The following is a 258260-nucleotide window of genomic DNA, read 5'->3' on the forward strand; positions in this document are numbered from 1 at the left end:
CAAGATTTTGTAGAGAATAGATACGAGGTTTGTCCAAAAAGTATCGCGAATTTTGAATTTTTGGGGGTTACTAATATTTGATTTTTTTGTGGCATTATGTATGGTGCTTATGTGTCTCCCTTATGCCAAAAGATTCGGCCATTTTAAATGCTCAGTTAATTGTTTACAGCTGTTTTGCTTGGTGGTGTTCTGGCTTGCCTTCGATTTTTGCCTGTTCCAAAATATGGATGGAAGAATTTCGTATCAAATTTTGTGTGAAAAACGAAATTAAGTGCGCGGACGCATTCCGAATGTTGACTGTGGCATATGGAGAAGCTACCTTGGACCAAAGCAACGTTTATCGGCGGTGCAAAATATTCTCAGATGGCCGAGAAGATGTGAAGGACGAAGAGCTTGCTGGACGCCCGAGCAAGTCAACAACAGACAAAAACATTGATGAAGTGAATAAAATAATGTTGGCCAATCGTGGAATCACCGTATGGGTTTATGGTTATGACGTGGAAACTCTCAAACTCCCAATCATCCCAATGGAAGCTGCAGCACGAGCCAAGACCAAAAATAGCACGCCAAATTCGGTCGAATGTGAAAGTTTTGCTTACAGTTTTCTTCAATTACAGGGTCGTGGTACATCATGAGTTATTGCCACAGGGTATAATGGTAAATAAGGAATATTACCTGCAAGTTATGTGCAATTTGCATAAATCAATCCACCACAAATGCCCAGATTTGTGGAAGAACACAATATGGCTTCTGCACCATGACAACGCAACTGCTCACACATCTTTGCTTGTGCGTGAATTTTGGCCAAAAACAACACACCAATGATGCCGCAGCCACCGTATTCCCCAGATCTGGTCCTCGGTGACTTTTTCTTGTTCCTGAAACTGAAGAGGGCCATGAAAGGACGACGCTATGCTACGATAGATGAGATAAAAACTGCATCGAAGCAGGAGTTGAACAAGATCACAAAAAATGATTTTTTGAAGTGCTTTGAGGATTGGAAAGAACGTTGGCACAAGTGTATAATATCTAATGGGGATCATTTTGAAGGGGACTAACTAGGTATTCATGAATAAATGAATAATTTTTGAAAAAACACAAAATTTGCTATACTTTTTGAACAAACCTCGTAGATGCTACTCATTACCTTGCCATCATTCTTACTCGAGATTATGATATGACTTTTTTTGCAGTTTTGCTGAATGGAAACATTATTCAGTATTTATTTGACATTTTGTTCAATCAGATTTTGTCACATAAATATTAAATAATCTACTTCAAATTCAAATTGCTGTTCACTAAATTATGTTCATCCAGAACTTTGGTTATTACCATGTGCTTGATTGTTACACTACTAATGTCTCACACTACACTTGGAGCAATTAATTTTTTTCTAAATCGTCTATTTCATAATTATGTATTATAGGTACTCAATATTTGCAGGCATTATCAGCATTTTAAAGATTGTGAATTTATTTCACTGTAGTAAACACATGTACTACTTTTTATTAATTGTAAGATTTTTTACTTGTTACATTAATATTTAGAAAAAATTCTTTTGCAGGATAAATGTGAGTTGAATATTTTTATATCACTAAAAGTACATTATTGGTTAGGCTGTTAGAGAGTGCAATGCTCACCAATTCAATTATTATTAATTTTTAGGAGAGTATTTGTAATTGTACTATTGGAAATCAATTCATTGGTATTATTTTTCAGTTTGGTAAGTGATTGAGCCAATTTATCTGTTGTAGTATTTATTGCTTTAATAACTAACATGAAGAGGAAAATTTTGATCTGATTGTTATAGGAAAATTCAGAAGTCAAATTTGTTTAGCCGTTCTATCTGGTACTGATTTGAGGAGCTGAGTACCAGCAAGTCTTTCTTGATTTGATTTCTAAATTCATGTGATAACCCTTTTGGCTTTGCTTTCTGTGTATGCATGCTTTAACTATTTGGGTTCCACCTCAAAATTTACTAATGCGTTCAAGTTGGTATTAAAGCGTAGTCTCTTTTGTCTACCATGTATGTTATTAACAGACTGTGTGAAAAATGGTTTAATAGCAATTACATTTGTTAGAGAGAAAATTAAATGAATGCCGAATCTACTATTATTTCCATTTCAAATGGATTTTATTCTCAAGCTAAAAACCCATTTCATGGATTCTCTATTTAAAAATTTAATATGTGAAGAATTATAAAGCATGTATTTCTGTATCTTTTTTATAGCATTAAAATAAAATATGATAATCATTACAATTAATTAACTGGAATTATTATTTTTAGCAAAATGTCACAGGATGTCACATTTCATCACGCTCATCGACAGTAATAAGTTGAATAGCAGGCTAATAAATAATTTTAAAGAAATTCTGTTTTTCTTAAATTACTAAGGAATTAGGAGTCCTCTTCTGTAATAATTTAGTTTGTTGAATTATCCATTGTACAAATACTTTTAAAATATGACTAGGAATTGACTCAACTTATGCTATAACCACCTCATTCCATGGGTGTATCTCTATATATCTTGTGAGTTTTTCGAGTGAATTTTTTAGCTACTGAAATCAACCCAATTTTAACACATACCACCAGGCCTGAATGGTGTGCCAGACTCTGACTGTTCAGTTTCCTGCTCCATCCCTCGTCAACAACTGTGAGCATATGCAGTTTGCTAATTGTTTTTCCCCTTTTATGTTATTATTTCTGCTGAAAGAATCCTTGAAAACTTTGAAAATTATCTGTGAATGAATGGGGTGGATGATATAACATGAGATCAGTGAATTCCTGTCCTAATTGTTTAAATATTATTATTGTGGATGCTGATCAATAGTGATCGGGTATCCTTCCAGAAAATCCTTTGCGATTCTGGATAGTTGTAGGTTCTAGGAAAATTAGCTTAAAACTCTTATATTCACCAAGTAGCATTGCTAAATGGGCATAATAGAAGCCACCCTACTCTCCCATGAAGCCACAAATTTAGTGTGAATTGCCCAGGATGCTTTATCACAGTTCCATAGAACTTCTTTGGGTACTTCAGTTTCCTCCATCTGCTGTGTTTTTCAAAAGAGCAATGAGATGAAAGGCTTGTCAAGCCATGGTTAGTTATTCTTAAGACCCAATTAAGAAATGTGGGTTTCATTGTAATCCACGTGAAAGTGGAGATCCACGCATAGGTTGGAGATGGACCATGTGAACCAAGGATAGGAGTGCAGGTGGTGTATTAGACTGGGCTACCCAGAGAAGTCAACAGTCACAGCCAGGATAGCCTTATTTCTTTTGACTAGTCTTAGTTACTTTATTATTGTTATTACTACAATGGTTGCAAGTTGACCATTTGGTTAGGTTGTACATAGGGTGGCATTAAAGGAGTGAGACAAATATTACTTGCGCAGGAAATAAATTATATATACACAGAGACATAAACATCCCAATTTTCATTGGGAACATTCTTGAGTGTTATTTTAGTTTGAGCATTCCAATCATCTATCATCCAAGAAGAAAATTAACAAAAAAATTAAAAATTCACTTTTGTGATCAATTAGATCCAGGGCATGATTGGCAACAGAAGCCGATGTCATTTAAGTGGAGAGATGAGACTTTAATGACTATGTTGGATATCAAGTTAGATGATTTTTTGAACCATGCCGTGAAAAAGAATAGAGGTGAGGAAAGCAGATGAGGTAGACATTGGGCAATGAAGAGGGGCATGAGAGCCTAGCCTGAGGACAGGGCAGCGTGGTCTAACTTGAGATGGCTGTGAGGATGATGACCATTTAAACATGTTTGAGTGTGCTGTGGTGTTTTAATGTGCGTGTGTTAGTGGCTGAAGGAAGATTTGAGAACATTTCTCTCACCGTATCTGAAGGAAAGATTCAATTCCTTGACATGAGATTGAGTGGAGTTCTATTCTAAATTGCCCATGTTTGAGTGAGTTAGTTAATGAATGATGTTCCATAAGTTCTCAATTGCTCCCTGCAGGGTTATTCTCAGTTACTCTTGGCTGGTCTCCATGTTTATTCTCATCCATTCTTACATTTTCTGTGATAATAATCTCGCTTATTTCAGGTCATCAATCAATTTTAGTTGCCATTGTTTGCTTCCCTAGAATTACTAAGGATTTTCTGTTGGGTCATTGAAGCCTAAAATTGACTGCTCCCCCATATTTACAGGAAAATTGATTTGGTGTATCTGAATAATATGGGAGTTTAATTTTCATTTTATTTTCGATGGTTGGTATATCAATGTTATGTCGAGATTACTCTGATCAATACTACCTTGATCAAAAAGTTCCCGGAATAACCACCGTGTGGTGCTCCCATCGTTCCGATTTGAGTTCTGTTTTTTTTGTTAAATTGGTACATCTGTTGTTGATATTCCCTTTAAATCTTAGTGTCATAACTTGACATTTGCAAAAGTTACGTAGCCAAGAGTACATCTATCTCTGTGTGTGTTGGCGATTTTTTACAATTTCAGAAATGGATTTAAATTTGCAACAACGAACTTGTATTAAATTTGCGTAAAAAACGGATTTAGTGGCGCACGGACGTTGGAAATGTTGGAAAAGTGTTTCGGCAACGATTCTCTAAAAAAAACGGTCGTTTACCAGTGGCACGAGCTGTTCAGAAGTGGTCGTGAGTCAATCGAAGATGATGAACGCAGTGGCAGACCATCGACATCGAAAGTCGGTGAAAAAATTGATAAAGTAAAAGAAATGTTGGTCAATAACCGCAAATTAACCATCAGAGAAATAGCGGAGGACTTGAACATTGCCTATGGATCCGCCCAAGACATTGTGGTTAATGATTTGGGTTTCCGTCGTGTAGCAGCAAAGTTGGTGCCAAAAGACCTCAATTTCATGCAAAAAAGAGACCGTGTTGACGTCGCAAAAGACATGATTTGCGAGGCTGAATCCGATCCCACATTCATCAAAAGGATCATTACTGGAGACGAGACGTGGGTTTATGAGTACGACACGCAATCCAGACATCAGGCAAGTGAATGGCGTTCACCAAATGAGCCGAGACCAAAAAAACCACGTCGTTTTCAGTCAAGAAAGAAGGCAATGCTGACGGTTTTCATGGATTACAACGGTGTAGTGCATCATGAATTTTTGCCAGAAGGCCAGACAGTAAACAAAGAGTATTATATGGGCGTTATGAGACGTTTGCGTGAAGCAATTCGCCGAAAGAGACCAGAAATGTGGGCAGAAAACTCGTGGATTTTGCACCATGATAACGCACCGTCGCACAGTGCTATCATTATTCGTAATTTTTTGACGAAAAATGCAACAAATACCATCCAACAGCCACCGAATTCACCTGATTTGGCTCCCTGTGACTTCTTTCTGTTCAATCGAGTTAAAAAACCATTACGGGGAACGCGTTTTAGCAGCCGAGAGGAAGTAATGGAAAAATCGCAGGAAGCACTGATGGACATACCGAAAACCGACCGTAACTTTTGCAAATGTCAAGTTATGACACTAAGATTTAAAGGGAATATCAACAACAGATGTACCAATTTAACAAAAAAAACAGAACTCAAATCGGAACGATGGGAGCGCCACACGGTGGTTATTCCGGGAACTTTTTGATCAAGGTAGTATTATAGCAATAGCATCTTTAATGGAAATATGTAGGGAATCTCCAAAGTTTTTGAAACCTATGTGTATAAAGTAGATAATTTCATAATATTTATTATTAATGCAAAATATTTGCTGTTATATGTTCATATTTTGATTCGCCATAAACTATTAATGCTTCTTGATGCAACACAAGGAGTAAGTTCATACACTTCTTTTGAGGTTTTCCTGCTTGTGTCAGTGAAATTGAAAATGAAATTATATTGTTCATTTATATTGATTTGCTTTGAGGCTATATAATTTAAAGGGTTAATATGAAAAATCACCTAAAATTGTATTCCAAAAGCTTCAGTTTATCATATTGTGCTGTTAAATATTTTCAGTTTTGAGCATTTTCAGTGGTATATTTGATTTGCATATTGTCAAAATTTGCAATTTTTTGTCATTAGCATGCCTTAACAACAGTTAGCCTTCTTGTAAAATGTGGTTGTATTTTTGTTATGATTGTTGAATGGTTGCTCGTTGAGTTTATGCAATTTTGAGTCTTTTATGCTGTAGTTCATTATAGAAGTAGAAAATACACAATTATTTTAGGTAATGCTTACTGCATTTTGAAATCATTAGTAATTCTCAATGTAAGGAGTCAATAATTTTTGTTATTTACTTATTTACTATATATATATTATATACTTCCTCTGTTGGAAGTGTATGGGAACTGTATTTTTCATTTCGGTTTCAGTCAGTGTCAGGGCCAACACCAAGGATGGCATGACCACTGAAGAAATGAGAAAACTCATAGAGAGGTCAGTAAATGACTTCATTTAATATTTTGACCCTGTTTTTTTTTTATTATGAATATGTTTATCTGTCACAGATATTAATTGAAAACAGCCTAAAATATTTCAGTGTCAAAGCTCTAAGTGTTATTAGGGATGTGCGAATGTTAGCTTCAACGTCTGAGAGGCTTACAGTTGAACGTATTACGCTCAGTTTAATTTCTTGTTATACACAGTCAATCTTTGTTATCAAAGTGTTCTTCTTGCATTTAATAAATTCTGACTGAGACTCCCTGACTTAGCTTCTATTAGTTCCAATGATGGGCTTTTTCTTTCTGTTGAGGTGATAGTATATTTTACAGTAGAATAAAAAGACAGAAACATCAACATTTATAGAGATGAGTTTAGAGTTGAATGTGTACAGTAATGAATTCACTATACTATTGACATCGAGGTCTCTGCAATCTACATAAATGTAGGGGACAGATATATAGGGTTACTAGGGCATTTATTCTATATAAAGAAATCAAAGAGGAATGGGGATTATTTTAAAATTGTTTATTTAAAAATGAATATAGTAATCATTGGAAACTGCTTTTGTAAAGTTTCTACTAATTTTAACCCCATTAGATAGCAAGTTTCAATGGAACCCCTATTATAATCTTGTGCAGTAAAGTTCATCTATATTGTTGCAAAATCGTATTAACTATTGTACTTAATAGGAGTTCTTTTTTGTTTGCAATTCAACCCTGTGTAATAATTTAATTTGATTATTTATAATTGTGACTAATATCCTATTTTTTTCTGTCATTTTCTTTCTTTTGATTAACTCCTGATCCTTTAAACTACTAATCTTTAATGAACATTTTTGCATAATGGGTGCTTCTGTCTACTTGTTGCAGGAATGTATCTCAGTCTTAAAATGCTCTGAATCAGTATGCCGATAGATAAGTTTCAGATGAAATTCTTATTTATAAGAAGTTTCTTTTCTAACTACAGAATGTTCGCACACCCCTAAATGTAATGCATGATAGTCTTTATTGATTCTGAAGATAGTCCAAATGGAATTTTTGGAGGGACTTAATATATGACTGCTTGAGGGTGTACTTTTAATAGTTGTTGCATGTGTTTCACATAACAGACATGTATGATAATCTTATTCAATGGGTGCCTACTCATGCACTTACATTACAAAGCAATTGCATTGATCTGACCTCATTTGTTCATGATGTACAAATGTGGCAGTGTCAACATTTATTAATGGTACCCAGCAACCAAAGTTATTAACCCGAAGGTTGGTGGGGATCGAGATGGTGCGGGGGCTAACGTACTGGCTTCCCACCCTGAGGGCGCGGGTTCAAATCCCGGCGGTGTTGAATATTTTTCAGAGGTATCTCGATCCCTACTTGAGGTGCTTTGTGGAGGGCACTTTGAGTGAGTACGGCGTCCGTCGGATGGGACGTTAAGCTGCGGACCCCTTGGCGCCTTTCGTAAAGAGTAGGCTAATGCCGACGCCGGGTTTCTCTCCACCCTTCATCCTTTCCTGTCCATCCCCTATGGCGCAAATGACCTTAGCTGTCGGTCGCCTCCCCTCAAAACTACTACTACTACCCCGAAGGTTGGTTTGATAGATGAGCTCATCTAGTACCAAGCCCAACATAATGTGAAATTCACACATCAGGGTAGAAGGACCGGATTATTTCTGTATGCTGCATTTGGTGGACCAGGAAGATCTGGTACCTGGAAAATCACACAGCTTGAATGGAGCTGAGGGTGCCCAAAGAGGGTCGCTCGGGAATCAAACCAGGCCTCTACTCGGTCGTCCAGACCTTTATCCCCTGGACATACATGACCCTATTAATAGTAAATTAAAAGCACATTTTAAGAAAGAGTAATATTTAATAAAAACAAATGTAAATTGGTTCAGCATTTCACTCTTTTTTTGTCCATAAAAAATGCTTGTCAAACTGTGGGCAACTTAAAATAAAAAACATTTCCAGAAAAAGGCAAGGGCTTCTCATTCCCTTGGTCAACAAATAAGTATTTCATACAGCCTAGGCAAAGAACAACAGCTCCTTGAAGTTCTATTACATATTTTGGTTTCCATTAAATGTCTTAATCACTGAAAAACCACCACTTAATATACAAAGAGCCTTAAGATACTTATTATATTATATTATTTTGAAAAACCTTTACACATCCTGCATTTATATGCAATAATAATGCACATATAAGTGCACCATGGGACTTTCTGTTAATCCAGTTATTAATGAATGAAAAAAATTGCAGGATATATTTATTTTATTTCTGTGCTTAAATTCAACCAAGGAAATTCACCAGCAATTAATTTTATTCAAATACCTCAAGATTGTGATAAGCAAAGTTTTAAAGAAGCTAATGTATTAACATTGCCTGTTGAGTTGCAATGGTTCTCATATACATCATTTGTGTGTGTATATATAGGTAGTTAAAAAACCATGCCTCTGCCAAAGTGAAATAAATTATAAATTTTTAACTTTATGATAATGATTTAAACAACAGTATACACATCCTGGGTACATGTTACAATTGATTTATGAATGTAAATCCACCATTGGTGCATCATGCAATGTCTCAAAAAGGTGATCAGCAGAGTTTTCATGATATAAAAGGAATAATATAAAATAATATGATAATAATAATATAATATAAATCATATGAAATATCATTCCTACCCAAGGACATCGGAGAATAAATTCCGTAATGTTTCAAGTCTGGCCATTTGAAAAAGGTCCTTCAATTCCTCATCTTGAGTGTAACAGTAACATGGGAGCCATTAAATATTGATCCAAAAGCCAGCTTCATAAATGCGACAGAAATAATTATTTGAGGCCTTTTGAACAAAGGTTTATCATTTTTTATGATTTTTGTATTGGGATGTGACAATTGGGATTTTAAGCATGAGAGCTCAAATCATAATGTAAACACTATAATATTTCATATTTGAATTATAAAATATTTTTTTTTAATGGGAAAAATATTAGAATTTACCTAAATTTTCTCATAAGAAGTTGATCATGTATTTATTTAATAGTATTTTCTAAAGTGGTTTTAAAATTACAATTTTGTCAATATTTCTTTTGTATAAAATCAAGTATATTTTTGGCAGCTGCTTTGCAGGTAATTTAATATTTTTATTATTTATTGAGTCCAGCAAATTTTCACAAAACATCTAATTCTAAATATATTTCAATGATTAGACCAACTTTTGTGTATGCTACCTAACAACAGTTGATGAAAATTGGAAAAAAATGAGGAAACTGACATCTCTTGCACTCCCACCACGGACACACACACACGCATGTGTGGGTGTGTGTGTGTGTGCATATATGCATCAAAATATGTATGTATATACTCATTCACATAGAAATAGATGTACGGAAAAGGGTTAGGAACACATGAAAAGGACGAAGACAGTAGAGGTGGGGAAGGCAAAGTTACAATTTGTTATGTACGATCTTAATAAGGGCATATGAGGAGGTAGTGTTACAGTACCCCTGATTTTCAAGAGCAGTAATTATTTTCGCATGCTCAACTGAGCGAGTTAATGAAAAATCTTCCTTTAGTACCCCCCTATTAGCAGAACTACGTCATTCACAAAACTCTAAATACACTACCATTATATGCATGGAAAATTTTATAAATTTAGGGAAATAAAGAATCCTTCTTCTAATCCTTCAGGGTGTCTGGCATCTTGAATTAAATATTTCAATCGGTGATAATTGGGAAATTAGGACTTTCATTGGGGATCTTAGGCAGACTTTTATGTGAACTCATCTGCATTCAAATGTTACATGACATATCCTGTCATCATTGTATTTTTTCCAAACTACCCTACACCAATTTCATGGTTATCATACATGTCTGAACTAAATGCCCTTAACAATATTTAAATGCTTAAACTATTGTTGTTGTATGTTGTCTTGAATATTTGCTATAATATTCACTTTTTCATTTCATGATGTACAAAACAAGGAAACCGTAAGTTCTTTCATCATGTACCGAATGTTTATTTTCAAATTAGAGGTTTGTTTTTGTATTTGGCTGAAAGTAGGTATTAGTGCATGGAAGCCGTCATCCCATCACAGTGTAACTCTTTGAATTATTTTGCATGAAAATTTGTGAGTATATATTATTTTCAGTTGTAAATAAAGTAGAAATGCTTTATCTTCATGTATTTATATATTTTTTTAAATTTTGTTATCTATTTAAGTTTTGTTTCATATGATTTTAATAATGGCTAATTTCTTATGTAACTAACGATGAGTTAGTGATTTGATATAACTATAAATCAAGGAGCAATTAAATGGCTATTCACAAAATCAAATGAAGTACTAAAGATTTTTTCTTATTGGGTTTTATCTTTTAAATCTAAATTCTGCATAATATGAATGACTCAATACATGACACACAATATGTTTAGTTTTAAAGCTTTACCTTAGTCAATAAATAATAAAATTAATGCAAAACAAAATTTTTCCATGATTTGTGTTCTCAAGACTGGAGATGGTAAAAATGAAGTTCAGAACAGCTTACAGCATAAGGGATTGCAAGAATATTTTCAAGTGTAATAAATTACTTGGTTTATAATTGGTTACTGCTGCATGCTTTTGTGTATGAAGTTAAAATAAAATATTGGAAAAAGTATCATTAGATATGGTACCTATAAACTGAACCAGTACAAATTTATGTAGATAAAAGAGTAGTGTAATTTGAACTCAATCGGAGGTGAAATGCATGAAAGGGAGCATATTTTTTGCTATACTGCTCTCTTTCCAAGAGTATTTTTGAGTTCTTTACATATTGTTAACAATTGCTGTTTTTTTTATCTTGACTGATCCATGATGACCGAGTCAGAAACAAAGGAAGTTGCTCTAACTTTTCCAATTGATTGATTGATTCCCAGAAACGAAGCAGCAGCCGGCCACCACATGCAAAACGGACTCACACCCTACGATACTGTGGCAGTGTAACCTCTAGTCTTCCCTAACGGCCTTGGTTTTAGAGGGCTTAAGATTGGTGAAGTGTATTGTGACTGAGTTGAATTAGAGGAGGGCAAAATGAGAGAGAGAGAGAGAGCCCCCCCCCTTTCCCCAAAAATCCCCTCCTCCCCCTCTTGTGTATGCTAGCGCATGTGTGTGCCACCGCCATGAATGGGTATGGGAGCCGAGTCGACGTAACCACCCCACCGCTGCTGTGAATGGATGGAAAGAGAGAGAGAGAGAGAGAGTGCGAGAGAGGGGCTTGTTTTGCCATTCTTTTTTATTACCCCTTTTATTTTATTATTTTTTTTGTAATATGTGCACAATATGTATGGTTCAGTCTAGTGTTCTTACCTTGTGTTGTTGACTCTTTGCTAGGTTTTACCATTTATAATTGATAATTGAAAGAAATACCTTTGATATTTTGCATGTTGTGATTGAAGTGGAATGATAGATTTCTCATTGTTATTGCTTCACTCATTCGATGGATGAATTTTCATCCTGTGCTCAATCGCTTCTTTGTCGACTCAAACTGCCCTATATATTTCTCTCATTATTAATGTCATTTACATCTCCAACCTATGTTAATACTCTTTCAAGTAATGCCAATGCACAAAATTCACTTTTAAATGCATGCCATTGCCAGGACATTCAGGTACCTACTTGTAATTGAAGGCACCATTAACTATGTAATGATTCATAAATGTCATTTATGGAAATATTGTACCTCCAATGCTTTTGTTGAATTTAAAGCTCAACTTTTTGACATGTGATACTGTGTGGCATAGCAATTATTAATGTGAATTCTGGTTGTAGTAGTTAATTTAATTACTCTTCTTAGTAAATTCTTCAGTGGTCAAAATTTACGTAGCCCTAATGATTTTGGGTGATAATTAATATTTGTATTTTCATTGATGTACGAAGTTTGGGGTAGACTATTATACCTACTACAAAACAGCTCTAAATGTCAATGTGTGTCTATTGATGAATTTTTCATAGAGACAGAATAAGCATTTTATAATATACTTTATACCAATATTCTGCCATGCCTCTGTCTTATGAAACTTTTTTGCCTACTACAGTTAAGCATTGGTTTAAGTTTTGAATAAAGCGAAAATTATGTAGGTAAATTCTATTCTCAAGGAATGTTATACAAGCATTTGTTAATTTATAGCTTTGCAGATAATAGAAATCATAGTGAAGTATATAAGATCCATTATATATTATATATATCACATGCAATGTTCTTGTAGTGCTACAATAAGTGAATTTAAGCATTTCTTTAACCAAATGGTGAAAGTGTGGCATACATTATGAGCACACAATCAATATCTTCTAATAATAAGGAATTAACTTGTTTGAGAAGTCTAGAAGACTTCAGTATTAAATTATAGAATCCATATGTCAAGCTTTTAAGACTGTAAATTATTATATCAACTATGTGTGTACACAGGAATTAAGTGTGTAATATCTATATCACATTGCAAGCTTCTGAATGTATCAATATCAATGTAGCCTTGTGAATTTTTCCTGTAATATGTGCAAAATGCACAGGGTAATTTCTCAAATCACACAAGGGTGCATATTCTGTTTTATCCATGCATTACTAACTGTGTCAAAAATTGTAGGTAATTATTGCCAACAATCTTCTTTTACCAAGAAAATTGTTGCTGGATATGGCAGTTTACTTAAGGAAAACTGAAGTCCGATGTGAAAGGAAATGCCTGTTGCTGTCAGAGGTCAATTTTTACTTTGTCCAAAAATTTTATATATTTAATGCTATAATAAGCTGGACAGAAATGCTTGTATATGAATTTGAATTGGCATGTCTCTGGTATCAATTTTATGCCATAATATTTGGTCCTCATTTACCAACAGATGTTTTGGATGTGCGCAAATTTTTATTTATAACCATTTAGTTGCAGACTAAAAATGACATTATGAGATATTTGTACCAAAGTTGTGGAATTTATGGAACTAGTGTTATTAAATTTACAGTCAAACATTCAAATGCTGTTTTTTCTTTAGTCCTTTTCCTCTACCTTCATAGTGAATGCTCCATTCGTGATATGCTGATGTCATTTTGACAATCTTCAGGAAGTTTAACACTTACCTTATTTAGGTTTAAATGGCGGATAAAATTCAGCTTGTTTTTCATATTGTACCTAAAGAGTTTACGAATTGACTAATTGTGAATGAATTCAATCTTAGGTTTAGAGTGTTAATCTTGAATGTGCCAGGCAAACTACACAAAAATTTGTAATAGTTTGGATTAGTAATGTCTTTTTGAGGTTTAAGTTACCTGCCATTAAAATGAATGTCATTAACACTAAGGTTATCTTACTGAGACACGCAATTATCTCATATTGCACTCTAGCCCTGTGTGTTTCAGCATCCCAAAGTGGTGGGCAGAAAGATAAAATCAGCTGGAAATCAAGTCACATGTCTAAGTAACCAAATATCATCAACAAATTGAGAGAATTTGAAGCTCCACTGTTGGTGGATTGGCAAGGGATTGGAAAGTGTCCTTTCACACTGTACTATATAAGGGGAAGGGTTTGTGTCCGAGAAAACGTAATGTTCTTCACAATCAGCGCTCACTGTTCAATCAACGCTCATCAAAAACTCACACATTCCAGTGAGAAGAAATTCTGGAACACCGTCAAATATTTAGAGGCAGATACCTTGTGTAAACTAATGTTAGCAATGTTGGAGAATCATCTTGATGGTCTATGCTTGATGAATGTGCACCGAAGAACTGCATCAAAAAAGTAGAGGAATTGAAAAAGAAAATGCTGAAAGTTTTACAATTATATCCTGATCTCTCCCCTCTCCTTCTAAGAAACTGATCTCGAGGATAAACATCCAATGGCTCAGCATGCCCATTTGCCCCGACCCCTCCCTCCCATGACCAATGCCACATCATAACGCCAAGGCACCACCACCTTTCCATTTTGGTTTCTTCACTCAAATAAACTCCAACCACCAACTTTCACTTTCATATAATTCCCCACCCACCTGACAGCTTTCCACTCTCCCTCCTCATGGCCACCCTTCTCCTTGAGGGTAAAGAAATCCAACGGTTTTACGTTCCCGTCCACCCCTCCTCCCCCACTCCTCCTATAGCCCAGGATAGACCCAATGCCTAGTCACAACCAAGGTGCCACTACCGAAAAAACCAGGACCACTGACTTTGACGTCCCAGAAAGCCCCCACCTACAAATTCCCCCCCCCTTTTCCTCTGTACAAAGGGTATATATTCAACAGCTGTAGCTGTAACTTGTACCTGATGAAACAGCCTTGTACCTGCCACAAGTCGGTGAAATGTAATGTACCTTAAAATTAAGACTGGATAATTACAAACTCATTTGATTTGGTCCCACAACATACATTATATAAATCCTGGATGCATCTATGCATACAGCATCAAGTTTTAAGAGGAGATGATGGAGTAACCAGGGGTTACTGATTTCTGGATAGAAGAAAATTGATGCTTATTTTGGGTGAGCAGAGCACTGAAATTCCAGTGTCTGGAGTACCTTCATCAGGGTATACATCATTTGGGAAACTGTAAACATCTTTCTGAATTTTAGGATGGGGATGTCTAGGGGGAGGCTGATATGGTGACATATATCTGTATTAGATGTCTACATTGATATATCGGGTCATATTTTGTTCTATCATGGTCAATCCCTTGTTATTTTTCCTGATAATTATATCAGGGTTTCTTGGAAGAAATTGAGGAATGAAAGCTTATCTGGAGAAGATAATGGGCTGATTTTAGGATGATTAGGAAGTCAGGATCTCAGACCTTACTCAGCAGTTCAAAATATAATTATAAGATGGATTTATTTCCATAAGTTACATGATTTTGACATATAAATTATTTGGAATGTAGCATTTACTATTGGAGTCGAAACAGGAAAACATCTCTTTGATGTTTTAACTGCCGTGGTAATTTTTATTAATCAAATGTTATAATTAATCCTAATATAGTAGCCTACAGTAATTTTTTGATTTACTAATTACAAATCCTTCTAGCTAGTTTTTAGTGTGGGAATGAATTACAGTATATTTCTTTTACATTAGAGGGTAGGTTAATAAACATTACATGTACTCCATGATGAACTCTTCTTGTGAGAGAGAGAAGTGATAATTTTCAATTTGTATGTTGACATTAAAATGTGTGCAGTGCGAATTGGTACTGAAGTTAGTGGCAAAGGTTCATAGAAGAGGTTTTCTCTGTTTTATTTCCGCCATCTCGCTCTGGGGCAGAGGTTTAAGGATCAATTATTTTTTTTCTGACGAAACTAAATGAATGCAAGGCTGAAGAGGGGAAGCGACCTGAGGCTATCTTTGAAGAATGTTCGTAATTTATGATTTTAGTGAACGCAGATGGCATCTGAGATCAATTTGATGTGGTTGACTTTGGGGGTGGAGGAGCAAGTTGTCCATTGGCTTAGGGAAAGGCATATCAGAATTTGTCATTGGCACAGTGATGGTGCTGTGGCTAATGTACCGGCTTCCCGTTGTGAGGGCCCGGGTTCAAATCATGGACACAACAAATAATTTTCAGTGGTATCCCGACCCCTACCTCTTAGCACTAAGAGCACTTAGAGTGAGTAGGGTGTCTGTCGGAAGTTATGGGTTGGGATGTTAAACTGCAGACCTTTTGGTTCCTTTCAACAAGAGGATTCCCAGGATTCTCTCCTTTCCTGTCCGTCTCTAATGGTGCAAATGACCTCAGCTGTCGATCACCTCCCCTAAATGCTACTGCTACTAGACTACAAAAGATGAATTAAGAACACTAGCCACAGTCATTGCGGTACTTGAAGGTGATAAGTGATATGTATTTAATAGGGCTTGAGGTCCTTTAGGAGGGGGCTGGAGATGAAATTGTATTATGAGGTCAGGTCTCTTTAAAATTACATGTTGGTAGAAGGAGGATTTGCTTGTTTGTGTGTATTCATGCATTTTTTACGTAACCAAAAACAGCATCATGCCAATCATATTGGGCAAATAAATAAGAATCAATTATAACAATAAAAAACTTAATGAGTAGCAGCACAGATAAAATGAAGTTGAAGAAGTCTTTCCTGAATGAGGGAGGCAAAAGAGGATTTTAGGAGAAGATCTGGAGAAAATAAGGAGGTAGGCAGGAATAAAATGGCAGGATTGTGAATGGCATGAGGTGTTTCAAATGGGTTGAAGATAGGGAGACATTTCATCATTGCATTACATGAAATCAAAGTCTAATCAGAGTTAATGAGTGTTTTCTGACTGAGAGGCAAGGAGGGATGACACAATGAAAGATATCATGTGCAGAGACACTAGAAGAAGGGAAAAGGAAAGAAGTTCAGATAGCCAATTACCAATGATGATTGTTATGAAAACCTTTATATCATCCATGGCATGGTGATCAGTAATGGAGGAAATGGCAAGATAACACTTAATATAATCCAGAGAGAAGGCATGGAAGATTAAATGATGGTAGCAAACGATAGGGAGAAAGAAATACATCAAGTGATAAAATAGTTAGAGGGAAGTGAGTGGAGCAGTGACTCAATATTGGGAACAGTATTCATGCATATTTGAAACATGGACAAAGAAAAAGGTAAACTAGATGCTTCACTTCATTGATAAATCAAACTTACCAGAGGCACAGCTTGAAAGGATACTTTTGATATGCTCAAGAAAGATAATTTTAATGTCAAAGATGTTACATAGGAATTTTAGAGTTGTGACTGCTGAAATTACCCAACCTTAAATTTGACAATCATATACTTGGAGTGATTTATAGAGTATTAAATAGAGAATATTTGTTTAGGTAGGATCTATATTAAGGTCCCAAGTATCTAAATACTATGTACGTACATTGAAGGTAGTCTACAAACTAGTGATATAGCTGATGGAATCAATTTGTTTTAAAATTTTGCATTCCTCTGTGTAGAAGAGAATTTTGCATGATGCAGTGGTAACTGTTTTGAATAAGTTATCTACTACGTACAATGCAAATAACAAAGAGCCAAGGATACCATAAGAAACACCAGGAGTGACTGGGGCAATATATGAGTGAACAACAGCAATTAAAACATGTTGATTGTTTGTTAGTAACGAAGTCAGAATTGCCAGAAATTTACTTAGAATATTCTAGTTATTCTCAAGTTTGTAAAGTAGCTATTGGCGAATGATTTCATTGAAAGCTTTCAGAAAATCAACATAGTGGTCATTCAATTCAGATAATTGCTGGAAGGCCTGAAATGCAGTGGTCTTGCAATATTGAGAGCTCATAGCTGCAATTCAGGAAGGAAACAGTTTTGATCTTTAGAAATGGAAAAAGAGTGAGAGGTAATTTTGTTGATGGGTAATGCACTCACATACAGCTGGAAGAATGAGGGAGAAGAGGGAGGGGCCGGAAAGTCACGACAGACATGTTTTCACTAGATTTGAATAAAGGGAAAAGGTTACCTATTTCCCATATTGTAGAGAAGTATACCACTGAAAAGCATCAATTGAAAATAATGGAAATGCAGACGGTCAAAGCAGGAGCAGTGTTCCTTAGAAGCATAACACCCAGTTGATCATGGCCAGTTCCATGGGTGGTCTTGATGGAGATCAGCAGTTTAAGGTATTCATTAGGGTAAGAGAGAATGGGAATAAATACATTTATGATGGAGTTTAGAAGTATCCGTAGGATGCTTAGCTGAGAAAGTGGTTTGAAAACCTATTCTGAAAAGTTCCACATGTTAGAGTCCAGGAGCCTCGTCTATGCTATGTGCCATTTCCATCATTGTGCAAGGACAACTACGATGGTATAATATCTAACCATGGACCAAAAGCGTTTAGGGTCGGTGGTGCATTCAGAAAAATAGAGGCTAAATGATTATTGTAGTCCAATTAAACAAAACAGTTTTCATGCTATGTAAGATCTTTCGATGTTTTTAGTGTGGATTTTAGGAAAGTATTTGTGCAAAGATCACGTACGTAGTTTACTTTTGAAAGCAATTTCTGTCGCCAGGAGGGAACTTTCTTGTTTGGTGCTTGCATTTAGGAATGCAGCCCTTTTCTACTGCTGCCATCCAGTCATAAAAAAGGCTGAAGGAATTTTCCACTGTACCCTCTTTTAAAAGACACCATGGGACACAACTGAGGCTGTCATTAACATAAACGAGTCGTTCTTCTTCCAGATGGAGAGAGCAGGAAAGGAGGGAAAACGTTTTAATTTATTAATGGAAAGGAATATCAGCTATAGTTTGAGCAAATATATATTTCAAACTTGAATCAATTTTATGTTAAAAATGAAGCGTTTTGTACCTATGGTATCAGTATTAATATCGAATTTTCATTTTTTTTCATTTGCATCCCATTTATAGAACAAATCTTATTACTTGTCGACTAATTGTATGCTGGCAGTCCAAATATTTACTCAAACGCCTTGAAAACTATGTTAAATGAATTAATTGAAATCAAGTACTATTAAATGATTTTTAAGATCTTTTTTAACATGTCCCATATTTGTAAAGCTGTTAACTCAGTTTGAAATTGCCACTGAAACAATAAAATACGATATGTGGCGTGCATTGCTACCAATTTCACAAAAAGCATTGCGTAGTTGTGAATATTGTTCCCAGAACCGTAACATATGCAGGGTTGCGCAGGATTCATTGATATTTCCCGTTTAAAAATAATATTCACTTCAATTTATTTTTCGTTTAGTTTATCTTCACGGTTATGTGTTTAGTTTATTCAGGCAACCTTCGTGTCTTTAGGAAGTAATTGGCTATGCTGGCAGCTCTGCCTTTCATATCGTAATTTCGGTGTTTAGTTGGGAAGGGACATGAATGAAGTTACGAAGTATGTTAACCATCGGAACGTGGATATTAATGTATTCCGAAGAACAGCGAGCGGGTTTGATGATATCTATCATGACTTGAGAGAAAATCATTGATGCGATGCAGACTGGCAATTACTGTAACCACATCAGTTATCAGTTTCGACAGTTAACTGAACTTGGCCCGCAACTACTTACCGGCCGTTGAAGCGCTGGATTTTTCAGTCATACCAACGCACATATTTTTGTACGAAGTAACTAAGTAGAAAAATATATATGTTTGTATGACTGAAAAGTACAGAGCTTCGACGAATGGTCGTGGGCCAATTCAGTTGAGTTGTTTTCCGTCGCAATGCAAAAGTAATCATACACAAGATGTCATTTTTTTATGGAATCTCGTGTTGGATCATAAACGATAGTTTATTAATTTTTTATTTTTTAACACATTTTCTCTCGACAAAAACAGTTTCATTTCCCCATTTGCGTTTATTTATGTTTAAAATAACTTGCTATTTTCCGCGCGGGCGCTATACTTGTTTGGTTTAAAATAGAAAGTCGAATTTAGGGATTTTTACAAAGTTGAACCGACACAACCCAACCCGACCCTGCGGGTGGATCTTAATGCGTTTTCAGAGTGACTTGAGTAAAAATTCTTTAAGCAATATTTCAACGCCAATGCTAGATAATTGGGAAGAGTTATCAACGGAGTGTGAGCTCGGTGATTTGCCTGAAGAGGTAAAAAATGCACCTAATTCATTTAAGTGTGATTCATGGGACGAATGTCTTTGATTGGAGTAATCAACCTATCCTATAATATATTTACACATAAGTGTACTTAATACAACGTACTCTACGTAAACGTGAAGTCCTATGTATTGGAACAAAGAAGTACTATGTATTAGAACAAAGAATACTTCGTATTAGAATTAATGAGGCATTGAAAACATGTTTCTTTTATTTCTCATGGGTTAATGAGGTGAAATAACTGTAACAGTAGCAGATATGTATATAATAGAATACAATTAAAAAGGCATGCTCGCACCCGCAATTTATTTTTGCGAGACTTCTTTAAATTATTGGTTAAATAAGTATGTTATCGAATGGATATTTTCAATATTCATTTAACATAACGCGCATTGTATATTCTTTCGATAATTTGAACATTTTCGTTATAGATAACGCGCGCTTTATCGAAGGGAAAATACAGTTTTTGTGCAAATATTTACTGTCATTTACTTAAAAAAAATAACTGCGATACTTTTGGAACGAACCCTGTGTTGTCGCCCTCGTCAAATCAAAGGTATTTTCTATTAAAGGTACGTCTTTGGCCGAAAAAGACGATATAATAGCAATTACCATCAAGCGACGGATGTCTTGACGGCATCGACTAGCTACCTACCTGTCGACTCTATGGGTTGATCACAGAGCACTAAAATACTCCACCAGTGGCAGCACAATCGGCTCCCTCTTGTAAAATCACCGTAATTTAGCGGATGCGGAACGAACTACGTCGACGAAGCTCCAAATACGAATGTAAATGTGAAATGAAATAGTCATTAAAATATTAATTAAACTCAGTTCAAATAATTTTAATTAAAATAAAATCATTTAAAAAAATCGAAAAATGTTTTAAGCATCATTTTATCACATTGTATTCTTTGAACACGGCCCCCATGAAAGGCTTGCGTAGTCATAAAGCATTTAATTGATTTCAAAAACGCGATATTTAGTTAATATTAAGTGCATCCAATGAGTTTAAAGGCCGCCATTTCAAAATCTAATCTGGAATTTACGTGTATATAAGACGCAGCACCTGTCTTATGGACTGACATGGGATTTTGTAATGTGATATGCCATAAAAAGGGTTTATAATATTAATGAGTGAAAATCTAATACAACCTACCTTCTTTCGGGCTGATTGCTGCTACTTGAATGGTTTCGCAAGGCACGTCGAAAATCATAATACGAAGGCACTGCAATAGTTTCATCTATTACTCACATTTTGAATCGAAATAAATACCTCGCATTCCACCGGAAAGTTTTGTGGCAGTGTGTGCAAGCAACAGGTGGGAAAGGTGAGTGATATAAGGAAGAATAAGGCAGAGGAAGGGAGAAGTGAAAAATATTAGTTGAAAAACTATGAAAGAACGTGCAAATCTATCGGGGGAAGACCTTGATTATCATGAAATAAGTATTATTTACATGACATTCACGTTCGCTCCTACAATAATGTGTGGCCGTGCGAGACCAACTTTTTAAATATTGAATCAATGGCGTTGTGGTATTCATATTACTTCACCGTCCGTGTTTGATTTTGTTCTCTCTTTTTTATTTATCCAATAGCCCCATTTACATTAGAGAGCATTTCCATTGTGGTATACTGTACTCATATTATTTTTTTACCCGTATTGCAGTGATTCCACGAACGATCAAAGCACGCGGAATTTTGGAAGTTAAGAGGAAATCGAGCAAGCAATAAACTATGAAGTATTAACATGCATTTCTGGAAACGTAACCCAGGCGTTTGCACTAATGCGCCGTGGCTCGTATCCTTTCTTATACATTTATATCTTTCCTATTTCATATACTATCCCAAAAGTGTCATCAATTATTTATTTTATTACCAAAACGTAGCCCCGATACAGCAGAAACAACTAATTGAGCGATGCTCACAAGAAAGAAACACATCTGCATTGACCATCGTAGAATTATTGAACGGAGAAACTAATGCGTCGTTATGTCTCAAGTGTGCGTCCAAACATTTGATTTTCCTCGTCAGTATTTGATCCTTTTACCTTATAAACAAGAACAGAGTATATTAAGAGCATACTAAATTTCATTAATGGAATTACAGCTGTTTTGTCTTTAATTCCATAGCTTTCGTTCATCACTTGTTTGTTATTATTGTCATGGCAACAGCGTTGCCGAATGTGTGAGTCGCAACAAACAATATGGCGTGCTTCAGAAACAGCAGTTCGTCCACACACAAGCTATAGGCTTTCCAACTGAATAACATGGAGCAAATTCTTAACGGTATGGCTTTTTATTGGCGTAAACAAGGATATGCTGCTTCAGGTTGAAAAACTTAGAGAATGCCTGAAATGGAAAAGGAACACGAAAAATCTTGTATGGTTACAAATGTAAGAACGGAGGTTGACGCTTAATTAAACAACTTATTGTATTCGTTGCAGGCATTCGAAGGCATACTATTTAATGTCTCTTCAGGGAATTTAATAATGAAAAAGCCCGTGAGAATTGTTGGCGCTGGTGTTTCTTCACTTTGTCCTGCGTCTCTTTTGAAATTATAGATATCTCTTCCTACTCTCCTGAAATAGCAAGCATAGTGTGTAACATATGGAGATTGTCATGAAAGAATTCATCGAATGAGTAAAATGGATGAGTGAGCAAGTAACCAGTTATATGCCCGATTCTTGAAACTCTGGATACGGTCAAATGTCAACTGAGTAGGTAGATATTTATGCAATCGTATGCTCACATTATGAAATGTGCCGGAAGTAAATGGCAATCTGCAACAATTAACGCTTAGATTTGCGTTATCTCTTGGGGTGATGCTGTGGATGTCAGATCTTAAATGTTAAGTTTCTAGGTTAACTTTAACATGAATCAGAGCCTTAAAGATGTATAAACTATGTACAGTCATGATAAAAAAGGTTTGCAGGTATCATGTGGTACATAAGCAAAAGAGCAAATAGCTCTGTTGTCGTAGCCAATTTTCATGACACGTTTCGGGGGAATGTCCCCAAAACTCAACGCCATAATTCAAACGACATTGAAAGAAGGCATGGCAAAGTGTTTAATACTATTCATTTGAAATGAGAAAGTTCAGTTTCAGTAAGATATAAAGAGCTCTGCTCAGTCAATTACAGATCTGACTGATGTGGGTCTCCCATTTTAGTTTTGTTAAAATATAAATTCATAATATTTTAGCAGTTTCAACATCAGTAATTTTTCATATAAAACTGCATACAAAATGTTTAGTTTTGTGAGTATTTATATGTTAATGAATGATAACAAACCATTACCATCCTTAGCCTGTCTTGGCACGCTAGATCATACCTTTGCATCTCCTAGGTGTTGATATTTTTAGACTGAAGTGGTGTCATCAGCATACAGTACAGATGTAGGTTTCATATAACAAGGCAATTCATTAATCATGATGATAAAAAGTAGCTTGACATTCTTCATGAAAAGATAGGCATATAAATTATCAAAGGAAAACAAATAAGGCCATGTCTTTAGGAGTAATAATAACCCAATAATAACTACTGAATAGTTAACAGAAATTAGGTGAATCAGACTCTTGCTAAAACACAATTTTAAAGGTAATCAGATAAGCAACTACTAATAATAACCACCATGCAAATGTGAAGCTGAAGGATAATAGAAGCCATAATAAACAGAGGAGTTTTACGGGGATGCCAATCGCTAGCACTATTCAACGTATATGTAGAAGAGTCAATGAAGGAAGCAAAAGAATTGGGCATCAAAGGAGTCAAGGCGAATGGCAAAGGAATTAACATGCTGTGGTTCGCAGACGATGATCGCAGGAGTAGCAAAGATGCAAGAGGACCTGCAAGCAAATCTGATTACAACAAACCAAGTACTTTGGGAATATAATATTAACATCAACAAGAAGAAAATAAAAATCCTTGTGTGTGAAACAGAGAAGCTGAATCCAGAGATATCACGATTCGAGGAGTGAAACTAGTGGAATGACGTTGAATCATTCATCTACTTGGGCAGCAATAATAATCTTATGTAGTGACAACGTTGCAATTTGTCTCGTCCATAATGCAAACTTATTTAATTTAATCCCAATGCTTTTCTTTCCCGTTCCTTGCTTACTTAACAATCTCCCATCAATCACTGCCTTCAATATTCTAAAGAGAACTTATATACAATGGACTAAATCTTCGTTGCAGGCTGCAAAATTATTTGATTTATCCCGTAGGCTTAACCTTGGAATTATTAAAACTTATATTTTCACAGTCTTTAAGTACAGCATAATAATCCAGTGCATTAAAACTCCCTAAATTAACTCTCCAAATCTCATGTATACATTGTTTTGTGAGATGATTTTGGCAAATGATTTATCACAAAGCAATGCGTTTGTCAATGCTATGTCTGCGATGCTATAGACACTCAAATGGCATCCATGAAATGGCATCAATGGTGTCTTTAAAGAAATAACTTCCAATGTCATTTCACAGAGCCAATTCACAAGGATGTTATTCTTAAGCAAAAAGCAGTGGGTAGCAATGTTTGGGAATTAATCCCAAGACCGTTTTATTTATTATCGGGCCCCACTTGTATATCAACGCATTGAATCTTATTCATCTTTTCTTGTTCCCAAAACTGAAGAGGCTCAAAAAGGGTTGATACTATGCTACAATTGACGAGATAAAGACTGAATCGAAGGAGGAGCTGAACAAGATCAGAAAAACATATACACTCCAGACTCTGCTCCGTCGACGTAAAAATATATGCATTCTTTATTGCAGAGGATGTTACTAGAAAATAAGGAGGCATCTTTGGAAAATTGTAGTGCTGCCCACCAAAAATTGACATTCCTTTGGTAAAGATTTTATTAGGAGCAGGAAGAATCTGTTGAAACAGTTATCAAAAAATGGATGAAATGTCTATTACTGTGATACGAGAAACTTTTATGCAAACAGAAATTGTAATAATAGAAAATAATGTGCATCGTTATTGTAATGTGAAAATACATAAGAGATTTCCAAGCAGGTGCCTGTAAAATAGAAATACTTAAACCTCAATGGCCAAGGTTAAGAGCCACCCATCAAAGAGTGATAAGGAAAGACAGTAATGCAACATTAGACCCAAATATCGCGGTGAATCAGAGCCAGGAGTAATTCGAGAAATTAAATGCACTTACCTTGATTTATTCGAAGAAACGTTGCATTTTGCGCAAATGTCAGTCTAATCTAGAAGACATTTAAAAGGGGGATAATTTTTGGGCAAGCAGGAGGCAGGAATTGCAGCGATTGGATGGAAGGGGAAGAGAGCGGCTTAATGCATTATGGAAGAATAGTCCACTGCACTGTATAGTGGAGTGTCACGACGTGCTCTTTTGAACAACATTAAGAAATGTATTGATTGTTGGCCTTGAACCCAAACAAAATCTACATTAAAACAATTCATTCATTAAACAATAATAATGATATTATTCCAATATCCTTCCTTTGTTTCGTTTTGCAGAGGAATTAAGGAAACATTCAACAGACCTTGGTCGCTGAGTTACCACCAATCATTAGCATGCAGTCCTTACTGCTGGCAACTAAGAAGTCCTGCACAAAGTAATTGCACACCCACACACACACATCTAAGTCTCCTGAGGGAATAAGTGATAACTTGTCCCTTTGCACCCAGACACAGCTTACCTTCTGGAGGGTAAGCTGTGTCTGGGCGCAGAGGGACAAGTTATCACTTATTCCCTCAGGAGACTTAGATGTTTGGGTGTGCAATTACTTTGTGCAGGATGTCTTAGCGGACCATTCTTCCGAAATAAGCCAATGACCTCCTCTGCAGACCCCTCCACTTCCCCCATCACATCTATGGGGCTGCCACCATATTTCTACCAGAGGAGATGATTGGGGAAGAAGAAAAACCATATTCTTTAGACACATATAGATGATTTCGACCACGTAACAAAGAAATATTGAATAACAAACTTTGACAGCAACAAAAAATATAAAAAACATAAAAAGATCACTTACACGTTATTTCTCGATCATTTCAACGGAATTCAACTCCATCTTCATCAGAAGAAATAGAAGCAATGACTGCTGGAATAGGAGAGGTGAGGGGTGCGAGAGAAGGGAAAGGAGCCAGGGGAAGGGGAGAATGGGAGGCAGGCAAGAGGAATGGTTGGGGGAGAGGGGAGCAGAGATAGGGAAGGTGGGAGAGGGAGGAGGTAGAATTGACACAAAATCAGAAAAGAAAACAAATCTGCTCACAACAACTGTTGCAACATCCAAGACCCAAGTTTCAACTTACAAAGTCATGATAAAGACCCTGCAAGTCGAAACAAAGGCCACACACACTAAAACTCATGCGGAAGAACAAAGTATTCACCTCTCCGATATACATCACCTCCACAAAGTGACAATTTGGACCATTCTCATCAGTAAACGGCAATTAGACCCGGTGGGAGTCTGTGGTTGAGGGTGGGGGTGTAGGTTGTTTGAGTATTTTTTTATGGAGGGGAGAATCTGGGCATCCTCTTTGGAGGAGGGAGTGGTGAAGGTTTTTGAATTATTTGTGAGGGTTTCGGGATGGTTGCAAATACGGTGATAGAGAGGGAGCGCTTGGTATGGGAGGGGTGGCAACTGTCGTAATGAAGATATTGCCGCTTATTAGTGGGTTTAGTGTGGACAGAGGTCAGGAATTTGTTATTGCTAAGGGAAATATTGACATCGAGGAAGGTGATATGAGAGGATGAAACGGTCGAGGTGAAAGACAGAGATGAGGAATCATTGAGTTGGGAGATGAAGGAATTTAGGGAATCTATGCTACGTGGCCAGAGTAGAAAGATGTCATCAATTTATCGGAGCCACAGGAGTGATTGCAGAGGATAATTGGAAAGAAAATTCTCTTCCAGGACACCCAGGTGGAGGTTTGCATATGAAGGGCTGAATCTACTTCCCATGGCACAGCCCTTTATTTGGAGGTAATAGTTATTGTTGAAAGAAAAGGAGTTGCGGGTGAGAATCAAATTAAAAAGGTCAATGAGAAAATCGGTGCTGGGGATGTGAGGGGTAGGAGGTTTGCAGAGGAAGTGGCGTAGGGAAGAAAGGCCTTCTTGGTGTGGAATGGATGTGTACAAGGAGGTGACATCAATAGTAGCCATAGTGATTTGGGTGTCAGGAGGGAGGGAAGTTGAGTGGAGCAATCTGAGGAAGTGGTAGGTATCTTTTATAAAGGAGGGTTGGGAGTGAACTAAAGGTTGGAGGTCGTAGTCCACGAAGGCGGAAATTCTTTCGGTCGGAGAGCTACGAGAGGAGACTCAAGGGCGGCCTGGGTTGTTGGGTTTGCGGATCTTAGCAAGGATGTAGAAGTGAGGGATGTGTGGTTGGGAAGGGGGAAGGAGGGAGATGTCCCTGGGGGATGGATTCTCCTTAGGGCCGTTGTCTCGGAGAAAAGCGATTATTTCTGTTTGAAATGCAGGGTTACGGTCAGCAGGAATATGTTGATAGGAAGACGTGTCGGAGAGTAATCCGTCACTTTCTTGTAGGTAGTCTGCAGTGTTAAGGACTACCACTGTCAAACCTTTGTCAGCAAAAGTGATGACTGGGTTGGGGTTGCGTGTTAGTTTTTTTAAATCAGCTACTTCGGCCGGGGAGAGATTAGGTTTTGGGTTTGGATATTTAAGGAAAGAAGGACTAGATGATTTGGACAGGAGAAGATTGATAAAGATTTAGACTGGGGGATTTGGAGGGAGCGGTTGAGGTTCAAGGTGGGAAGGTGGCCGGAAGTAAGGGCGCTGTGTATGTGTGCGAGGAATTGAAGAGCGCCGGGTTGCATCGCCCAGAAATGTTGCCATCTAAGGTTTGTGGCAAAATTTATGACGTCTTCGAGGTTGGTCATGCCATTAACCTTGCGGTTGGGGGAGAATGAGAGGCCTTTTCCCAGAAGTGAGGTTTGGTGCTCATTCAGGGTGGTGCCAGAGAGGTTCAGCACGTAGTTGTCAGTATCTATTGTTTGGTCGATGGGCAGGGAAGGGGTGGGTTGAGAAGGGTTTGCTTGGTGGAAACGGCTAGGTCGAATTCCGGTTGAAGGGGGGGAAGGTGGAAACTAGTCACTAAATCCGGTTTGTGCAGGTAAAGGGGTGGGGGAGGAGGGCTAGGTTTGACAAGTTGGAGAGGTAAGGCAAGGCCTTGGCGGAAGTAAGAAGTTCACAGATTGGACAATTCATTTAATGCTTTTCTGTGTCCGAACTCAAGGGAGCGGAGAGTCGATTTCAGGATTCGGTTTACATTCGGGAGGAGATGTGGGGAAGTGAGAGAAATAATGTTGATGAGGGAATGTGTGGGATTGTGGTTTAAGTGAATGAGGCTATTGTATTGATCCCGGACTAGCATGCAAAATAGAAAGGACTGATGAAACTTTGGCGCATGTAGACTGGGATGTAGGACGGAAGGTAGGCCTGATAAAAAGATCTTAATGCATAAACCATTGGGAATGATACCCAATGCAATGTAGCCGAAAGAAATTCAGAATGGAAGTTAATTGGGCGAGCTAGAGAGAAAATTTCTTAATCTGGCGTAACCAAGATGATGAATGATCAAAGTCATTCATCATGAGAAGGGTGAAAAAATAAATAGGAAGGGTGTTCGCATGGAGATTAAGAGGAAAAAGAAAAATAAGAGAAACAGTGGTGAAGGGAAGAATAGGACACTGTAAAAGGTAGTTACAGCTTGTTGACAGGAGATGTCTCGGTGATTGCTCATAGCAACAGTATCGATGATTTTGTCAAAGTAACACAGAAGTGTTGAATAAAAAACTTGGACCACCACAAATGATAACAGAACAATCACACTTTATTTCTTAATAAATTTGATAGAATTTAGCTCTGTCTCCTTCGCAAGGAACAGAAGTACTGACTGCTGACATATGAAAGGAGAGGGATGCGAGAGGAATGGTTGGAGGAGGAGAAAGGGAGAGGAGGCTAGTAGAGGGGAGCGGAGATAAGGAAGGAGTGAGAGGGAGGAGGTGGAATTGAGACACAATTGGAAAAGAAAATAATTTGCTCACCACACCTATTGCAACATCCAAGACCAACTTACCAAGTCGTACTCAAGATGCTTTAATTCAAAACAAAGGCCTTGCACACCATAGCTCATGCGGAAGAACCAGGTATTCTACTCACTGATATGAATTGCATCCACTAAGTGACAATTCACACCATTCTCACTAGTAAACCACATTGAGGCCCGGATGCTGATAGGAAATAGAAAGCTGAATGAATGCAGTTTCAAGAGTTTTTAATTCTATAGGGTTGTCGGATGATGCAAGGGACGCTAGGAAAGAAACATTGTAGCACTGGTTGAAGGGGGTGTTATGATGGAAAGCATGTTTAGGGATAGGAAGACCCGCGGACAGGGAGGAGGGATTGCACGAGGCCCGGTGGTTGTTAATCCAAATGTTGGCCAATGTAAAAGGCCGGGCAAGGTTTACAGGTCATAAGATAAACGAAATTCTTGGATGTGCAGGAGGAGTAAGGTAAGGGTGCGAGAGATATATGGTGGGAAGGAATGGGGAAGAGCAGTGAAAAAAGGGCGAGTTTTGCATCTTCCTCGATGATATGGACTGGGTATCCTCTCCTATTCCAGCAGTCATTACATCTATATCTTCTGGTGAAGACAGAGCAGAATTCCGTCGAAATGATCAAGAAATAACATGTGAGTGATCTTTTTATGTCTCTATATTGTTTGTTGCTGTCCAATTATGTATATATATATATATATATATATATATATATATATATATATAAACCATAAACACAGTAATCAACCCAAAGGTCGGTTTAGTAGGTTATGGTAGAGTTCACCCAGTACTAAGCCCGATGGGGGGTGAAATTCACGCATCAGGGTAGGGGGGCCAGTTACTTTCCCTCTGCCGGTTATGGTTTCCCTGGAAGATCTGGTACCCGAAAAATCACATAACTTGGGTGGAGCTGCAGGTGCACAGAGTGCCTTGCTCAGGAATCGGACCCGGGACCCTCCGGTCAGCAGTCCAATGCTCTACCCACTTGACTACCGCGACCCACACACACACACACACACACACACACACACACACACACATATATATATATATATATATATATATATATATATATATATATATATATATATATATATATATATATATATATATACACACACACACCCGTGGTGGAAGAGCTTGTGCGTTCCGATGACCCTTAGAGCAGTGCTGGCGGGAGTAATAATAATTGCTCCTGGTAGGGTCAAAAACCAATTGATTGACAGTAATATTCTAACTATAACAAAATTTGGAGGAGTTGCGAGAGAAATGGTAAATTCAGAGTTAACTATAATTTTCCATCCATCATTACAAAAGTGGACTCATTTCGCATTTCTCCACCATACCTCACGCCAGCCCACAGCAAACATAGAAGCAGACCTCTGCAGTCGGAAGCCGTTAACTTGAAACTCCCTTCAAACCTAGATGGACATACATAAGGCTTTAAAAATCAGTGGAACACTTTCTGGCACAACAGAGTGACAGGGATTGGTAGAAAACGTGACCACTTTTGAAAACTGGAACTTGGCAATCAGTTCTTATGTTTGCCAGCTGGCATTGGCATGCAATCCACAGCACAGCTACCCCACTCACCTGGACTTGGGAGTACGGCTCAATGATTTGGCCGAGGTTCTATTCGAGCATGGTGTTGTACACTTAAGTGGTTTAACGGTAGCTTAAGTGGCTAAAGCACTCGACCGGATATTGAGGGATCTGGGTTCGAATCCCAGTCAAGGCGAATGATTTTTATACTCTGAAATTGTTGTATTGAAATGCATATTAGCGGATGACTCCGTTAAAAGTTACTCTTGCGGCATCTTCCGCAGTTTCTTTGGAATTTGTCAGAGTAATACTATCTCTAGGCAGTGTGTACTTTTTCTTGCGTGGGGGTGTGTAATCCCAGATGTTTCGGAGGAGAGGGTTTCCGGTTTGTAACAAGCGCGAACTAAATGACGTCGCTTGTGGGTCCGGATGAATTCCGCGACGGAAGGAAGATTGTGGGCGAGACGGACATCGGCCATCCGGGTCAGTTTGCCGATGCGTGACAGGGCCCGGGTGGATTTATTTTGGGAAATTTTCAGTTTGGACCAGATCGACTTGCGAACAGCGAATATCTCGCAGCCGTAAAGGAGCTGCGGTCGGATAATCGCCGTATACAGGCGGATTCGCTCGGCTGGGGAGAGAGAGGAACCACTAGCGGTAAGGAAGCCGAGTTGGTTCCTCACGACTAACGCTTTTCGGCGGCAATATTCCAAGCGCGGCGAAAAAGAAAGCTTTGAATCCAAGACTATACCCAGAAATCGATGAGAAGAGTCTCGCGGAATCCTGTGTTTATTGAAGAGTAGAGCGATGTGCGAGGGTAGTTTACGCGTACGTTCGAAATGAATGTGTGTACTCTTGTCAGCGTTGATTTTCCAAGTTTTTTCCAGGCGTGTATTTTTCTGAGGCGAGCGTTAAGTTTCGTGATGTTGGTATGGCATTGTCGGGATGATGCCGCGATCGCGGTATCGTCGGCGTACATGAGTACTGAAGTAAGGGGAGAAAATGGTAAATCGTCCACGTAAATATTGAATAGAAGGGGGCTGAGGAGAGAGCCTGGCGGCACCCCAGCCTCCGCTTGTCGCGTCGAGGAGAGAGAGTCGCCCGATGACACGACGAATTGCCTATGCGAAAGGAAGCTCTGGATAATACGGAGGAGGGGGGAAGGAAAGCGAGGGAGATGGAGTTTGTAAGGAAACCTTCGTGCCAGACACGGTCAAAGGCCCTGGCGACAACTAAAAACACAGCGTCTATGACCATTTTCTGGTTGAAACCGTGGGAGATTTTTTCACAAAGGCGAAGGACTTGGTGGATGGCCGACACGTGTTCGCGAAAGCCAAGCTGTTCTGGCCGTAGGATGTTTTTTTCCGAGACATGCTTTTGAAGACGAAAAAACGGTCGTATTAGAAATAATATAGATTACATAAAAGAACCAACTTGAAAAAACCTATCTCCATGGGCCAAGTTCAGTGTCGGTTCGTAGTCACTTTTGGTGGGCCCTGGCTACTAAACTAGGCCATGAGCATGGGGTAAGCGAAAGACTGCCGAAGGTATATGTGGTGCCTAGTGTGTATTGTAAAATTTAGGGGAAAAATGTTCTAGTTTAGGAGATATTGTGAAGTAATTTCTTGTTTTTGGTGTGAAAAGGCGACTCTGGTGATTGCACTGGGCCCTGGATGCTACATTAGGCTATGGATGTGGTTTTTATGCCTACGTCGTGATAGAGCAGGCATTGCCTAGTGTTTTAGTGGTTTTCAAGAAAAGTACTTTTCTAGTCGAGCAGATATTGTCAAAAACGTTTTCGTTACGACCTCTTAGTTTTTGCTATAACAGACGCCCTCCCGCTCGGGCTAACTTCAGCGTAGTTGTCTCTCTAGGGCCGTATATCGTATACTACATAATTCATCCCGGTCTTACAATTGCAAGTTATTACAGGGAGTATCACTGAGTATAATATGTCCGTTGTAGTCGGATTACTGCAATGGTTTAGGGGATTTACTTAGTTACTTCGGGCAAAAATATTTACGTTGGCATGACTGAAAAATCCAGAGCTCCAACGGCCGGTAGATAGTCGTGGGCTAAGTTCAGTTAACTCTTCGTGGGCTAAGTTCAGTTAACTAGTTTCGACTACATGTACAGTGTAGTTGTTTAGTTCAAGTTTCGAATGGTGTTTGAAGTGCCAAAAATGACGGAGGTTTTACGTGAAAGGTTGGCCGTTGAGTTTACTTACGCCAATCATTTTATTAAACTTTTAAGTTTGAGTGGAAATGTTACTGTTATGGAAAGAGTTAATGGGCTCATTGATGACATTTTCCACTCCGAGTCCAGCTGTGTTACCAGTGTCCTACTAGGTTCTAGTAGATTACAGAGCCTGAGATTATTACTACTCATGAAATTTGAGTTAGTTGAAGATACTGGACCGTTAAAAACGAGTATAATCTCATTACAAACATGTAAACAGACCGTGGACTTGTGTTTATTGGATTTTGATAATTCATGCCCTGCAGTGAATTCTGATGTATTGGAAATAAATTTGTGGATGCTGAATGAAAATGACTTTATAGACATTGTAACAGGTTTGCTGAAGACTTGCCAAGAGTGCCTTGGACATTTCTTATTATCAGGGGTATGCAGTTATGAAGGTTCAGTCGTCTCCCCGGTCAATATTTTAAATTTAGTTGAGTCAATTCTAATTGTGCTTTCGGAAAAAAAATCCTTAAAAAGCCTTTCTTCTCCTCAGCTTCTTGTTCTAAATGATCCCCTGAATTTTGGGACTATTTTTGTTGATTTAGCATTTAATGATAATAATTCTCTCTCGAGTCACACTTTATTGAAGATATATCCAAGGTTTTCGTGTCTACCTGTCAAAGTGCCTTTGTTAGATGATCTGTGGAGTCGCATTAAACGTGAGTGGAAGGGGCTTAAGTGGAACGAGTTCAAATGTCACCAAATTTACTCTATTCTATGTTCTCTTGTTAACTATCTTTTCCCTCCAAAGTTAAAGGAAGACCAGGAAAATGGAATTGTATTGGTGAAGGACAATGTTTTATGGGAAGTAATTTTTTATGGACTTGGTCAGGAAGATCCCTTGATAAGGAAACAATCAAGGCTTCTTCTGAGGAAGGCATTAGATTTTGTTAAATTAAATTCTGAGCAAATTGGAATGAGTTTAAATTTGGAGTTACTTAGTTGGCACAGTTATGCCACTAACGACTTAATGAAGGTTTGGAGTGAATATTTTTTGGTTCTGGAAGCCTTGGAAGAAAAGCAAACTCACTTAATTGAACCCATATTAAAGAATTATGAAAATTCCACTTCCCCAAAATTCAGTGCATCTATATCAGCTGCCTGGAATTTACCTGTCTATCTGGGAATGTTCAATCATGATAGCAACTCAATTGTTAAATGGGGATTGCGTTTGTTTCTTACTCAAGATCTCAAGTTTTATTCTTTGCCATCAGTGAATGTAGATTATTTTATTCTATATCCAGTTATTGAAACCTTGAATAACAACTACTTATTTGTCAAGCAAGAAAGTGACTTTGATATCGAGTGTGGTCTTCAAAAATTATTTTCTTCCTTTGAAAGTATGCCTCAAAAAATAAGACATAACTTTTATTCTCTGATTCTTTCAAGAATGTGCAGCATCAACTGGGGCCCTACGTCTCTTTTCTTTGTGATGAGGTCATTGTCTTCCTTTACTGTAGAGGATAAGCCTTGGAATAATTCGTCATTGGCAACAATGAAGCTGTTTTTGACTAACACAATTCATACCCACAGTCCGTTGATACGGGGTGCTGTCCAGTCATGTTTACTTGCTATGATGGTCAATTTTTTGGATAAAAATACTAGTTTGTTTTTCCTGGCTGATATTTTTGGGGTATTTTGTAGCAATGAAGCATTCAGAAGGGGGTCTGAGTCTTGGTATTTGGTTGTGAATTGGCTAAAGACATTCATCAATAAAGAAAAGGCTAGCAACTTTGTATCTTGCTCTCTGTCCCAATTTGTTGATCCATCATCTGCAGCAAACACAGGGATTTGCATAAATGCCAAAGCTTTTACACGCATGTGCCTTCTTCTTTTTGATGCCTCATGCCTTCTGGATGGATTAGAAGCGCATCAAGCCAAAGAATTTTGCCAACTCATGGACCCTCTCTTCAGGTTTTGTGTGAAAATATCCTTGAGACCTCTTGTCCCTAATTCGGTGATTGATTGCAACATTCAGGTATTAAGCAACTTCATTGAGGAATGTAGCAGCCCGTCAAGTTCAAATGATGTCACCAAAAGGGTTATTCTGAATGTCACCTCCAGTCTGCTTGAAGATGTTGTGTGCTGTTACAGGAGGAGGCTGTTTTCAGTTGGGCATGTGGATGATTACAGCATCGTCCAGTCATACACACAGGCATTATATGTTATTTCAAAGGAGGAAAAATTGATTCCTTATTTTCTAAAAGCAAGTGAGAGCTTAGTTGATGATGCGTTTCTCATTATTGATTCCCAAAAAGAGTTGAATTTGAAAAAATATTTTAGTATGAAAGTCCTGTCCTGGCTGGCCAGTTTGTTTTTGGATCCTTGCTTGCATGGTATTCCATATTTTAAGAAGTATAAAAGTAAATTATCTGAATACATGGTAAACAAGATATGCTCAGGGGATATTAGTAGAACTTACAATGTGGTTACATCAAGTGAAAGCAGCTGCACTAGGGGTCATCACACCTTTCAAGCTCTCATCAAGTCAGAATATTTGCAATTGCATTGGACTATGCTGCAGTCCCTTCTCCAAGTTGGTGGGCTAGCCAAAGAATCAGTTCTCTCAATGAGGAAGGTGAAATCGTTCGTGTCTGATGCGATGGAATCGGTGGAAACAGGTGGCAGAGAGATACTATCTCCAGTGATGAGTGTGCTAAAAATTCTTTTGCCAGAAATCATTGATGAATCGCTTGATTTAGCCTTGGAATGCTGTTCTGTATGCTGGAAGGCTACATTTGAGCACAAGAAGTCGGATTATTTTTGGGTCGCAATTGAAAAATTTATTAAGATGATGTTTCAAGAGAAAATAATGTCAGTGCCCAATTATAAGAAGCATGCATTGAAGGTAAGTTCTCAGCATAAATCCAGCACAATTGTGAATTGAAAAATATGTGTACTAAAGATGCTAATAATTTGCAGTATTCGCAAGATATATACATTCATGGTCAAACAGTTGGAAGGATTTTTCAAATGTTTGTCACCCACTTGAGCAAGGAAATCAGGTCACCGGTACTGTGGATGTCCTATTACACGGTGCTAGTGGATGCCCTTGTATTTGGGCCGGTGCTCAGGAAGGACCAAAAGTAAGTCCCTTTGAAATATGTGTGCTGGGCAAGAATAATGATGATTGTATATCTAGATGAAATAATTATTTCAATGCAACTCTTTTTTAGAATATACAAAGACACTTGTGAATATATTTTATCTTTTGGCCCAAAATATTGCTTAAATTCATCCCTGGCATGGTAAGTCACTTTAAAATTATGTTTTCCCAAAAAAATATGTTGAGTTCCAGTATTTCAGTCTCCCTGTGGAGAAGATGAGCCCACTGAATAATTACATGAAAATTAATGTTACCTCGCTCTTTATCGATACTGGTATGTTAAAGAATGCATTTGAGAGGATAAATTGTGTTAATGAAATATTATTGTTTGATAACCTTTATTTTCCAAATAGTGAGCTTTCGTGTAGCACTAATGTCCATGTTAAAGCAGTTACCATATTGATGAACATTGTGAAAATAGATTTGGATGCATTGGAGTTCAAATTATCGTCTCAGAATATATCCGGAGAAGTTGCTGATCACTTGTGGCGAAATATTTTACAGACAACCAAAGAAAAATCTCGATACTATGGAAATTCTCATGTTCATAGACTAAAGCAAAGGGCAATGCAGAGCCTTTTATTGCTGGAATTGTCCTTGAGTGAGGTAAGTTTGTACTGCATGATTGAAATGCACAAACCATGATGTATATGCCCCTGAGAAGTATCACTCAGTGGGACTCACTTAACACCAAAATGGATAATACAAAATTCCGATTGACATAAAATTTAGGCATGGTTCATTAATGGTCTTGGTCCATAATCCTCGTAGGATCAAACCCATGACCCTGAGAGGTCGTGGCTCCAATTCCCCCCTGGTGGATTTTCCTCTATCTAGGGCTTGGGTGTTAGTAATTGCCTTTAATGTAATATATAGGGGTTTGGTGGAAGATGGGACTATGAAGTCTATCTCGCCCCAATAAAGTCGAGAAATAAATGAACAAAACAGTCCTCAGTTGTACTCAACATCTTCAAGCAACTAGGGCTATCTTGCTAATGTTGCTTTCCATTATTCTCCTTTCATATACATTCAGCTGATTTCTCTTAAGTATCAAGTTTGTAAATTTTAAAAAATTCTGCGAAAGATACCTTCATTTTTGGAGTAAATTTTAGTTTTGGAGATGGCAGTTCATTAAAAAAATTAGCAAATTATCCGAAAATGCTTAAATGCTTGCATAATCGTAGTGGAAATCAACTAAAAGTGTAAATTTAGCTGCTATAAGTTGTGGCTAATAATGGTGGTAGATCCAAAACTGTCATCTGCGCAGAATTTGGAATATCATATTTCACCTTGTCAACAGTTATTGAAAAATAGTAGGAAATAAGGAATTCAAGAAGAGCAAGTTTGAATCCAAACAGAAGCATCCACACAGAGCAAACAATGGCGTTGGTGTGCTCAGCTGATCATCTGGTTTAAAGAAAGAAGAATCCCTGCTCTAATTTCCCGTGTAGTGCCAAAGCTTAACATTTGGGAAAATAAAAAGAGTGAATTAAATATTATATAGTAGGAATTTCAAATGGCAGAGCATCTGTTAGATCAATAATGAATACTAGTAAACAGTGTTGTATTTTTTTATTATTGACCTCTAATGGTGAATCAATTAGGTTAGTTCACCAATTAAAAATTTGTTTTCTAATTTTTGATACTGTGTGTGTGTTGTGTGTATATATATTATTATTAGGTAATCTACCAGTTGAGGTAGGTTTTTGGATGGACACAGCTACTCAATAAATATTTTGTGACCCCTAACAAAACACAAAATCCAGTGTCCTACTCTACATCAGGTCCCTCTTCATCAGTCAGTACTTTCTTCCAAAATCCCTCTGTCGATCAACACCCCCTTCATCCACTTAGCCTGCCTCCATAGGATTTCTCCCAAAAAACCCCTGTCCTCGCCCACCATACCAAGTACTTCCTCGTTTGTTTTCTTCTCTATCGATTTCACCTTCTCCATTCTTCTCCACACCCACATTTCAAAAGCCTCAAATCTATGTCTATCCTCCTGCTTCAATGACCACGTTTCCGCACCGTACATAGCTACGCTCCATATCAATGTTTTACGAGTCATGTAATATTCCTTCCATCTCTCTTGGATCTTTCCTGTATCAGCTATTATCTCACCTGCCTTATCTCTAACTGTTAGCATAGAACTTCCTTTCTTACTTCCCAGTAAATATTTAACTTTGCTGTACAGCGCACCAATTTCACCCTTCCTCAATTTCACCCGCCTCAATTAATTGTTTAACTCTTTGTACTTCATTTTGCCGGACTCCGTGTGTACATTCTTCCATTTTCTCTTCTCGTCCATCTTTGTAATCATCTCATCCGTGATCCATGGTTTCCTAGTCCTTTTCGCGTTAATGGTTCCAATGGTACCTTTTGCGGCTTTCGATAACCCTTTCTTGACACTTTCCCATTTTTCTTTGACAGAACTTAGCTCTTTACCATCCTCCGTGATATCCTCTACAAACTGTTGGTACCACTTCCTTTTCAATCCATTTAACGCTTCTACATTCCATTTTCTAACTCGCCGCACCAGCCTTATCTTTTTGAAATGGATGCTACATTTCACAACAACGAAATTGTAGTCAGAGTCCGCATCCACTCCCGGGAAGCTGCGCGAATTTATTACACTGTTCCTAAACCTGTGTCTAACCAGGATATAATCTAGCTGATACCTTTGTGAGTCACCTGGTATTTTCCATGTATACCTGCACCTTTTGTGGTGTCTAAACCAAGTGTTGGTGATGACTAACTCCTGTCTCCTACAGAACTCAACTGCTTTCTCCCCGCGGTCATTCCTCATGCCTAAACCGTAGTCCCCCGCCTCATCACCATCTTTTCCTTCGCCTGCCGTCGCCATGTTTCCCTGCAGGAACACACACGATCATGTCCTCTAACTGATCGTATATCCTATCGGCCTCTTCTTCCTTGTGGTTGCACGGTGGCATGTAAACCTGAATAATAACCACGTTCGTCGGTTCTGCTTTTATCTCTACTAGTAATAATCAATCCGTTACCGACTCAATGTTGACTATGCTTCTTCCTACCTCTTCCTTTAATACTATGGCAACCGCTCGTTGGCTCTCGTCCCCGCCGCTGTATATTATTCTATAATTATCACTCCAGTAATTCCCGCTATCCTTCCATCTCACCTCGCATAGACCTAAAATATCTATATTTCACCTTTCCATCTCTCGCTCAACATTCTCCAATTTCCCTGTCCTCATCATTATCCTAACATTCCACGTTCCTATTCTAACTAATGTGGTCTTCTTCTCCTTCGTCTTCTGTCCTGCTGCAGCCAGTTTTCCCTTGCAAGTGTTTCGTGGGATGATGATCGCGGAAGTCTTGCCTCCCCCGCTGCTGGGCACGACACACGGCCGATTGGGCCGAGCCCCGTAGTTGCCAGGACTCATATTCCCTGTAGTATATATATATATATATAAAACTTGGACAACAGCAAACAATATAAGAACACATAAGAAGAACACTTTTTTAGCTCTGGACACATTAAAAGAACACGAAATTTAGCTCCGCCTTCATCGGAGGAAACAGAAGTACTCAGTCCTTCTGGACTGAAGAACTGTTTCTTCCGATGAAGGCGGAGCCAAATTCCGTCAAAATTATTAAGAAATAACGTGTGAGTGTTCTTTTTATGTGTTCTTATATTGTTTGTTGCTGTCCAAGTTTTTAATTCAACACTCCTGTGCTGCTACAACGAAATCATCTATTCACACGCATGCTATACACATGCACGCTATACACACACGCACACTCAATCTATACACATGCGCTCACGCACACTCACACTAAACACACTCTCACGATATACGCACGCACACACACGCGTACTCTAATGCTATACACACACACACACACACACAGTCTTAGTCTTGGATGTAATGAGGGTAGTTTTTTACTTGGGATGGGTCACCAGGTATGATTCCGGCCGTGTTCCGATACGTCCAGGAACCCGTGGTTATTCACCCTTGGGTGACTTTGCGAGACCAGACCGAGCCCAATGTCGTACTTGTCCTTGTGTGTGGTGTAAGTGCGTGCGTAAAGAGTATTTTCCCTTCCCTCTTTTAAATAAAAACACACACTCCTAGTAGTAGTATTTAGGGGAGGCAACCGACAGCTGAGGTCATTTGCGCCATAGGGGAAGGACAGGAAAGGATGAAGGGTGGAGAGAAACCCGGCGTCGGGATTAGCCTTCTACTCTAATAACAAAAGGCGCCAAAGGGTCCGCAGCTTAATGTCCCATCCGACGGACGGCGTACTCACTCAAAAGTGCCCTCCAAAAAGCACCTCAAGTAGTGAAGGATCTCAGGTTTTCCCGGCGTATGGTATTCAAGAAGTTCTCTCGGGTTGCCCAGCGGGTCAGGTTGCCGTACACCGACGTTTGGAAGGCTGACTCTGCCATCGTCTTCAGGGTGAAGTGAAGTAAGAAGTGAAGAAGAGTCACTTCACCCTGAAGAAGATGGCAGAGTCAGCCTTCGAAACGTCGGTGTACTGCAACCTGACCCGGTGGGAAACCCGAGAGGACTTCTTGAACGTCAAGTAGTGATCGAGATACCCCTGGAAAGTATTCAACACCGCCAGGGTTTGAACCCGGGCCCTCTGGGTGGGAAGCCAGTACGGTAGCCACCGCAACGTCTCGATTCCCACCCATACTCTCGTGTGTGTGTGTTTGTATATATTAATTTTTTTTCAAGGTACAAGAATGTAGAATAGAACATCTTCCCCTTCCTTCTTAATGTGTGTGACAATGTTCAGATGAAATTTGTTTACTGCAAAATTTAGTTAACATGAAATGTTTCTTGTGGTCCCAAAGATTTTCGGTAAACAGTTTTTAATGGATAAGGCTTAGTAGGGCAATACAGTTATTTCATCAACTTATGCGTAGAGAAATTGAAATGGCATGAACATGGCATGATAATGATAACCTATAATAATACTAATAATAAAACAAATAACGTCGTATAACATTTTGAAGGTTATGTGAAATTAAGTTGATCATGAACCCATAACAAGGATGTTTTCATATGTTTTTATGAATATGTAAAGTTACATATCGTTGATACTTGATGTGGGAAAAATTTTATACCAATGGAGATTATAAGTAAACCAAGTAATTTAACCTGTCTGGTTATTTTTATCTCTTTCGAAAGGTTGTACATATATTAAGTGTTTTAAGATATTAAATCTTACAGTGCCTTTTGTCAAATTTTAGTTTTGGAGATATAGTTGAGCGTATTGCCCTCTGTTGTCTGCCAATTGCGTTCATTCTTCTATTCCTGAAATTCTAGTATTATTTAATGTGTTGGAAGGTAAATAAAAGAAATTATTTATTACATTCAGTTTTTGGAATAAAAATCAATACTTAACCCTCTTAAGCTGATTTGATTTCAAGAGAAAGTTAATTTGGCACATTAGATTGTTTTGGGATGAGATGACATTTATTTGAAATGGTATTGAAATTATATGCTGATGTCCTAAAATAACAATGTAAATTAGCCATAAATAGCTAGATATTACTTCAAAGTTACAATTTTTTATGTGCCACTTTCTCCTTTTTATTATTTAAAGTTCTTGCTGATGTATTTGAGTATGGCATCCCTTATTGCATTTCATGCGACACGTTCTCTTTTAACGCTTCAGGAACAGTGCGGGCAGTTGATGGATTCCCTCTGTGATAGTCTGCAGGTCGAGAGCCACCAGCCTAGTGTCAAATACTTGCAGGAATGGCTCCTGGTTAGAATCCTCGTTCACTACCCTAATTTAAGGCAGAGAATGTGGACGATGTTTCAACAGGTAATTCACACATTGCTAATTTAGTCTTTGACCTTTCTGTGAGTATTATAAGGTGCTAAAGTTAAGGATACCATTTTTACCAAAAGATGAAAACTGTTTTGTGAAGAGCTCATAGTGTAACTCAGCTGAGCTTAAATTAATATGGATTGGCCAAATAGTTTTGACTTATATGATATTAATCATTCATTATTATTTTTAAAGTTATTCTACTGATTATATGTAGGATTTTGGTGTTTCCTGAAAACTATTGCTTTTGATCTTTGAACAAATTACAAACATTAAAAACCATTTGTCTTACCTCAGTAGGGCTTATTTTTTGTCTTCATTAACTTAGTTGATGTTAATCCTTGTTTAATATTTTTTCTTAATACATATGTACCTCTTTGTATTATGGCCTCACCGATGTACCATTCATGCCCAACATACTGTCCAGACATATTCCACCCCCTTTTTCAAAATTAGAGTGACATATTTATGTATAGTTGGCTGGTACCATAACACCATTGTAACAGCTTGTGGGGTATTTTTTAGATGTCAATGGAGGCAGATTTTATTGTCTGTTCATTGAATTTCTATTGTAACTGCTGTAATTCTCAAAAACAGCACATGCATTAATGATAGGCTGAGAGGAATATATGTTTTCTCACAAAATATAATTAATAATTGGCTCAATAAACAATGGATGGTAGCAAATTTCCACCGGGTAAGATATAGTTTATGCCCGTGTTTCGATGTATTACATCATCTTCAGGGAACAAAATGAAGTGAAGTTCCATCTAAAGTGCATTTTTACATCCCAGGACGAGGGAGTGGATGTAGCAGGAAAGGAGGGACATGTTGGGGATAGGTTGGCCCACCAGCCAATGAGATTGCAAAATACTAAGTGTGAAACATTTTAAAAACAGCACACAAAGTCTCTGAGGTCCCCTTGGGTGATTTGCCAATCACTTAAAGGCAATAGGAATGGCATCTGGACACTGGTCAAGGTGTTTTTGGTGGACCCAGGGACTAAGCATTGCTACATTTAGCACTACCTTGCATGGAACTAAATATCCTATTACCCAACATTAAAATAAACCATTTTAAAGCTTCATTTGCTTCCTACTCCCATTATTCAATGCAACAGGCCTTATCTCCTCCTCTCTCTACCTCATGCTTCCAGTATTCTCTTCTCTGTCTTAGTCTTCAGTATTTCGTAGTCATTCAATACACCATGCGTCCACTTCACCTCCTTTCAAGTTTCTCCTTAATTGTGTTTTGCTTTGTGGCTGAATTTTTGCAGAAAATAGGAATAGATTGGAGGGGAAGGAGGCTAATCCGCTACCTGTACATGTCTCAGACTGCTCAGGTGCGAGTGGGAAACGGGGAGTCCGGATGGGCAGTGTTAGGAAGAGGTGTAAGGCAGGGTTGCCCATTATCACCGTTGCTGTTCAACCTGTATGCAGAGGAAATGATCAAAGAGGCATGGGAAGAGCTGGAGGTAGGAATGAAAGTGGGCGGGGAATTCATAAAATCAGTTAGCTTCGCTGATTGCCAAGCTTTAGTTTGTCAATCAGCCAAGGGGCTGCAAGCATTGAAGCATTGCTGAGTGAATTGGAAATTCAGTGAGACAGGTATGGGATGAGAATCAATATTAATAAAACAAAGGTTATGCGATTTTCTAGAAAGAAAAAGGCCAAGCTTAACATTAAAATAGGAGGGCAAAAACTAGAGCAGGTAGAACAGTTTACGTATCTCGGATGTGTTTTGGACCAACACGGTCAAAGTAGTAGGGACGTAAGGAGAAGAATTGCGCTAGGCAAAGAGGCTTTCACAAGGAGGAGGGAGTTGATGACGGGGACTTTGAGTAAGGATGTTAAGAAAGACTCGTAAAAACTTTGATATGGAGCGTAGCTATGTACGGTGCGGAAACGTGGTCATTGAAGCAGGAGGATAGACGTAGATTGGAGGCTTTTGAAATGTGGGTGTGGAGAAGAATGGAGAAGGAGAAATGGACAGAGAAGAAAACAAATGAGGAAGTACTTGGTATGGTGGGCGAAGAGAGGGGTTTGTTGGGAGCAATCCTATGGAGGCAGGAAAAGTGGATGAAGGGGGTGTTGACCGGCAGTGGGATGTTGAAGACTGTGATAGAGGGTAGAATGTTGGGCAAAAGAGGAAAGGGAAGGAACAGGATAGGGATGTTGGACGGGATGAAGGGAGGAAGAAGGGAGGATGAAGGGAGGATGAAAGTACTCAGAGATGAAGAGGGACGTGCTATAGAGTAGGGTGATGGATTTTGTGTTTTGTTAGGAGTAATAAAATATTTGTTTGGTAGTTGTGTCCATCCAAAAACCTACCTTAACCGGTAGATTACCTTAAAAAAATTTTATTAAAAAAAGATAATTTTTTTGATTTTCCTGATTGATATGTTTGAAATTAACTCATTGCCTTACTCATTTTGTCATTATCCTAATATTTCTCAGGCAGGTGTTAAAAGACCCGGCTGCATGAGCTCATTCTTGTGTGTGGCCTTCCACCTTTCCATGGCCTTGCCCCAGAGTGAGCAGGAGGAATTCATTGGAAGGTGCATTATGTATATCCATCCATGGTGTATGGCTCAGCAATTCATTGTCCGTCTTTTTGCTCAGGTATGTACTTATCTGGGATCTCAGGATATCTGTCTGGAATCAGTTATTGCCTATTCTTTTAGGACGTGGAAATATTCCAAATTTTGGTCTGGAAAACCTGGAAAAATCCTGGCATTTTTTTCCTTCAATTTCTCTGGCTGCACTGTATGTGCAATGGCTCTGACGGAAATCTCATTAAAGTCATATGATGCAGATGAATATGCTGACGAGAGAAGTATATGTATATAAGGACATTCATTGTTTTAATTTTGAAATTGTTTGTTTGTACCTTTTGCTGGAGTTGGCCATCAGATGCTCCATAAAGTTTTACTCATACAATTTCCAAAAATGAATGAAGTTTTGTTTTAATATTTCATTAATTTATTCACTAATGTTTAAAAAGCCATTTACACTCTCTGAAAGAATCACACCCTTGTTATACTTTGCTCAGAATTTAGGTTATATAATTTGTATCTTCCTTTTCCTTTCCTGCAGTGGCTCCCTTCCATTTTCCAATTTGTTGTTTCTTGGTCACTATGAAATTAAATTAAATTAATAAAATGAGAATTAAGTGAATATTATATTTGTATAGCAACTATTTGTTTGTGTTTCAGGTAGTTTTACAAAAATTGTGGGAGGTGATAGTCAAGGAGAATTATGAGAAGACATTAAATAAATTCAAAGTTGTTTTTGAATGTGTAAATAGCAGCTTGGAACAAGGTGGCAACACACAGAGAAATCTTCTTAAACTCAAAGAGAGCTTTTACTTTAAAATATTTCATCCCCTGGATCATTTTAGCATGGAGGTGAGTGTAGTGAAAGAGCATGTAAGCAAGTAAGCATGCAGTTTGAAATGAGAGCTTTAGTGGCCTAAAATTAGTCGTCTTCATTATTATTTGGGACTTGCACTTTTTGCATGCATACTAATTGAAATGTTTCCCAAATTATTTTTTATCCTATAATCTCTCTTTATATTGCTATCATTAATGATATTATTTTTACAGAAGACCTTGTTTCTTGCATTTTACATTGATACAAATTATTTCTTAATTCGTGTGGAGATATTCCAGGCATTATCTTGCTAAACAAAACCAATGATTAATTCAAGGGTTGACCTAAACTAGAGTAAATTTCACTTGGAATGTTATTTCCATGATATGGATACGAAATAGTTAGCATATCTTCTGATTGGGTGACATGTCTTGTGGTAATAACTAATTACTATGGATAAATAATGTGATATACATATCCTCTTTAGGGTTCCTCCCCTGAAAATCACTTAGACATTTCCAAAAAGGATTCTGCTCATTATATAACAAGTGCTATGGACAATAGTACATGAATTCTAAGAGTCTATCTCTGTTATCTTAAAAAATCTAGAATAAATGATTATATATGTACGTTTTAATACGAATAATGATATCCATAGCTACAATGCTAGATTTGTTAATTGCCTACATGTTCAGTAATTATAATGAATCAATTTCTTGGTATAATTATTCTTTTTGTATTATTTAATTTAAATTGCATTTGCATGTAACAAATTATAATTTTGCATTTCTAGCTTGAATCATAAATTACTTTAGGTTATGTTGATGGGAATCCATTTATAGAACCCATTCTAAGTATGATATGGACCATACTTCTACAGTTTCAAATTGTGTGTGATCATAATATCTTGCGGCATGGATTCATTCTTTGTGCATTTGTATGCATTGGTGAAACCTTGTTGAGATGAATTCCAGGAAAACTAATTTTTCATTAGTTCATTAATTTGAAGTTTGTTCTATGGAGGGTATTTCAGGATATATGTAAATATCTGAGAAATCTTGTTTCCAGCACATCCTATCCATGAAGACTATCCAAAATTTCATCAAAAGGCATCTGAGGAGACAAGACACTCTTCTTTTACGCATACATTGTAAAGGCATTATGTTTTGATGCTCTTCGTTTCTTGAAAAAAATTCCATTGCCCCACGACACACAGCTTCATTTTGTAAATCCAAGTATGAGCATAAAATAGAGAGAAGATGGGCACCCACACTCCCAATTCCACCTCAGAAAATACAGTTTACGGCCACCCATACAGTACTTGTGGCAACATGTTAATATCCAGATGTTGGATACTTTTTCAACACTTGATGATTGAAGAAACTTCAATTTGGAATCAATGCAATGATTATTCCCATGGCACAATATGGATTTCACCGTAAATCTGTGGGTGTGCATCCAGTCGCAACTGAATGCCATGGGAGAATGAAGAGGGCACCGTCAAGGGGTTTTGGTTGTGCGGACACGTGGATGCACTCGACGAATGGAGGATGTTCCTGTGAGCTCTCTAAAGTGGGGACCCACGTCTCTTCTTTTCCTGATCATTGTGCTCTTACCCACTCAAAAAATTAATGGACTGTATGAATATGGAATGCATTGAACAAATATATTGATAGATTCAAAACAGACTGTTCTCCCCTTCTTGCTTGCCAGTTCTAAATGACCTGTTTGAGTGTGGTGGCTGTCCCTCATGTAGGTGTTTCATGTTCATTTTTATTCCCTCCTATTTGACATGCTGGCATCAAAGCATTGAAACTAATAACCTATTACTCAAGATAAAACAAGGCATGTTGCTCACTCAGGGCTCTCAGAAGGATTTCAGGAGGAGAATTGGTAATTACATGAGGTGGGATGTGCAGTTATTATTTGGCCTTCAATACCGTGGACCTGAACACAGAAATGAGCAGCCAAACTTGAAGATGCCAAGTAATCCCAGAACCTACCTGTATATGAAACCATAACCCAATTGCTTCCAAGGGTATTCGGAGATGGTGGCAGTTTTATTTTAGAGTTCCCCATCATCTGTTTCCAATGTGATTAATGCATGCATATATTTAAAATCATAGCTATGTTGGCACTACATATTTTCACCTACATTTGGGAAAAAATTGTGTGGTTTTGCTTACAAGAAAATTAGTTTTGTTACATAACTCTTTTAAATTAAATAATGTTTGACTTTCAGACCATCTTCTATGACATACCCCGACTAGGAAATGTGTCAGATGATGAGTGGATCCCACCAAGTGAATTTGAGTCCGTAGAATTGCATTCTCTGATCAGACTGAAGAATAAAGACGAAACATTGAGGCAGTCAAATGCAGGAGATTGGGCCCAAAAAGCGAGTGGTAAGATTTTTTACATAACTCATGTCTCAATGCCTCAACATTATTGGCTGTAATAAATGAAAATATGTGTAAGTTAACAAATTATAAAATGATTATTGATTTAAGAATGGGTGTTTGGTGGGATCGAGATGGTGCGGTGGATAACGTACCGCCAAGAGGGCTCGGGTTCAAATCCTGGAGACAACAAATATTTCTCAGTTGGATCCCTACTTGAGGTGCTTTGAGTGAATGCAATGTCTGTCGGATGGGATGTTTAACTTCAGACCCCTTGGCACCTTTCGACAAGAGTAGGCTTCTGTCGACGCTGGGTTTCTCTGCACCCTTCATAGAAAGATGGATAGATTTATTCGCCATAGAACAATACATAATTGTATGGGCTTCGTTAAGATTCAATTGCATTAAAAGGTGCATTAACATGCATGCGAATTAATAGGAATAATAATGTACGTGAAATATATGAGTATTAAAGATTTAAAAAACAGAATTCCCTACATTGGCTCTTTCTATGTACTCTTGGGCGCTATAAAAAACATTATTCACGGAGAAATTTTTCAACATTTTTTTGAATTTATTTTCTTGGGGGAATATTCCTTTTTAACTCTTCAGGAAGTTGATTAAACGGCAGTCTTCCTGAAACTCCTGGGGTTTTTTGTAGTACTGCTACTCTGCAATGGCCATTATGAAGATAATCCTTACCCCTGGTGTCGTACTTGTGAACATCCCTATTTCTGACCGGTGAAGGGGTTTTGGTGCAGGCATTCAAAATCACATCTACTTAACACCCGGCAACATCTTACATATAGATACAGGGAAGGGTCATGATTTTGTGACATTTGAAGTACTCCCTGCAGGATTTTCTTGCATTTAGTTTAAATATAACCCTTAACCCTCTTAGTGCGGCGGGGATATCAGGGGTACTAGTGAGAAGTGCGAAATGTAATTTAAGAAAATGTATCACCTTAGGAAAAAAAACATTATGAAGTTATTTGTTTAGATATCCATATGCAGTTTTTTTATTTTAAAATATAATATTGTAGTTAATAATGATGTAATACATTTACATCATCTGAATAATAAATGTAATTATTACAGTATCATAAATTTAAATAATATTTTTTTAGCAATAATATTTCGATTTTTAGACACAAAACTAATATTTTTTTTAAAAACATTTTTCAATTAAACTACGATATTTAAATATAATAAAGAATCAAAAAGACAAGTAGAAAATATTATAAATAAATAAAGAAAAACCAGTGAGTTACAAATTTTTTTGTCAGCCTCTGCATAGTTCGATTTTGTTGAAAAGGCTGATCTCACTAATTCAAATTGGGACTTTTCCCCTTTCCTTGAGACTGCGGCAATGTGCTTACAATCTAAAGGCAGAAAAAAACTAAGTTCTAACTCACAGAGAACTGTTGACAATGTAATCCATTACACAGGGCGCAATTGATTAGATACGACGGACGGCAAGAGAAACCAAAATGATTACAAAGCAGTGCTCTCATTTCCATCGTCTCAACAAAGTCTGAATAAGCAGGTATATATCAACACCACGACACTACAACACATTCAAGAGATTACAGATGAAAACAGATTAGTAGCCTTTCAGTGTCTTTTCATAGTGGAAAGACTACTCAGAAAAAAAAACGAGCAAACAATTAGGTAGAGCTTCCCGACATGTACAAAACTGAACGAAAAATTATGGTAAGAATTATACTTTTTTAAAAGCATTTAAAATTGCTAATAAAAAATTTAAAAAATATATACGTTATTCTATGGAATTCAACCTATCGATAGCACAAAAACCATAAATTATTAAAGAAAAAACCGTAAGTTACAACGATTTAAACAAAAGCCTACGCAAGAGCCGATATATCGGCCCGCCGCACTAAGAGGGTTAATGCCCGTTTTTGAAGTGTGAGTATTCTATTGATGTTTCCATGTGCTGAGCTCCCCCAGCAGACAGACGATGCCTTATCAAGCTAGGGACTGAAATATAACATGGTATACTGGGATTAATATTTCTGTATTACTATAGTTGGCAAGATTTTTTATAAGGAATAGGACCGAACATAATTTTTTACTACATTTTTCCGTTTGAAACCTGCAGCTTAACTTTCTGTCTATTTCTAAACCCAATAAGGTGGTATGTTCTAACTCAGATATCAATTGGTTTCCTATTTCTACAGGAATATTTGACTGAATGTCTCTATTACTAAACACCAAGTAAACTGTTTTTTTTAAACATTTTCTCCCATCCATCCCTAATGGGGCGAATTACCTCAGCTGTTGGTCACCTCCCATAAAGACTTCTTCTACTGGTATATGGTGAATTTTTTTACCAATTTTTGATTCTATTTGCTGTAAATAGCATTCATTTCAATCATACTGGACTACTAGGGTTGTCTACTCCTCTGCCATGCCTTTATTCCATGCATGAATGAATTTGATCCACAATATATATATTCTGTGTTGTTCCTCGAGAGTTCACCAGCAGAAACATAGGAATTGAAGTGGGAGAAGCATTTTTCTACATTTCCCTCTCCAGTATGACTACCTAATATGTAATTGCATTGGACAAAACTTAGTCATGCCACATTTTTTTGTAGGATTTTGTTCTATATTTCTGATTTCTTATTATCTCTTTATTACCAACGATTGATTTTAATGAAGTAACAATATTATTGTGTGGGGAGATTCAGAAATTGGAGTAAATGTTCACCCCATATTACACATAGTATTTATGAGGAAGGAATTTGGCTGGAGAATTTTCGTAGATCAATTTTGATCCCAATCCTGAAAAGAGCCAACAACAGCATGTGAGGACCATAGGGCAATACTTTTTTTTCCATGCACAATCATTGCAATCAGAATGTTACAAAGTAGCGCAAACAACTATCTTGGTGAAGATCAGTTTGAGTTGCAGAAGGGAAGAGGAAAATGTGATGCAATTGTAGTGATGAGGACATCAGTAACAAGAAAAACATCAAATATAACCAGGATGATTTTTTGCACTTTGATAATTCAACCAAATAATAGTCGACAAAGTTGATGGAAATGTTATGAAATATAGGAGTGGACTGGAGGGATGGGAGACCCTTTCAAACCCTCTGTATGAATCAAATGGAACAGCTAAGGGCAGCAGAGGGAGAATCAGTACGGGTAGTGGTAGAATAGGGAGTGACATAGGGTTGCTGGTTAATACTGGCTCATTTCATCATATATGTTGTGGATATGGTTGTAGCGGCATTGGAGGCTTGTTCCTTGAATAAAATTGGGACGCAAGATGGTTAAGTCAGGCTTCCAGATGGTCTAGCAGTGTGTTGGAGACAGCTGAGGGATTGCAGTTATTCATGAATGATTTAACAAGAGCAGTGAAATGGTATTGGACAATGGTTGGCCACGAGAAAATTAGAGTAGTGTGAATCTCTAGAAGTAGGCAGTTAATGTATTTGGGCAGTATTTGAGAGGAAAATGTGAATATTAGTGGGGACATTGTGAGAAGGATTTCAGCAGTGAAAGAAGCATTTACAAGGAGAAGAGAATTGAGTAGTAGTTTTGAGGGGAGGCGACCGACAGCTAAGGTCATTTGCGCCATAGGGGAAGGACAGGAAAGGATGAAGGGTGGAGAGAAACCCGGCGTCGGCATTAGCCTACTCTTTACGAAAGGCGCCAAGGGGTCCGCGGTTTAACGTCCCATCCGACGGACGGCGTACTCACTCAAAGTGCCCTCCACAAAGCACCTCAAGTAGGGATCGAGATACCTCTGAAAAATATTCAACACCGCCGGGATTTGAAGAGAATTGATGACAGGTACAATAAGTATAAAGATGTGCAGAAAAGAGTAGCAAAAAGTTAAACGTGGAGCATGGTGATGTATGGATGTGAAGCATGGTGTTTGAGGCAAGAGAATGGGTGGAGATTGAAGGATTTTGTGATATGGCTGTGGCAAAGAGTGGAGAAAATGAGTTGGACGGAGAGGAGGTCACATGCCGAAGTTTCAAGCATGAAGTTGAAGAGAGGTAGTAGCCGGGGGAAATAAAATAGAGACCGAGGAAGTGGTACAAGGAAATGCTGAGAGATATTGGGATGTTGAAGGCCATGATGGAAGAGAGAATATTGGGTAAGCAAGGAAGAATGAAGGGAGAGGCAGCATGAAAGGTGGCAGAGGTTGCGTAGGAATAAATTTGGAACTAATGTTGGGCAAATAATATGATTAATAATGATTGCTCCTTAGGGAGTGTCCAAGACTTGCCTTATCAGGTAGAATAGCTTGAGTAAATTCAATCCATTCCAAATCAATATTTCAGCTACCCCTATGTTTTAAGAAAATATAACTTCTACATGCAGTTATTTAGAAAATTAGATGGAAGAGTGGTTTGCCACAATTTAAGAAAACTGAGAAATATCTATGACATGAAATTTTAACCATAGAACACATGGATAGTCCAGGTGAGGTATAAAAAGGTACTTTAAAACTATGATATTATTGCTGTTTGATCCATAGAAGTGCACGATTGGCTGTAGTTATTCTCCCAGACTTGACTTTGTGGAACTTTATGCTATCCATTTTTTAAGTTAAATAATTTTTAATTTTCCTTATCCTTGTTTATAAATATTGATTGAAACAATTTCCCTAAAATGACCTTTTAATTTTGACATTCATGGAAAAGAATAGAATGTGTGAAAAATAAGCAAGTATTATATTCAAACAGTCGTACACCAATGGGGATTTATGTGTTACGTACAGTGATACATTAGGATATCATTCATGGTTTTCAGTCATTGGGTGGAGCCACAACATTTGTTTTAAAAATACCAAGGGGATACCTTACTTTGTTCTTTCTTCTATCTTTGATTATAATTGCTCATTTGGCAAAATTGTTAGCTCAAGTTTTGCTTATGTAAATGTAAAATATCATTACTTGAAGGTGGAATTCTTTATTTAATCTGTAAATAACAATTCCGAATTGATAATTATCAGCTAATTAATGTTTTCTAATTGATTGGTATTGATAATTATTTTTGAATGCTGTATGCCAGTGTTCTACAGGTGTAGATGTGAAAAGAAATCATTGCAAATGAATTGAGAAGTCATTTGCTTTGTGTGTAGCAGTGCATATTTCAAATTGAAAGGTCACAAATATCCTCAGTTTAATGGTGTTGCAATGAATTTTTAGATTGAGTGAAGTGTGATATTTTACAATACAGGCAGTTAATCCTGTTTGTGTCTTGTCCATCATCATTTGTGTAAGTGCTAACTTTTATAAAATTATCTAGTTTCAAGTCTGTCAAATGGTTTTCCTTGTGCAACCGATGATCTCACATTCATTACACCAATGCCAAATTTGTAACCATACATTTTAATGGTTGTAATTTGATGACAAATTGTTAAGTGTAAGTTCTTTAATGAAGGGAATGCACTCCCAATTTAATGTTTCTCGAGGGTGGGTGACTTTTAAATAAAGTCTTCAAGAATAAGAACTTCACTTAGGCCAACAAAAATCTGCTTAAAATGAATGAAATCCTCTCGTAGCAAGCCTGAAAAAGCTCTAAATAATAAATATATAGTGAAGAAGACAGGTAAGCCTGAAGAACATTTCTGGCACATGAAGTCATGATTCACGTAACGATTTTGACAAAGGTCTAATCGTTACTGATGAAGTTCTCTTGGGATTTCAACAATGTGAGTTGGTAAATGATCAAAGTTTCGATCACTGGCTACCATTGTCCTCAGAAAATTGATTACCAGGTCATGTTTTACTTTGCATATATATTATCCCAGAGTAAAACTTGACCTGCTACTCGACCCCCTTAGGTGTATGGCAGAGTCAACCACCAACATGTTTGTCATTTAGCGGCTAACCTAGTGGCAATTCCAATGTCATTAGCACCATCCTCCAGAAAAGTATGTAATCTTTTATCAGGTAGCTGTTGTATAAAATTATGTGTGTTAGAATAAAAAAAATTTGCATTTGATTCATTAAAATACATTTAATTTTTATTGCAGATAATTGTTAATATCATGCCTCAATACACAGTAATACAGTTTGTTCACAGTATTATGATATCTACCAAAAACTGACAATTTTTTACTCTCCTCTCGTTAGTGAGTTACCGCGATATTTTTAGTTAAAGCACTATGATTAGAACAGTGTATTTAGTTTATGTCAGAAATCACAAAACAAAGTTCTCACTTCAAATCCAAACTTTTTGAGACCCCTCCTGATGAATCAAAACCTTTTGACAATTCTGATGATTGGCCTTATATATATATATATATATATGGGCCAAAAATGAGGTATGGTAATGGTTAAAAGGTAATAACAATGAAATGTCTTTATTGGGGCGAGATTGAGACTAGATGGTCCCTTCTTCCAACTAACCCTTGGTTAAAGATATGAAAATGGCTGCCAAATGCATGACTTATAATTTATAGTCAATAAAATTTGCCATAGAAATGGGTCACATTTACTTCCACATACTGTTTTTCTGCATTTTCATGCATGCATTATAAATATTATTGTAAGTATCGGTAATCTACCGGTTAAGGTAGGTTTTTGATGGACATAAGCTACCAAATGGGGCAGTGATAATATCCTGCCTCTCCTAATAAGACATAACCCTATGCACTTCATTAAAATAGGACCCTCTTCAACTCTGCATACTTTCTTCATCTACATACATCTACATAATAACCCGCAAGCCACCGCAGGGGCAGGTGGACATTGATCCCTCTCTTCATTCCGTCCAACTATCCTTATCCTACCCCTTCCTTCCTTGCCTAACATTCTCCCCTCTGTCTTCAACATCCCACTGTCAATCGGAATGCTCTGTGCCCGTTTTCCCTGTCTTATTTGGATTTTTGCCAATTAAATCTATCCCTATCATTCTGCTTTAACAACCATGTTTCTGCTCCATATCAAGGTTTTGAGGAACCTTTTCTTAGCATTCTCACTCAAAGTCCCTGCCATCAACTCCCTTCTCATGGAATTAATAAAGGTATGAGCGTAAATAAGGATATAATCTCTTTGGTGCATAATGCTGTTTGTTTTAAAGTTTGTAGAATTGAATCGGTGCCCACGGATGGAGAAGTCAGCATCAATGTCCAGAAGAAAATCATGCCTTGGAAGGTCGGTGACCTTGAGGACATTGGTTGCCTCCTGGATGACATGGAGAGAGGGAAAGAGCGAGGGAGAAGAGGGAAGGGCAGTGGGGGCTTGGTGGTGGTTGCTTCACTTGTTGATCGAATGCCCAACTTGGGAGGGCTCTGTCGAACCTGTGAGGCATTTGGCGTCACTGAATACGTACTAGGGAGCCTGAAGAACATTGAGGATCCACAATTCCAGAATCTGAGTGTCTCGGCAGAAAGGTGGATTTCCATTAGTGAGGTGAGTGCCAACACGAGGAATATGAGTTATGAGAAGAAATATTTAATCAGCTGTCGGATTTAAATATAAGATTTTCATTATTGATTTGGTTTTATTTTAGTGCAAAAATTGTAATCTTCATTTTAAGTAAAGGAGTAGAGATTGCTTATATTTTAATGAATCTACTTGTATGTTTTCCTTCATTTATAGGGTCAGAACTCTTGTAAATTAACTTAAGGCATTTATTATTGATTGTAGGCAAACTGTATGTCATTAGCTAAGGTGATCTCTATTGAATGGACACTGAATTTGTTAATTAGTGAATTCAGTGTATTTTATTTGATTTCCTGATTAAGTTGGACATGAATATTAATATTCAAATAATAATATTCAAAGAATAATCAAAAACAAATAGTACCAGTCTACCAGAAGCCTACTTAAAATTGGAGTTCAGGCTTTATTAATAATAGAATATCATGAATAACTGATTGAAGCACTTTTCCACTTGATAAGTGGAAGAGTGCTTCAATCAGTTATTCATTATGTTCGACTTCCACCGCATCACGCCTGAAGCTACTCAATTTAATAGAATATCAGATTAATGTTACGACACAAGAGTCAACACAACAGTCAAAGAGTCAGTGCACACTTATAATTGTATATATTATTTGCTCCACATATTTATGCTCCTTTTCAAGTGATGAAACAATATCTGAGATAGTTGTCTTTTTTGCAAAAATCCATCCTTTTGTCATCAATTGTTTCAGGCTCAACTTTGTGGAAGTGCATGTTCATTAAGTGAAGAACACAATGTTGAAACTAGTAGTGTGTGAAAGAAAAGAACAGTGGAAAAGTACAGGGTCGGTACAATGGTATCGGGACTGGTTCCAAAAATCAAAATTTACTGCAGTTATCTTTACAATTACTTAATAATCTTCAAAATACATTCCTCCTGCATCGATATACTCTTATTACGGCACGTCTGCCACTCGTCAAAAGCCCGTTGGATGTCGGTTTCAGGAATATTGTTTAAAGCCTTTGTTGTCATCGCTTGAACAACCTCGATGGAGTTGAACTGATATCCTTTGAGCTCCTTATGAGCTATCCTTTGAGGTAATAACGTTGTTGAGAAAATCTTCATCTTCCTAGATGCAGTCCAAAATTTCTTGCAAAATTTCCACCCGCGACAGTTTTGGTTCCTCGCTCAAGACTTTTGGCACTAGTTTCGTGCACACTTTCCTCATCGCAAGATCCTCTGTTAGAATGGTGTGGGTGGTTCCGGCTGAAAGGCCAGTCACCTCACTGATAAGGGCGATGGTTGAATGCCTGTCAGAGTCCTAAACCTTTTTCCCTTTGGCCACCCAAGCATCGGTTCGAGCGGTTGTCGGGCGTCTGACGCGGTGCTCGTCTTCGATGAGCTTCCGGCCTTCCTTAAACATTTTGTGCCACTTGAAAACTCTTGTCCGGCTCAAGGCGCAACCTAAGCTTCATTCAATCTGTAATTTTTCAACCCATTTCCCATTTTTTCTTTGGAAACCACTGACCACACAGGGAGAGGAACCTGATTATTAGAAATTGCCTTTAACCATTCACATCAATTTACCTTTAGGATTCACAGAGTAGGATACAAATTAGGTGCTGTAGAGCACCCTGACGTCCTCATTTTTGAAATTTTGCATGGTGTAAGTCATAGTAAGAGTTGAACTTAATCTTCATCTATCCAAACAACCACCAGGTTAATGAGTGTGATTTGGTGTATGTTCCTCAGAACTTAATCATGAACCAGGAAGCATCGAATAACTTAGTGTTTCCACTGAATAGAATATTTATGGTTGACTAGTTTTGCTGAACTGTTGCCTCATGTGGACCGAGAATACAATGTAGTGAAACTAGTCAACAATATAAATTCCATTCTGTGGAAATGCAAAGTCATTTGATTCTTCCTTGTTCATTAGAAAGCAATTCTTCAAAGTATTGGCCTCAACTATCTCTTAGAACGTAATCAGCTACACCAGCATGTCCGCTCACATGCAGTCATCATGGAAATGACAGGCATCAAATTGTATTTTGGCCATCGCACCGAAGTAAACCATGTACACAGTAATCGACCCAAAGGTCGGTTTAGTAGGTGATGGTAGAGGTCACCCCTTACTAAGCACAACGGTGCGTGAAATTCATGCATCAAGTTAGGGGGATGAGTTCCTTTCCCTGTGCCGGCTATGTTTTCCCAATGCGTGAATACAGATTCGAAGTCTTTGCATTTCCTCACGAAAGAATTTATTGTGTTGACTAGTTTTGCTATGCTGTAGCATCATCTGGACTGGTTACAAAAAGTATGCGCTCATTTAAATATATTGTTAATTGATGTGGTCGTTGGGGGGATAATGGGAAGGGAGGAGGTGTGCGGGATGGGTGGGGGAGGGCGAGAAGGGTTTGGTGTATGGTGCGGTGGTTAATCACTGAGTTGGGGGGGGGGGAGATAGAGGATCTGACAAAGAATATTGTCATTTTGCAAAATGTCCTATATCTAATAAATAATGCCTGCCAGTGTGACCTTTTGTTTCACTAGAGATCTAATTAGATTTGCAGTAAAGAGGTGAATTATGTAAAACTTGGCAATATTCAAACTATTGTTGCAATTGTAGGAAGTGGTTCTTTCAGGTTTTCTTCCGCGTGTATCCATTTTCCGGACAATATTTCACCAACGTTCCAGTTGGCTTCCTCAGGTCCACTGAAGTGTGGAGGAGTGAGAAGTGTGGAGGAAGCCAACTGGAACGTTGGCGAAATATTGTCCGGAAAATGGATACACGCGGAAGAAAACCCGAAAGAACCACTTCCTACATCAATAATCTCCGCGGAAGCCTATATGGAAACTATTGTTGCAATTCCTAGTTATCACTTGTTATGGGAATATTCCTCCTATTCTCTCATAGGAAATTTTCGAATTAAAATATATCTGCCTGATGTTTAAACTAGGAATAGAGGAAAAATTTTAGAATGTCCAGTATTTTTTGAATGGATTTGTAAATTATGTGTATTGATATGATTTTCATGAATGATGTAATTGATTTCCAGGTGAAGCCTTTTATGCTGGGCCAATATTTAACCTCGATGAAAGAGAAGGGATTTTCCATTGTTGGTGCCGAACAGACATCAAGCAGCGTTAAGTTGGATTGTTTTAAATTCCCAGAAAAAAGTGTTCTCCTCTTAGGGTAAGTTGACAATAATACTACGGCAATAATAATATAAACATTTAAGCTGTACCAGTCATGCTGTGACCGGATGCAATGAGCTTTGCTGTGTGTGGTAGTCCCATTTGATTATGTTACATCGATTATTGTGAAATACATTGCGATAATCATTTCAGGCTCTTTTTTACATTGAATAAAATTAAGTGAAACTTCAACTTCAAATGACCAGGATTTACATTTTCCCATTATTAACGAAATTTATTTCATGCCCTTCAAATTGCTCCGACCAATTAATGAACTCCCATCCTATTAATTACACTTAAAAATTCCAAATTTTGAGAAACTTCATGATAAAAGTAAAATAGGATGATAAGTGTTGGTAAAATACATATTTTGAATGAAATTCTGATTGAAAATAAAGCTCAATATTTTCTAGATACTCATTGATATGATTAGGTAAAAATATACGAAGTACTTAAATGTTTGTGTGGGGAGAAAGAAAAGTAAATAAAAGGAGAAGTTGAAACTAGAAGTGAATGATGTCATGATACAATATCACATCTTATGATAAAAATTGTCATGGGTGCCATATTCCTTACCTACATTAAAATCTCTATTCTGCCGAGTTATGCACATGTTTGCTCAAAGAGTTCTTCTGGTATTCAAACCTTTTAGCCTGTTAAATTCTTCCTTGCATCCTTTTAGATTCACAAGGACATGTTTCTTTACAATCGTATTTATTCTAGTTTATCTATCCAGATATGTGATTCTTTTGGTGCATCACTCCTTTGCCCACATGCCCCTTGCCCAAAAATTTTTATTTCAATATTAAATTAAAAATTAGACTAGGCAGGACTAGTATGTGCATAAAACATTATGGCCTAGGGTGAGCATAATTATTGAGAAGTTTCTCTTTGTATTCGGAGTGGCCCCAATGAAATTTCTCAGCATAAATATCATTGTCACCTTCCCTAAGCTTTTTATTAAGAATTGTAGGCTTCAGATAGCAATCATAGCATTTCTATTTCCTTCCTCAAATGGTATGCATGCCATGCGAGATGGATTTCCCATTTAAATGGTTTAGAGTAATACATTTTAATGCTTGAGAAAAGTCAGCTGCAATGTCGGCCGTTGAATGTCAACCTAGGGTTTAGGTAAAAGAGGAATATGATATAAAAAATAAGATTTGCATATGCATGGAATTTTATTTCTAATAGATTGATGTTCCAAGCTGTTTGGATTTGAGAAAGTGATGTGAACGCTGTTCTCTGTACCATAGTAAGGTCCATATTCTCTTTACTTCATAATTTCCAGTAATGTGATAACTAACTCCCTGTAATTGAGACACTACTATTAGAAACTTCTCTCGGAGTCTGGTACCAACCAAGTGAGAGGGAAATCATCGGATGGAAGAAGTTTGGAATTAAGGAGGGTAATGTGAGAGGAGAAATGAAAAGTTGCTGTTGGAAAATGTTGTTAGAAAGTCAGGAAAGGAATCTGGAACTTTTTATGCCTGAAGGAATTAAGTCTATGCATATTTTAATATTCTTGATACTGTTATTTGGTAATTATGTTTACCATATCAGAAATGTTAATGAAAATTTCCTCTTCATGCAAACTTTTGTAAATATTCTAGTGTCCTTAGTTATAAATTAAATTGATTCTTTTTTTGGCACCTTAAAAACAGTATTTAAAACAGTTAAAAACCTTTATTATTTGATATTACTATTTTTTCAAATTATTGAAATATGGTTTTTTACTAGTAAGTTGAATTAAATTCATTTTTTTGAGGATACATGCGTTTGAATCACAAAAGTGGTACATTTTTTCTTTAAAAATCTTTTGAAAACAGTAGAAAAAGAATGGCATGTATTGCCTGACAAGACAAAATTTCTGAGCAACTTTTTTTGGTGCTTAGAATTCATACCATTATTTTTCTTGAAAATATTTTGGCATGAAAAACAGTTGCATTTAAAACAGTATATTAGGTTTCTTCCACATCTCAGTATTTTGCTATTTTTATTTACAAATGCCATGCTTTTCTTGCCAATGATATTTTTCACATTCAGGAATGAAAAAGAAGGTATTCCGGCTGATATCCTTCCTCATCTGGATGTGTGTGTTGAAGTACCGCAGGAAGGTTTAATCCGCTCCCTCAATGTTCATGTGACTGGTGCTCTTTTCATTTGGGAACATCTGCGACAGCACCAACTGAATCGCAGCAGCAGTTAATATTTTTCCTGCCAAGGCTATCCAAATAGCCTCATATTTTGCTTGAACCCAACTAACCCAGATGTGAATTCATCAGGGTCACCTTCAATCTTCAAAATGGTAATTTGAAGATTTTGCAGTGGTGTGGCATATCATTTGGGTCAATCCATGCATCATCCGATGCTGGAGACCAGAGGCCTTCCAGAGGTGATTCAGGTCCATCTTATGATTGAAATGCTTTTACAATTTATTCGTCTCATTGGTAATTATAGACATATGCATTTGTCAATCAAATGATCTTTCTCATTGTGGTAAATTTCTTTCCAAAGGGTGGTAAAATATTCTCGGATGTTCATTGAAGGCTGTGCTTTTAGATATCCATACATTCAGTGATAACAACATTAACTGAAGTGACTTTTATGATGAACTTTTGATTTTCCTAGTGTCACCATGAGTTTTAACTTGCAGATTTTGTTTGTGTTGTCAATTTCTTTGTATCTAACACATCGCTCTTTTGCAGTGCTTGTATATGTGAAATAACCAATATTAATATTTAAGTGTATGCAAACACTTCCTTATGCTGTTGCCAGTGGCATGCAATATGGCTGCATGTCTCACTCAGATTTATGAGAGATGACACTTCCCCCACCCTGTGTTCCAAAGAGTAGATAAACTTGTTTGAATGCTGGGAAAACTGTAAACTTTGATGAATGCAATGCAGTGAGATACTATTAATCACTGCTACATAAAAACCTATGCACTACCCCATTGTTGATTAAGGTAGTGACTGTGCCCACGTGTGTATACAATTGCAATTGAATATTGGCCTGGATGAGTAAATAGCTCATGAAGGGTTGAATGAGTTTTCCTTTGTGAAAATTAGAAAATATTTTGGATAACAGATAAATGCCTCTACCTTGTATTTATGAGGATTTCAAAACATGGAAAGAAGGAAAGTCAGCTCTAGAAGCCAAAATGACCTTAAGAGCAAAATCTGTAGTCATGTTGGCAATAGTTGTCTGGTTTAAAGTGGTAATTTTGTGAATATTACAACATAAAAGTCAGTTTGTGATAACAGAATTGTTACGTTTAATAAATACAGCTGCAAAATTATCTTTGTTCTTTTCTTTTACATAATGAAGATGGGAGTTGTTGCAAAAGGAACTGCTTTGGGTAATGGATTGGGTGTAAAAAAATCAAATCGTTAAGCTTTGGAATGGCTTTTTATTTTTACTATATTAGGTTTATTGGGATCAAACTAAGGTAACATCTTTCACAACTGCTTTGATATTCAACGATATCACTTATGCAAAGTGAGTTAATCCACTCAATTCACGTACTGTCAAAAATAATTAAGGTATGTTTAAAGAAACTTTTAAACTATGATGGTAAATTGGCTCTTCAACTGTCAGCATGTTAATTAGAGTTCTTTTTATGACGGTCATTGTTATGAAAACAGCAAGACAAGCTTACTATTTTTATTTGGGAAAATATTTCAGGAAATCCCAAGGCCTGCTATTGATTCTGAAAACTGATAATGCTTCATTTACAAATTGATTTCTTCTTCTCTCTAAATCACTTGAACAATGTTAACTGTGTGATCACGGAGTAGAGAAATATCCTATTCTCCATAAAAAAATCTCAATCACTCTATGGCAATCTTTAGTGTCAACTCATGTTTTACCAACAATATTTCCTGGCACACTGTGGTTTTTCAGTTTAGAATTTAAGGAAAATACTTGAATCAGATGGAAAAGATGATATTATTTTCATGTTAACCCTTAATGCATAGAAAATTGAATTGTGACCTCCATCTAATCCTTGGTGTACGGTGCTGCTTGAGGTAGTGCAAGAGCCTTTGGAAAAACCCTTCCCCCAGTATGATGAATATGGCCCCACTGCCCTGTGTGCAGTGCCCCCCTCCCAATATGATCGCCATGGGCAATAAATTCCTGTGGGCCTGGGGAAGTCATCCAATGACTACACCAGGTGAAGAACCCAGCTCTCAGCTGGGCATAATTCCATAGACTGCGATTCTGGAAGGTTGATCTGGATGGCAAAGTGCTGGTGGAGTTATTGAACCGTTGTGTGGGGATGTAGATGGTGCCACTAATGTTACAAGTGCAGCAAAGCCATCTTGCTGCGCAAGAAGTGAGAGGGAAGTGCTGCAGAATTGGAGGCAGGGGCCCTTCTTGGCCAGGGGCTGCCCTTTCCATTCCAGAAGGGCTTCGTTCCGGTGACAGAGGGATGATTGGAGCAAAACTTTGCATTCCAGGCCATCACTAAGTATGCAAGGGGAACTAGGCAGAAGGTAGCTGTTGCGTGGCTTAATCTGGTGGACATCTTGAGGATGCTGGCAGACTTGGGCATGTCGAAGAGAATGCTAGAGGAACCTTTACAGGGGTGCGATGACTAATTTTGAGATGGCCACTGGCACCAGTTGTTAAACTTTGTTCTTCCCTCTTGCTCCTGCACAGATCTCAAAGGTTGTGTTGTGGGAATAGAGCCTAAGTTATTACTTATTTTGGAACCACAGGACCTCCACGTGCCCATGTATTTTTATGTTTTGTACCAAATGGCAAGAAACCTATGTAATAAGGTAATATGTGCCATGAAAGCTTTGTTATTCAGCATGATGGTGGCTGTAAGTTTTCCCATTATTATACAGAAGTAGAAATGTACCCTCTGTGGGATATGCGGCACACCCTCAACCCTGGCCCTGTTGGCACACCTCTGTTGCTGCGGCTAGCTCATGGCATTAACAGAAAATGAAATACTTGAGGGTGTACCCTCTTAAATGAAAGCAGCCTATGTATGTAAAATGACAAATCTGACAAGGCCAAAATTAAGCCAAGTCGAAAGAGGATAGCTTGAAAGTCCCATGTTATTAAGTCAGCTCAGTAGGACTTATTCTTTCATTTTTAACGATATTATCTGTATGCTGCTTTCCAGTTTCTAATATTCGCACCATTACACCATCTTAATCTGGTGATCTTGTACTGCTCAGACTCAGCAGTCCTGACTTCAACTACGGGAAGGCTCCGATTGATGCAGATGGGAATACTTGACAAAACTAATTTTTCAGGTATCAGATCGACCTGAAAAACGGCATAAAAAAGCAACTTTACGCCGCCACCAAAATGTATGGATTTTACTTGAGGAAGCGCTTAATACGAGATGAGCTATCAATGCAACTTACCAGTTAATTGCTATATTTGGTTACGACGTCTCACATGCCTGTGCAAAATAATGGTGTAATATTTGTTAGATTTTCTGATGCTTAATCCCCAAATATTCAATCTCAAATAAACTAACAAGAATAATCAGTTAATAGATGGAACAAAAATCTGGAGACAATCTGTTGGAAAACCAAATGGAATCTGTAAGAACAGAGGCATGATGATGAGGATGTACTCATGAGTGAGCCTGTATTTACTCTGACTGCTTCCGCAAGTTTTGTGACAATTTCTTGTTTCGATGCCCTGAAATTCTCTTTGATTACTCCGTGCTGTGGATTGCTTAAAAATTATAAAGGATTATATTTTTTTAGTTATCTTTATCGATCATTCAAAATACTGGCATACTTCAGTTTTCACTAAGTATAGGCAATTAATATTTGCTGCAAATTTGTTTTCTGATAATTTATAAATGGATTCCCCGGCTGATGGTATTTTCGTATGCATGACTATTTTCATGTATTGTCATGGTGCGCGGTTATCACCTGTTCCCCCGAATGATATCCCGAAAATGACTATCATCACGCCATTTGGACTCCCTAATTTCCATACACACTGTCGACCTTCAGGGGTGGCAAGTGGTGCGACGGAACCGGGCCCCGCACCATCAGGACCCCACCGAGGCCCTGCGGATGTCGATTACAAATACCAGGTCTGTTCATAAAGTATCGAGAATTTTTAATGTTCGCGGGTTACGTACATATGATTTAGAAAGACTTTTTGACAAAAGTCGCGACACTTCTTGAGCAGACCTCGTATGTCACAAATTACGATCACGTGAGAGAATTTGTGACTTCGCGAGGGCCTCGCAGGCTATATAATATGCGGCTGGGATTTTCAAATGCGGGGCCTCTTTATGTGAAACTGCTTAAAACATAACTCAATTAACTTAATTCAGCATTAAGAGGCCAAACGCAGAAACGCTAATTTACCATTTAAATTAAGCCAAAGAATTTTAAACAATTGTAAAGCCTCATTTTACCGTTAAATTGATTTAAAACTGCAGCGTGGAAGCGTTTTTACGCGCTTAATTTATTGTCTTAATAGCACAAAATGCCGCGGCACAGACTCTGTAGTGTCAGCGCGAAGAATAACTTTTAAACGATAGAAAACTTGCTGCACCCTTCGTCGTTGCGCGGTTATTATTTGCTGTCTTGTGGAAACCATAATGTTCCTGCTGATCACATCTTTACCGCTCTCGCTACATTGAAACCACAAGATCAGGCCCAGGGGCGGCTGCACAAGGCCCCGCTTACCAATGAGGCCGCCTCTGTAAATACACATCGTTCGATCTAAGAAACGCAGCTCAGACCGTTCTAAATTTCATCAATGCAGGGGCGTATTAACCCCCATGTGCCGCCCTACACTATAGTCAATGTCTGCCGCCCCCTTAAGGAATTAATTTTCCACATTCTCACGTTAATAAAAAGAATGTATCCATGTATTCTTTTTCAAGTACTTATACAAAATATACACTTTAGAAAGGAAACGCTAGAATAATTCATATGAAATAAGTAAAATATTTATTTTGAGGTACTTAATGTTCAAGACTAGAATTCCATCAATGAATACTTTGACTGATTATAAATTTACAATTTTTTAATAGCGTGATCATTCGCAAGACAATGACTAATGTAAACACAGGATTCGCGCTCCTGGCGGCCTATGGTGGAACCTTTTTTCTAGAAAAGAAAACGCGCGGGATTTTGAATCAATATGTTCGCATTAAAAAAAATTGAAAAAACTGATGAAATAAAAATTCCGGGACTTGTGCTGCCCCCTGGGAGCTGCCGCCCTACGCCATGGCGTAGTTGGCGTACTGGTAAATACGCCCCTGCATCAATGAGGTTTCAAGGGTTTCGTACGCATATTTAGATGAAGTGTGTTTTTCGGGTGCCAAAATTTCCCCGGTGACCATATGCGGCACAGGAAAATAATCTGAGATCATTCCCTGATGTGAGAATGCCACACACTATTGGGCTTAGTGAACTCTACTATCAAACCGACCTTGGAGTTTTTAACTGCTTTTATGTTAAGGCCCTTCACGAGGTAATAAATTTCATCACAGAAAATATATTCAAGACCAAGTCTTAGGGATTATACTCTGCAAATAATATTAGCATAATTAAGTCCCAATCCTAAGTTTGAAATTTGGTTTGGGGAAGCAAAATAATGACCTCAATGTTCCACTGCTCAGTTTTGTCCATTCCTATTTAAACTCGTCCCAGTCTTCGAAAGAAATTTTGAAGTCGTTTTTATTGTGAATTCTTATATTTTTTTAGTTTTGAGACTGGCTTTGTTGTGATTTGAATATAGCAATAAAAACATTTTGAAAAGGCCTTTAAGAAGCCAATTTGAAGTCTTAAATGTAACAACAATTAGTTCTAAATTATATTTATACAGTCCTTAAATAATGGCTCATCCTTTAATTTTACATAGGAAGTAATTATGCAAGACTTAATCATGAATATCAACAGATTTTGGATGAGAAATCATGGAGGAGCAACACTAGTGATAGTACCAGTATAATATCCCAAATACCTTAGCTTGATGGTTTGAAGGAAAAGAGAAATGAACCACTGTATGAAGCTGATTCCATCTGGGCTGAAACGGCATGCCACTTGGATGGCTGTGATTGAAGAATGCTAGTCAAGTCGAAAAAAGCAGAATAGTGTGTCATAAGGCCAGCCTAACTATATGGATCAAAATGCTTGGCCACTTTGTCTGAAATACAAATGTAAACCATATGATTGTGCTCAGCACCAATATAACAAGCATTACAATTTGGAATGAAGATATTGGAGGAAACCTAAAAATCATACTAATAAAGGAAAAGATAAAATGAAGTAGACTGCATTGGTTTGGCCATATAGACATTCAACAAAATGGTCAAAGGTCATGGTTACTTGGTCATGAGCTTACCAAACCAAAGAACCTTACACATAATCTAACCACCTTCTCCAGGCAGACCATAGAGAAGGTGATCGAGAGGCAAGGCAAGCAAGATATTGAAAACTGGTGAGAGAAGCAGACATCAAAAGGTACTGTACCTGATGATGAAGCCTAAGTGTTGAAACTAGTTGTACATAAATAAAGAACAGAGGAAATATACATTGTGTTCTTCATTTAATGAACATGAACTTCCACAAAGTTGAGCCTGGAACAATTGAAATCAAAAGGTAGCTATAAACAAATATGATGTGATGACTTTTGGTACTTATTTGAGTCAAAATCTTTTATTGATGAACTTCTTTGATTTTCATATAACTTATATAAAATACAGAGGTAGACAGATTACTAATATCACCACCACATTGTACATGTTATAAGAACATACACATCTTAGTATCTCTTCAAATAAAACAAGGAGCATTAAAATTCATTCATCACAATGTAAATTTTAAACAACTGTTTCGACTCACTTGAAACAAATTGAGAAAACTTGCAAAAAATTTATCTTAACAACATAAACGATAGATTGTGAATTTAGGGAAATGCTTCTGGTAAGTTAAGCTTAGTCCTGTATTTTATAAGTTTACAAGAAATAAATATAATATTTTCTTCAGAAGTAAAAACAGATGCAGTTATCACAGATAATACCTCATCAATCCCAATCATCTTCTTCATCAAAAGGCATGGAAGAGAGGCAGACGTCGAGATGGGCACCAAGAGCACCAACAAGGGATTGACCACAAATGGGACAAGCAGGACACTCAACACCGCCATCAGAAGAATGGGCCCCTCCATCTTCTTGATTTGCCCCATCCTGGAATGACTCATCAACACATATGCGATCACAAGTATTCAGGTGCTCATCAAATTCACTCTCTTTGATTTTATCATGGCATCCAGGGCACTCGAGATACCATGGCCCTTTGCCCTCATCGACAGGGGAGGGAGGCCCCAGACATACAATGTCATCATCTGCTGATTCTGATCGACCTGCAATACAGTCATCCAGGTGAGCGTTTATTGTGGCCTCATTCTGCAAGGAATTACACACAGGACAATTCACTTCCTGGCGCTGTCCACTGCCAGAAATGGAGTCTCCCGGTGATTTAGATGACAATGCTGCACTGTCCATAATGGACGACGGTACATGTGCCTTTTTCGGCCTCTTCTCTGGCGAGATATTGTCATTTGTTCCTTTGATTCTCTTTCTCAGGTCCTTTTTCACACCTGGTGATCCTTTGGGATTGGTGATGAGGTTGGGAAGAGTTGGCCGTTGGATGCTGCTACCACCACCCAACACCTGTCCCTTGCCACTAAATGGAACAAAGGGTGCACTGGTGCTATAGCTGCTCATCTCTGATGTCTTGGATCCTTTTTTGACAACAAGAGTTGACACGTGTGACGATTTACTTCCCAGTAGACCACCCGCCACAGAAGATGATTTTTGATCATGGCCAGACGTTGAGGGTGAGAAGTAGCCATGAATTCCAGATTTTGGCTTTGGTTTAACTTCTCCTCCATTTACAACAACTCCTGATGACTTCTCAATGCTCTTTGATCTCGGGAAACCCGGGAACTCAGTCTTTGACGAGGACACTCCTGAAATATAATACGGCCATTATTAGGATAACTTGGTGGACACAGGATTCTTAATCCCAAAATTAAATGGATTAGTAGGAGAAAAATCATGTTTTTCAATTTTAATGGAAACAATTCTGGGTTTTGGTCATGCACCCATTCAAATTATTTTCTAATTCATTTCACAGCCTCAAAGGAAAACCTTGGATGTGGTTCTATTTAGATTTCATTAAGTAGGTTATGCAAACATGAAATTTGAACAAGAGGACAAAAACTCCAGCTCAGAAAATTGATGGTACCCATTACCAAGCAGCTTCAATGTTCTTTAGACTTTCATGTAGCATTGGTGATTTGTCACTATACCAATTGCTCTGATGTGAGTGCCTCTGGAAGGAAAATTCTAAGGAGAAATTTTATCTGACAGACTGCTGAAATGCTTTGATGTATCAATATTTTTCATCAAAGAGCAGCACTTGCCACTGTAGATGTCATCAAAAGAAAAAACATATAAATGCATATATTCATTGCTGTGGTGAAGAGATACGCATTTATTAAAATTTCACTTTTAAGAAGTCCAGTTCAAAATATTCACATAGAGAATACAAGGGATTTGAAATCAACCAATGCTCAATTATATTTTTGAACCTATTGTAGCTAGGCTTTCTTGCAGCATGGGGACATTTGTTATGGAATTTTAAAGCAAGGCCATCCAACAGAATTAAAGGTTTTGGACAATCTGCCTTGAGTAAAACCTAAAATTCCTTGACCTCATATATGTTAAAGACCGTCATCACTCTTAGCCTAACAAATAGTGGAGGACAGTGATCATGATGGCCTGAGATGGTTATAATCCTAACTGCTTTCTTTTGTAACATAAGCAGAGCTGTTGTGTCACTTGCATGTCCCCAAAGCCTTGAGCCATGGAATAGGTGAGCTTGGAAAAAGGCAAGTCTCAAATGTTCCTCAGGAATACACCTTTTAAGTCTCCTGATGAGGAAGAGATTGATTCTTAGAGAGTTTTTTTGGAGATTGCAGTCAAATTACTTTTCCAGGAAAGATTAGTCGATTAAAAACACACTCAGCTTGACAGCTTTGAGCTTTACCAGCACTGCTAAGGCACTTGCCAACACATACTAGGTATTTTGTTTTTTCACAGTTTAAAAATAGTTTATTAGGTAAGAGCCATTCACTGGCTAGTTGCTGCACATCTTTCAGCTCATCAGTGCCTCTTCAGGATTTTAAATTTATTTATATGAGTAATGCCATCAGCAGAAATTACAGAGGACCAAATATAGATCAGTGAGGCACATCATTTTTTATTTGCAAGAATTTAGACTTCTACCATTTGTTTACGGTTTTAAATATGAGGTCATGAATTTAAGTTCAGAGCCCTGGATGCCATAACACTGCAGTTTTTTAACAAGGATTTGGTGATATACACAATCAAATGCTGAGGAGAGGTCAAACAATGAGAGAGATAAGCACAGCCTATCTTCAAAAGCACACAGTACGTGTTTTAAGACATATTCCACAGCTTGCTCAGTGGACTATCCAGGTTTAAAGCCAAATTGTGAGAAGCTGAGTAAGTTCTTTCTTTCTAGACACACAAGTATTTGGGTACTACCAATAGCTTCAAAGACTTTGCCAATCACAGGAATGATTGAGATGGGGTGGTAATTTTTTGTTTTGTTTTCATCAACCTGCTTATGAATTGGTATTACTCTGGGGTATTTTAGGACATGAGGAAATTTTCCCAACAAGAAACAAGAATTGATGACCATAGACAGTGGGAAAGAAATGCGACGAACAATGGCCTTAATAATATCATTAGAGAGACCTTGGACATCTCTCCTTTTTCATCCCTTAAATTTGGCAACCACTTTCACTATTTCAGATGGAGTGCCCCACTTCCAGGGATAAGTTTCAGTCAAAGCAGGAGATCAATTGAGTCGATCTTTAAAATCCAGATTGGAGTTGGAGATTTTACAAAGAATATTGTCTAAGGAACTTGTGAAGAAGTTATTACATTCAGAGGGATGTATGACGGAATCTTTTGCTGCATTAGTTGGCGAACCCATTATCCTTATGATAGACCAGGCAGCTTTACATTTATTTTGGGAGCGGTCAATAAATGTTCCATTGGCATTGGTTTAGCCAGGGTCAGCTTCTTATGATATTCTCTTTTGAGCTCATTTTACATTGTGAGGGTAACATTAGTTGAATTTATTTTAACATCATTTTAGTTCTGCCTCAGATTTTCTGCACAATTGCAGGTGTAAACCTGTTATTTTCTTTATTAAGGCATGACATGGCTTAAGCTTGAGTAAGCTTAAGTGTAAGCTACAATGTAGACAATTTGTACCAGAAAATGAAGTCACATGCAAGAATGAAATAAGTACCTTTTATACTTAAATATTCAAAATCAAATGGAATCCACTTTGCAAACAGGAGTGGCCAAAGGATATGAGAACTATCTTCTTGAAATTTTCTGTCAATTGAATATTTACCTAGCCTTTACCACCTACTGGCCATTAAGGCATTGGCAACTCCAGCTTATATTCAGAATTCAATCGTTTACTTACATGATGAAAGGGGACATTGATTACTCAAGTGATTATTTTTATATCTATATAGATATAAAAGATATATATCTAGTACCGACTGCTGTATTCCAGGTGCTATTCCTCAAAGTCTCAAAATTCAAATCAATGCTTTTTGCAAAACTAGTTTTATTTCTTCCTTGATTACTATCTTCATTGAAATCCTTTGAAAACTTGAAATTTCAATGTCCTTTTCTTTACCAAAACTAGCAAAGGCCAAACAGTCAAGAAATCAGTCTCTCTTGACAATGTGATAAATAAAATTGACATGCATTGACATTTAACATTTCTTGGTTGCAAGTCTTTTCAATAATTTTCCTCTCAGTTCTCATGTTTGCCTCCATCTGTGCAAATATATTAAGAAATATGTTTCAGTGCATAACTGTTTCCCTCTCTATGTTCAGTGACCATAAATTTTGGAAGAGGTTCATATGGATTATTCAATGCATTTGATTGACCGTACAAGTACATGGGAAGGCCCAGAAGTACCCAGCCTAACCTAGAGATGGCGGTAGTTGTTTGGAAAATATCAATTTATTAGAAAGTATAGAATCTATAAAGCATATTTTTCAAGTCTGAAGACGTCACGTTGTTTAGTAATTGTTTGGCAGCCATCAATAGCGAATGTTTTCAGTGAATTTGTGAAAATGGAGAAAATTGGTCATCGTTATGTAATATAATACTTTCATTCAAAAGGCCTTAGCCAAACCAATATAAAAGCTGAATTGGATTCTACTCTGCTCCTTCGTTTACAACAACAAAATATTGGAAAGCAGAGTTTAAATGAGGCCATACGAGCTGTCAAGATAAGCATCACATTGCTCCACCAAATGAGGTGACAACTCCAGAAATAGTGAAGAAAATCCACAAAGTGATACTGGATGATCATCGACTGAAAGTGCACGAGCTAGCAGACATAGTACGCATTTCAAACTGTGTGATACATCGAATATTAACTGAAAATTTCGACATGATAAAGCTGTGTGCAAGATGGGTGCCGCGTTTGCTCACACTCGAGCAAAACCAGAGTCGTGAAGATGTTTCAATTGAGTGTTTAGTGAAGTTTTGCAGCAACAAAGCAGAATTTTTGCACCGTTTCATAATATTGGATGAAACATGGGTCCATTACTTCGCACCCGAGACAAAAGAACAATCAAAACAAAGGATTCAAAAGGGAGAACCGACTCAAAAGTAGGCGAAGACCATTTCCTCTGCAGGCAAAGTCATGGCGTCGGTATTTTGGGATGGCGGTGGGATAATTTTCATTGACGATCTTGAAAAAGGAAAAACTATCAATGGCGAGCATTATGCAAACTTATTGTAATGTTTGAGCAAAGAAATCAAGCTAGAGCGGCCATATTTGGCCAAGAAGAAAGTGTTGTTCCATCAAGACAATGCACCAGCTCATAAATCTGTTATTGCAATGGCCACAATTCATGAATCAAAGTTTGAATTGCTACCTCATTTGTCACAAGTAGCTCCTTCCGATTATTTTCTGCTAGCAAACTTGAAAAAATGGCTCGGTGATCAAATATTTTCCAACTGTGAAGAAGTGATGTTGGAATTTAATGGTTATTTGAGGAGGAAGATAGTTCTTATTATAAAAAGGGTATCGAACATATTGAACATCGCTGGGAAAAGTGTATAGAGCTGAAAGGAGATTATGTTGAAAAATAAATACATTTTTTTCCAAGATTTTTGTGTTTTCTTTGTTTGGTCGGGTACTTCTGGGATTTCCCTCGTATATCTCCCTAATTGAGTAACCTCTGTTCAATTTCTATCAGTCAGTAATATCATTGTGTGATCTTCACTAACTAATGCAATGGACGAACATGGAGAATATTTGTATTGACACACAAATTAACTTTATAAAGTTAATTTGCATTCTATTTCCAAATACAGACACATTAAATGAGAACTTACATGAATATCCGTATTAAAAAAGGTTAAAACCCGCCCATTCCTGAGAATGGGTAGGGCCCTGCAACCTGCTAGCAAAGTATATCATAATTTCCAAGTTTCCACAGCTACCCTTTTATGTAAGTAAGTTCATCATAAATATCCAACCTATGGACTTTTCAAAATGTACCAATTCCATAACCAAGTGACAAGGCACACTTATCAAATCAATAGTGTATCATAGTTAAGCTATCAGTTGATATCATCGATGGTTCTCAAGCATTTAATTAATTTTCGAGCCATTATCCTCCAAGTTACATATTATTCATTCACTAGTAACCAACTACCTTTCCCACTTGCCCTTGCCCCTCCTCTGCCCTTCTTGTTGGCACTGTAGCCCTCGGGCTCACGGATTTTCACATAAGTCCCTCCGCATGATGCCTGATGGTCACCCCACCAGAAATCACTCGGACCAGGGGCCCTGTTCATGGCACGGCGAACCACGCCAAAATATGGTGGCCTTCTCCTGTAAAAATAAAAAAGGCATCGACTCTTCATCAAAATTCTCAACCGCTTGACAAGATCCAGCAGTACTTTTGTCAAACATTCATTCAATTCAAATTATACGTACATATTAACTCCAATTGACTTTCAGGGAACATTACCCATGCTACTTTGATTTAATTGAATTCAGCAATGTGGTAGCATTTAATTCCAATACAATTCTATTGACAAAAATATCTAAATGCTAAGCAAAATATCCATGGGCAGTGATGTGCCAATGAAATATGTACATAACACCAAACCAAATTTACCAAACACTGATATATTAATGTTAATATTGGCAATGATTGTATACCATATTATAAAATGATCAAGATTTGAAATAATTCTTTATTTCTTACTTTTAGGGTTTTCAAAACATCAATTTAAAGGAAAGTATTAGAATCAATTTCTGAAAAGGATTGAGGTTGCAACATTTTGGAAGAGAATATTAAAAATATTATTATGGCTGGATTTGAAGGAATGAACTTAAAGCATATCAAAAAGTAAAATATTTCTGTCGTCACTTGGTTGAAAATCTTCAGATTGAAATTGAAATTAAATTGGCTTTTCCACATAAAAAGGCTTCTATGAGGAAAATCCAAGTGGTTTTATTTCAATTTCTACATTTGAAAGGTTGTTGACAGAAATTCAACCAATAGATTAAAAATTATTTAAAACAAGAAATATGGTTAGCTAATTGATAAAACTTACTGACAGGGCCCTTGACACTTCCACCAATGTTGCTGATATGAGCGAACCTCATCATGGAAAGTGTGGAACACCTTGAGAGAGTAAAATTTGGAAAAAAATTAATTGACAAATGAGAAATTACTAGCTCATTTAGAGAACAAACTCCAAGCATTTTATAATACTGAACTTGCATGACACTAACAAACACCATTCGACCAAAGTTATTCATTAAAGCTTCCAAGTTGACACATGATATTTAAGTAATCCTAGTTATAATTGTACTAACTGGTTGCTCGATGGCCGAATAGTAATGTTTTAAAGTTACAGGATGATCCCTGACATTCTCCTGATTCTATAAAATTTTAGAGTTCATAATTTTTCACTTGAACCTTTTAAGGTTTTCTTAAAAGCAGAACTTCATCCAGTTTATGACATTTAGGATAAGTTCCGAGTTCTGACATAAAACTTCGCCCCGCAACAGATTTCATCATACTTCTTTTGCAACAAAAGAATCACATTCATGAAATTGGGTCGGATTGTGTAGTAGCACATATACCAGTTCAAATATGAGCACAGCAAGCTTAAAATGGGAGTCACTCCTTTCAGACTATTCACTAAATTTCTAAAGTTTCATGTTAATGCTACTGAATTTCCACCCTATCCTTCAACCCACCCTAACGAAAGATATCTTACTGTTATTTTTGTCCCAGCACTCTTATTTATTCGATGCATGTGCTTGTGAAATTCTGGTCCATGACCGTTTCGATCTCGGTTGTTGTGAGTAACGAAGAGATACGCATGTATCATTTCATGCTGTAAAAATAAATTCATAACATTGAAATAATAGGCTGAGCCTTACAAAATCATAAAGAGAGTCATAAAAACTCCTAGTCATACCGACCAATAATGTTTCAATCAAATCCTTTCTCGGTCGAAGTTTAAGAAGTGGAAGACTGAGTCGGATTGAACATAAACCTCCCCTGCCTTGATAACAGCATATTCCAGCACACCTGGAGGAAACAAGCCGATTAAACTCTTAAAGCATGTGAAACGCGATGCATACCTTCTAAATTTGCAGGTACTAAATGGCAATATTAAAATCTTATAAATATATTTATATGGCTCAAATGCTTGTCATTTAAAACGTAGGGAATCACTTCACATACGATGTCATCCTTGGGCTCCACTTCACCTCCACAGACCGAAGTTTCTTCCAAAAGAATAAATTATCAAAGTGAAGAAAAAGTGCATGTATATCGGGATTAGGATCAATGTACTCAAGTTTAGGGTCCGTCAAAGCCAATTTTTCATCCTGAGGAGGTTTAAAAGTAACTCGGTTTGGGCGGTTAGTATTGTTTTCATTCTCGTTTCTCCTTCTTGCCTCTTCATTTAATTCCTTTTGTAATCGTTTGGCAATCATAGAGTCACGGTTAAAGCTCATTTTTCCTGGCTTGAAAAGCCTTGCCTGGCTCGCCTGGCCTTTGCAGCCCCTATAAACACACACTTCTTTCAGTTAAGTTGAGCAACCACATTTCCCACTGCTTATTTGGATAAAGGCAAATCAGCTGGTCACAATGTAAGTCACATTGGCGCACTTTCACCACACGTGGCAAGTTCCAAAACATCGTTTTATACGGTAAATGGTATATATTTTAGTTTATTTGGTTTATTTTAATGGTATATATTTATTTAATTTACGTAAAATAAATCCTTCACTACTATAGGTTTATTTTACAGTGATACATGAAATTATGACCATTTATACATCGGGTTTTGATCAATACTTTTATATACGTGTGTTGGTAATTCGCTTGATATAAGTGAAGTTGACAAGTAGACTCACGTGTTTTGCATCCAATCCACATGCCCATTTCATGCGGGAGTTTCAAATCCGCGCTAGGTGTCAAGATCTTTTCGACACAGCATCTCAATTAAGATATAAGAAGGTAATTTCAAAAGTTCTAGCCAAAGAAAAATATTTATGGGTTGTTTTCTTAGTTAAAATATCTACCAATATTTTAAGGATGTGAAATGAAAGATGTTTTGGTTTAGTAAAATACGCAAAACTCGAATTTAATTTTTCTCACATATGTTTTGGCACAATCCTTATGGAGCATTTCATTTTAGGGTAATTCACATTTCCTGGAATATGAAATCTGTAAAATACATTATTATTTTCATGTTATTGCTGCAATCACTGTGAAACTTCGATCATAGAGAGCTCATCGAAACCAGGAGATAAAGAGTTCTATGGCCGTTTTAGATTAAATGAAAATAACTCAAATGAGTGTGATCGTTTCGGTCATTGCAGTTATTTTGGTTTAATTTAGATTACATGTTTAATGTTTAATACTAGATTACATCCAAAGCCTTCGTTAATTCGATAGAATATTATAATTCGAAAATTCTGATTCTAAAAAGTGTTGATTTTAGTTGTATGCCAATGTTGCGGCTCAAATGCAATCAACGTAAACCGTGAGTTGGGAACCTGGAAGTTGAGTTTTTCTTTATTACTATATGCAATTTCGCATTTTTCGATTTTATTCAATTGTATACCTCATAATTCACGCAAATGTCGGAAACACACGAATCATTATAACATACAGGGTCATTATTTTCTTAATTATTACTATTTTTAATTCCCTATGATGCCGAATTACAGTACCTTTCTTGACGAGTGTAAACGTCTAGCAAGACTGAAGAGAGTCTTTGTAAATATGAAACAAAGGTTATTAAAGAGCAGTTCGAAGTAGAATCGGTGGGTCATCCCATTCGTAAATCTTCCAACGGTTTAAATTTGGGTTTAGGCTCCATATCCTCTCACCTTTTTCAATCTTCCTTATGCAGTTAACCTACTCTTTATCCTCTCTTCCCTCCCTCACCGCCCTATGGTCTAATTTCGCAAAATACTCATTATTTTCGTCGTCCATCTCTCTCCTTTCTCCGCAATCTGCTGGTTTGTGCAAGATTTCGAAATCATCACTTACCCGACCTTGTGCAGCCTTGACACCGAAACAGTGTTGCGATCCTCTTACCATTTCTTCAACCTATGTTTTCCTCATCACCATCCCCTCCCCACTCTACTCCTTATACCGTATTCATTCCCAACTAGCTTTCCCAATATGATGTCTGAATTCGGGCTCAAAAATTTGCCCGTCATCAATAACCACCACCAAGCAACAAACAAGTTCCTCCAAGCTTACATGTGTTTAAGTTTCTGTTGGCTACCATCTGCTATCTATGTATCTCTCATACTTCCTCAATTGCATTCCGAAATCAATCGCAATTAAAATATACTGATTAATTGAATGTCTCATGAAGACACGAGGTTCTATTTAGAGGTAAAACAGTGTAGGAAAATGCGGTGGATCTGAAAAACCTCTTCGTCAAAAAATAACCTTAACATCCGCATCGAATTCCCTGCAAAGATAAAAAAGAAAAAAAATCCCATAAAATTGTAAATAGAAATTTTGAAGTATAGTTCCAATGACTACACGTAAACCTAAATATGTACCTATAATTGAGCAAATTCAGTGTTGAAAATATTTTCTTCCTGTTTTGAATATGCACGTCACATTGACATTAGGAAGTTACCCTTTAAAGACTATTATTTTGTTTTCACTTGCAGTTTGTTTCCCAATATGCTGTGTATTTTTTGGCTCCATGTCCTTTCGTGTATCGTGGAGTAACCAGCTAACTGGTTACTTATGCTAATATTTTAAATTCTTTTTTGCGCCATTTATTTAATTCCCTACATTCTCTCCCCTTCATATCCTTTCTCTTGCGTGATTTTCATCCGTCAGATATAAAACATTTCACTATTAAGAACATTTTTATACCTGATTTATGAGGAAATCCATTAATTAATTTTTGTTTAGGGAATATTATAATGTTTCAAAATTGTTTCCCCGCGCGGTCAATTTTCTACGATTTTTCATCTTTCATTTCCGCCACCGTACAGTATTGGATTTATAGGTGACCCTTTATTTCCTAAAGTTTGTTTGTCAACTCCGCCTCACTCCTGATCCCCTCCCCTCCCAAATCACACCCTATCCTCCCCAACCCTGCCCGTTCCAAACGCGCACTCGCCACCACCGCTGCGCACCCGTCGTCGCTTCAGCACCCCTTCCACAGCCCGTCGCCCGCCTCTCACCCTCCTCATCGCCGCATATCGATCGCCCCCCTGCTCGCGCGCGGGGGGCCCCTCAACGAGCGTTCCGCGCTCCTCTTTGGGGTCCTCGTGCCCCGGTATCGAGCGGCCCCCCCATCCCCCTCCTTCGAGGTCGACAACGACGACGCCGCTTCCATATCTATCGCTGGCAGCCCCTCGTCACCTCCGCTTTCGCAGCCCCTCGCCCGTAGCATTCTCTCTCTCCCTAGTGCCTGCACTCACTCGCTCTGAAACGCACCGCTCCTCCTCCTACCCACCACCCACGGGTGGAGTGGAGACCCCTGCAACTCTCCTGCTGCTCTCTCCCCACTCCCAAGAGGCGGAGGAGTGCATTTCCTCAGATCGGATCGCATCCGTTCGCGGCCCGCAAGAAGGCAGGCCGTAGACGACGGACCCTCTGGAGGGACGACCCAGGTGCTCGAACCCTCTTCCTTCGCCCGCCCCCCGATCTCCATCTCTCTCCCGGCGGTGCAGTGCGAAAGGCGACGCCTCCATTCCGTCGCTGCGCGCGATGCTCATCTGTCATCATCATCATCTCGTCCCCTGCCGCACTCGCGTATCGCCGTCCCCCCTTCCATAGAACCCCAGTCTTTCCTCCGATACATCCACCACCGCCACCCGTTGCCATCATTTCCTATCCGTGTTTGCCACTCTTCTCGAGGGTGCCGCCGTCGAATGGACGGGAAGATGCGGTGTTAGGGTGCGAGGGAGGTTTAGTTCGTCCTTCCACCCCGGTTGGGCTACCTTTTTGCCGATCACCACCGCCGGAAAGCGACTGAGGAAGAAGAGCAGGTCTCCGTGGGGAGAAAGGATCGTGTTCCTCATCGGGAGGGAGACCGGACCTTGGGGGTGGCGGAGAAGGCTTCCGTCTGACTTCCCCCTCTGCTCCCGGTCGAGAGGTGAGTGCCCAGAGGAGGCCACCGAGTGCGTGGGAGAGGGTGACCCACATATCCCACACAGTGCGCGCGCGGTCACCTGGGATTCCCCACACCTTAAAGGTTTTGCCTATACTATTGCCTAAAAAAGTGATGATAATAATGGTATGTGAGTGTAGCTATGGACGGGATGAGCAAAATAGACAAATCAACGCCAAATATATTTCTCGATCCCTGATCCCCTTTGTGTATCAGAGAGTTATGTTATCCGAGCTACTCATTACGATGTTAGGCGTTCTCTAGGAAACAAACGCGAATGGAGCACCTTGCTGGGGTAGATGAATTGACATGCATGCTTCAGCTGGTCTCTCTTGAAGTGCTTCATTGAATTGGCTAGTGATAATCAATCATTCATTGCATCTAGTGATTTTTGCGTGGCTTGCCGTCTTTATGTGGGATTTAAGGTAGCATTTTTATGCCATGTTAATGCGTTTTACTATTCTTATTTAACGTAAAACGTAACGTAACGTGAAAGGTAATGTAATCAGGTGTATTAAATGACGGCACCGTTCATGTCATGGAATGGTCAAGAATAATCGCAGGTCTCCTTTCCCGTGAAAATGGAAGATGATTTCAATGATATTCCTAAATTGACTTTTTGGTAATGAATGATACGATGTTCTACTACATGAAGCTTTTTACTAGGTTTCAAAGAACGGAAGTTAGGATACCACTAGCCATGTTATTAACGGTGCCATTATCGATCGTATTCTAAAGTTCTATTGGTTTTTTTTGAAGAATCACTTGAATTCTCTCTGCGACGATTTCCAACTGAAGTTCGATATGTTTTGTTTCGATGAGTAAAATTAATTGAGCAAGATATGGAATGGATTACAAAAGTGGATATGAAGAGCAAGGAGTGCGCCGCACACGATTTCAGATAAGAGGCGCTGCGATATATGAAAATACGAACGTGCTAAAGAGATGTTTGCGCCTCATATTTATTAATTTTGCGGGCGAACGTTGGAGCTAAATGTTGACCATGAACACTTAAGATTATGCGTATGTTAAAAATCAGTTATATATTTAATATATTATTAATATAAAACGTTAAAATTGCCTTTTATTGGTAGCGCTTTGTAACAAGGCAGTTATTCCATCGCTAGCATGTAATAGCTAGTTGGCAGGTACTTATTCTCTCCATGATACTTATTAAGTGTGTCGAGGTTTATAAGCAGAGCAAAAGGTTTCTTGAATGCACAGCAAAAATCCTATGAGGATTCTAAAAGGAAGCAATACTGAAGCAAATACTGCAATAACTAGACATTTATTGACAGCATTAGTAATTTAAATGGCTTTATTGTTGAAAATTTTATAATAAAAAAATTACTGTAACTGATGTACCATCCAATGAAAGATGAAAATGTCCAAGCATTTGAGGGTTTTAAGAAATAATGAGAAGATTAGTGAAGCCTGTAGAGCATGTTTAGATAAGAGAAAACCAGTCAATAAAGAGTTAAATTAGTGCTATGACAGTGGCAATTTTTAGACGAGGAAACTTTTTTGCTTGATTGAAAAAATTTTGTTTTGTCATGGTACATGTAGGCACTTCAGCATTGATTCCACCATTTAATTTTTGGTTGCTTTCTTCCAGCTCTCCATGATGTCTTTTTATCTTCTTAAAAATAGGAACTATGAGCAGCATTAAGGAAACTATTTTTAAGAGGCACACATACTTTCTGTACCACACTAATTGACCTCGTGATGGTATGAATTAGACTCTGCATTAAATATTTCAATTTCATGTAAATGAGATTTGTAACATTCCTCAATTAATTGAATTTTTGATTTTTGTGCAGGAGGAGGTGAAGCCCTAAAAGTGCTCCTCTGAAATTCTTGCCACCAAGCACCAAAAGCAATTCCATTCAGCAGCCATCATGTCCATCTCAGCGCAGGGTGTCGTTGAGAGAGCTTCGGCTGAGCTCTCGAAGAGAATCAATGGCTTGGGACTGACCAGAAGCAAACACCGAGGAGGTGGTGGGTCAGAGAATAGAGGGGGAGGCAAAGGGAGTGGCGGTGGGGTGCCTGCCTTGGGAAGTGGAGGAGGCAGTGTAATGGAACGAGTGACTAACGTATTTTGTGGGGGTGTAGGAGGAGGCAGTGGTGGTGGTGCTAGCGGGGTCAGTGGGGGAAGTGGCAAGGGGAGTGTGCCAGAGAAACCAAGCAGGGGTGCTGGAGGAGCAAGCCAGAGGGTGGCACAGACGGTGCCAAATCCAGCTACCACTGGGAGGCCAAATGGAATAGTACCTCAAAGGACTTGCCCAACAACATGGGTGGAGCTGATTGAAGATGAAGAGTTCCTCATGCATTTTTTCTGGTACTGCTACTCAACTGGAGAAGTTAGAACAATGGCTCAGGTAAGAGGGTTGAAAGTCTGAGAGGATGGTCTAGGTCATTGTTTTCCAAATTGCGGTGGGTGGGATTCATTTGGTTAGTTGCTGTGATTCCTCTTGTCCATGGCTGATTCGTCCCCTTGTATTTGACAAAAAATGGAAATTCTTTGTTAATGTTTGCTTTAATCTAAAATTTCTCTGTGATGAGTTTGCCTTCTTTGGCAATTCTTAATTTTGAGTTAAAATTCACCTTTTTAGCCCAAAGGATCTCTTATAAACTCTAAAATGGCTGACCTAGAGAAAAATTGTAGGTAACTCTGGTCTATCACAACAGCCAGCATACCGCAAGCATTCAACAGGATGGCAGTAATCAGGGCTGTCACCTTCATTAGGGGCTGGCATTATGGTGTAAATCAGGGGCGATAGGCTCACTCAAATACCCAAAGAAGCCAGTTCAATAAATGCACACATTCAATGATGATATTCTAATGTAGGTCAAGGATGTTGATCAGAAATGTTTTCAAAAGGTGGTGTTGTACACATACCCATAGCACAGTGGTGAAAACTTGAAACAAAAGTAGCTATGGCCAGTTGTCCATTATTAATAGTTGTAGTTTATTGATATGGGTTCCAGTTTAGATGTCCTCTGAAAACTTTCATATGCCTTACCTCTGTATAACAAATGAATCATTGGCCCTTCAAGGATGGTCAAATCCCATGTGAGCTCAATGATATTATTCCTTAATAGAACACTAGGAAAAATTTTTCTATTTCACTTTCTCTCAACACTTCTGTCCACTGGACGTGGTGGTGGCAGGGTAACTTTCTCGCCTGCCAACCCAGTGGTCATGGGTTCGATTCCCACCTAGGTGGATATTCCTCCACCTAGAGCATGGGTGTTTGTAACTGTCTTTAATATATTGCACAGGGGTCAGGTGGAAGAAGGGACTATGAAGTCTCAATCTTGCCCCAAAAAAGTCATTAAATTAATGAATGCATAAAACACCTCAATTTGATTTTCAGCAGCCTATAGGACAAAATGATATAACTTAAGCCATCAGGGCCACTGTAGAATAAAATCAATCTTCCTAAACAATACTTTCACTCTTGTGTATGAAGTTTACTGAGTGACTCAAAAAATGTGAAGGTTATAGATAATAGAGATAAATAGAGAACCAACAATTATTTTTAATCTGCGCGACTCTTTTCAGGTTTGCACTCGGTGGAGAGACCTTCTCTATGCACATCCCCCACTGTGGTCCAACCTAATGGCCAGTCTTCCTGGCCCTGGATTAAGAACAACATCCCCAGAGTCCCGAGCCCTCGTCTACAGATCTATAGAGCAAAGGGCCTTTGATACTCTTTGCCTTAATAATGCAACAGACCTCGAAGTTGCAGATGTGGTATGTATATTTAAGTTGTGCCTTGCAGAATTAAAAATTTCATTGGAGTACTATGGCAAATATTATAATGTAGATTCTGGTACGGTAATGTACCCTGGCATCATAAGTAATCTTAACTTTCAAGTATGACTGGCATCACTCTGGTGTTACATGTACCTTTTCCATTAAAATCCTGTTTGTTTCATTATTCCCTTACTTTTTTCCTTCATGATTTATTTATACATCCTAGGGGGGTACATGTATCTGAATATATTTTTGGATACATAATGTGTGTATTTAATATGTTCTAGTGATAATTCATGGACGCAATTGATGGTTGTCTCCCCTATATCACCTTCAAATACCCAGGCCAAGAGGTGGCATGTTTCTCTTTTGTTTAGCACGTTTTCCTCTGGTGAGGTTGTGGTATATTGATATATTTGCAGACCTGCTGAAGTCTAGAATTTACACATGGCACCTCATTGGCCCAAGATAAGCAATTGAGGGTAGGTAAACAAAAATGCTTGTTGCATTGCCAGAGTGTATAAATGTGAGTTACCTCACATGTGAATGACAATGATATGCATGATATTCAAAGTAAAGGGAGAAGTATAGTATGCAGTTTAGTTCTTTGCTATCTTGAATATGAAAGAATCCCCTTAGGGACAGTGAAATGGTGTTAGAAAACCCATGATGCAGATAGGTTCTTTGCTGCAGTGCAAGTAGATTAGTGGATGAGTTTCCTACTCATGGGCAATGACATCTTGGTAGAGGAATTATATTGTGCAAAATAGTTCTAAACTCTCCTATGAACCCATTGATCTGCTTTGAGATTGCATTTTGTTGATCACAAAGAGAGGAGACTTAATGAAGGGGAGATGGAGGTTTTTCAATTTCCTGCTGGGTTTAGATAGAAAGACCATTGGTTGAGGGATGAGGTTTCATCCCTGTAAAATTTTGGAAACCTCTATATAGAGGGATGGATTTCTGTGCATATTATGTTTCTTCATTTGTCAAAGAGTGCTATGCATTATGATACCTATTGGAAAATGATAAAAGATTTTTAATAATCTCAAAGTTACCTTAAAAAATCATTGCAGCATAGGAGAAAACTTAAAAATGGGGTAGGTATCAATTGCACTCAAAGGGGCATACTTTAGAAGCAGGATATTCTGGAGAAGCATAAGTGCCCAAAGGCTTCGGTGGTAGGTGATGGCTACATTCTACTACAAGGAAATTTCTGATTTTCAGATTATTTTGTAGCCAACAGTTTTACTCCTATTACTTGAGGTTCAGAAGGGATTGCAAGTTGGCTACTATTAGGAAATATTGCCATCCTTCCCTGTCAAAAATTTTGTCTTGTTGGATTCTATTTCATGCCCTAATTCACACCATCCATACCCACAAGACTGGGTGTATTGTCAGCAAAACCATAAAAGTAATGGGAATTTCCTGGGAAGCAAATGAAGCTTTCAAAGTAAGAGATTCATCCTACAAAATCTGTAAATTGTATGACCAGAGGTATCATACATTTCTGCTTAGCCCACCTAGAAATTGCATGAAGCATAATCATACTCCTAGGATGAACATTAAAGTCTCTCTTCAGGGAATGTGCATAGTTGAGGTAGTGCCACTCATAGAAAAGTAATGAAAATTGTGAAAAATATCAATGGGAAATGCACAAAAATATTATGGACAGCTACTTTCTAGCATCATCTTTTTTTTAAGAAACTTATTCTAAAGAATAATAAACTCCTGCAGCTCTGTTTGACTAAAAGAAAAGGTATACTATGCATTGGAATGCAAAAGTTTGAGGCCAAAGAATGGCAACATTAGATCATGAGAAAATAATAGCCTGAAAAGACTCTAGTATGATATTCACACTTTGCCTAGGAATAATATATTTTTACATTTCCAGAAATGGAACTTGATTGTGGATACATTTATATTTGGAAAGGGTACATATTCAGGTGGATGGAGAATTACTTGTGGAAAAGGTACACTGAATCTGGGCTCGGCATCACTATTTAATTAAAAATGAGACATGATCTCATACGTACCCACTGTTTTAATGAAACTCTCTTGTTTAGGTTACTATGCTGCGTCCTGCCAGGAATATACGATGCCTAGTACTGAATAGTTGTGGATTTGGAGATGCCTCTTTAGCGGCGCTCACCACTCACCTGAGGTCACTGGAGGAGTTACGGCTTCGAGGCTGTAATGGTATCACTGGGGAGGGACTTGGTCGAAGCCTCAATGCCAAAATATGCAGGCTGTCTCTGGCTGATTGTGCACAGGTATTATATATGTATATATATATATATATATAAATATAATTAAACACAAATAGAAGATGCATTTTACCTTAAAGAAAACAGGCACATCCATTAAAATACAGAGACACTTTCCAAACTGTGCTTTTACCCTTTACTTTTCATGCACACATTATTTGTCCAACTCAATATAATATCACCATTGCGAGGAGAGGTGAAAGGATAGCAGGGATTACTGGTGTGATAATCATAGAGTAATATACAGCAGAGGGGATGAGAGCCAGAATATTACTAGTAGATATAAAAGTAGAACCAATGAACTTGGTCATTGTTCTGGTATCCATGCCACCAAGCAATTGTAAGGGGGAAGAAGTCGATAGGATTTACAATCAGTTAGAGGTTATAATTGTGTGCATTCCAGCAGGGAAACGTTTGATGGTGATGGGGGATTGGAATGCGATGATAGGGGAAGGAAGTGATGGTGATGAGGGGACTACTATTTAGACATGAGGAATGGCCATGGGAAGAAAGCAATGGAGATCTGTGGGAGACAGGGGTTAGTCATCACCAAGGTTATGTCTAATCTGTTTAAAAATGTTGCACTAGAGCTCAGTGAGCAGGGAAGCCTGTAATGGACACAAGAGGTGGACCTTGCAATACTGAAGGAAAAGAAGATAAGGGCTTAATAGTTTTGCAGGTTAACTGCCAGAGTATTCTAAATAAAGCATGTCATTTCAAGGCGTTAGTTGATGCATGTAATCTGGATATTGTGATAGGCACGGAATCGTGGCTAAGTGATCACATTATGTCAAACGAGATTTTTCCTCAAAATTTGGTAGTTTACAGAAGGGATAGGGATGGTCGTGGAAGGGGGATATTCATATAAATTTTTAGTTGCTATGCACAGAAGCCCCAACGAAGGGATGTACGCAGTCGAGGTATTAGCAGACATATGCTCGGCTAACCCTGAGGATCACACCCTCATAGCTGGGGACTTGAACCTTCCAGGTATTCAATGGTCGGCAGACGAGGTCATGGTGGGGGGTGGGAAGGCCCAAGAAATCGTTAGTCGTCTCGTCTTATAAGCCAGGAGGGTTTTGTACAGTTGGTGGAAAAACCCACGGGCGGGGAAACATCCTCGACGTCATACTTTTGAGACCAAAAAAGTGGGTAAGGGAAGTCGAGGTCCTTCCGGGAATAAGTGACCATTCAGCTGTGCGTATGTATCTAAACTGGGAGAGGGCTCAGTATAAGGGGCTAGTAAACAAAAAGATAGTTTGGCAATATAAACGTGGTGATAGGGAAGGGTTCCAGACCTTTTTAAGGGAAAAGTATTCGCAATGGGTAAGTGGTGGGCAGAATGTAGAAGAAATCTGGAAAACATTAAAGGGGATAACGGGGGAGGGATTAAATAACTCTGTCCCGAAAAAAAATTCTAAAAGAAAATGCTGACTCTGAGTTCTACAACCGCAAAATAAGATCCTTGAAGAAAAAAACTTCGAGTGATTAACAAAAAACGGAACGAGAGCTCGGAATGGCTCTTAATTTACAAAAAAATAGTTTGTGACTTAAATAGAGAGAATAAAATAGCCAAAGAAATTTTCCTACCAAACAAAATTGGGATAGATAATGGAAATAAATTTTATAAGTACCTCCAGAGGAGGAAAGACAACAGGGAAAACATAACAGCTTTAAAAAAAGAGGATGGAACACTAATTGTTGATGATAAGGAAAAGGCTAATGCGTTTAACAATTGGTATGCAAGTGTATTTAAGGTCATGGTAAAAACAAAATGGATTCTGTAGATGCATCTCTGAGTCAACAAGGAGGCAAAAAAATATTAAATACTAAAAGTATTAAAATGACGAGCGCAGAAATTTATGAAAAAATTATGAAAATGAGGGCAAATAAATCAAAAGGACCAGATGGTATCTCACTTGACTAGCTTAAATTGGGTGGTAGTGTAGTTTCAAATTATATAAATCATTTATTCATGCTACCTTAAACAATAATGCCCTGCCAAATGCTTGGAAGGAGGCATATGTTATGCCAATTTTCAAAGGAGGAGATAAGGCACTAGTTGATAACTATAGACCAGTAAGCTTGAAATCAGCTGGTTCTGCCAAGAAATGTTCGACTCTATGGATGCGGGAATAGAAGTGGTAGCTATAATAGTCAACCTGTCAAAAGCCTTTGACAAAGTTGACCACGATCGCTTAATGCTTAAGATGGGCCAATTGCCATTGCACACAGATGGAGGGGTAATCTTTTTGGTCAAAAATTTCATAGAAGGTCGAACACAAAGGGTCAAATTAGGAGAACAAATAAAAGAAATTTTCTTTTCTAAATAAAACAATTGTTGAGAACACCTTACCTGTAAAAATATTCGAGCCCTTTCCTAACAGAGTGTATACTTTTAAGACTACATGTAAGGTATATATGTAATAATTTGATTGATGTGTGGTGTAAAATTATATGTAACCACTTAATTTTTTAAAGAATTGATCTTTTTTTTCTTACTGATTGATTGATGTTAATGAGATGGGGATTTTCTTGCTATGTGAAGGAGATTTGTGTTTTGAAGTTCGCTTTAAGTGTACTTTAGTTTAATGAATGATTTTACGTATTATCTTTTGTGATTACTTGGGACTTGTGTGCCACCTGACACTGTCTATCAGCACATATAGATTTTAATAAATAGATAAACACTTGGTTTAGACACCACAAAAGGGGTAGGTATACATGGAAAATGCCAGGTGACACAGAAAGGTATCACCTAGATTATATCCTGGTTAGACACAGGTTTGGGAACAGTGTGATATATTCGCAGAGCTTCCAGGGAGTGGATGCGGACTCAGACCACAATTTAGTTGTTATGAAATGTAGCGTCCGTTTCAAAAAGATAAGGCAGGGACGTTGGGTTAGGAAATGGAATGTAGAAGTATTAACTGGAATGGCAAAGAAGGAGTATCAGCAGGCAGTAGAGAAATCATGGATGATGGTAAAGAGCTTAGTACAAGATGAGAGATTACAAAGATAGAGGAGAGAAGAAAATGGAAGAATGAAAAACACAGAGTTAGGCAAAAGGAAGTACAAAGAGTTAAACAATGAATTGAGGCGGCAACAAATAAAGCAAAAGAAGCATGGTAGAAGATGCAGTGTGGGGATATGGAAAGTTTGCAGAGGAAGGGTGAACTTGATGTGCTGTACAGCAGCGTTAAATAACTATCAAGAAGTAAGAGGGGAAGATCTGTGCTAACAGGCAAAGATAAGTCAGGAAAGATTATAGTTGACTCAGAAAAGATCCAAGAGAGATGGAAGGAATATATAGAGAACTGTATGGCGAAGAACTTAGGCCCATAAGGTTAGTAATGGAAAAAAAGCATGACATAGAGAAAGATAGCCTAGGTCCAGGCATACTTGACGATGATATAGAAAGGGCATTAGGGGAGATGAAATTAAATAAGGCAATGGGGGTAGTCAATATTCCTGCGGAACTACTAAAAGGTTTAGAAAAATGTGGGATGAAGAATCTACATGGACTGATTCGTAGTATCTATGAGGAAGGAATCTGACCGGAAGACTTTGTGAGATCAATATTAGTTCCTATTCCAAAAAAGGTAAAGGCTCCATCATGTGAGGACTACAGAACAATAAGTTTGATATCCCACGCAGCTAAAGTTGATCTCAGGATCATGAACAAAAGGATAGAGAGTGGGGCAAATGGGGAATGTGGGGAGTGGGGCAATTACTTAGGGAATGATCAGTTTGGGTTTAAGAAGGGGAGAGGTATGCGCGATGCCATTGCAGTAATGAGATTACTAATCAAGAGGAATATAGAATACAATCAGGACGTATTTGCCTGTTTCGTCAATTTTGAATAAGCGTTTGATAGAGTGAATTTGGAAAAACTAATGAGTTATTGCAGAAAATAGGAATAGATTGTAGAGATAGGAGGCTAAATCCGCAACCTGTACAAGTCTCAGACTGCTGAGGTGTGATTGGGGAACAGAGATTCCAGATGGAAAGTGTTAGGAAGAGGTGTAAGGCAGGGTTTAAACTAGGGGATGGCTAGGAATGGTTAAATTGAATTAGGTTGGCCTGCTAAAGATGTTAAGAATAGGCAAAGGGATGGGGTTATTAATAATCATCACCGGTGCTTTTGTATGTATATGTGGAGGAAATGATTAAAGAGGTATGGGGAGAACTGGAAATAGGTATGAAAGTCAGTGGCAAATTTGTGAAATCAGTAAGGTTTGCTGATGGCCGAGCTTTAGTTTGTCAGTCAGTAAACGGGTTGCAAGCATTGCTGAGTGAATTGGAAATTCAGTGCAACAGGTATGGGATGAGAATCAATATTAATAAAACAAAGCTTATGCGATTTTCTATAAAGATAAAGGCTAAGCTAAACATTGAAATAGGAAGGAAAAAACTAGAGCAGGTGGAACAGTTTACGTATCTCCGTAGTGTTTTGGACCAACACGGTCAAAGTAGAACTGACGTAAGGAGAGGAATTGCGCTAGGCAAAGAGGCTTTCACAAGGAGGAGGGAGTTGATGACAGGGACGTTGAGTAAGGATATTAAGAAAAGACTCGTAAAACCTTTGATATGGAGCGTAGCTATGTACGGAGCGGAAACGTGGTCATTGAAGCAGGAGGATAGACGTAGATTGGAGGCTTTTGAAATGTGGGTGTGGAGGAGAATGGAGAAGGTGAAATGGACAGAGAAGAATACAAATGAGGAAGTACTTGGTATGGTGGGTGAAGAGGGGGGTTTGTTGGGAGCAATCCTATGGAGGCAGGAAAAGTGGATGAAGGGCGTATTGATCGGTAGTGGTTTGTTGAAGACAGTAATAGAGGGGAAAATGTTAGGCAAACGAGGAAAGGGCAGGAACAGGATAGGCATGTTGGACGGGATGAAGGGAGGAAGGAAGTATTCAGAAATGAAGAGGGACCTGAGGTAGAGTTGGTTGTTGTATTGTGTTTCGTTAGGTCTCACAAAATATTTATTTGGTAGCTTTGTCCATTCACCTTACCTTACCTCAACCAGTAGATTACCTTATGATAGTTAATAATGATAATTTGTTTACTTTGAAATGTAAAGAAACAATAAAAAATTCAATTTCTTCATCATTTCCATATGAAACTAATTGGCTTTATTATTTAGTAACAACTTCAATACTTACATGCATTTCACCACACATTGCTTGTTGACTTCGGCATCACCCAAGATATTAAAGATTTTTTTGAAGTGTTTATTAGTTATATTTCAAGAGTGAGTTTATATCAAGATATTATTTTCATCTTTGGAGAACCATAAAAACAAAAATTACTACTAAAAGTACAGGATATTCAATGTGGGCAATGCATATTTATTCTGCATTCTGAAATGTGTACAACAAATTTTCCTGTCAGGCTAAGGGAACTTTCATTTCATCTTCCATTGTCAGTCATGAAAGATAGGCAGGCAAAAGACACTATAGTATTTTTTTTCCATCCATTCCATACCTTCAGGAGAGAGCACTCGGAGAACCCTAGTAGAAATATTACAGAACTTATGGATGCCTCTGAATTCATTTGGAAGCATCTCCATTTGTGTCTTAAAAGGAAAGAGGAGTGTGTAAATGTCAAATTGTTAAAAGTTTTTTTTTTATTCCCTCATATTCTGTGGGTCATTGTCCTCCTCCCCTACCTCAAAAGGCCGCTTATTCTGCCTTCATCACCCTCGCCCTAAGCCAGTCTTCAATGTTATTGTGACGTTCACTTCTCTCTCATTGACCGAGTTGAAAATTTAGGGGAAGAATAACATCTTTAAACATTGAAGGTAATTTATACACTCAGCACAGATCTAGATATGAGCTCTTCTCCTCTCCTTGAGGGATATCTTAAATTAAGTTGTCAACTGAGAGCGTTACTCACCAAGATTAGCAAAAATTAGTTATTGACCTATTGATTACAAGATAAGATGCTACATCCATTTTAAATAACATCCAACATTATTTCACATTGAACTAACAAGAAGAAGTTGTGGCTTTTGTGTTGATGAGTTTTTTGAGAGACAATGAATATAAGAAACTTTAAAAATAAACAGGAAACAGAAATTGTTCTCCTGTTTCAAACCATTCAATTAACATTTACATCAATATTTTTGTGCTTCATATTTAGTGTAGATATGAAACTTCCTATATGTGTACAATACTAAGCTCAATGACAAAGGTGATAATAGTAGCACCCTTGCAAAGCTGGTGTTTTTATCATTTTGAATCTAACAGTAAGTATTTCATACTCAAAAAAACTATTGCTCTATTTTGTCAAAAAAATCATGAGGGCTAGCTACAAAATAGGATATTGAGTAATTGGGTTCCTATTAAATTCAAAGGAATTCAAAAACGGAAGTAGCAAAAGAGGTAGCAATTGAATGGCTATTTTTTTCTTTCTCTTTGTTGTTAAAAAGAATAAGTCTTTTGAGCTTTATTGGGAACCAGTGATGAATCGGAAGAATCCATTGTTAATAATTCCTTTAGATGCTGAATAATTTCTGCAAAAGGAGAAAGCAGGGTTGAAAACTATAGAACATAAATTAGATCATAAAGGATCACCGCATCAATTTGGCCAAGTGAACTATCTCACCATTCTTTTGATGTGTTGTAGATTGGTGATGAAGCTGTTGGTGCTGTGGCTACTTTGCTTCCCAATCTTACAGAATTTGAGCTCCAAGCTTACCACGTAACAGATGCAGCCCTCACAGCCTTCTCAGGACCTCGCCACAGGGCCTCTCTTACCTCACTCAAACTCCACTCTTGTTGGGAAATCACCAACCATGGAGTACTCAACATAGGTAAGACTATTCAAGCCTTTATTTGACTACCATTCAAGTTTCAATATTTAATTAAGAGTTAAGATGTTAGTAATGATGGATTGATTTTGAAGTTAGATACATAATCACAGCTGTACATCCAAAATGTTACTCTCAATAGACTGAGGAGATTGGTGCAGTATTCCAGCACTCCTTATGCTTTACAGATCCTTGTAACACATACTTCCTTCCTCCTATTGTGAAGTTTGGTCCAAATGAGCTTCAAAACAACCTCCTCTTTTTTCTAGAAGAAGAAATATCCTGTCATATCTAAATGCACCATACAAAAGACGGAGGGAGCACAGTGCTTGGATTAGCCCCCACATGGTATTAAAAGATTTGAAGTGCCATTGAAAAATCAGCTTTTGTTAGAACTATTCTTGCTGTAACCTCTCAGGATACTGGCATTCTCAACAGTCTTATGATTGGTTGAATGGATGTTTCAGTGAAATCATTGCAGTAGGCTTCCATGCATAGTAAGAATATTTAATGAGAAAATCTTTCAAAGAATTGTTGCACATGATAATAAATGTGCAGTGTTGTTTCTTAAGAAAACAAAAAATATTTTGTGTGTATTTTTCATATTACCTGGGTATTTCAATGAGTCACTAGGAAAAAAATAGAAAAAAATTATTTTGGGAAGATTTTAATTATTTTTCAACAACCTTCTTTTAACTCAATACATTTTCCCCAGCGTTTCTCCGAATTTTTTAACCTCTCCAAGTAGTAGAATTTTGGTAGGTCTTAACAAAAGCCATCTATGTGGCCATGACATCCTCGCTCAATGTGAATCATTTTCCGCCAAGCTGTTTTATCAAATTTGCATATTAAAAAGGTAAGTGGGGGCAAAATAGAGTGTATGTGGTGCAAGTTCTATTAATTTGATCTTTAATTCCATAATTTTCACGAACAAAACTGTGCTTGTGTGCTTCCCTGGCTAGTCTCAATGAAGAGAATTTTTTCCTTCCCTAATAAGGATGTTTTTTCTTGATTTCTTCACTCAACTGCTGCAATAACAGCAGCTGAATACTGTCCATTCATGGTTTGTCCTTTTTCCAAGTAATTGATGCAGATGATTCCACATGCATACCAAAAATCCATGTCCATCACCTTGTTGGCCAATTTCACCATCTTTGCCTTCTTTGGAGTGCCTTAAGAAACCCACTGTCTTGACAGTTCCTTTGACTCTGGAGTGTAGTAGTGTATCCATGTTTTGTCTGCAGCTATGTATTGATGCAGATGATACTCATCTGAATTGCTACAGAAAAGGGCAAAATCAGAAATCGACTACACAATTGCATTAATTTTCCACCGAGAGAAAACAGCGCTCAACTTGCTGAGATTTATTTCACACCCAGTTTCCCATGCAAAATTGAAAACACTGCATGTTGCGATTGGCCTCGTGTGCAGCCTCAACTCTTATTTGCCTCCACTTTGATTCGCCAATCACTCAAAACCATTTCGTGGATTTTGTCAAACTCAGGGGCAGTCAAATGCGCTGGATGTCCTGAATAATATTCATCATTTATGGATGCATGGCTACATTTAAACTCATTCACCCTCACTATTTTAAACAGTTGCAAACACAGAAGCAGATGTGCCATGAACTTCATCCAACTCAGCTTTGGTCTCCTTCAGTGCTAAGCCTTTTAAAAAGATGTGTTTAATCACAGCGCTAAACTCATTTTTTCCATTTTTCTAAATAAACAAAAGTGTTACTTCAATTGACTCTTAAAATAAAATCATGATGAAGTAGTAGAAACTTGTGAGAGATGAGCCTTACTAAAAGGTAACCTTTCCTGATATTATGGGTACCATCTCTTGGATTTTCTAAGGAGTTATTGAATGAACCACATACTTTGTTTTCTTATGTTTATCGTAGAAAGTTTTACAGAAAAAGCTGTAATAATCATATGATTTATCAAATAAAACATTCTTAATTCATTTCCATTTAGAAACAATACCCAAGACACTCTTAAACAGTCATAAGTCACAATCACAAGATGTTGCATATTTATTTTGCATGAATTAGCTGGAGTACACCTACAATCCAAGTCCATGCCATTGTCTGTGGAACACGGCCATATAGTTTGCCTTCCAAATCTTTAGATGCTGTTTTGGTGATTTTGTGTTCACCCCAATTTTCTGAATATTTCTGGCAACTCAACTACATTAGCCTCAGTAGACATGGTGGGGATTGGCTGATGAAGTAGAAATGAAAAGATCTGGGACTTTTGAAGAAAGTCACTTCATTATTCATAGATTTCGAAACTATTTTCATTATGCTTCAACACTATTACTCATGATTTTAACTTCACACAATAATTATGATTCCAATATTTGTTGATGCATACATATTATTGTACTCAAAGTTGATAAAATGTCCTCTAGAGTCAGAGGATCACAAGTTTTGTGGTCATATTAATGAATTGTGTCTAAGATGTTATATTCACCTGTTTATCTCAAAGCCCTGTGCCCAAGTAGTGGACTTGAGTGGTTTGTTTAATGGGGAAAGCAACAAGTCAGTAACTTTTTAGAAATCAACCCTGCCATTGAAAAGGATTGCTGAATTGTGCCTTCCTGTTTTCTTGATTCCTTCCACGAGGCAATATATCATTTCCCTTACCAGCAGGTAGCATTTTTTAAAGAAAAATCTTACATGTTCACCTGAGTCTGTTCAGTGAAAGCAGGGGAAAAGTATTTAATGGTGAAATCAAAGTTATTCAAATAATATTATGATCCATGTCTAAGCAGTATACTTAGTTCAGTCAGAATCTGATATTCTCACAGGCCACTGCTATTTTAGAGATATCTCAAAGATATTGCACCCAATGTTTTAGATAAATGTGATATTTTATTTTGTGGTGAGTCATTCGCGCTCTCCAATCATCCATGCTAATGGCATCTCAGATAGTTCAATGGAGAAATTTTGAGCCCTTATCTAGAAATTCTACATATTTCTTCCAAATGGCTCTATAATAATCCTTTTACGACTCTCTCTCCTTAGTTCATGCTCTTCCACACTTAACCTGCTTGAGTCTATCTGGATGCAGCAAAGTTTCTGATGAAGGCATTGAAGCAGTGGCTGAGAACCTCAGACGATTGCTGCGTCTTGACCTCTCTTGGTGCCCACGAATCACTGATGCTGCCCTAGAGTGCATCGCCTGTGACTTGACACACTTGCAAGAATTAACCTTGGATAGGTGAGAAATCTAGTTTTAAAATTTTTAGCAAGAGTAAAAAGTAAAATTATCAAAGTTTGGGAGAATTATGAAATTCATGTACAAACAAGTACACATCATGATCATATTTTCTGGATGCCTCCAAAGTATTTGAAGCAACACATTATATTTATTCATAACATAATTCATAATAAACAACATACGGTGTCCTCACTATAGCTATATAACATATACAATACAAATTGATTTTGAAACTGAAGGGGCCAAAAATATTGGACTTAAAAATAAGTTATTTGGATTAGAAATGAATAAACTGTTTTCTATTATAACCGCAGGATATTGTATGTTTAACCCAGCCAGTAAAAATCACAATGGTATTCATGTCCACGAAAGAACTAGGATAATTAACCCAGCAAGTTTGTAATTTAAATTTTTCATTATTATTGGAAGAAATCACTTGCTACTTTGAGTACTTAGGAAGAAAAACATGAAACGAAGCCTATGCATGGGTGAGAATCAGGAAACTCTGGACTTTCATCCACTATCCTTAGGCCAACAAATACTTAATTACAATTATTGTTTTCAGATAAAAAAACTTAGTATTTTTTCTTTCAGTTGCATTTTACTTCTGCTAAACTTGCTTCTGCCAAAAAAGGCCAGGCTAAATGATCCATTCTTCTTCTTGAGCTATGGCAAGCCTTTATTATCACTGGAAGAAGGAAGTTTTCTATTGAGTCAGCAGTATGTCGCATCTTCATATTTCCTGTATCCATAGCTTTTGCCATGAAATGTGACTTCAAGGATAGTATCACCTTTGCAATGACAGAAAGGAACAAGATTCTCACACAGTCAACATGCATCTTGTGATACTATATCATCAGTAAAAAAACAAATAATTTGGTTCACATTAATATTCAAACAAATAATAAGTCCATATAAAAACCAAGTCCTTCAGTTCTTCTATACAAAGAGTGTAGGTTAAATTCTTTGATAGCAACTTTAACATTCACATAATTTCTTCGCAGAATTGATAACCAGCTGGAATAACCATTTAGGATATAATTGATGTGGATTTTCGAGGAATGAGTATGTAATGTGACATAACTTTAGTCTTTGGGAAAACCATAAAATGAGCACAAAACATGTGCCCAACATTTCCTTGTAGTTCTTCTTTCTTTTAATGTAATGTTCAACGCAAGGAATGCATTGAGATTTGGACCGGAGTGATTGAAGGGGTCCTATTCTTCACTCTATTCCTTCAGGAAACTCGGGAAACTCAGGAAAATAATTGGAGAACACTAAAAATGCTTCTAAGCTCTCTTCTCCTCGCATTGAGGGAGGAGCCTAGGATTAAGTTGGTCCACCAGAAGCAGTTTGCACTGAAAGTGTAAACAACAGTTCCCAAGTCGAGCTGTTCAAGGTTAAGATTTTGCACATATTGATCCAACATTATGTATCAAATGTTGACCCGTTACAAAGGGAAAGAAACCGGCCCCCACACCCTGAGACATGAATTTCACAACCTGTTTAGTTAAATACAAGGTGAACTCTACCCTCACCTACCAACCCAACCTTTGGGTTGATTGCTGTGGTTTTTTATTGGCCTAAAATCAATGCTATGAGTTTTGGGAACAGGAGTTTTTGCAGGAAATGATGACATAAATTTGATAATTTAAACATATTAGTTTGCAAAATGCAAATGCTCAATGGTAGGCAGTGTCTCAGGGAATTTTTTGAAAAAGCAATATATTAATATATTTGCGAGTCCTGATAGTGGCTTTGAATTTCAGCATAGACTAATGTCAATTTATCTGTTCCAAAAAGCACACTAAGTCCTGTGTTTTATTTAGGGACTAATCTTGCTAGTAGCTCTAATTTAAAGAGGATCATAATAATGAGGTTTACTGTAAATGTGTGTTAAATAAATGTGTGTTATAAAAACATTTTATAGTTTCACATCATAACATTTGAATTAAGAATATGAAAGGAACTGGTTGACTACCATTGCTCACACATATCTGCAATGAGATTTATTCATTTTCTTTTAATTTGCTTGGGGTGTAAAAGAAAATCAGCAGATCAGTTCAGTACCAAGGAACACAACATACATATTATAAAATAGTTAACATACTCTTACATTTGTTCAGCTCCTCATACAAATATTTAATTATTTTATACTATAAATGCTCTATTCATGCAATGAATCTTTTTAATAGGTGTGTCCACATAACAGATATTGGAGTTGGATACATTTCCACATTGACATCATTGTCTGTGCTATACTTACGTTGGTGCTCTCAGGTACGAGACTTTGGAATCCAACACCTTTGCTCAATGAGGAATTTAAGAGTGCTCTCTCTAGCTGGTGAGTGATTTCTTTTCTTCTCAGAATTTTCACCTGTGTCAAAATGTTTTTGCATGAATCTTGAAGTGCCACCATTTGACAATATATTTGTGTCATGCACACCTGCTTTCATTAGTATTTCAAAATAATATAGAAAAGAATTGGAGTAAGTTATATAATATCAAATAATGTAAGAGTTTATCGACATAAATCACACTCCCACGTATTTTAAATATTTTCCATTCAATCAAAGGCTCTGCAGTTTGTCTTGTATCATAAAATACTTGATTATTGCGATACTATTCAGTTTAATTTAATGATAATATGTTTGTGGGCATTGGAAGTATAATGTCATCCCAAGTTTTTTGATTTTCCAAAACTATAACCCTACTCTTATTTGATTATCTTGTTTGTTGATTATCACCATTACATAAATTTATGTGCATGAATAATTTCTTCATATTGATCTATCAGCATTGAATGAGGAAAGTAGCTTGCATGCAAAAATATACCAGGCCTTTCTAAGGAAGAACATACTCCCACTAATTTGTGTCAAGTATTTCACTTACATGATGATAGATAGCAGCTCCATCACACACAAATGACATATATACGGCAGCAATTTAAAACCTTGAAATTATTTTACACTTTGCTAGCAGATTGCAGTGCCATTGCTATTTTCATGAGTAGAGATTGCACCCTTTCAAATTTCCTGGAATATATGTAATTCATTTAATTCAAAGTATAAACATTATGAAGAAGAACTAATTATTTTAGACTGATATTCCCATAAGATCTAACTTAATGTATCAGCACATGGAAATTCCAATGCATATTAGTTTTCTAATTCAGTTACATAAAGACTTTTGCTCATACAAACTCTAGCAAGCAATAGTAATTCTGTTGTTTATGGGTTGAAATAAAAAATGCACCCAATCTTATCAACACTGGGGCACTAATTTTCAGTGTCAGAATGGAATTTGGAATTCCCACAACCTTGATTTGGTATTCTATCTCATGGAGAATGAAACTATCATGGAACCAGGTTACTATCATATTTTCTGTTAGGAAATAGCATGTGGCTGGTTTTTTAAGTAAGCACTGTTTTGAAATTAAGCGCATGTTTGCTGTGTACCTACATCTATTATGAAGCCAAATATTATTATTATTATTATTATTATATAATTAATTATTATAATAGACTATCACAGAAACATTAAAGGGTATTTATGTTTGTTTTTGAGGATTTCAAATGTCATTGCTGATTGAGAACCCCGCCGACTGTGAAATATTTGATGTAATTAATTTTCTTAGTGCTAAATGCATGAAAGCAACTCAATTCATCATCGGATCAGTGAGGTTCACAGAGAAAAGTTTATGAGTGATGGAATGGTTTGGAAATGGGTGAGAGCTTTTAGAGACAGTGCACAATGTCCATGATAGGGAAAGAGGTGGGCGACCTGCAGTCATTACTGAAGAGAGTATGTAGAAAGTAGGCGGAGAAAGAGAACAGATACTTGGCATTTCATCATTATCTGATGAGTTTCAACGAGGGTCGCCACCTTTCCTCCAAAAATTGCACAATGCAATTCAAAACAAAAGACGTGGCATGCTGAGTAATGTTTTGCTCCATGACAATGCCCATCCATACAAACTGCTGAACAAACTCATGATTTCAGTGGATCATTTGGCTGGGAACAACTTGATCAACTTCCATACAGTCCCGATCTAGTGCCCTGTGACTACTGTCCATTTTTGCTTTTGAAGATGCAGCTGGGTGGTCTATGCCAAGACAACGATATGGAGGTCAAAATGACAGTTCTGCAGTGGTTGTCAAATCTGATGGTAGACTTCTATGAGGATGGGATTCAAAAGCTGGTTCTATGATACAATACGTGCTTTAATGTTAGTTGAAATTTTGGAGAAAGGTAGAGTAAGGTACAGGCTTTCATGATAGCATAAAATTGTTAAGAAAAGTATACTTGTTTTTTTATTTCAAAAAGGTACCAACTTAAAAAAACAAGCCTCATAAATTGGAATATTTATTACTGGCCATGAATGGTAAATTAATTATTTTTTATTTGGATAGGGTGTCCTCTGCTGACTGCCAGTGGCCTATCATCGCTTATCCAACTCAGGCACCTCCAAGAACTGGAGCTGACCAACTGCCCTGGTGCTTCCCAGGAACTGTTTGAATACTTGAGGGAGCATTTGCCTGCCTGCTTGGTGGTGGAATAGGCAGTCAGCGCCAATGTCTCACACCTCTCTGATACCATGTAGAAATGCACTCAATGGCCCGAAGATTGCCTAAATTAGATAGAAGTTTCCTTCAAATGAAGTTAATATTTCTTGTAATTTCATTAAGACACCAATGCTATGTTTCCGTGGAAACAGTAAGGACCGTGAGACTGTTGCCTTGTTTACAAACTGGCTCGTTCCAACTGGAACTTTTTTCATTGTTACACATGTGTTGCCACCAACATACTTTTGCCTCAAGTTTTTGAGTGCATGATTTGCCGGTCATATCATATGAACCAGTTTTAAAGATGTAAATGGAGAAGATATGATCACTTTGCTTACTTTGCCAAATGTTTAAAATTTTAATATGCAATTTTTTAAAAATCTGTGAGAATCTCACAATTGAATATTATAATATTTATTTATTTAATGGCAGATTTAGGGTTTGGTGACCAGTTTCCATTAATTGAAAAAACACGACAGTTTATAAATATGTGCAATTTTTACAGATATGTTAAAATTATCTTGCTAATGCTTCATATAACTCTTTATCTGATCCAAGGGATAAAGGATGTAAACTAGGAAAGTCAGCAAGGAGCTGCCTTTTTTTCGGATGTGATAACTTTTAACATATAGTAGTCAACTAACTTTTTGCATTATTTATCTTAACAGGATATTGTACATAAACTTATTTACACAAGAAGAACAGAGCTATTGTTAGACCTTAAATTAATACTATTTCTTTTCTGGTCTGAAAGCTGCGGTGATACATTTGAAATATATTTGCAAAGGTACATAAGTTGATGCATTAATGTACAAATGGTGTGAATTTGTCAGTTTCTCAACTTGCTCAGATAATTCATTCATTAATAGCTCTTTGATGACCAGTCATTTACTTTAATTATGTTCACCAAAAACTTTTGTTTCCACTGTGATACTTAATATACATCCACCTTTTAAGAGAAACAAATCAGAGCCAATTTATGAGTAGGGATTGGAGGGTGCTTATTCACCAAAGTGAAACAACTGTTTAAGAAAGTGATCTCCTAAATGAAAAAAGTTATGCCAAAAAGGTCCATTCCAGACAACAATAAAGGCAGTCTAATGGAAAAATGTAAATGTGGGAACTACCTCATTTACTTTACTAGATACCAAAGGGAGTACAATTAACGTGTTAACTATTGCTTAAAACACCTAATAATTAATTATGTTTTGAATTATAAAATGCCTAGTCAGATGCCTTGAGGAACGAAAATAGATTTTTTTCATTAGGTTTACCGTAATTAGGCTTATTATGTGTATGTACTAATTGCATCAGGTTAGACCAGATTTTGTGCCCTCCTCCTCCTTTGTCATCTCAGTCATTTTGTGATTTAATTATGGGTGTTTGTTTGTTAAATTGCACACTAGTGGTTCACTGTATTACGTAGTTGTAATCTGAATTATTTTAGATCAACAATGAGTCCTTAGCTTAAAACATAAAATTCATGCTCTTTTAATGTGCGTGGCTATTGAATGAGAGGGGTAGTAATTCACTCGTCCACTGCACCTTTCTCACAAAATCTTCTGGTTTGTTCCCTTGGAAATATGATAAGCCTGAATAAATCATCATTTGGAAAGGTGTTCAGATGTGTCAACAGAGAATTGGCATTTATTTTTATTTCAGTAGTACTAATGTTTATTTTTTGAAGATAGATAAACATTATGATTAATTTATGATCCCCTAACGGCAATAATGGTAGAAGATTATTCTTGAAAAATTGAGTTTCAATTATTTCATTTAAATTACTTGAAAACAACAATTCAAGAGTTGATGATTAATAATGGCATGAGGATTCGAATAATTTGATTTCCAAAGACATGAATGATTCAAAGCGTGCTACGCAAAGAATTGGGGATGCCTGAGAAGGATAGATTCTCTGCCTCTTCCCCAATACACATAAAGACTGAACTATTATGATTATTGTCATTATTATAATTATTATTACAAAATACTCAATGAGGTGATTCATAAGTTAGCATTAAAGAGCCGACTGCTAATTGGCCGAATTCAGCTGCCTCCTCCCTTTTTGTACTTGCATGGGTTGTGTGCCCTGTATCTTCTCTCTCTCGTCTCTTTCACATGCACACACTCACGTGAATCCCCTCTTCCTTTCTTCCCTTCTCTGTGAAACTCCTCCGTCCCATTAATAAAATGATAATGATGAAGTATTTTACCAGAGATTCACTAATGCAATAAAATGTAGATTATTGATGGTGAATTTGCAATAATGTGCATCTCTTAACCCTTGGAAGTAAGCCATGCACTGCGTAGTTAGAATTTACCACCAATGGCACTAATAACCCTGAAGGTTTCAGGGTTGTAAAATTAAATGTGATAATTAGAAATGTAATATAAAATTACATTTGCTGATTTTTCGATTGAGACAAAGGTCTTGTATTTGTACATTGCTTTAAACTAGGGCCTATTCGGAGTTTTAGTTGTCAGAGAAGCATTTCCTTAGGACAAAGATAGTCATAAAGATGAAATTGAAAGTCTGCTGCAGATAACTTGAGATAAAATATGTAGGTGTGAATAAAATGGCTCCCTAAGATGTTACTGATGCCAGCAGTTTTACTCATATTCACATTGTGTTTACCCTAGTAATCATTGAGTACATGTGCTTCCAAGGGTTAATGGTTATAAGAGAATTACTGAAAAGAATCGAGATTCCCAGTTTAATCTTGTGAGTTCATGTCCAACTGCCACTGGTTTTATTAAGCTTACCTACATCATCCAGTGGCTATACCAATGATGGCAGAGTACCATGTTATTACGCATAAATATAAGTGAATGGGTATTTGTTTATAGAAAAGTGTAACATGAATATTCTCTTTTGCTGAACAAATGCACAAGAACATGGTGACCCGGGTTCTTTGTAAAGAGGCCTATCATTTTAGCTTTGTGTCTTTCTTTCATTTAACTTTTGAGTTCTTTAATGATTGAATAGATTTGTCATCACCAGACTTGTAATGTTTCCTCTTAATTATGTTTATTGAAGAATTTTTAAGTCTATATTGTTTTGTACATGAATATATTTCAAAATAAAAGTAAAAAAATGAGATTGAGTCCTAATTATTTCCAGGAGGTGAAACTTTGAAGACCAGAAGCAGAAGAAGGCAAAATTATTAGAGTATCTATTAGGCACTTTGCTGGATTATTTTTCACAACAGTGATTATTTGAATACTTTTAAGAAACAATAGTAATGTGCAAAATTACCAGGTTCAAAGTGTTATCCACTCATTATTTTGGCAGTACTTACTAGATTGATTTGGTATAAGGTTGCAAACTGATATCCAAATAGCATTGAAAGGACTTTTAAGAAAAATATCCAAAACTCAACATTTGAAGGAAAGATCACATCGCCCCACTAATTGGAGCAAGATACTAACGTAATTAATATATCCCTTATTAATGGGGTAAGGTAGTGTAACTATGATTAGTGCAACTAATCACTTTCACTGGTCTCATGGCCCCCATCCATCAGGAATCGAAAAGTTTGAGTTCTAAAGACTATAAAATAATTCTGCAGTGCATGAGACATATTAATGAATGTTGATTTACACCAACAATAAGTGTGTCAGTGTTGAAAGATATCAAAAATTTAAAAGCATTCATTTTGCATGATCAGATGAACAGATTAGTGATGCATTTAGAACTGAGACCATACTAAATGACTTGGGTATTTATAATATTAAGCTCCCTGGAGTGGTTGGGGCAGTTTCAGTCTTGGGTTGCAAAGAGAACAGTTAAAAGAGTCATGGTGAATTCTTCCAAGGATGGTTCCACATTGCCGCCAACATTTCAACAAATAACTCCTCTGTCATCTTCAGGGGTGAATGCCAAGTCACGGATTCTGGCCGGGATTCCATACTCTTTGCCAGGAGTCAGGTCGCTGCTCCTGATTGATCAATGGTCTAAGCCTGGCTCACAGCTTCCCCGACTGGCCATGACCTCTCCCACGACTTCTCTACCAGATTCGATGTGGTGAACCTTTTCACTTTCACTGTGGTGCAACCTACCAACGTGCTTAGGTTCCTAGAAACCAAATTTGACAAGGACATGGTGAAACTTTTCCACCATTCAATGACGTCAACCTACTTCAAGTGTTACAAATTCTACAAGCAGGCGGTTGTAGTCAGGAGTGGCACCCACGTGAAAAAGGACATCACATTGAAGTTGATCAACATGTTTTCTCCAGTTTTCCACCAAACCAGAACATAGCAAAAATATGGACCATGTCATCAGATGGGAAAAATGACATTATTCCGCTGCTCAGCCAACTATTGGACCCGACTAACCAAGGAGGACATTGAGATCCAGCCGAAGACAAATAATCTCAATGGAAAGAATTCATCATGAACATACACTGGGAAACATCAGATCCTTTTTCAGTTGACAGAGTATTTTCCACATCTTTGTTTTCAATTGTATTTTTTCTTTTGTCGCGAGGACTCACGAATTAGTATTGTAACCATGATGCGTAGGACAATGCCAATCAGACCAACTGCAGTAGAGTTCTAGAAGACGATATTTTGAGTACATCAATTCATGAGATAAAACTAAATTCCTTTCTTCAAATCATGTGGTTTCCGTCCACACAAAGGCCCCAAGATGGCAGATTATCCTCCGTGGATCTACAAATTTTCTTCCAAGATTAATAAATCAACGTGTTATGGTTTCCTTAGAATCTACACAGGAAAATCCCAAAGAGATACATCCAATACTATGGCCAGGGGCTCATTTATGCCTAACCAACATGTACCCCTAGTGTTCCATTAGTCTCTTACTCTGCTCGTCAAATTATAATAACGCAATCAGAAAAATCTCATCTTGACAAACATTTAATAGATTTCCCCCTCTGAAGTAATTTCCATGTGCCAACCATCATGAGGAACCAGAGGTCCTGTACTTAATAGTTGATATAAATATTTGCTCGAGAACGCTGATATTCACCAAGAGCCTGAGGGTATCACCCGACCACAATAAACAACCCAAGGTTGGTTTAATAGGCAAGCTCATCTAATACTATGATCACAGTTAAGGAGAGGGTATAGGAGGCCTCCCCGACAAGTATTTTAATAATTCAGATTTTTGTAGGCCCCCCACTTTATTTAGTTTTCCTTGAAGAATGTGTATGGTCCTACCATACAATATCCTTGCAACACCCATACCTAATATTAAGCCCAACGGCATACACAATATGCACATTAAGGTAGGCGGACCAAGCTCATTGCTTTGTGTCAACTGGTTTCCCAAAAAAGGTCAGGTATCAGAAAAATCACCTAACTTGTGTGAAGCCCAGGATGGTCAGTGGCATGAACCAGAATCCATGGTTTCAATCTTTGAATCTAGCAAACCTGTTATTGACAACTTTAATGTTGACGCGTTAAGCAGAGCACTCAAGGCAACATTTCAGGAAGAAGCAATGGCCACGGTGGAATTTCCATCCCAACCCACGAAGTGTTATGTCTTCATCTCTAGTCCTCACACTCCCCTGACCTTCCCCGTATTCCTTTCTGTCTTCAACCCCTGTCAAACATGATTCTCACTTGCCATCAGGTTCCCTACATAGTTCCTTCTACCAGGAGAAGTTATTTCATATAGCCCTACCATGAAAGTGTACATTAATATATAATTTTGCGATTCAAATTGTCCATTTAATTGATGTCACAGAGGGATTTGGCATGCAATTGTACATTGACAACTATCTAAACCTGGCCTATTAATTCGAGAATTATACACCAATTGAATTGATCGTTTAGAAATCTCACATCTGTATAAAGCCCCAAGGTGAGCGACAGTAAGTACATTTAAACCCGGCATACACAGTAAGTCTAGTCATTGCCACATATTACACATGAAATGCTTTAGTAACAAAAAATGTTCTCTCATATTGTGAAACTACATGCAACCTTTGTGGAGGAAGGAACAAAACCATGACATGTGGACCATCTCAATGTAGCCTAATAAATAACGGACTTTGAAATATTATTATGCATAAAACTTTTTTACTGAACATATTTTTATGTATTTTATGGATAATATAACGTACATAATTCTGTACAGGAAAAACGCAAAAACGTAAATCACAACTCAGAAACTCAAAATGATAAATTAATGTTAAGTTCTGTTCGGCTCATTTGGAGTAAATGAGTACTGTTTTTCATGAGTAGCAGCATCGATTTGCTGTTCCACCAACATTACCCTGGCTACAGCGCTGAGCTACTGTGAAAGCAGTCAGTAAGGGACTTGTGGGGAAAGAAATTTAGCTTAATCAGCCATCATTTGCTGCAAGCCAGAATATGACCACTTTTTAGTTATCCATCATGCAGGACAATTGCATGTCATATCTTAACACTATGCCAATAGCTCCTGTGATCACTGTGAAATTTCTGGGGATGCATTTTCATCACAGTGGCAGCTACTTACTGAACTATGTATAAAGTAAAATGGAGTGGTGTATCAAGTGAGATTTCTCTTTAATAATTTCACTTAAAGTTTTAAAATTAGTTTACCATTCCGACTTTTATATCAGCCTCCTGTGGGATTGCCTAAAGGGATATTTTCTTCAATGAGCCAATTACAAAATATATCTTTAAGTCAAAAAATCTAATTTGAAGTACGTAAGGTGGGAGTACCCAATCATACTTCTTAAAGACTTTCACTGGAAAAATTGAACATATTAACAGCACTCTGTATGCTTGTACATGCATATATGACTCAGATAAATTTCTTTCGAAGTAGTGGTATTTAAATTTGGTGTATGTAAACTCGGAACAAAAAATTGCCAATAAATAGAAACACTGCTTACAACCCAAATGAACATTGGTTCATGGCTGGAAGGTGACGACTATTCCAGGTGGGCCAAATGGATTAAGGCATGGAGGAACTTTTTAAGCGACCGCCGATCACTTCCTCGTAGAGAATCCAAGCATTTTTGTTGCAGTCAGATCCAGAACTTTCCGAGAGACATGAAGTGGGCAGCGTTGTGGGGCAGGATTCACAGAATGAAGTCCAGCCATTTTATTACCTCCTGCACAGCTGCAAGGACATTCTTGAAGTGGGCAGGTCCTCCACATGCACCAGAAGCACTACCATGAGCCTACCTAGTGTATCCATCTTCCAACTGGTGCTCTACCTCTTCCACGGACTTTTGATTCCGCTGTAAAATAATTGTGAAGACAATAAATTACATTTAAATGCACTATGGAGTCACTTGTGATTTTCTTGCTATAAAAAACTGAACACCAAGTGACAGAAGACTTTCAGATTTCCATCTGAGAATCAGGACCATTCAAAGGTAAATCACATTGCAGGCCAAATTTAAACCAATCCTCGTCATTATTTAAATCAAAATCACAACCCAACTTATTCTCAGAAAGTTCTCACTGTGGGCCATAAGTTCAGGCATCAATCCCTAGTGCGCCATGCCGACAGCACACTATCACGGTACACAATGAAATGGAAAAATTTCCCAAAGGTGAGCCCACTACTTGTGCAGAAAGATTCAAGTCCAAACACATTCCACTGCAGTGACGATCTCGGTAATTTTTAAGCAGGAAAGCAAAACTTAAAGAGCCGGGAGAGGAGGGAAGGAGAGCAAGAAAATTTGTTAGCGACTGGGAACAATGGGTGGATGGAATGTTTAGCCGTCAGTACTTTCTGTTTTGGGATGCATGCTTTAAAAGCAATATGTAAGCATATTTTAATGAGGCTCATTCTATTTACACGTACGATGGTAGACGAGGTGATTCCAAAGAAACTGCGGGAGATGCCACAACAGTAACTTTCAATGGAGTCATCCGCTAATGTGCATTTCAATGCAACAATTTCAGTGTGTAAAAATCATTCGCCTTGACAGGGATGACCAAAATGTCAGAGTTTAAGAGGACGCCTCGATAGCTTAACTGCCTAAAGCACTTGACTGGACATTGAGGGATCTGGGTTCGAATCCCAGTCACGGCAAATCTTAAACTTATCAATCCTCCTTAATAGAAGTGGATGTTTTTCTTTGCAAAATAGGCATTAACACATGCGATCACCTCCTCGTCTAATGAAATTCTTCGTCCTCCAAGTGAAACTTCAAGGTTAGGAAACGGGAAAAAGGCAGTGGGTCAGATCTGCATATTCAGGTGAATACAGTGAGTGGTCAACAAATTCAAAGTGCAATTTGTGCATTCCAGCCACAGCGACTGCTGTCGTGTGGGCAGGTGCATTGCTCTGATGGACGAACACTTCCTTCTTCTTTAACTGCAGTTGGGCTTGAGCAATTTCCGCCTCCAGCTTGTCTAGTAATGATGCATAATACCCTCCTCATATTGGCTTACCTTTTTGAAGATATTGTAAGAACACAATGCTCTCACTATCCCAAAACACAATGGTGATCACCCTCCCGGCCAACCCAACAGTCATTGTCTTTTTTGGAGCAGGTTCACCTTTGTGGTCCACTACTTTGAGTATTATTTCATCTCAGGAGTGCAGTAGTGGGTCCAAATTTCATCTTCAGTTAGAGATGCAAAAAATCTGACTCACTTCAATTAAAATGCTCCAACAGGGTCTTGTAAATGTTCATTTGAATGAGTTTTTGGTCCAAAGTGAGCGAAAGTGGTGATGCTGGTGCTTGGTGGCTGTCGCAACTTTTAACCTCCCTGCACATTCGTCACCTGCCAAGTTGGTACGGCCAAGTTTAAATTCAGTCACCCAAAATTTCATGATCGTAAATGATTCTGCAGAGTCCCCATACACAGCTTGTCTTTGATTTGAGACGGCATACTGCCTTTCAAAAACAAATATTTAATGACAGCTTGATACAAAATTGTTTCCATTTTCACAAAAACCCTCACAATGACTGACTAAAATGATTGTCAAACAGCAAATGAGAGTCCAAAATGGCTGAAATTTTGGCGAGTACCTTTCAATGCATCTGCAAACGCATTTCCCAACTTCAGTTAAAGAGTGTTGCCATCTTCATGTTGAGATTGGAAACATTTAAGACAACCCTTGTAGGAGTCAGACCCCCCTCTTGCCTCAAAGGAAAATTAAAAGTTTACGAGGAAGCAACACCAGCATCAATAACAACAATCATCAGATTGACTCCTCATTGTAAAAAATGAAACAGCATCCTCTTAAGCAACAAAAGCTACACAAACATGATGGATCGTAAAAAAAAGGTGTTAGATTGGACCCCTGCAGCCTTCTAGTGTTAAGATACAGGAATTAACATGTTATCCCTGAACTCAAATTAAAAAAAAACCAACAATACACAGTTATGACTTAAGTGAAACACATTTATTAAGACCAGTAAAGAGATTTTTATAGACAAAAGAGTCACACAATTTGTGATATGGCTACACACTTACATATTCCTCTGCCCTGGACGACAGTTAGCACGTGTGTCATGCGTGTAGAAATGACGGCCCCTTGCCATTTCTTGGAGGAGTCCACCTTCCATATTGGAGGTATAATTACAGGGATCAACATTTAAAAATTATTCCAGTCATTAATGCATTGAAAAGATATAAAATTTAATAAGGGCATCGTGTCTGTAATCAGTGAGTTAACAAATTTACCAGTGAAATGATTTATCAGAATTTAATAATGCATTTCTAAAATAACGATACAGCACATTCATTTGTCAATGTTACATAGTACATTAAAGTTCATTACCTCATTCATCCGCTTATTATCTTGCCTTGATTGAACACTGAGCTCAATCAAGGGCTTCGGTATCCTCCCTAAATATTTCCACTCTCTAGTGGCTTGAATCAAAACGTGGTTCAAGCAGGGGGATCCTGAAAGTTTTAGCAAATACCAACATCTGAAAACTGAAACCAATGGGGATGCAATTCAATTAAGCGTCGTGGTTTACATCACAATGCAGCTTTATCATGGATGTTCAAATCTTCTATGGCTATCAGGTGCTGAATTTCACATGTACTGCTTGGGTTTTTATTGCAGTGGCATTCTGCCATTGATGCATCAAGAATCACTACAGTCAATAGGTGATATAAGTTTTTCAAAGATTTGAACAACCAGTGCAGAATGTTGACATAAATCTGGAATCATGCTTGAGCTCACAAAAATGGCAAAAATGGTGATGCACAAAACAGCACATATACTAATTATTATTTAATTCTTGTTATCATTGGCTAGTTTAAAACATTTCTTTATGCAACTGACTTAAATATTCTTCCATTGGATAGGATGAAGACTGAAGGTCCAGAATGTCTAGTAAATATTTTAAGCTTATTTTTAAGTTAAAACACTGAAAAGGAAATAACATGGGCATAAATGTTAGCCAGCAGCTATATTTTAATGCTAAAAAAACAAGAAATATTTGATTTCTGGCATTAACAGTAAAAATTAATGAGTAATGAAAACCATGCCTGACACTGCTTGCATATGAGAGACATAGACACTGTGCCAATCTCAACCAAAATATTTGGGAATTATTTGACACATCAGACCCCCTAAATGGCAATGCAATGCAACCAACAGAAGAGCATGAAATTCTTCCTGCAACCCAACTGATTATTATTCTGCATCGGCCATCTCACAACTGTAAAATTTAGAGCTGGATTCTAACCAGCTCTCAACATCACTGGAAGGTAGCTCCTGGTATGGCTCTATAAGTGCTGGAAGACGTGGGTCCGTGGCAGCTCTCGATGGGATCTCCCTGCCCCAGTTCCAGGGCCTCATTCCTTCCGGACCAGACCAGTCCTCACTGCCACCCGCACTAGCAACTGCCATCGATTAGACTCAAATTAGGAAATTCAAAATGTCTCAGGGAAATCACTATGTGCATTCTTTACACTCATTCTAATTTTCATGTTACTTAAAAATAAATTGATGATTTTAACATATCCCATCATATAATATTAAAATTCCAAAAAAAGCAATATTCACAAGGATAAAATTTCCACAGACACTTCTAAATCGCATAATTCTATAACTTGTTTTTTACAGCAACAAATAATCTTTCCTGTACTACAAATGGAAACTTTCCAGGAAAAACAAAATAATTTCCAGTCATCCAAAAGAAGCACTCAAATATATAGTCTCCAATAAGATCATTTAAATTATGGAGGTTAAGGGTAGTATTTAAATATAAAAGTCATTGCCAAAGAGCTGAAGTCACATTCTGTCATTGTAATTTTTGAGGAACCTCATTGGGTACTAACTTGATCAATAATAATAATTTCATGAATTAAAAATATATTAAAAGTTCACTCATTTCAATACCTAATTTTCAATGGTCAACTTGCAGAGCATACAAAAATATCTGAATTACAGTCCCTAGTCATACATCTAAGCAATGATGCTCTAGGCTAAGCTCTATTCAAACCAATGATTAAAATAAGGCATCACACAAAGAGCATTCAAATGAGTGAATCCAATAATGCATACAAAACAAAATTATGGCAATATTTGTCACCGATTTCCACGAATTGGAAAAAAACCAGGACATCTCACCTGTGCCTCCAGGTGAGAGAGGTGATGTTTTGGCCGATGTGTGGGAGCCAGAGAGACCACCGCCTCCACTGCCAATAGCAGGCAGGACGGGGCTGGCGGCCGAATTATTGGCATTCGCAGATGCTGTCGCTAAACATGATGCTATACTTGGAAGACGGATATCCAAGTGGGACCCTTTCTCTGTCACAATCTGACACAAGTTCAAACAAGGAACATTAATTATTATTACTATTTATTCTCACCAGGCAATCGGGATACAATAAAACAACGAGGTCAGAGGTACATAATATTGGGTACATCAATAAATGATAAATCACAAACTCCGTAGAAATATGTAAAAAAATACTACACAGCAATATTTAAAAATTATATTGTACTATGCATATTTATTCTTTGCAGATATGTTAATTACTCCAAATATTCTCACATAATTTGCTTCTGCAAGTGGACCAAGTAAAATAAAATTTTATTCTTTGAAATTCTATAGGGACCTTGATAGATCATATTGCCGTAACCTAGGTGAAGAGAGGATTTTGAGTTACATCTTTATTTGCAAGCAGCAAAAAGGAATGTTTCTAACAAGATAGAGTAGAAAAATACACATGGAATGCCAGTGAAATGGAAACAAAATAACTAGTCATTTGATACAGATTGCCTTATTTCAGAGTTTGTTAATTATTTCATTGTACAGGTAGCGACGCTTGAATCTGGACAAATTTCAATTTGAACTTCCCGCCATATCGTAGTTCCACTGGAGTTTGCGATTGGGGATCTTGAAAGATATAGGCATCTAGTAAACAACCATAACCTCAAAATGGCCGAGATGTTATGCACAAGTGCGGAGTACAATCAAAGAGCCGCAATTGTCAAAAGTGTTCGCGCTGGGCGTTATATTTCGAAATATGTAGTTCGATTCTTCATCGTGTACCCCACATCAACTGTTTACGATATTGTGGCCAAGTATAATGAATAGGGGAGGCCTGGGGAAGGTTTTGCTGACCCGGCGAGGAAATCTCCTTTGAGGAAATGCGTGCTTATCCGGATTAAAGTGCCGCACCCTGTATATTTTACCCTTAAAGAACCTTCCCTGATTGGAGCTCCACTTGTGACAATTTTTCTAATTGCCATTTCATTAGCAATGCATGTATCAATTAATACACACAGAGAAAATACTTAAGGGGGGACTAGGACGTAGGACCCTTCAAAGAAATGGAGCCATAGGCATTTATGATCCAAAAGAATGGCCACTACTCATAAAAGCAACCAATTTCACCGTAAAGGTTTTAACGCAAGGGAAATAAAAAGCCATCAGCTCGAGTAGCACATCCTGTTGGGCCGAAAGGATTATATAAATATATGAAACAAATCCTCAAACAAGTTGAGTCTGAAGAACAGAAGAGGAAACTGTGGGGTGAATTCAAATTGATAAATTTGTTACTCCATAAATGGGATTCACAAAGCATGTACAGCCGTTTTCTCTGTATGCAGTAAGATAGACAAATAAGTGTCCAATTGAATGAAGGAGTAACTTTAGATGAATGAATTCATTCCAGGAAAAGCAACTCATCTGACCCAAAAAATGTTGCCTTGATGCCACAGCATATAAAACAAGGACTGATGAAAGATGTTGCTAGAGCAACGGTCAAAGAAGGTAAAGGATTCAAATAATCAATGGCAATCATTCTGAATGTTAGCGACAAAAAATTAAGAGAGGACACACAAGGCCTCTGATTGATGGCGGAAATTGCAAAGTCAACATTTGCAAAATTTATACATCCAGCCAAAGAACCCGGAGGATGGAGATTTTTGGTGTCTCTGGTAAAATGTTTCCGTGGCAAGTGTACACAAGAAAAATACCAGCATTTTCCAGTATTTCAGTAACAAAAAATCTTACAAGCAAGGGGCTTTTTTAAAGGTCATATCTGACATTATATCCCTATAATCAATTAAGTATGCCAAAACCAACCGATATTATTGATAAAGGTTAAACACTTCTCTTGTGTAATTTTTATGTTGGGGTGCTGAGGGTAAGGGAGTGTTAAATTTATAGTTAAAGCAAACCAGAAGTTTTATGCAAAATATTAAAAATTTCATGAAAACAAAAATGATTGAAATTTGATAACTCAATATATCCATGGGAATGCATGGCGATCAAATCCTTAATTCTGCTGGCACTAATAATTACTATTTTAGGGCAGCCTGTAGTTTCTAAGCAGCGAGAAACATAACTATGCACAATAGACCATGATTCATGTCAATGCATTCGAGTATGACTCATTGTTAAAAAATATTAAAAAGATGGCTAAAATTGCTTTCCACTACGAAAAGAAATGAAACTGGAATCATAAGCATGAAAAAATTTCATTTTTGTCATCTATTGATAGGCATAATAATATAGGAATCAATTCTAGGCTAGAAAAATAATGCCAATACCAGGGCTCCAATTATGATAGATACAAGCTAACTTATAATAATTCTAGAAACACCCATAAATTTAAGAATTATTAAACTTTCCACAAAACCAAAACACACCAATTCCTTGATGGAGAGCTATCAGTATATAATTAAATAAAATTAAAAGAACTGTGGGCAATGCCACCACAATGACCTCCATGGTCACATCCCCTGACCTGAGACTTTCATTGAATCAAGTTCAGATCAAGGATATCATGTCACGTGGTTGGTTTCTAACTCTTGTCAAACATTTTCCTAACCACATAAAAACTAATGAGGGAGAATGAAAATTAGGATGATACATACTTTGCTATTCATTGCATATAATTTGGTGGCAATGTCCCTTGCAACAAGGGTGGCCAACACGGTAGCCAGATGAGTTTCTTTGACAAGCAAATACTCCAACGCACTCCTTTGCCAACAGAGGTAGCGGCATGATGTTCCAGCCATGATGGAAACCTGCAATTAGGATGATTACATGAAGGGCAATATTATGGATTAAAAATACCATATCGATGAATAAAGACACCAGATATGAATATTTGTGGGTTAACCAGTCATTTAAATATTGTCGTGGTAATTATTCAATATTGTTTTCATTCCTACCTTGAATTTGTCATCTGTAGTAGCTCGACTAGATTCGAATTCAGGAGAATCGAGGAATTCACAGGCATGGATGTGGTGCAGGAACTGCTGGCCAGCCAGAACATTCACCTGAAAGATACCATCAACACTTAAGAAAATATAATGCAGGAGTAACCAATTACCACATAACATTCCTGCTTTTTCCTCTTCAAAAATTACTAATAATTTGACAATGTCTTTGAAAAGTATTAAATGGAATTTTTTTGGTCTAAAATCACTTTGATCTTTTTATATTGAAACAATCAGAATTGAATTGTAAAATTTATTCATGTGCATAACATAATAAATAGTGTTTTATTATAACAGGATGTAATGCATTTGAAAAGTTTGACGGACATAGGGCACCTAGATACCATAATTCACTTGGATTAATTACTTTTAAAATTATTGCAGAGCAAACAGCACCTCATATTTTCAATGCTGCGGGCCATTACGCATGAACTCTTATAAATATCCAGTGTGTAGAAGTCAAAACCTAAATGAATTTCATAAGAAATTAAAAATGTCCATTTTAAATGAGTTTGTAATTTTCCACAGATTTTATTTTACGGTACGATTCCTTTCACCGACTTTCAGCATCATCACGTACAAGTTACAAATACAGCTGTTGAATACATGCCCTTTGAATTGAGGAGTGAGGAAGGGTTTCAGGACTTGGGAAGTTGGCGGTTGTGATTTTATCGGTCAAGGAAAGGAGAGGTGGTGGCGCCTTGGCTATGACTAAGCCTTGGGCCTGCTCCGGGAATATTGGAGGGGTTTGGGGTGGGGGGGTAGAGACCAGGGCAGGGTAATGAGAATATAGAACTGTTGGCTTTTGCTTACCCTTGAGGAGAAGGGCGGCTCTGTAGGAGGGAGAGTGGGAATTTGAGGGTGGTTTGGGGAATTTTCGGAGGTGAAAGTCTGTGATTGAGGTATATTCCAGTAAAGGCAAGGGAGCCAGTACGGAAATTTACACTCATTTAATATGAACATCAAACTATTCTATGAAGTAAAGCCTGAAAGTATACGGGATTAAACCTAGAATACCTTAATCACTCAATCAATGACTTCCACTTGAATTTTTATCAGGTGGACAACGGCATTTTCAAAGGGTTTTTTGAATTAATTTTCTGAGTTTTTTTTATGATTAGTATTAGTTAAATGATAATAATTGGCATGGGATTCACATCCAAATAGTTCATTATTATTCCAATAAATGGTTCAACCATGAAAATACTCTACTTCTATTAATGGAGTTTGATTTATTCATGCAAGGAAAACATTGAGCAATTGCCTGCCAATGTTCACATGGTTTCTGTAGATAAAATAAACGAACCACAGCCAAAGATTTTGCTAATGTGCCATTCATTAAGGTGTTCCCATGGATCTGTTATAGTTCAGGAATGAATGAAAAATATGTCATCCCCAGAAAAATTGCCGACAATTGGAGATGTGAGACGGCAGGCCTGAGATAGACGCAACTGATAAGAGAAAGTTCCAGGGCTCAGAGAGCAACAATTGAGGGATGTCTTGATGATTAGGATTGAAGAATTATTAGGGTGGAAAGTAAACAGAATTTAAACACTTTCTTACTTATGAGTGAACCAGTAGGACTCCACTTTGGTTGCCATGAGACTGTAACATTGTCGAACTTCTTTGCAACTGACTTGCAATGTGACTGCATGTGAAAATTGGAAAAAGAAGATCAAATTTGAAAATGCACATTTTAACAGCTTTGGCAGACATCTCCACAATGTGTTTTTAGGACGAAGGAAAATGATTGCCATCTGGACCTTTTCAAAATTGTACAAAATATTTGAGAGGTAAACTTATGATAAAAATTGAAACAAAAAATTTATAATTATCGAAAATCATAGCGAATATAATGTTTCCCAATTAAGAGATCACCCTTTCTGACTTAGAGATCCCCTCAAGTGTATACTGGAATAACCATGCAATTATTAGTACCTTTCCAGAGAGAAGAAGCCCAAGACGATCAGTACGAGTCAAATTCTGCATGGCATATGCCTCTCCGGCGTGCAATGACATCACCTGGGCAAACTCTGGACTGACCATCTTCTTGAACAAAAGGCGTGACACCTAATAGAAATGTAATGATCAAACTAAAATAAATATGTATCATATACAAATACATGTTTTCACACTTTCTAAAATATTGTACTTTCCAAATATCATTTCTGGTAATTGATACTCGGAGGCATGCAATTTAATAATTTTGAAAACTATGGGAAAAGAAACTCAAATGAAAGTTAGGTAAAACATAGACTTTTAACTACTCTACTGGTTATAATACTGGCAAGTCTAGGGTTATGTTCCATGCGATTGAAATTATATTTTTATCTTGCCAGTTGCATATGTGAAGGGGGGGCGGCTGAAAAGTCAGGCAGGTGTTCAGTCATTCAAACTCTCCATTAAAAGTAGTTCTGACTCAAATATTAAATTTTTAGGTGAAAGTTTTGGGCCTTTTCGAAATTTAGGAAAATATCAAAAGCAGAGAAAACTCACTCTGAAAAGTATTTCCTGCAGGGTATCAAAGAACTGGGTCGAGGGTAAAATAGTAAGGGAACCTAAAACTGTTCAAAATCATTTCCAGATGGCGGACAAATGATTTGATTCCACCAAAAATATCACATCCTTTATTTTATACATTACGGACATGTAATGGATGTAGGTGAGAATACTCAAGTAATTCAAATATGGAAGGGTAGCTACCAAGCCAAGTATGAAAACCTTGATGATATGAAAGAGTTCTGTTGACCAATAGAATTGAACTTGAACAGACATAAGCAATGATTCACACCAGTTGATTCAATCATGAGGCTTACAAACCCAATGAAAGTTTATTCTTCAGAGTCGATTATTTTTTATTCACAAATTATTTGAATTTATAAAAAAATTAAGAGAGTATTTATTTCAAAAATGAAATCAGTAGAGGAAGTACTGATCTGGGGTAGATCAAAGGCATGAAGGTCATGCATAAATGAATGGAGTTTGGGAAAGCATGCATTCAAGTTGCCTGGTTTCTCTGAATTCGTCCCCTTGGGAGTGAACATGCAAAAATAAAAATATGAAAGTTAGTGAGAATTTTTGCACTAAAAAATCTCTTTTCTTGGACAGGCAAGTAATACTGTAATTGAGAAATATTGAACACAAGGCTTTCAGTTGAATTGGAACTGATACTTTGTCCTGCATAATGATTACTCACAGTTTTACCATACAATATAATATTGAATGCATCATGTTTTTAAAGTATCAACATACCACGACAGTGTTTCTTAAAGTTAGCATTTTTGTACAGCTAGGGTATGAAAACAACTGCCAAAAGTTGCTTCTACATTTAAATTTTGGGTTAACATCAAACGTGTTACATAATTTGACCTTTTTTCTTTACCTTGCATCTAAATACTGACTACACAGCACCGTTCTGGAAAGTCACCCTGAAGTTTTCCTCGAGTACAATGGTTAAGAGGACAAATGGCCATCCTTAATGGGCAATCATATGCCGGTCAATGCCAAACTCAATCCTTGTGAAGGCACACACTACAATAAGCCAGATTTCTGAATATAAACATAATACAAAATAATATAAATAAAAAGTAGGAAAAATGAATACATTTATGACAAACAAATAAGGGGCAACCAAAGATACTTTTGACAATTAATTCATTAAACCAAAAATGTAATGCATTTTTGTTTCTAATATTTTTTATATTATAGGGAAGATTGAAAAATAAGAATCACTGAGTTAGATTAAAGAGAAAAAAGGCTGAATATAAGAAAAACAATGAGAATTCATTCAATCACACCTCCAACTCAGTGACTCACTCACTTCAAGATTTCTACTTTTGGGATTCACATCAAACTGACTAACCAAGGGGAAATACAGAAACTTCCAAAATATGACAATTTTGATGAGCACATTGTATACTACGCTTCATAAATGTACGTGCAACTCTATTGAATGTGTAACCAGTCTCACAAATGACAAATTCTTAACTGTCACTGAAATGAATAAAAACTCAAAGTACTGCTGAGAACTGACGTAGCGTCTGTTTATTTTGTACCACTGCTTTTTATTTCGAGCTAAGTGCTATGTTTACCTTAAAAGGTAGGAAAAGCAACCTATAGGCTTCTTCCAGTTCAGGATCGAAGCTCACTGGACGCATCTGATAAGCTGTGTGAAGAAGTTGCACCACATTTAAAACTGCAAGGCCAAAATTCCAAGAGAACACATCAGGAGCACACACCACACTCCAAGCCCAAGTAGAAAAAAGCAGAAAACCTGAAATATCCCGATTGAACTTCAATGAAACACGTAAAAACACAATCCTATCACAGAGTTACGGGCGTTCAATAAATTTACAGGGCATCGAGAATAAATTGCTACTGAAAGCTCAGCATTCCATATCCTTCGGTATCTAACGATGAATTTAACAGCAGAGGACTGAATGATAGCAACACCCATATAATAATTTTGAGAGTAGTGAAAGGGTGATCACAAAATGCCCAATTACCTAATAAACGGAAGTATGGAAAATTAAATTTCTACAAGAGCGGTTCTACATTGCAAAGTTAGCCATCATCCCAAGAACCAAAGAACCCCATTACACAGTTAATATTTTATATCTCACACAATACCATATTCAAGACGCTGACACTCACCAATGATGAGAACCGAATGCATGAATAATGCACCATGGCGAGTGTGCGGCGAAATATATGACATAAGGAAGCAACCGTTGGCCAAATGGAAAAGAAATTGCTGGGGTTCCCTCCATTGTCCACATCCACCACCAAAAATAATTAATCCTTCCAATGTACCTAATGTGTTACAATAAATTAGTAAAAGAAACTTTTCTTTCGATGGGATCTCCAAATAGAACTCAATAATATGTAAATATGGTATTATAAACATAGTCATTGAAATCAACCCACCCCAATGTTGAGTCGATAGAGTATGGTTAACTACTGATGAATTGTCAACATCCAACTGCTGGCTTGCGTTAAGACTTGCCATTTTCTTTAAGGCACTTGATAAATCGACCAGATCGTCAAATATTTTAATGCATACCAGGATTATATCCTAACATACACTTGGGTCTCTTCCACGACTCATAGAATGTCAAATAAGTGGAATACTTCCACGGGCTGTCTTAAAAACCACTACGATTTCGTGCAAATAATAAACAAACACATTTCAACAACATTTCACCACTAACCAAGTATTACGATGACAAACAACAAAGCAATGACAAAAACGCTGAAACCAACAAAATGCCCATACTCCCTTCTCCCACCTCTGACGAAATATGGCCAAGAATTCGTAACAAAAACAACAGAGATCCTCAAGTTTCCCTCTAGCGGCTTTTTATGTAACTTATTTCAGCGTATTTGAACGAGCAATAGCGTTTCGGCAGTTTTTAATGCTTTAGTATTACAAGATCTTTTATTCAAAGTTGTCTCAAATAGTTAATTAATCCACAAAATGCATCGTAATATTACGTTTACCACACACAGTATGCTAGAGCGATGGTGAAAAGAGAGGGGCTTTATTACGCTAGTTATATGAAATATTCATTCCGGTAATCGGAGTTATTTTATTTCGTGAAGCTCCGGGAAAAGCAACCAAGGGCTTCATTAGGTTTCTGTTGATCCTGTGTCCACCTAATTCTCCAGACTTATTATATGATTGGAACGGAGTCTTAAGGCGTGCCATGTAATTGTTGACGACTTACGGGTAATTCTATCGCTAATAAGATACGCATGTACCTCGGGAGAGGCGCGCCTTGTGATATTTTCCACAAAGAAGAGAGAGGGTAATGAAACGCTTCGCGCACCTCGTATTACCGTCTCCTGAGGGCAAAAAGGATCCCCAGAGTACTTCGACCATGTCACGAAATGCACACCACCATCATTATTCTTTCTTATTTAGTATTATAAATATGCATATAGTAATTATAAGTTACTATTTCTTGCCCCACTGTCTTGGTTAATCGAAAGCAACAACATTAACAATATATGTTTAATTTATTAAAATTTGAACAAGAAAAATACGTTATATTTACCTACTATAAACTACTTGGTTGAAAAGATGACTGGGTCAATGACGAGATGATATTTTGATAATCTTACTATACAATTTCGTTACACGTAGTATGAGGATAATTTAGACAATTGGTTGATTGTGGCCGAATTAAGGATGGGTCTCCGGTTTTGTCCTCCTTCGCCTTCGGAAGATGCCATCTGCACAAATCTCTTTCTTTCGTCGCTAATGACCTTTGCATCCTCACTTTGAGAAAGGTCATTTGGCTCGAGATTTTCACCTTTCTGCCGTTGTATTCCGAGGCCAATTTTCGTCTCTGATGAAATTTGAGCTCTTGGCGTACACATGTTCCGGCTGGTGACTGTGCACCAGCCGGGAGGGTTTGGAGCACCGGCGCCAGGAGGGCACTGGCAGGTGCTGCGGGCAAGGAAGACCGCGAGCTATTAACCTCAATCCATTTGAAGAGAGGGTAATCACGAATACTATATAATTGGTTTCTTGAGCTTGAAGAGTAAAATAAAAATCCATAACAGCCAAATCTGGGGGGGGGGGACAGATTTCCATCCTTATCTACCCCACTAGTTGAATAGGCCCTACCCGGAATACAACCTTGGACGTGGTGGAAGGGTTTGTGCGTTCCGATGACCCATTAGAGCTGTGCTGGCGGGAGTAATAATTATTGCTCCTGGTAGGGTCACCCGTGCTAGAGGGGTCGAAGGTTAGGAGCCAGACGAAAGGTAGTCCACGCAGCGTCTGTTCCTCAGTGAGGCGGCTGCAATGGCGTCTGACCCCAGTGGGGCGGCCAGTAAGTGATGGTGTCACGTTAAAAAAACTATTGAGGAAAGCAACGGGAAACCACCTCAATTATCATTCCCAAGAAAATATGATGGACAATAGAGATATTTTGAGTCCTGGCAACTACGGGGCTCGGCCCAATCGGCCGTGTGTCGTGCCCGGCAGCAAGGGAGGCAAGGCTTCCGCGGTCGTCATCCCACGAAACCCTTGCAAGGGAAAACCAGCAGCAGCAGGACAGAAGACGCTGGAGAAGAAGACCACATTAGTTAGAATAGGAACGTGGAATGTTAGGACAATGACGAGGACGGGGAAATTGAAGAATGTTAAGCGAGAGATGGGCAGGGGAAATATAGATATATTAGGTCTATGCGAGGTGAGATGGAAAGATAGCGGGGATTACTGGAGCGATAAGTATAGAATAATATACAGCGGCGGTGATGAGAGCCAACGAGGGGTAGCCATAGTATTAAATGAAGAGGTAGGAAGAAGCGTAGTCAACATAGAGCAGGTAACGGAAGGTACTACTAGTAGAGATAAAAGCAGAACCGACGAACTTGGTTATTATTCAGGTATACATGCCACCGAGCAACAATAATGAAGAATAGGTCGATAGGATATACGATCAGTTAGAGGACATAATCGCGTGTGTTCATGCAGGGAAATATTTGATAGTGATGGGGGATTGGAATGCGACGGTAGGTGAAGGAAGAGATGGTGACGAGGTCTGGGACTACGGATTAGGCATGAGGAATGACCGTGGGGAGAAAGCAGTTGAGTTTTGTAGGAGACAGGGCTTAGTTGTCAACAACACTTGGTTTGGACACCACAAAAGACGTAGGTATACATGGAAAATGCCAGGTGACTCAGAAAGGTATCAGCTAGATTATATCCTGGTTAGACGCAGATTTAGGAACAGTGTGATAAATTCGCACAGCTTCCCGGGTGCGGATGCCAACTCTGACCACAATTTAGTTGTTATGAAATGTAGCGTCCGTTTCAAAAAGATAAGGCAGGGGCGGTGAATTAGAAAATGGAATGTAGAAGAATAAATGGTTTGAAAAGGAAGGAATACAAACAGGCGGTAGAGGAAATCATGGAGGATGGTAAAGAGCTAAGTACTATCGAAGAAAAATGGGAAAGTATCAAGAAAGGGTTGTCTAAAGCCGCAAAAGACACTATTGGAACCGTTAACGCTAAAAGGACTAGGAAACCATGGATCACGGATGAGATGATTACACAGATGGATGAGCGGCGAAAATGGAAGAATGTCAATACAGAATCAGGCAAAATGAATTACAAAGAATTGAACAATAAATTGAGGCGGTCAACAAATAAAGCAAAGGAAGCATGGTGGAAGACGCAGTGCGAGGATATGGAAAGTCTGCAGAGGAAGGGTGAAATCGGTGCGCTGTACAGCAAAATTAAATCGTTATCGGGAAGTAAGAAAGGGAGATCTATGCTAACTGTTAGAGATAAGGCGGGTAAGGTAATAGTTGACGCAGGAAAGATCCAAGAGAGATGGAAGGAGTATATAGAAGAACTGTATAGTAAGGAACTCAGACCAACAAAGTTAGACATTGAAGAAGAAAATGACGTAGAGGAAGACAGCTTAGGTCCAGGCATACTAGACAATGAGATAGAAAGGGCATTAAGGGAGATGAAACTAAATAAGGCTGTTGGGGTAGATAACATTCCCGTGGAACTTTTAAAATGCTTAGGAAAATGTGGGAGGAAGAGGCTATATGGGCTGATCCGTAGTATTTATGAGGAGGGAATCTGGCCGGAAGACTTCGTGAGATCAGTTTTAGTTCCTATTCCGAAAAAGGTAAAGGCCACGTCATGTGAGGACTACAGGACAATTAGTTTGATATCCCACGCAGCTAAAATTGTTCTTAGGATCATAAACAAAAGGATAGAGAGTAGGGAAAATGATTACTTAGGGGATGATCAGTTTGGGTTTAGGAAGGGGAGAGGTACGCGTGATGCCATTTCAGTAATGATATTATTAATCGAGAGGAATATAGAGTACAACCAGGAGGTATTTGACTGTTTTGTAGATTTCAAAAAAGCGTTTGATAGAGTGAATTGGGAAAGGAGGCTAATCCGCAACTTGTACATGTCTCAGACTGCTCAGGTACGAGTGGGGAACGGGGAGTCCGGTTGGGCAGTGTTAGGAAGAGGTGTAGGGCAGGGTTGCCCATTATCACCCTTGCTGTTCAACCTATATGCAGAGGAAATGATCAAAGAGGCGTGGGAAGAACTGGAGGTAGGAATGAAAGTGGGCGGGGAATTCGTAAAATCAGTTAGGTTTGCTGATGACCAAGCTTTACTTTGTCAGTCAGCCAAGGGGCTGCAAGCATTGCTTAGTGAATTGGAAATTCAGTGCGACAGGTATGGGATGAGAATCAATATTAATGAAACAAAGGTTATGCGATTTTCTAGAAAGAAAAAGGCTAAGCTAAACATTAGAATTGGAGGGCAAAAACTAGAGCAGGTAGAACAGTTTACCTATCTCGGTAGTGTTTTGGACCAACACGGTCAAAGTAGTAGGGACGTAAGGAGAAGAATTGCGCTAGGCAAAGAGGCTTTCACAAGGAGGAGGGAGTTGATGACGGGGACTTTGAGTAAGGATGTTAAGAAAGACTCGTAAAAACTTTGATATGGAGCGTAGCTATGTACGGTGCGGAAACGTGGTCATTGAAGCAGGAGGATAGACGTAGATTGGAGGCTTTTGAAATGTGGGTGTGGAGAAGAATGGAGAAGGTAAAATGGACAGAGAAGAAAACAAATGAGGAAGTACTTGGTATGGTGGGCGAAGAGAGGGGTTTGTTGGGAGCAATCCTATTGAGGCAGGAAAAGTGGATGAAGGGGGTGTTGACCGGCAGTGGGATGTTGAAGACTGTATTGGAGGGGAGAATGTTAGGCAAACGAGGAAAGGGAAGGAACAGGATAGGGGTGTTGGACGGGATGAAGGGAGGAAGAAAGTACTCAGAGATGAAGAAGGACCTGATATAGAGTAGGATGATGGATTTTGTGTTTTGTTGGGAGTAATAAAATGTTTGTTTGGTAGTTGTGTCCATCCAAAAACCTACCTTAACCGGTAGATTACCTTAAAAAAGTTAAATAGGAAGAAGACAATACAACAACTCGTCCTCGGAAATATGGAAGTCGACCTACGACTTTTCTTCACGCACTAAAGGGCTACAGAAGGGGTAAAAGGGGCCCTAAATACAAAATTAGTAAAAATCATATTTAAGTGCACTAGGGGGAATTTAAACAAAAAAGTAGCCCTTAATATCTCTTTACAATGCACGAGCTAACTATGCGAGGACTGCCCGTTGGATTTGACGGACAATGGGCACGTAGAAAAGACGGCCAGTTGGGCTCGGAAACAAAATTTTTCTCTGTTGGGCACTGATCAGATTTTTCTCGCATGAAAATGAAACGGAATTAAAAAGAAAAATAGGAAGGCGGAAACGGTATTCGTGTCCTAACAGAAAGTCCTCGCAGGGAGGGGGAGTAATTCACTCGGTCCGATATATAGTAATTCCTGTCCGCCTTCAAAATAGCGACACCTGACGAAAAGTTTTCGGGGAAACCAGAAATTAGTGATCCCAATTTTCTTTACGGACATTTTACTGTCGGAGGGTGAAAATAGGGAGACAAAAATGTATTTTTTATTGAAAATCAAGTTCCCTTTCTTATACCGACTTAACCTCAAAAGAACTGATAGTCCGATTGAAACGTGGCTTCGATAGACGTACGTTATTTATGAATGTTTATTTTGAATTAGTCCGAAAACAGCATTTCGACCTTTACATCGGACTTCGAGCTTTGATATAACAATTTAACGTTTACATACACCCAAGCTCTGGGTGGAGGAAAAACCGCCTAGATGGGAATCGAACCCGCGACCTCTGGATTGGCAGACGAGGACGTTACCCCGCCGCCCAGTCAAGAAAAGAAATAAAATAATGTTATCTCATACTATCAGAACACATTTTGAATATGCAGCACGCATTTAGAGTCCATTAACGAAAGTGCTAACGAAGCAATTAGAAAAGGTTTGAAAGAGACTTGTTGAAAATTGGTACGAGAAAAAGTGAGACGGAATATAATCTTTCTAAAAGTAAGACTCCCTCTTAGGATGGAATCTTCCCTTTAGAGAAGCTTTAAGATTTGGATTTCCGGATGATTTAGAGGGCCATACTACCTTGAACAAAAAGTTCCCGGAATAACCACCGTGTGGCGCTCCCATCGTTCCGATTTGAGTTCTGTTTTTTTTGTTAAATTGGTACATCTGTTGTTGATATTCCCTTTAAATCTAAGTGTCATAACTTGACATTTGCAAAAGTTACGTAGCCAAGAGTACATCTATCTCTGTGTGTGTTGGCGATTTTTTACAATTGCAGAAATGGATTTAAATTTGCAACAACGAACTTGTATTAAATTTTGCGTAAAAAACGGATTTAGTGGCGCACGGACGTTGGAAATGTTGGAAAAGTGTTTCGGCAACGATTCTCTAAAAAAACGGTCGTTTACCAGTGGCACGAGCGGTTCAGAAGTGGTCGTGAGTCAAGCGAAGATGATGAACGCAGTGGCAGACCATCGACATCGAAAGTCGGTGAAAAAATTGATAAAGTAAAAGAAATGTTGGTCAATAACCGCAAATTAACCATCAGAGAAATAGCGGAGGACTTGAACATTGCCTATGGATCCGCCCAAGACATTGTGGTTAATGATTTGGGTTTCCGTCGTGTAGCAGCAAAGTTGGTTCCAAAAGACCTCAATTTCATGCAAAAAAGAGACCGTGTTGACGTCGCAAAAGACATGATTTGCGAGGCTGAATCCGATCCCACATTCATCAAAAGGATCATTACTGGAGACGAGACGTGGGTTTATGAGTACGACACGCAATCCAGACATCAGGCAAGTGAAGTTTGGCGTTCACCAAATGAGCCGAGACCAAAAAAACCACGTCGTTTTCAGTCAAAAAAGAAGGCAATGCTGACGGTTTTCATGGATTACAACGGTGTAGTGCGTCATGAATTTTTGCCAGAAGGCCAGACAGTAAACAAAGAGTATTATTTGGGCGTTATGAGACGTTTGCGTGAAGCAATTCGCCGAAAGAGACCAGAAATGTGGGCAGAAAACTCGTGGATTTTGCACCATGATAACGCACCGTCGCACAGTGCTATCATTATTCGTAATTTTTTGACGAAAAATGCAACAAATACCATCCAACAGCCACCGAATTCACCTGATTTGGCTCCCTGTGACTTCTTTCTGTTCAATCGAGTTAAAAAACCATTACGGGGAACGCGTTTTAGCAGCCGAGAGGAAGTAATGGAAAAATCGCAGGAAGCACTGATGGACATACCGAAAACCGACCGTAACTTTTGCAAATGTCAAGTTATGACACTAAGATTTAAAGGGAATATCAACAACAGATGTACCAATTTAACAAAAAAAACAGAACTCAAATCGGAACGATGGGAGCGCCACACGGTGGTTATTCCGGGAACTTTTTGATCAAGGTAGTATACCAAGATGAAGACCAACTACAAATCCTTAAAATAAATAGACTCCCGCACTAAACACTCTCCTTACTTCTTACTGCTGCTCACCCCATCCAAATCCAAATTAAACGTACCCACAACATTGATAAAAATACTTATAATCTGCAATTTCCTTCGTGAAGTTATATGGGAGGGAGATTGGAGAGGCATTACCCGGGATTTCAACCCGACACTCTCCAGTCGAGAGAGCTGAATCCTCTGCCCACTCAACTCGCATGCCATCCATCATTAGTCAGAGAGAGGTGTTGCTCTTGGACGCGCTCACCACTCCGAATACACAAAATGACCTGAAGAGGTCGAACGCAAAACATGAAAAATGAAGTATAGGCGATGGAATGAAAAGAAAAATGGAATAGATATGCATAAATTGCTCTCTGGACCACAGCAAAGGATGAACTTGACTGAGAAAGATAACAGATGGATAAAAGATTCGCACAAATACAGGTAAGAAAGTGTTATGTGTGCATGCCTGTCTAAAAAGTCAAGAGTTCAATTGAATTGCACGTCAAAATTAATCCCCACCAGAATGAAAAAGGACGACACTGACAAAAATGTCATTTCAAATTAAAAATTATGACCTTATGATAAAGGTATTTTTACAGAATCTCTTGGTAAAGGGAGTCAGCGGGGATTACGCCTTCACATTTCGTGGCATTACCATTCCATGCTTTCGCCCCGACATTGATCTGTATCAGTAGGTTTAGGTTCACCTTTGGGGAGGCAGCCAAATAATCGCAAGCAGTTATTCCATTGGTCATCCTCGGACTAACGTGGGACAAATAAATCAGGCGCAATAATTTTGTATTTAGACATTGCTAACAGGGCGATCTTTTTTGAATTTAAAACCGGGTCAATATGCCTCATCCCTCGCCTTAATTGAGATCGCTTAACTCTAAGCTCTGTAAACCACATGTGCATTTTGAATTCTGTTTCTCCTTGTCCTTATATTTCGCCGGAAAAAGATTATCAACGGTATGCACAGAGGCTTCACCCTCGTAGCGAAGACGTCATATCCGCCTATTCAACGGTCCTATAAACCTCAACGGCGAATTACATTGAACGGAAGCAGGTTAAGTAAGGAGTCGTTATAATTGACTCTGAAAAGGGACGAATTTAATGTAGCTGAAGCAAGTTATTAACACTCTATTAAAGTAGATTGTGATAATTAGTGATTAGATCGTTGTAATTTGTCAAGACTTACCCGCGACGGTTCAAGACGTTTGTTTAGATTACAGTCATTGATGTAATATTTTCAGTTACTACCACGATGCAGTATAAATTGCGATGGGTACTTAATTAACTAAAGGTATGGAAATCCTCAAAATTCCACAACCCAACGATGATCAAATGTTAAAGATTTCTGGAAAAGGGATACCGTTCCCTACTACTCATCTGGCAGTAGCTAAATAGGAAAATTCTTCAAATTCTTCATTTTTGTTGGAATTGCCCATTCTGTCCACCTTGGCCGATAAGATTTTGAATAACTATGAAACCTTTAATGTTTTCATTAAATGCCTTAAACAGCCCCAGATATATCGACGGACTGAAGATGCTATGACCCTAAATTCATATTGCTCTGGAAGTATTATCATATGAAGTGTCCTGTCTGTGGCTCATTTTAACCATCGATACTCGTTGTACATGAAGTTAAGATTTTATTTTCTTTTGAGAAGAAAAGGCGATTTATTTATTGGCAATTTTAGAAATATTTTGCATGATGAACCATGAAACAGTATTTAAAAATAAACTGTCTATTGAAGAACAATCATCTGCAAACATTTATGTAGAAATAAGAAAATAAAAATTATCTATAAAGTAATATAACAAGATTGAGACCTTGGTGGGATTTCCTCGGCTCTAATGTCGGGTGAACCAAAATGTGCTTCTTGAGAAATTATTTTATGAAAGTGAAGGAATTCTGACTCTTTAAACTATAATGAATTCAAACATGTAGCTTGAAAAACAAATTAAAAGAGTTTCGGGGTGCCCTAAAATATAGTCCAAACTTATTGCCATGGACCATGTATATTCCCAAATGCTGATCGAATATTCATTTAAGAATGTTGATCCGACCACCAAACATAACACATAACCAAGAAATTTTCAGGTCAAGGAGAAAGCAATCAACTCTCTCTTGTTGAAAAATGAGTCTTAAGAAGACAATTAGTGCACGACCCACCCTACAAAATATGGAAGAAATTCAGCAATATCTCTACAACACGGCCTTCAAGCCGGTCGCTTTTAGGGTAGGTAATGTCGTAAAGTTTACACAGTAATCAACCCGAAGGTCGGTTTAGTAGGTGATGGTAGAGTTCACCCAGTACTAAGCCATATACGGCGTGTGAAAATTCACACATCAGGGTAGGGGGGCCAGTTCCTTTCACTGTGCCGGTTATGGTTTCCCAGGAAGACCTGGTCCCCGAATTTAGATTTATTTACAATGGTTCAGGTAATTTCAGGAAAACTCATTACCATTTACAAATATTCTCCCAAGTCCTAGGAGCATACGCAATTCTTTCGCCTGTGACACGTCCAATCATTCCCGTCTGTTTCCGAGAAATTCTTCGCCCCGTGAGTCTCTCCACACACGTCCGCTCTTTCGTCGGTTTAATATTTTTCCTCTCGCACCATTTACTAATTTCACATTTATCTTTTCGGTGAACCGACACAACTCTCTTGCCTCGATATGACTGAACAAGCGTCGCTTTCATTACACACGTCTACAGGTATTAACGGTGCATCCCATCCGTATTATTCCACAGGTCACTAATTCCTCGCCCTGCCTCACCTATTTTTATCCAAAATAATCCCCAAGAACACCAATACCTTACGCATGATTCTACTCCAAGTATTCGGGCATACCCAAGTTTTATATTCAGGCAATAATTTGAGTTGGAGTACATTTTTAAACATGGACAACTTTACTGTCTTGGCAAATATTCATTTTTTTAATATGCTCATCGGACTACCAGTCTATCTAAGGGCATTCGTACGCTTTTTAACTCTCAAATCTTTTGCATCGGTGTTCGCAAGCACGCAGCCAAGGCATAAAAAAATCGTCCACTAGTATTTGGTTCAATTATTTCGCCGTTCGCACTCGCTCGGTATCCATCGTTACCCCTTCTCCAATCAGAACCCAACTGGCTGTTTGGGCTGACTAACCTCCAGCCCCATTCTCATTCTTCCCTCGCCGAAGCGATGCCATTGGCGGAAAATACTCTACGGGGTCTACAGCGATAAGTTGCTGCGATTAAATCCCGTAAGACTCTCAGCGGGAAACACTGATCAGTCGACCTACGGAGAAGAATGAAACGCAATACAAGCAAACCCTTCGTCCCATTCACTCGCGCGCCTTATTTGCTGCTTTCATGCAACGCGTTCATAGAATTCAGAAAGCACTCATCAAGTCCATATTCTCCGAAAGACTTCCACAACTTGCTTCCGTTTACACTCACTTGCTCTCTTCACTTGCACAAATGAGCGATTAATTTCCCTTCACGCTCTCTAAATTTCCCAAGTGCATGCTGGGGTGAAAGTAAAGTCAGTATATCTTCCAAAAAAAGAAGGAACCACGTTAGTCTCCCCAAATTTTGTCCAATGTTACTTAACGTACTCATTCGATGAGTGCCTTACTGAATATCGTACTTCCACCGAGATCCTAAAAACTCATTAAAAATCAAAAAAATCAGCCCACATTGGGGGAGGTAGGTTAGGTGGTGTGGCAGCTCAGCGGTACATAGACCCCCGCGGCCGGAGCGCATTGCCCGATGACATCTCCCAAGTCTCAAATCCAACCTTGCGAATGAATCTCTGACTGGCAGACCTTTCTGGGATCTTCGTGGAAGAGGGAATTGAACCGCTCCCCTGCCTTCGGACTTGGGAAAATTCCTCACCGTGGAGCTCATAACTGGGTGAAACCCGCCCTCACTCCTCGAACCAAACTTTACACCGAAGACTGCGTTTTGTTTTTCTTTGGGGAAGGGCAATGAAATTAGGCAGCGAATTAGGTTCCGAGGGCTCTCCAATCATCAGGCCACTTCAGAATGTTTTTCAGCCTGGGGGCACTTCCTTTTCCAGGAATGCGGTTCCAAACGCTTCTTTCACAGCTCGATTTCGACGCCTCTTCTCTTTCCCACCCCATTGCAATTCCCCTTCATCTCTTCCGGGGGGTGGTTGGGGTGGGGTAAATTGTTCCCGCATGCGAGAGTGCCTCGCACAAAGGAGCCTGAAGTGCGTCCGACGTGATGGCCGCCGTGTGGGGATTCGGAACTGTGGGCGCCTCGTAGGCAGAGGTAGTGCTGTCTCCGCGGTCACCACATCCTCCACCCGTCGCACACCATTTCCGGCCCCGAACCTGCATTTCCGCGCCGGTAATTGGGCGAAATAGGAACGGGGAGTAGGGCAGTGCCCAGCAAATCCATGCAATTCGACGTCTCATTAAAATTTCAAGAGCTACATGCACTTCATCTTATAAAATCGGCCATCCATACAGAAAATCGAGGCGATTTCTTCATTGATGGGGTATGAGGATGGATCTCGACGACGTCGACCAATAATTGCGCTTGAGTAACAGTCATTTGGAGACGAGGGAAAGAGGGTTAGAGGTTATGGAATGCTATCAAACAAACGTAACTTGCGGCGAGCACGCATACAATCTTAAGTCGCTATTTGAAATGCAATTAATCCGCGAAGTCTACAATCGACACTTTTGCGATACTCGGAATACATTGGAGAGGCTTTCCGAGGGGAAGGATGAGTTCGGGGGAGATGATAAGAGTGCGCTTTTGGGGAAGGAAGGGGGGAGGCGGGGAAGATGTCGGAGTCGAGGGGGAGGGAGGCAAGAGGACGGGGTTGCGAGGCGGGGGAGAGGGGATAGAGGCATTCCTTCCTCCTCGCCATCCATTCCGTCCGCGGCACTCGCCCCATCAGGTCCTCAGCGCTCCCGGCTCGACCTTCCGCGCGCATCCTCCTCGTCTCTCTCTCTCAGCCGCCGCCATGACCGGCGCCACGGCTCCCTCCGCGGAGACGTCGGACGCGGCCCAGGACGGAGTAGTTGGGCTGGCCAAGCCCATCATCGGAGGGCCCCAGACCACTTTCTCGCGGCTCCCGCAGAGGGCTCCCATCGACCTCGACTTCAGCGACCTTAACTACACCGTCTCCATGGGAATGCGGAAAGGTAAGGGGATTTTCGCTTGACCGCCTCGCTCCACGTGTCGACCACCCGGAGCGGACTTGATTCCGGGGTCGATGAATTTCAGGACACCCCCTGATACTGATTGATCCTCTGGATTTCTAAGATTTACCTGAAGATCGTAGACTGTACCGGTAGAGGTTTCACCCGGGGTGCGAACACAATCTCTTTCGATAAAGTGTGCGAATTTTCGTTTCCGTTCATTCCCTCAAGATTACTCTTCCGCTCCAGTGAATCCTTCCCATCCCTTTCTTATTTCCCCCCTTCCTTTTTCCCCCCTCCACACAAAGCCACTCCATCCCATCCAAGAGTTTGTACGATTGCACCGCACACCAAGTGTGTCGGGCATCACCCCCTCGACTTCCAAAGTGTGACTTACGCCCTCGGTGACATGATCACCTATTCTATTCACGAAGATGAATACCTCGACGGCGGCGGTTTTGTGGTGAACTTCCAAACGGTGACGCCGAAGATGATAACGTCTTTATTTCGTGCGCAAACTCGCGCACGCACATTTTCAGCGAAATTACATGAAGTGACTTGCATATTTAAAATATTTTATAATATTTTTTAGCGGCACATTAATCGATGCGGCCGCCTCTGCTAAGTTGTTTGTTGGATTGAACGTAGTATTACCCTTTGCCATTGGTTTCAAAACCAACAAATATTTCACCAAATTTACGAGTATCGTATCGTACCTTGATGATTTTTAGGCGTCTTTCCTTAGAAATTCCCGAGCATTATACCTTATCTGTACTGATGGATATGCTCTTTTCCTTCTTCCCGCGTGTGTGTGTGTGTGGTGTCGCACCTCGGCACCATAGATAGGGTGTTGCAGGGAAAATGCACTGACACACACCTCCAACTGGAATGAGTGAATTTCCCGCGCTCCCCTGGCCAGGGTGAAATGCTCTAGACCGCCAACTATTAATTAGGTCGGCCTCGAAGGCTGTGGGACCGAGGTGAACTTGCAACGGGGATTACAGAACCCTTTTTATGCGAAACTTGTTCGTCGTGAGGGTACATATTTGTAAATAACATGGTATCTGTTCATTTCCATAGTTTCAGGCAAGACCTTGGGAAATCGCATATTGAAGATCGAATAAAATAAATGCATAGGGTACTTATACCGGACTGCGTTTCCTCCGTGATTGAAACGGTCGAATCATATTAAGGTGTTTTTGAAATCCACGCATTCAAAGATTTTACTCAATTTTTCCCACTGTGACTACTCTATTTGGACTCGTGCGAGATTTTGTGCGAGACTCGCTCCTCTTAGGGCATCGCCGCCCTTGCATAGCTCTTTACTTGTCAGATGTGGAAATATCAAAGACTATTGATATGGAAACGAAAGAAAAGATAACAGCCATTTTATCGCCAAGATTACGGTCATTAGAAGGCCTTTCTTCTTCTCTAGCTGGGTCGGCAAGAATTGGGGAAGAAGGAATTCGTCAAACCTCAAGGTTTTTGCATGGTCACGGCAACTTCCGGCCACTTCCACAGCGTTATTAATTTGGAAGTGGGCACATTTTTATCAGGGCCCGCCTGGCTTTAATTTCATGAAAAATTGCACAATAATATTCGCATATTTGTGACTTCTTGAGCACCGCACTTGATCCTTGCGCTCGTCAATATGATATTCATGCTTCCTCTAAAAGTAACTCGTGAACCAGCAGCGGGTTGGAGTTTTGGACTCTTGGGGGTTTAAATTCCTATTGTAGGATCTTACAGAATAAAACTAATTATAACGCTGACGGCTATAGTTAATTGTCTTTCTTGTTACTAACGGCTCGTCTCTTATACGCAGAAAAGTATTTCACACTTGGATATCATAGTAAACGTACTTTTAGTTATCATTATCCACAGAAATTGAATTATTTTACATATTTGTAGGGACTCAAAATATAGAATAACTTTATTCTTGGTGTTCCATGGTCCACGAAACAATCCCTGCCACACACCATAGCAGTGGCTTGCATGAGGAGAGGAGATGGAGGAGTTGTAAGTTAAGAGGGAAATACTCAGCAAAGTGGAGCGATAATAGTGAGAATGGGTGTGAACCGTGAAGTTTTTTCGTCCGAGGAAGAGTCAGTCGACGGAGCGTTTGCTTGATGGATGGGTGGTTCTCTCGAGATTCAGTGACGTATTGCGGTTGACTGGTTCAGAAATCCTCGTTCATTTTGAAAAAATGTTCCCTAAATCTTAAAGTTATCAATAAATTATCAGTATATGATTCCATTACATGTAATGTCAGATGGCTAAATCATATCTTCAGGTGAAATCAGATTGCTGGACTTCTGCACAGACAATTAAATTAAAATGTAACAAAGGATATGGTTTCACTCTCATCCTAAACAACCAAAAAATCACCGAAAAACTACGAATAAAAATTTAGAATATTGGTTACAATACAATTTACTCAATTGATTCATCCAAAAAAATTGATAAAAAAACATATATTGAACAAACGATTGATAACGACCGTTTCAGGTTTAACTTTAGGTGGAATTCCTTCATGACGAGGGTAAAAAATAAACTTTTTACTTCCACAATAAAATATAACAATAATAAAATGAATATTTTTTTGTGGAAGGTTAAAGTTTCTTTTTTAAACGATTGAAAAATACAAGACAGCAAAAAGTTGTTAATTCCAACTCAATATTCTTATTTTATTATCTGTAATCGGAGTAAGGTAGGTGTATAAATTATCGTAATATTTTGGTGGTGATTTTCTTTAAAGGCATTTAACAATATTTAATTATTGACAGCAGTTTCACTTTTCAAGGACAGCACACATGACCATCCATGACACTGGATCTAAGTTTAACGTTCGGTCCCGCGAACATTTCTCTCCTTTCCTTCATTTATTTTTTATTCCGCGGTGGATTTCCAGAACTGCCCTGAACGCAACTGGTTCTCCAGAAATTGAGGATTTTACAGTGCAGCAGATTTAAAGGTCGACTGCAGGTAGGTCTGCATCGCCGGAGCATGGTTTTGCAATTTTTCCCTGCTCTTTCATAAAATTCACATATTCGATTCCTACTCGTGTCCTAAAAAACAATATCCTCTCTGTAAAATAAAAGAATATTAATGGGCTCATCTGACTATTGTACAAGTACGATAAAAAGAATTTTAGTTATCATTGGCTTTGTCACTGCTTGGATCACTATTCACAATTTCTTAAAATTTGACCGTCAACTCAACAGAGATACCCGAGCAATTAATATTTCTGTAGCAATTGGCACATTGCCCCGATGATTGGCATTCATCTTTCGTGTAAACAAGTGCAACACTGCTTGTAATATCAAAGGAACAGCGATCCTTTCACTTGATACACCTTAGATTTCCCAGGAGATAAGTTCAAAAATTTTTACGAGCCTTTTTAATAAAAAGAGGATATTCAGTTGCTTATTTAGTAGAAGTGAGTGCGATGGCAAGCTTTGCATTCCCTTCCCGTGGTCCGCTTCACGCAGGGATTTCGCTGAGAGTTCACTGGATGAAATCTTACCAGAAACAGCCATTGAAGATAATATGTACTAACTACACTGCTTCGACAATTAGAGATTTCTATTGACGAAAAGTTTGATGTCACGGGTGTAGACTTGAGCCTTTTGTCTTCGGCGAGATGAGACCGGTGTAAGAGCATGAGTTTAGCAAAAAACATGACACTACGTACATTTTTTAATTAAGTTGAGATAGCAATCAGCGTTATACACAAAATCGTGATATGCGTCTATGAAATGAAAGATCCATGTTGCTCAACGCCATAGATAGACGATATAAGAGTCATGTCCAATAAATACGCGAACTGAGGTAATAAAAACTTCATTTTGCAAAATTTAGTCTAAATCGATTTTGTCTCCTTCAAAGTACTCTTCATTCGTTGCCGCCCACTTATTCCATCTTCTTTTCCACTGTTTACAGCACCCTTGGAAGTCCTCGGCAGTTGGGCTTTTTTGTTTTCTCGTCGTTTCTTGCTTTACTGTGTCCACATCTTCCCAGTGATGTCCCCTCATCATATTTTTGCATTTTTAGAATAGGAAAAAGTCGCAGGGGGGGGGAGAGATCTGGCGAATAAGGAGGGTGACCAGCGATGGTGATTGAATTTTTGGCCAAAAACTGGCGAACAATCAATGCTGAATGAATGTGCAGGTGCGTTGCCATGGTGAAGGAAGGATCCATCCATCCATCGCCTTGAGTCGAATTCGGTCGCACACGACGCGCGCGATCTCCCAAACGGTTGACAACTGTAAGGTAGAACTCAGCATTAACTGTTTGTCCTTCAGGAAGAAACTTATGATGATCAATACTTCGATATCTAAGAAAACCAAGAGCATGACTTTGATTTCCGATCGGCTTTTTTTATTTTTTGGTTTAATTTAATCCACTTGTAAGCGGATGTTTTCTTCAGAGCAGTATCACCGTAAACAGGGGTCAAAATTTCAGTAGTTTCTTGATAACTTTTACGGCACTTCAATAAAATACTTGATGTTGATTCGCTGCTCCGTGATTTCATCAATTTCCATTTTCGATAAACATTAAAAACAAGGACAAGATGAACAAACATAACACGTCACCACACGCACGGCGCGACGATTCGCCAAGCACAGACGGTTCATTGGGTTAAAAGGCAACTGGCGCCACTTGTGGGCGGGGCCGCGTCATGGCGGCCAGATTACACCAGTTCGCGCATTTATTGGATAGACCTCGTACAAAGCCTTAGGATTAGCATCTATGAAATACGAGGGTCATCCGGAAAGTAGTACCCGTTCGTGCCGCATGAAGTGCTGACGACGCGAGTAGCCGCTGGACGAGGTCAGATAGCTTCAGTGGCTTGTCTGCCTTCTCTGAGCCAAGTTGCGTGACGCTAGCATTGCCTGTGTTGTTTCTGTGATTGTTTACAATGTTTAAAAAAATTGAGAACGCCGCCAGTTGTGAAGTGAGGGCAGTGATTAAATTCCTCAATGCAAGAAACGTTCGCCCATGTGATATTCATCGCCAATTAAAGGAGGTGTATGGAGACAATGTAATGGACGAGTCGTCTGTTCGGCGGTGGTGTCGCAACTTCAACATGGGGAGGGGGAACACACACGACGATGAGCGTTCGGAGAGACCGTCTGTCATTACAGACCAACTGGTGAGCTCAGTTGACGAATTCGTGAGGAACGATCGGCGCGTCACAATTGATGACATCTGTGAGCATTTTCCCAATGTTTCTCGAACAATTGTTCATGAAATTGTTAAACACCATCTGCATTATGCAAAAATTTGTGCAAGATGGGTCCCTCGCGTATCTCAATGAGCTGGCGGCGAAGGACTATGCAGCAGGAATACAGAAACTTGTCACACGTTATGACAAATGCCTTAATTTGCTTGGAGATTATGTTGAGAAGTAGTTTAAAGTATCCTCTTTCAAATAAAATTTTTTATGTTTGTTAATATTTACTTTTGTGTCTTTATTTCACGAACGGGTACTACTTTCCGGATGACCCTCGTATTTTCATGGATTACGTGTAAAGGTATGTAATATGCGCGTAGTGTTTCCTGGGGTGACTTCGGGTATAAATTTAGGGTAAACACATGAAGCAGCGTTTGCTAGGTAAACTTAAAAGGTATATGTCGTCGCATTAGGAAATGTTTATTAAATATAATGAGACAGGGAATAATTCTGATCGGCTTGCACTACTGACGCGATCAAAAAGACGGATCTCTTCAACCCACACCACGTCCATGGACTAACGGCCATTGCGACGTTGTGGAGCGGTGTGCTGATCCCATTGCGGCGGCGGTTCCGCGAAGAAAATCACTTCGTGACCATCTGGACATCGAACGCGCCTCTCAGTTCCCTGCTCCGTCGAAAATCGTCGCGATCTTCATTGGCGCTCTACCGAGAGCATAAACGAATGCATGCCGCGACCAATTAGTAGCACCAGGCCAGAGTATGCGTGCGCCGGCTTGTTCCAATAGCTCCGACGCAATCGTCACGGCCTGAGACAAATACAACCTCCGGCGCTGGCGCGTTGGCATCCAAGGGGAGGGGGGGGAGCGAAAGTCCTCTCACACCCCCCCTCCCCCAACTCCTTTCTCAGAGATCACATTTTCTTCCGGCGTATCTTTGACTGGCTTAGACGAATGGGTAAACAAAATAAATGGAAGTACACCGGAAAGTAATAACAATATAACCACCGTAACGATACCATTATAACAGCATCAAAAATCATTAAAATCGGAGGACTTCTTGGGGTATAACTCGGAGTGGGGAAGGGGGGGGGGGTTGGAGTGATCTCTCCTCTCCCCCGCGGACCTGTTGTTGCGCGTCCCATCGATCCGCAGCGACACGAAGTTGTAGTTGTCCCCTTTTGCCGTGTAGACCGAAGGTGGGTAGCAGAGTGTACGATGCTTAAGATGAATACAAATTAATGCGAACTATTAGGAAGTGAATACCCTCGTCACTCAGTAGGTGATGGAGACCAACGGATATTGGTTTCGTTGAGAGGCTCCAATTTGGAAATCTTTCGAGTCATCTCCCATTCGTAACTGAAGAATCACGTGGCGCGGTCGCGAGCCGTCAGCATTTCTGTCAAGCGTTTGAACAATGAAGTCCAAACCTCGAATCATTTGTGTTTACATCACGTGACTCCTTGGCGACGATATCCCAAGTCCCAGATTTACCTCCGCGGACACGCACCCACACACACGTACACACGCACACGCGAGATACACGAAGGGCGAAGAAGCTTGGAAGCGAGCGAGTGCGTCGAAGATGACTCGGTCGCGGGCGTCGGGACGCGTCGTCTCCCGCTCGGCTGCATTTCCAAGCTTCCCCCCCCTCCCGTGCCGCCGCAATGCTTGCGATCTGCACTCTATTTGCATTCGCTATCTTGGGATGATTCGTTTTCTTAATCGGCCACCATTTGAGAGGTTCGCCGAGTTGCGAGACGCATTCATTCCCCATTACCCTTCATTTAATACGAGCAAAATACTCACTCGTTTGCCAATACGTCTTCTTGCATGATTTTCATTTGATATTATTGTTCATTATTTCCCGCGGTTTACTGTGTTTAGTACTACAACACAATATTTTGTACTTCCGGTGACGATTGGCAATGAGACAATGTGATGGATTCGGAAACTCTCCAGCAATCCGAATGACTGCGAGGTCCAATAGGAAACGGTAGCGCGCAACTGGCTGCTCTCACCATCCGCGCTGCTCCATTCGGCCCCATGGCTTCATTTAACCCTTGAAAATGCATTCGGAAGGCAATTCTTGTTCCCTGCAACAGGTCCCCAGCCAAGAAGGAAAAATATTCTAGCAAGGAAAGCATTCCACCGGATGAAAGCTCGGAAAATTGCAATGAAACCGACTGAAAGGTGACTTCGGAAAGGAAGAGGGGATTACTGAATGGCTCTTCCCCAATCGCTCTGCTCGATTGTGCGCTGCTTACGAAGGAAGAAAACGGCAACACTGCGATGGAGGAGACCTGCTGATGATCAGTTTGTGACCACTTGGTCAGATATTGCGGTGCACGGCCGCGCTTTGCGACGGAACGCTCGCTGTGTGCTGCGTCAGCGGTCATTATCTAGAGCGGAAATGTGCCGATGGTGCTGAAGGCCTAAGGAATGGTGGCGGCGGCGCACGAGAGGAGCTCGCGGCCTGCCTCAGGATTTCGGAACCTTCCTCGCATCGTCGTCTTCATTCACTCGGTATCGAATTTCCAATGATTAACTAACACTTCGGATGCAATTAAGGATTACATTCTATCGCAGCATGTAGAAACGTCCTCGTCTCATCCCCTCCAACTATTACTACGATTTTAAAACCGAAATCATCGCATGATAGCAATGGCATGCACTTTGTGGGACTCCCCACGAGCGAACGACTCGAAAATTTCCTCGGAGCATTTCCTCATTGTCGCTGCTGGGATCCCATAATCGAGAATCGATGGAGATGGATATTCTGTCTAACACATGAGAAAAATAAAATGCAATACTGCCCTCGTTCGTGTGGAGAGTGGATTCTTGAAGTTGAAGTAATGGCGCCAGTAAAGACATGATTATCCTTTCGATTTAATTCGCCTTCTTTGAAACACACTAAGGTCGAAAGTTGCAATGAGTAAAAGTTATTTTTATCGTTTTTTTATCATTGAAGTGCTAAAGAAAGGGAGAATTTGGCCTCGGTCACCGTAGGGCCGGCCGATGCAAGTATGGCACACGCGAGCCAGCAGCAGATGCTCCGTCGGCCGAGTCGATCATGACGGAAGACCTGGCACGCAGATGAAATAAAAGAGTCGCGGCGAGAGGTTTATCGATGTACTTAAACCGCATTGCCATGAATTATATTGTGATAAGGAGTGGATCGAGTCGAGGTATTCGGTCGATGAGATCGATATCGTCCCCATTCGGTCGAAGGAAATACGTTTTCACAATCGAAGACTCGGCTGTTTTCTAAATGCGGAATATTCCCCACACCACCATTCTCGCATTGTGACTTGGTAGATAGACATTTATTGTTTAAAAATTTTAAATATACTTGTAAAATGAGGAGTGAAATAAGGCACTTCGAAAGAAACTTTTAATACAGACGCAACAATCCCTGAAAAAACGGCAAGAATCGTTCAAAATATATAAAGTAACAGAAATAAATGTTCACTTACTAAAAATCGAAAATTATAATTTTTGGGGTGGTTAGCAATTTAGTTATAAATAGTTAATAGTACCATTGGGCTTCAGGCGATGATAGGGGACATTGGAATGTCTGTCCCAAAAGTAGTAAAACTGAGTCGATTTAAAAATGCATTGCCGGAATTGACAATTAAACTCAAACGGCTTCGAAGCTGCACCCTTGGGCGTCACGCACCGCTGCCGGCGAGGTTTCCACGCCTCGTACACCTTCTGGAAGGCGGCGTCCGGAATACTGCTAAGCTCCCTCCCCACGGCGTGTTGTACCCAGCCGTGGTGACGTCCTTTCAGCACGGATTTGAGGCGGGGGAAGAGGGAGAAGTCTGGTGGGGAACTGTCTAAACAATTTCGATTCTCACTCGCACGGTCGAGAAACTCTTTGCAGATCCGAGTGCGAGTTTACTTTTGTTCTTTCAAGCGAGCACTCGCGGAACCAACTTCGCACACACCTTTCTTATGCCCATGTTTTCGGTCGCAAGTCGATACTGGACACTGGTACTGGAACCATACGAACGCTTAATCTGCTATCCCTGTCCAACAAAGCTCTTACAAGATTTTCGTCACTTTTTGAGGTTGAAGTGTGTCTTGAACGTTCGACGTCCTCATCGTCTTCTCCTGCCATCCCGAAACAACTTGCGCCCCTCAAAAACACCCGTTCAACTTTTGGCGTTATCACCATAAGCTGCTTTGAGCATCTCTCGAGTCGCTTTCCCGGTTTCACCCAATTTCACGCAAAATTTGATGGCGCAGAGTTGTTCAAATAACCGGTTTATGACGGAGCGTACCGAGACCTCGTTATAGAGGTTTCGCAAACGAACGATTCGCACTCCACAGAGGCTGGGAGTCAACTTCGACCGGCCTCTTGCCTTTCCTGAGACTCCTATCCCTCGAACCCAGCCAGATAAACAGCCACCAGTCCGTCCGTCTATCCGGGAAAATATAAGGCATGCTACTTTTGGGACAGACTTTCGTAGCGTGCAACAGAAAAGACCCGCGGTCTCTCTGCTCCCCACCTCGCGACCGAAGGGGAGGGAGGCGAGGACCCGTTCTCCCCCTCCTTCGTTTTCTTTGGTGACGTCCAAAGCTGCTAAAAACGAGCCGTCACATACGGCTCAGTAATTGATTTATTTATATATACCCTGCAAGCCACCGCCAGAGTGTGTGGCAGAGGTTGAATACACAACAGAATAATTTTGACCCGAACTTGACCCTAGCGTGGTCGAACAATGTCATTATGGTCCCTTATCGTTCGTGGAAAAATGACATCTTATTAAATCTATCTGTTCTACACTTAATCTCTTTAATTTCATTGACATGATCTATCCTAACGTAGTAAGAAGGGGGTAATAACACATTTTCAACATCATTCCTAAAAGAGACCTCATTCCAATTTATTACAGCACACGGAAAACACTGATGTTTACGACTGAAGAATAAAAAGATCAAGACTGCTAAAACTATAGCAGTGATGAGACATTTAGGAACACCTATCAGGGAACACTTCGGAATTCATTTGTGAGAGGGTGAATATTTACTTAAAAACTTGGAAGCAGGTTTTAATTAATTCTAAACCAAGATGAAACGAGAAATCATCCACGATCATCAGAACTAATAAATGCGTTTATGCAAACGTAAAATAATATTGAGAGAACAAACTATAGCAGATTTGTGGCGATCGGGATTGGTGCGGTGGCTGATGTACTGGCTTCCCACCCAGAGGGCCCGGGTTCAAATCCCGGCGGTGTTGAATATTTTTCAGAGGTATCTCGATCCCTACTTGAGGTGCTTTGTGGAGGGCACTTTGAGTGAGTACGCCGTCCGTCGGATGGGACGTTAAGCTACCGACCCCTTGGCACCTTTCGTACAGAGTTGCCGACGCCGGGTTTCTCTTCACCCTTCATCCTTTCCTGTCCATCCCCTATGGCGCAAATGACCTCAGCTGTCAATCACCTACCCTTAAAAAAATACTATATAGGAGATATGTCATACGGTATTGATTTAAACCTAATTATATTTGCACGAAGACAAGCATACATATGTATAAAGAATATTTCATAGATATTTACCGAGTACACCTGATATTTGAAATGAGAAATGCGGCTGCATTCCAAATGAAGATCGGTCGACCGCATGGATGGGTAAATGGATTGGGATGTGGAGCAAACTTCATAAAATTGTCTGTAAACTGCCACAAGACCATAAAAACAAGTCTGATGTTACCGAAAAATATCTTATGCTGTGGTTATTGAAAATATATCCATTGATAATGGCGAAAAAATATCTTTAAAAAATGTTGGAGGACAAATTACTATGGGTGAGATGCAAGGCCACTGCGCTGGCCTTGCATCTCACCATAGTAATTTGTATCTCACCCAGAGTAATTAGTCCAAAGTTAAAGAGTTAAAATACACTTTAAATTTTTCCATGAAAAAAACGTTGAACGGCATCGGAGGAATGTGGCAACAGTGCCATTTAGGAGTGAAGTAGAAATCAACCGAGCATCAAACTGCACCAACGGAGATCGATGATACGCATCAATGCCGACAAAGACACTTCTTTTGTTTCCTACAATACTTTGCAAAGCTTCTAGATATCACAGAGACACAACATACTACTTCACCAATAGCCAATGGATGCTATCCAGCGTGGAGTTTTTGCCTTTTTAAATATTTTTCATACAAGCGCATTCCGTTTCTCAGGAAAACCAGCCAATGAAAAAAATCGACTCGCAAGGATGTTATTTACAAATCTTTTGTTGAGCCGTGAAGAAAAGAAAGCATCTATGAATTCTTTTGTGATTGGGGTTTCAAGGTGGGATGGAGGAAGCGGAATTCGTTGGGAGAGTCTTTAAACTATTGACGCAACCACTACTGCCGAAATTCACCACCGGCCGCACGGAGAATCACTGCGGGCCGCGCGTCCTGCAGGCCGTATGTAATGGATGGAGATTGGAAATAACCCGTTAGGAAATATTACCGTGAGCTGGGGTTGACTTTCAGTGTAACTATCAATTCCGAAAACTCAATGGAAAGGGTTAGGTATGGCACGCAGGAAGATGAGAGCTTAGAGCAGTGAGAAAACTCTTTCTAGCATATTCTGGTCTTCATCTTTTCAAATATGATAGGGGAAGTCGCATGCATTCCTAGTTTCTCTTTAATTCCCCTAGTAATCATGCTTGAGATAGGTGAACCATATTTTTGAATGGCATTATCAGAACATCAAAACCGTTTCCGATGTCTCTTTAGCAGTGATGATGTTGAAAATGCATTATTACCCCAATGGTACTACGGTGGGAGAGACCATGCCAATAAAATCAGAGAGATTAAGTGTAGAACATATATGTGGACTTAAGATGTCATTTTTTACACGAAGGAAAAGGGATCAGAATAACATTGTCCGATCGCGGTAGTGTCATATTCGGGTCAGAATTAGTCTGGTATGTATTCATCCCCTGCCACACATCCTAGCGGTGGCTTGCAGGGTACTAAAATAGCAATATATCAAATATAAAAGTATTATGTAACTCCTGTGTAGGGTTTCACTCCGGAAGCAAGTTAGCCTTCCCGTTAATTTCCTGGAAGCATTCATTGCCAGGAGGAGACGTAACTAGATTTCGCAGCCTACCGGGAGGTCTTCCCACGCTAACCCGTTATTATCACCCTGTTTGTCTGTCGGTCGGAGCTGTCACTGAGAATCCGATGGTGGGGAGTTCCCGTCCCGCAGGTGCGGAATGGATGTAAGGCTTCCTGCTGAATTGAGTTGTTCTTCCGTGCGGGATTCTCCTGGCGAGCTGACTCCAGCCGCATGCACACCTCTCGCGCGGCAAGAGAAATATCAGAAAGGAAACAGACCATCGAAAGAATCGATGCGTTTTCTCCACGCACTAATAGAGATCGCGACTGTGAGAGCCATAGAAATCGATGCCGGGAATCGCCGAGAGTGCATTCCAACTTTCGGCCAGCCAAGAAACTTTCGCCCGTCTCCAAAAGCCACCCACCCACCATTTGCCCAATGGAGTGATCCATTGGAAAGATGAGTGGCGAGACCCATCCTAGGAGGTCCTCCGATAATTTCAGCTCTCCCGCGGCGGCCGGGGTGGAGATTCTAGCCACTCTGAACCCCCGGGGGCTTGGATTAGATCTACCGAGAGACTTGAGAGGCAACTTCAAATAATGAATCCACGGTTGAAACACTCGACTGAAAGTAAATCCGAGCAACCTTTTTCAGAAACCATTGAAGGCCATAAAAGAGGTTTTTAGTATGAATATTATCCTTGAGCATAGGCCCTGCTTCCAGAGCTCTCGTCAATTACCTTCGTCATGGATATAAAGTCATACGTCCATGTAAATATATTTAATATGTTTCTGGATCAAAGGGAATTAGTGCGATGGGAATATCCAACTATATGCCTGACTATAAAATCATAAGTTATGTTTTTCATAATGCCTTCGAACAGCATTCTGTGGTGAAAGAGTGGAAGCTTCTGAAGAAAAATAATCCAATGACGCAATTGATGGCTTCTGACGTATTTGTGGTACTTCATTTAACAGGAGGGAAGAAAAATTCACCGAGGAAAAACCCTGCGTCACCCTTGGCACCGTTAGCCCTGCGATCTCGGCTTGACCCCCTTGGAAATGATTTGCCAAGTTGAAACCAGGGTCGGTCAGCATAAAAAAGTTGATTGCGGGCTACGCTAAGTTTCTATTTTCCCCAACAGCAATTTAGGATCTAATTTCGTCCATTATATTTCAATTACTTATTTTAAAGATCCTTAATTAAGAAGGTCCAAAATAGAAAGAATATTCTGATCAGGATATTCCTCGACCCAAGAGAACCCTATTGCCATACCCTGCCATGCTTTTGAATTGAAATTTGGGAAAAAAGATTTGGGATTGATCCGAAGGAATATGTACATTTATACGCATTCGTATTCGTATTATAACAGCCCAAATACTTTAAGTTGGTCACGATGGAGAACCAAACATGTCGAAATGACAGCAGTATCGTGCCTCTCAGGTCGCAGCGACCTATTTTGCGCTTAAATAAAAGCAAGTTGCGAATAAATATAGTCACCACAGATTTTGCCTTCATAAGGTTTTCCCTGCAATTTTAAATTCTTTTCATTGAACTTTGTAAACAGTTTAGATAAAAATGCAGCGGTACTCCTAATCTCTTCAACGTTTTCGCTGAGAAAAGCATCTTTCTCCTCAAAAAACTGCACGACAATATCAAAAAGATTATAGAAGCACCTTATACAATTGCCTTTTGATAGCCAACGAACTTCCAAGCATGCCGGATTTTTGATAACTATATAACATAGATAATCTCATTCCTACATTAAAACAGGGTCTCAAATATTTGCCGCGCGCTCTTAATTTCATGCTCCATTGAAATTGCATTTCTTTGGATAGTCAAATGAATAATTCGGTGCACCCATAATGTATAAACGCTGCCCAAGCTGGATAATAAACAGTCTCGCTTCCCCTCTCTGAGAAGAGTCCCCTCCTTCGCTCAACGAAATCAGCTGTTTTTCCGCGACCATTATTTGCACGAATCGTATTACTCTCGCTGGAGATGTGACTCCGACAGCAGAATTGAAGTGAGAGATATAAAGGTATATTTCACCTCTAGCGAATTAACACTAAAATCGAGAGGGAAGTGCGTTTCGATTCGTCGCTCCCTTTCAAATCCCAGCGTCCGGATCGACCCCGAGGTCGTCATCCTCCTCCTATCTCCAAACTTCCTCAAACCTTTCCACTCTCTCCCATGACGCTCGTTGTTCTTTCTGTAGATGTTTACTCACTCTATGTCAGCTTATAAAGCTTCAAGGGAAAATCCTATCGACGGTCAAGGTAATGCTTAATGGGCGTGTTCATTAAATTGTTCAGTCAAAGAAATGACAGCGTGATCTCGCCATAACTCTTTGTCTCCCACAGCTATTGATTGCACTTTTACTCGTCGTTACTGGAGGCCATGTCGGACGTCGGGTGCCATGGAGTATTTTCGTCAATCCATTACCATCCTCGTTTCCCTCCATAAGGAAAGAAATAGTACTTTTGAAAGAAATAAAGACTTAAGTTTCGTGGTTTTCTTGCGGTGAATTTAGCGAACTTTGAAAAGTGCGTATTGTGCGTGAGTGGTCGCTGTGCGTTTTCAATTAGGAATTCGTTCCTTCGCCCTTCCGTCACGGATGGCAGATACGAACATTGTTTCATATATCGAGTAGTGCTTGTCAATTGAATTGTTTCTTCCGCATCTGTAACTCGTGAATCGTCTAACGATAAGCCGTAACCAAAGGAGAGGTGAGTTTGAGTGATATCTAAGCGTATTCATATTTGGTGTACTATGGCTAAATTTTCAGATTAATTGGAAAATTAGAGGATTTGAAATAGTATAGGCACAATATAGCATAGATGTTACATCGTGTCTATTATATTGAGCTCCTGTCAAACCCAGAGGGTTATTAACAGCATTAATGACCATTTCCGCGTCTCAAACACTTAGTTCACGCAGCCCTCCACTCATCTCAAGCTTTTGCTCGACATTACTTTTAGAACTGAGGTGTATGCTCATTATCCCTAAGGCTTGAACTTTGATTGCAACATCCCGTCAGCCGAATCCGGAATGGAATCATAATTAAGTCAAGAAATGCAATGAAGAAAAGCTCTCTCTCGAAGTCTCGGATTGTATTTCCCCTGAAAGCTCTTCCCTCGCAACGCTCGAGGATTAATGACGCCTGGTGAGGATCGGAGGCGACTCATTCCGGAAACTTCGCTTGTTAACTGATCATAAATTCCTTGAAGTGTGTACTCTCATGGTATGTTAGACGCCAGGAATTGTTGCGTGATCCATGACTGGGGAATTTATTTTTTATGTCCTGAATGAAAATGCAGTTCATGGCAGCAACTATTGCTGCCTGGAGACCTTTTGCATAATTCTAACACTCGGCATTGCAGAGAAACACGACTGGATCCTGTTGCATTTTGTTTGTTCAAATAGAGTTCTGTCGAAGCGTGAAGCCGATGTGGAAATTTAAAAATAGGGCTTTCACCAGGAAAGAGCCTTCGTTTCAGTAAGTTGAAATTACTAGGCTCCTTATCCCACTTGAACTTTCAAATATTGATCTCAGCTCCAAACCAACGGCGCACACTTTTGCATTTGCGTATGTTCGTACACTATCAATCTATTGAGTTACGAGACTGGGAGGTCATTTCCATCATCGAGGTGGAGTAGGGATTTGGAGAGATTAAGTAGATTAGGATGGATAAGAAAATACCGTGGAATGCTAGAGCGAGGGTTGTTTACATCTACATAATACCCCGCAAGCCGCCGCAAGGGCGTGTGGCGGGGGGTGTTAGGTCACCAACCGTAAAAAGGAAAAATACGACATGCAAAAAAATAACAACACGGAAAATTAAACCCACTGCAGCGCACACACTCATGCAAAAATCCCTTCATCCAACACTCATGCAGACACATATACCGCAAACCAACAAAAAACTGCACCCCAGGATGCAGCACGAAAGCCATCCTACAACACGCAAGCCAGGACACAACAAGCAAGAATGTGAAACACCACTACCACATGAACATGCACCACAAAACACTCTACCCCCCAAGTAGACTGTAAAAGGTAGGGAAACGTGTAAAATTGTAAATTTGATCATTGAGGGTATGAAGTGTTTTCAAATTTGAGTCTGGAGGTCTGCAGAAAGAGCCTACATTTATGTCGGGTTGATTGGTCCGTAGTAAGGTGCACCAAACACTTTCTAAGTCATTATTTTCAAATGAGACTTGCCTGATTTCAAAATGACTTTTCACTGCCACGAAAACCCCTCCTCCGGGTCTTGTGTCTCTATCGTGCCGGTAAACTTTGAAATCTATTGGGAAAATTTCTTGGTCGTTTATGTCATTGCACAGCCAACTCTCTCTGCCTAATGCTATATCAGCGGAATGAGTTTGGATTATGTGTTCGAGATCCGCTGTTTTGTTTTTGAGGCATATGCAATTTATAACAAGTATAGTTAAATTATTTTTTTTTGAATAACGTCCTTATTTGTGCCTGACTGTAATTTAGGACGCCTTGGTGGGGAAGTGCGTGTCACATGTCTTTCTAAATCAATGCCAGTGTTGTCGGTGACTTTTATATTTTTATTAATCATATTATATGCGCTAGCCCCAGATGTTACCGACCCACTTAGTGACCTGCCCTCTATCCTAAAAAAGGCCTACAGTGGTCGAGTATCCTATCCGCTACCTTACTCGCCGCTTCCGCCATGTAATGGACCCCAGATCGATTAAGGGGAGTCCTGCATGATGGGAGGGTTGGCCTCAGGTCGACGAAGGAGGCTCCTACATCCGAGCAGAATCTCGATAGTCTCTGGTTTATGCCTTCAACTCGGCTCCAAACCAGAGACCCGCGATCCTCCCTCGGAACGATGCTGCAGACCGTTAATCCCAGCCGAACCCCCTCGACGCCCTGGACGCGCTTCACCTCGGAGCTCAGTTCCCTAAGGGAACGGAAGACCTCCTCGGATCCACGGTCCGTGACGTCGTTGGTGCCCGCATGGGCCACGACCTGCAGCCTAGAGCACTTCGTGCCTTTGACCGCCGCCTCGATCGCCTTCGTCACCTGAGGGGCTCCTCCACCTGGTATACACCAGGCGGTCACCCGTTGATCGGCGCCTACGCGGCACACCCTTTCCCTCAATAAGACCATTACACGACGGACATTCGAGCTACCTATTACTACCATTCCCTCCCTTCCCGTTCGCTGACGTCTTACCCTAGGCAGTGCCCTCGGAGTTGTGGTTGGGGCTGCAGGTACCAGGTGAGGTACCGCGAGACGACCCTCCAATCGTTCGACCTACGGACGTGAGACACTCCCTCGTTGAGAGATGGGACACGGGGTAGGTCTCTAATCGCCCAGCCACGAGTAGCATTCGGACGAATCCGTGCATCCCTATGGGCGTGGCTGGTTTTCGTATTTCCACCCCGAGCACCATCTCTCCTGAGGGGAGTCCTCCGGCCGGCGATCTCCAATCGAAGCTCCCGCACCATTCTCTCCAGCATGGCGACACGGGCCCTTAAAGCCGCGCATTCACCAGTGCCTTCAAACGTGGCAACAGGGGACCTAGATGAAGCCATCCTAATTTAACAACCGAGTTCCCAACAAAAGCTAACCAGTATACGCTACGTTAAAATTTCTAAGAGGGGTTAGCTAAATTTAGCTTAATCAATAAGTTACGCTTTGAAAGGTAGTAAAGAAAGTAAAGAAAAAAGATAGTAAAGGAAAGAAAGCACTCACCGATAACCAATTAGATTCGAAGGACATAAACCACCGCAAGCCACTAAGAGTACCCTCTAGGAATACCACCACACTATTAAAAACTAATAACAAGCAACACAAAAACTAAATGGACTAAAATATTTCACAAAACTAAAGCTAACACTAAACTACACTTCACTAGGGAAGAACAAACACAAGAGGCACAGAAGTAACAGCTGGTACGCAGGTAGTCTCAGGTAGGGTCGAACCGGTTCTAGGGAGCGAGATAGAGCACGTCTGTTCTCGGCAGAAGCCAGGCAGGGAATGATAATGCATAGATCAAAAAGAGGACCATTTCACCCATACTTCGTATGTACACTATTGAACTTTCCCTTTTGCCGGCTAGATATCAATTAAATAAATTCCAGCTCCACTGATCTAATGCACTGTTTTGCTGCCATTGTGCATTTCCTTGAAGCATAGCTTTTTTCAAACAGTCGGTAATATTCACAATCATTCTTTGAATAAAAAGAAAACTTTGGAAATATTTCGCCTTCAAGAGTAAATAGAGGAGTAAACATACTTCTTCGCAAAATTCCTCATAATAATATATCATCAAATGAAAATGTGGCCTTTCTATGGAATAAACTTTAGTTGAACCAACGCACGCACAAATAAGAATCCAAAAATTGAACCAAAGCCAATTTCACCGCAACAGTCCCTTGAACTGCCCCCCCTTACCAGGGAATTGCTGGATGGACTGATACGATTCATAATGACAGAATAGGAGCCAAAGAAATATGATTTCACCCCCAACTGACTAGGCCAGCATTATAAATCGAATTCGAGAGGAGCTTTCTTTGCAGCCGAGAGTTCGGTTTCTCTCCATGAAGGACGGCAAAGGTGAATGGGGGCAGACCTCCCTTCACAAACCCCACACGCACCACTCTCGAATTCGCGCTCGCGTGATAAATGCATTGCATGTGAATATGAAATGTACAATATGTATATAAAATAAATAAATTGTGTTAATATTTTCAGTTGACTGAAGTAAAATTACTATCGTTCAAGAGCAAAATAGCGTGTAAATGAATCCTGTTTTATGCCGGGTGCTGTGCAGAACAAATACATACATTCAGCCTTGCTTATGCTTGTGTTTGAAATGGCGCCGAAAGCACATAAATATTTTGTTTGATATTTTTCATATGATTGTTAGTAATTTTATTTTGAAAAGCAACCACTTAAAGATTTGAATCCGCGTCTTATCATTAATCCATACGTGTATTATATTTAGTTAATTTCTATTACATTTTATTTTTACTAAATTTTATATTGAACCTTTATTGTAGAAACAGAATGGCAGAAAATGACTCATCAAAGAAGAAATGTAGACAGTATAATGTGGATTATCTCAAGTACGGATTTAGAGAGTCCATTATAAACAAGCACATAACTACGTGCTGACTATGCGAGAGGGTGTTTTCAAATGAGGCGATGTAACCTCCCAGACCAATGGACCATTTTAGGAGGGCACATCCTGACAAAACAGAAAAGACTTCAAAATGTTTTCGGTCGGAGTATTGTTCCGCATAAGCCACCATATGCTACAGTAACAATTATTCTCATAATCAACACTTCGGTTCAACGACGAATGGATGAAAAGGCTGAAAAGGTGGAAGATATACATATTGCGCAACATCCCGAGAACAACAGAATTTGCATTATAATTGGACGGGTAAACTTTGCCAGGCAATGAATCTGTGTTCTGACTTGCGTACGCTTTATTGAAGATTAAAATCTACCTAAAGAGTTGTTGTTTGCAAGGTAATCAGAAACATAAACACTAAAGGCGAGTCAATATTTCGCATCGTAGAGCAGTTCTACAGGGAAAAAGATCCACTTTCTAACATACTTGCTGTTGCGACGGACGAGCAATGACTGGTCGTCATTGACGGACCTTTTGTTGTATTGCATACTTGAGAAAATATGTACCAAATGTTTTTGATGTTCATTGTGTCATTATACGACAACATCTAGTGGCTAAAATACTGAGTGATCGTCTTCACAAGCCCTTACACTTTGTAATTACAGAGGTTAACAAAATCAAAGCCCATGCTCTTAATGGTCGGCTTTTTCGAGACTGTTGTGATAAGAACGAAGACGATTTCAAGCGTTTTTTACTAGTGACCCGCCTAAATCCACTAAGAGACCTGTCAGACTTGTGTTCTTATCATAACAATTTTTAACGAATCTAGCAGATTTTCTCTGGACTTTATCTAATTCTTTTTGCCAAATTTTCTCCCAAGGATCCCAAATACTTGCGGCATATTCCAAATGAGGTCTAACTAGAGCAAAATAACACCTTTCTTTGACTTTTTCATTACATTTCCCCGCCACTCGTTTTATGAAGCCAGGTTTCTTTAAAGCTGATCCGCATATTGTCCTGATATGTGCTCCCCATGAAAGGCATGGTGTTAGAACAACTCCCAAATATTTAACTTGATTGGCCGTAGTCATTACTGAACCCTATATTTTGTAGTTTATATCCTGTTCCTCGCTTCCTTTGTTCCAAAATTTCAAAACTGCGCATTTATCTATATTAAGTGTTAATCCCCATTTATTGCACCATTCTGAGATATTTCTTAAGTCTCTAGAAAGTAGCTCGCGGTCTAGTTGGCTCCTTATTTCCCTATATACCACCGTGTCGTCAGCAAATAACCTCAGATTGCTACCAACGTGTGTGCTTAAGTCATTAATGTATATTAAGAACAGAAGAGGCCCTATTACACTCCCCTGGGGGACGCCCGAAGTTACATCTCTATCGGTTGAGCACAACCCATCTATGACTACTATTTGTTTGCAGTTTGAAGGGAAGTATCTAATCCAATTAATTATTTTCTCATTGATCACATAGTATTTAAGTTTATGTAACAATTTATTGTGTGGGACTTGTCGACGGCTTTTTTGAAATCCATGAATACTGCATCGACTTGTGTTTTGTTTTCTCCCGATCTAAGTATATCGTGAATGAAGAGACCTAGATGTGTTCCGGAGGATCTGCTTTTCCTGAATCCGTGCTGGTTGTGGATTAGTATTTTCCTACTATCAAGAAATCTCATAATGTTAGTGACAATAATGTGTTCCAATATTTCGACCGAGATCGATGTTAAAGAAATGGGTCGGTAATTGGTTGGTTTATCCCTATCGCCGCCTTTAAAGATGGGAGTTATATGGGCTAGCTTCCAGTCGCGAGGCACTGAGCCTTCTTCTATCGATTTTAGAAAAATAATATGTAAAAACGGGGCAATGTCGTCAGCTAATTCCTTTAATATTCTAGCTGGTATTTCTTCCGGACCAGGTGCCATGTGTGCTTTGATACTACGGTGCAGATGTACTATTCCCTGCTTGGTCAGTGTAAGATCTCTCATGTGTTCCCCGGGTGGGTGTGGAGGATCATTTGGTGCGTCTGTGTTTTTACTGTAGACGCTCTGGAAAAAATGATTTAAAATATTTGCCTCTTTCACGCTATCTGTAATGATTTCCTCATTTTCCGTCTTCAAAGAATGAACAGGAGGACGTTTACCCTCATTTTGTGAGATTTTCCTCAAGATATTCGCTTAGCATTTTAGATTTAAAAGAGTGTAGTGCTGTGCGCATAATACTTTTCGTCTTACTACGACACCTTTTTAGTTGCTGTTTGGATACATTCACATAAACTATATCGTCACTTTTTAAACTCTTTTTGAAATTTGACTGTAGCTTTCTTTGCCTCTTAATGCCTCTCTGACTTCCCCGTTGTACCATCTAGGTTCCTTACTGTCGCATTTGAGTTTGGAGGTGATGTACGTCTTCATTCCTTCGTTAAAATATTTAAGATATAATTCCAAGTGTTTCTGTATTGGTTGTCAGTGTTTTTGTTTTGTATTCTGGTAATTTTATTTTTAAATATTCTCGTAGACCGTTATAATTTGCCTTGCTGTATAGGTATACTATATTTTACGCTTTTCTTTGTTTATTTTGACGAACTTTGTTTTTAACTCTACAAGAATAGCCTTATAGTCACTGATTCCGTCTATTATTTCAATGTTAGTAATGGTTTCGGGATTAGAAGTTGCAAAGATGTCTAGTATGCTTTGGCCCCGTGTTGGTGATTTAACAATTTGTTCTAAGGAGTGTTTTGTGAATATATGAAGGAGTTCTTGGCATGAATCTCTGTTTTTGGCAGGTTTTCCCACGCAGTAGTTGTCCCAGTCGATTGACGGTAGATTTGTGTCACCAGCGATAATAACAATACTGTTGCTATGTCTGCTGCTGAGAGTGGATATTTGTTCGTCGAGCTTGTGTAGGACATCTGTGTTAGAATCTGGGGCTCTATAAAATGAACACACGAATAGGCTTCTGCCGTTGTAGTCCTTAATGTTGCACCAAACGCTTTCTATGTCATCTACGTCGCATTCATATCGTTGGCTACTAAGATGTGACTTTACTGCAATGAATACTTCCCCACCCAACCTATTTGGTCTGTCCCTTCTGTAAATTGTGAAACCGTTTGGAAAAACCTCATTGTTTGCTATATCTCCCGTGAGCCAAATTTCCGTTCCAAACACTCTGTCTGCGTTTGTACTGACGGAAATATGTTCAATATCCGATTTTTTGTTTCTAATGCTACGGCAGTTTAATGTTACAATTTCAATTTGGTCAATTCCTTTTTGTTTTTCGGTTTTATGTACGATATCAAAACTGTTTGGAGACGATTCGTGTTGAACAGAGACAAAAGAATTACATTCACTCGCATTGCTATCTGCTATGTATATTTTACCAGATAGCACCAATTTTATTAAATTTACGTGGGTTATATGTTGTTTTAACGCAAGTGTTTGTTTGTTCAATTTTTTGGGGATTTGAGAGGCATAGCCTGATCTGAGTTGTCAAAAAGCGCTGGATTCCACTTTATATATCCCAATCAATATGTGACCTACGCTCTTGCCTACCAGCTACGTGGATGTGGACCACTCTCGTGAGGCGTGCTCGTCCACTCGAATCTCGAATTCAAATCTCGTATTGGTCAAAGATGCATGATGTTACAAACGAGGCGATTTGCTTCTATTGCAAAACGGCCTCGGTGCATCCGAAACACGTTCTTGAAGAGCACCGCGGCGGCGGTGAAGGCCATCGCTGCAACTTCTTCAACTACGGTGGTTTAGTTCGAGCGTTCTTATCGTTTTCCGCGCAAGGCTATAATAATTAGATCGGCGATGACTCTCTCCAAACGTAGACTCTCCTCGGATTTTATTCCTCAAAGAAATCCGCCGTGACTCGGAAGATATTCGTCGTTCCTCATTACCCTCACATTTTTCTCTTCCGGAAACAAGTAAAGAGAGCGACGAACGCTGTTCGCGAATTGTAATTCGGATGCGTGATGCTAACTTGCGGACGCCCCATAATCGCCGGGGAATGGACGACCATTCACGGCATTTGCGAATCTATTTCTGCATCACCAGTGAAGATTCGTAACGCCTTGATCAACTGCCAAAAGGCACTGAATGGATATATCTCGGCATGCGAAATGACAGCTGTTCCAGGGAGGTGACAAGAGGATTGTTCAAAAGAAATAACGTATTTAGTATTCAAAAAATGGTGTTGGGCAAGGATATTCCTTTTTACCCGAACGCCTTCATGAAAACAAATAATGTTGTGGAGTTCATTACAAAGGAAATTCATCCGCAGGGGGAGCAAAATAGCTTAGTGCCCTCTTATTGGCATTAAAACTATGCAGGAAGCATTTAAGTCACAATTTTCAAATGCAACTCATTTAGCTTTCATCGATTAAAATAACACGTTCAGTCCAACCGATAATTGACTATCAATTGTAACAACTTCAAGCTAGCTTTTAAAGTATGAACACAAGAAGTTTGGCGAGAATGAAATAGCAACCATTTCTGACATTTCTGAAGTGGGGGCACAGGGGCTTGTCGTCATTCATCCGTACATACCTCGTAGATTACACCATTTGAAAAGCGCGGACGATGACGATTTATGATAAAATACTGGGAGTGGTTTTTACCTCTCCCTTTTTGTGAATGCTTGAAAAGCTACGAGGGTCACGGAACTTCCGAGTACGTATTTTCATTGAAAAGGAAATTAAAAAGCATTTGCTGGAGGGCACGGAAACGATGTACACTTTTCTGTAGGCGTATGGGCTACGATGACTTAATCTGAAATGATCTACCGAGTCATCTTCGTGAGAGCCATTGATTTCCTTTGTTATTTTATAAAGGCTCAGATTTCATTCAAATAGAAATCGATGCACTAATCTGAAGTAAAACATTATTGGAAAATAGTAAAAACAAACGTACAATGTACTTGTAGTCCTTCAAGATCCCAGATGCAATCGATTTATTTGGAGCTAGAGTGCTTATAGTCAGAGAAACGTATTTTTGTTCTTTTTAGTGATGGCATACGTTTAAAACTCATATGGCTATGGAATTGATATTTTATCGTCTGTCATAAGGTAGTCCGCGTGGGCGCGATGTTGGGTGGTTCCAGAATACCCCAAATTATGTCTCGTCGGGAAGGATTTGTTACAAATATGATGTTCGCCCAAGAAGGAATGATTGCGTGGCGAAATGAACTCGGGGCAACATACGTATAATACGTCCCACTCACAGATAAAGAAGTGGCCACCGTCCTCAGTGAACCTTCTCAATGCCTTGAGATCAGCACCTCTATCCCGTGGAGAAAGATAATGGTTAAAGAGGAAGGAGTGGGATAAAAAAATTTACGGTTTTTTTTATGAAAGCCACTTTGTAGCTCTAACATGTTTGATTTTAGAGAAACCCAACGTTTTTTTAACCTTTGGTCGAGAGTCGTAAGTGAAGGGAAAAGATGTCACGAATATATCGCAGAGTTTTTTTCTAATGATCACATGTCATTAAATCAATTCCAACGAGTGCGACTGATTGCAGTAATTAACGCCTGTTGTGGATGTGTTGGAACAGAGTGGAAAAAAAGAATAGGCGAGAGATGGTTATACGACGGATGAATGCAAATCAAGACCTACGCTTGGAATGCACTGAGACAATACTCTGCGAGAAGTGTTTGAAATCTTGAACACCGGAATAATATAAAAGGGTAACCGCCAAATCATCGCTTTTAGAGTCACACTTTCAAATATACGAATTTCTCTGGAATCTATTTCCCCACATGAAATATTTGAATTAGGCTCATAATCCCTGCTTCGGAGCAGTCTCTTGATTCTGCATTCATTCCACACAATTTAAAACCACTTTTATTCTTTATTCCGCTCATCCTTTTGCCGTCTCCTTTCATTTCCCTTTCGACCGATTCACTTTATAAAATCCATTACTAATATTTCCTTCTTCCTCTGGCTTCCGTGATCCATCCATAATTTCTTTCACGGCATTTTTGGAATAATTATTTTCCGTTTGTTAATTGAAATACCATCTTCAGGGCTCCCACACCTATGGCTCCAATCATCCGTCGACGTAATTTCGGCCCTTCATTCCTCCGGCACCACCTCTTTCTCATGCCTCAAACTTTCAGCGCATTAAACAATTAATCCTTTCACACTCTCCTAATTAGAATTCTAACTTATATTTACGATGCATTCTTCCCAGCTCGCCTGATTTGGGTTCAACTCATCATTGGAATTCAGTGGGATGAATTCAAACTGAAACAAAGGATACGGGACTTACATCATCCCCGCATGCATGCGCTGCACCGGTAACGTCACGTTGCCACCGCCTGCCGAAGGACCACCTAATTCGTAAAGATTAATCAGAAGCTAATGAAAGGTTTCTTAACTTAATGTATTCTAAATATGAAGTGAATCAAAACAAACCTGAAACTTACTGTGTTCGCATACAGGGTTCGTCCGGAAAATAAGTGTACTGAGCTCAGGAAAAAAAATTTATTACACTTTTACATATCTTAAGCTAATATTCCTCAAAATAGGACCCTTGTGAGTCGATACACTTGTTCCAGCGGCGTTCCCATTCCTGGAACACTCCCACGAATGCATCATCGGGAACCTCTCGAAGACTCGTCGTCGACCTCTTCTCTGCCCTCCACGAACATCTTGTGCCACCGAAAGATCATGTTTCTGGACATGGCTGACTCCCCGTAAGCCTGGTTAATCATACCGACAGTTTCTGTAGACGATTTCCCAAGCTTTACCGCAAATTTGATGGAATAACGCTGCTCCAAAAACTTCGGCATCGCGTTCCGTGACGTGGGTCGAAGCGTGGAGGTTCGCGTTAACAGAGCTCCTCACTACACCACAGCTCAGAGCCGACTGCCTTTTTCAGCGTCGCTTGCCAACATACTCCCCTCCAATCGCAGCCCGTCAGAGCGGTGCTGGGCGCGCCTGGAGCGGCGCGCCCAGCACAGGAGTCAGTACACTTATTTTCCGGACGAACCCTGTATGTTTTTAGCATATCACTGATTTGAAATGGGTCAATTTTTCTTAGCTTTGCCATTCTCTTATGCTGTTAAGTCCAAGTAATTGTATACTGAATGTTTTAACACGAACCCAATACATAACGTTGCTCGACCGCGGTAGGGTCATGTTCGGGTAAAATTATTCTGGTATGAATTCACTCCCTGCCACACACCCTGGCGGTGGCTTGCAGAGTACATTGATAAATAAAATAAAGCGCAAGAATTGGGCATCAAAGGAGTTAAGGTGGATGGAGAAGCTCATCTTCTTCTATCATGCTCCAGTTCGCAGATGACATCACAGTAACAGCAGAGGGCCAGCAAGCAAGTCTGAATGCTAGGGACAATCAGGTAACAACCATGGAAATGAAAAACGGAAGGAAAATAGAGGCCAAAATAAACGAATGAGTTCGACAAGGATGCATCCTCTCACCAGTACTATTCAACGTATATCAATCGAAGAGGCAAGGAAGGAAGCACAAGAATTGGGCATCAAAGGAGTCGAGGTAAATGGCGAAGGTATTAACATGCTGCGATTCGCAGACGACATCGCAGTAGTAGCGGAGGCGGAAGAGGACCTGAAAGCAACTCTGAGTGATATGGACCAAGTACTTTAGAAATATAATACGAGCATCAAAAAGAAAGAAACTAAAATCTTTGTGCGTGGAAGAGAGAATCTGAATGCAGATATCACAATTCGATGGGTGAAACTAGAGTAAGTGGAATCCTTCATCTACCTGGGCGGCAGCAGCATAACATGGAATGGAAGAAGGTCGACCGACATCAAGCGAAGAATAGCCCAAGCAAAGAGGCGTTCATTTAGAAGAGACAACTACACTGCTCAAAGAAAATAAAATTGCAAACAAGGAAGCAGTTCGTCAAAACGTTCGTGGGGAGCATGGCGCTCCATGGTTCCGAGACTTGGAATATTAGAAAAGTGGACCAACGAAGAATAGAAGCATTTGAAACGTGGTGCTGGAGGAGAATGCCGAAGGATAAATGGAGAGACCAAGAGAGGAACGAAAAGAGCAGGAGATGGAGAACACTACATGGAGAATCCTACGGCAAAAAATGACTACAATTCAACAATGCAGAGTGTAAAAATCATTCGCCTTGACCGGGATCCCGGTCAAGGCGAATGATTTTTAATCTCAGTACAGAGATAGAGTAAGCTAATTAAATGCAGAAGTCGATTCACGGGCCACTGTGACAAAGGCGGCCTTTTGCGCAAACAGCTCCACTTTCACGGTGCGTGTAGGACGCCCTTCAAATGCGAATGGGAATGACGGGGGCAAGGTCTATGACGCTAATCGTCATAATTCACCTTTTTTCTCTCTTACAGGAACTGCACATGGGTTGTCCAATTGCACCATGACTGGCTCTAATGCTGTCAATCAATCTAAGGGGGAGTTATTGAAATAGCCTGAAAAATAGAGTGTGCGGTGGCTGGTATATTCATCAGGGTTCTGGTATAACCAATTGTTTTTCATACACTTTGCTGCAATGTGTATAATCCTTCCCAGACTGGTCGGATCTGCCCTGCCTTAAACTCCGCTCTCCTCGGGCCGGAAGGGCTGATTCGGTCATCCGACGGGTGACCGGAATGCATAGATATCGAATAATCTTACCTCGGGGATGTGTACTTGGGTCTGGCGACAAGTTTCAAAGCTGGATTGTCGTCGACATTAAAGAAGTTCCTAACGTTGAGGTTACGCTTCAGAATAGCCTCAGCGCCAGGGCATCTTTGAAATTTAATTGTAAATGCTTCTCAATCCAATCAGAAACGTCCATTGTGATTCATGCTTCTTATCGTTTGACTAATTAAAAAGGTAGTATGGCAAAGTTATGCGATGAAGTCCAATTCCAATATAATAGAATGTTAGTAAAGTAAACGGTAGCAGAATTATTACACATGATTCACTATTGGTGCAAATCTTGATTCTTAATTGGAGAATAATTATTGTATTTCTCACTTAGTGGAAATCAAAAAAATTCAACCTTTTCATTTTATCACGATATAATATTTAATACACTAATCTACTGGTCGATATGAAAGCAATCAAGTCTCCGAAGAGTTTTCCTTTTTACGGTTGGTGACCTAACACCCCCCGCCACACGCCCTTGCGGCGGATTGCGGGGTATTATGTAGATGTAGATGTATGGTAGTTGCTGCAATGTGTGTCATAAGCTGAGAAATTTCCCACTGACCCTCTTAAGAAAAAGGTTTAAAGGTCACCTTAAAATCCTCGTCACGGAAGGGGGAAACCAAGAAAATATGTGAGATGACCTTGAAAATTGCGTTGCAAAATTGTCTGCCTCCGAGGTGTTGTCTTTCTGTGCGGAAGAATGGCTGTGACGTAATGGATGATTAAAATTTAAACTCAGGTCAAAACGAGTTTTAAAATCCTCGGGCTGCATTGATGGAATGAATTCATAGTTATCCTTTTATGACCACGTACTCATGGACCGTTGATGCTGCGAGCATGGGTGACGTGAGACTCGTGCGACGCCCAACTTGCACCCCTAACTGGATGACGGGCTGTAGAAGCACATTCGCATCAAGAGGCCGTTCTATCGGATTGATAGGATTCAGCGGACAGGGACATAGACTATTCTAACGGAGGGCCATATGTCTTGCTACATACTACAGACTTGTACTACATATGTTCCAATGTTTTACAAGAGATCGATGTTAACGGAATGGGTCGGTAATTGGTTGGTTTATCCCTATAGCCGCCTTTATAGATGGGAGTTTTATGGGCTAGTTTCCAGTCGCGAGGCACTGAGCCTTCTTCTATCGATTTTAGAAAAATAATATGTAAAAACGGGGCAATGTCTTCAGCTAATTCCTTTAATATTGTAGCAGGTATTTCTTCCGGACCAGGTGCCTTGTGTGCTTTGATACTACGGTGCAGATGTCCTATTCCCTGCTTGGTCAGTGTAAGATCGCTCATGTGTACCCCGGATGGGTGTGGAGGATCTTTTGGTGCGTTTGTGTTTTTGTTGTAGACGCTCTGGAAAAAATGATTTAAAATATTTGCCTCTTTCACGCTATCTGTAATGATTTCTTCATTTTCCGTCTTCAAAGAATGAACAGTTGGACGTTTACCCTGTATTTCCCTAACATAGGACCAGAATGACTTTGGATTTTCCTCAAGATATTCGCTTAGCATTTTAGATTTAAAAGAGTGTAGTGCTGTGCGCATAATACTATTCGTCTGACTACGACACTTTTTTAGTTGCTGTTTGGATACATTCACATAAACTATATCGTCACTTTTTAAACTCTTTTTGAAATTTGACTGTAGCTTTCTTTGCCTCTTAATGCCTCTCTGACTTCCCCGTTGTACCATCTAGGTTCCTTACTGTCGCATTTGAGTTTGGAGGGGATGTACGTCTTCATTCCTTCGTTAAAATATTTAAGATATATTTCCAAGTGTTTCTGTATTGGTTGTCAGGGTTTTTGTTTTGTATTCTGGTAATTTTATTTTTAAATATTCTCGTAGTCCGTTAAAATTTGCCTTGTTGTATAGGTATATTTTACGCTTTTCTTTGTTTATTTTGACGAACTTAGTTTTTAACTCTACAAGAATAGCCTTATGGTCACTGATTCCGTCTATTATTTCAATGTTAGTAATGATTTCGGGCATAGAAGTCGCAAAGATATCTAGTATGCTTTGGCTCCGTGATGGTGATTTAACAATTTGTTCTAAGGAGTGTTTTGTGAATATATGAAGGAGTTCTTGGCATGAATCTCTGTTTTTGGCAGGTTTTCCCACGCAGTAGTTGTCCCAGTCGATTGACGGTAGATTAGTGTCACTAGCGATTATAATAATACTCTTGTTATGTCTTCTGCTGAGAGTGGATATTTGTTCGTCGAGCTTGTGTAGGAAATCTGTGTTAGACTCTGGAGGTCTATAAAATGAGCACATGAATAGGCTTCTTCCATTGTAGTCCTTAATGTTGCACCAAACGCTTTCTATGTCACCTACGTCGCATTCATATCGTTGGCTACTAAGATGTGACTTTACTGCTATGAATACTCCCCCACCCAACCTATTTGGTCTGTCCCTTCTGTAAATAGTGAAACCGCTCGGAAAAACCTCATTTTTTTGCTTTATTTTAGCTTTTTGTTTTTCGGTTTTATGTACGCTATCAAAACTCTTTGGAGACGATTCGTGGTTAACAGAGGCAAAGAATAACATTCACTCGCATGGCTATCTGCTACGTATTTATTTAGAGGCACTGATTTTATTAAATTTTCATGGGTTATGTCTTGTTTGAAGTGTTTGTTTTTTCAATTTTTTGGGGATTTGAGAGGCATAATCTGTTCTGAATTTTAAAAAAGCGCTGGATTCTACTTTATTTATCCCAATATATGACCTACGCTCTTGCCTACCAGCTATGCTAAACCCTCGAAACGTGTTCGTGTAACCTACGCGCTACCAACTGCGATGCCTCGGCAGTATAATGGACCCCGGAGCGATTAAGGGGTACCCGACACGATGAGAGGACAGGCCTCAGATCAACGAAGTCCGTTCCGATTCCCCGGCAAAATCCCAGCAATCTCTGATTTAAACCCTCAATTCCAAAGTCCAGTAAGGCGCTACGTAATAGTGTTTTGGTTTCAATTTTAGAGGATCTTTATGTGACCGATAATTGTTTATTCTCTGGGGATGATCTGTTCACGCCTGCTCTCTTTACCGTAGAGTGTAGCATTCTCCGCTTTGGAAGGGCTTTTCTAACGTCTTTATTGTACCCCCTGGGGTCGCGATTTGCTTTGACGTATTTTATAGGGATGAAATCTACGATGCATTTTTGCATAATTTTGACAAATTCTGTCCACGTTTCTTCCACGCTGACATGGCTTAAGCGGGTTTTGAACTCGGGTAGTGAAGAGTTTAATTGATTGGCAAAAGTTTCAAAGTCTGCTTTATGGTAATTATAAATTTTTCTTTTTGGTTTAACAATCTTTTTTATTTCTATGTCCAAGTGGATATTAACTGCTTTATGGTCACTCAAGACCTCATCAGTTGATACACTAATAATACGTTCAGGCGTGTTTGTAAGAAATAGATCCAATATGTTCTTTCCACGGGTGGGCATGCGTACTGCTTGATGGAGGGAGTTTCTTTGAACCAATTTTATTATGGAATTGCAAGATTCGCGATCGCGGGTCCCAGATTTAACGATATTGCTGTCCCAATCGATACCAGTGAGTTTAAAGTCGCCACCAATTATGTTGATGCTGTTATTATATTTACGTGTAAAATTGTAAATTTGATCATTGATTGTATGAAGTGTTTTCAAATCTGAGTCTGGAGGCCTGTAGAAAGAGCCTACATTTATGTCGGGTTGATTGGTCCGTAGTAAGGTGCACCAAACACTTTCTAAGTCATTATTTTCAAATGAGACTTGCCTGATTTCAAAATGACTTTTCACTGCCACGAAAACCCCTCCTCCGGGTCTTGTGTCTCTATCGTGTCGGTAAACTTTGAAATCTCATTTCATGCGTACAAGAGGTAACACATGTCCTCAATCGACAGCTAAGCCTGGTTATGCATCTCCTCATTTACCTCAGAATCGAGATTTCCTCAAACTACACGAATTCGATGTAAAACATCTTCTGACACGTGATCCTTGTGTTTGTTCCACAGGTGACGTGGATTGGATGGGAAGCAGTTCAAAAGGATAATAGCAAATAATGTGCGTCTCTGACTTGGAGATGCAGAAATAGTTGCTTCAGCCATTGTCGTGTTCCAATGATTATCATTTTCAAGCAGATTGAACTCTTGACATGCAGCACGAAATGTTGGGCACACTACACCATCAACAATTCGTAGTGATTCGAACGATGTTGGCCCTCGAACATTGTATCTGTAACAACCGCAAATAGAAGTATTTATCATTTTGCGGATGAACTGTATAAATACGGCCAAGTGAATCAGTAGAACGCACATCCGGATGACCAGGAACCGTGTCACTTTGCTTCGGACGCTGAAATTTCTTCGATGAAGCGATACGATATTTTACGATACGATATTACGATACGATACTATACCGATACGTAAACGGATACATATCCTACTATTCTTGGCTGAGATGAATCCAAAAAACCAAATATCATTATAATCGACGATACGATACGAGACTTTTACGATATTGTAATGGTTATTCTACTATTCTGGGGTAAGTTGTATGGAAAAAGCCAATCAACATGAAAATTGGTACAGCCGTTCTCGAGTTATAAATGGTGTTACTAACACAAATTACGACTTCGTTTTATTTTTATACATAAACCATAGTCATTACATTCAACATGTTTGGGCATTCGATTCCATGCAAAAGCCGAAGAGATAAAAATACGCTCCTTTGGTTTCCCTTTAAATCTATTATTATCGCACAAATAATCAACGAATCCTTATGTTTATCTGGCGATCTTCACGGATTTGATAGTGCTATCAGTGATCACACTGTTGCTCTACAGCAGCGAACTCTCATCAATTTTTGCGCAGACAGGTGCGCATTAAAAACCTTTTATCATCGGTTGAAATAAGTAAATTCAGCCTGTTTCCTACTGGGGCACTTTTAATAATTCTATTTCATTTTCACAGCTGTTTCAATCGGGGATGAAATCTGAAAATGTACCTCTGCAGTGGGAATCCAGATGGTTCCTCGGATTGAACGCCTCTTTCGCTCAAACCAAGCGACTCAACTCCCGTCACCCTAGCAAGGAAATCAATGTCGAATACGCCCATCTTTACGCTTTAATTGAAGTGCCATGAGTCTCGCCCGTAAATTGACATCCTGGCCAAAATTGAAGGTAAATGCGTGTCTACATCTACATCTACTTAATACCCCGCAAGCCGCCGCAAGGGCGTGTGGCGGGGGGTGTTAGGACACCACCGTAATTTAGAAAAGAAAAAAAACCGCATGCAATAACCACAAAATCATACATCCACAAAAAAAACATGGCATACATTCATGCATGAACACTTACACCCCACCCACATGCAAACACTCAAACTACCAACTAACATACACATGCACCCGAAAGTATACCTAACAGCCTTGCAGTGTTTACAACTTTGCTCCGACTTTTAAATTCAATGTTTTCAATATTTCTAAAGTGACTTCGGTTTCTTACTATTATGATTTCTGATTGTTCGGGGAAAGAATGAGTATTTGTACCTATCTGTCCTGGAATCTATCTCCCTTAGTTTATCTTTGTGGTCTGATCTACTTATAGTATAGTGTGGGGCCATTATGATTCCTTCAGTGTCATAGTTAAACACGTTTGTTCTGAACCTTTCTAAGAGTCTAAGCCTCGCTTGTTCTCTGCGCACTTGAAGTGGTTCCCAGCCTAAATCCCCTAAGAGATCTGTCACGCTTGTGTCATAACCGCGTTGCCGAGGGAAAGCATTTATTGCCTCTGTATTCAAAGCCGCCCTGCCCTTGAAATGTGGCCACAGCGTCCCCTTCCCTTCCTGAACCAGTGAAGGGAGACGGCAAGGGATTCCGGCGAAAGTGAAGTTGGCCGCCTTGACCTCGGCAGAGGGAAGTGTGGCGGAAAATGGGGACGTTCATTGACTCAAGGCCTGGGCCGACGTTCGACTCCAGCGGTGGACGCCAACGCCCGAATGCAGCGTGCGCTCCAGTACACGTTCAAGTGGAAATTCCTCGAGGATTGATTATTCCACTAGTAGCAAGGAACAATACCGCCATGCTGGACAAGAAACTGTGAATTCACTCAGAGAAATTAGGCCCAAATTCCACACTTCTAGTGGCTGCCGATCTACTGGAGTCTAAATCGAAAGTGACGAAACTTTGGCATGTTGTTATCCAACTGTCATGTTGTTCCGAGTGCTCCGGGTCATTGCCTTCCTGTCATTGACTTTCCGGGCCTAAATAAAGGCTCATGAGAAAGTTTCCAAACGGAGGAGTCTTGATCTCTAACCGTAATTGGTGGAAAACTATCAGTATAAAACCCCTCTGGCGAATCGAATGCTGTACAATTTTTTACTACTCTGGGGCACTCGAAACGGTGACGTGGGACGCTTACGAAGTCGTCCCAGGGGCGCGCGTGAAAGAGAGCGAGGAAAAAAGGGTCCTCCGCGAAAAAAGTATTTACGTCCCCGAATCGATCAGGTTACGCGATATCCTGACGAGATCTCTGGCATTCGACCGAAAACAAATATTGTTAAAGTTTTAATGGACCATGCAAGAGAGCGCGCTGATTCCGAAAGGAAAAAAGTCTGAAATAAAAACAATTACGTTCAGGTTAATGCTTAAAGTTCGCTCATACGTCTTTAAATAGGTTACCTTGCCCAGGGCGCATTTTTTAATTGGGTTGGACTATTTGGATTAGTCAAGAGAAGCCCCAAGCGTTGTGCAGTACACATATACCTATATATATACATACATATATATATATATATATATATATATATATATATATATATATATATATATATATATATATATATATATAGGCAGAGAATTAAAATTCGTGCCTGTATAATGCACTCATACTTTCCCTGCTTTGCTAGAATGCAATCAGAGATGTCAATAATCTGATTATATTTTTTCATTAATTGATTACCCTGGTGTATATATATGTACCTATATATATATATATATATATATATAGGTACATATATATACACCAGGGTAATCAATTAATGAAAAAATATAATCAGATTATTGACATCTCTGATTGCATTCTAGCAAAGCAGGGAAAGTATGAGTGCATTATACAGGCACGAATTTTAATTCTCTGCCTTCTATAGCTTAAACCAACCGAATGGGTTTAAGAGGCTTACCTACCAACCCTTCCATGGTCAACCACCTCTATTCTTAAACAATTGAGTAGTTAAATAGATTTAGAATGTTTTAATATTTTCGTTACTTGGAAAAAGTCGAAATGGTTAAAGCTGTTTCAATGCAACAATTTCAGAGTGTAAAAATCATTCGCCTTGACTGGGATTCGAACCCAGATCCCTCAATATCCGGTCGAGTGCTTTAGCCACTTAAGCTACCGAGGCGTCCTCTTAAACTCTGAAATTTTGGGGCTTTTAAAGGAACAAGATGTTGTGACGAAATACCGTACATACAATGTCACAGGCATTCGTAGTCGTGCGCGAGGCGCCACAGTCCACGAGATTAAAGCCAACTTTAAACACTTATGGTGTTTCTACTTTGACAAATTCCGGATGACCGGATATTGAGGGATCTGGGTTCGAATCCCAGTCAAGGCGAATGATTTTTATACTCTGAAATTGTTGCATTGAAATGCACATTAGCGGATGACTCCGTTAAAAGTTACTGTTCATCTACATCTACATAATACCCCGCAAGCCGCCGCAAGGGCGTGTGGCGGGAGGTGTTAGGTCACCAACCGTAAAAAGGAACAATACCACATGCAAAACAACAACGTGTAAAATTACACCCACAGCAGCGCACACACTCATGCCAAAATCCCTTCATCCAACACTCATGCAAACACATCTACCGCAAAACAACTAAAAAACTGCACCCCAGGATGCAGCACGAAAGACATCCAACAACACACAAGCCAGGACACAACAAGCAAGAAATTGAAACATCACTACCACATGAACATGCACCACAAAACACTCTACCCCCCAAAGAGTCTGTAAAAGGCAGGGAATGCGACCCAACGTACGGAGCTACGCTCCATATCAAAGGTTTTACGAGTCTTTTCTTAATATCCTTACTCAAGGTCCCTGTCAACAACTCCCTCTTCCTTGTGAAAGTCTCTTTGCCTAGCGCAATTCTTCATTCTAACCACTTCAGCTGCATGCGAAATCAAACTTGTTGTTTCAAGACACGTTTAATTGAGAAAATATATGAAACAGCTTAGTTAAAATTGACACGATCCCTTACAACACTGCTGTATCAATTCTAATGTATACATAATTTGATAATATGTAATACATTATTTACTAGACGCCATCGGTTATTTTCTTTCACGAGGAATTTCCCTCCCGATGGAAACCTCTCGAAATGAAGCGCGAAGAAATACTGTTTCCAACTTTCACGTGGCTCTCTTCCGCTCTAAAATCCATGTTGGAAACGAACCCATGGCCTCTATTCGCATTTCACCGGTGCCAAGGCGGGACAGCCGCTAATATAAATAAATTGAGCTTAAAATAACATCAAATTGCCGGTGCGCAGGCTATACCTAATTTCCAACCATTGCTTATGTGTTCCAGAATCAAGTCTCTTGGGTGATTACTGAATTCAATCGTGAGAAAATTTAATTCTGAGAGTAACAATCGCTAGCTCATTTCTTAGTATTGATATAAAAAGGTGGAATGCATTTGACCTCGGCATTAAGACTTGGGCATGAATAATCATACATTTCCCGGGAAATAATGGAAGATCAAAAAGGAAGATGGTGTGAGGCAAAGGACGAGGGACGTCACTGGCAGCAGTGTGACGCACCCCGTGAGGCGTGAAATTCGACCTTAGTCCACTGTCTATTCCTATGTATCTATGCGTCACCGGATCCTAGCAAAAACATAACATGAAGTCAATTAGAAACAAGAGCTTCGCTTGGAGCAGAATGCCATTGACTAAGGAGCTATTCCTTCATTTATGCAATTTCAATCGCCCCGTTCTACACCTATGAGCAATCCTTGGGAAGGAGCCTATGTAACCAAGACTACTCCACAGCGCAGAAGAAACCGCAGCGTGCCGTTGACTTGCGATTTTTATACGCCACACTGTGTCGAGGTTCGAATGAGAAACATTATATCACGAGAAAGGAAGAAGGCATCGAGACCGAACTTAAAACAAAATCCAGCCATTTCTCAATCGATTTCATGGAATAAATTCAGAGGGAATCCCAAAGAAAGCGTTTTGCGTAACTGATTGCCCACGACGTTGAACATTGCGCTGAAGAATCGGCCAACATCGTGTGCTCATTAATCAACCGAGTCTCATGTGGCATGCCTTGCCTCACTCATATTTACTCGAAACCACAACGAATGAAATTGTAGTCAACCAGATTTCTCTTTTGCACTTTTGAGAAAAAGGATGGAAGTTGTGCAAAATGGTTGAGAAAAACTCTTGTTGACGTCAGGACGTCTTTTCATACAGCTCGAGGGGTCTGCTTAACGAGAGACTATTATCTAGTGCCTAATAATAATGCCTTCCATTCCTTTTAAGTGACGCAGCTTCCTTCAAGTGACACATCAAATAAAGCAGTCCAGCGTCACGATTTGAGGGCAGCACTGATAATATTTTAAAGCGAGAAGTCAAACGGTGTGAGTTTTGATAACCTGAGAAAACATATTCTCGGCTACAAACTATCTACCCTCGCGATACATTAAAAAGTTATTAAGATTAATACTGATGCGCAATGAATGAATCATGGCGAGAGCGCGCGTGTGCGAACACTCATTCATATTTTGTACTCGTCACTCCACACTGAGATGGGATTAGAAAAACGAGTATTGCAAATATTCAAGTCATCTTGAAGTTCGCGTCTCGAGAGGTGTGTCCATCATTCAATGGAAACTTAAGGAGAATGAATTCTTCCCGGAAAAGCTCGGAAATGCCACACTTAAGTGATTGAAGGTTGACGGAGGTGGGGGTGAAAGGTTGGAGATTAAATGCTTCGGCTTGAATATTCACTCCGCCTCTAACTGACGAATCTTGCGGAAGTAAACAGGGCGTCGCGTAACATTAGATGAGGTTAAATGAACTGAATAAAATCAAATGCAGAATTACAATGAGCAATATCTAGCTTCAAATTCTACCTGCCCCAGCCTTTCTAGCAGAAGTTGCCGGATAACGTAGGCTAACGATGCCAATATATTGGGCAATAAAAAAATTGGGATTTATTTGACGCATTGTCGGCAAAATTGACTCATCTACATCTACATAATACCCCGCAAGCCGCCGCAAGGGCGTGTGGCGGGGGGTGTTACGTCACCAACCGCAAAAAGGAAAAATACCACATGCAAAACAACAACGTGGAAAATTACACCCACAGCAGCGCACACACTCATGCAAAAATCCCTTCATCCAACACTCATGCAGACACATATACCGCAAAACAACAAAAAACTGCACCCCAGGATGCAGCACGAAAGCCATCCTACAACACGCAAGCCAGGACACAACAAGCAAGAATATGAAACATCACTACCACATGAACATGCACCGCAAAACACTCTACCCCCCAAAGAGACTCTAAAAGGCGACCAAACGTTTCAGGTAGCAGGAATTTCCCCCGCGGAGAGGGACGAGTGATTGAAAGGGAGACTTAAAAACAGATGAACAGAACACTAATGAGGTCATTCGGAAAGAATGGGTTATTATAGCAAAACACATAAGGTTAGTGGAAGAGCATGCATTTAAATACAACTAATTATTTTTAGACGCTGAGGGTGGCAAGTGGAATTTTTGCTATCTATAACCCAGCAGTTGCTATCCCGTATTGTCCGTGGGAAGAAGGAGTCCTTGAGTCGGCTAGTTCTGGCATCTATTTCCCGAATTTTATATTCATGATCCAAGCGACCAATGTATGTAGGAGTACGAATAATTTGCGAGACCTCGGTGCTGAAACATGCGGATCTGAATTTATTTAATAATTTCAATCTTGCATTGAATCGTCTCTCAGCCAATGATTCCCACCCCAAATCCATGAGAATTTCGGTGACGCTTTGCGTTTTATCGTAAGATTTTTTTACAAAACGGGCTGCCCGGCGTTGAACCTTCTCAATTTCCCGAATGAGGCCTTTTTCACTTTGTAAAAAATTCTTACGATAAAACGCAATGCGTCACCAAAATTCTTCCGAAATTCCGAAGAGTAGGATGTTGGGTTGTGTTTGTTTGAAGATATTTATTTGGTAGCTGTGCCCATCCAAAACCTAACTTAACTGGTAGATTACCAACAATAATTAGGAATAGCCTGGAGTCCTCAAGTCCGGGAGGCAAGTACATGTTGCAATAAGTTTTAAAACTAAATGTACACCAAACTATACGCATATCCTTCCAAAAGTCCCGAGCAAGGGCATCAAAAATGTGTCAGACGTGCAAAAATGTGCCCGCAAAGGCGTCAAACGTGCATGAAGCTTTTGGAGTGATGTCTTAATGTTCAATTATGGAAAGTTATTTGCTAACCAGTGCTTACAGCGGATAAGAGCTTTAACCATTCCAAAGAAACTGCGGGAGATGCCGCAACAATTCTTCCCACGGACAATACAGGATAGCAACTGCAGGGTTATAGATAGCAAAAATTACACTTGCCACCCTCAGCGTCTAAAAAATAATTAGTTCTACTTAAATGCATGCTCTTCCACTAACCTTATGTGTTTTGTTAAAATAACCCATTCTTTCCGAATGATGTAATTAGTGTTCTGTTCATCTGTTTTTAAGTCACCCTTTCAATCCCTCGTCCCTCTCCGCGGGGGCAAATTCCTGCTACCTGAAACGTTGGGTCGCATTCCCTGCCTCTTACAGTCCCTTCGGGGGGCAGAGTGTTTCATGGTGCATGTTCATGTGGTGGTGATGTTTCACATTCTTGCTTGTTGTGTCCTGGCTTGCGTGTTGTAGGATGGCTTTCGTGCTGCACCCGGGGTTGCAGTTTTTAGTTGTTTTGCGGTATATGTGTTTGCATGAGTATTGGATGAAGGGATTTTTGCATGAGTGTGTGCGCTGCAGTGGGTGTAATTTTCCACGTTGTTGTTTTGCATGTGGTATTGTTCCTTTTTACGGTTGGTGACCTAACACCCCCCGCCACACGCCCTTGCGGCGGCTTGCGGGGTATTATGTAGATGTAGATGTAGAAGGGCCACACTTCGTACGCCTATGCACTGCAGCAGTGGAGGGCACACACGAAATTGCATTCCGTGAAGCACGACGACGACGATCTTACGAGCACGAACCAATTCATTTGTGATAACCAATGGCAGAGGAAAACGACTTCAGAAGCACCTATTTTATATTTTTCTCTCTCTCACCAAAATCTTAATTGTCACGAGGCCTAACTTAGATTAGTCTGTTAGGACTCTCCAAATTAATCTATCCTCTTAACTTCTCCATGCCCTCACAAATTTGAGAAATTCAACAAATTTCATTCCAATACCATATTATAATTATCTGGCAGCCTTTTCTTTAAAGCAGTTGCTTTTTTACGTCGTTCATGAATGAAACTATGTTCTTTTCAGTGAAAAAATGCTGCTCGTCCTCCGGGGAGAGAAATTTTAGCGACCAGTCAGTCTCAAAGTTTTTATTTTTCAAATCTATTTGTCCGCAGATGACCACCGCTCGCCTTTTTCAGAGGTTTTCATATTGATGAATGGGTATAGTACTTGTGAATCCTTGCGAAGATTTTCCAAGAAGGTGAATTTACGAAACTGTCTGTTACACTTCATGATAACCTCTTATCTCTGCTATTCCGTACAAATGTTATCTCCGATAATCAATGCGCGGCCTACATGTAGAAAATATGGCGACATATCGACTTTTTTTGCTCAAGTTCAGTGGCGGGGAAGTGATCAAGGCTCATCAATCACAGTCCAATTTTGAAACTGGATATGATCAAAGTTCAACGAAGCTTGGAAATGCTCGTTCGACCGTCTTTTTGCGTGGGCTGAACATGTTTTTCACAACGATATGGAATAAGATCACGGATCAACAATTTTCTGGCGATCTATTGATTATGTACTGAACTTTATGAAAAATATTTGAATGGAAGAATCTTGATTATTTGTATTCACCTTGCTCACCCACTCTTACTTGTATTTACTAATTCGATGGCCATGAGTGATTGCGCGAATTGCGATTTGCGATGTGCGAACTAATTCTACTTTTCTTAGCGCTGCAGAGTCGCTAAGCTATCTCCTTACAATAATATAGGTAGATCGGACGTCTACTTGCAAATAAAGGATACATGATATATATTACATCGGAATGTTAAAAATATCGGTTTGAAAATGGCGCATGCCGTATTCTGATAAATACATCCAATATCAATGCTCTCAGTACCACATATCATTGTCATGCACATGAAAGCAAGGGACAACGACATACTCTAAAGGTGGAGTTCATAGACGCAAAACTACTAGGTGATGGGAATGCGACGACCGTTTATCGGCGCATGAACGGCATTCAATTTACTTCGCTTCGCGATACACCATTTTGATGTTTCGTGCTTCCTTCAGAAGTCGAACACGCCGTCCGAGAATGGAATTGCATAATTCATCTGAGTTGTTACCATGGTCAATTCGAACCCCAGATCTGACCTCCCTTGATTATTTTCCTTTGCGATAAATAGAACAAAACGTATCCCAAACAAACCCCATTATCTTGACCAAAATAAACAGAAATATGAACTGAGGGTAACCGAGTTGGGGAATAATACTTCGTATGAGCTCTTTTTCTCTGTCGGACTCAAAATAACAAGAGAAAACTTCCCGAAATCCTAATTTGAGGGCATAAACATAAAAACTTATTTCTAAAACTTTGACCAGTATAACTTCCATTGAAAGTATTTTATTGTGCATTTAATTTATAACCAATATGGTCCATACTAATGAGGAATTTTAAAGAATCGAAGATGCATGAGAACCGTTATAATCATTATAATGGCGTTGTCATCGACAACGGAAGATATTCAAAAGAAAAAATGTACGGCCATTGGGAGACAAGGATCAAATCAGAGCTGATGTCGACAAATAATGCCAAGAGCTATTAAATAATGCGGCATGAGTGATGCGCAAATGCTGTATTTCATAGTGGTGAGACGTTAGTTCAATGATCCTAGCTCAAGACTTCAGGCAATCAACGGAAGAAAAGATTGCCAACCCCCTAGACATATATCTGCGCAAAGTTTTCATTGTATAGCCGGTTTAAAACAAGAAATGAGAAGTGGGCATACGGTAAATTTTGCAGCATCTTCCCTCACACCCTTTACACTGGTTTCTCACTGGGATTCCAATGCATTTTCATTGTTAATCGCATCGTATGGCATTGGTTCGAAGCAGTTGTGGTCAATAATTTTATGAATAAACTCACTCAAGCAATATGCCTCTTCCTCTAAATTCGGTACCCATGGCAGTTGGCATATACTTAAAGCCAATTTCGATTATTTTTCCTTGTTCGACCTAAGATCCTAGACACGTGCCAAATATCTATTTTCTATCCAATATGGCATGCGAATATACACCTAGTGTGCTGAACCAAATAAACCTAGGAATTGAAAAGCAAAAAACTGAGCAAAGGCCTTTTGTGAAACACCCTGTACTATGGGATTTAAAAAAAACACAAGATTTTGCTAAAGAACGATTTTATAGTTAGGTTAGTTTCATCTTGCCATCTAATTTCATGTGCGTTCGAAAGTAGCGTGTAACTCAAATCAAAGTTCCTCATTAAAGGCAGTGGCCTTGCAGAGGGGCACCTACGGATCTTTATGTAAGAACTAGTGGGAAATCCCTATGAAATACCAACGGGAGACAAAGCTACAAATGACGCAGGCGTGAAAATATTTTCTCAAAAGACAAATGCATACGAAATTTAAAATCTCCAATGCAATTTAAAAGACAAACATGCCTGGAAATACTTTTCTTGTGAAAGTCAACTTTGGACGAACATCTCATTTACACGCGCAATGAGTTATTATTGATATAATGTTTCCCTTATAAATACGCAGAGTAGGGTGACTTCTCACATTTAAGATCTGGCTGGGGGTATAGGACGGGCGCTGGGAGAATTGGCTTTAATGTTCTACATCTACATAATACCCCGCAAGCCGCCGCAAGGGCGTGTGGCGGGGGGTGTTAGGTCACCAACCGTAAAAAGGAACAATACCACATGCAAAACAACAAGGTGGAAAATTACACCCACAGCAGCGCACACACTATTGCAATAATCCCTTCATCCAACACTCATGCAAACACAAATGCCATAAATCAACAAACAACTGCACCCCAGGATGCAGCACGCAAGCCATCCTACAACACGCAAGCCAAGACACAAGAGTATAAAACTTTTAAAATTTAATTCGCGGCCTCAATGTTCTCTCATCTAATACGGAACTCTTCCACCACAAATTAATATATCTACAGGAAATTCGCGTCTCGTGCTTCTATCCTCTAGTATACTCAACGACGAACTCATATAAAGGTCGCTTCTTCTTATTAGTACAACATTCGGAATAATTAAAGATGCTGCAAATATTAGTTGAAGTACTTTCATTCTGCCCAAATAGCCAGCATAAAGTGAGAGTCGAACGGCTCTCCGATAAAAGCAATATTCACTTGTTTCGTAATTATGAATTCCTCAACTTGGAGAGAGTGTTTCGAAATTAAAGAGTAAGATGCAAATGCTTAAGCATGGTGCCCCGGATGTCATTGATCTCCGGTGTTTCACATTCTTGCTTGTTGTGTCCTGGCTTGCGTGTTGTTGGATGGCTTTCTTGCTGGGGTGCAGTGTTTTGTTGGTTTGCGATACATGTGTTTGCATGAGTGTTGGATGAAGGGATTATTGCAATAGTGTGTGCGCTGCTGTGGGTGTAATTTTCCACCTTGTTGTTTTGCATGTGGTATTGTTCCTTTTTACGGTTGGTGACCCAACACCCCCCGCCACACGCCCTTGCGGCGGCTTGCGGGGTATATGTAGATGTAGATGTAGTCATTTGGCATTTTCTATTCATATCTCTTAGCGATCTAATGTATTTGCAAAATATATAATTTGAGAAATGGGAGAGAGTTGTTTGCCGGAGAGAACGGCGTCAAACCTCTCTCCAATAAATTAAGACAGTTCATCATTGATAACAAGTCACAAGGCAAGTCATATTGCTTTCTTTCTCGGATAAAGCACATTACCATTGTCAAGTCAACTATCACGTGCATAAGAAAGGAAATATCGTCCGTCAGCGTGTTTCGTCTCGGTGGCAATATTTGTCCGACGTTGAGCAACCAATTCATATCCATCAATCTTTTTCTCCCTCGCCACAAGTAAGTCATTTCCTTCTTTTTTTTGGGGGGGTGGGTGGGGGGAACTCGCCACTGGACTTTCCGGAACGGTAAACAGGACCATGGAAGCCGGAGGGTTGGTCAGCGTGCTTCCCCCCTCCCCGCTCCCCTCAACCCTTGGGTCGATTACACGCTCTCCTCGCGCTCGACCCGAGGGCCCTTTGTCCCCTTCCCTCCCTGATAAGGGCGCATGAGTCGTCTCGCTGAGGACTCGCTCTCTCCCGGGGCGGGGGGAGGGCGGATAGGGGCGAATTCTCTCCCTCCTCCTCAGGGATTCGGGGCTGGGGAAGGAAATGCCCTTGCTTGTTTGCGGTTGCGAAAAGAGTCCGGGCGTCGATCGTTCTCCACTTCGAAGAGTGGAGGATCCCCGGGAGGTGGGCTCGCGGTTGGGAGGGTGGAATTTGACCGTGGGACTCTCTCTTCCAATGGCGATGGTGTTCCGGAGTTGCAAGGTGTGACCCTCATGTGCATCACATTCATCCCTATATGGGTTCACTGTCGGCCACGGCGAGCCGGTGGTCACTCCATTGAATGACGGTGGTCACTCAATGGAGTGACCACCGTCCTTCGTCATTATCAGACTTGAGTTCGATTATTTCGACGAAGGCGGTTCGTGTCAGCGCACTTTTTATTTATTGTCCGCTTCGAGAATTAAATGCATTATTTATCAGTAAGAATTCATTAATTCTCGATGATATTTCGAATACTTTCATTGAAAATACAAGTATATCGATGAAGGCCTTGTGGTCGTCGATGGGATTGTTTTCCAAGTTAGGTCTCATTTTCATTGAAACTTAGTTAGTCTATTGATCAGTTTTCAGCTAGGACTTGTGCCGCTCTTTTAGATGGTCGTGGTTGATATGGATGGGCATCGATAAATTTAACGTAGTTTTTTCACTATTTCGTGCCGCTAATCACACAATTGGCAGGAAGCCTTCAGGTGAGTAATAAAGGGTGAAATTATTTATGACGTGTGAATGAAATAAAATTTGATCCCGGGGCAATGTGGTGACATTCGAGGGTCGGCCACTGTATAATAGGGCATTCTGTACCAAAAAGAGTGATTGGTATTTTTTTTAAATCTTTAAAACGACTAATTGATGAACTGTCGACTTAATTACATCGTATATGCTCAAGGCATATTACGGGTGGTGTCCTAACACGCCCTTGCGGCGGCTTGCGGGGTATTAAGTAGATGTAGATGAAGGCACTATCACTGGTAGATCGATGTTAGGTACCTAAATTATTTTTGAAGATTTACAGAAAAACTAGTGGTACATAAATGGACTTCTTTCCGCTACAACGCTCATATTTCCTATCGTTCCGGCATTCTGAATGCCCTTGCACCGCGTTATTCCTATTCCTCTGAATGAAGAAAATAAAACTACCAAGTGAGAGATAATCGTGAGCTTACTTTTTAAGTGGAATGTTTTATTTACAGGAACGTTTTTATAATAACAGCAAATAACATTTAAATGGAACGTTTATAATAACAGCAAATTCTTCCTAACATTTTGAAATTAAAGACCTGGGTATCCACCAAACTACAAACAAATCCAAAAATGTACGCTCGCCTTTCAGTAAAAGCGATCACTAGGCATAAACTTTTTCGCAAATGAAACTCGATAAATTATCATTTACCGCACAATGAAGTTAAAACGCGTATCAATGTACCTTTCCACTAACTTTTTATTCGGTACAACTAATTTCGACGCGTCGGCGTCATTCTCAGGCACTACTAGTTGTCCCGAATAAATTGAGTGATAATGGATTTAGGCAAAGTTAAGCCTAAAAATATAAACTATATCATTTACCGTAATTAAAATTGTAAAAAAATATTCCATATACGAAACCTTTTGACTTGAATTTATTATTTAAAGACTATCCCGTTCTTGCAATGGACAAGATTATTTTCAGTGAACTGATGTCATGGGATATAATCAAGAAAATTGTGGGCTAATTTGGAAAAGAAGTCAAATCTATCAAATCATATCTCCAATACTTGATTTGAAATGCTTAACACGGTGGAAAAAAAACGCGCACCGTGCGATATTTTTAAAGGAAGATTTTGTCGGCAGGATGGCCCACTGGTTATTTAATGCAGTTTTAATGGGCCGGTGATGGGATTTTATGGTTTTTGGTCCCGATATTAAATCACTTTTATTAGCATCATAAAAATATCAGAGTTTGATAATGAGCCCGGCCCAATAATTAATCAAGAGTGAAAGCAGTGCTAACGACCCGGTTTGCAAGCTTTTATATTTTTGGTCAGCCAGTAACTCCAATCGCTTCTAACACCATCAAAAAACTATCACAGGTTCCTCTTGTTTATTGTCATATTCCGAAGCCCGGGGACAGAAGGCAGTGTTTTTTTCGTGAGCATATCGCGAGGACAACATTGCGCTGTTCATTCCCGGTGTCACACATCCGCCCCGGATCCAAAGGGCAACCGACTCCCGATATGCGTCATACGGCGCTCTCATTCCGAGGGAAGTGACGAAGGAAATGTACAGGATTCATAATTTAATACATCACTGGGACGGGTTGCACCTAAAAATGGAAAGCAAAAGAAGTGATGCATGTCCATCTCTCTCTGATATAATATCAGGAGATCAAAGAAATCAGTCGCAACGAAAAGTTTATTTTTACGTATTTTTCTCCTCGATTACATTTTCGGCGCTGATTCCCATTCTAAAGTTCCAGGTCACAGGCTAGTCGAATTCATAGTAAGGACAATTACGATATCATTTCTCAGATCGTCATATCACCAAGATTAAACGTTTGATGAGAGACTACGCTAGCAGTTCACCAGTAACTAGTGCTAATCTCTGATACGAATCAGATATGCTTGTCTTCTGTTCCCCATCGGGTTAAAGGCGGTGCTCTTCACTGCGTCGGTCTGTATTTTATATTTTACACTCGAATAGAAAATCAAATGGCATAAAATGAAAGGACGAGAGTAAATTCTGATCTACAGTGTCTTCAATACAGAATTAAATAAAAAGACGCCGCCTGTAAAGCGAAGGCATTGCATAAACTTTGTTAAAAAGAATACGACTCTTTCGCTCAATCCAAAGAGCTATTATGCTTAGATCGGCAATTTCGCATTAAAACGTCATATAATTTACGTATTATCATTGTAATATTACATTCATTAAGTATTTTTGACGCAGACTCGGATTATAAAGTGCATGTGTTCTGACCTGTTTGACATTTGAAAAGCCTGGGAAACGCTCGCAAGCCAAAATTAATATAAATGACGAAAATTACGTTCGCGCATCAGATATCTCTTGCGTTGAAACAAATGGAATGAATCAATATCAAATATAGAAGCACGAGCAGATTGCAAATAAATCTGAAGGCCGCACTTAATTACTATGGGCAACAATTTCAGTAGCCGGGGGACAAATGGTTTCCTTCGGGAGCAGAATCAACTCAATGGGTATCACTCGCAGTCATCACAGTTTTTAATAAGTCGGTTCGGCGCGCGCATATTTATCAGGACTTCATGTCGACCGTAAGTGCAATGTTCAACAATGATTCCCCCCTTCGGCTGAGCCTCGGTATCTTTCCTCATCGCCGAGGCAAAGGTCGCAGCCATATCTTACGATTCCGTCCGGAGGTGATGCATTTGTTAACCAATCCGCCAACTATGTCTGCACTTGCAAAATCGGTTGCCACCGGAGAAACCTGTCCGCTCGGTACTCCACCCGGATGCGAACCTTGGAGACCATTGAGGATAGCGACGGTCCCGTTGTGTCTCCGTGAGAGTAGAGAAAGACAGCATCCGTACTGATATCACCACCTCTCGCTAGGCTATCACGATGCCCACAGTGGAAGCATTTGCATCCTCTCACCACAAACTACTCGAGCTCATGCTATTGATTTAAAGGGAAAAAATTAAATATGAATGGAAAAAGAAAGCGTCACATGCCTGATTTTTCGTTCGTGTATATTACTCCTTTGGATGAACCAGGACCCGCATATGCTTTGCTATTACTATTCCACTGGATGAAGGAATGAGTGGGTCACGGTAGTCCAGGGGGTAGAGCAGTTGGACTGCTGACCGGAGGGTCCCGGGTTCGATTCCCGGGCAAGGCACTCTGGGCACCTGCAGCTGCACCCAAGCTAAAGTGATTTTTCGGGTACCAGGTCTTCCTGGGAAACCATAACCGGCACAGGGAAAGGAACTGACCCCCCTACCCTGATGTGTGAATTTCACACGCCGTATAGGGCTTAGTACTGGGTGAACTCTACCATCACCTACAAAAACCGACCTTCGGGTTGATTACTGTGTTTATGGTTTTTTTAGGGAATGAATGAATGGGCTCCTCCTCCTGGAAGATGCGCTTCCAGGCCCTCGTGTGCACAAGCCAAGGAATCAAGAGCTTCAAATGTACCTGGAGGCGAAAATGCGTTAATCACTGAATTCAAAAGGAAAGAGAAAAGTCAACATCATCGGCGACGCCTGGGAGTGATTTCGTACGATTGTGCATTCGATAAGATAAAGCGTGTCTTCGGGGTCGTCCTCTAATAAATTCAAGCTAATTTTTGCCCCATTGGACTTCCCACCTCGTCACGGATCGAGAGAGAAAGGGTCGAGAGCTCTCACTCCCCCGCTATCAATGCAGCGAAGACCTTGCCCCTCACTCCAACACTTCCTCCGCCGCTTTTTTTCGCCCTCCGAGATACATTTCCTCATTCTTATTTCGCCATTTCAGGCGGATAGAGAGCGTCCATGGATTATCACATCGGTATGCATCAATAGACATGTGCACCACAGTCATCGACCGGTCGTTTGGTTTTCGTGGTCACTTCGTCACATCAGTAAGAAGCCTACCGAGCGTTGAAGTTACGCATATAGAAAACGGGGTTCATTTCCTACCTCTGCCATCTTGACCTGTAACTTATAATTTTCCTTTTTGAAAGAATTTTCCCGCGCATGCATGGCCGCCTCAATTTATTGTTTAATTCTTTGTACTTCATTTTGCCTAATTCTGTATTTGCATTCTTCCATTTTCGCCACTCATCCATCTGTGTAATCATCTCATCCGTGATCCATGGTTTCCTAGTCCTTTTAGCGTTAACGGTTCCAATATTGTCTTTTGCGGCTTTAGACAACCCTTTTTTGATCATTTCCCATTTTTCTTCGATAGTTATAAGCCCTTTACCATCCTCCATGATTTCCTCTACCGCCTGTTTGTATTCCTTCCTTTTCAAACTATTTAATGCTTCTACATTCCATTTTCTATCTCGCCGCCCCTGCCTTATCTTTTTGAAACGTACGCTACATTTCATAACAACTAAATTGTGGTCTGAGTCCGCATCCGCTCCCGGGAAGCTGTGCGAATTTATCACACTGTTCCTAAACCTGTGTCTTACCAGGATATAATCTAGCTGATACCTTCTGAGTCACCTGGCATTTTCCATGTATACCTGCATCTTTTGTGGTGCCTAAACCAGGTGTTGGTGATGGCTAACCCCTGTCTCCTGCAGAACTCAACTGCTTTCTCCGCGTGGTCATTCCTCGTGCCTAAACCGTAGTCCTCCACCTCATCACCATCTCTTCCTTCGCCTACCGTCGCATTCCAATCCCCCATCACTATCAAATGTTTCCCTGCGGTAACACACGCGATTATGTCCTCTAATTGATTGTTTATCCTATCGACCTCTTCCTTCGTATGGTGGCTCAGTGGCTTGTATACCTGAATAATGACCAAGTTCGTTGGTTCTGCTTTTATCACTACTAGTAATAATCTATCCGTTATCGTCTCTTTGTTGACTACGCTTCCTCCTACCTCTTCAGTTAGTGGCAACCACTCGTTGGCTCTCGTCCCCGCTGCTGTATATTATTCTATAATTATCACTCCAGTAATCCCCGCTATCCTTCTATCTGACCTCGCATAGACCTAACCTGCAACGCCACAGTCATTGTCTAAAATCAGCGTGTAAATTATTCAGCACTGCGTATTTGCGATATCAATAAGGCACAGAAACACAGTCATAGGTAAAAAAGAACGCCAGTATGAGAGTCGCTCAGGTGAAAACAAGCGATCGTTAATCGCATGAGAAAGAACGCCCTCAATCACCACGCACACACTCTCGCGTTAATTACTGGCGGGGTGGGGGAAATGGGAATAGTAAAAAGTGATTACTTTGTGACGTGGCATTCTATTCCACGAGTGATCAGTTCCCTCAATTCCAACGGTTTAAATTTTCCATCAATGCTCCGCTCATTGTCGTTCGAGTAGTGATTTAGTGAAATCGTCGCACTTATGAGTCCGCATTAACTCACGTTGTTGGTTCGTCCAAGAACATGACGAGCGGATTGTTGACCAATTCAAGGGCGATGGAGAGTCGTTTCTTCTGTCCTCCCGAGAGCATGCTGGCCCGCGTGTTCTTGGTCTCACTCAGCCTCAGCGTGTCCAGGATTTCGTCGATCTGCAAGGCAAATGATTTCCTCTCAGTCAGTACTGAAGGGTGAATTCATTCCCTTCTCCCTCCACGCACCAAAAGCCGCAATTGCTGCATTTTATATGCTTTCCCCGCGCAACTTAGCAAGGACTAAACAAACTCTACAAACTACAGCCTCTATTGAATTAATCTGAAACGAATTGCAAATTTTCTGATGTAACCATAAAAATTCTTAAAGGTCTTTCCGGAGATTTGACTTAATTCTACCTTAGGACTACCTTTCGTCTGGCTCCTAACCTTCGACATAGCTGGCAAGGGTGACCCTACCAGGAGCAATTATTATTACTCCCGCCAGCACAGCTCTAGGGGTCATCGGAACACACAAGCCCTTCCACCACGTCAAGGTTGTTGTCCGGGGAGGGATATATACACACACACACACACACACACGCACGCACGCACGCACGCACACGCACACGCACACACACATATAAATATATATATATATAAACCCAAATGGCGAAGAAGACTTTGAATGAAAGTTATGCAGACGAAATTATGTATTCTAAATTCCTACTGCACATTAATTTGTCTTTTTTGAGTTTATAAATAATTTTGTGATTGAATAATCCAGTATACGGTGTAGCTACACTTTAAACAATGTATAGAAAAAAAGGCATAAGGGAATGGAAGACAATCAGAAAATTTGAATGAAAAGACTTTCACACATTTTCTTGAAGGGCGTCAAATACATTGATATTCATGATGACAACATATTACAGTCGCATGTGCGAAACAATGGCAAAAGGAATTTTCAAGATGGAATCCTTGATATTCGCTTAACGCGTCATGGTTATTTTCACCACATTTCGAATTTCATTAATCTCGTGAATGCTATTTCTATTTGCTCTACAGTTATATGCTAAAGACAGGATGGAGTCGGAAATACTTGGGACTGGGCGATCAGCGCAGCATCGATTGAAAGCGCACTTTGACCAGTCCCTGTGAATTACTAGGCATCCAATAAACGCTTTCGACTGCGTTCGAACACGTGGCCTTTGGGATAAAATCCGGAGTTTTAAACCAAAGGGCTTAAGTTCAGAATCATTCAAGGGGACGGAATGCCGTTCAACCAATCGGGGGCAGGGATTCGAATGGCACTCAAGCGCACAAATTGAAACTGACTTGATTCCTCACGCCTCGATAGCACAACGCGCAGTATAAATCAAGAAGTAGCTAAACATGGTAGACCGATAAAATAGATTCTTGAAAGAGCCGCCTAATACTGTTGCGCCTTAGCAAATGGAGAGAGGAGGCTTGACCTCCGCGATTCCGCTTTATCCGGAAGTCGACCCCCCTCTTCTCTTCCCGGGGCGATGAGACTCGGCGACATCGCCCTGCGACCATGCAGAGCACATGCGCTGCGAATCCTCGACGTGTGACATTTCATTATATTCCACATGATAAGCACACAGAACGAAATAAAAGACTAACTGCTCCCGCATGGGCAGGACCCGCCGAGTGAATGGTCATATGTTAGGGAAGTAAATGGGAGTAAACAAACCGTGGCTTGCTTAAGGGATTGTAGCAATGTAATTCATACAGACAGCGAGGTTAAAGCTAACATCTTAAATTCATTCTTCCAAAGCGTTTTCTCGAATGATGTTGCCACCGCATATCTCCAAGAAACAATACATACTCCACCCATGGAAAAAATAACAGTGGACCAACAAGGAATTCTAAAATTACTTAATGAGATTAAACCCAACAAATCCCCGGGTCCCGAAAATATACCAGCTAGGGTGATAAAACATTTAGCTCCAAACATTGCCCCGTACCTTGAATTTATATTTAACAAATCCCTCGCAGAGTGCAAAGTACCTAAGATTTGGAAAACCGCGCAAATAACGCCTATTTTTAAAAGTGGTGACAGGGAGGATCCCAGTAATTACAGACCTATATCTCTCACTTCTATCTGTTGTAAAATATTAGAGCACATAATTGTCAGTTCAATAATGAGACACCTTGACAACATTAACTTTTTAAGTGACAATCAACACGGATTCAGGAAAACCCGCTCCTGCGAAACCCAATTAGGATTATTTACACATGATTTACTTGTATCTGGTGAGAGAGGTAGGCAAGTGGATGCCATCTTCTTAGATTTTCAAAAGGCATTTGATAAGGTCCCACATGGTAAACTCATTCATAAATTAAAGGTCGCGGGTATAAACAAGGGCGCTATAAGTTGGGTTAAAGATTTTCTTTCAGAGCGGGAACAGAGGGTAGTCCTTGATGGCGCTAGTTCCGACAGCGTTCGAGTCACGTCGGGGGTACCTCAGGGAAGTGTGATCGGGCCGTTACTTTTCTTGATTTTTGTTAACGATTTGAACCGCGAAGTGAAAAGTAACATTAGGATGTTTGCGGATGACACGGTGATCTATCGGGAGATATCTGGGGATGAGGATCGTTTTATTCTAGCGCAGGATTTAGATTGCATTACTAAATGGTGTTCTAACTGGGGATTGACTCTAAATTATAATAAATGTTCAGTGGTAAATTTCTTTAAAAGATCAACGGGATTTGCTTACAAATTAGCTGGAGGTGACCTAGCAGTAGTTGATACGGTAAAATACCTAGGTGTCACATTCACTAAAGACTTAACTTGGGGGACTCACATACGTAAAGTCTGCGGTCAAGCAAATAAAAAATTGGGATTCATTAGACGCATTGTCGGCAAAAGTGACTCAAAGGTCAAGGAACGTTGTTACCACGCTCTTGTAAGGCCTCATTTAGAATACGCATGCAGCGTGTGGGACCCGAGTGAAAAAGGTCTCATTCGGGAAATTGAGAAGGTTCAACGCCGGGCAGCCCGTTTTGTAAAAAATTCCTACGATAAAACGCAAAGCGTTACCGAAATGCTCATGGATTTGGGGTGGGAATCATTAGAAGAGAGACGATTCAATGCAAGACTGAAATTATTAAATAAATTCAGATCCGCATGTTTCAGCACCGAGGTCTCGCAGATTATTCGTACTCCTACATACATTGGTCGCTTGGATCATGCATATAAAATTCGGGAAATAGATGCCAGGACTAGCCGACTCAAGGACTCCTTCTTCCCACGGACAATACGGGATAGCAACTGTAGGATTATAGATAGTAAAAATTCCACTTGCCACCCTCAGTGTCTAAAAAATAATTAGTTCTACTTAAATGCATGCTCCTCCACTAACCTTATGTGTTTTGTTATAATAACCCATTCTTTCCGCATGATATCATTCGTGTTCTGTTCATCTGTTTTTAAGTTTCCCTTTCAGTCCCTCTTCCCTCCCGGCGGGGGGAAATTCCTGCTACCTGCAACGTTGGGTCGAATTCCCTTCCTTTTACTGTCTCTTTGGGGGGTTGAGTGTTTTGTGGTGCATTTTCATGTGGTAGTGATGTTTCACATTCTTGCTTGTTGTGTCCTGGCTTGCGTGTTTTAGGATGGCTTTCGTGCTGTATCCTGGGGTGCAGTTTTTTGTTGTTTTGCGGTGTATGTGTTTGCATGAGTATTGGATGGAGGGAGTTTTGCATGAGTGTGTGCGCTGCTGGGGTGTAATTTTCCGTGTTGTTTTTTGCATGTGGTATTTTTCGTTTTTACGGTTGGTGACCTAACACCCCCCGCCACACGCCCTTGCGGCGGCTTGCGGGGTATTATGTAGATGTAGATGTAGATGTGAGAGTTGCCTTTCAGGTCGCTTAAAAGAGACAAACCTCTTTCACTAATTGCTTCCGTAATGCCTCGTCCTTCCATACGTATTTTGACTTGGTCGGAATCACGCGTCCTTCCCTCGATGCCTCTCTATCCCCGTGACGTTCCTTGCGTTGAAAGTCCCCCCGAGCACGTTTATCCGTCGTGACTTCCTCACCATCGGACGGTTTTTTCTCCCCTCGGCTGCGAGGCATTCACTCTCTCGACATGATCCAGACCCAGCACTGACGAGCTCATTCAACACGAATGATTTTGTAATTCGATCCTTCCGCGCCATTGTCCCTCCCATTCTCACCACACTCCTACTCCTGAATCGCCACTCAACCGACGCATTTGGCCGATATTAACTAACGCTCCTCCTCGAATACCCAAACTTCGCTCACGATAATGCGTAGGAATGAGAACACTTTCATGCATTGCCATTTTTGCTTCCTTCGCAAAATATTCATTTTTCACATACTCCAGACACCAAAAACAGCGTTCCCTGGCCCTCTTTGCTTTCAATCTCATTGTCTATCCTTACGCATGCATTCCGCCGAGATGAACAAGACAATCAAATTGTTCAATTATTTTTCCACTTAAACCCATTGTGTAATAATTATTTCTATAATCATAAACAAAAGTGACTACCTCACTTTTTAGTGGAGAATATGACGAATGGGAAACGCGAGCAATTCGCAATTAATTAAGAATATTCAAGTAGTATATTCTATATGAATTCTCGTACAAACTCGTGCATCAGAAATGGAGACATAGGCCATGCGATGCGAGTCCAGGTCAGTGAATCTCATCACACGGTGAGTTTTAACAGGGATTTGCTTCTACCTCGACTTCCTCTTCCACATTAAAATAATAATTATAGATGTTTGTGGTTTTATGCACTTCGCTCTTTTTTAGACGCAAGATTTTAAGGGACGCCTTGAAGGTGCCAAAGATCTCTGGAAACCAGTAGCATACAAATTGTGGAAAACCACATAAATTTTGTTCCTTCGCATTGAGATAGGCGTATCATTGCATCGCGCCAGCTCAAATTTGAACTTCAAATACTCGGGCGAACGCCACGCACAATATTAAATGCCAATTTACCGATTTTGCATGAATCACATCCATGAGACACGAAGGTTGAGTCACGCAGGGCTGCACTTGAGACGTCGACTTTGATCATAGGCACTCCCTTCGATCGCCCCGGGTTCGAATTGAGTCGTCTCCGCCGTCCCAGCTGCCATCCAAGTGAGCTCAATTACCTCGGTCGAATCACTCGAGGAACACTATTAAAAGAGTGCCGTCTTCGTACAACATTAAATAAACTAACAATTTATTTGATTGATACTTAATAACTTGTTTGAATCTCCAAGGTTGGCGGAGACGGTTTCATCGTTGCTATTGCTCAATTGCGGGCCGTCTTGTTGACGAAAGTTTCGATGGGCTGCGAGTCAGCCAACTCCAGTTCGGACTCCGCCGAGATGAAGAAAGACAGCGACATTTTTTCGCCTCGGCATCGCGATAAGGCACTGATGTGAGGAGGGCTGTTCGATGCTCACCTTCCAATAACTTAGCAGTCGATAGGAATACATTTCGACGGGGTGACAGACATCTACATGGAGATAGTTCTCTAGTAAATTGAGTAATACCGATGGTATAGCGAAAAGAGGGACGAAATCCATTCTACCGTATCTCGACTCTATGGTCCACATCAGAAAATATCGTTACATCGACAGTAACGCCCATATCAACAATATCGTCGTATCGACTGTAATATCTGCCCGCGAGATATTGCCTACTTAAAAATGCTCTAAATAAACAAATCATATGCATGATGTCGCCATTTCGCGCGACCCTGAGTGTGAGGGCGGCGGTGGTGGAACAAGCCCACGAGAGAATGGGTGTTCCGTAGACGTGGGAAAGGGCATCTCCGTCGCGATTATCATCCGGCGCCTGCGCGGAGGCACCTCGACCTTTGGCACGTGTTGCTCACCGCTCTCCGTAACCCGGCGATTAGATCACGGTGCGCCGTCGACGTGCGGTTACTCAAGCGCGGTGCACAAGATCTGCCGTGACCAAGGTCCGCCACACGGAACAGAATTAAAAGAAAGCAGCACTGCTGGAATGCACTTGAAGAAACTCCCCCGGGAGGAAGGGTCAGCAGAAATGAAAATGCGCCTGATCGGCCAGATCATAGAGAGCAATCGACGAACGCCATGTTGAAATGCATCGTTGACTTAGTTGAGCAGCCCGCTGCCTTGGCGGGTCGAAATCTTGAGCAGCCCATTATAAATCTGCGAATATCCCAGAGGTGAGTGGAACTGAAATGAGAGCTCACTCAAACTTATCCTCGGGTTGATAGCCCTCTTGACGATGCTCTGCGCTATCGTTATGAAATACTCAAGGAGAGAATGGGGAGGCTTAAGAGGAAATTATAAAATGTTTCTCGAGTAAACGGGAATGATTCGTAGGAGGTCCGTCCCAAATATAAGTGGAATAAATCTGATGAAAAAAACTCATTGCAGATCAAAGTACAAAATGCTGAAGTTCTTCACAAGAGCACCCTTATGTATCGACACAGCAATGCCAGGGCTTTCGCCATTTGTGATATGCTTCTTTTAAGGCATCAGAAGGACCCTCGTTCAGGCTCCTCGTCACGGCCTCTTTTAAATAATCCAGTGGTCCAAAATGGTGCTCCAAGGTGTTGTACTTGGATCTTACTCAAAGACCCATGTCTCGTCTCCAGTGACCACCTATTCTAAAATATTCGGGTCACTTTCCCCATTGGTCCAAGAGGTCCAAGGAAAGATTGGTCGCGCAAGCAGTCTTCCGGAAGCACCTTCGGGACCATCTTGGCACACCCCTCTCTTGGATAAATCTTCTGTGAGAATATAACGCACTGTGTTTTTCTGAATATTGCTCTCTTCTGCGAACATCCTGACACTTGGAGGTCAATCAGAATTGAGCATGGGCGGGCATCATATTTCCATCACATTGTGTTGTTGATGGATCAACCGTTGCGTCCAGGGCATTCCTCATCGTCGACCTCCTTTCTCTCATCCCTGATTATCCTGTGCAGAAGCAGAAAACCATTCCTCGGGACATTGCTGTATCTCCCGAACCCGATTTTCCGAGCTTAACATTACATTTAAATCGCGTATCGTTGCTCCATGGAACGTGGCATCGTGAATTCGTGACGCGAGCCTCGAACAGGGGTTCGGATTTGTAGTGATCAACACAGTGTAACGGCCTGCAGACAACTAACTCGGGTCGCGTTGCTTTCCCAAGACCTTCCACCCCTTATCCCGCCAAAAATCGCCCCACTCCAACCGTCCAAGTTCGCGGGAAAAAAATATCTAAATTTTTTCGGGCAAACCATCTACTTCTTATAAAAAAAACTGGTATCTACTTGGGCATAGTGCATGGATAAGCATTTCACTCCCACATATCAATCAAAACTTTTCCGGTGTGAAATACGTATGGAAAGGGCAGCAGCGCTGCGTCTTTTCCCTCCTCCACAAATCGTGACAAATATAAGAGTTGGAGAGAATAGGTCTACTCAAATTATCATGGCTAAACCGAAGTTTCTTCCGTCATATATGGGTCTCTGCTTGGAAAACTCACTTCGCATCGGACACGACAATCAAGTCGATAAAACTGCAAGATTAGATTTGCTTTTCTCCTCAATCCTGATCAGCAAATTTTACTCGGCGAGGATTTTTTAGTGGTCGTTCGAACTGTCTACTGCAAATTAATGACCAAATTAGAGCCCTTGCCCACCGTTAAAATTTATTGCTACCCACTTCCCATGAACTACATCATCTTCGGACGATGATGGTCACTTGAAGACGGTGTATTATTGTAACTGGGCCGTAATAAACTTTAACAGCGCAAAATTGCTCGTATTTGATCATCAATAAGTTCCAATTCTACCATATAACGTCTGCAACTATCGCCAGCCCTCGGCGATCCCTCTTTAGCGGAAAAAATTAACCGGCTCTCCGCCGGAATTCGCGCCAAGTAGAAGCGGGGGAGGATAGAATGATCTGCGACTCTCTCCGCACCCAGTGCCTCGTGTCCGTCTCCCTCCCTTTGCCTTTCCTCTTCTTTGGGGAGGGAGCTTCTTATCCGCTTTTCATTGCAGCACCATGTCCGGCGGGAACTGGGAACTAGCAGCATTCACCCTCGAGTAGCGTGCTTCGATTCCGAATGCATGCGTGCAAGACTCGTGCGCGTCCTGTGATTCAGGGTTGCACAACTCCCTAAATCTTCACATTATACCACATCATAATTTAACATCCCCTTGCGAGCTCTCTCAAACCCTTAATGTCCTCTGCACGAGTCTTTTGTGGTCATTCTGCAGATTCCCCATTGTCCACTCTCTCACACTAGCCCTTTTAACATGGGTCGGTATTAGTGGAACATAAATTCAAAACATAAACACTTTTGAAACAGGTATATTTTCGCTTGAAATGATAAAAATATTAATCCTTATTTGTTCAATGGCTTTCTAAATATTTTTCCAATAATGGGGATGACCCACGAGAGTAATGATGTTCCATGATATTTAAAACATTGAATGACTGATTTATTTTTATGGTAGTTTGAGATTTGCCATTTAGCAGCAGTATTTGCGTTAAGCTACGACCATAACTACTTGCAACGAGGCTAAAACTAAAGACTTAAGTAACTTTCTCCCAGGTTGGCTGATATTCATTGAACTCATTGCAATACGTTTTTGACGCAAAATGATAATTTTCCGAAAATATTTTAAACAATATTTCAGTGGGTACAATAACTTTTTTTACGACTATGCAAATCATTTCTCTTGAGTAAAATGAAAATTATCATCGAAATGATATAGTGTTTGATCCAATCAACAGTTTTCCAACCTCCGCGTTTCATTTCACTGTTCACTGATGTGATTAACTCTAGAGACACGACAACTAACTCTTACACAGTAGACGTCTATTCCGCCTCAAATCCAATTGCCTCAGCGCACTGCCCTTTCGAAGCCGTTGAATTTCTCCTATAAACTAGCATTATAATACCATTACCTGCTTCAAAACATCAACTAATGTGGTTCTTCCCCGACAGGACGGAAGACGATTCTCCATGGAGTCACGGGGTGCTTCCCGTCCAGCCAGTTGGTCGCCATCATGGGACCATCGGGAGCTGGCAAGTCTTCACTCCTCGACATTCTGACCGGATATCGGTGAGTGCCGACCCTTGATTGAACCTTTCAGCTCGGTCTGCTTCGGGTTTTAGGCGCCACGAAAACAGGGCAGTGACTCAATCAGGCGTTTCCTCAAGTTCACAATTGATCACGGATTTTTATGGTCGAAAATTACCGCGTTCGAGGTTCTTTATGTAGTCTGCAGAATGGCTGGAAATTTGTTTTTGCTTATCACTATGATTCATTACTTAATATTGATGATAGACGGGTTAATCGTTTACGGCCCAATGACCATTATAATAAATCGTTCGAACTTGGGAAATTGGTATTTCTAGAAGCGAGGTTTATTTTATCAACGCAAATAAAACATTGACGAGCAATAAATATAAATGTTCATGTTTTTCTGAACATCAAAATTTAAAAATAACCGTCAAAACTTTCGCCCTTGCGTCATTTGCTAATGCATTCCATATGTAACCACTACAATTTAGGAGGCAATCATAAAACACATGCACGCGAAAACCACGGAAACGAGGAGGTCGAGACGAAGTCGATGTATGAGAGATGCAGAGGTAGTTCTCGGGCTGGACTGCGTGAGAGACATTTTTGGCTCAACGTTTCTCTCCCGTTGCAGGGAGCGTCTTCAGGAGCGAAGTAAATTTATGCTGGCTGATCCGCCGGTATTTATACCCGGTTCTCGGTGTCTCTCACGCAGTCCAGCCCGAGAACTACCTCTGCATCTCTCAACAGCTGCGAAAGCCTACGATCTTCGATGTAAGAGAGTCCTGGATTTGGAAAATAACAGTTTGTGGCAGCTATGAATCCTGTTATTGAACGAAAGAAAGACATTTAGCTGCTCTAGAATGCTCCGGATAAATTAAAGATTCTGTTTCGAATGCGACTCGGATACGGATGATTCGTGTTGGGTTGCGAGGCAGTTAGTTGTATTGACGACGTGATATGATTCCATCTCTCGGATCACGTTCAATCCATTTCCAAGTAATGCAGACGGGTTCTCGCGGGATTGTAAATAAGAATGGCGGTGAGGATAATGAAGGCACAATCAAATGCTGTATGATGGTGTTATTGTACTCTCATGTGGTGTTTTACCTGTATCACGTATATCTCAAGGTATACCTTGAATAATGATTTCAAAGCTAGCCTGATGACGTGGGAAACACATTCGGAATCGAAATTTTGGAGATGAAATCTACAATGTAGAATTAAATACCGGACTTTTTGAAATGCCTACTATGTCTTCTAGCTCGCACACTTTCAGTCGACGATCATCCAGTATCACTTTGTGGATTTTCTTCACCGTATCTGGAATCGTCACCTCATTTAGTCGACCAATGCGATACTCGCCTTGAAGGCTCGTACCAGCCTCGTTTAAGCTCTGTTACCCAATATTTTACTGTTGTACACGAAGGGGCAGACTCACCCAGAGTAGAATCCAGTCCATCTTTTATATTGGTTGGTCTGAGGCCTTTCAAATAAAAGTATTATATCACATAACGATGACCACCCTTCTCCATTTTCACCAATTCACTGAAAACGTTCACCATCGATGGCTGCTAAACAAATACTAAACAAGTGTCGGTGTCTTCAAACTTGAAGCATATGCTCGTGATAAGAAGGTATACTTTTTACACAGTGATATTTTTCAAACAACTACCGCAATCCCTAGGTCAGGCCAGGTACTTCTGGGCCTTCCCTTGTATGTCTGGAGCGTAAAATATATTTTTACAAACAATATAAATAAATTTGCTATTAAAAAACTGAATTTAAACTAAAAATAGCAAATCTATCGAAGGTATTTTTGTAAAATTACTGAAAACAAAGACATTTTTGCTAATACATTAATTTCATAAAACTGAAGAGGATTTAAAATATTTTTGATTCCACTTGTGGATGCAAATAATGCCAGACGTCGTGCTACCAAAAGTTCCGAGCAAAGCACATGTGCGCCAATGGATTTAGGATACTTCGGAAACTCTGCACGAAGGAAAGATATATCGCATTCCCCAACTTCTGATGGCTTGTGGTAATTGCAAATGGCGATTCAAATTCTCACTTAATGCAAATGTCCTTCTCTGTTCGACGGTGGTCGCAGGACGACGGGCGTGGAGGGCTTGGTGTGTGTCAACGGCGAGGAGCGCGACCTCGCCGAATTCCGTCGCCTCTCCTGCTACATCATGCAGGAGGACCGCTTGCAGGGCCTCCTGACCGTGGCCGAGAACATGGCCGTGTCGGCGGAGCTGAAGCTGGGCAGGGGCGTGTCTCAGGAGGACAAGCAAGGAATCGTAAGTTGGGAAATGCAACCGTACGCAAAAACTCTCGAGGTCGACTGCTCAAAAAGAAAACAACACTTGGCTGGAGACGCCAGCCAAGTATTGCCGACATTGATCGACACTATCTTTTTCCCCGTCACCCTTCAGATTTGTGTAATAAAAACGTTTTTTTTTTCAGATGCGATATCACACATTTAGATTTTCCATTGGATTGGCTCGAGGTATCGATATTTCACCAAGGTCGCAATATCGTCATTCGACGGAGACCGAAGCGCTCTCCGGACGGGACGGCGAAGAAATTCTCCACGCAAAGATCCAGTTTCCAGCCAGATTTAATCTCGGATCTTAGGGTCGCTGCGGGGGCAAATAAATTACTGGCCACCGCTTTAAAAAGATCCTTAATTTTTAGATTAGATCGATGTTGAGCACAGCTTGTAGCAATAGCAGTAGCGGGACGTACGGCATTTTAATTTAGAATTTTCGAGGGGTGTTAAATCTACGCTTGAACCCGCGGTGGCTCATCTTAAACCAATCCTCTCCCTCGCTTCCGAGATCTTCCTTCTTCCCCGTTCGGCTCTATGATTCACTTTTCCGAAACGGTGAAAAAAATTAAACCAGTTGCTGCCTCGGGCAATATTTCCTAGCGCATTAAGTCATAAATGTTTTCATGGCGGTAGGGAAGTGAATAATTCCAAGTCGAAAACAGCTAAGGATAGTAAAAATAAATTTTTGAAACGGAATAATGTAACCCTAAAACGAAAGAGAGATTGATTTTATGAAGCAACCTCAAGAAGCAGGCGGTGTCAATTTTGATGACTCAATGAGGCCTTGTGTCCTGGCCATCATTGGCTACTGCTATTGCCATTTTGTAAACTTCTTTTTATATCTCCCTCCCTTCTTATCTATCTCGCGAGTGTTATATATATATATATATATATATATATATATATATATATATATATATATATATATATATATATATCCCTCCCCGGACAACAACCTTGACGTGGTGGAAGGGCTTGTGCGTTCCGATGACCCCTAGAGCTGTGCTGGCGGGAGTAATAATAATTGCTCCTGGTAGGGTCACCCTTGCCAGCTATGTCGAAGGTTAGGAGCCAGACGAAAGGTAGTCCTAAGGTAGAATTAAGTCAAATCTCCGGAAAGACCTTTAAGAATTTTTATGGTTACATCAGAAAATTTGCAATTCGTTTCAGATTAATTCAATAGAGGCTGTAGTTTGTAGAGTTTGTTTAGTCCTTGCTAAGTTGCGCGGGGAAAGCATATAAAATGCAGCAATTGCGGCTTTTGGTGCGTGGAGGGAGAAGGGAATGAATTCACCCTTCAGTACTGACTGAGAGGAAATCATTTGCCTTGCAGATCGACGAAATCCTGGACACGCTGAGGCTGAGTGAGACCAAGAACACGCGGGCCAGCATGCTCTCGGGAGGACAGAAGAAACGACTCTCCATCGCCCTTGAATTGGTCAACAATCCGCTCGTCATGTTCTTGGACGAACCAACAACGTGAGTTAATGCGGACTCATAAGTGCGACGATTTCACTAAATCACTACTCGAACGACAATGAGCGGAGCATTGATGGAAAATTTAAACCGTTGGAATTGAGGGAACTGATCACTCGTGGAATAGAATGCCACGTCACAAAGTAATCACTTTTTACTATTCCCATTTCCCCCACCCCGCCAGTAATTAACGCGAGAGTGTGTGCGTGGTGATGGAGGGCGTTCTTTCTCATGCGATTAACGATCGCTTGTTTTCACCTGAGCGACTCTCATACTGGCGTTCTTTTTTACCTATGACTGTGTTTCTGTGCCTTATTGATATCGCAAATACGCAGTGCTGAATAATTTACACGCTGATTTTAGACAATGACTGTGGCGCTGCAGGAAGTGACACAAGAAAGACAATTAAGGTAATACGGACGATAGCGTAAAACGTTTCGAGCGAATGTGATTATACAATTTCAGTAATTCCCATTTAAATATTATGCGATAAAACTACTTGTTAATTATATCAACTTTATTCGTATACCAAATAGTTTTTATTACACACTGACGATGTTTGTCTAGTATTGCTGCTTTGAGGATAGAATATATCTAAAGGGGACTTAAGGGGTGTGTGCCGTGTCATCGGGAGTCCATGCTCTGCCATTCGGTCGTGTGATAGGGAGGGCTTGGGATGGAAGGAAGGAGGGCCGGGGGAGATGGATGCGTCATTGCGTTGGATTCAAGAATGAAGGATTGGATTGGAGGGGGAAGGATTAAGTGTTGAACGGTGGGAAATTCAAACGGGTGGGCGAGCAGAGGAAGCATTTTGACGAGTCGACACTCTTCGGACTCAATGTGTCGCAATATTTCCAATTATTGCGTCCTTTCTGGATCTCCTTTCTTCCGTGGGCAAAATACCTCTTGTGCGAAATCTCTTCTGCATTCGATTTTTAAGTTGCTTTTTGAATTATGATATGCGTTTTGGTTACTCAAGTGTTTATGGCGGCCTTTCACTCGTGTTTTCCCAAATCCCTAGCATCACCAAATTTTAAAGAGTAGCACAATCGGAATATCATAGCTATTAAATACCGCTCTTTTGCCCACGAAAAAACTTTACGCCTGGAAACCGAAATGGATTTTTAAATACTTCACAATTGGAGATATTTGTGCATAGAGAACCCGGAAAAGATGACCTCTTCTATTCATGCATCATATCAGAGACAGGGTCAGTGAGGATATATATTGAGAGAAAACCTTTCGTCTTATCTAATTATTATATTGTATGTTTTACTTTTCGAATCTCCCAAGATAAATTATAAAGAGCGGATATATTATCTATGGCAATTATTCTACACAATAAAAAGATAATTTGAGACGTATCGAAATGTTATTTATGAGAAAAATTCAATTTACTAAAGCACTTGTAATTATCAAAAAAACACTCCATACAGCAGAATGAGACTCATACCGATCTTCCGAAACTCACAGGGGTCGGCTCTCCAAAAACCCGGATAACACGAAATCCTTCTTAATGTGCGTTTAATTTTCCTGATCACATGTACTGTTGAATGAATGTAAAACTCCAATAGCCGTAAACAGTTTACCTTTCTAAACAAAGTACAAATGAAATTAGTTGGCTAGCGCCACAAGTCAAGAAGGGGTAAAAGGTGAAAAGGAGAGGATAAGAAAGGTGAATACGAATACGCGTATTTCGGCCACAAAGTAGCCCTCTTCAGCGTCCTGAAGGGTAATCGTTACGACATCACAAGTCGAAGTGAGAAAGGGTAAGGGCAATCCGAAGAATATATAGTGTTGTTACATGTGGGGGAGAGATGTGGGGGGGTTGGTGAAAGAGACAAGAGCCAATTGACAAGGCTGATAGTAGAAGAGTAGGTCTTATCTTTCTTATCCCTTTCCTTTTTACCTTTTACCCCTTCTTGACTTTTGGCGTTAGCCAACTAATTTCATTTGTACTTTGTTTAGAAAGGTAAACTGTTTACGGCTATTGGAGTTTTACATTCATTCAATATTACTGGCCGTAAGAGCTCATTTCTATCAATATGCATATACTGTTGTTGAAAATGGGAATGCGTAGTTCATTGAGTGTATTCAGTCAATGCAATTGAATATTTTAAAATCAGGTATTGGTTTTGAAGTTGAATGCAAACATTTAAATAATACAGGATTAATTCATTAAAAATATATGTCCAGATAGTTCGGTTTAGCCTTCCTTTGACTACAGGGTCCGTTCAATAAGTATCGGGACTGGTTTTAAAATATCAAAATATATTGCACCTATCATTACAATTACTTAATAATCTTCAAAATACATTCCTCCTGCATCGAGCCCCTCAGTTCGGCGCGGCCTTTACGGTCGTTTCAGTAGGCACAAACTCCTTTTGAACAATGCCACGTCGGTCGAAAAAGAAAATCAGCATGGTTTTGATTTTGGATTTTGACGGCCGAGCTTTTTTCGGACGCGGGGACCCCTCCGTGTGGCGTTCTGAACTTTGACGTTTTGTTTCCGGGTCGCACTGAAACACCCACGTTTCATCGACGGTAATAATGCAGTCGAGAAAATATTCATCTTCTTGGACGCAGTCCAAAATTTCTTGCGGAATTTCCACCCGCGACAGCTTTGGTTCCTCGCTCAAGACTTTCGGCACCAGCTTCGCGCACACTTTCCTCATCGCAAGATCCTCTGTTACAATGGTGTGGACGGTTCCGACTGAAAGGCCGGTCTCCTCACTGATAAGGGCGATGGTTGAACGCCTGTCAGAGTCCAAAACTTTTTCACTTTGGCCACCTGAGCATCGGTTCGAGCGGTCGTCGGGCGTCCGACGCGGTGCTCGTCTTCGAAGACCTCCCGGCCTTCCTTAAACATTTTGTGCCACTCAAAAACTCTTGCACGGCTTAAGGCATCATCCCCATAAGCCTTTTGAATGAGTTCAAGGGTCTCCGACGCGGATTTCCCGAGTTTCACGCAAAACTTCACGGCATAGCGTTGCTCAACGGTGCGCTCCATGCTGGCGCGACGACACCGCAAACAATCACACGTCACAAAAATCCACCTCCAGTCTCAACGCATGCCCGGAGGCGACTGAACTAAAGTTCGCCTGAGTGATGGGGGACCGCTCTACCGCGCCGACCGGTCCGACCCCCATCCACCGCTCCGTTGAGGCTACATCGAATCAGTCACGGTACTTATTGAACGGACCCTGTACTGGTATACATTATTTATGCACAGATAATTATGGAGATTGCAACATCACGCACTTGATAAATAATTTTTATTACCGTTATGCAAAATAAAAAAATAAGGTTGTGTAGTAGGCCAATGTGAGGAGCGAAGGGCTTCTAATTGGAGGGCCGGGTCCGAATCCGACTGACACTGTGGCCCAAGGCCTTCTTGGGGAACTACAAGCGGCACAGGGAGAACTGCCCTCCTGACGAGTAAATCCCACATGTCGCACAGGGAATAGTGTTAGCGGAGCTCTATCCTCACCTATCAAGCCAACCTTCGGGTTTATCTCGCTGGTTCACGGACAATAGAGCGAGCACCGACGGAAGTGGCTCGCTGGGTGGGGAGTTGGGCCGCCTTTTTTAACCCCAGCTTACGGTTCCCATTGCAGGGGTTTGGACAGCTCATCGTGCTCGCAGTGCGTGTCCCTGATGAAGGTGCTGGCCCGTCAGGGGCGCACCATCGTGGCCACCATCCACCAGCCCAGCGCCTCCCTCTTCGAGGCCTTCGACCACGTGTACGTGCTGGCGGCGGGGCAGTGCGTGTACCAGGGCGCCACCAGCATGCTAGTGCCCTTCCTCTCCTCCATCGACCTCGAGTGCCCCATGTACAACAACCCGGCGGACTACGGTGAGAAGGGTCAGGGGGTCAGCTCCAGCAGCATTCACAATCATCACAGTTCCGAATTGAATACTTAAAAAAATTAAAAAGGAGGACTATATATCCTTCTTCTTTCCTCAGGCAGACTCTCAATATAGTCCTCAACTAATAAATATTTAAAATCCGTCTTCCATTCAATACAAGTATGCTTGGGGTCACCCGCAACTGCGGAAACTTCGGAATGCCTTAAAGGAACTGCTGGTGACTCTGCTCCTCCGAACTTCTTGATGATTTAACTAGGAGAGATAGCAAGGCGGCAACACACTTCGTGTGGAAGAACAGTGTTATTTCTCCCTGTCAGATTTTCAATGCCTGTTTCAGATGAGCACGACACACACCTGCGCCGAAGTTCATTCGCTCCAGACATGCTCTCCGTCCGATGTCGCTCTTTTGGTATTTTAGCCTCGTTTTTGAGGGGAAGATCTGATTGCAGAAGAACTGTTCTTCCCCAAATCATTTTTGGCTCCTTTCCCCTTTCAACATGCTAATTACGTGGAAGGCTTCCGAATCGATTGAAAGACTGAAGCTGTTTGGACCGGGAAAATACTTTTCTGCCATTAAAAAGAAATCTTCGACTCGAAAATCCTTAAAGCTAACGGTTTAAGGCTTAACTTTGTGGAATTCTTTCATGGTGAGGGTGAAAGAAAGAGAAAAAACACTTTGCACTTCCACACACTTTTTTAATATTTCACTTGACCATGGTTTCGATGCTGCGCACCACCTGATGATGGTACGCAGCATCGAAACCATGGTCGTGTTATATTAAAAAAGTGTGTGGAAGTGCAAAATGTTTTTTCTCTTTCTTTCACCCTCACCTCGAAAATCCTTTCTTTCAATAAAACAGTTTCTGGCGTCACTTGGTGGTGAATCTTCATATTGAACTTAAAATTAAACCACTTGGTTTTTCCACATAGAAACTATGTGGAAGAGACAAGTGATTTAATTTTAAGTCCTTATTTTAGTTACAGGCAGAGTCACGGGGCGGGGGGGGAGGGGGGATATTTGGGAGGGGTCAACTTTCGGGGTGTGATCGCAACTCTGAGTGTGGAGAGGAGAAGGAGATTAAGATTTGAAAGAAAACAGTTGAACATTTAAGAATTGAAATGTAACTGCTTGGTTGAAATCTAATATATTCGGCCTTTTGGTTTTGTAGGAACCGAATGAAAGATAATGGGGGAGGCGCCATGTGGAGAGCCGATGAAAATAGGAGTACTCGTACGGAGAAGATTACACAGTTAGCGTTGTCAAGCCAGGATGCTTAAAGGCATCGGGGGCCAAGTTGGTTCCTCGGAAGCTCCGGTAGTAGTAGTAGTGTTTATTGGGGGAGGCGACCGACAGCTGAGGTCATTTGCGCCATATGGGATGGACAGGAAAGGATGAAGGGTGGAGAGAAACCCGGCGTCGGCATTAGTCTACTCTTTACGAAAGGCGCCAAGGAGTCCGCAGCTTAACGTCCCATCCGACGGACGGCGTACTCACTCAAAGTGCTCTCCACAAAGCACCTCAAGTAGGGATCGAGATACCTCTGAAAAATATTCAACACCGCCGTGTTTTGAACCCGCGCCCTCAGGGTGGGAAGCCAGTACGTTAGCCCCCGCACCATCTCGATTCCCCGGAAGCTCCGGATAATGCCGGGAAGCGACACCAGAAAGGACTTAACACAAGACGAGGACCCAAGCAGATTTTAGTGCGTTGGCAGATGTTAAGGATAGGAAACACATTCACAGCATCTTCCACCGGCATGCATCATATTTGGCGCCATTTTAAATATTAGGCATAATGCTCTAGCGGTCACTGAATCGACTTGAAATGCTATCTTGTGGTGGTCAGCCTTCATTGATAGATATAATAGATGTCGAACATAAAAATATCAAGGAGCCTTTGTCAAGTGAATAATTAATTTGTGGCGATGATGATTTTTGATAAAATATATAGCATACACATTTTTCATCAAGTACGAACGACAAATTATGAGAGGCATAAAACAGAGAAGGCATCAGGGGGCTGAGGAAAATGACACTGGGCACTGGAAGAATTGAGGGCAGGAGAAAACGAATCTTAGAATTTAAAGGCGCACCGATGATGATGGCACACCTAATGGCTGACTGTGCCATGAAGTGTACCATCGGACTAACTTAAATACTACCTGTATAGTAAAGAACTTAGACCATCGAAGTTTGACATTGAAAAGGAACATGACGTAGAGAAAGAGAGCTTAGGTCCAGGCATACTAGACAATGAGATAGAAAGGGCATTATCCATTATTATTATTATATTAACCGTTGCTCTAAATTCAGATTCATTTTGTTCGACGCGGACAAAAAACTTGCTTCCCTAAAAACGTTGTCCTCACTCAACGACAGCCCGCAGGCGACTGAGGTTGGTGTCGGTCTGTTGCTAAGAGCCCCCTCCACCTTACCCTGCCCTGCAGACCCCCCTCCACCACTCCGTTCGCGCCAGAGAAAATCAGTCCTACCAGTTTTGGGTGCGAGCCTGTATATATATATATATATATATATATATATATATTTATATACACATACATATATATATATATCGATAATATAGAAACACTCATACGACCAGTATGATATTTGGACGGCCCAATAGAACACAATTAAGATAGACAACATCTCAAAGGACACTCACATCGTAGATTGTTCTATCTTTCGGCCTTCTCCGAGGCCTTCTTCGAGGAAGACTGAGAATTTTCGGAGAGATGTTAGGGGTCTGAGGGGGGGGGGAAAGGGAAAGGTGCAGGGAATGCTGGGAGGGGATTTAAAGATGGCGGTTTAAAGATCGGAAAGCTGGTCAATATGCGGATTCACGAGTTTTCACCTTTATATTGCTGGCAGGATTCCTAGACCGGGTCTGCACTGAAATCTGCGATGCTTTATGGAACCAGGTTCGCCGTTTGGCGGGATATCGTGTTTGGATGTGTATTAGGGCCAATGTGGCTCGTCTCTTCTTCTGGCTATGCGTGGCACGAAAAACACTCTTCTTTTTCTTTATGATGTTATGTGATTGCTATGCTACTCTCTTTTCCTCTTGTGTGTGTTGTCTCTTTCTCCTTTGGTGGGTGAAACAGCTCCCTAACGCCATCTCTTGGCCAAAGAATCGGGACACTTGGTTGCATAATGCATCGCAGATCTCAGTGTAAAATATGTTTCCTGGATAGCTCAAGTGGTTAAGAGCCTCCGCCCAATGGCAAGTGGAAAGATCCGGAGTTCAAGTCCCGGTCTAGGAAATGTTTTTACACTCGTGATCTGCCTGATTCCGCGTTCCCCACTTCTCCTGTGTTTGTCCTTTATGTGTGTTCGTATCCCTTTACCTTAAATTTATTTCTATGTAAAAGAGTATTGTACATGTTGCCAAAAGGTTTAAAAAACGTATAAATAAAAATGTTGAAAATTCGCGAAAAATTCATGATATAAGAAGAAAATGGGCATAAAACAAAGAGATGTTATCATTAATACCTTAAATGTGGTCAAAGATAAGTCTTAGGGGAACTTTTTTTTGCGACTCCAAAATGAAAAGTACGTATTTGTTGGTATAAAGCTTGTGCAAGGTACAAGAGCGACATGCTAACCTAAAATGTGTCTCTTTGAGCACACCATATTCATGCTATACATAGATAGATAGATAGTGGTCTTTATTTACATATGTAGTATGCATAGATGATGCCATGACCCATGCCAATTATGATTGCATTGATGACAGCTGCATTCAACGAAACCTATGTCAAACGTACTTAAATCACTGCTGGCGCTATCTTCTTCAATATTTTGAATGTATGAATTGAATGAAATTTTCATCAATGTACTTATGTTTTTGTTCAATGACTCAATGTTATGTTTTTATGCTATCTGGGAGCATCCATACAAATTTAGTTATAACTATTGAGTGATGACTATCTATAAACATGGAAAAATAAAATAAAGGGTTAAAATAAAGGGAATTAAATTTCATTATTAATTTTTTTTCTGTAAAATCGTGTGAATGCAATCTGTTAATTGCTAATATACTATTAGCATGAAAGTTTATTGAAACGAATACATCTTAACTGAGCATTGGTGCATATTTTATGCAAACAAATAAAATATGTCTAATTGTGTGAGCAATAATTGTATGTTGAAAGAACCGGATAAAAGCGTTTCTGTGGTCAGTCATCGGGAAATGTTTTTAAGTGATATCTCTGCTCAATAATATCCTCGCTATGAAGAAGTCACATGAGTTAAGTTCCAAGATATCTTCACATTATCACTTAAAAACGATTCTATGACTAAAGCGCTCACTTCGCTCGCGTGCATCGCTGGCCGTTGAACTGAATATAGAGGCCATTTATTTCTTTTTTCTCCGATTTCACTGACTCATGCGTGCGTCGGTGGTGGTCGAGCGTGCTTGCACTGGCCACTGCGATAAAAATCAGCGGCGACACGTAGTAAGCAATTCGCAAAAACACATCCAGCGGTCAGTGATTCGTTTTCATTTGCATGTTAATGAGGGAGCTGATGGTGGCTTATTTTTGTTAAAATGCTTGGTTACCAATTTATAAATTAAAATTGAACCCAATTAACAGTATTGGCTACACAAAAGCCAACTCATTTAAATAATAATATATATTATAATATAAATGCACGACTGCCTTGGTTCATAGCTCTCAATTTTACATTAAAATCAACTAAATAAAAACCAATTATTCACAAAAATATAGGAATTGATATACATAAATTTCCAGTCGATAATTTTAATTATACATTGCAGAACCGTACCTGTAACTTAAAATAATCCTGATAGATGAAGGAATTGTCTACTAATGCAATCTACATTTTAAGTATCCATTTGTAGCGATAAATAAACACATTCAAGTGCAGTACACATTCAACTGAGCAGGTAACGGTAGCGATAAACGAGCTTTAATACATTAAAATTTACTACGGCTTTATTTCATATCTTTAACACAAATATGACCCGATCACAAAATGAAAATCTTGGAGATATTGTCACTGATTTCGGTGGGCCTTCGTACGTGACCTTTCCTCCAAAGGTCATAAGGTGTTCGCTGACTCTTCAACGCTGAGAGACCCCGAGTTCTCCCACTGATCAATATGCTAAGAACCTTAAAATAGATGCCCTATAGCTCCCGAAACGAAAGAGATCCAAAGGTAAAAGTGAATACAATTGTAAAGGAAATTCCAAGGGTTCATGAAAGTTACAAATCATTTAGGGTAAATGCACTTCAGTAGGGGTAGGTGAATTCAAAAAATGCACCTAAAATGTGACTACGTACATTGCGTGCATGGTTTATCCTCACATGCCCCCGGTTGGGTTACTTGACCATTCCATTGCTGGCGACATGACCAAACCTGCATTGTAAAATCAGTGTCATAATCACCAGTTATCGAGATGATTAATATTTCAAATTGACTTCACATAGGAAACCCATCGGTCCTCTCGCCATCTCTCCTTCGACCCCTCTGTTGGGCGCGAAAATACAACTCTAATACTTCCATCTTGCAACCCTGGACGAAACAGATAACAACAGGGAATAAACCCTTTTAATTAATTTTTATTTTATCGTTTTCATATATTGTGCTCACTATGAAAATTAGAAATTCTCTCAACTGACTGATAGTCTCACTGGCTTCATTAATGGTAATTTATTTGATGATTGATTTTTTCGTACCAAAAGCGTCCTTGGAAGGGAGGCAAGAGATCGAAATGTTGGTTAAACTATCGGGAATGCACCCATTTTCTTTGGCAGTGATCGAGCTGGCGTGCGGCGAGTACGGCGACGTGACGGGGAAGATGGTCGAGGGAGCAGACAACGGCAAGTGCACTCGGTGGTTCAAGAACCAGCGCCAGCCCTCCATGGTCGCGGTGCGCCGAGAGTCCAAGACGCCCGCCGGTGGGTTATAATTATAATACCCCGAAAACCACCCTGCCCTTCGCAGGACTCACGGCATTCAGAGAGCGCGTAGGGTAAAGAAAATGGGTGGCCAAGACGGTCCCAGAAGGAGGGACAGCGCTCTAAGGGAGAGATAGGATGAACTCATGGTGAAAACCCGTTTTGCAACTAATATCGAGTCCTAACAATAAAAACGCAGCGATACGGACGTCGAATATGCCCAAACTTGGACGATAGATAAGGGTCCGCAAGTCTTGACTATGAATTGAGTGGATATTCGAGTCTAAACTATTAATTTTTTTTTAGTAACCTACCGGTTGAGGTAGGTTTTGGATGGACACAACTACCAAATTTTGTGACTCCTAACAAAACACAATCCAGCAACCTTCTCGAATCCCTCTTCATCTCTGAGTACTTTCTTCCACCCCTCATCTCGTCCAACATCCCTATCCTGTTCCTGCCTTTCCTCGTTTGCCTAACATTCTCCCCTCAATTACAGTCTTCAACATCCCACTACCGGTCAATGCCCCCTTCATCCACTTTTCCTGCCTACATAGGATTTTTCCCAACAAACCCCTCTCTTCGCCCACCATATCAAGTACTTCCTCATATGTTTTCTTCTCTGTCCATTTCAACTTCTCCATTCTTCTCCACACCCACATTTCAAAAGCCTCCAGTCTACGTCTATCCTCCTGCTTCAATGACCACGTTTCCGCGCTGTAACTAACTACGCTCCTCATCAAAGTTTATATCCTTACTCAACGTCCCTGCCATCAACTCCCTCCTCCTTGTGAAAGCCTATTTGTGCCAAGCGCAATGCTTCTCCTCATGTCCCTACTACTTTGACCTTATCCAAAACACTTCCGAGATACGTAAACTGTTCCGCCTGCTCTAGTTTTCCCTCCTATTTCAATGTTTAGCTTAGCCTTTTTCTTTCTAGAAAATCGCATAACCTTCGTTTTATTAATATTGATTTTCATCGCATACCTGTCGCACTGAATTTCCAATTCACTCAGCAATAGTTGCAACCCCTTGGTTGACTGACAAAGTCAAGCTTGGTCATCAGCAAACCTAACTGATTTCACAAATTGTTCTCCTACTTTCATTCCTACCTCCAGTTCTTCCCATGCCTCTTTGATCATTTTCTCCGCATATACATTGAACTGCAGCGGTGAACTGCCTTACCCCTCTTCCTAACACTGCCCATCCAGATTCTCCATTCCCCAATCGCACCAGAGTAGTCTGAGACATGTACAGGTTGCGGATTAGCCTCCTATCCCTCCAATCTATTCTTATTTTCTGCAATTTACTGATTAGTTTTCACCAATTCACTCTATCAAACGCTTTTTCGAAATCTGCGAAACAGGCAAATACCTCCTGGTTGTGTTCTATATTCCTCTCGATTAATAATCTCATTACTGCAATGGCATCACGCCTACTTCTCCCCTTCCTAAACCCAAACTGATCATCCCCTAAGTAAAAATCTGCCATGCTCTCTATCCTTTTGTTTATGATCCTGAGATCAACTTTATGTGTGTGGAATATCAAACTCATTGTCTTGTAGTCCTCATGTAGCCTTTACCTTTTTCGGAACAGGACCTAACAGTGATCTCACAAAATCTTCCGGCCAGATTTCTTCCTCAGAGATACTACAAATTAGTCCATATAGCCTCTTTCTCCTACATGCTCCTAAACCTCTGCTGCTGGAAATACAGGTGCCCCGAGTGCCTTGCCCGTGAATCGAACCCAGGACCCCCCGGTCAGTAGTCCAACGCTCTACCCCCTGGACTACCGCGACCCACCTTTTAGGGATATGAAACTAAATAAGGCCGTGGGGGTGGATAACATTCCTGCGGAACTACTAAAAAGGTTTAGGAAAATGTGGGGAGAGGCTACTTGGGCTTTAATATATATATATGCCATGACGCCATCTCTTGGCCAAAGAATCGGGGCGCTTGGTAACATATAAGAACCACTGATCTCAGATTATATAACGTCTCCTTGAAACTCAAGTGATTAGAGCATCCGCCCGGTAAGTGGAGTGATTCGGTGTACAAGTTCCAGTCAAGGAAATATTTTTACTCTTGAGATCTGTTCGATTTCTTCTTCCCCACCTCTCCTGTGTTCCTCTTTATGTGTTCCTTTCCCTTTTCCTTATATCTACTTTCATATGAATGAATATTTGTTCCCCATACGGCGGGATTTTGTGTTTAAATGTGTGTGTATATACTTGCAGGGTCTTGATCACGACTTTGTAAGTCGATACCTGGGTCTCGGATGTTGCAATAGTTGCGGTGAGCAGATTGTTTTCTTTTCCGATTTTGTGTCAATTCCACCTCCTCCCTCTCCCTCCTTCCCTATCTTCGCTCTCCTCTAGCCTCTCCTCTCCCCTTCCTCTCCCCAAACTTTTTTCTCACCCCTCCTCCACCTCCCGATGTTACTGGCCCCCTTCCCCCCTGGCCCCCTTCCCTTTCTCTCGCACACCTCACCTTTACTATTCCAGCAGTCATTACTTCTATATCTTCCAATTAAGACGGAGCAGAATTCCGTCCAAAATTATCAAGGAATAACGTTTGAGTGTTCTTTTTATGTGTTTTTATATTGTTTATATATACATATATTTATTTACACAAAAGTGAAATCCACTGGTATACTCTTACGAGAATTCATTACTATTGATTTTTGATAAATGTATTTTTTGAAGGTTTACATTTCCCGTTCTTCCGTGTAACGTCGACGAAATCATATATATATATATATATATATATATATATATATATATATATATATATATATATATATATATACGTAAAGTTTTATATACCATAAACACAGTAATCAAACCGAATTTCTATGCATTCACGCACACATTCAAAACGAAATCCCGCCAAATGGCGAACAAATATTCATTCACATGGAAAAAGATACAAGGAAAAGGGAAAGGATAATATGTTGTATAAAAAGGATAGTATGTGTGTGCATATATATATATATATATATATATATATATATATATATATATATATACACACACAAATATAACTCGATGTATTATTTGGAATCTCAAATGTTGTGGACGCTTAAATGTCCTAAACAATTTAAACTAATATATAAGTGATCAAGTAGTAGTAATTTGGGGAGAAAAATTTGGCCATTTACGCCATTATGAACAGGTGGGTTAGTTGGTGAAGGTAGGTTGCACAAGTAAAGGGTAGAGAGAAAACAGTCGTCAGTTAAACATAATAGTTTTAGGCTTAACTTTTTCGTATTCCTTCATGATGAGGGTAGAAAAAGAAACTTATTACCTCCACATAAAGAGTGTGGAAGTGCGTATATTTCTTTTTCTGCTCTCATCATGCGTCAGTTCCTAAGCCTTGTCTTAGCGAAAGACTCCAAGGGGTGCACAATTAATATCTTATCGGTCGGACGCTCCTTTTGGACTACTCCCCAAATATCACCCACTATCACAATACTATTAAGTACCGGTTGGGATACCTTTTATATTGTCTGCCACCGCTGGGATTCAAACGCGGACACTCGGGGCGGGAAGCCAGTAAACTAGCAACTACATCAATCCTACCCCTAATGAGTTCTCATTGTTATATATATATATGACATGTGTATATATTTATATATACATTTAATGTATATATATATATATATATATATATACATTAAATATATATATATATATATATATATATATATATATATAAGTATATATATATATATATATATATATATATATATATATATATAAGTATATATATATATATATATATATATATATATATATATATATATATACACATTAAAATTCTAAGGAGAGAATAAATGGGTTTTCTCCGACTAGTACGAGATGAGCTTTACCATCACGAATCAAACCAACCTTCGGGTTGATTACTGGTTGTTTTCAAAGAATTATTTTATCATTAGGGCAAAATAAATTGCCCATTGCCGTTAGTTTCATGAACACTCCTTGCACGTAGTAAGTCTCCTAATGAGTCTTACCGTCAAAGTCACTGCCTATAATCCCTCGACCGTTTGCCCAAATGGTAAAAGTTTAGGAAATGCTGGAATTTTATTTTAATCTGATTTTCATTCTGAGTGCAGCGCTCTCTAGGATGGGTGTCTCCCGACACAGCCTGGCACCCGTGGAACCCGTCCTCTCGACCATTTGTGGCACCCGCGCCGACGGTATCCACATCCGGCAGGAGACGTCGCAGTGGAACCAGCTTCGTGTGCTGCTCAATAGAGGGTTCGTCAAGAGCAAAAGAGATACGGTACGGCGGCGGATCGAAGAACTACGCGCACTCTGGCAAACCGAAACGGCCGTCGCGGGCATTTCAGTTTGAACTGAATGCGACGCAATGCTTTTAACACCGCGGAAGATAGCCCTCAGTGCGGCACTCGTTATGGTGGCATAACGATAGAATTAGCATTGATTAGCGATTGTTTTATTGAATTAATTCATGGTTAGGAAAACTTCCGGACGAAGTTCACTATGCTATATTTACTATATATTTCATTATCTAGTGAAACTAATGTGATCGATCGTTCGCCCGTTATTTGTTACGATTGATCCATGTTACGACTTAAGGGGATTCACACCAACTAGAGCCATTTTCTCGGCGACTAAACGAATCTACGATCGTAAAATGTAGAATTTTTGCCTGGCATATGATGATGTACAAATTCTCACATAAATATTTAATCGGAAATGAAAGCATCTTGGCAACCATAGTTCTGGATTCCAAACTTCAAATCAAATGAATGAATTTAGTAATGGATAGATAACTTAATCAGAATGCCGTAGCTCAGTTTTGTAAGAATATTTCTTTTAACGTATAAAACCGATAACATTCTGCTTTGGTTCCTAGCGTCGTACGTCCATGACAGCAGCCATTACAATGATTCTGCGATAAACATCAGGTAACCCGCTCAATAAATACTTTAAAAGGAATAAGCACTAATACTATATGTTTGATTTTCACTCGGATTCTAATATATTTGTCTGAAAAGTAAACGCAAATGTGTCACCTACACAATGTAAGGCTATGTCAAATTTTAATTCACTTTCTGGAACAGGATTTTACATTTTATCGAGGAGATCATTGCAAAAATACGGAAAAGCGCAGTCCTCCTGCTTCGTTTTACTCGAGAAGCACACCCCGTAGGGGAACCTAAAATATTCTCCCATTCTGCCGAAGGTAATGTGGTTATGTTTGGAAATCAAACCCACACGGCAACATTTTAAAGGTTCGGTCCCTATTTCGAAGAGAAAGAAATCCACATTAAACTTTAAGCGACCTCATTTCAGCACACGAACGTGTACGCTAAACTTCTTTCATTGTTCGCTTGCGGTATCATACTGTTTCCCTTTCATGAAATTCAAATTGAAATCAGTTCTGTGCGGATGAACGCCCTCTTTGATTACATAACCGTTACGCTTTGGGGCTCAATCATATCGAAAATTGATCCGTTTTCTTAAGAGTGGGAGTGCAAGGCGGGAGGCAAAATAATTTCCTAACACGAGCTCACGCCGTAAACTAATCTGTTGTGAATGTTTCCTCCGCAGACGCTGACGTACATGCGCACCATGTCCAATCTGGTGGTGGGTCTCATGCTGGGTCTCCTGTACTTCGGCTCCGGCCAGGAGGGTTCCAGGGTCCTCGACAACTACAATTTGCTCTTCTCCATTCTCGTGCATCACATGATCACGGCCATGATGCTCACCATTCTCACATGTAAGGACGGACGAATCGTTACCCGTGAATGGACGTAACAAAAGGGACGCAGCAGGAAATTTAGCGTCGTGTACTCGAAGTCGACATGGCAGAGTGGGGAAAGAGAGCTGGACTCGTACAAATCAGCCACTTCCTACCGTTAGGAGAAACATTTTAAGGATATACCATTAATTCCATAAATTTAACTGAAACAGCATAATATGCAGAGAGCATAATAATTAACAGAGAATGTATATTTCCGGTCCATAAAACGATTGCTAATTAATTAAATCTAGCAATTAAATCAGACAACCCCGTTAGCTCTTTTGAGGCACGTTTTTGAAATTCTCTCCCCAATTAATATTTAATCTGATACTCGCGCTGCCAGTCAATATGCTTATATTGTAGGTGATGGCATGTAGGAAGCGGGGTCCATCTATTGATTTCTGTAGCTATTTTAGACGTTATTTTTACCTCTTGTTTCAGTTCCCATGGAGATGTCCATTTTGCTCAAGGAGCACTTCAACCGGTGGTACTCCATTAAATCTTATTACGTTGCCATTACCATCACAGACCTTCCAGTTTCGGTGAGTACTACGTATTTACGTTGTGATTTCTGCATGTCCCCTTTCCTCGAGAAAAGTAGCGGCAAAATTGAATATTATTAATTTTTCCACAAAAAGTAATATTATGCGTGATTATTCAAGCCCGAGCACCAAAAGTAATAGGGAGGATATTCGAGCACCATCCTTCATAAATCGTGCTCCTAAAAACTGTCCACGCATTATAAGACTGTTCAATATTTATTTGCAATAACATTGGATTCAAACTTATAAGTGGCGCGTATTCAATCAATTTCATACCATTGAAGTTACTTGCTCTTCAACTCATTTCAATTGTCTCTTTGCTTGCAGATCTTTGGGTGCGTTCTCTTCACCGCCCTCGTGTACTTCATGAGTGCCCAGCCCTTCGAAGTCGTCCGTTTCTCCATGTTCACCATCATCTCGCTCCTCGTCATGTTTGTCGCACAGAGCTTCGGGCTCATGATCGGAGCCGTCTTCAGTGTTGTCGTAAGCACAAGACGATCCTCAATCATACGTATTTAAGGAAACCCAAATGATTTTGCCTGAAAGCAAGAGAAAACAAAATGAGGGTGGAAAAGAAACTTTACACTTCCACGATAAAGATTTGTGATATTTCACACGACCATGGTTTCGGTGCTGCGAATCATCATCAGATAAAATACATCAACATTTTGCCAACTTATGTAGTCTGGCTCTAAGAGGGGAGGGGGTAAGGTAGGGGGGGTACGGGAGAGGAGAGGGGGTAAGGTAGGGGTCGTAAGGGAGAAGGGAGGGGGTATGGTAGGGGGAGTAAGGGAGAGGAGAGGGGGTGAGTCGACTTTAGGTGCAGCAGCCCATTAGTGGTCCAGGGGAGGGGGTGAGGGTATCTATTGGAAGATTCCTGGCTAAAATTTCGGAAAGTTTATATTAATTAAATGATCTTAAAAAATGATCATTTTTAAAAATGATTTTTTAAATAAAAATATTGTCATGATCATTTAATTAATATAAACTTTCCGAAATTTGAGCCAGTAACCTTCCAATAGATACCCTCACCCCCTCCCCTGGACCACTAATGGGCTGCTGCACCTAAAGTCGACTCACCCCCTCTCCTCTCCCTTACTCCCCCTACCATACCCCCTCCCTTCTCCCTTACGACCCCTACCTTACCCCCTCTCCTCTCCCGTACCCCCCCTACCTTACCCCCTCCCCTCTTAGAGCCAGACTACATAAGATGGCAAAATGTTGATGTATTTTATCTGATGATGATTCGCAGCACCGAAACCATGGTCGTGTGAAATATCACAAATCTTTATCGTGGAAGTGTAAAGTTTCTTTTCCACCCTCATAATCAAGGAATTCCACAAAATTAAATCCTAAACTGTTATCTTTAAAACAAAATGCGTTTAAAATAAACAGATGCTTTATGAACCACAATTTTCTCTGACTAAAGATTTGGTAATTTCTTCTAAGACATATAGTAATTCGCATTCTGGGGATTTCGGTGATGATTATTTTTATCCCTAATCAATCATGGGAACGTGATATTTTAAATCTCTCGATCTCTTTCTTTCTGTTCCTTTTTTTTGTTAATGATCCTTCCCACTATAATTCGCATAAATATCTCATTCGCACCCATCTATCAATTTTTTTCACCAATCCTCTATCCAGAGTCTATTTGGGTGACGTTAAAGATTTTTAACAATAGCCATCCATCCAGTAATAAACAATCTTTTATTTAAGCTATTATATTTTTATGACGAGACGTCTCATTAATACTTTTTAATCAGGGGTGATGAATGGATTCACACTTCAATTACTCTCTCCCTCCCTTTAGTCTTTCTCTTATTAAATATCTACTTGAACCATTTGATTGCTAATAGTTCTCCTGTATTTAACGTGAAGTTAAGAGCAGCCGGAATGAGTTTCCCTGGAGAGGACGTTAGCTCCACAATCCGCAGTGAATGGCAAGAAGCAAGTTGAGGCGACCGATAAAAACATTTCTTAACACCCACCTCAATGTATAGTGTACGGACACAACTCATGCATCCGTATGGCCTTGGCAGGTTGCATCATTCGTCATTGATGATGGAGCATTTTCCATCAACTTTTACATGTTTCATTAAATGTATTGCTGTATTCAATTGTTCCCGGCTCAACTTTGTTGAAGTTCATGTTCATTAAATGAAATGTATTACTACGCGATGTTTCAAAACAAGTGTATTTCACACATCCTAGACGCAGAAGATGCTGCGTAGCGACTACACAAATGATTAAGTTACAATACAAGGAATATTTAGTCATATGAAACACATTTTTGTAAAAGAGTATTTGTATTAAATCAATTCAGCGTCAACATTTTCCGCAAAGCTACATTAATTCAATCGTTACGCAACGTGTAACACCAAACTTTATGATAAACCAACTAAATTTAAACGATTGCTTCCCCCACTATTTAATAAATAATCGAATTTCTTATAAGCAATCCTTCCATAATTTCTATTTTAGTAAATTTGCGCAATTACTCGTACATTGCTGGAAATATGCATCGTTTTATTTCCAAGGTGAATTGATAATGCGTCTTTCCGAAGGGGTTTGACGCCCATGATTAACCAAACCAACAAAGACTGGTCGACGCCTCCTTCGCCCCTCCGCCTTGAACAACTATCCCATTCCCAATTACGCACTCTTATTTTATTCTTTCAGAATGGAACTTTTCTGGGCCCTGTCCTGTCAATCCCCATGATGATGTTTGCGGGATTCGGTGTGACGATCAGGGACATGCCGGAATATCTTCGGTGGGGTTCCTACGTGTCCTACCTGCGATATGGATTGGAGGGGTGAGCAAAATTTAAAGACTTTTGCATTTGAGACGCGGAAAAACCATTAAGAAAGGAAGATGACCGCGCGACAGACAGATGCCCAATTAAATAAGAGGACCTCATGGCCTCCACACGCTCCTTGGAGAAGTTGAACTTACTCATAATCCGTAGTCCAGATACACCATCTCGGCACCTAAGAGTTTATGTGGATTAGGCCCTGTATAAATTGTGATTAAAAGTTTACAATGAAACTGAAATTACTCGTTCATCACATTATGTAGCGTTCTCGTGTAAACGTGAATGCACCAGGGTGGTATGAGCGTCACGAACACGACATTTCCCTCATCTGATTGCGCAATAAAATCATTTCATTCTCGCAATTCACTTTCGAGATATCAGATAAACCAATATAGCTGTCAAGATAGCACAGAGAACTGAGCAGCTCTCCATCTTGCCTTTTGCAAACCCCATTCCACACAAGGATCCCAACAGCATTTCAGGAACAAAAACAAAAATTATTCCACAATTAAAGTTGCCAAATGCTATGTTATCTACGTTCATTGTCAACATATAACTACATTCTTCATGGCATAAACAATGTTGTCATATGAGTAGCTAATCATATCAAAAATGGAGATAATAGATAATCTCATCGCAAGCTAGCCTTCATCAACTTGAATTTCAGGTTCGGACGGAAAGTGGTCGTTTTTCGCTGGGCAAGCAGGCACCTGTTCGTATGCCGCAGGGAAAGGAGATGCATTGAAACCACATGCAGACCATTTGTCATAGCATTCAGATTTTGAAACCAGGAAAGAATCAATGATGTCGATATTTTTTTTCAATATGAACATTCGCAGCGGCAATATAAAAGACGGGTGATATGACCCCTGACTGGGGGCCCCTCATGGCTTTTAAGGAAATTGAAATACGTACAGAAACACTCACCCTTCGGAGTCAAGAGCAATTCATTCTTTCTTAGTTCATAACTCATATGCGTAATATAAAAATCTCTAAAATAAGGCATTCTGTTGTATCACGTTAATTAATCGTTTCATCTAGATGTTAGCGACTTTAAGTATTCTCATTTTCGGAGAAAGCGGGCAAACAATGATGACGGCTCCATGGATTACAAAGAGATGTTTAGGAATGCGCTGGTCCCTATTGACGCACCGTATTAACTTAAAAAAAGTAATTCTATTGTTCTTTGTTAAATAAAATTGTTCTTTTCATTAAATGATGCCTCTTACGAGGGAAAAACGGGAAATGTAAACCTTCAAAAAATACATCTATCAAAAATCAATAGTTATGAATTCTCGTAAGAGTATGCCAGTGGATTTTACTTTGTGTAAATAAATATATGTATATGTAAACAATATAAAAACACATAAAAAGATCACTCACACGTTTTTTCTTGATCATTTCGACGGAATTCAGCTCCGTCTTCATCTGAAGAAATAGAAGTAGAAGATAGAATATTACTTCTATTAAGAAATAAAAGATTTCTAGTAAGAAATAGAATATTACTTCTATTTCTTCCGATGAAGACGGAGCTGAATTCCGTCGAAATGATCAAGAAAAAACGTGTGAGCAATCTTTTTATGTGTATTTGTGTGTATATATGTGTGTATATATATATACACACACACATATATATATATATATATATACACATATATTAGTACACATTTTTTTAAGGTAATTTACCGGTTAAGGTAGTTTTTTGGATGGACAAACCTACCATACAAACATTTTATTACTCCTGAAAAAACACAAAATTCATCATACTACTCTATATAAGCACTTTCTTCCTCCCTTCATCCCGTCCAAAATCCCTATCCTGTTCCTTCCCTTTCCGCTTTTGCCCAACACTCTCCCCTCTATCACAGTCTTCAACATCCCACTGCCGGTCAACACCCCCTTCATCCACTTTTCCTGCCTCCATAGGATTGCTCCCAACAAACCCCTCTCTTCGCCCACCATACCAAGTACTTCCTCATTTGTTTTCTTCTCTGTCCATTTTACCTTCTCCATTCTTCTCCACACCCACATTTCAAAAGCCTCCAGTCTACGTCTATCCTCCTGCTTCAATGACCACGTTTCCGCTCCGTACAGAGCTACGCTCCATATCAAAGTTTTTACGAGTCTTTTCTTAATATCCTTACTCAAAGTCCCTGTCATCAACTCCCTCCTCCGTGTGGAAGCCTCTTTGCCTAGCGAAATCCTTCTCCTTACATCCCTACTACTTTGACCGCGTTGGTCCAAAACACTTCTGAGATACGTAATCTGTTCCACCTGCTCTAGCTTTTGCCCTCCTATTTTAATGTTTAGCTTAGCCTTTTCCTTTCTAGAAAATCGCATAACCTTTGTTTTATTAATATTGATTTTCATCTCATACCTGTCGCACTGAATTTCCAATTCACTCAGCAATGCTTGCAAGCCCTTGGCGGACTGACAAACGAAAGCTTGGTCATCAACAAACCTAACTGATTTTACGAATCCCCCGCCCACTTTCATTCCTACCTCCAGTTCTTCCCATGCATCTTTAATAATTTCCTCTTCATAAAAGTTGAACAGCATCGATGATAATGGGCAACCCTGCCTTACACCTCTTCCTAACACTGCCCAACCGGACTCCCCGTTCCCCAGTCGCACCTGTGCCGTCTGAGACATGTACAGGTTGTGGATTAGCATCCTATCCCTCCAATCAATTCCTATTTTCTGCAATATACTCATTAGTTTTTCCCAATTCCCTCTATAACACGACTTTTCGAAATCTACGAAACAGGCAAATACCTCCTGGTTGTATTCTATATTCCTCTCGATTAATAATCTCATTACTGCAATGGCATCACGCGTACCTCTCCCCTTCCGAAACCCAAACTGATCATCCCCTAAGTAATCATTTGCCCTACTCTCTATCCTTTTGTTTATGATCCTGAGAACAACTTAAGCTGCGTGTGATATCAAACTTATCGTCCTGTAGTCCTTACATGATGTAGCCTTTACCTTTTTCGGAATAGGAACTAAAACTTATCTCACAAAGTCTTCCGGCCAGATTCCTTCCTCATAGATACAACTAATCAGCCCATATAGCCTCTTCCTCCCACATTTTCCTAAACATTTCAGTAGTTCTGCAGGAATGTTATTCACTCCCACGGCCTTATTTAGTTTCATCTCCCTCAATGCCCTTTCTATCTCATTGTCTAGTCTGCCTGGACCTAAGCTGTCTGTCTCTACGTCATGTCCCTTTTCTACGTCAAACTTCGATGGTCTAAGTTCTTTACTATACAGTCCTTCCATCTCTCTTAGATCTTTCCGGTGTCAACTATTATCTTACCCGTCTTATCTCTAACTGTTAGCATAGATCTTCCTTTCTTACTTCCCGATAACGCTTTAACTTTGCTGTACAGCGCACCGATTTCACCCTTCCTCTGCAGACTTTCCATATCCTCGCACTGCGTCTTCCACCATGCTTCCTTTGCTTTATTTGTTGACCGCCTCAATTTATTGTTCAATTCTTTGTACTTCATTTGGCCTATTTCTGTATTTACATTCTTCCATTTTCGCCGGTCATCCATCTTTGTAATCATCTTATCCGTGATCAATGGTTTCCTTGTCCTTTTAGCGTTAACGGTTCCAATATTGTGCTCATCATTGTCCTAACATTCCACGTTCCTATTCTAACTAATTTTGTCTTCTTCTCCTGCGTCTTCTGTCCTGCTGCTCCTGGTTTTCCCTTGCAAGGGTTTCGTAGGATGACGACCACGGAAGCCTTTCCTCCCCCGCTGCCGGGCACGACACACGGCCGATTGGGCCGAGCCCCGTAGTTGCCAAGACTCAAAATATCTGTTTTGTCCATCATATTTTTCTTGGGAATGATAATTGAGGTGGTTTCCCGTTGCCTTCCTCAATAGTGTTTTTAACGTGACACCATCACTTACTGGCCGCCCCACTGGGGTCAGACGCCATTGCAGCCGCCTCACTGAGGAACAGACGCTGCGTGGACTACCTTTCGTCTGGTCCTAACCTTCGACCTATCTGGCATGGGTGTCCCTACCAGGAGCACTTATTATTACTCCCGCCAGCACAGCACTAGGGGTCATCGGAACGCACAAGCCCTTCCACCACGTCAAGGTTGTAGTCTGGGGAGGGGTCATATATATATACATATATATATATACTACCTTGATCAAAAATTTCCCGGAATTTATTCAGAAAATTAAAAATACAAGTTTATTCATCTAAATCTATATTGTCCCCTTCAAAGTAATCCCCATCGACTGCAACACACTTATGCAAGCGCTTGATCCAATCCTCGAAACATTTTTTATATTCGGTTTTCGGTATGTCCATCAGTGCTTCCTGCGATTTTTCCATTACTTCCTCTCGGCTGCTAAAACACGTTCCCCGTAATGGTTTTTTAACTCGATTGAACAGAAAGAAGTCACAGGGAGCCAAATCAGGTGAATTCGGTGGCTGTTGGATGGTATTTGTTGCATTTTTCGTCAAAAAATTACGAATAATGATAGCACTGTGCGACGGTGCGTTATCATGGTGCAAAATCCACGAGTTTTCTGCCCACATTTCTGGTCTCTTTCGGCGAATTGCTTCACGCAAACGTCTCATAACGCCCAAATAATACTCTTTGTTTACTGTCTGGCCTTCTGGCAAAAATTCATGATGCACTACACCGTTGTAATCCATGAAAACCGTCAGCATTGCCTTCTTTTTTGACGGAAAACGACGTGGTTTTTTTGGTCTCGGCTCATTTGGTGAACGCCATTCACTTGCCTGATGTCTGGATTGCGTGTCGTACCCACGTCTCGTCTCCAGTAATGATCCTTTTGATGAATGTGGGATCGGATTCAGCCTCGCAAATCATGTCTTTTGCGACGTCAACACGGTCTCTTTTTTGCATGAAATTGAGGTCTTTTGGCACCAACTTTGCTGCTACACGACGGAAACCCAAATCATTAGCCACAATGTCTTGGGCGGATCCATAGGCAATGTTCAAGTCCTCCGCTATTTCTCTGATGGTTAATTTGCGGTTATTGACCAACATTTCTTTTACTTTATCAATTTTTTCACCGACTTTCGATGTCGATGGTCTGCCACTGCGTTCATCATCTTCGATTGACTCACGACCACTTCTGAACCGCTCGTGCCACTGGTAAACGACCGTTTTTTTTTAGAGAATCGTTGCCGAAACACTTTTCCAACATTTCCAACGTCCGTGCGCCACTAAATCCGTTTTTTACGCAAAATTTAATACAAGTTCGTTGTTGCAAATTTAAATCCATTTCTGAAATTGTAAAAAATCGCCAACACACACAGAGATAGATGTACTCTTGGCTACGTAACTTTTGCAAATGTCAAGTTATGACACTAAGATTTAAAGGGAATATCAACAACAGATGTACCAATTTAACAAAAAAAACAGAACTCAAATCGGAACGATGGGAGCGCCACACGGTGGTTATTCCGGGAACTTTTTGATCAAGGTAGTATATATATACATGTGTGTGTGTGTGTATATATATATATATGTTTTCGTAGACGTAACACGGAAGTGCCGAATAGTACAATACACAGTAACACACAATATAGAAACACAAAAAAAGAAGAACACTCATACGTGTGTTCTTCTTTTTTTGTGTTTCTATATTGTGTGTTACTATATATATATATATATATATATATATATATATATATATATATATATATATATATATATACATACATACATACATACATACATACATATAATTTGCTTCAAATAATAAGTTTTCGCAATTATGGATATGTTTTCAACAATATTTGGCTTATCTGATGAATGATTTTAGTCGAAGACCATTTCACTATATGAAATTCCCAGAGTGAAAACTGGATCTTCTTTATTAAAATATTTAATCTTGCAATACATTTTCCCCGTGTAACAACAACACACCAACCAGATTTCCATATTGTAGTAATTAATTTTAATTAATCGTTTCGAATACCATTTTTGCTTCTTTTGTAGAGGAAGACTCTTTCTTTGGGCAAATTTTACAGTTAATTTATTGGCAATTAAGGTTTAGATTTCAAAAGAAGTGATGATTAAAAATGAAACTACTATTGCCTCTGAAATGCTTTGTTACACCATAATTATCAATGAAATCATATATCTAATATCTTACGGTTACCACCTGATGGCTGCTTAATTTATTTTCAATGTTACACCTTGCCCTGACTGCCCATTGGATTGAAAACTAGACTAACTGGAAATCCAACGAAAACAAAAAAATAGTGGGCAGAGATAACTGCTCATTAATGCAACAAAATAAAATGCTTATGATGATTCAATTTACATCCGTTTACAGGTACGTGGTTTCTATCTATAACAACAGGGAAACCCTGGATTGTGACAAGAAGTACTGCCACTACAAGTACCCACAGAAGTTCCTGAGAGAGGTGAGTGGGCATTGCATGATGACTGGACACATCAAGGATCCTAAGATGACCGCAGGGATCAAGGATCCTTTGCACGCGATTCGGGAAATCAGCGCGTCCCAGTCACTTTGCACCACACAGGCCTTTACCTTTATCTAATTCGATTTATTTGTCCTCAAATGAGAGTGTTAGCATCAATGTTATTTTAGCCTTCCGCAAGGAAGTTGGTATGGTGTAAAGAAGTTATTTTGGAACTCGGCGAAGCTTCCATTAGTAGAAAGGACATTTTCCTGAAATACCTACTTTACTCCACGGTCAATGGGCACACCCAAAATTTGTCTGAATATAATCATGAATCATAGTTTTCACTCAGCTGTGTCTTGATCTATAACCATAGGCACGGCGTGAATCAGGGTTCACAGACTCATTCAAAAGCACAAAGAAATGAGCAAATGCCGTGATTTTAGCGGGTGTACATCGGTAGCTTTTATCGAATTTTTTCACGCGGAAACTGAGTATCAGCTTAAGTCCACGGAATATTCGATTTAAACCCAGAATATTGGAAACCCACGAAATTAGCCAAGAATCCATGTCCAAAGAAGTATTTCGAATGCCTGAAAGATCTGTCAACTACCATCAATGACAAATAAAATTGGCAAATTAGGTCGCACTACCCACACGAAATAAGTTTACCCTCATTTAGTCTTGGCCCCGGGATTGCATCCTCTCGGTAAGTGTGGAACAATGGTTGGACGAAACTGAACCGGGACCGGCATTATTGAGAACTGGTTATGCAGTATTTTTTTCTTCTTCACCGATATCGAATCTTCCAAGGCTTATCTTTCTTCCTCCTATCAAATGAGAAGTGCTCCTAATGGGACAGGAAAACATGCGCCATGGTATTTTACAAATATTTTACGTCAATTCTGAGAAGTGTTTCTGTCCCGCAGGTGGACATGGAAGGCGGGGACTTCCTGGTGGACGTGCTCGCCCTCGTCGCCATTCTGGCCATCCTTCGGATCGCGGCGTACTTGCTCCTGAGGTGGAAAATCATGTCCGAGCGATGAAGTGACCGTCAGCGCGCGGATCCTCCCTCCGTCAGCTGGTGCTCGCGTCCCTGCTCCACATTCACCCCCTTATCTTCCCCTCTCACCCTTTCCCCCCTCCTGTCCCCATCCCAAACTGACTGTTTCCAGCGTGTCTTCGTGCAGCTGCGTGGAATTCCTAGGCTATTTATCTCTAGTTATATTATGTTGATTTTTACTGTTATTACTGGCGCCACTGCGTCGAATTTATTTTTGTTATTATCGACAGTCATTCATTCGGTTTGCTGGACGGCCAAAAAAATATTTTAAAAATGTTTAGCTCTAAGATTCAGTGGAGGTAAAAATGAAGTTACCTGTACTCAAGTGGAAAATTCATTGATCAAGACATGAAGACCCGGCAAGTAAATAGTTATTACTTTGGACGAGGTTTGATCAATATTTTGGCAGCGATAATCCTCCATCTGTTGTCATTGGTCGTTGCCTTGGACCTGTGATAATTGGAGAAATTCCTCTATGGCGAGTCGTTTTCGCCCATACATATAATTGGCGAGTGAGGAAGAGAGTGATTGACGAGGAAATGATCGATTTGAGTGGGGATAGGTGACAAGGAGAGAGCGACAAGATGCAGTTGGTGTGGTGACATTGTCCCTGCTCGCCTTCGCACGTCTGGGAGGGAGCTGCTGAGTGTATTTGCCGGAAGCTGCGTATCTTATCTTCCCATGGACCGTAAATCAAAATAACCAGGGCTTTTGAATGGTCACCATGATTTGTGAAAATTATTTTGAAACATATTGTACCCAAAAATGTTGCTCTCTACCACTATTAAAGTTTTTGAAATTGCTTACTGTTCATCACAATAACGCGAAGGGAAATACCATAATTGACAATGTCGACTTTGAAATATCCGTTCACTGTCATTTCACTGATTTCTTACAGCTTAAGAGACAGGTCGTGCTTGGATTTTGAATGAGAAATAATGGTACTCGAACGGTTTCAGGCGATCGGGCTCTTAAATGCCTACCGGGTGATACCTATGCATGTGCATATGAAAATACATGTAAAGAAAAATAAATTCCATTTGTGAGTTAAAGGTTACACAGATAATCCTCAAAATATTCTGGGATTGAGCTCTTTTTATGTGTTTTTTTAATATCCTTATAGTAATTTTCCTTTCCTATACTTTAAATCATACATAAAGATCAATTTCTCCCGAGAAGTTTGTGCATGAAATAAACAATATGTACGGTGCAGTAATTGGCTGTCTCGTTTCTGGGGCTCTTCGGGAGGAGGAAGCGATGACACATATTACTGCAATATTTGGTAAGTACCTCTGTCGCATAATCACAAGGATGATGTTCACTCCACTGAAATCTATATATATAGTACGTCTCGGTGTATTCAGGGTGAAAAGAAACTACATCACAATGGAAGACAAAGAAAACTACTGGGGAGGATATTGAGGTACAGGTAAATAAGTCAAAATTCATACAATTGGCTCGATTTACTGAGCTGTGGAAGAAATTGATGGTAGACAAAGAGCAATGCGAGGGTAGTACAATTAGTCCTTGGAAAAAAGTAGAAAAAAAAACATTTTTTGGGCAAATGTTTTTTTATTTTTCAACACAATCTTCTTTCGACTCTTTTTTATTTTTCAGCACAATCTCCTTTCAACTCTATACAATTGTCTAAGCATTTTTCCAATTTTTTTAAGCCGTTTAAAAAGTAGGATTTTGGAAGCTCCTCAAAATAGGCATTTGTTTGATCGATTATTTCCTCGTTAGGCGTAAACCTTCGTCCGCCAAGCCATTTCTTCGTCTGGAAATACATAATAATGGGGGCCAAATCTGGAGAATCAGGTGGATGTTGTAATAATTGGAACTTTAATTCCATAATTTTGGCCATTGCAACTGCGCAGGTGTGCACCCGAGCATTGTCTTGATGAAAGGGAATCTTTTTCAGATGAGGACGCTTTTCCTTGATTTCTCTGCTCATCCGCTGCAATAATGACGCACAATACTCTCCTGTTATCTTTGTTCCCTTTTCCAAGTAATCAATGCAGATGATTCCGCGAGCATCCCTAAAGACCGTGGCCATAACCTTGCCCGCCGTCTTCGCCTTCTTCGGAGCCTGTTCGCCTTCAAAAATCCACTAATTTGACTGTTTGAGTGCAGTTGTGTATCCATGTTGCATAAACAGCTATATATCGACGCAGAATCTCATCAGGATTGCGACGGAAAAGCGCCAAAACAACCTCAGAGTCGACCAGACGATTGCGTTTATTCTCCGCTGGGAGTACCCATCTTGCCGAGATTTTTTGCACGCCCAATTTTACGTGAAAATTGAAGCTACTGTACCTTGTGATAGGCCTATGGTTTCTACTATTTCGCTTCTACACTTTGAGTCGTTGATCACTTAAAATCATATGGTGGATTTTGTCAATCATTTCGCGGGTAGACACTTCCACAATGATTCCGGATCTGCATTCATCTTTTGTGGATGTGCGACCACGTTTAAACTCATTCGCCCAATTGTAAACAGTTGCAAAAGAAAAGGAGCAGATGTGCCATGAACTTTGTCCAACTCAGCTTTGATTTCATTCGGCGTCAATCCTTTCAATTTCAAGTGTTTAATCACTGCTCGAAACTCATTTCTATGGACAAATTAAAGTCGTTTACTTCAACCGATGACATCAATGAAACTATACGACGGATACAGCTGCAAGTTAAACAGCTGACTTATTAGGAGTGTTATTTAATGGAAAAAAATAATTTTCGGTACTACGGGCGCCATCTCTTGGATTTTCTAAGGACTTATACCACCCTCGTACTTACAGTAGATTATGGGACTTCTGGATTTAGTTTAACTGACTGACGCTGGGCTGAACAAAAACATACCTCATAATGTCACGAAAGGAGTCGTTTCTCAAGTTCAAACTTTATGGTTATCGAAGTACTCCATCCGCGTCCAAACAGAATTTCATTTATTAGATAGTGCGGCGTACGTGCTGGCTCGTAAAAGAAAGGAGATGGTCGCCAGAGTTTGCTGGAGGATTAAAAGACATTGCAGGTGGGATACATCGCCTGAGGATTCGTATTTGGGAGGTTCGGCTCTTCATTCAAATGCAGATCAAAACGCCAGATTTTAATGAACGTTAGACTCAATTGAAGACACAAAGAGGCGTGTTTAGCTGTGATTGTGTACGCCCGTGCCTCTAGCACTGATTTAATTTCCTAAATATTTTCATTGAAGTACAATTTCTACTACACATAAACCTATCTTTAAATAAGGACTACAAAATGAGGCTTAAATGTTGATGTCATTACTAAAATGGAAAGGTGAAGCAATTCCTGGGAAATTATTGTATTACGAATAACATAATTAATAATGATGAAACCGTTTTGATAAATTTTGACCCTGGAAAGGGAAAATAGTGAAGGGGTTATAAGCACTTACTCATAGACTAAGAAAATAACTTTACATTTGCAAAAATGCACAATGCTATTCCGCACTACACGGAATCAATATAAACACAGCAACTACGACAGATTGGGCGTGTTTCGTACCTACTGACGATCCTTAAATGTAAAAGAACTATGCATCAGGAACCCTCGATTTTCGCCAATCATCAAATGAATTAAATAAAGTACAATTGAGTGAGATGTTTCACAGCACGCTCGAACAGATGAGTTCACCGATGCGCAGTCCACGTTGAGGGAATTTGGCTACTAAAACACACTTGAAGTAAAATTGCGGAGAATGATAGAGCGATAGCACTGTGGTGTGTACCAAGTGTACTATATGCTCCCAATGAGCTACATTTAAGCAAGCGTGAATTTATATAATTTATAACTCAAATAGTGATTTATAATATATATTCTGGTCTTGATGTTAGATGCGCATAAACATCAATAGCTCTCGATTCGTGAATTAGTTTGCAATAGACAACTAAGCTTTCTCGGCAATGCCTTTATTGTGAAGAAGATGGGGTAGTGAGCAAGAAAAAACGTTTTGCAATATGTCCACTCAGGAGATACCGTTATACCGCCTGGCATTCGTTACATGCTGTCAATGACTGTTCATTGATCGGGTACATACGTTTATTTTGCTGCTCATCTCTATAACTATACACAAAGTAATACAATTTCTACATGCTGATATGTAATGTATAACTAAGTAATTTCCTTACTTTTAATATTTAGGAAGTGCACGAAAATAGGAGGTGAATACACGTAGTCATACTTTAATACCTGAACCATGATACGAATCGATTACTTTCGGGTTGTCTGGCAAGGTGTGGTCCCTACCATGAAATTTGCGTCAAGCAATGAGAGGTGGTTGAAAAAATTGAGACAGCCCAAAGTGGTATGTTTAATTTATATTAAATCTACTGCTTGGGAAACCAACTGGATCCTAGATTGTAAGTCCCAGCATTGAAACAAGCTAAACAAACAATTAATCCGATGATGTTACTCGGATCTTCTATGTCGCATTTTTTTAATATGAGCGTGATATTTGCTGCTCTCCAGTCCTTGGGTACCAACAAATAAGAAGCTATTTCTGATGCCATCGTTTTGTGCAAGGATCAGGTCAGGGCCTGGCGATTTGTTTGGACTAATGTATTTAAGTTGGCGTTCGATTCCAACACTGAGATGTCGAAAATTAATTACACCAGACTAAGTAAGAGATGATTACAACAATCAAGACTCATTCAACCTCTCAAGTGGCGAGTACAAGGAAGCGGATTGGCGTGTCCCAAGTACTAGTGGGTATCGCACTCTTGCCTCGCGAACTGCCTCCATTCGGAGTGACGTTCCCACTCACGCGTGGTTTTCAGAGCTAGAGTACGCATATCTAATCAAGTCTATACAAGGTGTGATGTAGAAAAACTCGTTTTTACAAGGAATAAAAATATACCTCAGTAGTGTGATAACATACATTCAAAATTACTACTCACGACAGCCAACTTTCAATGTTATTTCTTGATATTACGAACCCAAATTTCATGAACAGACTATTATAATTACATTGACACGTATGGGAAACGTATAAAGTGCTGAAAAGGAGAAGAAAGGCAATCTTTCATCGCCTTCGAGGGACCGACAGACGGACGAAGACTCGTCACCAGGAAGGTAATTCTCGTAATCGTCCTGAAAGAGGGCAAAGCGGTCGAAGGGAAGCTGACTAAGAATAAGGGGAAATGGCCAAGAAGATTAAAACAGATTCATTTGTCAAACGAATGAGGAGCTGGAGGATTGCATCCGGTGACATTCTGCGAAGGCTCAAATACGAAGCACATACTCTCTCCGATCATGTTAGCGAGTCTCGGCGTGAGTCTAGGCTTCTTTTATCGCAAGTGCACTTTATCCTATTTCGCAAGAGATTGATAGTGAATAGACAAGAATAGGGTGTGAGAAAATCGCACTAATAGCAAGAAGGAGCTTGTTTTCTTCAAAAGACCTAGTTTCAAAAAAAACTTTGAAAGCAAAAATATCATCGGAGCACCGAACTGACCCAATGAATCTAGTAACATGAATATGTGGCCGAATGACAATGCAGTCACCATAACAACCCCTAATTACAAGATACATATGAAACCATTATTCTCGAAAGGAATAGGTTTTTCGGGAATATTAGCTAGCGAAATATTTTTGCAACCAGTGATCCAGATATGTGGGATTCCATAAACCTTAAAGAAGTTATTGCCTGACTCCCATTATTCTGAAAATGAAGGTTGTGGATTAGAGTACCCTGGGGATGATGACCTGTTGGCTCAGGACTATAATGGATTAGCAAAACATGTTGCAGGACATAATACACTTTATTAGGGAGTTACGACTTTTAAAGAATTAACACCAATACAACAACGGAGCCAAGAAGGAAATTTCAAAACAATTAAAATCATAGTGTTAGGAGAGCCTGGAGCTTTTTACTCTTCGCCTTCTAGTCCTTAAAGTCGCGATAATTGAAGGTAACTAGCAACATGACCATATATTTTGTTCGCCGATATATATTGCCAAGTAACCCCCTACATGTGACATCCGCTGCCAGCCCGCGGAGTTGTGTCGTCGCATTCCCTACCTTTCTTTGTCTTAGGGGGCCGAGACGTTCTCAGGGGGCCTTCGTTGCACGTCCACTTATAATTCCCCATCCTTACTTTTCAATCTCAATCTGCACGTTATTGGATGGACATTACTACATTTGTAGGTATAAGTTCATGTGCATGTTAGTTGATAGCATATATATTTGCATGCGCGTAAGTGCTTTTGCATGAATACTCGTACATACGCCTCTCTGGGCGTATGTTTGCATGCATCCGTTGCTTTGCATGTGCTTCAATTGTAGTTTACGGGTGTTGACCTGACACCCCCCGCCACATCGCCCCGCTGCGCCTTGCGGGGTATTATGTAGATGTGTAACATGGCGCGGATGACTAATCTTAAAACCAAGACGTTTTCACGTTCGGTCGAAACTGGAAAACTTTTAAATATTAATTAATTGAACTAAACCTTTGCAGGCATGGAATAGACATGGTCTAAGCCAGGGTTTCTTAGACTGTGGATTAAGGGCACATTATTTGTAATAATACGGATAATTTCAGACAATATCTTTAGGAAACGCGCCGAAATACGTTTCAAAACTCATTTTGGCGTTTTCAAACTCATTTGTAAAACGATTGGACTGGAATATTATGGATGCCCGCTAATTATTAATGTTAATAAAATTAGAGAGATTTATCGTAGAATGTATAGATTTAAGATGCCATATTTTCCACGGACGATAGGGGATCATAATAACATTGTACGACCGCGGTTGGGTCATGTTCGGGTAAACATTATTCTGGTGTGCATCCACCCCCTGCCACACACCCTGGTGGTGGCTTGCATTGTACATAAATAAATAATAAAAAATAGAAATAAATAACATAGATTTTTATGAGCATATTCTGTTGGTCATAATATGTTGACAGAGGAAAGTGTACGGTCATACGCGGGGATTTTTCCACCGCCGATGATAGTGTTTAGAAGAGTCTTGGTTGGGGAAAGAAGTGCTCGGTGAATTAATATAAAAATAAATAAATAAAAAAGAGTGACGTACGATGAACAATGATGAAGTGAGTGCAGGCATGTTCATGTAAAAAAATAAAAGAGCTGACTGCACCAAGTGATTTAGGGGCTGAATATTCGGACGACATTACACGAGAGTGTATGAAATTTATGATTTTTCATTAACATCCATTTCCTTTAATTATTGATTTGCATTAATTTGCCCTAAATATCATTTGCTATTGTTTTCTCTTCCACATACCAAACACATTCTCTCCTGCAATAGAGGAAACCTTGCGAAAGGTTCGTCATTACTTCAATTAGATTTCCTGGTCACCAATTTGTGGCGGCAATCTCTACGTAAGATTTTCTTCTTACAATGATTGAAAAAAAGAACTAACAAATATTTTGCGCGGAATATCACACTTTTTTGAAGTACTGTGGACATAAAAAGTCCTCCCGCCCAAATACCAGCTATCAACAAGATAAGAATGCGGAAATCATTTCTACATTTTTCCACGCGCTCACACTCCAGATTTTATCACATTTGGCGTAAACTTGACGCATGATAATAGTTCCATGCCATTTTTGAGAAAAGAAGGAACATGAATATTCGAGAAAGCGGCCGAATAATCGAGCAATAAACCGAGAATATATCCAACTCAACCGTGCGATAGCGTTTGCTCAAATTATATATGGCATATAAACCATATTGATAACATGTAAACTCTCGTATCGAGTGATGACATAAAGTCAAATAAATCCATAATCGACGTTTATTCATATAATATTTTCCGTTACTTTAAAAGTTAAACGACAGAAAAATAAAATGGTGCGACTTTAGTGGTTTGAAGTTAAGTTTAGACTTTCAGTTTTTGTGAGTTAAAGTTATCAACAGAAATCATTCGGGGGTTCTCCGGATGATTTCTTCTGTTGAATGCAACTCTTTAACTCCAATGTGACAATGCGCGAAACGACATCCAATGAAATACGTCACATCATATCGGAGACGAAAGCCACTCTGCAATAGCCAACGAAAAATGTCAAGAAAGGATCTTAAAATTGGCAAAGGGTTACTCCGGAAAAAGGAATAAGATTGAATTACGCAAAAAATGTGAATATGAAAGCGAAAATGAAGAAGACACGTGAAGCTGGTGGGAGGCGTCAAGGAAGTGAATGATGAGCGAACGCCCGGTAGGACGACAGAAGGGTGGAGGAAAAAGGAAATCGAAAGCAAAATATACCGAGAAATGAGCAGAATAGCGGAATTCCTTAAGAAACACACAGACAGACTCAGTAAAATGTCGAATGAACAATTAATTAGGTGCTCGGAGGTAAAACGACTAAGCACGTATGATCTTCTTGGCTTAACCACGTACTGCAGAAGTACATTTAATATCGCTATAGGACTAAGAAGCGATTGTAATGATCGCCGTATCGAAGAAATGGGTTGAGATACAAGGTTATTTTAAAATCAGAATAGTAATCGGAAGGATAAGAGGAAGGCTTGGCGTCAAACTTTCGGAAAACAAGTCTGCCTTCAGAAAGAAGAGGAAGGAGAGAGCATTCTTCTTGTGTTTGAGACCAACATCACAGAAAACGATACAAAACAAGTGTTTGGAGTTAAACAGACTAAAAATAACTTGCTGGGTCGTGCCAAATAAGATCATTAACAAATGGGAATGTTTCATGGATACGTGGAATGTGAGGGGTGAGCATGGAAAGAGAAAAGAGCGAGTGAATGAAATAATTGAGGGAGGACTGAATAACCAGTGTGCATGTAAAACAAAGCGTAAGGGTTATGTAGCTGTTGAAATTGATAGGATTGGCAAAGTGATCAGGGAATACCGATTGTGCACACAGGACATTTGATTGGTCCTGAATGAGAGAGAGAGCTAAAATGCGTGTGTGCGAGTAAATGAGCTGGAATCCCCTCGATGGATTGCTTTGGCTCGAATGACAGTCGGGTCTCGAAAGGCACCAAATGTAGCGTCGCACATTACAGTGGATGACGCATTGGAAAGCGTGCGTAAAGGATGGGCTCTGGAGAGAGGCTTTGAATGAGATTTATCCTAATGAAAGAATAATTGCTTAAGGTGGTATGAAATGATGGATTTGTGCTAAAACACTTATCCCTCAAGGAATGGTTTTATCATTTGGTTATGTGCCTAGTGATATATAATGGTAAAAATGTGTTTATCGGGTAAATAGATAAAGGTTCGGCTGATTTAGCGCATGTAGACGGTTGAACTGAAGTATGAATAACATCGTTTATCATAAATCCTTAATTATATCTTAATTTAATTTTTCATCCATTTAAATCTAAACCGGTTTCCATACGAGGGAAATGAGTGTTCGGATGAGGAATATTGACTTAGTTGCATACGGTGAGAGACAGAGAACGTTAGTGAAGGACACAGAGGAAACGAGAGTAGGTGAGTGTAGAAAATGGTGAAATGGACGATGCAAGGAGAGGCCGAGGGATAAACGCGATAAGAAATGATAGCGGTCGTATTGGAATAAATGCGGGGTCAGTCATTGTTAGAGCAAGTAAGCATTTCCAAGAATCGTATATTAGAGTTGTGGCACATGAAAGAGGCAAACCCTTCAGATGGCGAAAATAGCTGCGCAAAAGTTGAAGGCTTGCATATGAGTTAGATTTATAAAAGCGGGAAAGTTCAAGGCGTAAACACTATATCGAACGGACATTTTAATGCGTGATTACAACTTATTAGTAGCATTTGCAGGAATTGTTTGTTTGGAAATTTCAGCTGCGGAAAAATATCGAAATAACTTAATAATTACACTTATTTTTCGCGGATTATTTTTGATCGGAAGCCCTACCATTTAAGATAGGATTGGGATGGACTAGCGGGGCACAGCCTGACACTACTACGATAAACCTTATTCGATAGCACATACAATTTACTTCCCTTTCTTCCATTCAATGCATGCCTTCCGTATTCCTCCCCATGCCTCGCTTGCCTCATATCCTCCCCTCAATCACAACCTTCAAACTTCCATCGCCAATCTAAACACTGCGCATTCCCCACCCTCTTTGGATTTCTCTCAGCAACGCTCTCTCCTTCACCCCCCCCCCCCATGCCTAGCGCTTCTTAGTTTGATTACCTACCCGTCCGTTTCACCTTTTCCATCTTTCTCCACGCACAACTCAACCCAAAAGCCTCCAATCTAAGCCTCTTTGTCTTGCTTCCACGATCAGGTTTCCGAGCCGTACAAAATTACGCTCCATAACAAAGTTCTCATCAGTATTTTCTTAACCTCCTTACTTAACGCCCCTGACATCAATGCCCTCCCTCTTGTGAAATCCTCATCGCCTAACGCAAAGCTCCTACTACTGCGTCCAATTTCGTCCAAGATACTTTCAAGATATGCAAATTGCTCCACCTGCCCTAGTTTTCCCTCTCCTATCTGAGCGTTTGAATTGGCTTCAATCCTTCACGAAAACCCCGTTAACTTTGTATCCATTACAATGATTCTCACCCAATCTCACCCATGAGATTAATTTTCTAAAGCGTTCGTAAATGACCTGAGCAGCACCTTGGATCAATGGCTAACCGAAGTTGGCTCTCCGCACCGGCTTTCATTCCCATCTCCAGTTCCTAGCCTGCCTCATTCACCATTTCCTCCGCACGCGCGTTTAATATCAAGGGTGATAATGGGCATCCCTGTCTTACTCCTCCTAGCACCTTCCATACATTCACCATTGCAATTTGACGCACCTCACTCGATCCTCCACCGTCTCGAAATATACTGAACAAACCCATCCTGACTGCATTCCACCTGTATGTTCCTCTCCGTCATTGTCCTCATTACTTGTATGGCATTACGTATTTCTCCATCCTCCTTGAACCCACAATGACCATTCCCCGAGCGATCATTAGCCTTCCTACCCATCGCTGATGATCTTAAGAAGTACTTCTGCTGCATGCGGAGTCGCACTTATTCTTTTAAAGGCCTCAAATAGGGCTGCCTTTCCCTTTTTTGGAATGGGAACTTACTCCGTTCTGTCGAAATCCTACGGCCACGTACAGGTTCCTCCCTCATACATGCTAGTTACAGTCGTAAAAACTCTTCTTCCACGTTTTTCTAAATCCATAGCGTGCAGTTCTCTGCTATATATCCCTACGGACTTATTGATCTGAAATCTCTTAAGGCCTTCCCATCCCGCACGCCTGGATCTAAGATACCCCAACCTCGTCATATTCTCTTTATTTGCCTAAAATTGCTGCCCTAATATGGTTATACATCCTTTATGTATTTCATTGGTGGATATAATGAATAGCAATGACTCACAATGAATTCATGAATCCACAAGTGTTTTCTTTCTCTAATTGATCGAATGGCCTGTCTATTCCTTCCTTCCCATGGTTACTTTTTGGTATGTAAACCGGAGTGATGACCAAAAATGGTAAACTATCTCCAGGATTTACTCCAATTCTTTATAATGGACCCAAATATTTATGCAATATTGCTGACTGCTTTCCTTCAAGGTCGGCAGTAGTGGCTGAATAGTTGCATTGAACTATTACAGAAAATATAATGATTTTGGACAAATGGTTTATTTGATAAGGTTTAGTTTGAAAGCGATTATTTGCAAAAGTTTGTTGGATAGAGGAAGTATAGATGTTTGGACTATATAGAATAAAGGACTGTATCTATCACAAATATCACAGAAATTCACCATTTGGTTTTGGTTTATCACAGATGTAGATTTTTAAAACATAGAAACACAATGAAAGGACACCTACACATGCAGTTTTGACGTTTCGTCGGCACGACCGCCGTCATCATAATGGCGTTATCGGGGAAGAGCGGAGAGGACATGTGCGGGGGAAGGGTGAGGGAAGGAGAGGTAAAGGACCAATAGGAAACGGAAAAGGTTTGGGAGGAGATATGTAGGCAGCTATTGGATGCATTCAGTGGGCTTGGTTCAGCCCGGGGGGTTTAAATGACTGGGCCACCCAGATATGCGACATCTCGCGAGTTCTCACCTATATTATACTAGCAGATTTGGGAAGGATTTCAATCGCCGACACGGAGAAGCAGTCATCAAAAGATTTGTTGTGGGAAGCAATGTGAGTAGGGATGGGATAATTTAGGAAGGTGGGAGATTTGGTGGAATAGCGGTGGTTATTCAAGGGGAAGGAAAGGGTGGTCGTGCATTCGCCCACGTAGAAGGCAGAGCAGAAGTTACAGGAGAGGCGATATATAATGTTTTTTGAGGTGCAGGTGGCGTTGGGTTGAGAGTTGGTAGCAAGGGAGGTGGCGGGTCTTAGAAGATTTGCAGCTTGGACGGTGGCATGGTACCGACGGGGGTGGGGAAGAGTCGTGGGTGCTTGCAGGGGTTTTGTCGTAGGGGAATGTCTCGCAAGTTCGACGGGCGAAGAAAAAGGAGTAGGTTAGGCACGTTGGATAGAATTGTTAAAAATCACGAAGCGCGGGAAGATTAATGGTAAGAGATAGAAAAGCCTAACTTTAAAGGGAAAAAACGACCACAGTTTCAAAATAAAAATAAGGACTCAAAAAACCAATGAGAAAAAATACTCTTTTTCAAATAGAACTATTATTGATTGGAACCAGCTGCATGGAGGTTTTTTGAGTCCTTTCCATCCAATTTTAGGAGTTTTAAGAATAAATGTAAAGCAGCCACTGGGTGACAAACTTCTTTCTAGTTATTAAAATATTTTTTGTATGTGATGTGGAAGTGTGTTTGCGTGTGATGTGGAAGTGTCATTGTATGTAAGAATATTTTGTCTCCTATCTGTTTTTCTAGTGCGTGTATGTATGCATGTTCGTTGTAAGAGTGATCATTGATCAAACTCGACCGTTGCCACCAGGACAATTGCCTAATTGCAACGTAATTCTTGAATAAATAAGTTCTTTTAGACTGAAACTTTTTCAGTCATAGATCTACTCTTCGGTGATTACCGAAACGGACTCCATGATGAATGAAGAAAAATACTGTATTGATAAATATAAAGAATCACTTTTCGATCTACTGTCATCGAGACAAAAAAGAGAAAACTGGAGTCCATGTTGAAATGAACCCGACCTTGCCATGGGCCGAGAGATAAAATGAGAGGGGCGATTAAGTAAGAAGGAGATAAGTTCAGAAATGCACGCGTGCAGCAAATAGCGTGTTTTTCGTGGAGCGCAATAGATTACGTCAAAGAAAAACGGGTGATACGAGAAGTCTCACTTACCGTTGGGCTGGCTGAAGAGTTCTCACTTTCGGCCGTTCGCGTGCGTGAGAATTTGTCGGCCTGAAGGCCAGAAAATTTCATGTTCTCCCCACAGTAACTGAAGTTGGGGTGTCAGGACGAGCAGTCTTTCGCATCCGAAGTCCGTTAAAAGGGCTGTCTCAATCATCTGTCTGTCACCAATGGTTTATTGCCTCTTAAATTTCCGGAAATCAAATTACCAATAAGAAATTTAAAATCCTTGGCAATTTTTGTGTCAAGGATCTTTGCTCACCGAGAATTAAGTTAACCCTCGTTCAGGTTTTAGTCTCAGTCGGTATCACACATGTTATTATACTCACATTAATTTTTAAAATATAATAGAGAAAGAAACTTAATGACACCGTCGGAACTGAATAAAATAAAACGGATAAATACTAATTGTTTAATATGATTCCCGCTTCCCTGATGTATTTTCAAAATTTATTTAAGAGTTTCACCAGCTAACTACACAAATACTTATGTTCCATTCAGGATCGCTTTGGGAATCAATCCGTGAATCAAGTTTGCAACATTTTCGAACAAATGTCCAACCATTCAATAGGATGTTTGGTGAGTCAGTCAACACTAATTATAAGCAAGGAAAGTGGGTGGGTGTAAATGGTGGGTGGTTAAGTGTAAGTGGGTGTTAAGTAATTCGCCCCAAGTGATTCGATTGACTACTCCAGACGTCAAAACGATGAGAAATGGGGTAATCTGGGGGAGGACATGTTCCTTCGGTCCCTCAGGTGGATAACGATAGTTCACATGGTGCGGGGATCCCTTCGGAGAAGCGCAAACTTGTAATTTATCAATCGTAAGATAATTCTAAGATAAAAAATTCACGCAATATATACTCCGGAGAACATCATTGATTGATGGCCGGCTTTGATTATTATTTGGTAATCTATCGGTTAAGGTAGGTTTTGGAGCGAAAGAGCTCCATCAATGGTATAGCGATATATTCCGTTGCCCCTCCTAACAAGACAAAACCTGGCATCCAACACTACCATACATGGACTGCCCCGAAAATAATTAGAAAAAACCTGGGGAAAATATTTATCGTAGGTCAAAGTACAGATTGCTAAAATTCTTCATGAGAGTACCCTTATTTATCGACGCACCGATGCCTGTGCCGCTGTGGTGCGCTTCCCATAAGGCATCAACAGGAAATTTAATTCAGGCACCTCGTCATGGCCTCTTTGACATAATCCAGTGTTCCAAAATGGTACTCAAAGGGGTTGTACTTGGGTCGTACATTAAAGGCCCATGTCTCGTCACCAGTAACCACCTATTCATTCGGGTCACTTTCCCCATTGGTCCAAGAGGTCCAAGGCGAGATTAAAAATAATAATAAGGAAAGGTGGTGAAGGAGTTTATCCAATTACACCTTTCCTTTTTTTATTGCGGACGCAAAAACAAAAAAATAGCATGATGTGTTGAGGGGGTTCCTGCTCTCGCTTAATCCCCCTTTAGTGCTCTGATATAATTAACATCAATTACACAACGTGAGAAAAAGAAATATCAAACAAGATGACGAAATAGCATTAAGTTACAAAAGTAATGTACAACCCAAATTTAGTACAATTAGAGATCATAATTATTATAAGAAATAAATATATTATTTTATGATAACACTTCAGTTTACAGAGTCATTCAAGATTTTTGTTTCTTTGATCGTACACTAGGCAAAATAATACACGTTTACTTAAAATAGCAATTACATACAATTTTATTTATATAATAAACAAACCATACAATTACTAGTTTTATCAAGTTTTTAATTTACCAACTTCAAATGTCACTACAATTATCAAATTTCATTGCACCATTTTAAATAATTAGTCGTTGTTATGCTTAAGGCAAAATAGCACAATCTCATGCATCTTGGTTTTCTTATGAGTCATACTGTGCCAAATTTCATGTCTGGGTTTTTCATACTGTAGGCACTCCTCTATTCTAGGCTTAGCGGTGTCTTCTGTTAGGCAGGTACTACATAGATTAGTCCTTGGTTTTCCTATTCTATTGAGGTAGTGTCCAAAGTTTCCATGGCCTGATAGGAGTTGCGTCGCTTTCTTAGTTAGCTTGAATTTTATATTTAGCCTTTCAATGACGTCTGGAAATATTTCTTTAGTGCGAATACCTTTATCGGAATTCTGCCAGTCTTTATTGCACTGACGAATCGTTTGTTCCCTGAGTATTTCTTTTAATTGTTTTTTGCTTAGGGCGTGGTTGTGTTCGATTTCTGAGTTGAAGTATTTTGTGCCTTGGCCCGATTTGACTTCGATTATGCTAATTCTCTCCATAACCTCGTATTTTAGAGGTGGTTGTCCGGTAATTAAACATAGTGCGTCCGTGTTGATTGTCGAGTAACCTTTGCTAATTGCTAAGAGGCAGGGCCTTTGTGCTTCTCTAAGTTTTCTTTCGATTCTCCTGTAGTTAACCTTATGACCCCAAATGGAGCAGCCGCAGGTAACAATGGGTATTGCTACAGCTTTGTATATCAATTGAAGGGAGTCCGTTCCAAAATTAATTTGGCAATTCCTACGGGCAGCTTGAAAAATTTTTTTGGTTTAGCTGACTATGAAATTAATGTGGGCCTGATGAGTTAACTTTTCTTCTAACATGATACCCAAATACTTAAAAGATGATGTGCGTCGGATATTGCTATTATAGATTTTAACAGTGGGGTCCCTAGACATTTTATTACCGAAGACCATGTATTCCGTCTTGGTTGTTGAAATTACCAATTCATTAACTATTGCCAATTGTTCTATTTGTCCAATACAACTTTTTGTCAGATGCTCCATTTTAGCTCTTGAGTTGGCTTCTGTAGGCAATGCCATATCATCGCAAGAGCTATTAATCTATATCCCATGGGGAATTCTTTCCTTAAGACCTGGTTAGTAATAAGGTTCCACATTAACAGACACAAAACAGAACCTTGTGGGCAGCCCCAGGTGAGAATTTTTCTTTGTTGAAACGGTTTTCATTTTGTAAACGACCGGTCTATTTGTAAAGTAATTTGAAAAGAGTCTAATTAGGTTCGACGGAATTTTTAGTGTTTTAAGTTCCTGAAGGAAAAAAGGCCACCAAACAGAATCAAATGCACCTTTTATGTCAATGAAAGCCACTAATGTATATTTACTTTGATTATTTAAGTTATTTAAGAGGGCTTTGATTGCGTCTGATGTACTTCGATTTTTCCTGAAGCCATATTGATTAGGATGATATAGCGTGTCCTCGCGAATTATTTGTATTCTCTCTTTAATTAATCTTTCAAATATTTTCCCTAGGTCAGGGAGGAGTGTGATAGGACAAAAAGAGCTAGAATCTGCATGGTCCTTTTCTTTTGATTTTAATATTTCATGTAGGGTTCATGATTTCCAAGTGTCGGGGAAGTATGATAGCAGCAGACAGTTGTAAATATTTGCTAGAAAATTTGTTACAGTCGCAACAAGTCTTTTGATAACAAGGCCGTGGATTTGGTCATGTCCAGGTGCTTTTTTTCAGCTTAATCTGGCTAATTGCCTGGAAAACTTCTTCTTCCGTGAATAGATAAAGTTTTTCAGACTCAGGGATGATTCCTTCCTGATTTGTTCATATTCCTTGTTGTCGAATGTGTCGTCCGGAAGCAAAGTGTCAAGGGATAGCTTGATATTTTCCTCCAACAAAGGGATGCTTCCGTCGTCCCCGAGGGTAGTCCCTAGGATGGTTGGTCGCTTCATTTTTTCCAACAACAATTTATAAATTCATCCCCAGGCATTTGCTTCGAGGTTTCGGGAGCTAAACTTCTCCCATGATTTGTTTTTAGACTCTTTCACTTTAAGTTTATGTTCCTTTAGTTTGTTGACCTTGTATTTGCTTCTTAGGATATTTTTGTCTTCCGTAATACCTTTCTGGTAATCGGAACGAAGTTTATTGACCTTCGCTTTCAAGTGTTCCAGCTTCACGGTCATCCAGGGGTGTTGGTTTTCCGTTTTAGTGTATTTTGGTATGCTTTCGTTCATGGTTATTTTTATTGCTGTAGTTAAACTGTTTATGCGGAGGTCAACATGCTCAGTTGTTGGGGTTCATATCTCTATCGATGATGGCTAATTTATTTAGGAATTTTCCATTGAATTTTTCCCAATTTGGGCTTCCAAAATTGAATCTTATTTGTGGAAGTGGTGTGTTTTTATTGTTTCTAATATTAAAGGTGATTAGTCTGTGGTCACTAGTGATCTGGTCTTCTATGACCTTCCACGCTCTGACTTTTCCTAGTAATGATGCGCTGATCAGAGTTAAGTCGATGTTAGAGGATCCGTTTAAGCTATGGAATGTCTGCGGTTCGCCGGGTTGATTTAATATAAATATGTTGGATGGTGTAATGAGGTCTTCAAGTTGGTTTCTTCTGGAGTCTCTTGATGGGTTGGACCAAGTTTCGCCCTTCGCATTTGATTCCATGGATACGATAATTTGTTTGTGCTTAAATTTTTCAAATATAACTTGGAGTTGGGTTAGGAATGGTGATTGTCTCACAAGCAGTCTTCCGACAGGACCTTGAGGACCATCTTGGCATCTTGGCTAAATCTTCTGTAAGAATGCAATGTACTGTGGTTTTCTGGATATTATATCTCTTCTGCTATCACATCCTGGCACTTGTCGGTCAATCAGAATTGAGCAGGTGTCTCACTTTTTGCACATTTTCATCGCGCTGCTTTTTTTATAGACATTCAGGGCATTCCTCATCGTCAATCTCCTCGTTACTCTCCCGGAACATCCGGTGCAGAAGCACTAAACCATCATTTGGGACATTTCTCAATCTCCATCTCATCCGTAACCATGGCCATGGTCTACAAACCCGATTTCCCGAGGTTGACACACATTTTCAACGCATATAATTACTCCATGGGAAGTGGCATCGTGAATTCGTGACGTGACCGTCGAACAGGAGTCCGGTAGAGCAGCAACCCGCGCACTGTACATAGTCACAGTTAACTGACGTGGGTCGCGTTGCTTCTCCAAGACCTCCCATTACCTTTCCCACCTCAAATCACTCCACTCCAGCCATCTGCATTGGTGGCAAAATCATTTCACTTTTTTTGGAACCGACCCTCTTGTGCTACGCATACTTTCTTCCTCCCCTCATCCCGTCCAACATCCTATTCTTGGCCCTTCTCCCCTCTATCACAGTCTCCAACATCCCACTGCCAATCAATATGCTCCGCATCCATATTCCCTGTCACCTTAGAATTTCTTACAACAATCCTATCTCCTCCCCCGACAGTTCCTCATTTGTTTTTATTTCAGTCCCTTTCACCTTCTCCATCCTCCTCCACACCCACATTTCAAAAGCCTTCAATCTACGTCTATCCTCCTACTTCAGTGACCATTTTTCCGCGTCCAACATAACCAAGTTCCTTGTAAAAGTTTTAGCGAACTTTTTCTTAACATCCATACTCGACGTCCCTGTCATCAATTCCCTTCTCCTGCTGAAATCTTCTTAGCCTAACGCTATTCCTCTCTTTATGTATCTACTATTTTGGACCATTTTGGTCCAAAATACTTCCGAGATATGTACACTGCTCCTCCAACGAGGATTTTAACGCTTAGCTTAGCCTTTCTCTTTCTGGAAAAGCACATGAGCTTCGTTCCACCCATATTAATTCCCATCCCATATCTATGGCATTGACCTTCCAATGCACTCAGCAACGCTAGCAACTATTGCCTGACTGACAAACTAAAGCTTGGTCACCAGCAAATCCAACAGATTTTATGAATTACACTCCGACTTTCATTCTTATTTCCAGTTCTTTACATGTGGTGGTCGCCATTTATACCAAATTCATTCACAATTAAAAGGAATTAGAATACTTTGGCAGCCATTCATTTGACACTTTTCATAGCAATTACAAAATAAATTAACTTACATGTTGCGAAAACTACTGCAGAATGCAGAAAGAAATAAATAGGAATTGAAATTAGAGGGATTATTTCATTTATCCTCGCGGCCACCGCATCATGAGCTATATTTTTTATGATTAAACGCTTGCATAAGATTGAAATATTTCATCCAGTGCTTGAAATGTAGAAACTCAATCAAATAAGATTCCTCAATGGAATCACGGACCTACCCGACAGACTGATAGCCACACGGAGATATGCTATCGCATAAGATTTAAACAAAAAAAACGGAAATGGGGATAAGAAGGTACTCGTGCTATCTTGTGTTGGCAGAGTGGAGGTACAAGCATCGATTTTAATGCAATAATCCATTGGTAACACACTGATTATAAAGTCTCTTCCATTCAGCCACTGATGTATGTTTCAAGGCTCATATGCATGAAATGCGTGTCTGAAAATCGCCAGTAATCCACCATTATGACGTAAAAGAGAAGTGATTTGCTTCAATATGATCTTCTAGTAATTATCCACTTTGCTACACAATTTACACAACATAAACCCGTCCGTCATTCTACGTGAAAAATCCCGAATATTGGATTGGCACCACTCACGCCCAAAAACTTTCTTTTATTCTAACTAAAATCGCCTTCAATAGTTATAAAAACATTTTAAAACCAGATCAATTTCACGAGTAATAATTAATTTAAAAATTAGTTTAATATCAGATGCAATATGTGATATGCGATTTAAACAAACATAAGCCTCCGCAATGAAATGCAATTGTGCTCTATGACCAACTTCCATGGAGCATTGAGGGGCTAAGGGTAAGTTCTAAACGAGTTGTATGCGGAGAAGCATAACTAAAATGAAATTAATAATCAACTACTTTAACTTTCAATGCAACAATTTCAGAGCGTAAAAATCATTCGCCTTGACTGGGATGGCGAATGATTTTTACACTCTGAAATTGTTGCATTGAAATGCACATTAGCGGATGACTCCGTTAAAAATTACTGTTGCGGCATCTCCCGCAGTTTCTTTGGAATTTGTACTTTAACTTTATTTGGCTCTAGATCGAAATTTTGCAGGCCCGAAACTGATTTGGCAAGATGAAACATTTTCCCACAAGGGAATATTATTACGAAGCCAAAGATTGATGACCATCAACATTTATTTCGAGCTATTTCGAATAGCAGTCATCCCTTACTAATATAAACGTTGATTTACCTAATGTATACCTATACTACCTTGATCAAAAAGTTCCCGGAATAACCACCGTGTGGCGCTCCCATCGTTCCGATTTGAGTTCTGTTTTTTTTGTTGAATTGGTACATCTGTTGTTGATATTCCCTTTAAATCTTAGTGTCATAACTTGACATTTGCAAAAGTTACATAGCCAAGAGTACATCTATCTCTGTGTGTGTTGGCGATTTTTTACAATTTCAGAAATGGATTTAAATTTGCAACAACGAACTTGTATTAAATTTTGCGTAAAAAACGGATTTAGTGGCGCACGGACGTTGGAAATGTTGGAAAAGTGTTTCGGCAACGATTCTCTAAAAAAAAACGGTCGTTTACCAGTGGCACGAGCGGTTCAGAAGTGGTCGTGAGTCAATCGAAGATGATGAACGCAGTGGCAGACCATCGACATCGAAAGTCGGTGAAAAAATTGATAAAGTAAAAGAAATGTTGGTCAATAACCGCAAATTAACCATCAGAGAAATAGCGGAGGACTTGAACATTGCCTATGGATCCGCCCAAGACATTGTGGTTAATGATTTGGGTTTCCGTCGTGTAGCAGCAAAGTTGGTGCCAAAAGACCTCAATTTCATGCAAAAAAGAGACCGTGTTGACGTCGCAAAAGACATGATTTGCGAGGCTGAATCCGATCCCACATTCATCAAAAGGATCATTACTGGAGACGAGACGTGGGTTTATGAGTACGACACGCAATCCAGACATCAGGCAAGTGAATGGCGTTCACCAAATGAGCCGAGACCAAAAAAACCACGTCGTTTTCAGTCAAAAAAGAAGGCAATGCTGACGGTTTTCATGGATTACAACGGTGTAGTGCATCATGAATTTTTGCCAGAAGGCCAGACAGTAAACAAAGAGTATTATTTGGGCGTTATGAGACGTTTGCGTGAAGCAATTCGCCGAAAGAGACCAGAAATGTGGGCAGAAAACTCGTGGATTTTGCACCATGATAACGCACCGTCGCACAGTGCTATCATTATTCGTAATTTTTTGACGAAAAATGCAACAAATACCATCCAACAGCCACCGAATTCACCTGATTTGGCTCCCTGTGACTTCTTTCTGTTCAATCGAGTTAAAAAACCATTACGGGGAACGCGTTTTAGCAGCCGAGAGGAAGTAATGGAAAAATCGCAGGAAGCACTGATGGACATACCGAAAACCGAATATAAAAAATGTTTCGAGGATTGGATCAAGCGCTGGCATAAGTGTGTTGCAGTCGATGGGGATTACTTTGAAGGGGACAATATAGATTTAGATGAATAAACTTGTATTTTTAATTTTCTGAATAAATTCCGGGAAATTTTTGATCAAGGTAGTATGCTCCCAATGAGCTACATTTAAGCAAGCGTGAATTTATATAATTTATAACTCAAATAGTGATTTATAATATATATTCTGGTCTTGATGTTAGATGCGCATAAACATCAATAGCTCTCGATTCGTGAATTAGTTTGCAATAGACAACTAAGCTTTCTCGGCAATGCCTTTATTGTGAAGAAGATGGGGTAGTGAGCAAGAAAAAACGTTTTGCAATATGTCCACTCAGGAGATACCGTTATACCGCCTGGCATTCGTTACATGCTGTCAATGACTGTTCATTGATCGGGTACATACGTTTATTTTGCTGCTCATCTCTATAACTATACACAAAGTAATACAATTTCTACATGCTGATATGTAATGTATAACTAAGTAATTTCCTTACTTTTAATATTTAGGAAGTGCACGAAAATAGGAGGTGAATACACGTAGTCATACTTTAATACCTGAACCATGATACGAATCGATTACTTTCGGGTTGTCTGGCAAGGTGTGGTCCCTACCATGAAATTTGCGTCAAGCAATGAGAGGTGGTTGAAAAAATTGAGACAGCCCAAAGTGGTATGTTTAATTTATATTAAATCTACTGCTTGGGAAACCAACTGGATCCTAGATTGTAAGTCCCAGCATTGAAACATTTACCAAAATGGATACGCGATAGCTGCCATTGCATGCGGATAAAATATAATGTTAATGAGAGAAAAATAGAAAAATCAACAGTATTTATACAAGTTTACATGGCGTACAATACCATGCACCTTTGTTGGGGGTATGCCAACCCCACCATTCAGCTGTTAAGTCAAGAAAGAGGACTTTTACACACACAGGGGCATATTTTTCCTTGGGCTCATTTTAAGACCAGATGTTTGAAGTGGAAGAAATTGTGAGCCAAGGATAAACCTCATCATGAGGATCTTAAAATTGATCATTTCCCAATGGACGAAGTCTAAAAATACGTCTCATATGCACTCACAATAAGAGACAGAATTGTTAGATTAAGTTCTCAACTGCTTCATCACTTCATGGCATTGACATAATGAAAAAATGACATGAAAATTGATGTCCAAGATAGTGTGTTTTTCTCTAATCAAGAAGTAAGGTTTCGATGGAGTTGATTATCTTCGCCTATTTGTCACGCACGTCACGCCAAGCTTACAATATTCAGCAATTAACTAGAAATAAGCGATGCCGCGACGCAAGGAAACCTGTTTCCTGTCCTGTTCCTGAACCTGTCTTATTTAATAGCAGTTTGCAGTTTTAATTCTTTCATACACAGTTATTCATGTATTTACAATATTGAGCTAATTGCTCAGCTCTTATTGTGGTTCCAAGACGGTAACTTTTGACGGAGTCATCCGCAAACTGTGCATAACGATGTAACAATTTTAGAGTGCGAAAATCATTTGTCATGAGCGGGATTCGGACCCGGATCCATCGATACCCGACCGAGTGATTTTGTCAGTTAATCTACCGAGGCGTCCTCTTATGCAGGCATTTAGTGGATTCAAAGGAACAAGATGTTGTGACGAAATACGATGCCACAGTTAATGCTTGTCCGGGCGGGAATTCTTTCCCGCCGTTCTCGGTAATTTATTTTTCGCTTTCCCGTTCCCGAATCCCGAGAAAAGTTGGTCGGGAAATCGGGGATTGGGAACATATTTAAATATTAGGTTTGGTCAAATAAAGTTTGCATTGATTACATCGTTTACATTTTGAGAAATCTAGACAAAATGATACCATAGTGACCCTGTTTCAGGCTCAGGGCAAAAGATGCACTAGACATGAAATTTCGGTCGACGTCCATTTTCGAAATTCTATCCGCTCAAGTTTTTCGTTGACCTGTTGGTGCATAGTACGTGTAGAAGTGTCGAGAATCCTCTGAAAGACTGAGCCGGAAACCCCGAGTACCCACCTTCCTTCTCCACAGCCTCTCTGTTAATTAGCATTTACTGTTACAGTCTCTATTATAGATGATAAGTGAACATTAAATTAAAAAGATAATTTCGAAAATTATCGAGATTCCACGGAAAATACGATTTCCCGTTTTCGATTCCCGAAGGCTACAAAATGTCGGGAATTCGGAAACCCTGGTCACAGGCATTCGTAGTCGTGCGAGATGCGTCGCAGTCCACGAGGTTAAAGCCAACTGCTAACACTTATTGTGATAATTATTAAACAAAATATTTTAATGATACATATAGCACTAAGTAAATTAGAAAAAATATTTTCGTGTGTTTATTTATGGGTACCAAAATTAATTTTTTTCTGTAAAATACAATCGTAATGCAGTAATAAAGATTTCAAATCTCAGAAAACAGTATCCTAAGAGGGGAAAGAAGGTTTAAGTTTCGGAATTGCTGTGTTTGCATTAATTTGGGCAACTAAGGCATTCGATGACTACGCAGGAAACAATGAGGACATTTTGTGAACTTTCATCCGTAGCGAGCACTAATATTACTCCAAGAACACGTGAAACAAACTACATAGAGCCATGATATTTCGTTCGACCAAATCTCAAAATTGCTACCGTTAAATACTGCGATAAAATATGAATGGCGATAAAAACGTAATAAAAGGAAGCGCGAAACTCGGAATTGTGTGCAGTATTTAGAATGAAATCAACATTTTTTTTGAAATTTTTTCGCGTCATGAGCATCATTGTCGTAGATAAGCATTTTATTATCGATTGATATGGATTAGATAAATCTGTGAAGTCACACCAGCGAGGGTTGGAGTTATTTGGACGAACGATTCGGCCAATAGTCTCCTATTAAGGGAAATATTTTGCTCGCGAAAAGAAAAAGCCGTAGGATATAGTATGGGGTATAGCAAATATTAGATATAATAGTGATATCGTGGAAACAGTTTGTATGTTATATTTTGGGGCTAACGCAATGATATACACAATAATATCTATCTCAACCACTTTGGGTTTTTGAACAAATTTGTATAAATCGTAGTGAGGATAGGAACAATATAAACTTATATTCTGTATTCAACTCTCTCTGGTCTACTCGCTTTCGGTAAAATCCTGGGCCAGTGTTTGGGCCACCTAACTTTGTGGCATAATTTCTCATGAAGACAGTTTTCCTTCATTTAATCTTCTTTTTGTAGGGTCTTCTCCTCAGCAGCAACAAAATTCCATATTTCAGTGATTATAACCGAATAAATGTTTCAAATTTTTACCATAAAATCACTCATATCAAGGAAATTTTATCCAGACTGAAGGCCGTTTTGTATTATGAAGGCATGAATCATTCGGCCAAAGTGTTAAGTGCTTCGGTACAGAAATTTGGAAGGACGGAATAGGATGGAGATATTTTTTGAGGTGATAGAGAGTGAAGTGGTTGGAATCAAACGAGTTGATAAAAGTTTTGTCAACAGGACAATTAAACTGTGGTTTATGATCAAAACACTAAAATTGGTTAAGGATATTATGTGCATGCGACCTAATGAATTCGTGATCGATTCTTATCAGAAAAAAGCTGTTGAATTCAATGCGTGTCTTAATAATGGCAATTTCCTCTCAGTGGAAAATAATACTCCGGCCAATTCGCACAAGCCATTTCCTAAATCAAGAAATCTGATATTAATGATTCACACTTAAATGCCCTTTGGTATGAACAAAATATTTTGACCCTATTACCTGTTAGGTCTATTAGGGATTTGCTTATTTAATCCGTTTTCCCACTGCAAATCCCTTCATCCAACACTTGTTTGGATGAAGGGATTTTTACATGACTGCATACGCCGCAGTGAGTATAGCTTTGCATGTATATGTTGATTTTGCATGTTGTATTGTTCCTTTTTACGGGTGGTTACCTAACACCCCCCGCCACACGCCCTTGCGGCGGCTTGCGGGGTATTATGTAGATGTAGATGTAGAAACCGGATGGCCGACAAATCTTTCTCCAACTCTCTGTATATTATAGTATCTCAGTCGCGAGGACTACGGATACGCGTCGTGATGCTTGTTATAAATTTGCTGATGCGTGCTAAATAAAAAACAATGTCATCCTTCCATGTCCTAAGAGGCAGGTCTTTTTTGAAGGCTATTATATCTTTGGCCGATCATATCACACGTGCAAGTCTACGAGGGTCATCCGGAAAGTAGTACTCGTTCGTGAAATAAAGACACAAAAGTAAATATTAACAAACATAAAAAATTTTATTTGAAAGAGGATACTTTAAACTACTTCTCAACATAATCTCCAAGCAAATTAAGGCATTTGTCATAACGTGTGACAAGTTTCTGTATTCCTGCTGCATAGTCCTTCGCCGCCAGCTCATTGAGATACGCGAGGGATCCATCTTGCACAAATTTTTGCATAATGCAGATGGTGTTTAACAATTTCATGAACAATTGTTCGAGAAACATTGGGAAAATGCTCACAGATGTCATCAATTGTGACGCGCCGATCGTTCCTCACGAATTCGTCAACTGAGCTCACCAGTTGGTCTGTAATGACAGACGGTCTTCTCGAACGCTCATCGTCGTGTGTGTTCCCCCTCCCCATGTTGAAGTTGCGACACCACCGCCGAACAGACGACTCGTCCATTACATTGTCTCCATACACCTCCTTTAATTGGCGATGAATATCACATGGGCGAACGTTTCTTGCATTGAGGAATTTAATCACTGCCCTCACTTCACAACTGGCGGCGTTCTCAATTTTTTTAAACATTGTAAACAATCACAGAAACAACACAGGCAATGCTAGCGTCACGCAACTTGGCTCAGAGAAGGCAGACAAGCCACTGAAGCTATCTGACCTCGTCCAGCGGCTACTCTACTCGCGTCGTCAGCACTTCATGCGGCACGAACGGGTACTACTTTCCGGATGACCCTCGTATTTTCACATATCCGTCAAACGTATACTTTTAATAAGTTTTTGATGCATTTATTTCCCCAATCAAATTCACTTGCTAACATTCAAAGTTGTATTTCACCCCTCTCCGAACATCCCCTCAGTCCATTTGATTCCAGAAAGGCGATTTCAAAACGACAAATTTTGGAATAAAGACAAACAGAAACATTTCAAAGTTACCAAGATTTATCCAGGATTTTAATTGATAACCTAACGCCAACACTCATTACACATTTTGGTTCTTGGTAATTATAACGCTGGTACGCTATAGAGTATGAATGTTGAATTGGAGGAGGTCCTTTTCCACCTCACTTGAATTCCATTTATCAACCGATCGACTGAAGAACAAACTCTCACCACTCCTTTCATTATTGTACACAGCGTTTAATTGGCACCGCCTGAATTTTTATCGAATTATTCTTCTCTATATACCATATTTTTTATTAAATTCTTATATGCTTTCGTCCTCTGATGCATTGAGTAATTTCGGCGCGTGATAAAGTGCCAGCTTATCATAACGTGAAGCCGTCACAAAGGCCGGAACTGTTCTATATCCGTTCTCTTTCTTTTTAGATGTCCTCCGCGGCAGCAAAGTAGTCCACTGAATATATCATGCTCATTTCCGGACTGCTTGAACGTTGCGAAATATGCAACACATTACTACTTGAAGTTATGGGATTAACGACAACCCATAAAATACCCTTATATCAGTGGAAAATATGCTGTTTCTAAGGAGATGTAGTACGAGGGCGATTCGAAAAGTAAGGTCTCCAATTTGTCTTTCATGAAAAATCAAATTTATTCTCAACTTTGTGTACATCGTTGGAAAGATTGAGCATTTAGCTATTTTTCTACATAGTCGCCTTGACGATCAATCACCTTTTGCATCCTTGTAAGCAGCTTTTTAATACCGGCGTCGTACCTTTCTCCCGCCGCGTCACGAAGCCAACTGACGACTGCTTCTCCGATATACATTCATCGCCTTTTAGTGGAAGTGAACGGTGAGAAGTGTATGGACATCAAAAATGTGCGGAAGTGGTCCAGGGAGTTTTTTGATGGCCGGGAAAACGTCCACGATGAGCAGCGGTCGGGGCGGCCGAGTTTGCCGGAATCAACGGTGGTTCCAATTGACGAGATGGTGCGCAATAACCGTAGAATTACCCTTCATGAGATGAAGGAAGGCCTCGATGAAGAGAGTGGCTACTTCTCTCTACTGCAGAATATTGTCTCGGAGGTCCTCGGTTACAACAAGGTGTCTCACCAAAGGAGTGTGTTTGCATCATGACAATGCACGTCCACACCAACATACACGTGTCACATCAAACGACCACCCTACTCAATGAATTCGGCTGGGATATCATCGACCACCTTCCTTACAGCCCGCATGTTTTGCCCCAGCGACTACCACTTGTTTCCCGCTCCCGAAAAACACCTTGGAGGATAGAAATTCAAGTCAGACGAGGAAGTGCAAGAAGCTGTCCTCAGTTGGCTTCGCGACGCGGCGGGAGAAAGGCACGACGCCGGTACTAAAAAGCTGCTGGACAACAGCGCGGCCTCTATACACGTTCAAGATGACTGTGACGCCCTGGGCGCGCGGTATCTATGCAAATTCATGAGAACTATAGAATGTTCTGGGTGCGCGTTATACATAAGGTGCGCGTCATCGATGGGAAAACACGGTACTACGCCCAACAACATTCATAGAAGAGGGTAGGGGGACCAGTCCCTTACTCCCTGTGCCTCCTAAGGTTTTCCAGGAAAATCTGGCACCCGAAAGATCACACAACTTGGGAGGTAAGGCTTTAAATTATTAATTATTAAAATTTCATTTGATTCATTCATTCATACTCAAGTATGATGAATGGAATATTCAAATTCCAGACGCAACAATAACGTAAGATGTAGATTTTCTTGTCGCTTCTCAATAAGATGGTATTTTACAACGGCCGAAGCTAAAAACTCCCCAGGAAGCAAATGAAGTATTCATGAAAGATAACATCGAGGCCAGGGACGAAGACAACCTAGGAGTGAAGGGGAATGAGAGCCTACGCAAACTACTTATGAATCAAGATAAGGGGACGTTGAATTGAATTATTTTTTGCATAGTAATCAATTAATGTGTTATTATGTATAACACACGTATATAATATGCATGTATAATAATTATATAATTTGTATGTGTATATTAATAATGTATTACTATGCAACTTTGGGGGTTGAGCAAAGGAAGGCAGCCCAAAACTATGTAGATGAGTGAGCAAGCAAATAACTCAGACGGATCAAGTGGAGGCGAGGGGGGAAGTGGCGCCACTAATCACCTGCTGCTACCCTTCAAATCCATATATATATATATATATATATATATATATATATATATATATATATATATATATATATATAGTCTCGCTCTCTTTTTTTGTGCTACATAGTGCTACGTAGACAAAATGCCGACCCGTCGGTTTCGATTAGGAGGACATCCCTCATTTAGATGAGGGATGTGTTAATTGACGACTTATAAGGAGTGATCTAAAAAAGACCGGACTGATTTTATTCTGAGCAAACCGTTCAACGTATCGAAAGGAGCCACAGTGCGCCATCTAGCGACACATCTGACGACAAAAACGAGAGGTGTTGCGTTTGTTTACGTCGAGTCGTTACGCAGCAGCAGCGGTACGTGTCTTATCCTGTTCGTCGCCGCGTGCAACGACAGCAATGAAGGAGCTAGAGGAACAGCGTGTGTGCGTGAAATTTTGTTTCAAACTTGGCAAAGGTGCTACAAAAACATTTGGAATGATTCAGCAAGCCTTTGTTAATGAAGCTATGAGTTGAAGCCAGTGTTTTGAGTGGTACAGTCGTTTTAAATCGGGCAGAACCTCGAAAGATGAAGGTTCACGAACGGGGCGGCCTTCCACTTCGACAGACCCCAAATATGCGAAATTGGTCAACGATTTGGTGCGGGCAAGTAGCCGTTTAACTGACAGGGAGATACATTAGTTTTGGATCTTGACAGACATTTTGGACATGACGCGCGTCGCATCAAAATTCGTCCCGCGGGTGCCGACTGATGCAGAGAGACATTTGCCTATGACTATGGACATTTGTCAGGAACTCCTAGATCGAGCGAATGCCGACCCAGAGTTTCTTAAAACCATCGTAACCGGTGACGATACCTGGGTTTACGGTTACGATGCTGAGACAAAGGACCAGTGTTCTTAGTGGAAAGGTCCTCATTCTCCGCGACCAAAGAAAGCTCGCATGTACCGGTCCAATGTGAGTGTCATGCTGGTGTGTTTCTTCGATTGGCAAGGGCTGATTCATTACGAATACTTCCCTCAAGGTGAAACCGTCAACAAAGATTTCTAATTAAAGGCTATGAAGGGGCTGAGGGTCGCAGTGAGCCGAAAGAGGCCGGACATGTGGAGAAACAATGAATGGCGTTTCCACCACGATAACGCGCCGGCTCACACGGCGCTGAGAGTGACAGAGTTTTTCTCCAGAAACGGAACTTCCGTGATCCCACAGCAACCCTACTCTCCAGACGTGGCTCCATCAGACTTTTTTTGTTTCAAAAGTTAAAATCAACCTTGAAAGGTCACCGATTCGACTCTATTGCGGACATTAAAGTTAATTGTACGGTGGACCTGAAGAGGATCCCTAGGGCGGCTTACCAGACAGGGTTCGAGAGCTGGAAGAAACATTGTAAAAGGTGTGTCGTCAGTCAAAGCATTTACTTTGAGGGAGACAAGTTCGATTCAGCCGTATCCGTCGATATCACCAAGTTATGAAATCAGTCCTGTCTTTTTTTGATCACTCCTTGTAATTACTATGAGAATATCGTAAAAACCTCCCTCTACTCCGCACGGTCGACCTGGACACATTGATGATGACCTTAATTATGCAAACATAACTCGATACACTCGAAGAGTGATATCGTAATATGATGTCGCGTGAATATTGTCGAGGTGTTAGCGCTCCCAGGCTGTTGGCAGGAGAGTCACGGGCTCATATGCAGACGGTGTTGGCTACACCCCCAGTTTAAATGCAAACGGTGTAATATTTTGGGTGTCAGTTCGTTCTACAACACCCAATAGGCCACTGGTCCAAATTCGTGAATGGGTGAATTTCCCACGCTCTCGAGCATGGCGCAAGGTCATCTCAACCGTTGCTTGACCATTGCTAACCCTCTGAATGATGACTGCTATGCATTTACATCTCCGCTTGCTTCAAAATATGGAATAGGGCTACACGATTGAAAGAATTCATTATCAGAGAGAGATATGCCACGAGGAGTCATCCCCATTGTTACGTCGACGTCGTCGGGGGCAAAGGGCGAACGAGGGCGGGGAATAATTGGAACACAATGACCAGTGATTCACGATGTGATTGTGCACGTGTGGACGCTGCCGACATATCCTTCCGAGGGTGACAATGCGTGCTCCCTCGTGACTCCCCCAGGAAGAGGAAGCGTGACGATGCCGCCTGACCCCGCCCACCGTCACAACTGCTCGCTTCCCCCAATCCCCCCCCCCCCCACCCTCCCCAGCGGATCCAGCGGCGACACAAGCGCCCGCATCGGGCATCACTCCCCTCACGCACCAGCGTCGAATGCCCAAGGCCGACGCCCTCAAATCTAATACATAGAAGGCACTCACTAATGGTGGGGCAACATAGATTGTTGGCGCTTGGAGATTGGTGGGGCATTCTAATCGCCTCATGAACTTAAGCCCTGACGTTTTTTCCACGCAGAATGAGAATTTAAACAGCAGTTCAATACGCTTATTAAGAGTAGCCGCCCGTGCTTTTCAGGACTCGTTCTTAATATTCTTTGGACTCACGTCTCACCATCAACTCAACCAAGGAGAAAGACTCAGCCGGAGACAATGCAACTCGAATGACCGAGGAGGGAATCGAACCAGATAACCGGCGACAGAATCTCCCATTGACCCACTAGGGACAACAAGAGAATCCAGGCTTGACGCGATTCCCCCAATCGCATTATTGATGACGAACGCAACCTGATTCTTCCAAGTGGGGACGCGATTGTTTAAGAGAGAAAAAGAAATTATTAGGCATCTTCTTTTTTATTCATACATGGATCTGTAAACGGGAAAGGAATTCAAAACAAAGGGCGCACAGACAGTATCGAACACGGTTTCTCTGTTGCATTGGGGCTCCATCCCAGATGGACTGACAAGTGCGCGATTTCAAAGCGTTGAAAACTTTATTGAACAGCGCGCTCCAGACGCAACGAGCCCCCATCATACGGTACCAAGGAAAAAATTAACGACAATAATTTTATTGGATGCCAATGAAGCATAGCACTATTAAGTTTTCAACAAATCGGAAAAGTGCTGCTAACGCCGCTCAACCTAAATGATATTCGAATTGTTTGAAAAATCAGATTATTTTCACAAATTGATATGTATCTCGGAGGCTGCAGTACCCAACCAACAACCATTTATCATCCCGGAAATCTTGTATACCTCCATGTACATGCGAGCTGCACGTGATGTCATGAATGGCCAACGCACGCGAATAATATCTCATCATAGAAATCAAATAATTTCTAAACACGAGTAACCTTATTAAAAGCCTAATTTTAATATGTCCAGATATTACAAGAGGAAAGGTAGTTACCCTCTCCATCCCTCCACGGACTCGCACAAGAATCGAGGGGCGTTTCCCGATGGATTTCCTCGCCTCGCCGACACTTAGAGGATACAAATTTGCTGTGCGCAGTTCACCGTGTAATGCAAACCTCCAACTTTAAGGAGACAATACACGCTCATTTTTCATTTGCTCTAGCCACCAGTACACTTTCGATATCAATGCAAATCGTGTGTGAAATTTAAGGAAGCCTATCGTGTAATTTGAAATAATACAAATTAAACGAAGCAAACGATGCTAATATTCGGCTGCCATTTCTCATAAAAGCCCAAGAATAAGCATTCAGAAGTCTGCATTGGTGGCGAAGGGGTCGAATGACGGGGATAGACCGTTGGGAAGCTAGGGTTCAGAAATGAAAGGAATGGCAGGTCATCATGTCCCCCAAAAATGGTCAACCGACGGGGAGTCCGCGACATGCTCCGATGGCCTTTCAGGTTTCTCACTGCTTCGCACAAATCCATGCAAATTTGGAGCAATGATTCACCTGCGATAGCGATTGATTGCAGAATGGGACGAGCAATGCAAAACTGAACGAAGAGAATCACTGACGTAGATGAAAAGTGCCGGGGGAATGCCTCGGCGGCTGCAAGACACGTCGAACAATTGATTACAGCGTCAGATGGAATACTTTGATAAGGAATGCATGCATGAAGAAGAAGTACTATGGGAACTGAAAGGCGAGCTGTGTCAAATGCGTGCGAATGAGAAATTTGGCGATTTGAAAATAAACAGCATTTATTGTACCGTAGCGTAAGGATTAATACTATCAGGAAATGATCTTTCGAGCAATCTCTTCACTTTTATTGCTTAAAGTCACGAGAGGGACCATTTGACAAGAAAAAGTTGGGAAGCAATTCACGTCTGAAAAAACAGCCTCATCTCCGGTACATTTGGTGGAGACTCGGGAGGATTCGAAGCAATGAGTGAAGCACTTGCATGCGACTCTAACATTTGAACTAATATTGTCAAAGCACGTTCCAAAAAAGCAGTAAAAAACTTATTTTTGTGGAACAAATTGTTAGTATATAGTATGTTCGGATTCAATATGAGGAAAGATGCCGCAGACAGACCCAATTACCTGTGAGAACGAAATGTCAATTACCATTATTTTTATTTAAATGACGTAAAACATTTCATGCGTAAAATATCATTAATGGAAATTCATTAGTACTTAACATTGGTACTACTGCAGTAATTCACCTTAGGCTTTATGCAATGCATGCTAAGGGTGGAGCTCACACAGTAAAATATCCGAAGGCGTGTGAAATTCACGCAGCAGGGCAGATGGGCCAGCTCATGTCCCCGTGCCACCCGAGGTTTCCGAGAATGACCTCGCGCCTGAATAAACACACAGCTTGGATGACACTGGGGGTGCCCAGTGGCATCGCCTGGAATCGAACCAGGGCCCTCCAGTCAGTAGCCCGGCGCTCTACCCTCCGGACCACCACTATATAATAACATTGGTAGTACGCCCAGATACAGGAAACCGCAACGTGCCACGGTACCCGTGCTAAAATCAGGAATCCGAGGCACTTAGGGGAGGAATCCTATCTGGGATACGTGTGTACGTACTGATACCCTGACCTAGATTTCACCCGAGCACACCGCCTGCATAGCCGGCGCAGGCATTGCACTGACCAGTAAGGAAAGTTAAAACCATTAACACTTCTTGAGAGCGTCTCATTAGAAGGCGTCACACAATTACTGGAAAACCTTATTTGGGAGGAGCTTGAGGGACGATGGTTCCACACGGATGACCTGAAAAGAAAAATCACGAAGGAACTCTTTTTGACCCCACGTCAGATAATAGATACACACACACACACAGTAATCAACCCGAAGGTCGGTTTAGTAGGTGATGGTAGAGTTCACCCAGTAATAAGCCCAATACGGCGTGTGAAATTTACACATCAGGGTAGGGGGGCCAGTTCCTTTCCCTGTGCCAGTTATGGTTTCCCAGGAAGATCTGGTACCCGAAAAATCACATAGCTTGGGTACAATATATTTATATATATATATATATGCGGGTCGCGGTAGTCCAGGGGGATAGAACGTTGGACTGCTGACCGGAGGGGCCCGGGTTCGATTCCCGGGCAAGGCACTCTGGTAACCTGCGTCTGCACCCAAGCTATGTGATTTTTCTAGCTATGTGGTAATGGCGAGGGGTTAATTTCATCTGTCCCTTTTTACTAATTGATATTGATGCCTATTTATATTAATAGTTATAATTTGGCTTTATTCGGGCGAGAATGAGGCAGTGGCAGCCGCTTCTTCTTCCATCCAACCCATCGTCAAATATACTCCATGAAAACATAATTACATTTGAGGGCTGGATACTATGTGAAAAAGAAGTAGATAACGACAATCGATTGACAATGTACATGCATGAGTGCAAAGAGTGTAGAAATAAATGAAAACTTATGAGAAAAGACGTAAGGACGTAAGGGCTTTTGTCCTTGCCGAGAAAAAACCCGCGGCAGGAAAACCACCCGTAAGTATATGAAAGGGGAGTGCGAAACACCAGCGAAAACCTACGGATATATGATGCTAATGTTGTAATTTACTAAAGTATAAGAAATTAAATAAATAAAAGTAAAACATTGAATGAAAAATAAGAGAAGAAATAAAATGAGAACTTGTATACACATATATTTGTGGAGAATAATTAGTCAAAATAAAATGACAGATTAATAACACAGAAATTAATAACATAAGAAATATGATACATTGAATCGATGAATGAATCCTGTGCCTGAGATTTTGAAGTCAGGAGTGATTTATTGAAATAAGTTTTCAACAAAAGTGAAAATGCGCGTTCTTTGTCTCTCGTATTGGTTGTGACTGACACTGTTTGATGTCCATATTAAAATGTCGTACTTGACGATGCCGCAAGTCGGTGAAACGCGTTGCACTGTGAAATAAATTCTGTGGAAATTACAAAATCTTTTAATATGGACGTCACAGGAAAAACATTAATTAATACATTTTCGGACGAAGAACTACGAAAACGAGGCCTGTGGGCTAGTAATCAGTCTGAAGGGCTATAGCTATACCCTTTACACATAAACTAAACGTAACATAATGGCTTTTTAACTTTGAATCCACAGCTGATGATAAATTAATGAAAAAACGCACACGTTCAAGAGAAGGATCGTCACACACTCGGAACGCCGAGATGCTGAGAGAAAAACTGATTCTCGGCCCAAATGAGTGTTTAGATACATATTCCACTTTTTTCATGAATATTATGTAAAGTGAAATGGGAAACTCGGGGGGAAACACAAAACATTTTTGCAAATGTCGTATTATGAGGGAGGTCGACCTCCCTCATAATTAGGGGAGACGACCGACAGCTTCGCGGAATTAAGATCAGCTGGGTCATTCGGTGGAGGTCAGATTCCCAGGGAAAGGGCGGAGAGAAACCCGGAGTCCCTAATGGCCCACTTTAAACGAGAAGGGTCCGCGGCTGAACATTCCACCCGACGGACGGCGGGCTTCATCTGAAGTGCTCTCCACATTACACCCGTATTATGAATAGGGGACGAGATGCCACTGAAAAGCTCCACCAACGCCCGGCATTCGAACCCTGGCCCTCGGGGTGCGAAGCCACCGACTCATACCGATCCCTCCGACAGTTTCGTTAGAGTTTGGCCAAAATTGGCCGTTTTAAGGGCTCTGCGACACACCTATCGTACTCCATCAATTTGTACGAAATATATTTTTCAATTCAGCCGCTTTAGACCTGATATGGCATTCATTCGCTCACTCATTTGAATATTTGCGTACTATTTCCCCTGCATTCAAGGTAATTACTTTCGCGGTAAGCGATGAAAAACCCCTCAGAATTTGACAATGCACAATAATTTTACCATTCAGGACTCGACTTTTTTCCATAAAAAAAGACGGAGGAATGCATCAAAGGCTAGTGACGTGTCCACAGCTGCCGTTTGAAAGGGATTTTACGCATCTCCACGTTTCGAGAGAATACGAAGGAGAATGAACCAGATATGACAAAGGACTGATCTCTTTGCCGCATCCGAGTCTATGGACGCAAATGAGTCCCAATGGATGAGAAAAAGTTCCCCTTCATTGCAAATCGTCGAATTTAGAAAGAAAGAGAGAGAAAGAGTCACGGAAGAATTAACTATTCAATTGTTTCCGGCTCAACTTTGTGGAAATTTATTTTAATTAAATGGAGAATACAATTTATCTTTCCACTGTCTTTGACAGTGGAAAATACATTGTATTCTTCATTTAATTAAAATGAATTTCCAAAGACAGTGGAAAGATGCATTGTATTCTTCATTTAATTAAGAATTAACTATTTT

General features: G+C 39.9%; 6 protein-coding genes across 9 annotated transcripts in view; 4 read left to right on the forward strand and 2 right to left on the reverse strand.

The window, feature by feature from the left end:
• The window catches only part of Dscam1 (Down syndrome cell adhesion molecule 1), a 333929-nt gene extending 320568 nt beyond the window's left edge, over positions 1–13361 (forward strand). The window contains exons 36-37 of the mRNA XM_071598922.1: positions 6319–6382; positions 11301–13361. Coding sequence (XP_071455023.1) covers positions 6319–6382; positions 11301–11367 — 131 coding nt within the window. The 3' untranslated portion in view covers positions 11368–13361. The remainder of the gene's footprint in view (positions 1–6318; positions 6383–11300) is intronic.
• An 8298-nt stretch (positions 13362–21659) lies between these two features.
• LOC139700287 (probable methyltransferase TARBP1) lies at positions 21660–61393 on the forward strand. Of its 2 annotated transcripts, XM_071598924.1 has the most exons (12): positions 21660–21753; positions 35193–35648; positions 35723–35886; positions 35977–36048; positions 36260–36512; positions 41571–41723; positions 44186–44350; positions 44944–45135; positions 47343–47505; positions 54568–54899; positions 57954–58090; positions 60139–61393. In XM_071598924.1, exons 1-12 carry the CDS (start codon positions 21703–21705, stop codon positions 60299–60301), a joined length of 2301 nt encoding a protein of 766 aa, XP_071455025.1. In that variant the 5' UTR covers positions 21660–21702; the 3' UTR covers positions 60302–61393. The 2 variants fall into 2 exon arrangements, with proteins under 2 accessions (XP_071455025.1, XP_071455024.1); XM_071598923.1 differs by lacking the exon at positions 21660–21753 and having other exon boundaries at positions 32622–35648.
• Positions 61394–66749: 5356 nt separating this feature from the next.
• mh (maternal haploid) lies at positions 66750–75422 on the reverse strand. Its single transcript, XM_071598927.1, has 6 exons — positions 74948–75422; positions 74683–74791; positions 74475–74594; positions 73803–73873; positions 72893–73071; positions 66750–68067 (listed from the first exon to the last, which is right to left on the reverse strand). Exons 1-6 carry the CDS (start codon positions 75220–75222, stop codon positions 67121–67123), a joined length of 1701 nt encoding a protein of 566 aa, XP_071455028.1. The 5' UTR covers positions 75223–75422; the 3' UTR covers positions 66750–67120.
• Positions 75423–78055: 2633 nt separating this feature from the next.
• On the forward strand, positions 78056–102583 carry LOC139700289 (F-box/LRR-repeat protein 16). Of its 2 annotated transcripts, XM_071598929.1 has the most exons (9): positions 79251–79291; positions 80482–80594; positions 80687–81244; positions 82432–82623; positions 84693–84899; positions 91526–91712; positions 94738–94933; positions 97129–97277; positions 99346–102583. In XM_071598929.1, the coding sequence occupies exons 3-9, from the start codon at positions 80765–80767 to the stop codon at positions 99492–99494; spliced, it is 1560 nt and encodes a 519-aa protein (XP_071455030.1). In that variant the 5' UTR covers positions 79251–79291; positions 80482–80594; positions 80687–80764; the 3' UTR covers positions 99495–102583. The 2 variants fall into 2 exon arrangements, with proteins under 2 accessions (XP_071455029.1, XP_071455030.1); XM_071598928.1 differs by lacking the exons at positions 79251–79291; positions 80482–80594 and adding an exon at positions 78056–78851.
• A 6221-nt stretch (positions 102584–108804) lies between these two features.
• On the reverse strand, positions 108805–119427 carry LOC139700290 (popeye domain-containing protein 3-like). Of its 2 annotated transcripts, XM_071598930.1 has the most exons (8): positions 119045–119427; positions 118772–118930; positions 118210–118391; positions 116057–116188; positions 114071–114178; positions 113771–113923; positions 111011–111200; positions 108805–110280 (listed from the first exon to the last, which is right to left on the reverse strand). In XM_071598930.1, the coding sequence occupies exons 1-8, from the start codon at positions 119124–119126 to the stop codon at positions 110072–110074; spliced, it is 1215 nt and encodes a 404-aa protein (XP_071455031.1). In that variant the 5' UTR covers positions 119127–119427; the 3' UTR covers positions 108805–110071. The 2 variants fall into 2 exon arrangements, with proteins under 2 accessions (XP_071455031.1, XP_071455032.1); XM_071598931.1 differs by lacking the exon at positions 118772–118930.
• Positions 119428–131426: 11999 nt separating this feature from the next.
• LOC139700291 (ATP-binding cassette sub-family G member 1-like) lies at positions 131427–222779 on the forward strand. The gene is made up of 13 exons (XM_071598932.1): positions 131427–131702; positions 191377–191494; positions 193569–193758; positions 195124–195269; positions 198884–199122; positions 204917–205060; positions 209174–209343; positions 210639–210807; positions 211273–211373; positions 211701–211856; positions 214056–214189; positions 220531–220621; positions 221551–222779. Exons 1-13 carry the CDS (start codon positions 131522–131524, stop codon positions 221665–221667), a joined length of 1956 nt encoding a protein of 651 aa, XP_071455033.1. The 5' UTR covers positions 131427–131521; the 3' UTR covers positions 221668–222779.
• The last annotated feature ends 35481 nt before the right edge of the window (positions 222780–258260 follow it).

This window comes from Hetaerina americana, unplaced genomic scaffold, assembly GCF_022747635.1.
Source record: "Hetaerina americana unplaced genomic scaffold, ioHetAmer1.1.p SCAF_10, whole genome shotgun sequence".
NCBI lineage: Eukaryota > Metazoa > Arthropoda > Insecta > Odonata > Calopterygidae > Hetaerina > Hetaerina americana.

Bases quoted from the DNA above. Each gene is read 5' to 3' on its own strand.
- LOC139700287 (XM_071598923.1), top strand. From the start codon at position 32,718: ATGGTGTTTGAAGTGCCAAAAATGACGGAGGTTTTACGTGAAAGGTTG. The intron at 35,887-35,976 runs GTAAGTCCCTTT...ACTCTTTTTTAG, and splicing joins GTGCTCAGGAAGGACCAAAA to AATATACAAAGACACTTGTG. The intron at 45,136-47,342 runs GTGAGTGTAGTG...TTTGACTTTCAG, and splicing joins TGGATCATTTTAGCATGGAG to ACCATCTTCTATGACATACC.
- mh (XM_071598927.1), bottom strand. From the start codon at position 75,222: ATGAGCTTTAACCGTGACTCTATGATTGCCAAACGATTACAAAAGGAA. The intron at 74,595-74,682 runs GTCGGTATGACT...TTATTTTTACAG, and splicing joins ATTTGATTGAAACATTATTG to CATGAAATGATACATGCGTA. The intron at 73,072-73,802 runs GTAAGTTTTATC...TTATTTTTACAG, and splicing joins AAGTGTCAAGGGCCCTGTCA to GAGAAGGCCACCATATTTTG.
- LOC139700289 (XM_071598928.1), top strand. From the start codon at position 80,765: ATGTCCATCTCAGCGCAGGGTGTCGTTGAGAGAGCTTCGGCTGAGCTC. The intron at 81,245-82,431 runs GTAAGAGGGTTG...GACTCTTTTCAG, and splicing joins AAGTTAGAACAATGGCTCAG to GTTTGCACTCGGTGGAGAGA. The intron at 84,900-91,525 runs GTATTATATATG...GATGTGTTGTAG, and splicing joins CTCTGGCTGATTGTGCACAG to ATTGGTGATGAAGCTGTTGG.
- LOC139700290 (XM_071598930.1), bottom strand. From the start codon at position 119,126: ATGGCAAGTCTTAACGCAAGCCAGCAGTTGGATGTTGACAATTCATCA. The intron at 114,179-116,056 runs GTACTAATAATT...GGTATCTTTCAG, and splicing joins GGCTTCTTCTCTCTGGAAAG to GTGAATGTTCTGGCTGGCCA. The intron at 113,924-114,070 runs GTAGGAATGAAA...TCCTAATTGCAG, and splicing joins CTACAGATGACAAATTCAAG to GTTTCCATCATGGCTGGAAC.
- LOC139700291 (XM_071598932.1), top strand. From the start codon at position 131,522: ATGACCGGCGCCACGGCTCCCTCCGCGGAGACGTCGGACGCGGCCCAG. The intron at 210,808-211,272 runs GTAAGGACGGAC...CTCTTGTTTCAG, and splicing joins GATGCTCACCATTCTCACAT to TTCCCATGGAGATGTCCATT. The intron at 211,374-211,700 runs GTGAGTACTACG...CTTTGCTTGCAG, and splicing joins TCACAGACCTTCCAGTTTCG to ATCTTTGGGTGCGTTCTCTT.